Genomic DNA, 288,358 nt, shown 5'->3' with positions numbered 1-288,358 from the left:
TCTTACTGACAGGAATGAATGGGAATAATGTGCAGGCCTATATTGGTGGTTGAGCCAGTGACCAGGGAGCACTGCTATGAACCCTTTGGACCAAGGGTTCTGGTGACAATTGTGACCTTTGCCACCCCTGTTCTTCTGCCATTGCTTTTATGACAGAAAGCAAATTGCTTAAAAGGGAGGGTCAAAACAACACAGATAGGAAGCTATGAACCAGATAATCCTTGTAGTTTATCAGACAGGAAACAAGGCAAGTTCAAGGTACCTGTTGCATCTAGAGATTGTTGTGTGGAAGCCACAGCGTACAGGAGAACTGGACCAAGTCTTCTGATTTCTACATGATATCTACATGTGTGCAAAAAAGATAGGCAAGCCTGAGCTCCAGCTAAAAGTTCCAATCCTGCAGTTATGTTGCAAGTCGGCGATTGCTAGATGGTTAGGCCAGATCAGTAAAGCAGTAAAAATAAAAGGAGTTAGAAATGTAATAAAAATGTTGAAATTAAAGAATAAGTTTGTTTCATTATGTAAAAAGGAAAGCATCCCTTTTCCTATAGATTTACATTCTGACAATAGATCTGCATTAATTATTAGTGTTTGAAATATGTGTACATTGGCCTTCTGTGAACAAAGCGGAAAATTATATTGTGATAAAGAATTACCAGAGCTTTCAACAGACTGCACTGCCAAAGCATCTGATTTATCAGTCACTTCAGATGAGGCTTGTCCAGACCCCTATGTGGCTGTTGAAAGAGAGGACTCAATACAGGATGCAAAAGGCAAATTCACACAGCCTGCTATGGAGCCTGTAGCAGGGGCTGGGTTAAGAGTAAGGACCAGAGAAAACCTTACTCTACAGTCTCATGTAGCAGATGCCCCTCCATGATCTGCAGCTCCTGCCTTTGCAAGGCTTGTTCCTAAAGGAGAGTTTTGTCCCATGGGCCCAAGAGTTGATACCATCTTACCGGACTAGGAATTCATTACTGTCAAGTCCAAAAAAGACAATAAACACCGATTACCAAGGTTTTAAAGTTGTCAAATTTCCACTCATAATGAAATAGTAAAGCTTAGGTGCAGATGCCAGTCATAAGAATTTGAATTCATGAACTATTGTTATGTGTCCTTCTCTGGTCCAATTTATCTTGTGCTTGGCTTAATAGTTCTGAGCATAGAATCTCAGTAAATTCATTGTCCAATAAGATTTCCTCATGAGTTGGAAAGTTAAAGTAGAACTAAAAATCTCACTTTAAACTTCAGACCGGTGGTTATTGCAGAATGGGCCAGGCGATGTATCTTCTGCAAAAACTGCTCTTATCTGCCTGGTGCCTAGCTGACAAATGTTGCTAAACTGAGCTAGGGGTTCAATGAACTACACCAGTGATTTTCAACCACTGTGCTGCGGCACACTAGTGTGCTGTGGGAGATCTTCAGGTGTACCGTGGGAAATTATCCAAGTCAGGGGTGGATCGCCATGGCTACGTGAGTTGATCGCGGAGCCCTGGCTGAGTTCTGGCTCCGCCCACTAATGTCAGCAAGGGTTGATATAGTTCCTGGCTTGTGATAGCGCAGAACCCGTAGTGTGACAAAGGAATACAGAGGCTGCTCTCTCTCTCTCTCTCTCTCTCTCGTTGGATGACTCATATTGCACCTTAGTTAGAACTTCTTTTTTATATATTCTTATAAATTAAAGTCATATGCTTGGTTTCTTTCCCTGTATCCAGTATTTTGATTTCTAGTGGTTGTTAAAATTCCAACTGTCAGGGGATCTAAATATACACTATTTTGTAGAGAAACTGCTACATGTCACTTAACAAATATTTGAGAAAAATAATAAATGTTTTGTAGCATCCCTATTTAATGTACAGCGCTGCGTAATATGTTGGCGCTATATAAATCCTGTTTATTAAGCACCTGACCGATAAGCCCGACCTTGGTACGGGCTAAAAAAAAGTTACTATTTTCGATAAGCCCGAACTTTTTTCACTGTATGTAAATACAGTGAGAAAAGTTCTGGTTTATGGATCACTTACCTGGTCCCGCTGCGATCGTCCATCCGTCGTGTTCCAGCGTCGTCCTCCAGTGTCGGGTGTCCTCTCCGGGAAGAAAAAGCCGGCGGCTTCTTCTTCTAAACCGGCCTGCTTAGAAGAAAAAGCCAGCCGGCCTAGAAGAAAAAGCCGGCCGGCTTCTCCCTCCGTTCTGTCCAGCGTCGATCGCAAAAAAAAAATACTCACCCTCTCCCTCCGCTCCTCCGGACACGTCTTCTGTCTTCAGCCGGCGAGTGCAGTGACGATCACCGGTTTCCCGGTGACGTCGCTGCATGCGTCGGCGCGGGAGGGAGGTGGGGCGGGAAATTCAAAATTTTGTATTGAGTTTCTTTGCATTGAACTCAATACAAAAAAGCTGTATTGAGTCCAATACAAAGAAATCCTTATATAATATATATATAATTGTATTATATATATATATTATATAAGCTACTGTACATTACATTATACACTTTTTACATGATTGTGTGTTTCAAACATTTTTTATATTCATGATATCTACTAGAACCCTGTTTGGACATATTTCTGTAAGTTACAGGTCTACAATTAAAAAAAAAAAAAATTCATTAAAACCTGTAACGCTTTTGGAACAGAAATCTAGACCTCAGTGTAACGCCCAGGTGGTTAATAATAATAATAATAATAATAATAGCATTTTATTTAGATCAGTATTTGGGTATACCATGTTACTGGATACTGAAGAACCTGTGCACCATTCCACAATATAACTAAATGGAATAGAGATTTACATTACATTACCAGACAAGAATGAAGAGTGCAAAAACACACACACAGTTTGCACAAAATGTGTTGCACTTTATTATTTTAAAGCTTAGCAGCTTTTTAGCAAGTCCTGTGTTACAAATAATAGAAAAAGACCACATATGCATGAATTATCCTCCATATAATTCATGAGGATATTTCATGCATATGTGGTTTGCATGTTTTGTATGTGTTATCGTTTGTTTTTAATTTTTATATTAAAGAATTTTCAATGTTACTGGTATTGTTGACTTTTACATCTGTTAGTTACTCGGCAACATAGTCATATGTGTATATATATATATTTTATATATATATATATATATATATATATATATACTGCATTTAAAGTCCCTCACCTTTTCTTTTTCTATTATTTGTTAATTTTGGGATGAAGCAGGTGTAATTTTGTTGAATTAAATTTGGGAGTCTCCAGGTTTGATTCTTTAAAACCCTGTGTTACACTTATGGACAGCTAGTGGAGTGATTGGGCCAGGAGTTTGCACATGTTCATTTGTTTTTAATATTTAAAGTGAACTTTAATCTGAGTGAGTATAAATAAATTGAGAAACTATATTGTCATTATATATACTGTATTAAGCTACAGAGTGTCATTTTGTAGGATTTTTGGTTTGTGGTTTGTTGGTACCTGCTCTCTGAACTACTCTGCAACCTGTGCAAACTGAATTCCCTGCTATTTAGGTCTACTTTATAATGCAATTGTTATATGAACTTAGAAAACTACTAGTTTTTTTAGTACTACATTAGAGAGATTTCCATCCTGTTCTGGCATGATAACCTTTAACGGACAGGAAGTGAGGAAAAAATTGCAACAATGAAAATGACTACAATAAAAAGCTGACAGAGGCTCTAGCAATAACCTACTTATTCTACAGAAAATTTTTACTTGTGTATGTGTTGCTGTGATAGAATTTCCCTTACTTACTTTTCTGGCAAGACAAACTTTTTTATAGTCAATAAAGAAAAAGAATATCTACAATGGAGCCCCTGACCACACTAAAATTTGACAGGAGTTCTAATTCTTCCTTATTCTATTCATTATTTTAAAAAACAAGTGCATTACAAGGAAATGTCAGGTGACATAAATATTTTGTATTTAAAGTGGCAAGTAATTAAACATTAGGAGAATTTTGATTTATATTTTTATTTTCCATTGTTGTAATGAGCATATGAGTGCAGCACCAGGACAAAGAGAGATGAACCAAATAAATCAAGCAAACAAAATAAAACAGAGATATGATATGATTCTATGCTATGATTCTTTCTGAACAAAAATAATTACATTGTAGAGCAGTGATGAATAACATCAGGACGCATTTATCCTGCCAAAGTGAAGGAAACTGCTTTGTATTTTTGGGAAACACTGGGATATTGATAATTGGGTTGATTTACTTAAGGAGTTTGGGCTGTTGTGTCTGCAAAGGATAATTCACTTAGCTTAGTGAATGTAAGGAAATTCATTGCTATGTGAACAGGACAATGACCCTGTTTTTTTAAGGCATTCTAGGACTGGAGAAGATATACTTTTATCAGTGGACCTGTTTGACCCAGAAAATCTGGAATGGATTTCTTAAAAGTCATTTGCTATTTGTTTTGTGTGAATGTTTTCAATTCTGGAACAGATCCATTCCAGATATGCTGGATCCCCCAGGTTCACTGATGAAAGTGTATCTTGTCCAGTCTTGGTGAGCTTTAATAAATTAGGTCCAACCTTAGGTAAATCAACCCCAAAACAGTCCAAATGTGGTGAAAGCTTTGCTTTAGGGTTAAGAAGAACTATTATAAATTGATTATATAAAGGGGTGTAATTGTGATGAGTAATGATGATGATGTGATGAGGAATGATCCCTTTGAAAGTTGTTTAAAAATATGAAATTGTAGCCCAACCATCTGACCAATGACCTCAGCTTAGTTAGTGGGAAAATTAAGTTGGGAACCAGCCATCTTATGCTGGTCATATATTGATTGATAAACACTTCTTGGGTAGTGTTTGATCAATATATCATGAAGTTAGCCAGGTAAATGGCCAGTCCCTAGGAGGTATCAGTTATTTACCTGGTCATGCACCAATCAACCTGGTATAACCAGATTTTTTTAGTAGATGGATTGTGGGATAGAGGGTTAAATGCTTAGAATACCAACAATAAGCAATTACAGTCACTGTATATTTATAGATGTTTGCTCCTTGTTGTTGGCGTTTAGTAGCAGCCTGACAATTACTCTATGCAAGCAGCTCATTGCTTCCCAGATTAACCTCCCAAGCAAGCAGGTAAGAATTTTGTAGAACGTTGCTTGCAAGCCCCATCCCAGGACATGGCCTAGGGTGCACAGGCCCTGGCTGGTCAAAGTCCAGACTGCAAGGAACTGAATTTTTTTGAAGCAAACATCCTTTCAATTTAATAACAGTTTCAGAAGATCACTTTAAAATGGTAAATTATAAAATATCCTATGCTGTATTTATATAGGTGACATGTTTTTAGAGAAGTTAGATATTCCTAAATGATACGCTGAAAAACTGTCATTGACAAGGGGCTGATTTGAGAAGCTGGGTTAAAGACCAAATAATTTATATTAGGCAACTGTAGAACTCTGGAATTGTATAGTATAAGTATAGTTTATCTGCTTCATAACACTTGCCATATGACAAATTTGATGTTTGAATGTCCCATACTTATCTCCTTGTTTTTCTGCACTGTTAAAAACACTGATTGGCTGTTTTGCTGTAAGTTTTTCACAAACTCTGTAGTGCCATGCCTGGAACAGTATCTAGGAATTAAAGAATAAATATATTTTCAAGGAATGTTTTTATCTCTATGATTCATTCCAATACACTTTCTTCAGTCTTAAGCTGTGCATGTTTAGCTTGTCATTACACACTGGATAGGATAATAATGTCCAACATGATGATTAATGCACTAAGGGGGGTCAAGCATAGGAGCAACTAATCTAGAGTGAAATGTATGCCAATAGGTGTTTTTCGTAACCAAATCATGGTATTCCTCTAATGTAATAATCTTTCTACAATAAATTCCAAATACAATATGTTTAAATGTATCAGTTTTAAAGATAAATCTGTTCATGGCAAACCAATAACAACAGTAGGGGCTATTGTCTTATTCCTAAATGCTTTCATATAAGTTCAATGTAATAAAACAGGGAATCAAAGGAACATTTGTAAGCTCTGCGGGGCAGAGTCCTCCCCTCCTGTGTCACTGTCTGTACCTGTCTGTCATTGAAAAACCCCTATTTAATGTGCAGCAATGCGTAATATGTTGGCGCTATATAAATCCTGTTTATAAATAATAATAATAATAATATTAATAATAAATTGGACAATTTAGCCTTTCTGTAAAATTCACTGATGCAACTATATCTGGGGTACATTACAAAATGAGCTTTGGTGTATATGCTTGCATTACCATCGTGTAATTCTCAGGAGTTGAGTGAATCAATGAAACAAAATAAAAACAACATATATCCTTATTCTATCTACCTAACAACAACATGACTAATTAACAAATGTAATACCTGTAATAACCCAAGTAAATAAGTGGTAACAAAAAGGAAAGTCTTTCATCCTGTGTGAATAAAGTAACTCCCAGAAGAGAACGTCCACAAACAATCTGTGTGAATCATTCTCCTTTACCACGGTGAATTATTATCTTTTTGTGATTGTTACCCTTTCTTGCTCTAGTGCACACACAAACAATACACACAATCACTGAATCTGACAATCCACAATGACTTACATGCATCTTACAAACCTATGATACCATCATCTTATCACACAGCTGTAGATATAAAGATATAGATATTAGGTATGTATACCTGATGTCTTGATGTTTACATTTTATTTATTTAGGTAAAAAGCTAAGCTTTTAATGAATGTGCTAAAATATAGAGGGTCATATATATTTCTAAATAAAACCCGCAATAAGTATATAAAAATCTAAATGCACATTACATATATTGAAAAAATCTGCAAAAATATTACGTTTACAATTACTATTACTCTAAGAAAAGAGGTGACGTGCATAGGTACATTCAAGTTTGCCAAAACTTGGGTTTGTGGTAAACTTCGGGTCAAGGTCTCTAGTTGCTAAAAACAGTGATGCTATACTGTTTGAACCTTTGGCAAATGGGTTGTCCAATCTGCACTGTGAATAACTACATCATCCAAACAGGCTGCAGCATACTTTTAACAAGGCCAAAATGGTTTATCTATTGTCCTCTAAAAGTTAGCAGGGCATTTTTAAATAGTGGAATGAACCTTATGGTCTTACAAAAGCCATTTTCTCCTTGTCCTGCTCAGGTTTTTGAATCAGGTAGTTAAGTCTAGAGTAGTCTAAGATAGACATAGTTCTATCAATCCATCTATCTGAGGCATGGGATAGTTGTCAAACTTTGTGATGGCGAAGTCATTGCAAAAAAATCGACTTTCATCAGGAATGTGGTAAAACTTTACCTTAGCTTTCTTTCATGGTAAAGAAAAGATGTCATGTCCAGACACAGCTGTCCGCCTGGATAATTGTGAAAAAACATGCTTATTCTGTATTACAAATTTCTAACTTCCTACTGCTGAATTTATGGGAAAGTGTCTGCTATTTTTACCAAAAGAATCATGGCAACAGACTGGGGAAAAGCAGTAGGGTCTCCACCAAAAAATAACTCTCTCTAATGTTTCACCAGATGTGCTATATTTGCTCTGGTTTTCACCGACCTGGATCCTGTAATTATCCTCACTGAACTTTTCCAAGTGTTTGTACAGACCTTGCCACTAGGGATGAGCAAAAAGGCCTATAACAGTCTTGCGAAAATTTCCTCAAACTACCACTGGGTTCGGGAGATTTCAGGGAATCGATTTTTTTGCGAATTACCTTAAAGTCAATGGGCCGACTTTAAACATTAATAGCAAAGCCCCTCTACATGTTAGAACCACCAAATTTGCTAGGTAAGTGTAAGAGAACAGTAACAACAAGGAGGAAAAAAACAAAAGTTAAAAAATCCCTCACCTCATCATTATCATCATCATAATCATCTTCCTCCTCCTCCTTCTCTTGAACCTCCTGATGCTGGCCAGTGTCCCTTCTTGCTCCTCCTGATGCTGGCTTGCGCTATAGAGTGTAATGTCACCCTCATCCTCCTCCCACATTTCTTCCCCTCTTCTCCCATCGCCACTTTCAATCAGGCCACACAGGGTATTATCAAGCAGAAAGTTCCAGCCTGACCGCTCTCGACTCACAGCGTTTGTAGCCTGTTCAAAGAGGGCCAGTACCTTGCACAGCATCTCCATCTGCAGCCACTGGTCACTGGTAAAATAGCTCAGTTGTGTGGCTGTACCAAGGTCCCCGCTGCCTCCATGCACCACGCTGACCAAGTAATGGCGGATGGCTAGCTTTTGCTCACACAGACACTGGAGCATGTGCAGGTTGGAGTTCCATCTAGTCACAGTGTCACAAATCAGTCTATGCGGTGGAAGCCTCTGTTGGCGCTGGATCTTGCCAAGCACCGCGGCGGCAGCCAGGGATCGGCATACATGGCTGCAGATGGAGCGAGCCTGTCCCAGTAAGTCCTGCAGTCCTGGGTACGTGCGAAGGAACTTCTGCACCACCAGGTTCAGTACGTGCGCAAAGCAGGGCACATGTGTTATGCGGCCCATGTGCAGCCCAGCCACAAGTTTGGCCCCGTTGTGGCACACTACGTTACCAGTTGTGAGCCGGGAGGGCGTCAGCCATGCCTCAACCTCTCTGTGCAAAGTGGACAAGAGTTCTCTGGCGGTGTGACTTTTCTCCCCCAAGGACACCAGTTTCAGCACTGCCTGGCAACGCGTGTGCTTTACAGAGCCGTAGTGGCGTGCCTGCTTAACCACTCCACTGCTGGCCTTTCAGGAGGAGTGTCGAAAAGAGAGGGTTTGCCAGTAGAAGGAATGAAGGAGGAGTAGGGAGAGGACTGGGGTGGCCCATGCTTTCCCACCACACCCCTTGGCGGGGGTACCAGGTGCTGCAATGCCTCTTGCCCACTGAGCTATGCAAGGCCACCCAGTGAGTGGGGAAGGACAGGTAGCGTCCATGTGCATGAAAACTGGGAACAGCTGTGCAAGAGAAGTAATGCCTGCTTGGTATATTCCACTGATCCTCGGCACAGGCCATCAGGTCACAGAACGGAGCAGAGTCCACAATGCTGTACGGCAGTAGCTGCTAAGCCAATAGTTTTGCTAGACGTGAATTGAGTTTGATGACTCTTTAGTTGGTTGGGCCCACAGCCTGATGCCTTGGGCAGAACTCTGATAGAGTGGGCTGAAGGGACTGGGAGCTAGGGGAGCTAAAGGGGTCACTGGAGTACCCATCTTTCGTCCACAAACATTGTCTGACGCCACGAAACCTGCGGCCAGAAGCTGATACTTCCTCCTGAGATGTAGTAGTAAATGACAGTTGGAGGTGTAGAAGGAGTCAATGGAGGTGGAAAAATAGACGATGATGTGGTCACACCTCTTTCAAGAGAACGCAAGTACTGCTCCCACTTTGGTTTGTGGTTCTTGCACTTGTGGGCAAGCAGGGATGATGTACCCAACCGTGATTGGGCCTGTCCTCTGTGATTTTGCCTGTGGCACAGGATGCAGATTGCTACGAACCCGTCATCGTCTTTCGGCATGAAAAAGGACCACACTGGTCCTTACAGCCTTGCGTCTGCTCCAGCTCCATCTCCTTTATAGTCACATTGTCTCTGACTGTTCCCCTGCTTGTGCCCACTCGTCTGTGTGTTCTTTGGGACTCACATGAGGCAGATTTTCTCAGAAGTTCTGAAAGAGACTGTTGGGACATGGGACCCTCCCTTGTTACCCTAAGTACATTATTTATCTATATTCGTCTGAAAATAAACCTCTGGTTTGACTAATTTAGCCCTTACCAATGTAACCAGGCTACCTAAGTCTACCTAAGAAGCAACTTCTTTCCATTCCCTGATGCCCTGCTTCTCTCATCCATTCCATTAACACACACTTTACATCAGTTTTATTTATTTTATTTTTTTTCATTTCGTGCAGTTACGTGCTACTATTGCAAACAACAACTTTTATACTGTACTTAAATGACAATCAACTGTTTCTAGCCCAGTTAAGTGCCTAGACTCATCTACCAATGGATTATTTGCTGTAATATGTCACTCCTCCCAGCAGTGGTAGCAAAGGATACTTTTGACCATCTCCAATGGGTTGGACCTCTGTGACTGCCCCAGCTAAATATGAAAGTGAGTCCCCACAGAACCTTTGGTTTACCTTGCCCAGTCTTTCCATTCCCTCCCTTTATTTAATTATACCAACCCTTGGAAATAATCTGGTCTTGGGGGGATTTCTGTGAGATAGGTGTTTCTGTGAGGTAGGTGGTTAGATTTTCAGCAGCAAAATACTGCATACATATCCACCACATGGGAGATAGATAGGTTTGGAGACTACCAGTCCTAGAATATGTAGCTAAAGTATTTACGTGTTACCAACCCTAAGCAAGGTAAGTATGAAGAATGACATGGAAAGCAGTTTTTTTTGGCAATTTTGTAGAATATATTGTAGGTAGGTTATATTCAGGTCATATAACATACTCTCAAAACATAGAAAATAGGGTATAAACAATAACAGACAGTTTTGTCCCATCCTCCCCACAAAATCGTGTGTGTGTGGGGGGGAACAGGTTAGAGACTTATGATCTAGGCAATGCTGATCCTAAAGTCAGAGCGCTTGAATGGTCGTGAGATATATGGTGTGATGTCCCGACGTGTTTCGCGCTTATATGCTTCCTCAGGGGACTTTATAGGTCACAAACAGTCTGTAGATGAAAATAACATGTACATAAATGTCAGCATATACAATTAACTAATGGTAAAACAGCCAAGAATCGTAGTTGAAACAATAAAACGTATAAGCAGTCATATGACTTATAGTTCACATAAGTATAAGCACATACAGGTGATTTGGTAATGTAGTAAATATTTCTTGGTTATCATGCAGATGTGCAGATACAAAAACACCATAAAGCAGTAACTAATATGTATTATTGTTTAAATAGATATAGGTGCGTATGAGTAGTTCAACACACTGAGTAAAGTATATTAAAAATAAATGGAACACTTGAAAAAGTTCTATGTATAATAAACCAATATGGGAACACATCAAAAAGTTCTATGTCACAGTGTAACACAGGTTTATAAATTTAGATGGAGTTCATAATAACATGGTGTCCAAAGTGAGCAGTTAGTTCACAAAATGATGGCAGAAGGCATAGAACAAAAGAATCAGGGTGTATCACCTTGCTCATATAAGCATTGGTATACATAGGTAGTGTGGCATTACATATATATGATGAATTTATATAATGAATGGTCAAAAGGATTTTGACTTATGCACACATAGTCTTAAACATAGGTTAGTGAACATAGCTGCTTATTTTGCATCAGATAGAATTAAGAAAGAATCCACAATATAATGATAGTACATGGTTTCTAAATGGGTAGGATAGTAAATGAATATAAATGAATTACTTACAGTTTAATATGCACTCAGTACACGCTATTTTCTATGTTTTGAGAGTATGTTATATGATCTGAATATAACCTACATACAATATATTTTACAAAATTGCCAAAAAAACCCTGCTTTCCGTGTCTATCTTCATACTTACATATCCACCAGTTTACCAGCTGTCACTGGATCTGTGTGGGTCACCCTTTTGTGTATATCAAAAAGAAGGGCTGGCATTTCCCCTACACAATCTGATCGATGTTGGCGATGTCATTTACATAAGGGGACGATGCTTCATATATGGTGGGAATGTCCGCCTATATATCGATTTTGGGACACAATTATTCAGGTGTATAATGACAGCACTGGGTCCACCATAACTAATACTCCCAATATAGTTCTTTATCCATGGTTCCGGGTTCGCTCAAAACCATCAAAAGTGGGGTCCTACGTCATTTTCTTACGGCAGCAAGGGCCACTATTCCGAGATTGTGGAAGCAATCTGGTGCTCCTTCTATAGCCAATTGGGTCTCCGAACTTGAAAAAATCCACCATATGGAAATGTTGGTCGCAGAGGATGATGATAGAATGGACCAATTTAGAATTACCTGGTCCATTTGGGACTGGTTTAAGGACTCTTCCCGATTCCGCACTTATCTTACTTAGTGTCTAGGCTTACAGGCTGGATCCCAAACCCGGTATTGAGTTTCAATATATACCTCTTATTTCTTCACCTCTTATTTCTTATACCTCTTATTTCTTCTTATTTCTTTCTGAACCACTTGGCATCCCCCCTCCCATCCCCCCCCCCTTCCCCCCTGGGCTGATTTGTTATATGTATCTGTCTGTGTTGTTATTTTATCTGTTGTTTATGACTATTGGTTTACACCCTATGCCAAACACTTCCGATAGCAGATATATAGCTGTTTTTGTACAGGTTTAACATGTGCTATGTGATCCCTTTAGAACTGTTATGTTTCTCTGTTTTATTTATTTATTTATTTTTTGGGTATATGCAGCCTTATGGTATTGTATGTCTGTTAATTAGAAGCTTACGATGTTATGTTTGTTATGGTGTGTGTGTTATATAGCTGATGGTAAATGTGTTATGTTTACCTGTTACCCTTTTTTATCTGAAAACTTAATAAAACTGATTTAAACAAAAAGAAGGGCTGGCGACTAACTACATAGGAGCTTTCACTGCTGACAGACCTGAAACAGCCTTATGGACCTAGGTCTCTAAACCCATCAATACAATATTTGCCACAGGCTATGGTTCACCCAAGCGAATGCTATTGCACACACACACAAGCTCCCCAGACTGATCAGGCCTCCTCTCTGGTTCCAGTTCACAGGAGACTATTTACAAGATCTTGTCCAGGTGGTACCTATGCCTTACGGATCTACATTGTATCTCACCTGCAATCTCTGATAGATGCTGGCGCTGCCTATCCCAAAAGGGTTCTGTGATACATCTATGATGGGAATGCCCTATTACTTTCCGTTTCTGGGAGACAATTATTCTATTATTTAACAACTGCTATCCCCAACAGTCCCAAGGTGACTCTCCTGTCTATGGTTCCGGGTTCGATCAAGGCCACCAAAAGCAGTGTGCTTAGCCACTTCCTTACTGCTGCCAGGGTACTTGTCCCCAGGTTCTGAAAGCAGACGGTGGCTCCAGAGCTTGGGGAAATTCATCATTTGGAACAGTTTGTTGCGAACGATGATGATCGGATGGAGTAGTTCAAATAACTTGGTCTGCCTGGTACTGATTTAAAGATTCTCCTCAATTCCCCACATACCTTACATAAGGGTACATAGGAATAATCTAGCATTGAGGGTGCGCATACCTACATGCCCCCCTCCCTAAAATTCTGGTATGTTTTCTCATTTTCCCCTACATGTTGTGAGGTGTGTGGTGGTGTGGACATAGAATGATGACTTTCGTCCTCCAGCATATAAAGTCATGGACCACCAGAATAGAGATATCCTCCTTTTTATATACCAGTTATATGTTTAGGTTGCAAATTGTTAATAATATTTTATTCATTATGTAAACCCTTTGATCGTTTCTGTTTCCCCTTACGCGTTAACAAAATTGGTTTGCTTGTATTTGTATTATGTTTTTTTTTTTTTTTTCATAAAACTCAATAAAAATAATTTGCACAAAACAAAAGTCAAATTTCAAAATTTCTCTTTAATGAAATGTATTTTCAAATGTATTTTCTAACATGTCAAGGCACTTCTTTGATTTGGCACAACATTTGGCTGCATTAAAGTCCACTCAAAATCCCCGGCTTTTTATTGACACCATGGTTTTATTTTCAAAGCTGTGAATCTGACATTCACTGAAACATTCCCAGGTAGAGTCAGTTACTGCCATTTGAACACATGAATCATGATCATTTACCACCAAGGAATGTTATAGTGAATGTCAGATACACTGCTTTATAAGTAGACTGCATCCGTTTTTATCATCCATCTACTTTAATATTTGCATTTATTCCTTTAGATCCTGTAACTGGTAATTTACTACCTTCTGCTGTATGCTAAGATATATGGTCACCTCCCCTAACCCATACTGTTAGTATACCCTAATGCAGGAAAGCACTACGTCACAAGGCAGATTATGTGTAAATAGACTGTAAATCATGGTAATTCATCACAGGAACAAATTTTTTATGGATACATATTTTTTTAAAGAGTTTGCTGATGTTGAAATTCTTTATAAGGTGACACAAATACAAGGGGGTGCTGAGAAGTTCTTGGCTTTGCCCCCTTCCAGATGAAATAGAAAAATGAGTGTGGGGGCATATGACAGCCTAATTAATATCTTAGTATGTAACTGTGCAAATATTAGGTCTTTGCAATTCTTAAAACTGTGTTTTCTTTTAGTGAGAAGCTGTGATGGCAGAGGCACAAGCAAGTTTCACATCGTTGGAGTTACGGGCCATCATGAAATTTTTGTTTCTCCAAGGAAAGTCAGCAAAGGACATTCACACTGAGATGTCACAAACACTGGGGGAGACGTGACCTTCCTACAGCACTGTCAAAACCTGAATATCTTGTTTCAAGACATTTCACCGTTGAAGATGAGCCCTGAAGTGAGCGCCCCCCCAACATCAACTGACCCGGCAACCTACGATGCTGTCCATGAGCTGATTATTGAGGACTGGCAAATATCCGCAAAAAAGATAGCCCAGATACTTGACATCTCACGGGAGCATGTCGGGTTTGTTATCCTAGACATGCGCAAGAGTAGGTGCTGAAATGTTTGAACAGTGATCAGAAGAAGGAACGAGTTGAAGCATCCAAAGCTGTTTTTGCCCATTTTGAAGCTGCACAGGACTTTTTGGCTAGGTTAGTGATTGAGAAAGAAACCTGGCTCCACATCTATGATCCGGAAACCAAGGAACAGTCAAAGTAATGGCGCCATAGCAGGTCCCCGCGGTCGAAGAAGTTCTGAACCCAGAAATCGGCCAAAAAAGTCATGGCATCTGTTTTCCTGGGACAAAGATGGTATTCTGTTGGCGGGCTACCTACCTCAGGGCTCTATTATCAGCGGACAGTATTATGCTAGCCTTCTGGACCAGCTGAAGGACCCAATTAGGACGAAACACCCTGGAAAGTTGACTAAAGGGATCCTTTTTTTGCAGGACAATGCACCTGCACACACGTCCAACGTTTTGGCTTCCAAATTGAACACCCTGGGTTTCCAATTGGTCCACCCTCCCCCCCTACTCACCTGACCTGGTTGGCGGTCCAACCAATGGACTTTTATTTGAACGGTCTAGAAAAGCTACAACTACGCTGTACCAAGTGCATCAGTCACAGCGGGGAATATGTTTAATAAATGTGTTATTTCATAACTCTAGCTCTCTTCTTTCTTGGCAAAGCTAGAAACTTCTCAGCACCCCCTCATACATCTGTATTGAATGGGAAAAAAATCATTTGTGCAGATAACACAGCTGTTTAACTGTAAATCTTTAAGTCAATATTTTTGGTGAATGTTTTTCTGGATTTCTTACTCAAGTAGGGAGAAATAGTTATTTTGCGCAGAATAAATATGTTTGATAAATAATTGGTTTACCAAATACTGTGTCATTACATGTATGAAATACATACAACACCAGCTGTTATCTAAAGTGTTTAAGTCAAATTAGCTTATACTTTTCAGTTCAGAGTTCTGTCCTTGAACTTAATAAACTTAATAAACTTTGAACTTTGCACCAAGGTGTCCGGAATTGCCCTTTCTTTATAAGATATGTAATCAGTATACTGCAGCGCATTACAAGATTGTAATTGCATACAATATTTTGATTTATGTTTTACTGTCACAGGTAACATAAACATTATTGCAGCTATTCTGATGCATATTTTATTGAGAAAAGTAATCTTCCTGTGCAGAAGAAAAGAGATCAATAAGTTCAGACACATATACAATCAGCTGTGGCCAAATGCAATTGATTTGTGGTTGTTGGTTCCTCTCAAAGTTTCTTTTAAATTGAGGAGATAATCAAAGCAAAACTGACATGGATTACTTACATTTAATTATAATATTAGGAAGTCCCAACAGGCTACCTCTACAATATCATGGTTTGCAGGAAACCCAAAGGATTCTAAACTTGCTGCCCCAGCAAATTTGTGTGGATTACTAAGCTATTTTTTTTAACACCAGAATGAAAGCCATAAGTTTTAGAAGGATCAATAGGAGGCCTTTAAATAGGATTCGGCAATACCAAATTGAGCCTAATTTATGTTGCAGACTTTTTGCTTCATTAACACATTTCACAGTTCTTCATTTAGCCCAAAATCAAAATTAATACCATGCATGTTAGCAACAAGTTTTATTGTTAGCTATTGGACAGTCACATTCTATGTTCCTTTTTATTCCAGTGTCTTTAGGTTTTTTTTTGCTTTTTTTCTGCTTGAATGAGTGGGCTTTAATTGCTGTGAGTGGTATTTTGTTTAGGGTTTTTTTTATTTTTTTTTTTATTTTTGAGCATACATCAATATTTTAGGTTTATTTAAAATTTTCTAATTTCACTATTGGAAATTACAATTTCAATAGCTACATCCAAAGGAAATTTGTTATTTCTTATTTATAACGTTCTATGTTATTGCAAGGGATAAGTCAGCCCCCTTGTAAAAGCACTAAAGTTTACTAAAAAAAGCTTTAATGTGTTTAAAAATGATAAATACAATAAGAAACAATAAAAAGCAACTGTTTCGCCCTGCACATAGGAATTTGTGTATGTAAATGACAAACCTGGGACATTTACTGAGTATTGAAATGAGCAGAATAATTCTAGAGTTAACTTTAAACTGATGAGCTGGTATGTTTTTTTTAACATCACGGAACATGGAAAATTTTGAAAATTGTAGTTATGTTTGTTCAAAAACAGAAAAAAAGACAAAACAAAAGGTAAGCAGTTTATTGACTTGTTTTATTTATCATACATCTTAAAAAAAGATGTAAGTGGCCTTGTTTCTGGATAGAGAATAATAAAAAAGTAACATTAGGATGCCACCTTGTGAACAACTAGTATGTTTGCAGCCACTGAATAATGTGCAGGTCTTTTTTGGTAAATGTGTTTGTGAATCTATTTTGTCTAATAGCAAAAGCCATCTTTCTAATGTGCAGTGACTGGTAAATGTAAGGACAGACACAATACAATCCTGTATAAAATGTAGCTAATGTCAGACAAAACTAAATATTAGCAATACATTAAAAGCTCAATCATACGCCCCCAGCCCAACCATCCCCACCACGCAAACAAAACTAAAAAGTGTTGTGTAGAACAGGGGTCCGCAAACCTTTAGGCCAGATACGGCCTAGCCAGTAGTTCATTCCGGCCTAACGCCCCCTGGCCAATTTGGCCTAATGCCGGCCGGCAATCGGCCGGGGGGTGTTGGGAACTACTGGAGCCGAAGCCCCTGGAGCTCCGGTGCCAACCCCTTGCAGTTGTTTCCCTATTTACTGTGGCTGGTGTTAATACTTCCGCCGCCGCGGTAAATAAGAAAAACCTCCCTGAAGGTAAATCCCTCTCCTCCGCAATGGATACGGAGGAAAGGGATTTCACTTCAGGGGCCGTTCCCTGGTGGTGGGCAGAGCCATTAGGGCCGATCCGGCCTAGTGTGCTCCCGCCCACCCCATAAATGGCCTAGTGGCCATAAAACTTTGCTGACCCCTGGTATAGAAAGTCAAATGTGTGTCTAACTGTACTAATTGTACAAAAGTGGTCATTACAAAAGCAATAATTGGTATAAATATATCAACAAAAGAAACAACATAAATGGTGGTTTATACACTATTCCTATAAAAAATGTAGGTAAAATTTGAAAAGTCAAAAAATATATTTTATTATTAGACTTCATTTTGCTCCCTAAATACATGAATAAAAAAATAAATGGTGGTTGAAGGCAATTATAGGAGTTAGACTCAGTTTAAAAACAAATACTTTAGACAAGATGACAGAGCCCTGGTTACAGAATAGGAACCCTACAAAATATCTAATACAAAAAACAACAATATAGTACTTTACCTGAAGCTAGAATAAAGAAAAACCTGAACAAAAGCAAGGTAAACATTAGCAGCAAATTTTTTTTCATGTTAATATTCTCATTGAAATGGTAAATTCATAAATAAAAGTATGGAATTGTGTTGTACTGCTATGAATTGACATTTAAATTGAATGCATCAGTTTATACTTATTATTTTTTCTTCCAGATGAACTTTTTAGAAATCTTTGTGTGGGAGTAAAGGTTATACAGCTCATAAGATTTAATAAATATTCATCCTGTCTCAGTAATATTTTGCAAAATTACATGAAACTGGAGAAATGTGATTGCTTTCGTTGTAGAACTGGAGCCATTCAGAGTTATTTTGGAAGAATAGCTTGAATTGAGGGGAGAACTGCAAATTCATTTCTTAAACCACTTTTCAGAGTATTTAGAGAATGTAATACTATGCTTGATCTCACTCATATGCAATGCATGAACTGAGTAGACTAAAGCTACGTACACACGTCAGATTTTTATCGCCCGATAATCGGCATCGGCCAATTATCGGGCGAAAATCTGCCGTGTGTACAGTCGGTGTCGTCCATCGTCCGGACGACCGACCTGCCGGATCCACGGACGATGGACAACAGCCGATCCTAATGAAAGGGAAGGGGAGAGCGCGCAGCAGGGTGCCGCTCCGTCGCTCTCCCCCCCCCCTCTCCATAGAGCATGAACGGTGCTGTATGTACAGCACCGTTCATGCATCGTGCACTCCCTTGTCGTTGGAAAGGATCGTGAAAGATCCTTTCCAACGACAAAAATTGGAAGTGTGTACGCAGTGTTAATCTACCACTTTTAGGCTATGTTCAGACTGTCAATGAGGTTGCAGTTACAATATATTCATGTCAGTGAACTTCTGCTTTGGGGGAGATGCTACAAGTAGCGACTACCCCCGATAGCACCATAGAGAATGAATATTGGTGGAAGTGAGCACCTAAAGTACTTCCTACTATAACTTGTGGGTGACCAGGTGGCTGGCAAGGTCCCATCCGCCTGGAATTCATGGGATTACCTTAGCACCACTTTACCAGGCATTAGTTACATTCCCAATCCTTATTGGCATGACCTAATTCATAGCTTACTTTAATTTCTTTAGGTAAATCGTTTAAATTTTTTCATATAGTAGATTGTGACTTTTTACAATTAACTTCCAGTCACATTGCGTATAGCGAAAGTACTGTATATATATATACGCACACCAGTTGTAGATGTTTTCTACCGTTAATCCGAATGCAATGATGGTAAAAGAACCTATAGTCTTTTACCCTAATTTATTTCATTTTTTTAATTCCCTGAAAAATGTAGCAATTTTCTATGTAGGTGGAAAGTGGAGACTTATATTCCTTTTCAAATTTCACATGCGGCTTTTTTTGTATTTGATGAAAAAAGCAGACTGTTTACATAACTCAAGCTGAAAATTACTCAGAAAGTGAAGAACTCATGCCAGTGACTTATCCTATAACAGATAGCTTGGTTTTATTCTGACAAAAATGTTTTACTAAACTATTATTATGATTTATTATATTTTGTGGAGCAATGCACAGATCATGTGTTAAAAATATACATTTGTAATACATTTAGATTAGCCCTAAGTATTTCTATAAAAGATGCAAATAATATACTATTGCAGAAAAGCCCTCATGGTATTTTCCAATGTTCTGCCTGTATTCTCAAGGTGAATAAGTACAGCTAAAAAGTGAGGGACACTTACTATCTTGGATGGGTTATTTGAGGTACTGGGTGGGGAACCAGGTTTACCTTCAGCTCTAGGTCTTCTAGTCAACAATGTGAGCCATGTCTACTTCTGAGTTCAGAAAACCCTTGAAAAACAGGGCATGACTCTGAGACTTGTCCCCGTTGGCTCCTCACCAAATTGGGACTACAAACATCTTTTCTCATCACCATTACATTGAGGGGAGTCATTTTGTAGTGCACAAAAAAACCCAGGAAAGCCTGAACATTTCTTCGGATATCAGTTCAATGTTCGGTAAATTACAAGTGCACATAATTGCTAGCAGAATCAACTGGTACTTTTCTATACTTGCAATTATTGTAGAAATCTAATACAACTTCCAAATTTCAGGACTGGTCAACAGCAATATAGAATGACTTTGTTCTTAGAAATACACTTTGATTTTTGATATAATTTAACTATATATAGATCACAGATGAAGAGTATGCAAAGTACAACAAAGTGTATACCGTGGAGTGATCTGAAGTCTACACATTACCCAGTTCTGTAATTTGTTGTAAGTATTGTAAAGTGCAGAGGCTGGAATCATGTATTGTACAGAATTCAGGGGTCAAGAAAATGTAATATACAGTCCATTGTACAGAGTGCAGTGGTCAGGAATATTTATTATACAGTCCAGTATGTAGAGAGCATTGTTCAGGAGTATAACATTTACAGCTTAGTATATAGAGTGCAGTTATCAGGCATATGTAATGTACAGAGCAGGAAACAGGGTTCCGCCGGGTAAGACGTATGTGATGTACAGTGCAGCTTACAGGTTGCAGTGGTTAGGTGTATGTAATGTACAGCCCAATAAAGTATGGCATTGAAGGATATGCAATATACAGGGCACATACACGGCGCTATAGGTTCATTACTCTAGAATTCTATATTCTGTATGCTGTGCTGTACCACTAGGTAATTCTGAAAGATGCACTCTGTATGCTCAGTACACCTTGCTATTGACAAATGTCTAATTGTATAATGTATAATTAATGTATACAAAATTGTGATTTATCTGCCTGAAGTTCACCTTTAAAGCAGAACCTAAAAATAACACTTTAACTTCTAAACCCCACCCCAATCCTGCCACACCTGGCCTCTATTAGATCAAGATTGGCAATGCACAGAAGGAGCTGCCAGAAGCCTGGGCACCCATCGCGGTGGTAAAGGCAAAAGGGATTTTTGGCAAAGATAAAAGCACTTTGAAAAAAAACAAAACAAAAACAACACATCCACAATACTTTTGCCCTATAAAGAGTGAGGGGCTTATACCACAGTCTACCAAAAATAGTTCATATAGTAGCAGAATTTTTATATTTTCTGTATGGAGTAATAGTAATATGTAAGGCACTCAAATGTGAAATTATATAGAATACACAGTTGAATTTTCCAATCTGAAACAAAAAGCAGACAGAAAAAAGGGATTGTGCTACAAAATCAAATCAAAATATGACGGATCAGGTGAGTTCAGAGAACCTCTGGGTTCCCTGGGTATTTGTTTCTGTAATTAAAATCTGTCTATATTTTTTAGTAAATAATTTCCAAAGGTGATTGAATAATAATCCCACTCAATGTTTTTTGAAAACAGTTGCTACAAGAGCACTTAACCAGCAGGTGGCAGGCTTTCTCCTCACATTAAGTTATATTCCTAATGATGTAATACCTGCTGTGATTTCAGTTCAAAATAAAAATGTACAGGCTGTTTAACTCTTTATGAATCCTGCAGTTAGTGTAAGGAATTTCTCATGCCTAGATAGGTGAGATTGGGAAGCTTACTGTATAAAAAAAGTTTGTTTTTGTGTAATGACCCAAGAGTATGCAGCTCAGTGTACAGTTTTGGCACAATCCTCTTATGCACATATCATCCAAATCTGGTCAATAAAGATGATTTAAGACATTGGTGCCAAAGTATAATGCTTTAAAAAGTAATCCTGCCGTGATGTGCAAATATAAAAAGAATACATGCATGTACTTGTATAGGAAATCCCTGGGTATCAGCAACCGAGGAGGCTAGAGGCCAATTTAGACCCGTGGTTGACTGCAGTGTTCTGCTGCAGACTCAGCCATGTTTCTAACCTGTGATATCATGCGGTTTTCTACCACAAATATGAAATGGGTCTAATTCTACAGCAGAGTGTGTAAGGGCCCCTGTCAGCCCTTTATTGTTCTGTGTACTAAGAAATCTCCTGAGTAGTGCCATCACCAACACTATGAGATGTGACAACTGCTTTAACCTATTGATGCTGTATTAAAAAAAAAATTGGCCTGAATTTGGGCTTTTAGTAGATATTAGATTTATATTATATATTATAGGTTTATGATGGGCAAATATGGCATATGTCCAAAGTCACTCCACTACAGAAGTTTTCATAATATTACCTGGTCAGAAGACATAAACTGTAGCATGGCTTAAAGTTATAATTTAAAATGAATGACATCATTTAGGAAAGTGTCATTTAAAATAATGGGGAGAACCGAACCTCCTATGTGTTTATTATCTAAAGCTTTTTTTGCTTCATTTTTTCATGTTGTGCTTGCAAAGTTATTTCCTTTAAAGAAAAATCAAACACGAACGTGGTGAGTAATTTATCAACAGCTGCCCATAATTTGAGCTAATTCATTGCAAGAGGAACAGACATTTTCCTTTGAATGATCTGAATGCTTAGCCTCATAATCAAAGGGTCAATGTACCCAAATCACACACATGAACAATTTCTGTTTTTTAACCTACCTTTTTCACATGGCAAATAATTGCTTACCTAATATACTTTAAAGCCTATCTAATTTTAATAAAAGAGTGCAAGAAATAGCAATATTCTGCTTTTAAGAATAAAAACATTACCATATTTTCTTTTTAAGCCTTTATTCGCCTAAAACTGTGTTGGGTATTGCTGAGAGGGATTAATATCTCTATCAGTGTTTTATTGCTGTTTGGATCCACACTATAGAATTTCTCAGGTCACTGAGACAGGAAGTTGGAAAAATCTCTTTAAAAACACATTTTTCTGGCATGCATTGCAATATAGCATTGAAAGAGATGTAGCAATTCCAAAGAATCACTTTAGCAAGCAATCACTAAAAGCTTTCCCATTTTGCTGTGTTACATAGAAATTACATTTATGTGATATCATTGTAAGCATCCGTTTGTCATATCTTGGGGTGAATATCTGGGATTGCGTATATTGCATAAAAGACATTTTGGTAAGAATTATAGACAATATCATTTTTCATCCATTAAACATGAACCTAGAAACATAGGAAATATAAATAAATGTGTTTAAATCTACTACTAAAACGAAGTCCTATCTGTTTTTAGAATAAAATGTGTATATTTTGCACACTCAAGATATCTATGAAATATAAGAATGTGTTCTGAAACTCAAAGGCTTATATGGAGAAAAAAAGGCTCACCTGATAAGTGCCTAAATGCATACAAAGTATACATACAGACGTGCAATAACTGTCGTTGGAAAGGATCTTTCACGATCCTTTCCAATGACTAAAGACTGCACAATGCATGAATGAGTGCTGTACATCTATAGTACATACAGCACCGTTCTGCTCTATGAAGAGGGGAGGGAAAGAAAGATGGAGTGGCACCCTGCTGTGCGCTGTCCCCCTTCGTTTCCATTACGATAGTTCGTCGTCCATCGTCTGTGGATCTGCCAGGACAGTCGTTTGGACGATGGACAATGGGCACTGAACTCACGCCAGATTTATGTCCGATATCGGCCCTGAGCGGATTATCGGACGAGAACCATTGGACGTGTGTACCCAGCCTAACTCTAAGATGCCTACAAGGGATTGGAGCCCACCTGCTGTGTAGGTCAGTATTTGATTCAGACATTGTTGTAACTTCCCATTATCTGTAATATGATGATCCTGGTCCAATGCTGCAGTGCAGTGTTTATTCTGACACCTTTCCCTCATGGCCACCATTATGTTTTTCAACATTTGTACTACAGTTGCTCTTGTGTGGAAAAGAACAACTGTTCTGTTCTGTCAGACTGACAGACTGGCCTTCTTCCTTGGCCCCATCTCCCACACACATCAGTGAGCCTTGGATGTCCATGCCCCTGTCACCTGTATACTGGTTGTCCTTCATTGGACCACTTTTGGTAGATACCAACCACTGCACACCAGGAACATCCAATAAAACCTAACATTTTATGCTCTGACTATTATAGTTTGGCCTTTGTCAAAGTTGCTCAAATCCTTATGATTATTTTTTCTGCTCTGCTTTTTTTCTGCAAAAACATCACTTTTAAGAACTGTCTATTTATTTGCTGCCCAATATATCTCAGCCCTTGCCATGCCACACAGGTCCCATAGTATCCAAATAATCAATATTTTTCAATTCATCGATCAGTGGTATTAATAAATTGACTGACTGGTGTATACAACTAAAGATTCTTAAAATATGCTCTTACAAATCTCTTCCTGACATTATATTTAGCTGTGTGTGCCTATCAGGAAGGGAATTACACACAGCTTGTATTAAGGTAATTTTATTACTGCTATAGCATAGATTCTTTATTTATTGGACAGTGTTAGTAGCTCATTTGAAGTGATTTAAAGTATTGCACATACATTATTTGTAAACTAGCAATAACAACACTTTATAAAGCTATTATTCTACTTTGTATCTATTGCAATTGTGGAGTCATATATCTTCACAAATACCAACTAAGGAACTGAAGTCAAAGCTCTTTTACCTTTACTTACTGTGAAAGCTAATTCTTAGCGGCACAAACACCAAATGTTTTAAAGCTGTGAGAGCTGGACCAAATTTCATATTTTGTATTCTGATCTTTGGAAATATTTGATAAATAATTCAGAGCACCTGAAGCTAGAGAGGTCAGGGATGACTTGTTTTACAGCTCTTTGATTGAGGAGTGGCACTTAAACTCATTTATTGCCTGGAAGTCCTATTTAAAAAGTGCAATGGTAACATATCACATTTATTCACATTTTGCTACAAAATCTGCAAAAAAAACTTTCAATTAAACATTTATTCTGGACATGCAGAAGTAAATTGTAGTGGGACAGATAACAGCCTTGGATGCTTAGGAATGCTGCTGTAAAGCTTGCTGCTTCAAGAATGGTTGCCCGGATGTGTAGTCAGATGTATAAAAATAAATATGATCGTTGATTTTCCATCACTGCCTTATGTTTATAAAGTTAAACATATTTGTTTTTTCTTTTCAATGAATTGTTTGATCACTGGATAAGCAAGCTGCTCTTTTTAATTTTATGTGTGGGTAATGTGAAATTTTGTTATTAATGCTGTCAAGTGGCTTATTTATATAAAAAGCACTTAACGGATTGATACGGTATTTGTAAATATTGCTCTATGTTGAGTTTGATTTCGCTATTGTGCACTAATACAGCCGTGGCCTCTCATAGACAACAGTAACCAGCTTCTTATCTCTAAGTTATGAAATCCTTTGGACTGATAACTGACAAGTACATATACAAACATAGTGTAAGAGTGGAACTATAATAGACTGCTCCTTTGGATACATGTCAAATTAAAAGCTGAGATGACTGCTGCAGTGCTATAAAGATGTTGTTATTACCTAAATTATTATACGTAATGCAAGCGCTACAAATCAAGGTTCCTTTACTTTATTTCCGAAATTTTAGATCCAAATTTACTAAGTTCCTATGGTCACAAAAAGCCCAGACTTCGCTTTGATATATTACACCTGACCAAAAGACAGGGAAGAGTGGGAGTGCCAGACCTCTTACTTTATTTTGCAGAAGCACACCTTGGCGGTGGTAGAGGGGTTTAGACACGCTAAATTGAAACAGTGGATACGTATAGAACAATCCTATGCCAAAATACCGCTTACTGCTCTGCCTTGCAGTGACGACTCAACACCATCCTCCCTACTGGCACACCTGACTATAGGGGCCACTTTAGCGCTATTTGAGAAATTTCAGCTCCAACCCCAAATTTCGCCTAGACTCTTACCACTCTATTCCTTAATTGGCAGTCCTAAATTCCAACCCGGCATTACTGATCCCAAATTTAAAGCCATCATTGATCTGTGAGCTAACTTTGTCCATTTTTATCTCCAGGACCAATCCTGGCCATCCCTGGTGGGGATGAATACGTCAGATATGTATAGGACCCTGGGGTTCTTGAGAAACTGACAGCTCCACAATTTCTTACACTTGCTCCCAAGTCTGAACAATTTTCGCAGAACACTCACAGTGTTTGGAAAATTATGTATAGATCAGGGCCCCTGTGCGCCACTTGGTCTCTATACTCTACTCTGACCTTATCGGACCTCATGCGGACTATACACGGCCTTACTTGCTGAAGTGGTTGCAAGATTTAAACATTTCTCTCTCTCCAGCGCAGGTAGAACTTTTATCGAGAGCACAGTCCTCCTCAATTAGCTCCACATACTAGGCTCCACACTACACCACTCCATTTATCCAGAAGTGCCGGACAAAGGTTGGAGATGCAATACAGATAGAGGTACACTCTTGCACATTTTTTGGGAATGCCCAAGGGTTCAACCTTTCTGGGAGAAAGTGTATAACCTTCTACCACATTTCACAGACCTTCCTATGCCCCTTGAGGCAGGATTTTTTCTACTACATCTCAATAGCTTTAAACCGAAAATCTATCGTAATTCACTTTTGATCCGACTGATAGACGCAGCAAGGACATGTATCCCCATACTTTGGCGTCAGCAGGGGACCTCTCATATAATTAATTAGTTTGAATGCAACAACGAATTACAGTTGATGGAAGACCACAAGACCTCAATGAAAGGCATGGAGGATGCGACCAGGCAAAGATGGTTTTACTGGACTATGTTTATCGAATCTGAGGAATATCTGCAGACCCTCGCTTCTGATCTGTGAACACAATGTGAGTCACAACACACATAAAGCAGGGAAGAGGAAAAACTTACCAACTAGCCTTTCCCCTCCCCTAATTCCCTAATTATCCCCCCCCAACCACCAACCCCTTCATATCTTATCACTTGACTCAAATCCCTATTCACCATGCCCCCCCACCCTTTTTTCTTTTATATTATATTAAGAATTCACAGAGGTATATTATGGAAGATTATGGAACACAATTTAGTGTACGAGGGAACATAAACGACAGGAGCGGATATAGGAGATATAATCTCCAAGAATGCAACCCTGTGGATGTTACCCGTGTGTTAAATGTTATTAGCATTTTATTCCTGATTGTTAATCTATTATTATTGTGTGTTATTTTGACCTCATGTTGAATTCATCCAATAAAATTTCGAATTTGAAAAAAAAAAAAAAAAGCTGAGATGATAGGTGTGCTGTCCACGCTCTGATCATGCATGAGCAATGTGGTGGCATCCCACTGTAGCAAAATTTATAAACAGACACATATGGTGATTCCCTAGCAAACAAACACATCCCCATTAAATACATTGTTAACACAAATGGCTTAGTATGATATTGTAGTATAAATTTCATTTTATTGAGATGTCTACTTAGAGTATAACCCATCATCACTGATTATCCAAATTTTGCTCAGTAGATCCAGCTATACCACATACTTATTTATACTATAACCTAAGCAACTTCATAATAGCAGCTAAGTTTATAGTAGTTGAACAGACACTGTCTGGCAAGTGTGTTTTCATATTGAAGACTGACTTAAACATATTCATTATCCACCTTCAGGGTCTTATGATTTTGGATCTGCTCTAGGCATTAGCTGACTTGAAGCCGGGGGAAACCTGCAGAGTACCTTAGTGGTTGCCAATATTCTGGTCTTTATACCTCTATTTTATTCTTATATAGGTGTCCATTATTTATTTGTCTGCTAAATACAAAATATCTTAAATACACTAAACTTTTTTATTTTCAGCATGTGAGCTTTTATTTCTTTGTTGAAAAAATCCTTTTTAATTACATTACACAGCTAAAGGGGTCTGCAGAGTGAATTGAAGAAGCAAAATCAAAATCAATTTAGGAAGATTACCAGATATCAAGGGGGAAAAAGTTGAACCTGGAAGATACAACATAGTGCTGGATGGTACCAACTGTTCATTAAGACATCCATCAATGCTATCAATTTTAATCTGAGCTCATGGTTACATTTCCAATATACCAGGTGGAATATTTGAAGGGTTCCAGGATCTAAGTCCAGTTAGCTGCTGTAAAGGTGTGGTTTATAAAGGGGTACCATTTATCAAGAAATTGAGCATGTCTCTTGAGAATATAGTTTTCAGGGAAAGTAGAATCAATGCAAAAGGAGGGAGGGAGAAGATAGTAGGCTTCCTGACTGGTATCCCAGAATAACTTTATCCATAAGCCATTTATACATATTAGTGCAATCAAAGTTTTGGAAAAGTAGCTTTGTAACAATAGGTAAAAAGCAGACATGCCTGAGGAGGGGAGATGCAGTAAGTTATCAAAGAAGTTGGGGTGCAAGGGTTGAGAGGGGTCACTGACTAATCATGATGATCATCTGAATGTGCCTAATAGGATATGCCATTCTTGGGGTTAGAATGGCATATACATCAATTTAAAACATAAAGAAACCAAAAAAAGTTGCAATATATATATATATATATATATATATATATATATATATATATTGGGTTGAGATACATTTAAAAACTGTACCTGTTTAGTTTTGTGTAATGTGTTTGTGACCTTTAAAAATACATATAATATGCTTTGGAAAATTTGAATAGCTAGATTTCGAAAAGGTCAGAAACGTATCAGCCTCTTGTTTTTGTTTAATTTCAATCATTATATAATGTTAGTGGACATTAGAACCCTTTTTATTCATACCAGACATCTGTTTTTAAGTAGTGCTATCACAAAAAGATGATATTTGTAAATTATTTCAAGCTCTCAATCTAGAGTTATGAATCACCAATTTTTATATTACCGAGTTGCCGTGCAAAGCTTGGGCCAAAGGGTGGACCATTTTATGAGACACACAAGACATTCTCCAGCTTTTCATGACTTCACAAATGTTTCTGTGTAAAGTAAAGTAGACAGCAATGTACACTACACAATACATGATTGTGAACTGTATGTGCTTGCTTTATCTTGTTTGGTTACACACCAGTTATACCCACATAAACACCAAAGAATTTAAATCTATTATAAATGTGCGTTTACATATTGGCAAGAGTAAATGTGGATTAGAAAAACACAAAAATAAACATGTAGAATGCAGCACGCCAGAGCTTAAAAACTACAATCAACAAATACACAAAACCAGTTTGTAGCTTTTCACTAACTCTCCTTCAGCTGTACATAGACATTTTCATTAAACTCTAATAGGATAGCAATGATTAAACACAGACAACATAAACACACTCACAAACACAGACACACTTATTTTTGTATAAAATGACAGGCTTACATTACTTATAGTACTCCCATGGAGATGATAATGATCTAATGCAGTCTGACTTTTTAACACGGGGGGACCCTTAAAAAATAACTTTCGGGTCTTACAGAATTTCTGCTATAATTACTATATCCACACATCACAGTACATTAGTGTGGTAGATGGAAGAATGCCTCTTACACTGCTGGCCAGTGGGAAGAATGTCACCCTTACATAGCCTAAATAGCCAAAAAGATCATTGGTGTCATATTTTATGGGAAAGTGCTGAATTACTGATGTACTTAACAACTTTCTCAACAGGGTGGCCATCAACAAGATATTATTTGTATGGCGTAAGAAAAGGTTAGAGCTACAGGTTTTCATGGTGTGGGAAGATTTCACCACACCTGTCACATACTACAATTGAAAGTCATCTGTTGCTAAAACAAAATACAGAAAAAAGATTCAACTTGTAAAATAGATATTATATAGTTTATACACTGCAGGATATTGGGAAGAATGTCACCCTTACATATAGCCAAATGGATCATTGATATCTAAACTGAGCTTAGAGTCACAAATTGCTCATTGAGCGAGGATCTGCTAGCAACCTCTGGAGGAACCCTGCATGAGAACCAATGCACAAAATTCTTGTTTTGAGGATAATTCTACATTTCCCCTTCTTTTCTTTTTTCAGTAAAAATGACCAACAGTACAAATGGAAGTTACACAGAAGGCAATTAAACTTGAAAGATGGTTTAAATCTCTTCTCATTCTATCCAGAACTAAAAAAAAAAAACATTTTACCCAGAAATAAATTTAAGGTTTTAATATCTCTATTTGGCATCAGTCTAAGTGAGATAGCATTCTTGAACCTTATTAACTTATTGGTGTTCTTCAGCCTCACAATCCTCAAGGCAATGGCCTGTTAATAGCAAGTCTAGTCAGTATGATAAATCAAAATTTCTTCCTGTACCAACAAATTATAGAACATCATTTTAACACACCCTTCATACACACAAAAGAAAACCACTTTATGGAACCTAATACCAAAACAAAGGGCTTATCCCTTTGCTATATTTACTTTCTGTTATACAGCAAACACACCAATGAAAGTTTATCATTAAATGAGAACAAGATCTTCATTTGTCCTTCTTCACTGGACAATAGTGTTATGCAATCGGAGCTATGACTAAAGCTATGAAATGCACCAACCAAAAAAAAAACTTAAACAAATGTTGTTTTGCTGGTATCTAACACTGAAAAAAATACATGACTGTTACGGGAAGTTTGTAATCACCCTGTTTAATAGTTCATGTATGATGGGGCTACATCAAGGTATCCAGTTTCCCACCACAAAAAGAAATGCTATTCATTTCAGCATAGCAACCAACATAATGTGCATGTAATCCTTAACATTAACTTTTTGTTTTTTGGTCCCTTTTGCTCTCTTAAAGCAAACCTATTCCGAGAGATTATGTAAAGTGCTATTTCTGACTTGGTCCAAAAAATACCACTTGCCTGTTTGTTGTTCAGATCGTTTTCTAATAATACATTCTGATTACTGACCCAGAATGAGTATAAAGCTAAAGTATTCACATAAAATTATCTGAAAGCTTTCTTCAGGTGTGTATCTGACACTACTAACACCGAAAATCACTTTTTACATCCAGGAAAATTGCATTCAGCAATGTCAGCTTACATCATCAATACATACCACTGACAGTGTTTTGCTATATCTGTTTATTCAAAAATACCTGTTGATTCTTCAAAAAAAAAAATCCTGTATCCTAAAAACTTCACAAGGGTATGTGTGACTGAATACATATCAGATGGTTTAGTTGCAGTGACATAGCAAGATTACAAAGTGTATGATGAGCTTTCGATGTTAGATAATGAGATAAAAGGATCTGCAAGTATAAAACTAAGCAAACCTGACCCCATACATACTGAAAATGGTTAAAGGGCTGGAATCTTAGTAACATTTTCATTTCTGTTTTGGGGCAATTTTCCTGATGAGACTGGAAGTGAGATGAGAGCTTTCAGTAGAGAGAATGACATCAATATAAAGTCAAAACATTGTAAAACTTTAAAAAAGTGCTTTTTATTGATCTTTGCTTTTGTTCTTTTGTTGCAGAGATTTCACCTCACTTTCTGCCCCAGTAGTATTGCTGTCACTAGATTATGATTAGAGGTATATTTTCCCAGTGAGGACATAGACAGCAGTAGGAATATTATAGGGGTTCCATAACCCTTCCATACTCACTTCAAAATAAAAATGTCAGTTTTTTCTCCTTATTAGCTTTCTTCTTGCTTCTTTTAAACCTCTTTATAAGCCTTGTCTCCAAAAACAAGTTTAAAATTGTGCAATAAAAAGTTGTCTAACATCTTGGACAGTTTTGGAGAATATATCAAAATAAAATCCAAAAACTAGCATAATCCAAAAATCCAAATAAAATCCAAAAACTAGAAAAATGGCATCCATCTCCCATCATTATAGTCTGTAAGCATCAGACACAGAGGTTGGATTTTCACTGGCAGTGCTGGGTTGGGATTACATAATAGAGTTTATTGTGTCAGGTATAGGTAATTAATGTAGAATAGAAACAAATATGATATATGAGCTCCAGTACAAAAACTTCACTACTGGTTTTATGGTGAGCCTCAAACATGGTGGCTTGGAGGCAAACAGCCTTTTTGCTTCTTTGTTAAAATGGCCCTGTAGGGAAGCAAAATTCTTTGGTTGCATTTCACCAACATCTGGCATTTTGCACAGTTAACTATGTGTCACAGGCAGATGAAGAATTAACTAAGAAAAATAGGCAGCTTTGCTGAAGATTAAACCAATGATGTATACACAAATGGAACCTTCCAGTCTTTCATGGGTTTGAGTCGCAATGACACATAAGGTATAAGTGTTGAAGCACAAAGGGTCTGCAGTGAAGAATAATCTAAAGTAGGTGCTGATGAAATATAATACTTCAGTAAATGAACAGCTTGATAACAAGCAGATGACCACTGCCAAGACAAATAAAATGTTGTCATTTCTGCATAATCAAATAGACAGCACCAGAAACAGTTTGTAAATCTCAAAAAATAAATTAGTTCCATTTTATCGTTTGGATCTGGAAAATGACATACAGAATCAAGAAAACACTGGTAAAGGCTTATGCCTTCTTTTGAAGTCTTATGTCAAATAAGGGAGTCTAAATGACAGGCATAATGTTCATCTATTGGGTAAGAATTCTCAAACCTTTTCAATTTAAACTAGCAAAATGCTGCTGGATTTAAAAAAAAAAGTGTACAGTACTTTGCAATACCTGTTATCAATATATGTATACATTAGCAGCAAGCTGAAATTGTATGAAACAGAAAATTTACAAGAAAATATTGATTAGAAGAAGCAGAAAAAACTCACTAAAGCCCAAAAAAAGCTCACAAATAACATTTATCTAAGCTGCTGATTGATTGGTCAATATTGATTAATCACTGTCATTGAAATGATGAATTCACAGGTGTTATTTATTGTTATCATTATTAACCCTAGTTTATATAGCACCACCATAATATATATAGCTAAATATTAACTGATCCGAATATAATCAAAGGTACCTACTTTTACCTAAAAATAATTATAATTTTATAATACGTATAAAAAACTACATTAACTCAAGTATAAACCCAGGGAACTAAAAGTGTTCTACACTGCTCACATTTAAAACAGTAAACAACACAAATGACAAAATCATATAAATAAAAAATATATACATGGGGTGTAATTTTAAAACATTTGCTTACAATTAGGAAAAAATAAAATTGCATAGGCTCAGTATGTTTATCTTCTTTTCTACATTTTTACAGGGTATTTTGTACTTTTGAGTTGGTTATGGTTTGGTCATTGCTCTTCAATGATCTTTTGTGCATTATTGTTGGCCACCAGTAGATGGCCCTGTATCCTTTATGATGTTATAAACATTGTCTCAGATGGAAAGAGTTTGGTAAACACTTTACTTGAGGAGACAGCACTATCTAGTGGTGTGACCTAAGTGTAAACCAACATTCTTTTTGTAATGGCATGTTAAGGTAAAAAACATGTATACAGTATATACAGCACTACAGGGTGTTCTACAATAAATAAGGGCCACACGTGACAAACCTACAAACTTGAACAAACAATGATGAGTAGAGGACCCTGGCCAAGTAAGCTTAGAAAATGTAACATTAAGGTGATATGGAAAAGACTGTATGTGTTTAGACTAAAACATTTGGAATGGCTAATCAACCTTTAGTTAAAATATATGTAAAGCAAAAACTTTTTTAAACATTTTCATTGAGTATGTAAAGGTTAGAATATCTTTCAGGTTTTTAAAATATATCATTCATTTTAAAACATTAGCACTCGCATTTGTTTCTCACTGCTTTGTTGTTGTTGCCGACATCTTTATCTGGTCTTCCTTTGGGTGAATGGCCTTCATCTATTTAATTTGCTGGCTTCGGATTATTTTAATAGAGGACATCTTATGGAGGAGAGAAGAATAAAGAAAGGAAAGGGAAAAGAAAGACACGGTGCATGGATGACATCCACAAAATGACACCCTGGCATTAGACAAGGCCAAATGAGCAGCAATGGTATAAAAAGGTTCTAGTTTTGAAGTTCCCAAAAAATTAAGTTTCCCAAGAGCCCTGTAACGCAACATGGCAGTAAGAAGAACATTTTCGGTTAATAGTGAATATACCTTTAGATCTTGCCAGATATATGGTGTCCTTATCACTTCTTGTAAATTAAAGGACACACATTGGATTACAGTGAGCAATTTACCTAATACACACCTAATATTTAATAAATACGAACAACAACCTCTTGAAATTTACCTTTTTTAAGGTTTAATATTTATTTTTAGCATAAGTCTATCTATAGCCAACATTTATCATTTCATAAGTAACACCAAACACTATTTAGAGGAGAGACCTAAACCCCTTAATTTAGGGCCAGGACAAAGACAATGGGGTTGGGAGGGGAGGTTGGTCCTGTGGATCTTCTTCAACTGCACTAACTGTTTTTTTTGTTGTTTTATAGGTTCTGGTAAGGCATGCACAAAGACCACTCATTGGAAAATGTATAAACCAATTAAAAATAAAGTGGTGGGGGAGGAGAAAAGGCAAAAGCAAAAGTGAAAAGCAATTCAACAATCATTCTGCTGGCATAATCCCATGTTGGGATTCCATGTCGGAATTCTTTTTTGTCTTGACCATTTTTGCCTGCTGCTTTCCAAACTATCTTCTGTAAACTACTTCTCCACCTCCCCTATACAATGGAAGACAATGGAAGAGGAAAAACGTATTTGTAGTCTAAAACAGTAGAGCACCACAATAATAAAGACTAAATAAATATATTCTACACCTTCTAGTCTTCAAGACCTCTATTTTTGGGATCATCTTGAATTTCCAAGTAAGCCTATTCTATACCTACACTTACCTAATCCTACCATTTTTGCATTTGATTACATATATTTGGCAAATCTATTTATTGAATACAGTAGGGCTGATTTATTACAGCTCTCTAAGGCTGAAGAGGATACACTTTCATCAGTGAAGCTGGGTGATTCAGCAAACCTGGAATGGATCTGGCTGAGGAATGAAAACATTTGCTAACAAATAGCAAATTACTTTTAGGAAATTCATTTCAGGATTTCTGGACTACCCAGCTTCACTTTAGAAAATGTATTCCCCCCAGCCTTGGAGAGCTTTAATAAATCAGGTCCATTCTATTCATATTGTATTTTATTGAATTTATATTGTACTAGCATTTGCATTTATATTATATAATTATAAAAAGTACTTTTCAAAAGCTGTTGAACATATAATATGACTTCCATTTATAATATTGTTCATATAGATTGGCACACATGTATCTACTTTGTGTTTTCAAGTATATATGGTCATATGTATATTGTGTTATATGTCCAGTTAAGTCTCTACCCTCCCCTGAGGAAGCCATACGGCGAGATGTGTGGGGATAAAAAGACAACCTTCAGTTTCCAAAGTTTTCCGTGAACCTCTGGATAAATATTGAGTACTTAATTGAATTGTGATTTTATCTACACATGCTTGCTCATCACAAGCTTAGTTAAGCTATGTTTGGCTTAGTCTGCTAACCTATACTTTTTGAGTAAACTGTTGTCGCCATAAAAGCCTTTCTTCTTTCATTCTTCAATTATCTATCTCATCATATATTAAGGCTTGTCAACCATAGGCAAACAAAAACTGTTTTTAGGTTTTTTTTTATTTAAATGTATTGTATTGCCTATTGGATTTCCCTAAATCTTGATTTACCAGTAGAAAATAAAACTGTTAGCATTCTTCAATGAAAACATGCACTGATTTGCTTCCCATTACAAGCTGGCTTGTCCCTGTCAGGAAGATTTATAGCAACATAAATCTCATAGTTTTTCCCTAAAGTCTTAAAAGCTGAACCCCAGCCTTACTTAATTCTTGCACAGTTGTATAGGTTCCTTTTCTGTTCTGAAAATGCTAAGAATGTTTGCACTGCACACTGTGAGCTTTGTGCAGTGTGCATTATAAACAACAAGTAAAACAGAGAACATCAAATTTACTGGCTTGGGGACATTCAGCATCATCTATTTCTTTTCTCCCCAACCTTACCCAGTACCCACTATTCATTATTGGATTTAAGTTCTTTTAATAACCAAGGCTCAGTATCACATGTGGGCAATATTTTTGGTACGTTGGATGCAAATACAGGCTGCCTAGGAATCCCTACTGTCCCAGAATGACATCCACCCATTATTAAATTTTTATATTTGCTGTCCACTTCTTGCATCAGGGTAATGGGCTTATTACGATTTCTGCAGTTTGTAAGACATACAGTAGTGATGGTTCATTGGTTAGGTTCCTTAATCAATAATTGAACATAAATTCAATGGAACTGATTTAATAAATTAATTTTAGGCTGGTTGCTTACCAAGGTGAACTTTTACCTTGCAAGGGATAATTTATCGAATGGGATGAAAATGCGCCAGCAAACTTTCATCTTTTACTAAGAAAAATATCCCATGCATTGTAATATGTGTACAGCCTGTTTCCTTTAGTAAACCAACTAAAGGAAATAGGAAACAGCAGAGAGAGAAAGTTGGGAGAAAATATGAAAGGAGTACAGGGGTTAAGGAATTTAGGAAGGCGTGGGTGGGGTTTCCAAAAGGACATTGTATTTCCACCCAAGGAGGAGATTGGGAGCAGAAGTCTTTTTGGAGCCTGTGAGTACGAACGTCAGTTTTGACTTTGATAAGGGCTAAATTTAATGTTCCTCCGGGGTGGGATCTTGTCTGAGGGATCGGTGTGGAAAGTTAAGGTGTAGTCATTGGAATGTTCCAGTAAAACCACTTCCTATACTTTATCCTAATGCTTTTAGGCTTCGAATGTAGGTACAGTATAGATCATCAGTAAAGAGACCATGCAGTATTAATATAAACAACTTAAAAAAAATACCATAAATGATTACTTCCAGTGTTTTTTCTTTCTATAAATTATGTTATTATTCACTTACAAGTTGCATCTAAATTTGACTAATCAATTCCTTAGTGTAAACCCCTCCCATGCATGTCAAAGCCCTCTCCTCCTTTGGGAGTTTACTTTCTGTGCAGACCCATCTCATCTGTCAGAGGAGGAGGAAAGGAAATATTTAAAAACTTTTTTTGAATGACAGCTCGGGTTTGCTGGTGGATGTTAACATCTTATCCAAAATAATGGCACCCTGTACCAGTCTCCTACCTTTTAGATATGTACACCAAGGAGGCATTTACAGGTAAATAACGTGTAACATACGTTAAATTTAAATATAACCATATTTATAATCTTATATTGCAATAAATGGTCTGGCAACAGAGTCTCTTTAACTGCCATTTTATACAGGTACTTTGGAATTCTTCAAAATAAAACACATTAGAATAAAGAAACTGAGAGATTATATTGGATTAAACAAAACCTGTGAAATCAAGCATGATTAATACTCATGAACTCAGTTTTTTTGCTCTGCTTCCCTTTAAGCCAAAGGTTATATACTGACTATACAATGAATTTTATATTAACCATTTTTTACACTTCATTGCAGCTTGTTTTTCATGATTTTGTGTTGCAGTGAGATAAGTAAATGTTATACTTCAGAAGTATCAGCCTTTATGCACTGAATGACTAAAACAATTTAAATGATTATGGATGTTCATTCATTTTACTTCATATACAATTTCCCTGTCCATAGTAAGCAGCAGTGTTTTCATCTGGAGATTTTAAAGCATTGCAACCAGATGTGTTGGGAATGTCACACCAAAAAGTCAGGCTCGCTGAACTTCAAGTGCAAATTTTAAAACTGGAAAATCAGTTAGTCTAGTATTTATACCATGCCCCATTGTATTGATTGATAGATCAGTTGCTGGTAATACATTTATAAATATCCCACCTTATTATTACAAATAAAATTAAAGAAAACTCTAAGTAGTTATAAATTAAAATATGATAATACATTATTACATGTATTTTGTAAAAAAGAGGGGTATATCTATTAGTGTGATGCTCTTTCTTCATTCAAATGCTGACAATCTTTATGTGTAAAATCATTGCAACAGGTTACCTGGTATGGCTATAAATTTTGAGAGTGAATGGATAAAAAAACAAATCCTTCCTTGCAGAACCAGTACACAAAGAGCACCAAAGTCCAAACAGACAACCTGCAGGAACTAGAGTACCTGGTACCTTAGTGAAAGGAAGCCTTGACTGCTGTAGGCAAACATGTACATTTCATTACAGTACATGGGGTGGTTGAGGATGAATGGGGTATCTGTTCATTATTATAATTCTGGGCTATTCTTTAGAAGCTTTCTAGATCTTAATAAGTATAACCCCAAACAGGAGTTTAATAAGATTGTAGTAGTTTCTTTTAATTCTCAGTTTAACTTTAAAGTGGAAGTAAACCAAAAACAAAAAATTCACACTTACATTTAATTCCGCAGATCCCTGAATGGTGCTGGTCCTTTTTGCGATCCGATCCCGTGCCGTCCTGGGACTCCTCATTGTCTTGGTGCAGAGGAAGTGTGCACCATCTTCTGCCTTCTCTTCCAGTCTTCTTGCTCCTTCACCCAATCTCGCACTGCGCAGGTGCGAGATTGGGTGATGTAGCAGCTGTGATTGAGAAAAAAAAAGAGCCTATCTCACTGTGCATGTGTGAGATCGCCATCTCTTTCCCCTTGAAGGAAAAGATGCAGAAGAAAGTTCTGTAGCCCATGTAGTGAACATAGCTTATTATATTATATTATTCAATTCATTGGATTTGTTTGTGTATGGATGGCCTAATTTGTCTAAGGAAAAGTATTGCAACTGTCATGGTGCCACCAAGCGGAATGGTGGACCCTCCATGTCACCTGCCCAGTAGGTAAAGGCATACACAGGGTGCAGAGTCTACGCAGCTGCCTGGTCTTCTCCAGAGCCTCTAGAGGTGACGATGTTATGCTGAGGGCAGCTGCCTGGTTGCGGCCTCGGGTATACGCAGGTGACTGCTGACAGATAGGAATCAGACGAGGTGCTGAAACATAAGACAGGAGGTCAGGGCAAGTGGCAAACAGGAATAGTCAAGGGTCAAAGCCATAGTTGGTACACAAGAGAATCAGCAACTGGATTCGTTGACAGGAAGAGCAGGAACTTGGGAACAGAGCCTAAGGGAACTCCTTGTTTAGGCAACTTTCTGTTGCCAGTCACTTACTTTTATAGGGAAGGTCAGGTGATGGATGGAAGCCATGTGACCTGCAGGCAGCCTACCACCACAGCGGATGCTGAAGACGAGAGGTAGGTGATATTCACATCTCCATCAGCAGGAAGTCATATGACCTCGATCAGGAAGTGAGCAGGAAGGTGATGCCTGAGCAGAGTTGGTGCTGCCAGCAAGGTAGTGCAAGGTAGGTGAGACTGAAGAGGGCACAGATCCCCCGATCCCGTGGGGATCTGTGACAGCAGCATTGACCTATCTTGTGTGTTCATAACAGTCTTGATTATGGACTAGATATGTACTAGACCGCATCAAAATATGTCAGCTGTGATGCCAGTGATACACAGAAAAAAATATTTATCCTAAACTATCCTAAACTATAATGCAATGGTAGAAATGATAGGTAGAGTGTTAGTGTTAGTGACAAGGACTGTTCCTCCTTTAGATAAGAGATGTAACATACAGGTGTTACAGGGCAGCCCATGTTGCTGATGCCTTCTAGTACCCATATGGTTAACAGAGTTTATAAAGACCTTGAACCAAGAGCCATTGATCTTTGAGCAGATGTCATCAACTTTAGAAAGAATATAAAGTGGAGCATGCCTGAAAAAAAAATGAATTTCTACTATTCATGTGCTTTCATCCAGAACTCCATCCAGCTACGTGAAAGGTTAGTGATCCCTAATTTTGAAACGGTGCAAAGTCATATATGCGTTTGGTGAAAAGTGAAGCTGTCGGCTTAGGACCTTAGATCTACCTCCCAGCATTCTAGGCAGCCAGAAAGGGATATATAACACATGCTTGTTATTATTATTATAGACTACAGACGCACATATGGACATTGACATTGGACTTTCCAACCAAATGATTTTAAAACCAGCAAGTAAAAAAAATATAGGAATCCTTGGAGAACACAGTGCATTGGCATAAAACATACAATTATTATATTGAAGCATAAAACCAACTCATCCATTACTGGACTCCTCCCTTTTTGATACTTTCATTATGATTGTGCTGTAAAAGAGGCTACAACAACTAAAAGCATGCATAAGCAATAGCGGCCTTTTGATGCATAGAGCAACAATGATAAAAATACATAATTCACCCATTTCTTGTTTTCTTTTCCCATTTCCTGTTTTGATCACATTGGCCCGGGTCTCAAGTGGTCAAACACCCCAAAAACACACAGTTAAAATAAAAATGAATGACATACAATTAGGTCCATAAATATTTGGACAAAGACAACTTTTTTCTAATTTTGGTTCTGTACATTACCACAATAATTTTAAATGAAACAACTCAGATGCAGTTGAACTGCAGACTTTCAGCTTTAATTCAGTGGGTTGAACAAGAAGATTGCATAAAAATGTGAGGAACTAAAGCCTTTTTTTACACAATTACTTCATTTCAGGGGCTCAAAAGTAATTGGACAATTGACTCAAAGGCTATTTCATGGGCTGGTGTGGGCAATTCCCTCATTATGTCATTATCAATAAAGCAGATACAAGGCCTGGAGTTGATTTGAGGGGAGGGGGACAGTCACTCTGGCCGCGCTGAACAGGAGATAGGAGAAAAGGCGGAGGGGGGGCTATACAGGGGGGACGGGAGAGCAGCTGGGGAGGATACCCGTGCTCAAGCAGAGGAGGAAACTGTGGAGAAGACGGCCCGGGCACAGAGGAACAGATGAGAGGTAAGAAGGAAACGTGTTTAGGCTACATTTGGACCATAAGACGCAGGGACTTTTTCCCCCCACTTCTGGGGGGAAAAAGGTGCGTCTTATGGTCCGAAAAATACGGTAATCGATATCCAAGTCTACCATAAAGAGAAGACTGCATGAAAGTAAATACAGAGGGGGCACTGCAAGGTGCAAGCCACTCATAAGCCTCAAGAATAGAAAAACAAGATTGGACTTTGCTCAAAAACATCTAAAAAAGCCTGCACAGTTCTGGAAAAACATTCTTTAGACAGATGAAACCAAGATCAACCTTTACCAGAATGTTGACAAGAAAGGCGTGGAACAGCTTATGATCCAAAGCATACCACATCATCTGTAAAACATGGCGGAGGCAGTGTGATGGCTTGGGCGTGCATGGCTGCCATGGCACTGGGACACTAGTGTTTATCCATGATGTGACACAGGACAGAAGCAGCCCAATGAATTCTGAGGTGTTCAGAGACATACTGTCTGCTCAAATCCAGCTAAATGCAGTCAAATTGATTGGGAGGCTTTTCATAATACAGATGGACAATGACCCAAAACATACAGCCAAAGCAACCCAGGAATTTATTAAAGCAAAGAACTGGAATATTCTTGAATGGCCAAGTCGGTCACTTGATCTGAACCCAATTGAGCATACATTTCACTTGTTGAAGACTAAACTTCAGACAGAAAGGCCCACAAACAGCAACTGAAAGCCGCTGCAGTAAAGGCCTGGCAGAGAATTAAAAAGGAGGAAACCCACCATCTGGTGATGTCCATGAGTTCAAGACTACAGGCTGTCATTGCTAGCAAAGAGTTTTCAACCAAGTATTAGAAGTGAACATTTTATTTTGAGCTTTTTAATTTGTCCAATTACTTTTGAGCCCCTGAAATGAGGTGACTGTGTTAAAAAAAGGCTTTAATTCCCCAAGTTTTTATGCAATCTTTTTGTTCAACCCACTGAGTTAAAGCTGAAAGTCTGCAGTTCAATTGCATCTGAGTTGTTTCATTTAAAATTATTTGTGATAATGTACAGAACCAAAAGGAGAAAAAAGTTGTCTCTGTCCAAATATTTATGGACCTAACTGTATGTACCTGTTATGAAGCCTGACTATATAGCGAGTAAAATACCCCAGGCTTCAGTCATTGGACTTTACCTGAGTGTAATATTTACCCGAGTGTAATATAGTCATTATAATTCTTCAGTGTCTTTTGTGCCCCATTAGAAATGTATTTACGTGGTCTTGTACATTTACTGTTAGTACCACTTTAAAATAGTTTGCACTTGCAAACTAAAAAAGCAAAAAAAAAGACGGGGAATTGTAAATAGACCACATATTCTAAAAAGTTTTTACCACTGAACTTGAAAAATGTTATACTAAGGTCTAGTTAATGTAAATAAGTTTGGTTATAGCTTCAAAACTGTGTAAAAATACAATTGTCGTTAGCCAAATTCAACTGTGTTGCCTTTTATGTTAGCAATTGACAAGAATTTCTTCAGGCAGTCTGTCAAAAAGGCTATTGCAAAGAAAAAAGAAGGAGCACTTTTCAAAAGGTTATACTAGGATAAAAATCAAAACTCCCTAGATGTTTTATGAGGGTTAGAAAGAAAGGTGCTTTATTAACCAAGTTGTCATAATAAAGTTTTTCCTTTTTTTCTATTTCATATCCTTTATATTCTCCTGTTTTACACATCTAGCCGTGTATAAGGGGCAGATTTACCCCCTTGAACTCACTTTTTCTTTAGAGTCTTTTTTTCTATTTCATATCCTTTATATTCTCCTGTTTTACACATCTAGCCGTGTATAAGGGGCAGATTTACCCCCTTGAACTCACTTTTTCTTTAGAGTCTTTTTTTCTATTTCATATCATACATTTATATTTTATGTGATGGATGTGCACTGTACTTACCTGGAACTTACCGGCAACCTAACTCTTACTGTGTTTATATGGACTGAAAACTGTGTATCAGTATTACAAACCTATGTTATGGACACAACAGTAGCACATGCATTCCCAAAAAAAGCAGAATGCCCACCAGAAAAAGCAATATATGTAATTAGAAAGCTACTTTCTTGACTCTTCTTACATATTGAGGAAAGCAGAAAAAAACCTGAAATGCCCTCATATCTCATATCCTTGGGTAAGATCCAATCTCAGGTGTTTTCTCTTCTTTTCCATCTGCCCTACAGAAAAAGGGCCTGATTTATTAAAGCTCTCCAAGGCTGGAGAGGATACACTTTCATCTGTGAAGTTAGGTGATCCAGCAAATGTTTTAAATCCTAGACCAGATCCATTCCAGGTTTGCTGAATCACCCCGGTTCACTAATGAAAGTGTATTTTTTCTAGCTTCGGAAAGCTTTTATAAATCAGGCCCAATGTATGGCAAGCATACAGCTAGAATATGATCCGCTTGTGTGATAGAAGAGTTTCAGACTTGAAAAAGCTTGAAACAATTTACTATCTGCATTTATCCTTCTAAACCACTTTATATTTGAAGCCAGAGTTCTTTTGTTCTTCTTTTTCTGTATACTGAAGCTTTTGTCCAATCTCCACGCATGAACTGATTATTCTAAGCAATGTTCCCATATTCCTTATTGTTCTACCTATGGCCAGTATTCCATGTGGCAAAAAATAATACCTTTTCATCAATCTGAATTTTTAAAATAAAATTAGATTTATTTCTTTATTGAACTTTTATAAACATACAGCTTATATCATAACTGAACACCATAATAACATGTAGTTCCAGATGTTATAGAATAAAATTTTATATAACAGTTTTCTGCATGGAGATTTACATCTCCCAGCAACCTACCCACCATCGGAATATATTTGTATTATCACAATACTGCTTGTGAGATTTGCTGTAGAAATTTTGTAGCAAGCTAAAGTAGCTAAACAATATATATATATATATATATATATATATATATATATATATATTTATTTATATATATTTATATATATATATATATATATATATATATATAAAATAAAAAGTAAGACCAGGAATAAATGGCTATGGTTTTGTAAACAGAATAAGAATATATCTTTTTAAATGAAGAAAATCTCATCTTAGATAGTAACAGCAAAGTCCCTATTGTAATATTTTCTCTGTATTCATGTACTAGTGGCAGCCTAAATTTCTGGATTTACCTTCACTTATATTTCTATTGATTTTAGTGATTACAGGCAGAGAGGCTGACTCTTGCTAACTTTATCAAAAGCCTAAAAAAAGTTTTGGCTTTTATTATACCCTTAAATATAAAGCTTGTGAACACAATACATGAAAATCATTTTCTGCTACATAGACTTAATTACATCTCAATTTAAAACCATAGAATACAGAAAACAGACCTAAACATAAACAACATATTTCAGGAATTACTAGTTACATTTTTTACGTATTGTTCTGTACAAATGAGAGCTGAATACTAGCAGAAAAATGATTTATGTTACAGGATGTAGAGGGTTATGTACAGGAACAAGCAACAGCATGGCCTCCAGCATCAACATGGTGTACAGCCCATATTCATTCTGATGTATGAGCAATGATCAGAAAGTTCACAGAAATAAACAGAGACAATTTGGCAGGACAAATTGCATTAGGTTGTTTTTCTGATATCTGATATCTCAATGATACAAAGAATATATGTAAGTTTTTAAAAATTATCTTGCTTATCCAACAATGTGTTTAGAGCCTTATCTTTTAGTTAGAATGATGTTTTATTCACACTAACAAAAATCAGTTGTGTCATTACTGATCAAACATTTGGTGAAAATGTTCTTTAAGTTTCCTTATGCACAAACATTTTGGATACGTGTCACAACAATCACAAATTCATTTACACAAATGTCATAACCAAAAACAAACTTTGAGCCATGGAATTTGGAAAACAGTCTAATAAAATATTGAACCATACCATATATATTAAATCTCACAAGCTGGTAGTACTGATTTTATCTGCTTTATGATCAATACTTTTACAGCTTTAAGCTACATTATCAATGTCCAGCAAAGCTCTTAGTAAGTCATCATAGTACATTTTTAATACACCATGCAACACGTATTTCCTTCTTCAGCTTGTGCATAATAAGGTTAAAAAAAAAAACATTATCATGCTGTAAAATAGCTATTGCTACACATTTAAATATACTTTATTTGTCTGCAACTGTACTGTTTGAGTTTGATATTTTTTGTAGTAAGTAATTGACGTCACTTCTGTTTCAGATTTCAAGACTCATGTGATTAAAATATTATCAATACAGTATGGTCAGGGCCATTTGAAGCTGGAAGGATAGACAACCAGAACTGCACATATCTGTACACGGTATAGAAATCCTGTTGTAGGTGGCTGTGAACATTGCCCAGTGCAATGGAGGGCAAAGAAGAGCAAGTCCATGGTGCATGTAAGATCTTTGTGTTTTTTGGGGACAGGGAATATTCTCTGACAAGATTGTAATGAATACATCACATAATAAGACTAATTTACCTGAAATACAAATCTTTTAAATGTTTACTTAAAGAAAGATAATAAATGTTTAAAAGAACATATTTACAATAAATCTTTAAGTGCAGTGAATAAAGAATAATATCCAAAAATGTATGATGTCAGCGTGGTCTCACCAGCAACACATACCCAGTAGGTGATAAGCTTACTGTGTATGTTGAGGTTGCAGTGTTGGCAATAGGCATCACAGCTGGCATTTTTTCATAGCATGGAAAAGTGATGCAGAATGTCAGCCAACAAACGGTAGTCAAAGTGTATAGATCCATACCATTAAATTTATGATGGAAGACAGCAGTTTCCTCTGAAACATTCCTATATAGACACATTACAACTGTTAAGTGGAAGGACAGGAAATTCTGGATTGAAGACGCAATTGTTCCCAAAAGATTTAAACATAAAACACAGGTAAAATCCTCAGCAAACGTTCAGTTTTTTTGTGGAAATAGTGAAATGCAGATTCATTTGGCATAAAAAGCACATATGCATACATTTATTAGCTATGCTCGGAAAGACTTCATACAATGAAAAAATAATTAAAAATCAGTTTATCATTTTGTCCTTTACTTATTGCAAGCTGAATGACATATAAAGATGATGCACTGGGGCTGACTTACTAGGAAGGAATTTGTGCTGTTCACTTACCGAGGTGAATGATCACCTTGCAAGGGATAATTCACTAAATAACTTCATTTAGGGAATTCGATAAAAAATGTGCTATGCAAAAAAAAAGAAAAAAAATCAGTTTTTTTGCTTGCACATGTCTGGATACCTGCCAAGAACTAATTCATTCTGCTATGTGAACAGCCTACATTCCTTTAGTAAATCAACCCCAATATGTCTAACGACACAGAGATGTGTTAAATCTGTGTTTCCATCACTCATTGAGCCATATAAAATCAAATTTTTTCACTCTTAAGGCAGCAGTGCTGAATTTTGATGTAAGTAACGTGGCCCTGGTGTATTATGGTTGTAGTACCCGATCACACTTGGCAATCCAACACAGACACATACATTCCTGTGTAGACAAATACAGACAATTGGTTTGAAATACATGAATTAAAAATTAGCTATGTCATTCCAGACCCACTGGTTAAAATAGACACCCCAGTTTAGCTTTTCCCTGCCACACATTTTGGCATGCTATTTAGAGAGACATCATATTTATCACAGGACAAAGGAATCACTTAACTACAGCTCCTGCCTCCTAATTAATAAAATATCCCACTTGAAAAAGTTCTCTTTATGTACCTCATGGCTACAAAGGGAGTAATTTATCATTGACCACACAAGGAAAGAGTTCATCTTGCTCCCTTGTTCGCATTTGCTGCACGTCTTCTGAATAGGCATTGCTTTTAACAGTCGCTTTGTTATTCTCAGAAACACATTGGTACAAGGTTTTTTTGTCTCAGAGCAAACTGATGTAGAGATGTTTGAATGTAGCTAGTGAGTGGGCTCTGGCAGACTGGTAGCTTCTCTTCTCTTACACATCTTACACTGCTTTGTGTCTCTAGCTTCACTTTTCTCACTTCAGCTTCAGCCATGTAATTATAAATGGATAGCTGATCTGCTAAATTTAGTAAAAATGATAGGTGAAGTTCCCTTAATGGACAAGGAACAATTTAGCAGTCAAAAATGCCACCTTTATATCTATCTTTTTTTAATTTTGTAGCAAGGTTTTAGAGTTCCTCTCTAAAGTTACATACATACATCAGATTCATGTGGCTGGAAACAATTTTTCATAATGGTTTCCAGTGACACCAGAACAAACCAGAGCTGTACACACGGTGCTTTTCAGGTCTATAGAGAGGGGAGCACAAGGGGGAGTTACCCTGATGTGTCCTCCTCCAAAAGAATCAGCAAAAATTAGACATAAAGAATTACCATCAGACTCCTCTACAGGTGCTTGATTTTCACCACATTGTTCATCTCAGGCACAAATTATCTAGCGCATATACGTAGCTTTTCGACAGGTCTCAGCCGAACATGTATCCCTATTGGAATATTTTTGAATTTTAAGTGATAGTTCAGAGTTTTTGATTTTTCCCTAACCTCTGCCACTAGAGTGAATAGAGAGAATGAATATTACCAGCAGGGACAATCAAGACATAGAAGAGTTTCAAACCCTCCCCCACTATGCAAAATGAAAATAATAAAAACATATTCTTATTCTTGTTCCATTTGCTGTTGTTTGTTAATAGTATTACCAGAACAGCTGACAACATTCATTTTATTGCCCATTGATATTTCTTGGTAGAAATTAAATTTTGATATGAGCGATCTGGGTAGTGGAACATTCCAAACCCATACATGATCATTCACACATTGAGACAACACTTGTTAGGGAGAGATAATAATTTTATTACATATCATATACAGGAGATGGAGAATAGATACACAGTAGGTAGTACGATACCTACTGTTCTGACAACACCCCTAATGAAATTCTGATCACCAATGGTACAGCGATGTCACTAAGTGTCATGTTAGGTTCCCAGGTCTAGTGTTAGTGAATAGTTTAGGAATAAATACATTTATTATTAATTTGATACATTTTAGAAAAATATACAGATAAAACCCTGTTTCTGGAACTCTGTCCCCTCCTATCTATCTCCCTTTTCTCATCTTGAATGGCCTTTCTTTGCTTTTAGGTTTCAGAAATAAGTAGTTTTGTCTGTCATGGTAGACCATTCTTTAGGATATTCCTCTGTTCCTAGACCCTGGTATTGGACTGGGGTAGGGTATATCTAGATTTGAGTTTCTAGGGTTTGATATCTTCATACTTTCAACAAGTTCACCTGGACACAAAAATATAAATTTGTTTATTTGCAGAAGCTGAGACTGCAGGAGAGGACAACAAAACAGCAGCTTAGAGACAGGCTCTGAAACGGTTTCAAAAGCACTTTCATTGTTGACTTTGGTATGGTGGGGGGTGAAGTAATGTTAAAAACACATTTTTGCTCACCTCCAATTAGGTCGGTTAAAATGACCTTTAATTTTGGAGAGGGATATTTATATGCTTTTATTACATTTTTTTTCTTGCACCCACTAACACTAATGTGAGGTTTATTATCATGGTCACTGACCCAAAGAAGGGTGAAGGCGGGGGTCATGATTGTAGCCACTGCCACCAGTCTAGGACTTAGCATTGCAGTCACCAACACCAATGTGTGGTTCATTATTGCAGCTGCCAGCCACTGGCACTATTTCTAAGAGATTGTTGTGGCACATAACATCAACGCAGGGGGTTAAATTTTGCATCCACACACACGAACAAAGGTAATTATGAATGTGACATTTACCCATGTAAATTGCCCACTGACACTGTGGATCTGTGGATCACTATTACTGCCACTTTACTACCAACGATGGCACTTAATTCTTTGGCAAATGAAACTTACTTATTTCATCTGTATACTTAGTTGTTTGCCTGAAGTTCAACTTTAACTTTTGTTTATTTCTACAGCATACCTAAGAAAATTGTAATTAAATTACAAGCCTAAATGAAAAGGCCAACCTTATAATAAGTGGCATGGAAACTCTTAGCTCTGGGCAAGACTCTGCAACAAAAGCCAGATCAACATAAAGCTACATGCTGTTTTCTCTGTACTAGGGAAACTATTATTCAGCTGTATGGAATCCTATGGATACAAAAGTATTTGTAAATACAGGTCTGTGGTAAACTGCAATTTGCCATTAACTTTTATGTAATAATAGTTTGGCATGGACTATGAGCTGTTGCTAGTGTACTGTGAAAATATGCTTTCAAGATTTTATAGTATGAAGCATGTAAAATCTACTTACAGATTTTGTACATATGAGTTCTCTTTTTATTGTTATGTATGTGTGTCATAGAGGGAATTGTAGTGCCGAGTTGCAATTGTAAAGAAATCTCTTTGGAATACATGCAAAATAAATCATTATGCTTTGAAAATATCTTTAAAGTGAACCTGTTTTCAAGAAGTACTTGCTAGAACATACCAACAGCTACAGATTATATTGTAGAGACTACTCTAAAGTGGCTATACTTTTTAGGTAATAGTTTTTCTTTCTTCTGCATGACAGTGCAGGTCCTGTCACTTATTTTTCTCATTATTCCTCGTTCATATGTTTCACATTCAGTTAAAAAATCAGTGAATCATGAGGAAGAGTTGATTCACACATTTTCTAACTGATTTTAATATAAAAAGTGTCAGATCTGGATAAAGTTGGGTCAGTCATTTGTAAAACATTTATAGGTACGTACATCCTATAAGTTTTCTGACAGCAGACGACATAAATTATTCTATTTAAAAAAACAGGGAATCAGACATTCCTTCAAACATTCCCTTGTAGGAATCTTTCAGGTTCTTGTGTTTCAATGACAATAATTGATGCCAGATTCCCCATTTTATAAATAGTACCCAAAGAATTAAAACACCTCATTGCAATTTTTCTGTCCCATGATATTAGCACAACTGTTTACCAAACCAAAATGTATTTTAGTGTACACAAACACAATAGGATCTTGAAAAATTCTGTGCAACAAAAATATAAGAGACTGAGTTGAGTAAAAAAGATTTCAAGTATATTAAGTCTTAACACTGCATGTTTCCATGTTAAAGCATAAAACTACAATGATCAATATTTTCCATACTTTATAGTACATTTACATAGTTAGTCAGGTTGAAAAAAGGCAGTTTCATCAAGTTTAACCACAAAATACATAACTATATTAGAAAACCTTCATTTGAGGGATCTATAAGCAGAACCAGAGGAAGGCAAAACAATCTCCTACAAACTTTCTCTAGAACACAGGATTAAAATAAACCTATACTGATGCATTAGGTAACTGCTATTTGTGGCCTGGTTCTGATCCTCTGCTTACTTGGTTGATGTTCTGATCCTCTGCTTATTTTATCTCTTGCTGTATACCTCAAGACTTCCCATCTTCTGAGAGTACATGACAATATCACATAACAAAACCCTGTGTAAGATAATGTAAACAGCTAGAGGGTTCTGGGACTGGAAGATGTGTGTCACCAGCACCGGTTACCTGTCAGGGCAAAATACACATACTGTCCATTAATAATTTTTCTGTCTGTTCAGTTGAGGAGGCAGGGCCTGGGCAAATTTAAAGGGAGGGCTGAAAATCATTGCATTCTACTTCCCTGCAATGCTGTAAGAAGAGACCAAGCCCTTGGCTTTGGGGAGTATGTAGGTCCTCCATTTGTGCTGGAAGACAGGAAAGGTAGAGATTGATAGGTGGGTGGAGCAAGACCCTGCACAGCCACAGTAAAATGTGGTGGTAGCCAAAACTGGGTGTTGAATAGGCTCCTTGGCCCATCCCCAAGTTTAGAGAACACCGCCTCTCTGCATAGTATTTGGTTCACCTACTTTACAATGCCCACACATCCAGTGCCAACACTGGAGTAAGGGGGTTTGCACTGAAGGGTTCTGTCCTTATATCGGAACTAAACTAAAAACAAAAAAAAACACTATTACCTTTCTTCCTGCAGATCAGTCTATCCATCTTCGTCCCAGTCCGAAGGGAAAGCCTGGGGCCAACATTTTGTTTTCTGGGTTCTCTTTTTCTGGGTTCTACTTCTCTTTTTCTGGGTTCTACTTCTTGCATCACCCCGATCTTGCAGGCATGAGATCGGGTGACTTGGGTTGTAAAAAAATTTATATATATAAAAAAAAAATCTCACCGTGCATGCGTGAGATAAGAATTTTTTTATTTTAATGATCTCGGGAATGCGCACTGGGAAGGGTTTTGTCACTGTGGGGTCTATGCTGTGTTGCTAGTAGTTTACAGGGCCAGGTTCAAATTCGGTATCAGAGCTCATAGGTCTGTAGCTATTTGTATGTGTGTGAAATTGTATGTGTGTGAAATTGAAATTGTATGTGTTTTGAGCACAAAGTGTTTTCTATCCCTGATTCATGAACCACTTAGATTGGACAAGAAACTGTCCAGGCTTTCATTGGTTCAGCTAAATGGGTTGTGAAACAGAAAATAGAATTGGAAAAGTCAAAGTTTGATGTTTAATTTTAAACCACAACAATTCTGCAATATACTGCATTTAATTGAATTGCCCTAAAGGGGATATACATAAAACAGATTTGTATATACTAATCATTCACGTCCAAAAAATGTTTTTATTAAAATATAAATTTTTGCCTTTAGTTACATCATAAGTACTACTTCTAGTAGTGGAGCTCAATGGTCCTTTTACATGTTTTCCTGTCTAAAATGCAGAAAATGTGTGTTGTTAACAGACCTGACTAAAGTTAGGATTACACACATAGCTGAAAGCATAACCCTCCTCATTAGCCCACTGACAAAATTTCCAAAAATTTTCTGTTGGCCCATCTATTTAGAACACTTTAAAAAACAATAATATAGGCAAAAATGTATTAAATGTGTATTTGAATATATTTTGTATTTGAAATTTTAAAGTATATGATTTTTGTACTTACAGTACAATTTGCAGACTAGATAAATTCCATTGTCAAAGAAAAGAGAATCAACAAGGACAAATCCAACATACAACAATAACTCCCTTGCATGATCAGAAAAAAAACAAATATTCTGAAACCGAACTAAAAATAAACTCTCAGATCTGATCAAGACGGAATAATAATTAAAAGAGGAAAGAGATTACCACAATCACCTTCAGGAAGGTCACAACAGGACAGAATGGACACTTAAGAAGCACTGAGTGCCACCTGTCTCCAAAACTGGAAAGCAATGGAGGTACCTTGACCTATCCCATTATTATTATTATTATTATACAGTATTTATATAGCGCCATCATATTACACAGCGCTGTACAGAGTCCATAGTTGTGTCACTAACTGTCCCTCAAAGGAGCTCACAATCTAATGTCCCTACTATAGTCATATGTCATTAATGTAGTCTAGGTCAATTTAGGGGGAGCCAATTAACCTAACTGCATGTTTTTTTTGGGATGTGGGAGGAAACTGGAGTACCCGGAGGAAACCCACGCAGACACGGGGAGAACCTGCAAACTCCATGCAGATAGTGTCCTGGCTGGGATTTGAACCTAGGACCTAGCGCTGCAAAGGCCAGAGTGCTAACCCCTGAGCCACCGTGCTGCCCCATGTAGAATCCCATGGTAGAACAATTTTGGTAAAACTGCTAAAAAAGTTGTATAGAAATACAGATATCTAGGAGTGAATCTGTTAACTTCCAACATAGCATTGGCAATGATGGGCAACAATATGTAACAATGCAATAATACTATGCATAGGAGTTGGAGAATTTAGTTCCTAGCCTATTCAAACCCTATACCATGCATAGACAATAGGAGATTTTATAGTCCTTAGGACAAAACAAAATGATCCAGAGAATTCAGCAATGTAAGAAATACAGAAAGTCAATAGGGTATTCAGGAAGATACTTTAAACACTACCCATGTCTATCCTTCACAGGACAAAAATATCCTAAAGGAATATATGGTAAATAAGGTCAACAGCCACCCACAAAGATGAACTGTTGCAGTCCTGGAAAGAACAGGACCTAAATGATGATAATGACACACTCGAAAGCTGAGCAGAAAGTAAATCATGTCCTCCCCATTGCCTGTTACACACCTGGGTAATATGGCTTCACACAATCTGGGGGGACCAATCAAATAGCATATTAACAAAGGGAGCTAATACTGAAATATAGCTAAACTTTCCGAATATAGCCAAAATATTTTCATATAGGCTATAAAAATAACTAAAATGACCATAGCAACACAGACTTTAGTTGTTCTTTAATATTCTTTGAATAGTTTATAGAATGATATTGTGATGTTTAGATCATTTTAGACATGTTTTGCCCACATTAAGCTCAAAGATATAAGATTTATATTTTCTTTTAGGCAGGGCACAACTTTGGTGTTTTATTTGTGCACATTTATTAAAATGGGTGTTAAATGGCACCTTACAAAAGTTTTGCAATCCCTCAAGGTCACCCAAAAATAGAAGAACTCACAAAATTAGAATAGTGACAGAACAAGCTTTAAAATGTTGAATTCACAAAAATTAAGAATCCATTTTAACTTCCGAAGCCAAAACTAGCACATAAAAACATGGTTTCTCAAAGTACGTGCCGACCATTTTTCTTACATCATCCTATTATATGAAAACACATAAGCTGATTTATAAAATGCCTTGGTTCTAAGATTACTCTGAAAGTTAATTTTATAGTTAAATGTTAATTGAGTGTTAAAATGTGTTCATACAAGGAATTCTGTTAAAAGGAGTGTAAATATGTTTAGAAGGAGGGAAAAGGAATGCATGTGGAAATTTATGATCCCAAAGTTCCAATAATACCGATTTCCCTGGTTAAGCTAGATAGCAGTGTTATTGGCAGTGTGGCACAGGTTAATATACAGAACTTGTTTGGAAGGATATCAAGTGAAACTTAGCTTGAAGGAAGAATAAACTCTTTTGTAATACATACAATCCTTATAAATGAAAGCTGATTAACTAAGCCTACAGAGCAAACTAAGGACTTGTATACATGTATGCTTGGATGTACAGTGCTTATGATTTGACTGTTCTGTGCCATGCAAGCTGTCATTTATCCAAAAAGCATAGACATATGATTGGAGGTAACTGAAAGAAACAAAATGGTTAGCCGTTTGGTGCAGTGCATCCATTCAGTCCCAACTTTGGGTTTTGTCTTGTTTTTAGAAGTATATACTTTGCAGCAACTTACAATGAAACTAAAATCCAGCAAAAGAAAACATAGTTTTAGAGTTATTGTAACTACAGCAGTGAAATTATCTACCTTAAATAAAAAATTGCATTTTTACTTTTAATAAATGTTGTTCATTTTATCTCTCCCTGTGCTGTGTGCATTTTGAAGACTCTTGTATAGACATTCTTTGGACACGTTAAAGCTTCGGTGGCAGCAGAACAGTTGTACTGGTGTGACTGGTGGAATATATTGGTATGGCTGCATGTAGTCCAACTCTGGAGTGTGCAAAAAAGGTTAAAAGAATGCTCTGTTAATCTAACAAAGAAAGTGTTTTTGGATACACCTTGCCAGTACGATAACCAAGAATGATCATTATATTATAATACCAATTTATTCATTATTATATTTTGCATAAAGCATACAGCGATGAGCATAAATGCATTGAGAAAATCCACACAAACCTTCCAAAAATTCCAATTGTGTGAGCTACTTTAGACCAGGGTTTCTCAACTAAGGTTCAGTAGAATCCTAGGGTTCCTCCAGAGGTGGTTAGCGATTTGTACCTCTAAGTCAGTTTACCTGATACCAATCATGTTTTTTGTGCACGGATGACAATCTTCCTACTGGCCAGCAATGTAGGAGGCATTTTCTCTACTGACCACCACACTAATGTACTGTAATCTGTGGATATATTAATTAAAGCAAAGGGTTACCCCATGCTAAAAAGGTTAAGAAACAGTTTTTTAGAGTGTTGTATCTAATGTGACTAAATTTATGTAACTGCAAGGTGCTGCATACTGTGTGGATTAATGTATATTAAAAACAATAAATTACAAACTGCGTAGACAAAGGCTAGAGCAGTGTTTCTCAACAAAGATTCCATGGCACCCTAGAGTGCATCCAGAGGTGCTGGGGGTTCCAGCAATATAAGAGGCATTTATAATACTGACCATCACACTAATGCACTGTGGATATAGTACTTATAGCTGGGGTTCCCTAAAGACCAAAAAGCTTTTTCAAACGTTCCCCAAAGTTAAAAAGGTCAAGAAACACTGTGCTAGACTGTCCATCTGTTATTTTATTCTGTTTAATAAATAAGCATTCTGCAGAAGTACAAAGCAAAAAAAGTCTAGAGTAAAAAGTTAGAATGGGTATTGTCTACTATTATGCTTATAAGCACACAGTAATATATTCACTTAGCAACAGTTTTAGGTTTTGGGCACATGCTGGTAGCTTATTTTAGCCATTGAGCTCATTACTGGTTTTAGCAGTAGCTCTGGGTTCATTACTGGTTTTGGAGACACACTCCATAACTGTTGAACACGACTAAAGTACAGCAGTCCATTGACCTGGTTTAGTGGCAGGTTGGGGTGACTGCTGTATTTCTCATGGGATAGGATGAAGCAGGGTGCTTATCATTTTTACTCCCCCTCCAATCTCCATAGAAGTGAACAACGATGTGTGTATAGCAGTTGTTCATTTAAGAGTCACTGGATACAATCATAAAAGATTGTTTCCAGCAACAGAAATTTGAGGTGTGTACGGAGCCTTCAAATATTCTTCAGTTTCCATCCACCTAAGATTTGACTTAGTGCTTTCCCACAAAGGAAACTTACTCATTCTAGAAACAAAGTCTACATGAGTCACATTCACTCCACTCACTTTTTAAAGGGAAATAAGGTTACCTAAAACATGGGTTAGGGCTATACTAATAATGCATAGGTAATGCCCAATGCCAAGAAGGTTTTCACTGGCAGGATATTCAGGAAATATTGAAGGAATTCTGGCATTCACCAAATGAGTTAAAATTCAAGTTCCAGATTAATACATTTATCTGTACTGTACTTATTACATAAAATTAAAACCTAAACTTTAGGAGGAACTAAACTGAAAAATGCCTAAAAATCAGTCTGATCCATTCAGATATGTCTTGCATCAGGTCCCGCATCATCCCGGCATCCGTCCCTTAAACGGCGCTCCGGGCGGCACCATCTTCTCCTCTTTCTCCTGGTTCTTTTTCCTATGTCACCCGATCCAGGCGTGAGATCGAGTGACGTAGGTTGGAAAAAAGAGAATTGGGGGCGGTGCTGCACCCTCTTTTTTTTTTTTAAAAGAGTGTTGCACTTAAAAAAAAAACCTAACAACAGAATTTTTCCTTACCATAAAAGGGTTGTCTACCTTTTTATGTAAAGTGAAATTTCTGAGTTTAGGTACGCTTTAACATCTAAATAAATTCCAGGTACGTCATAACAAAAGGTATACAATGTCTTACAGCAGTCACAACCTAGTTTAGTTCATATAAATGTATATGATTAGTTAAAGTATATTCTGTGTTTTTAGAAATGCTTCCATTTTTATATTAAACAATCAACTGAGCTGGTTAGAACGCCTTCCTGCTGAAGTCTACTCCACACTTTCAGAATCCTTACTGTATGTGTAGGTAAATCTATTTTCCTCCACACACAGAGTGCTTCCTTGTCCTTTGCAATAATCTTGGGCACTCTTTTTTTCCCCTTTACAGCAGGCTACATCACCCGATCTCACACCTGGACAGTTCAAAATTAGGTGATGTAACCAAAAGAAGAAAGAAGAAGATGGTGGCGCCTAGCACGGACAAAGAAGTATTCAAGGACAGCGCAGGACCCGATCAAAGAAAGGTCCAGTGTGATGGAGATATCTGTTGTGTCAAAAATAAATGTGATTTTTTACATTTTTCAGTTTAGTTCTGCTTTAAAGTGGAAAACTCTGTACCATGCTCACTGTATGGACCATTTTAATACATAGTAATCAACTAATTCGTCTGGCACCAACAACCATGACATGCTCAAAATCACTTAAATCACCTTTCTTCCCCTTTCTGATACTTGGTTTGAACTTCAGCAAGTCCTCAGGATAATGTCTACATGCCAAAATACATTGGATTGCTGCACTGTGACTGGCTGATATTTCCATTAAAGTGGAAATAAAGTCCAACGTTACAAAGCATCATGCAGGTTGTTTCAGAAAGGAAAAGGTAATGTCCCTTCTGCAATAACCCCTCTTACCTGTCTGATAGCATCTTAAAATGTGAAAAAGCTGAGCTGTGCATTTGCAGGGTCAGTTTTAACTGTCAGGGAAACCCAGCAATCCCAACTTCCCTTGTGTGTGCCAGGAATGAATGAACCCCTACACCCTTGCATGGGAGATACATTCCAGGCAATGCCCAATCAAGTTGGTCAAAGATTATCTATGGAAAGAAGAAGAAAGGAAGATGGTGCCATACGGTAACCAGCAGTTGCACAAATGTACCCAATAAAGTGGCCAGAGGATATATATTTATTTTTTTGTCAGTTTCCCCAACTAATACCCATCCCTCTGTCCTTCTCTTCTTTTTAGTTATTCTCCCGTTTCATCTGACATATAGACTTTTATTAAAAAAATGAATTCTAATACTAGGTTTTAACTATGTTATACAGCATTAAAACTTTCAGCCAACCTGTAAACTTTTGCATGTGTTGTTTTCCTTTAAAGTCAGTATACAAGAACAGTATTGGTGAGAAGAGAACAGTTGGGGGTTTAAGCAATAATCGTTTTGTGTATTCATTCATCATGGGCCAGTTACCTGGGGGTGTTGATGTGGGGGGGATTCCCTTTGCCTAAAACCTTAATGCTTAAAGGCGTCTATCATTCCCATCTCAGAAAGTTGGGAGGTATAAAGGGTATATAGCAGATTCTGGGGCTTTGTAATGATCTTCCTGTGTGATGATCTCTACTAAAATATGGAGTTTCTCATGCTGCAAGCTTAGTCAGAAGAAGTCATGTCCAGTTATGCATCATAAGTGTACATACAGATGGCAGCAAATGAGTCAATGAAAAATGTGTCATTTTATTCCTAGAAAGTGACGTCTTATTTCCCATGACGCCATTGTTTCAATAGTTAACTAATTCTAGCCACTGGGAAAATGAAAAAAAAAAGAAATACTCCAGATTGTGTCTATAAATATCCTGCCTGTGTTCAGTGTAAACATTCAGACAGGGTAATAAAATCCCAGGTAATAGTTCTTTATTATTCGCCATGACATAGCAAAACAGAGGGGAGAAAGTGTTCCTGAGCAGTTTTAATGCCAATCATTGACTTGGTGACCTGTAGTGCCACCATACCCCCCTCCCATAGTCACATGAAGCAACATCCTCAGCATCCCTTTAGATGTGCTTTCTTCTTGCTTATCTCTGAATGGCCTCTAGGTGGTGCTGCAAATGTACACATTTCTGCAGTGTAAGTGAAAGTCAGACTTGTAGGAGCATTTTCTTGCCAATGATAGCGATTAACAGCAATTTTAAGCTGGCGCTGCATTTGGTATAGACATTGGACATTTGTTGCTTAGTTATAATTTTTACAGCTACTCGCTCTCCTTTGTATCCAAACAGTAAAGTTACATGCAAAACTAATGTTACTGATAAGCATGTCCTTGTACAAACAGCAATTCAGCTGAGAATAGATGTCCCCCCTGACATGGTCCTAATAGTAAACCCATATTTCTAATCTGTAAAGTTAAACATAAAAACAGCATTACCTCCAGCATTGTAGTTTTTGCTGTGCTTTAGGAGTCATAGTTCAACTTTCCTTTTCATTAATGGGTTTTGTAGGATGTGTGATGAGAACAACAATAGCAGATATCACTAAACCCACATGTATGGACTTTCCTTCACAATTAATTTATTATAAATGAGGTGTTGGGTGTACCATGCTGTAGGGTCTTTTTTAGGGTAAGGCAAACTGGTTGATTTATCAGGCCCCCATCTTCTCCAGAACCCCAACTCAATGGCAAGAGAGCTGGAATGCTGTGGATTTGTGGCTCTGGTTCATTATTTTCCCAAGGCCCGTTTTGTCCAAAGTTGCCCCTTCTAACTTGTGAAGGATCCCTGTGTGCATATTGGGAATGATTCCATGATATAAGGATGACATTGGCATTTTGTGGGTGTAATTTGAAACAGTTACCATATAAGGTTACTTATATTTATTTTTGTGAGAGATTAAATTAGTTTCTGACAGTCACTTAATGTGTTAATTGTCTGCTGGAGAATCTGAGTACTAACTTTTTGCAATTAGTTACTGATCATGTGAGATTATTCTATGCTACTGTAGCTCACTTCATAGGGGGTCAATTGTCATGTCTCCTGTGTGATCAGATGATACTTCTGTTTTTTCATTTTAAGGACCCACTTATTATACTACATTCATCATTGCAGGTCATACTCAATGATTTGTTTCCAATAGGCTCAGCTCACATCAATATACTGCACTGGTCCCTGTAAAGCTGCTGCAAATGACAATAGGCATGTATATTTCGGATGTATCACCTCCTTGTTAGCCCCCTTTCCTAAAGAGATTGCCAGTGATGGTGCGATTATATGCAAGGTCTTCTTTTCCCACATATTGAGCTATTGGTTACGTTTGGATCCTATGCCGGTTTGTATAGCTGTTTGTGTCTCCGCTGTGAAAATCTCCCACTTCATTTATGTTGATGACCATCGTCACTAAAACTGGATAAATCCAACATTTTTATTGTCATCAGAGCAAATGTTAGGGAAAGTCCTCACAGGGACCTCTCCATGATAAAAATGTTCACTATGAGAAAACTTACTTTCATCAGCTGCTGCATCCATAGGGCAGGAAATCTTCCTGGCAGGGTGCAGACTCCACAACTAATCATATAGACGCGTAAAAAAATAAAAAGTTGTGGCTTTGTATACACCTTAAATAAAATTGTATTTGGCTCATCATAATACCATCTGATCTTGGTAGTATAATAGAAACTGGTGAATTCCTAGGCCCCCACCTTTTCCAGAACCCCAACTAAATGGCAAGAGATCTGGAATGCTGTTTGTGGCTCTGGCTCCATATTTGCCTAGGGCACAAGTTGCCCCTTAGTTTGTAACTTGTGAAGGATCCATGATACCATCTGATCTTAGTAGTATATTAGAAAACCAGGGAGAATTCTTACCTGCAGCATTATTTTCTCTATATATATTTTCCTCTATAAATGTATATTGTCTAAATACATTGCAGTAAATAAATAACATTTTTAGGAAGGGTCTTCTCCTCTTTCTGTGTCATTGTTTGTTTTTCTCTGTCATTTGCCACCCGTTTTTAATGTATAGGCGTAAAGTTAAAGTATAAAGCTGCGTAACAAAGTTTTTTTATTACTAATAATAATATATTATGTCACCTCCATTTCTATATTCTTTGCTTACAGGCACAATATTAGTGATCTGTGTTCAGGCAGGGGGTTCATATTAGACATTCACTGCTCCAAGTTCTATATGTCTATGATGCATAGCGAATCTGGATATCGCCTAGTGCCATCTAGTGGCCGTGAGTGTAATGGCGTGCACATCTAAAAGGACGCAGAGGATGCCGTGTTTGATATAACGCCAGGCTCCTCTATCCCAAATGTCATTGGTCTGTCAGCCCGGGGCACAGCAGCAGCGCTGAGAGCGGAGGGAGCAGGGGACCTATCACTGAGCACACACCTGGCTTCTCAGTGTGAATAGACAATGCACTTTGGCAGTATGGTGCCCCTCTGTAAGTGAATGGGCAGGCTGACAGTGGCAGAGGGGGGGCGCCCTGGAGCTCTGGATATCAGTGTGTGGCTCTTCAGGGCAGTGACACGTGCAGGGGGTCAGGAACTGTGCTGAGCACTTGTCTTGTTTGTAAACTTTTCACTTGGAGTGGACATTGAAATCATTCAGTCACCATGTGCATGCTGTGTGATTGGGAAGATGCCTGCTGAATCCTCTGCCTGTTACCTGGTGAGTACATGCTGCTATAGTAACAAGTCTAACAAACTAATATCCATTGCAGCCCATGGACAGCACTGCACAGCTCCCTTCATATCAGTCCCCATCATACACAGGGATCCCCTGCACCACATGCTGAGGACAGGTAAACATGTCCATGCTATACATATAAAAGTGCAATGACCCATACAAACAAATCCAAATGTATTTATACATTGTTCCAAAGTGCCCTGTACTAGTAAGTACAATATAAAATGGAATAGTTTTGATTGTTTCCTATATTTATATATTATTAGAATTAAAACTACTTTAACTAGGGAGTATTGAAAGGTTCACAGCCACCTATACCAAAGAACAATGATACAAGAATAACTGTTTCTTCTATTGTTTCCCTTTTTTAAGTGAAATCTGTCAGCAGCTAAATAACACTGGCACATGTAGTACAGATCAAACATGGTACAATGTAAATATTAAATTGACCCACAAATGGATGCAGTTATATTAAAAAATTATTGGCGTGACCAATCACAACACAGGATCTGATTGTAAAGAATTGCTGCAATATTCTGTAAAATCATCAAAGGTTTACATTCATTATTACAGGACAATAACAGCAATTGTTTCAGCTGCTTTACAACACCGTGACTTACATATGTGACAGATTTCAGTCAGGTTCTTTGAATCGTATAATTAGGATTTCTAGTTTATCTGGAGATTTACTAAACATTCACAAAAACATTTGCTTGAATTAATGTTAAGATCGTAAAAAAAATTATATGTGTGCCGCTTATTAATATATGACGCCCCATGGGTTTGGATGTATACATCAGAATAATTATTGTTATTTATTATGGCATCTATATATTTTTTTTGTCACATTTTTTCTAATATGTTGGTGGATGTTTGATTTGTTATTGTTAAAAAAATAAAAATATGATAAAAAATAATTTTAGTATTATGTATGCATAATATGCATAACGTTTTTATAGTTTATGTGGCTCTAAATATATATGTATATATATATATATATATATATATACATATAAATATATATATATATATAAAAAATATATATTTTATATATTTATGTAATGCTCATGAGTATTACGGTTTCCTAACATATTTTAAACCCCTAATACACAGAAAGATGTGTGTCTCTTATTTTAAAAATAAAAATTATTATATTTATATGATATAAATACTATAAAATATATTATAATTTGCTGCAGATATTATATATATATATATATATATATATATATATATATATATATATATATATTCCACCTACACATGGAGCTGTGTAGCTGTCCATAATTTAACTTTAGTATCATTCAATAATAATATTATTCATTTTTATTATTATTATATGACATGCAAAAATGTATTTAGCACATAGAAATTATTTCTAAATTGTACTCTCTTTGTTAAAAAAATATTTTGGAATATTTTTAAATCCACCTCAAGAAAAATGTTTACATTAATATTTGTTTTAATATTTATTTAACTCCAAGTGTCAAATATGATGACTTTTCTGCTGTGTGTATAAAAGACTGATAGGATACCATCTATCAAGATAAACTCTGGAATACTGTACGTGCGCCACAGTTTAATTACTCCAGAAACCAATTCACAAGATGTATTTTTTTGTCAGCAAGCCATGAAAACTTTACCAAGTTGTTATTGGTGCCAGATGGCTCGTATTGCAGGAGACTCTGTGCTGTACTCGTTCTGCAGTCCCAGAAATTACATGGGCTTTTTGAACTGTTTCCAGAGTGGTTTGGAAAGCATGAATCCCTACTCTCAGAGGGATTGCAGGCTAAAGTAATTGTGGTCAGTTTATGTCTCAGTTACTCACTTAACTGACAGTCTCCTGGTTGTAGAAATAGCTACATTATTGTCTGGATACCCTGTACTGGCATGTTGACACCCATCTTTAGGGCCATTTGTCTTGTCATTTTTGGATCTGCTCTTATGAAATGATGAAGAACATTTTTCACAATAGAATTAAATTTGACATTTTGGGGGTGATTCACTGAAAGAGTACATAAAAGTACATTTCAAGCAGCCAATCACACTGTGTGAGTCGCATTGGTATTTGAACTACATAATGGTTGGCTTTTTACTAGTGAATAATGTCTTAGTAACTGACCTCATTGTCTTTTTCTGTGATGTGTATACTTTCAATCTTTTTTTAGTATTTTCTTATGTTTTACAATGTTTAAACTTTTAAATAGTCCCATGCATAAGAAGTAAAGAAAAGTAAAATAAAATGAACGTTTATGTGTGTATTAGGAACAGCCCTTGTTACTTTCAGCAGTGACCAATAGTATGACACATGGCATTTTTTTATTACAACGCTCAAAGCAAAGTGTAAATATAACTGAGAACCAACACAGTACTACCCAACCATAACAGGGGCTAGGGTGTAATGCTGTAAAATATTTGGACTTTAATTGGAATTTAAATATTCTGTCCTTTTCTTCTTGGAAGCTGCCTATTCTTTGTATTAATATTTTTACAACTACTTAATTCACTGTATTATTATTACCTACTTTTGCCTGTATTATTATTATTATTATTATTAATATTACACAGTATTTATGTAGCACCAACATATTACGAAGAACTGTACAAAGTCCATAGTCATGTCACTAGCTATCCCTCAAAGGAGCTCACAATCTTATGTCCCCCCATAGTCATATGTCGTTACCACAGTCTAAGGGCAATTTAGGGGAAGATAATTAACCGTACTGCATCTTTTTAGAATTATAATATCTTGTTGTGAATTTAAATGGGACATTAGCTGATGTTGTCAGACACGGAGTAGTACATGGGATAAGATCCCAGCTACTCAGCTGATATTGTCCAATGACTAGTGTTTTGTTTCTGACATGCATGTTAAAACGATCTGGAATGCAGTGCCTTGAATCATAGAAAGCTGCATTCATTTTTCTTTATTGCTTGATTGCCATGCTTTTTTTTCTTTTTGACAGTTAGTGTGAAATTGTAATAAACACTTCTCCCAGCCCCAAAACAAGCTCTAATGCAAGCTATTTGTCCCAGAAAGCACTGAAAGAATGCAGTATTTGCCATTTTCTCTGTGTCTGGTGCCTGTGCCTGTAAACACTTTCTTTCCACCATAAAGAAGTAATAAGTACAATCTAGTCATATGCTTTCAGGTGGCTTGCATGTAAGATGATTCTGAATTCCAAGTTTTGACTTCATTTACAATGTCTTACAGGAACAACATTTTTGATTAGATTCAGACGAATCAACAAAATAAAAAGACAATGACCTCTGATTTACCAAAAGAGTAGAGCTTGTTTTTTAAAAGTGAATTTTTACTTATTTGAATGAGGTGAAACAAGATAATAATTTACTATTCAAAGAATGCCCAATCATGTGCAAGAAAAGATTGATTTGCTTGCACAATTGGATGAATGAGGTTAGCATAACTTTACCTCACTCAGTAAAATTCCCTTAGCTTAGTGAATGAGCTGAAGTTCCCGTGCATGTAATTGGGCATTCTTTGAAAAACAAGAACGACTTGCAGTCCTCTGTGCACCACGTTTATTTCTATGTGACTTGCAACACAGCCTGCAATTAAAACATGCAGATTTCTCACTCACTCTTTGCAGTAACATAGGGATTTTGTCACTGGGATATGCTGTGGTCCTATTAGATTTGCAGAGTAATTTTAGGAGAAGCCAGAGATACAGATATGATAAACTGTGATGCGACACTAGCTTCAGTAAAACAATTCTCCACTCTACATATGAATTATTAGATGATATGATATTTTAATGTAACTGTGGGATTAATCCCGGTTAGGCCCCATGCACACAGGTGTAAAAAATGGTTTGCTGTTACATTGGTTGAACCCAGTATTCACCTGATGCAAGGGAGAGAAAGGTGGATTGAAACAGTGTGTCATAGTAAAAAAGAATTTTCTAATGATGGCTTCCAGGCTGCAGCAAATTATTTCAATGGCTTCCCTAAGATGAATACTCTGTTACAAGATCTTTGACAGCTGGGCAGATCTCAGAGGCCACATGTGCTAGATGCATGACCACATCCAACATATGTGTGTGTACTCCCCGCCCCAATACTGTTGGCAGAACACATTAAATGTATGCCGTTTAATGAACAGCGCAGTGTAATATGTTGGCGCTTTATAAGTTCAATTTCTGAATAATAATAATATTATTAAATGTAGCTGGGCAGATTGGGAATTGTAAATGTGTGGATATGTCCAAAGCAATTGCTGCCTATGATCTCCCGGTCCCTAGTTTATTTTTTCCGATTATTTTTACTCTTGCCATATCACCTGCGTTTGTTGTATACAGAGCCAGATTTCTAATGCTGGTCATACACAAAGCAAGCCTAAATTTATTGATGTTTAGTTTTATCATCATTTTAAACGATGACTGTAAAACAAAATTTTACCAACAACACCACAATTCATGATCATATAACAGTAAAAACATGTAATGGGGATAAGGATATGAGCACACTACTTTGTTCAGACAGAAATCAATAGGTCTGGATACTTTCCTGACCTGGTCAATTAAGTTTTTTTTCAATTCTACACAAGGTTTTAGCAATTACTTTTAGTTACATTCTCGGTTTCTTTAAATAAACCCTATGGTGTGTAGCTCTGGGACAAGGTACTAGTTTACAGTAATGGTCTTCAAATCTATTGCAGATTGGAAAGAAGATTGCTGTGATGGACACATTTATTTCTGGAAAAGATTGGGAAAATAGTATACAGTGCACTAAAACATTCCAGTGTGTACCCTTTCTGTTAGTGGAATCACTTTTTGCCATGGAATCTAACAGATTTCCTCTTCATAGAGAACTACTGTATGTCTTTCTCATACTCGGCTGCATTAACTTTGCACTAAAACAGTTAATGGGTTCATTTACATACAGTTTCCAAGTATGCTGCATGTTGTATGGACCAGACTGATTTCTACATGGTCATGTTTATTTATGACAGGTACAAGTGTTTTCTGTATACCCTAAAAAAAACAAAAATCACTTTAGAAGTAAATAGTGATTTTAATTTATTTAATGCAGATTATAATTTCAAAAGCTACCCAATTCAAACTGATAAGGTAACTAAAATGCATGCAATTTATCATTACAAAAAGCACATACCGCAAAGTGTTCTGATCATTTCAATACTGAACAAACAAGTGCTTTTATGATACATAGCATTTGTTGACAGATTGTTTACAAGATACTAAAAGACCTGCTATAGCTGCATGGATACTTTGGAGAATAAATGTAAAAAACACCGTACCAAAATAAAAAGCACCTTGTTAACTGCACATGTTTAGTAGATTTTATATAAATCCATGTATTTTGATTTATTAATCAATAGGCACTTTGTGTTTACTCAGCAAGAGGAACGTTTTCATTAAAGTTCATGCATTTGATGAATCAATTGTGAACAAAACAATGAACATTACCAAATATTATAAAATGTAAAATGTTAGTAGTACCCTTTTTTGCCATGAATAAAGAATGGCTGTTCCCTGTAACCTAAAGGTACCAATGTCTCTGACTACCACTCTCAGAGAGAGTATTTAAAATCATGAAAGACTGGAAAGCCTATTGTTTTGAAATTGACATACCCTGTCTGGCAGATGTGCTGGAGATATGAGGATTGTCAAGACACAATCATTGAGAGCAGAGCCTGCATATGTAATGGCAAATATGGCTACCCACTGAATGGCTATATAAAAAGTATTATAGATGTACTACTAAAATGCCAGTTATTTAGTTTTCATCCTGATCCATGACTTTGATAGTTTAAATCTGTACTTTATCTAACGTTACTGATCTGATTTCTTGCTTCTGAACAGTGACCATAGGATGAACATAATAGCCAGGCACCTAGTATTTTCAGAAAGATGTGAGCCATAGCAGCACCCTTCTCTTTGCTGCCAAGAATAATTTACACGTACATGTAACTTACCAAGGCACTAAAGCTACGTACACACGTCAGATTTTTATCGCCCGATAATCGGCATCGGCCAATTATCGGGCGAAAATCTGCCGTGTGTACAGTCGGTGTCGTCCATCGTCCGGACGACCGACCTGCCGGATCCACGGACGATGGACGACAGCCGATCCTAATGAAAGGGAAGGGGAGAGCGCGCAGCAGGGTGCCGCTCCGTCGCTCTCCCCCTCCCCTCTCCATAGAGCATGAACGGTGCTGTATGTACAGCACCGTTCATGCATCGTGCACTCCCTTGTCGTTGGAAAGGATCGTGAAAGATCCTTTCCAACGACAAAAATTGGAAGTGTGTACGCAGCTTAAGACACAGCACCTTCTTGGATAGTTTTTTTTTGTTAGTGATAGTTTTGGTTGAAATAAAAAGTTATTTGACCAAAATCCAGGAAAACTACATTTGAGGAACCAAAGGAATGTTTATGTCCTCCCTTTTATACTAATAGAGACCTTTAAAAATGTGTCTGCTCTAACAATTGGACACAAAAGAAAGAAAACTGACAGCTGTCATACTACAAAATAACATGCCAGTCAGTTAGCATTAAGTTAGGCCAGGGGTCGGCAAACTCTGGCCTGTAGGCCAGATACGGCCTAGCCAGTAGTTCGTTTCGGCCTAACCCCCCCTGGCCGATCTGGCCTAATGCCGGGCGGCAACCCGAAGCTCCAGAGCCGAGGGTTGCCGGCCAGATCTGCCAGGGGCATTAGGAACTACCGGAGCTGGAGCATACGGAGGAGAGAGATTTCACTTCAGGGGGCATTCCCTGGTGGTGGGCGGAGCCATTAGGGAGGGACTCAGAGTCCGGCCTAATGTACTCCCGCCAACACCATAAATGACCTAGTGGCCATAAAAATTTGTCAACCCCTGGGCTAGGCAATTAAAGCTACTTATCTAAAATGTATTTGTTTATGTATATTTTTTAATTTATTTTTACTACCACGTTTAAGAGTAGATTGCAAGTATTAGTTTTATGATTTAACCAAGAGAAACCCTTCCAAGAGCAAAAATATGGTAACACAGTTTATTTGTTTACATTGTAGAGAATTAAAAAAAAAATCTTCATGACCTGGTATGGGTGTATAAACAATTTAATGGAATGTGCAGGGGTTTTGTTGCATATTTATTTGTTGTAATAAGGAATAAAACACATTTAAATTAATCTACACAAGCTAAATTTGCATTAGTACATAATAATATTTTGTACTTCATATACAGCAAGCAGGTGGTGCTCTCAGGTCCCTTTTGTGTTTTCCATGTTCTGCTTAGTTCCCTTAATTTAAAAGGAAAGCCTGTCTACGGAACTCAGTAGCTAAAGGTAAAGGTAAAATGTACATTGAATACGTTGGGGTATGCCTCTGTCCAAGGTTTCAGTGGGAGGTAGTTTGTCTGAAAAATAATAACTACTGTTTTCTTAAAAATGTAACATTTATTTGTATATTCGACCCAAAAGCATTGTATTTTCCCTTCAGAAAAAACACTGATCTGAAAGAGAAGCCTAGTTTGTACTGTATGGTTGGAGAGTGATCAGTTACGCCATAGTAAATGAAAACAGCACAGTCCACTTATGGGCACCTATGAACATTACTTTGTTTATCTGTTGTCTGTAACATTGTTGTATAGCACAGCAAAAAATGTTTGTCATGTTATAAGTGAAAAATCTTTTTCCTGGTTCAGAGCCACACAAGTGTGAATGTCCATTGAAATATAGGGCCTGATTTATTAAAGCTCTCCATGGCTGGAAAACTTACCCTTTCATCAGTGAAGCTGGGTGATCCAGCAAACCAGGAATTGATTTCTCCAAAGTAATTTGCTATTTGCGAGTTCTGGACCAGATCCATTCCAGGTTTGCTGAACCACCCAGCTTCACTGATGATAGTCTATTTTCTCCAGCCTCGGAGAGCTTTAATAAATCAGGCCCATAATGTGAATGTTTTATATACTTATCCATACAGCGGTATAGAAATGCAGGCGTAAATTTATATTGCATCTGTTTTAAGTGAACAATTTCAAATCCAAAAACTGACTTACATAAGTAAGTATGCAAAACTCAGCTGTGGCTAGAAAACAGCACAAATTTCATGCTTCAGTACATCACATACAAACAGACTTATTTTTACTTGGTCTTATGTAAGTCAAAGTTCAAGAAAAAAGAAACAGAAATCAAGAGAAACACAGTTTGCAACACCACCAGCATTTACTGTAGGCTGTTCACCTAGCAAAGTGAATAAGCCCCTTAATAGGGACATTTCACTTAGCTTAGTGAATAAGGTGAAGTTCTGTTGATTTCAACCACCCAATAAAATGCAAGGAAAAATTCTTTAGTAAGCCAACATTATTTTCTTGGTATGATTATCTCAGTTATGATGGGGTTGATTTACTAATGCAGTTTAGGCTGTTGACTCTGCATATGATAATTTATTTAACTTGAGTGAATGTGATAATATTTGCTTTGCGATGTATAACCAATCATGTGCAAGGAGAAGTAAAATAGCATAATTTTTGTTTGCATACATCTTTATGGCTGAAGTCACTATATTCATTTTTATCCCTTGCAAAGTAATCGTCCATTTTACTTAGTGAACTTTCAGAACTGCTTTATACATGATGTGCCTTTATAACATTTATATTGACTATAACAACATACAAAAAGGGATTAATTTACTAATCACTGCATTCACTAAGCACTGTCAAATGGGGTCTGTAGCCTAAACTGGTCATTTCATTAGGACACTAAAGATTTCAGTAATCGGTGCCATATTTTATAGCCAATTATTATGGTAATATCTAATTATTGGATCAAATTGAGGGAAAATTCCTGATTAAAGTTTTTGTTTTATATTAGATGATATTCAGGGTATGGGCCAACAGTAGCTCCCAGTAAAACAAAGTTAGGCTGTTTTCCATTCTTGGAGGCAAATTTATTTATCCATTAACCTTTTGCTATTTTTTAAACTTTTGTGGTTCACTACCGCATTGTTGTACATCTTTGTACCTATTCATTTTGGGCTGTAAAAAAAATAAACAAGTGGATGTCAGTTTGTATAAGTACAAAAGTTCTTTTTTTGCAGTCAGCACGACTAAGAAAAACAATACTTTGTTAACATGAGCCACTAATCTTCATCTTTAGTCATTTATTGACACACTGATGAAAATAAAAATCAACGTTAGCTCTGAAGTCATGACAAAATGACTATAGAAAAGAAGGAGTAGCCAGGCAGATTTGCTTTAATTGCTTTGAATTTCCATAAGCAAATATTTCCCAATCTACACCTTCTTTTGCATTCACATTTGGCAGTCGTGATTCCAGGTGTTTAATGCACTCACCAAAAAAAATTATCACCCAGAAATAGGAATCTGTTTCTTCACACAATTATACAAATCTCTGATAGCCTTGTGTGTATATAACATTTAAATGACCTCTCTTATAGGATTAGTGGTAATGTTATACAAATAATGCATTAGGGGCTCTTTCCCAGAACTTAGCTAAGGTCAACAATGGTGTAAAAATGTAGATTTTAATTAAAATGTTTTGTTGATTTTTTACGAATCTTTGCCATCAGATAATTCTAACAGGCCACATTCTAAATGTCTGTCTGTAAAAAGAGTAACATATTCAAGTTTTCCTTCTCAATTCTCTGCAAAGTACTTATTTTCATAGTTTCCAGTGTATCATGGTAAAGTGGGACAACCCTTTTACATATTAATCTATATTTTAATTTGGAATCAGAATGTTAAGAACCTTTGCTATTGTCTTTTGCAGACGGCTTGAAAATTTCTACATTTCTACAGGTCTTCCCAAAATAGGCTCAATCAGCAACTAAAACAATTTTTTTTCAGAGCGAAAGTGCAGTGTCTTTCATGGATAGTTCTGCTTTCACACTCCACGTTCATTGTCAGGCAGAACAAAAACAGGAGTTAGGGGGACAAGAAATTAAACAGATAACTTTAAAGACTTACATTGGTTCTAAACGTTTGTGACTATCCAAATCTAAAATTAAAAAAGAGAGCATTTGGCTTGAGTTGGCCTTTAATGTGGCTCTATCGTGTTTTGTTTTTTAATCTATTTTACCGGTAAAGGAACCGTGCAAATACTTAAGGTGCGTACACACTTCCAATTTTTATCATTCCAATCGAACGACGAACGATCGATTGGGCAAAAAATCGTTCATAAAAAAGTAACCAACGACGCCGACGAACGAGGAAACTCGTTGGAAACGAACGACCGGACCGGCGGATCGGATTGGACGACGATCGTTGAACATCGTTCGTGTGTACGGTCGTTCGTTGATCGTCCATGTTCAGAGCATGCGTAATGAACGAACGTTCGTTCACTTTCCTGTCGTGCACATAGTTCCTCTATCGCTTAAACGATCGTATCTATTGTGTGTACAATATCTACGAACGATCGTGTCGTTATCTCTATGTGCAGGATCGGTGCTATATGATCGTTCGTATATATCGTGCAGGATCGTTCGTCGTTCGTTTTCCAACGATAATAATTGGAAGTGTGTACGTAGCTTACTTTTCTCCTGCCCTCAATCCTGAACAATACTTTTAGAACAAATTGTCATCTCCAAGATACAGGTTTTACTCTCTGACTTCAGGTCACAGCAGGACACAGCAGATATGTGAGGTTAGAGAGAGGAACTAAAGCGAGCCCCGAAGAGCCAGGAGATTGGGACTACCAATAGTGTTGTTTTGCAGTAGACATTGGGAAAAAAGAATTCATAACTGTAAGAGTGGTCAACAGAAATGGTCAATATTTACACTGTTCTTTAAACAAGATAAAGATTTTGAAGATAGATTTTTGTGGAAGGGACATAAATTGGCTAAATATACTCCTGAAAACAAAAGTCTATCCAGTGCTAGATGCAAACAAGTAGGATAGTTATTCCAGTGCCAGGATTGTGTAGAGAGTCCTATGCTTAGTCATAGCTAAAACTACAATTAGCAAGAAGCATGATTTTTTCTAATTATAGAAGTTGTCATCATTACTTGTGTACCAATTTAGCAAATCTTTAAACAATGGAAACATATTTTTTAGTTAGGTGTTCCTGTTATTTTTATGTATTTGTATATATCACCAACATACTGGACAGCACTTTACAAAATCCAGTGCCAGCTACAGTTACAAGAGTAGGGGCTAATCTTAGGAAGCCAAATCACTTACTAGTATGCTGTTTTGCATGTGGGAACAAACTGGAGTACCCAGAAGAAATATCCAGCAATACACAGGACATACAACGTCCATGCAGATCGTTCCTTACCATGTAATATTCTATTTTCATTCCCAAATGGATAATTGATATTATGGTAATGTACTACATAATTTCACTGACAACATAAAGTTTTGTAAGTATTTAAGTATAACAATTAATGAAAAATAAAAAAGCAAGGACACCCAAAACTCACCAAATATCTTTTCCCCCCAAAAAAACTTGGGTAACTGAGGCATGTAGCAGGTCTTTTGTATTTAGGTAATAGGACATGAAGCACAGTTTTTCATTTTTGAGGTCTAATGAGAAGTGTGAACGTGGATGAGTGCTAAAGTAAAACATTCATTCGGTTTTCCTATACATTTCCCACCATCTTGTATTTCTTTTCTCTCTAAATTATGGTTTTGATTCTACATTATATTAAGGTTACAGTACGTGTTATGTGTCAAAATAGGAAGGACTTTGTTGAAATATGGTCTTAAAATAGAGCTTGGTAGGATTGGAGGCAGATCTTACAGATGACTGAATGTGGGAAGCTTGAGATGCCTACTTAGCCATATTCATGTCTCAGATTCAAATGCTCAGAATTGAAATAGCTGCAATTACGAATTAACTTATAGATGGTTGAAGTTGAATGGTTTGTACATATTAATGCAAAAAATACCATCTCTTACTGGATGGTACTTGGGTTAGCCATTTAATATATGTTGGGGTTGAAGGAATGGGCCCCTAGTCAAGAACATTTTTGGAGCCCCTATTATATTGCTGCCAAAGTGTATTTTATTTCAGTGCAGATAGTTATATGTTACCCACTGTGATTACATAATTGAACATAATCCATTTTCTGCACAAAAATTGTGGAAATGTTTTCTGCATGTGCTGGTCAGGCAGGGAGTGAAGTAGCCAAACACTTAGATATAACAAACCGGGGGCACAGTGTCATATTTAGGACAACTACCCATTTTGCTCTTGCCTTTGGATCTCTGTAACAGCTGATGGCGGTCCCAGAACCTGTCAGACCTACATATAGTATTATTGGGCTTCTGTGTTCACCATGGAGTAACCATTGTAAAGCTGTACAAGTAGTATATACAGGGTTCTCCCCAGGCCCTTTTACCTGGGCATACCACCCGGCACTTTTCAGCACCCACCCGGCTGTTTTTGGGTGGTTACTAAAGAGTTTTGTCACAATAAAGGGGCTGCCACCCACCTACAATTTCTTTCCAACCGGCTTAAAAAAATTTCTGGGTTGAGCAATGATATATGCATCTAAATGAGGACCAAGATTTGGATGCCAAATGTTTTAATATTGGAGCTTTACTGCACACACAAAAGCTATTATTATTATTTATATTATTATTTAATATATCCCTCAATAGCCACTGTCACAATACCTGTCGGTTCCCACTGCAATCCCTGCCATCCCGTGCCTGTCTGCCCTGTCGAGCTGCAAAGTTCACTTGCTTTCTGTCTCTGCCTTACAGAGCATGCAGCACTTCCTGGTCTCTCATGTCCAATTGCAGTCATGCATATACTGACACATCCCAGGGAAGAAGCGCTCCATAAAGGACAGAGGCTATTTTAGCCTCAGCAGTAATGGTGACTGGTGCTGTGACTTTGCACCAGACACCTTGCTACCCTGTTTTGTGCTATATTAATATTTTTTATCTAAACCTGCATCTGGACCCTGACTATATTTGTCTGCCGATTGCCCTGACCTGTGTCTTGACCCCAACTACGTTTGCCTGCCACCTGCCCTGACCTGGACACCAACTAGATTTGCTTGCTGTCTGCCTTGATCCTTTGCTTGAATCTTGACTATGTTTGCCTACCACCTGCGCTGACCCTTGCTTGGACTGGGGCTGCATACCCTGCTACCTGTCTCCACACCAAGACTGCTCTGTCTTTCCTCCTCAGGTAGGGTAACCTCAAGGGCTGTGACCTGATGACAGTAAAAGCAACAAAGAGCCCCACGGCCTCCAGGCTACAGGACCACCCCCCCCTTGTAGGGTGCCCTGGTGAAGACCTGGTGTCACTTAGACTCTGCACCTCGGGTGATTTCGCACTACCTGCTTGAGGAGTGCTTGAAGTCTCTGGCAGCCACATTGTGTGGACACCTAGATTTAACTTTGCAAACCTAAAAATTGCTTTGTAAAAGCAGTGGTGACATCTTCACTGTACTCCACATAGCCTAAGTGGAATGCAGAGCTGTGCCAGGGAGCCAACAGGTCCATGAGGCATGGATACCAGACCTATGTTTAGAGAGTGGCAATGACAGGTATTTATTCAGGAAGACAGAATTAAAGTTTTACACTGAATTGCTGCACAGAACTGGAATAAATTCCCTTAGTACACTTGCCTGCATTTAGACACTATTTGCTTATCTTGGAGTTCCATAAGCAGTGCTTATTTTCCCTTGAAAATTTTGTTAGAATTACTCGTTATATGTTATCTACATTTGGCTCATGGTTGTATCTTTTTCTTCCATCACTGATGTTTTATTTGGCTCCTGCTTAATTGCAAAATGTTGGATTTAGTCATAAAGATAGATATATGATCAATTGTCACAGTGTTGGAACCAGAGCTAGTTTTAGACTATACTGGCAGAATAATTTTTGTGCTTGGAAACCCAACTTTTTATGTGAACAAATATCTGTAAAAGACATCTCCCTAAGAAAATAGTAGAACATTGGTTTAGAACAGTTTCCCAAAAATTAAATAGATTTAAAATAAACCAATTTATAGTAACTATCCCTTCATAAAAAATGTATTCATAAAATCACATGAAAAACTGGGTGATGTTCACCCCAGACTTTTCACATAATTTAAGTACATTGTATTCATCCTAAAACAAACAATTGTGTTTTAAATGAACTGAATTATCTGTAATTATCTGATCTCAACATGCGTTCTGTTAAAAATCAAACAAACAAGAAAGTCAGTGTTTTCACAAACATACAACATTCCTCAAATACCAGCTGGTTTTATTTTCTAATGGACATCTTTAACTGCTTATTTTTCCCTGTACAATTCCGTAATTTCTGTAAACACATTTCACTCATGTCTAAAGATGCAAAACATAAACACGTTTCCCCCTACACAACCTAGCTTGTGTTTTATGTAGATAAACACAAACAAAACACACATTTGGCAAAAAATATGCTTTCAATTAATCGTTGTTCTTAAACACTGTGCTTTATTGGTTTGACAGAGAAATATGCAATAAATCTAATCTAGATTCAATAACATATGGCGTCTTTAGGTGTTGCAAAACACCTTGATATGGATGGATATATGTGTTAAAACCAATATAAAAGATAATGTGTGCAGGATCCACTAACATTTTACCAAAACACATGGGTTTTGTGTATCTTAAAATGTATCCACCTCGACAAGAAAAGAGTTGAAAGTGTGTAATAGACCACAAAAGATGTATGCACCAAGTATGATAGGCAACTTGCCAGTTTTGGCAAATTAAATTCTCTTGCAGTAAAATGTATTCCTGCTTTGCAGTGATTAGAGGAGAGGTTTATACACTCATTTAGGTCTGGACTTTGGAAAGGTACATTACTTGAACTTTGGCAGGCTTTAAATTTACAGCAGGAACTATCATTCAGAAATCATCTTAGGCAAAAAATGTTATTATTTACTAACTAAAATCCTATTATATGTAGTACTTGCGTTTATGTTTTCTTTTAATTTTTATTTTATGGACCAAAACTGCCAAGATCTGTGGTTTTTAAAAGGCAGCACAGGTAAAATAGCCTAGAGGGTGACAAAAGTAAAACTTAACTGCATTTCTTTTCTCTTTATTTAGAAATTTACCAAATGATCTATGCACCTTTACAATAAAATGTTGGACCTCAAGAAAATTTGAATGTGAGGTTTACTGCACTTTTATCAGTGAAAGGATTTTTAGGTCCAGCAAGAGTTGTATCATTTTAGTATTGGAGAAAGGAACATAGAGGACAGCATCAAGAAACACAGATAACAGAAGCCAATTTTCAATGGAAAACTGGTGGTCAAGAAAAAGAAGATCGTTTAACCCCCCTGGCGGTATGAATACTAAGTATTTTTAAATGTAAAAGTGATACATTAAAAAATACTTGGTATTTTATATTTCCCGCCTGGTCCCGCCTCCCAGCTGCACAGTCCCGCCTTCCAGCCATACACTGGAGAGCAGATGCCTGGCTGGTATCTGCTTCCCCTGGCCTTGCGTCCCCAACATTCACACATTGGGGGCGCAGATGCCGGCCAGGCATCGCCAGGTTACACAGATGCCTGGCCGACATTGCAAGGGGAAGAAGATGGCGGACATTGCTGTAGGACGCTGCGGGCACTGCTGGAGGACACCGCTGGCACGTGGGAACCAGGTAGGACTCCCTGGCAACTTCACCCTCAGTGTGGCTCGGGGTTACCGCTTTTGGTACAGAAAATTCCCCCTGAGCCACACCTGGGATTACCGCCAAGGAGGTTAAAGACTAGACTGACAAAAAAAACACAAAGAAACACACAAACGAAGAGGAAGAGGGGTCAACAGACTTTGGTAACAGAAGGATGAGTCAACAGTGGTTGCAGAAGGCTTCTACTGTAGTTCAAGACCTAGAACTGTCTGGTCTCCATGGGGGGAGGGGGTGGACTTGAAAGCCCAGGCAGCTGACAGGCAGTATACATAAACTGGAAACAGTACATACAATCATATACATATCTAGAGGCAAAAACATGCAAAACAATGTCAGGGAACAAGTTAACAGAGAAGCAACAGGGGGAAAGATAACCAACGAAGTAAGACAGAAAGTCAACTAGCCTGGTCACATAATGGTATAACAAACACCACAGATGATTTTATAAAGGAGAAACTCCCAACTACAGCAAAGTATCCATGGGATACTTTGTGTTAGTACAGTGTATACAACATGTAAGCTCTATTTAACCATGCTCCCTTAAAGCGGAAGAAAAAAAAATCAAAAAAACCTCACCGATACCGGAGGTTTTCTGGAACGGGACCGTGACTTCCTCGACTCTTCCTTCGTCGCTATCTTCTTTGCCCTTCTTCTGCCTTCTGCCTATGTCCCCTAATCTCGCAATGCGCAGGGGCAAGATTGGGTGACATAGCCAGCGGTAGATAGGAAAAAAATTCTGAAGGTATAGTAAATGCATATTTTTTGACCTTTTTTATGTTATTAAAGAAATTCTAATAATGAGTAAATGTATCATATAATGCAAATGTTGCAGATGTTACTAGGTAAAATCATATTGACAGAAATTTTTCTGGCTTTTTTTTTTCTTTGCTTACACTTGCCTGATTGTCTAATTTGATTTAAATGCTTTATTTCAAAGTAGCTTGGGTTTTAGTTTAAGCAGGCTTTATAACAAGGTGAAGACACGCTGGTTTTATGTGTTTCTGGACTTTGCATGGCATCTTTGTTCTTTAAACTGCGTTACTGCTTACAGGTTTAAAAATGTACAGTTTAAATCTGTTCACTTTGGCAATATATGGTAACATTTGAACTTCAAATTTCTATTCATCTAAATCCAATTCTCTGATCTGAGAGATTTAATACAGAGCTGTCCAACAATAAATTTGCTGGCCACCATCTAAACTATTTTTTACTATATTATTTACCTAGTTCCTAAAAACACGTGTTTACATACATTATGCTATGCATAATATAAAATCATTTTATTGGTACATACGCTACATACATACATACATTGTTAGTAGACATCAATGAGCCAAGAGCCTAATTTATTAAAGCTCTCCAAAGCTGGAGAGGATACACTTTCATCAATGAAGCTGGGTGGTCCAGCAAACCTGGAATGTGTGTTTGTTAGGACCTGTGAGTTCCTCCTATTCCACTGAAGTTGTTATCAGGAGAGACACATATTACTCCTCCCATCTCTACAACTTGTCCTACAAGTGACAAAAAATTAAGGTATAGATGGAGCCAAGTTTATTCATGTATATTAGAAGTGTTGTCAACAGACTTCGATGGGCAAATGCGGAGCACTTTTGAGAATGGTTTAAATCAATCCTGATCATGTGGATTTGGTTCAGGTGTGATTGACCTGCGTTTAACCTGCTTAAACTGCTTTTGCATTCCTATAGACTTGTGTGGCAAAACATGTAGTTCTGAAGTGCAAAAAAAGTTCATCAGCACTGACTGGTCCCTAAATTATAAAATATATTATGAAGCAATAAGAAATATGAGAGTAAATTGTTCCTAGTGTTACCTGAGTCCCTGAACTCCATAGTTTTAAAAGGACCAATATAGTTGTATCACAAATTATTTACAAATTATTTACGAAAATTCTTAAACAAGAAGGTATTACTAAATATGCTGGAAAACACATTGTACTGCAATCTACTAAACACAAAATTAGTTCATGATGTGTTTATTAGAAAACTTATTTGTTAACAAATAGCATTTTGAAAGCCAGGAAATCTCCAAAATAAAATTCTGGAACACTACCAAAATGGGTTAGGTTAAAAAAATGCTTTTTAACAGGTTGTAACCTTTTTAATACAGTACTAAGATGACAGCATGGGCAGTATATACAGGGGGATAAGCCTTTCCCACTGATATATAGACAAAAAAGGATGAAACAAGGCCAAGTTTTAAAGCAGAATTGGTGTGCCTCAATTTATTACTATAACAATAAATGGACCTGTGCTAGTGAGATATTTCATGTTGTATAAAATAAAGTGATAGAACTTGAGTGAGAGCTTTAAAAAAATAACACCTTCTATGTGGGACATGTAGGAGAATAGTTGTGTTAGTCAGTCTAAAGTTTATTAGTGCTACATAATGCTTTAAACATGTTACTGAACATGTGTTACTTGCCTAGAGATTATATTATGTTTTCTATGCACACAAATCTCTTTAGTGACTACCCCATTAGGGTAAAAATGCACATTTATTTCATTTAGAATGTAATACCACAACATACATGGGCATGAAGTTATTTTCATTTATTCACCCACTGCATGAAACTGACTGAGGCTGTGGTTTTAAAGTAACTGACTGAATTGTGCTGATTCTTGCCTCGTAGTCTGAACTGACATATAAAAATAGCTAGTCCAAAACAAAACAAAAAAAAGTATAGTTGAACTGAGTCCAGGTTTGCACTGACTTTGTTATTCTATTTAATATTTTATATAATATTAGTTATTGTGGCAACATATTACGTAGAACTTCAGTTAATAGTATATCATTAATCGTCCCTCTTACATTGTAACGTCCCTTTTATAGTCTAATGCAGTGTTTCTCAACCAGGGTTCCTCCAAAGGTTGTTAGGGGTTTAGTAATGATCACTTTGTCAATCTTAGGTCAATCTTAGTTTAATAGATACTGATTATCTTGTTGGGCTGTCTTTAAGGGTGACAGCCTTCCCACTGGCCAGCAATGTATGAGACATTCTTCCTACTGACTCCCACACTTATGTGTTGTGAGCTGTGGATATTGTAGGAGTTCTCCGAAGACCCAAAAGTCATTTCAAGGGTTCCCCCATATAAAGCTACGTACACACTTCCAATTATTATCGTTGGTAAATGAACGACGAACGATCCTGCACGATATCTGCGAACGATAGTATAGCACCGATCCTGTACATACAGATAACGACACGATCGTTCGCAGATATTGTACACACGATAGATGCGATCGTTTGAACGATACAGGAAGTGACGTGCACCACAGGAAGTGAGCGAACGTTCGTTCACCGCGCATGCTCAGACCATGGACGATCAATGAACGACCGTACACACGATAGATGGTCGTCCAATCCGATCCGCCGGTCCGGTCGTTCATTTCCAACGACTATCCTCGTTCGTCGGCGTCGTTGGTTACTTTTTTTACGAACGATTTTTGCCCAATCGATCGTTCGTCGTTCGTTCGTCGTTCATTTCCAACGATAAAAATTGGAAGTGTGTACGCAGCTTAAGATAGATCAAGAAACACTTATCTAATGCCAATATTTTTGGTGGAATACCATGCAAGTTTATTTTTAGGTTGTAGGAAAAAATAAGGGTGCCCACAGAAAACCCATGTAAACATGGGGAGATTAGGATTAGGGCCTTATCCTCAAAGATCATATTTACATAATAGGAAAAAGGTTAAGAATAGAACATTAACAATTTTTATGTAGTGCACATAAGTACATTTATCTATATCTACTTTTCATGTACAATAATATATATTTGCCCATCTATAAATACATTTTAAGAAAAAACATTTTTATGGAGCTGAACTGGGTAGTTAGAACATAGAGAGGTAGAAGTGTGGTTGCATACAGATGCTAAAATTTAAACTGATATGCTATTCCCTGCCAGTTGGAAGCATGGACAAAAATAAACAGCAATAGTTTTTTTTCTCCACATGTCTGTTTCTACATTTTCATTAAGTTTGTGTAGCCATTTTAGATACAAGTGGTGGCTTTATACCACTGCATAGTCTTTATATGCATCGGTATATACAGGTATGGTTTGGTTTGATGGGCACAATTCGTTACCCTAAAGTTGCAGGAATTTCTGATCAAAGAAACACTGTACTGTTTGTAATGTTAAGATACACTAAGCCTCCATTAGTGTAATTGGTGCCACTTGGCTCTAACCCATTTAGCACTTCCAGCCAAATAAATGGGCATGCTGAAATTGGCATGATGTAGAAGAACTGTTTGCTAAGACTTTTGACGTTTATTTAGGATCTGAGCACACTTTAGCTCCAGATGTTCTGCTTCAACATACACAGTGTTAATTGACATAGTTTGTTGTCATAGATGAAGTCATGTTAAATAATTTAAGTATACATAAGGTGAAAGGTTCTGGGCTTCCTTTAGGTGGTATACGTTTAGTGCAGCTGCCTATCTTAACAATAGCAGAATAGTATGGATTGTAAACTAGCCTCATCATGTTTGAGGTGGTTCCTGTACAAGCATTAATCTACCGTAAACTTCTTAGATATGTAATGGAGGAATTGAAGTATCAGCATAGTTGAACTGAACAGGGGGTTAACAGTTCCATATTACCTTATAACTAGCACTGTATTGTTTGGAAGCATATATGAAAGTGAATGTTTGTCTTGTTTCTCTACAACAGGGGTCAGCAAACCTTTTTGGCTACTAGGGCATTTCAGGAGGTCAAGAAGGCACACTAGGCTGGACTCTCTCTCGAGTCCTGCACTGATGGCTCTGCTCCCCACCAGGGACGCCCCTGAAGGGAAATCCCTCCGCAATGCATACAGAGGAGAGGGAATGTCCCATTACCCCAGCGGCGGAAGTGTTAACGCTGGCTGTGGTAAATAGGGAGGGAAGGGAGGCATAACAAGGATGCTCAAGAGCCGCATGCGGCTCCGGAGTCGCGGGTTGTCGAACCCTGCCGGCCAGGATTAGGCCGATCGACCCGGAGGGCATTAGGCTGAAAAGGTCAGAGTTTGCCGACCTCTGCTCTACAAGATAGAACTCTAATAAGGAGTGTGGTGAGTTGACAAACTTTAAAAGTATGTCCATGCTATTTAAAAAAATGTTATTCCTTTATAGGTCTAGAAAGACTTTTTTTGTGCAGCAGAACATTGCAATTCAATCAGTTATGATCCTGTGGCTAGCAATGCAACTAAAAGTGGTTTTCCACAGTATTATTTTTCTGCTTTAAGCAGAACCTAAGCCAAAAATAAGATAAAAAATAAAAAGCCCATTAAAAGCTAACATACCAAAACCAGCTGGTATTGTAATATTCATCTTGCAGATATTTTGACTGTACTATTTTTTATCCTACTAGATATCCTCAATTTTGCCAATATCATCCAACCCACTTAATCTCTGTACTGACGTCAGATGTCAGATGACTGTCACTGGAAATGATTCAGTGACAGGACAAGAAACAAGCTCTTTACACACAGCATCATTCTGCTCTACGGAGCCTTAAAGTTTAGAGGAGCTTACTGGTATTCTTTCAGCTGCTGATTTCTAAATAGAGTGGTAGGGAAGTGAGGCATATGTTTCTTGGGATAAGGGAAATTTAAAAAAAAACTGTTCATTTGCCTTGAAATAGCAAAGCAAAGGCTTGTTTTACACCAGTACTGGTCAGTTTACTCTTGCAGATGTGACAATCCATGACATCTTGTCAGTTGACTATTATAATTCAATGAAAGTCATAATTGGTGGGGTTTTGAGGCTGGGTTTTAAGAAGGATGTAAAATAAAACCCTCACACTTATTATGTTTAAATTCTGGTTTATGCATTTACTCTCCTCTGTGACCTTGCAACTTTAAGGAAATGTTTTGCTTGTGTTTTAAAGTATACCATAGCAAAATGAAATATTTTAAGCAAACAGCAGATTATTCTGTGCCCCGGAGCTGAGCAAAGCAGAAAAGCTTTGACAGATGGAAATCAGATATTGTTTTCTTCTGCAGTTTTAATCGGTGCCTGTTTCTGTCAATCATCAATCATAGTAGAGCAGGCAGGTAAATCAGATTGAACTCAGATTGTAGCCTTATTTTAAAAGGGGTCAGTATTAGTGTTATTTTAGGATACACCATAAGGGTGACTTTACAGCTTCAAGCAAATCATTGTGAACAAATACATTAGCAGGAAATTGTCAAGGCTTGGGTTCCTTTTTTTTTAATTTATATATTTTAAAACTGATGTTTATGTTTTTTCTTTTTTGCTATTTACATGAACCTACATTTATTATTTTCTAACTAAACTTTAAGTTATATTGTATATCAGTCAAATTTTGATTTTTTACTCTGAATGTGAAAAATGATCTACTAGCAAATTTGTTCTGCTATTTTTTATACCTCTTGCAATACTTACAGCACTTTTACAATAAAAATATATAGATTAGCATATAACTTACAGAACCAATGTATCCAGCAGAAGTCTCATACTGCCTGTATATCTGGATCCACTAAATATTTTCCCATGCTATTCTTAATAAATTTTTGATTTACTTTACGTAAGTTAAACCGGTCCCAAACATAGACACTTCAAAATGAGAATATAATGAAAATCTCTTTTGTAGAAGCTACCTTGACTACATAAGTATTCAGGTATTTAAGATGAAGATATATGTAAATGTCAACTTTTCTTCTTCTCTCCCTTTACCTCTAAAGCTCCTTATTCATTAAACAAAGCCACACTTTATATGCTTCACAAAGCATGGAAAGGGTGAAGGGAGTGGGATTCAATTTGATTTTGACGTCAAGACCTCAGATTTGTGCATTATATAATTAATTTGCATATATAATCATATATATATATATATATATATATATATATATATATATATATTCTATAGATCTACTGCATTTTTTCATGTAGTTTTCACTGAAGATTACCTCTTCTTGGATTTAGTTGGATTTAGTTGCAAAGTTTTCTAGTTTTCTGATGGGTATGCTTTAAACATGAGTAAGACATAATACAGAAAGAGAAATTTAAAGGTAGTGTTGAAATAATGAATGCAGTTTGTTCTGATTGTACTGTTCTTCTTCTTAAAGCAAAACACTAAGCAAATCTCAGAAACACTGGATGTCAGTGATATGCCCTTGCCTATATATCCTACATTGTGTTTATAGTTGTAAATATCCTCTATGTACACAATTCCTTTATTGTAGCAAAATCTCACTCCAGAGATCCAGTAACTATGAAATAACTACTAAGCATGCAGATCAGAAAAGTCATCTAAAGGTGTATTAGCTTATATGTTTATGGTAAATAACTAAAAATATGAGAGCAAGAAGGACAGCATGACAGCCAGGCAACAAATTATGAACAACATTTATGAATAGATAAGAGAAGGAGACCTATTAAAATAAACATGCCCCCATTGACTCTCTGTATCATCATATAGTTAAGAATACTGGTGTTGAAACACAGAAGCTGCCACCTGGCAGATCAGCAATCAGGTTTTCATAGAAACAAAAGCACTGAAGCCTTACTTTTTAACTTAGTGGATCCTGCAGACCCACAGACATCCAAGCCATACCTTCTAAGTTAATTTATATGAGGGACTACAGTTAGTAATTAATGGGACAACTAACTACTGGTATGGGTCAGGACAGGGTTAATGCATATATCTACATTTTTACTAACTGTTTTCTGTACTATTTAGATATTCAAAAATATACATTGTACACTTATTGTCTTTCTTGTTAATGTAGTATCTTATGTTTTTATACTCCAAGATATCAGGCATAGTTTAGGGTATATAAGGTATTAAAAACACCCAAACATGTTCAAATTAATACAGACACATTGAGACAGTAAGACAATAAGAGATGAATATATTGATTAATGGAGAATGTGTTATGTAGAGGAAAGTGCACTGGGCATGCAAAGTAAAGCTATGCCTGGCATGTTTTTCCAGAATTCTTGCATTCCTCTTTTAATGAAAATGCTTCTGTTTTGAAAGAGTATTTATACATTTTATTATTCTTAATGTATTCATACTGCAGCTTGTCATTGTCCTTTTTTACAGACATGTTTAGAGATCCACTTTTAGACTATAAACATTATCATTTCATTTGATCTACATTGATTTCCTATTTTTTACCCTTCAACAGATGTGTTTCACTCAAGGCAACCAAATGGGAACACTTTAATGACTGGGAAATTATTATTGTATCTATATATTAGAAGAAGATTAGTGCGACCCAAGCAAAATGAATGGAAGAACTTGCAATATGAACCACAGGGCAGCTGGCACCCCTCAGGGACCTGGAATAATCAGTGGGCAGCAGATACCACCCATTAGAGTACACACAGGAACTCCTTGTCCGTCGTCTAACAGTGCAACTCCAAGTCCAGCTAATGGGAACCTATACATAAAAATGCCTCTTGGAGGTGGAGTAGCACCTCAAAGCAGTGAAAGCACTATTCACCTACCCGCTTTAAGTCCAAGGCGGCAAGTTATAACCAATGGGAAGCCTGTTTTCCAAGTGCCGCAGGCACCAAATCTACAGCCATCCTCATCATCTAAGCCAAAGCAGCTGGAGTATGGTCCACCATTTTCTGCTAGCTGCTTGAAAGGTTAGTACTGAATTAATTGTGAACTTTGATGTGTGTGTGTTAAAAAAATAAAATTATATATATATATTTTTTATTTTTTTTAACAAAGTACAATGTACTTGCCAAAGTACTAAAACGATACTACATTATTTTGGCACAGTTCCCTAAAATAAAATGTATTCCATGCATATTTGTCTGTATTTTTTAACATCTAAAAGATTCTTCAAAAATTTAAAAAAAGGAATGTAAAGGCCACTTACCCACTGCAAAGGGAAGAGCAAGCCAAAAGCAACACTAAAATGGCTTCTATATATTTTATGACATACTACTTTCTACTTACTTGCTATTAATTTTAACTCAGTGTAGTGAGTCAAATCATGGTATAGGCCAGTAAGGGCATGTGAGTTTGCATATATATTTGCTAAAAGGCAGGTAAGTTTGTTTTGTTGCCGAACAGATATTGCCTGTCCAGCCTGGAATAAAGAATCCACCTGCTTACACTTTATTTCCTATGAGGTTCTGTTCTGCTTTAACTTTACTACCTAATCACCTGAATTGATCATTTGTAGTTAGCATCTCTGGGCCTTTGATTGTATTATGAGAACAAGAGAGATGTAAGGATCCAGCGACTTCACTAACTTTCAATGGAAGCTGCACATCATCTGTCTGGGTACTTGGTTTTAGCCTAATAAAAATATTACATAACCATGGAATTCCCCTGTTAACATACCAGTAATTGCTTCCACACTTTATGTTCTGTCAAATGAGTTCAAGAAATTGTTTTAAGCAAAAAGCACACAGCTGGTTATTAAAGCCTTTTCTTCTTGCTGCATATAACAGATATACAGCATGACATCTAAGCAGAGGCATGGTTTCTACATGTACAGTATATATAATTTTCGAACTATGGAAGGTATTTTGGGTGTGCAAATTTTCATTAAAAAGGCATCTAGACATTTAAGCTTGTCTCACTGGTCCTGTTCACAAAAATTGCTAAGAACAGTGAAAACACACAAGGTGCAGGAATCTATAGCAGACAATCAGAGTTTACTAGAGTCAGATCAGTTAAGGCATGATCTCTGGTTTCTATGGGTGGCTGCTCTCTGCACATTCTGATTGCTCTATGACCTGCCCTAATGAATATACTTACAAGAGCCAGACATTCAGTTTGATGTAGTACAGATTTGTTTTCTCTTTATTAGAGCAGAAGGGCTAGAAAATAGAACGCCTAGGGAATCGAGACAAGCTCCCTATCTACAAAACATGGTAAAGGCAGTTTGTTGGAAACTTCAAGGTATTTATACATAAAGAGTAGTGGACTTCATAGAGGTTTTAGGTGATTCATATAAAGACAATAACAAGACATCAGAGAAAAGACTGCAATAACATTAAATTGTATAAAAGTGACAGTGGCTTAGTCATGTGAATGGTGTTTTATGCACCTTAAGGCTTAGTCTACACGGACGTTTTCCCCAGAGTTTAACCTGAGGCTTTTAAAGCCCTTGTTTGAAATCCCCATGCATTCCAATGGGCTAATTTACACCAGGACATTTCCTTGAGGCACGTTCATGAGCTTTATTTTAAACGTTGCTTGTTCCTTGTTTTTAAGCACTAAAAACGTAAACGCAATAAAAACACAGGAAAACGCAGCATAGACGCTTCGCAGCGTTTTAAAGGCAAGCATTAAAACGCTAATAAAAGTGTTTGTAAACTTAATAGGAACGTTTACATGTGTTTTTAAAAATGTCCGTGGACCCAGCCTTACTATTTCTTCCTAAAAAAACTACTTTTTTTATGGAGTTTGAAAGAATTAGAAACTCGATCAGGTTTATCTTGCAACTTGTATTCTCTCTAATTTCCCTGTTGACCATAGTCATCCAAAATGTTATAATTGTCACTGGGACAGAAAGTGAAAAGTAACCAGCTAGCCAAGGTTAGAGAAGATTTCCTATTCCTGTTATGTCACTAGATATAGAAAAGAAAGAAGTACAAATAAACTTGCCAGGGATTTTAACCATTACCTATTTTATCCATAATAATACCCTTTAGCTATAGATTCTGTTTAATAAATTAGATGAAACGTTATGACACCATACTTTATACTTTAGCAACAAGAATAGTGTCATAAACACTAGTAAAATACACATAAACATATGTTGTTTCATAATGTAATTATAAAAAAGGCGTAGATTCTATCGCGTTATAGTAGTCATTTTAGGCATAAGTGCTCTGATTATTCTCAGTGGATTGGTCTTCTTGGGGTGGTAATTCTCAATGTTTGATTACAGTGACGAAAAGCAGATAAATATAAAATCTGAACAATGTGAATATAAAATGAGCTCAAACAAAACAAATGTACTTTTTGATTGTTTAAAGCCTTGTTAATTGTTTTCTATATTAGTTCCCTACAAATGAAAAACATGTTTTAGACTTTGGAGACTCTCCAGCATTGACAACATTCTGCTTTTATGGGCTTTTATTATTATTTTGTTATTATTTATGTAGTTTTTTCAAATTTGTAGCTGTAGCTGACAGCTTATAATCAGGCAACTGACATCATTGCTGTGTTATCCAGATACAAAAAGCCTTCTCTGTAAACAAAGCTGGGTTGTCGTGGTGACCCCCATACCTCATTCGCTCAAGCATGAGGAAACTCTGCTTGTGTGACCATTAGGCATTTTTAAAAAGTACATATTAACTAGCTGACAATAAATTGTTTTAATACTCGCTTGCCACGGTATACATGATGCCATATATTTTAGAGTTGCCTGTTTATATATGCAACTTTTATATTAAGTTGGCTCTTCCTTTTTCTGCTGGCATCTAATGACCACAGTGGCTGCAGTATCCCAATGACAGTGAAGTGGTTAACAAACTGTTATTATGATGTTATTATAGAAATTAACTTATTTTTATTTTTTATTTCTAAATGATATACTATCTAGTTTTGTTTTTATTACTAAATAATGTAGAAATAATAGGTTTATGTATATTTAAAGATAAAAAAAGTAAAATACTTAAAGATATACAGTATAAAAAATGAATGTTATTGATTTTGTGAATAATGTATTTCTTTGCCCATTATTGAGATGATTGATAGTAAAAAAGTAATGATTCACTAGATGACATATACAATAGGGGCCAAGGAGAGCATATAAGGGAAAATGAAGAGATACAAGGGATAATAATATTATTAATATTATTAAACAGGATTTATATAGCGCCAACATATTACACAGCTGTATTTACTGTACATTAAATAGGGGTTGCAAATGACAGACAGATACTATAAGAAGCGTTTTTTGAATTTTATATACCTAAACATCATGGACTAGATCATGGAGGGCAGAGACAATCAAACAATACATTTATGGAAAGTATATAAAAAGTAGTAATAATAAGGTAGAAATGAGATTGTAATATATTTGTTAAAAGAGAAATCTGCAATATGAAATATTGCACACACATTTTATGTATTCTTCTATCCAACCAGCAGATATTGCACTAGAGATTCTTTCACTTTAAAAAAAGTTGCTAGAAAGCATAAAGTACAAACAACTAGAGGTGACTGCACATACCCACTTTGGGTTTTGCCTCCCTGTGCCCGTACACTGAACCAGGAAAAGGCAATGTCTCCATGTAGGTTGAAACATGTCCTCTCCCTTCTGTTCCACCATACATTTCTTTTGGCTGCTATGATGAACAACCTTAATGGTCAGAAAAATTGTGTGAAGGTGGAGGTATGGCCATTATCTGTCATTATCAGGAAATTACAAAGCTTTGCCGTAATGATCTGACATTCAGGCATGGACATGGCAGTAAAAACTGCTATAAGCATAATTCGAGATTGAAATTCTTTAAAGAAGCAACTTGTTTTAAAGAACTCAAATGATTTATCCAAACAGTGACTCATCCCTTTATCAGACAGTTGAGTCCGCTGAGGTTGAAAGCAAACTTGTTGTACTGTGCTTTTTTGATTAGCTCTAGTGACTCTTTCTTATGTGTTAAATGTGTTTTTTTTTAAAATAAATAAAGGCTGTATATACAGTTTTCAGGGCGAAATACTTTTCATAGTTAAAAACACATTACTAGTAAAGGTCAAGTCTAGCAATGCAGTCAAGATGGTCAAACCAGTTATCAGAAGGGAAGTGTTAGGGTCAAAAGTCGATGATAGAACTAACAGGTCAGTGCTAAACAAACTTGAGGGTAACAACAGGTTTTAAAACAATTAGTTTTCAGCTCCTTGAATTTGGATCAATAATAGATTGTTGCTGTGGTTTACTGTGCTGCATATTACATATTGTAAACCACCTCCTAATCAGCAGAATATTTTTCTTTTCACAGTTAAACATTGCATTCTGATCCTAGTAGACACTTGTTTTTACTATATGTTCTTAGGGTGTGATTATCCAGGAGTACCAAGTGAATGTGTGTTATCACTTATCACAGCTATGATGTTAAGAAAGAAAGAAAGCAGTTGATCGCTACGTTTTCATTGTGTGCTAAGCTCAAACTACGTACTAAGTCTGGGCTAACAGTGTGAAAATGAAGACAATCCTCTCTAATCTCACTGTAAATTGCAAACAGAGCTAGAAAATAAGGCAGCTAAAGCTGAAGTGCACTATTACTGTTTTATATTGGAAAATATGTATTACAATATATCTAAAATGAATGTGGAAAAGCTACATGCTTGTTCTTTGTCTATACTAAATATAATTCAGGTGATTTTTTCAATAATCTAAGTAAAGTGTGGTTTAAAGTTGTATGGTTTTCATGCTCCTTCAACCATTAAGAAAGCCTGATCACATATGTAAAGGTTTGCAAAGGTTGTGATAAGTATCAAAAAGTTGAATACTTTCAGCTTCACTAATTTAGAACTAGCATGCAGAGGACACATAGTGAAGGCAGCCATGTTTGTATATTGTGCATTTTCACTATATTACCTCTCTCTTCTGTGTGGGGACTTGTGGAGGACCATGCCCATTTGTTCAGGTACAGAGCACACTCAGCTCTGTGTAATACTGTATTTAGGTACAGTGTGCAAAGTTACTTTTATAGTCTGTTTAAAATGTTATTTAGCACTTAACCCATGTGGTACAAAGCTAAAGTTCTACTTTACATTCTTATTTCATAGTAGCACATACTTTGGTTGCCTTCATATTCTATCCACTCTATTCTGCTGCTTGGATTGAAAAAATACCAAGTAGTTATTTTAATGGAGCTGTGTGATAGCTCCTGGCCAAGTACCGACGCTATCACAAGTATAGAGACCAAAGCCCTGTGTAAGCAATAAATTGAATAAAAAAAATTATACAGTGTGGTTTCTCTTGCTATTGACTAACAGTAAACTATAAATAATGTGGCACCAAAGATTGGGGTTTTTAGTTTAAGTTATTATACCACAATTGGATACAGTTAAAATTCGAAATTTATTTGACATATTTTAGAATTACATATTTTATAATGATTACATTTTGAATTTTAACTGTATCCAATTGTGGTAATATAGCTTCAAAATAAAAACCCAATCTTTGGTGCCACATTATTTATAGTTATCCTAGAAAGGGTGGATACCACAAATACTAATTGAATATTCTGTCTTGGTCCTAGGCACCAGTATTGCTCTATTGCACTGACTAACAGTAGCAAGGGAAGCTACTGATTGATTAGAGGAACAAGCAAATGTATATACTGCAGGAGAAATATTGTTTACCCATTGTTTAACCTTGCATAGGCAAAGTAGAGACTTGTTTTAAAGCAGGTTCAGTTTTTTTGTTTATTCTTGAAAATGTCAATACATGGCTGTACCAAATATTTGATTAATGCTTACATTTTGCATGATAGTGCTATATAGGTTACTGTGAATAAGGAAAAAGATGAACAGGAAACCCATCCTCCTGTTACTCCAACACCATAAACAAATTAGGAAATAAACAACCTCCAAAGCCAAAAAGATTAGACACAAAAAGTTTCACTCTGAATAAACAAAATAAAAACTTGCATACAGTTGCTAAAACTGCAACACAGGAATGAGTGAGTCATAAAAGTAGAGGAAGAAAAATACTAAAGTAACATTAACATCTAAAATGGCATAAATGGCATAATTTCTATATTTCCATTTCTTAGAAAAATGTGAAAGTCAAACGTTTAGCTGTCTCCAGTGCATTGTTCGGGCCCTGAAGGGATTAATATTACACATCAGTCTCTGGTAGAGAAAAATGAATTTGTTAAGCACTACTGGCAGTGTTCCAACTCATGCAGCAAACGTTTTCATTCACAGCAGCCAAAAAGGTGGGAAACAATGTTTACTTTGGTTTTAGGCCTTGGCTGTATAAACTGTATATTAGGTACATTAATTAGCACCGGTATACATCAAAATAATGCATTGTACTTTTAGCAGCACTGGTAAATAATGTATTTCAAGATTTGTTCCAAGGAAAATAAACAATGTGCATTTGTCAAAGGCCATTATCCTTTTAACCCAATAAATGCTCACAACTGTAACATCAACACATATAGGATATTTTAATTCCATTGGTCATATTGATGAGTATAAGGGAGTACAGTTTTCCAGTACAGTTTTTTTTTTACATTACTCTTCCTAACACAGTTTAACTCTTATCATTTTTTTAACAGTTACACATTTGTAAATTTTCATCAGTATTTCACAGATGTATACAAAATGTTCACTGGGTGATGCACAAGCTCCAATCTGACATGAACTCTTGGCCATTTTATTTACATATTTTCAACAAGCAGTAAATTAATTTTAAATAAAGCCCTCACTGATCTCTTTAGCTTCAGTGATGCAAATCATTCTCACAGTCTACAGCAGGTCCACCAACTTCCAGTCTTCTAGTCTATATCTCCCATTCTATTGTGTGTAAATTCCCCCACCTACTTGATTGTAAGCTCTTCGGGGCAGGGTCCTTTCCTCCTGTACCGCTGTCTGTATTCGTCTGTCATTTGCAACCCCTATTTAATGTACAGCGCTGCGTAATATGTTGGCGCTATATAAATCCTGTTTAATAATAATAATAATAACAATAATAATTCAATGTAAACCCAAGGCAGTTGCTCTGGGAAGTGTTTTTGTCCATGTTCCAGTTGGTTGCTGTCCTCAGGTGAAACTGACAGCAATACGATCCTAACTGAGCTTTTAATTTTTTTGCTATCCATCCAAAACTTAACCAATAAAAAAGTTTTGTTAGAATTGGGCGTCAACATTTGTTATAGTTCTTTTTTTTTTAAGAAAGGTTTTTTTTTAGGAGTTAAGTGCAAGTTCATATACAGTAACATATGCAGAAATTCACATTTTACCAAACAAGCCTTACTGGGTTTTTTTTACGTGTTGTGGTCTGTCACTTTAAAGTGTGTCAACTTACTTTCTTTTTAGAACTCTATTCTCTATAGAATGTGGGTTTCGAGAAATCTGACTATGGCCTTGTTTTGCTTATATCTTGTTAGCCAAAGCTTGTTTTAGCATGAATGCCAAATGTTCAAGTTTGTGTGTAGACTGATTTACAAATGTGTTAATCAGCATGCACTGGAGCCTTGCACAAAATCTTTTCCAGTCCTATTGCGTTTTTGTAGAAGCGATTATACATCTACTTAACGAACATACCGGGAAATTAGGTTTCTTTAGTATTTAGTAGACAGTAACACTATAGACTCGACTTAATCTTATTTTCCAGTTGTCCTCTTATATCAGCTTTCACTAGCTCTTGTACCACTTACTGATTAAAGAACACAGTACATCATTCATAAGGAAAGGTCAGTCTTAAATGTAATATTTTCTCTTTCCTTCTAAGCCATTTTGTGGGCCAAAAAACTATCAAGATAGCACTTAGATATTAAATGCAGTATTTCATGTACAGTTTTATCAAGGTAGAACATATGGTTTGTGTTGTCACAAAGCAATTCTGTTCACCGTTTTGCACCTTAAATGATGACTTAATACTAGTTGTAAATTTGATTATGAAAATTCCCCCAGCTTGTAGGTCAGCATAACAAAAATATTTTACTTTTAATGTACCTCCAAACCTTTAAAGTGGTGCCCCATTTTCTGCCCCAGGACCCAAATACCTGCATGGGCTTCTAGAGTTATTGCTACAGTTATACCACTGCACCGACATTGTAAGATACTAGTTGGTTATTTCATCCAGCTATGCTCACCCATAAGTGCAAATAGTGTGCTAAGATTGCTATTTCTCTCTATATATAGAGATAGCAATTTTTTCCATGCATTTATAAAAAAGAAAAGTTTTGCAGTTACAAATAATAAAATAGTACAAGTAAATTTGTCACTAGTCAAAATGTGCTTATTTAATATTTATTTTAAACAAGCAATTAAAGTTAAAATATCAGTTGTTCAGTTAGAGATCATATACTTACTGCAATAGTTATTTTCTTTTCAGACCCTTCAGTACTGCATTTGTATGTTAGGCATTTAGAGTCAGTAGGTTTTGGGGAAACTGTTGTTTTGGCTATGGAGAATTTTGACACAATGGCCCTGATTTATTAAAGCTCTCCAAGGCTGGAGACAATATACTTTCACCAGTGAAGCTGGGTGATCCAACAAACCTGGGATGGATCTGGTCCAGGATTCAAAGCATTTGCTAGCAAATAGCAAATGGCATTAAATAAATCTATTCCAGGTTTGTTGGATCACCTAACTTCACTGGTGAAAGTGTATTCTGTCCAGCCTTGGAGAGCTTTAATAAATCAGGCCCCATGCATTTAGGTCATTAGGTATTTTAAAACGTTTTTATTTTTGTCTGTGATACTCAAGTTTTTTGGGGGGGATAAATCGTCGTTTGATTTACAGGTTACCTTTAGATTATGTTTTAGGATTACTTTAAGTATTAAGGTTAATGATGAAAATAAACAGATTCTAATATCTATATGAAATACCATTGTAATATGTTGCTTGGAAAATTAGTGCATTAAAGTTCAGGAAAGATTTCTTTGTTAGTTCCTTCACCTATTAATACATTTTCTAGATAACACCACAACAATAGCAGACCACAGGAATTCTACTGTACTAGCCAAGGGGATGAGGGACAACCATTGATAACCATTTTCTACTTACTGATCATATAAAATAAAATGATTCTTGAGTTCTGTTATGTTAACCGATCCTATAGTATAACAAATTAGTAAACTTGCATTTGAAACCTTTTATTAGTAGCTTTATCCCTACTGGTGCTTTCATTTTATTTGATATTTTGTTCTAATGACTGAATATTAGAGAAATGAAATCTTCAATTTCAGTTATATTGGTTGCTTCATTAAATGCAATTTTTGATTTTGCATCATTAGGCAGGCTTAAGAAATATTTCTTTCAGAGAACAAATCATGAGTTTAATCTGTTTCCTGTTATTATAAATATAGAGAGAGTTTAAACCTAATCTTTTTATTTTTTGCTTTCTCTGATTCCTCCTTTTACCCCTTAGAAAGAAGGAATCAGAGAAAGCAAAAATAAAAATAAAAAAAATCTAGAAAAAAGTCATCTAGAAAAAAAGTTCTTATTTTAATGACATACTTTATTTTAGATAAATAAATAAATATGCAAAGCAGGCAGATCATAAGGGCTGACAGTATACACAGTATACTGAACATAGTTGCCTAAAAACATAACAGCACTGTGTTCCAAAATCAGGGTGCATTTGCATGTAAACTGCCCTAGATAATGTCCTTTTGATGCTACCCCATTATGTTTGTAAGAACTAAAATCTAATAAATTTGGAAGGAAACCAGGGACTGCAAAGCTAAAGAGGAAAGGACTTGATCATGCTGCTTGTCCTTCAGCTAGGAAACGAGGCAGGCTATATCTGACCTGCAAATGCAATGCACATTGGGCCTGATTTATTAAAGCTCTCCAAGGCTGAAGAGCCACTTTCATCAATGAATCTGGGTGATCCAACAAACCTGAAATGGATTTCCTAAAAGTCATTCACTATTTGTTAGCAAATGTTTTAAATCCTGGACCAGATCCGTTCCAGATTTGCTGGATCACCCAGCTTTACTGATAAAAGAGTATTCTCTCCAGCCTTGGAGAGCTTTAGTAAATTTGGCCCACTGTGAAAGATTACTGTATGCAATTAGATTAGTTAGCAATTTCTCAATGGAAAAAGCCTGAAAAAGTATGCAAGATTAAAGACAATGTTGATGTTTAGGTTTCATGCTACTAGGCGTCATACCTTCATACATCTGTTTTTTACCACCAAGAATTGTTGGAATGGGGTATACAAAGCACATCATGAAATATTTTTGTAAGGTGCCATAAACAAAACTCTCAAAATTAGGTTCCCTGTGGGTGTCCTTTCCTGGGGCAAAATTTAGGATTTGAATAACTGTATAGACATTGGTTCTTGGCAATGCTTTGGCTTTAAGAAAATCCTTTCTAGTTGCATACCTTGGCATGGGAAGTTTATTTGCTTAACATTTATATAGGATGATATAAGAGAAAATAGGAACTAGACCATGCCAATAAGAACTACTTATCTTTATATACATTCTTGGTTTAGTTTAGTTATATAGAAAGTTTCAAAATTGATTGGCCTATTTAGGAGTCAGGCAATGGACATTTTTAGAGGATATCAGCAGTGGCAGCCATGGATTCATGACACGTATCTTTGTTTTTTGTCCTACACCCTGCTCACTTTTATTTCCTAATGCACATTCCATTTTTTAGCTTGATACTTTGGGAAGGAGATATGTCTAAAATTAAAAAAGACACTTTCAATTACTCAGAAGAATACTATCGAAGTTCATAGTTGTCTTTTTTTTTAATGTTTATTCTGTAGAGATGGTATGTGAGATTCAGAAAATTCCTTCCTTTGCAATTCACATCTCATTGACTATCTTTAGTATTGCGTATTTCATATATTATAATTATTCTTTTGAATTACACACAGCTTTTCTTTTTTTATAATCTACATATCAAAGTTTTTTTTCATGTTTTTTTTCTTTTTGTTAACAAAGTGTTTAGTTTGGCACACATATTCACATAGAGTATTTTTGTTTTCAATAAAAGGGCTTTTATTTGTGTTGACAGAAACTTTTTTGTAAGTGTCAAACAACTAAATTCTAAGTGCATCATCTTTTTCAGGCAACAAGTGACAACAGCTCAAACACACAATGAGTCACTAGTTTTACAGTAACACATTTTATTTCTACGAGTAAAAAGAAAAGGTTTGGCAAAGATGTAATTCATGCTGCAGAATAAGATGTGTTAGACAGACCAGTCTCTTTTTTAGTTGGTCCTGTAGTGAAGCAAATGTAACACATAATGAAGCCTGAGTCTCCACTAATCCAAAAAACCTTTCAATATTCTCCTATCAATAGCACAGCATAGGAAGTTAACACTTCCGATTGTTAGGTGGATACTTGTTCAGAGAGGTCAGAGATGTCAGAGACCTAAGCATCAACTGATAAAATATTTTTTACTTTTACGCTTTCATGTGCCATAGAGACTTGTGCGGCATATTGGTGTCTCAGCAAGTATTTCTACACACTAACAATTTTGGAGTGTGTAGTAATAGTAACAATAAAAAGGAAGATCCTGAATTACTGCATCTTTGTGTTTCTGATTCATAAACCAACCCAAGTTATGTTTAATTCTTTTTTTTTATTTTTACCTGTTTTAGTGACCAGTGACATGTCAGTTGGACTTACAGGGAATAGACAACATTGCAAACACAATGAAGTTAGCTATGCAAAAACTATCACAAATACAAACACAGCCAGAAGTGGCGCTTGTGTTAAGTCACTTGACTCTTGGCTTTAAAAGAGGTGCATCAGTTAGCATTTTAAAATATGAGGCACAAGGCACCTAACATAAGGCCAAATATTCAGCATCTAAATTGTTGACGGATCTGTAAAAAAAACTGCTAAAATGATTTATTATGTCAAAGGAAACAACTTCTTCCAAACAGAGCCAGACTGTATTGGCAAAGAGTTTAACTGAAAGTTCAACAGAAGGAAATAAAAAGATGCTTAAAGATGGTAAAGATAGTTGGTAAAGTCTGTAGAATTATCACAGAAACATTATCTAAGATGTACTGCAGTATGACCAGCAACATTTGTAAGTAGTTGTGTTAGCGTAAACCTAGGCTACTTCACATGTATACCACATTGTAGTTTTTCCAAAATGTTCTCATATTTCAAAATTTAATGTCCCTATTTCCACTGCTGAGAATTGTTTCACTGATACCAGGATAAAGATTTTTCTGGTTCACCAATTCTAATCAGCACTAAACCTCTATAATAAGTAGATTTCAGATTTTTCTTCCTGAAGAATGATGCAAAATCCTGCTATACGCAGTTTATTGACATGATTATTGTTGATTTTTTTACATGATTTTATTTTGAACACCCCGTAGCTGTATGATTTTTGTCTTGGTAACCTTACTTTTTCATCAGTGTGTCTACAAAGATTCTGCCAGTAGGCTTTTGTTACCAGAATCAGGAAACAGTCCTGTCTCTGAAATTGTCTTGTAGAAGAATTGTTGCATAGTTGTTTCTGCCCGTAAGCATGCAGACAAATGAATATTCTGGTTCACCAATACCACAAAGGGAGAATTTAATTAGTTTCTGTGTGAACTATAGACTTTGTCAATCCTTTTCTGCTACATTTTTGTAAATGAAGCTTATTGTAATATTGTAAAGTGTAATTTAGTAATAATTAAGCAGTGTTTTCATTTGTGACGTCATTTATTCATATTTATGGAATTATTGCCATATGTATTAATCATTTTCTTATTTTTCCTTATTAAATTGTATTTACTGTTGGTAATCTAATGCTATTCAAGCAACTGTTACACATGAGAGACATATTCCTGCAGTAATAAACTCTGTCGAGTTAATTCAGTATTTAGCCACCAAGTACAAGTGTTTTATGCCTTTGGGAGACAACATATTATAAGCAGACTGTGGCATTGTGTGATAAAAGTCATACATTGCTATGGAATTTTAATTATATGTTGCTACTAGGTTGCTTTCTACTTTTCATAACCACTGTGATGGTAACAGAAAACCACACTACCCTTCTCAAACAAAGTACGTGTGCTATTAGGTGGCCGTTTTATGACCCGCTTAGCTGGTTTTTCTTTAGCTTGGATTGATGCCAATTTAATGTTTATGTCTGATTAAGTTTATTCTTCATGTGGAAAATGTATGGAAAGGAGAACCAGTTTCTGGGTAGGCAACATCTTATAAGGATTGACAGTAGTAATTGTTTCTTTGGCTACTGTGACTGCCGCAAAACTGTCCATGCATGCTGCTAATGTTGTATGGTGAATGTTTGTAAATGTACATGTGGATTAAGTGTGTATACCAAGTTTAGCACTAGATAAAAGACTATATTATGTTGCTGACTGCATTCTTTTCCAACTGCCAATGATACCACAAGTTTTACCGTTAAGAAAAGAAAATTCTTGTCGTAGCTATGTTGCATTTTGAGGTAGCTGCAGTGCATTTGTTCACAAATATTACTAATTTTGTACTTTTTAGGCTTGTAATTTATATTAATAAAAAAATTGTATTTTGTTAGTGTTGACATTATGGTGAAATGACCCTTATTTGATTTGTCTTACAGCTCTGACTATGACTCACTACCTCAGTGGAATACTGCTCTTACAGATTAGTGATATATAATCAGTGTTACAATGGTGTGAGACAAAACGGATGTTCCTTCGTGATAGTTGTAACTAGAGATGTACAAACCTCTTAAAATCTCTTCCAGACCCAGCTCCCTAGTGTGTGAACCATGGCAGTTTTGTTTGAATCTTGATCCAACACAATCCAGTTGTTCATTCCTGTGTTGCAAAATACTGTTTTAATGACTTTTTGGGTTTAAAAAAAAAATGTATATATATATATATATATATATATATATATATAGTGAGGGCCTTATTTATTAAAGCTCCCCAAGGCTGGAGAGGATACACTTTCATCAGTGAAGCTGGGTTATCCAGCAAACCTGTAATGGATCTGATCAAGTATTGAAAACATTTGCTAACAAATAGCAAATTATGTTTTAAAAATCCATTCTAGGTTTTTTTTCCTTCCCTCCCTCCCTCCTTCCTGCCTTCCTTCCTTCTTTTCTTGGTTTCTTCCTTAGTCTCCCTTTGGGACTGATTTATTAAAACTCTCCAAGGGTGGGGAGTGTCATCAGGAACCTGGCTGATCCAGCAAACTCTGGACCAGATCTATTCCAGATTTGCTGGTGGTAACTGACGTCTGACTACATAGTCCTTATTAAGGTGCATATATGTACATAATAAAGAATGCTGTATTCAATATGACAAAGCTGTTGCAAAAAACAGTAACATAAAGTAGACTAAACAGCCAAATGTTTTTTAAGAAAAAGATATGGTATAAAGAACAAAACCAGAACAAAATTTGCATACATTTATAATTGCAAATAAATCCTGTACTAGTTACTAAAAAAAAAAAAACAGTACTTGGTACCAAAAAACAGTAACTGGTATACCAAAAAATGCCCAGAGACTTCATTGCCAGCTTTAGGTATACCTATACTCCCAAGGCAACTCCAGGTAAAAAGAATCTTGACAGTGGGAGAAAAAAAGAGAGAAGGGGAATGAAGAAGGGAAAGGAAAATGTCTCTCTCATTGGACTTGGCCCCTAATCCAGACTCTGGGAAAAGAGTACAATAGGTTTCCCAAGAGACATCTCTGGGCTAATCATTCCCACTACCATGCTTCTCTATACCTGGAACTGCCAGGTATTTTTTGGCTCCCGATGAAATAACAGAGAGATAAAGTAAAGGTAAGTATGCACTGGGGAGGGGTGAGAGATAAAGAAAACTTATTACTTTGCCCTAAGTGATGCAGCCAATTGGTAAGAGCATGTTACAGGCAAACAGAAAATGTGGATGACAGTTCATTCATATTGTTCAGACCATACTCCATTATACACTACTGTCATTCTGGCATATTTGAAACCTGTAACCCTTAGGGAGAATTGCTTAGGCACTTTACAGGAGGGACTTGGAAGAAACTGCGTAGTATTGTTTATTTGTAATCCACTTAAGAACATACGTCTCTGAAAAGTAGTGTCACCCACCTTTGATTATATAGTATTTAACTGTTTTCTTAGTATGGAAAGAGTTTACACAGCATTACAAATATGTTGGCAGATATCGTAGTTTATATGATTATGAATTAGCTGTATATTTAGCTGTTTGGCAGATGTTTTTCATTTTTAAGTAAAGTTGGATTAGACGTTCTACCAATAACAGAGATGTGTACATTGTTTTTGTAAGACATCATAATTAAACATACAAAGAGTTTATTTTTGTTTGTTTTTTTGTAAATATAGGCAGATTCATTATTTTGTAGTATATATCTTTTTTTTCCTTTGGTAATAAAGGCTCTGGTCTGGTCTCAGAACTTTGCAACTCACCTATCTTGATTTTGGTTGAAATTGGTTTATTATAATCAAATGGGGACATGTTTATTACGGGCATACTGACTATGGTTGTAATATGTTTAGATTTTAAATATTGGGGGCTAAATTTTATTTATGATTTATTGACTGTAATATTACTCCTTGTTAAAAATTGCTTACAAAGGATGAAAAAATGGCATTTATTTCTCTTCCTTTGTACTGTGATCTAAAACATCAAATGTATCAGTTTTATTGTATTGTATTTGTACATCATCCCATATGATGACATGTAATCTGTTACAATAGACAGCAAGGAAAAGAACCAACACCCAGTTAGGTTCTGTGGAATCACTTCAGGTGAACCTGAGGGAGTGCCAGCCTCATATATGAAATATCTCAATTATTGGGAAAGGGGGAGAAAGAAGGGAAGTAAGAGAGGCTTTTTGAGGCACTAGTTATCACTGATAAAATGTTTATCTTTATTTTGTAATTATTTAAAAAATATCCACATCTAGAACCTAATCAGTTAGTATAGGGTTACAGTACATTCAAAGTACCGTATTTTCCGGCGTATAGGACGACTGGGCATACAAGACGACCCCCAGCTGATTGGTTAGAGTGGTCTGCCAATTAATTGGCAGTCCACTCTAACCAATCAGTTGGGGGTTGTGTTATACGCCCAGTATTGTACTGTTCCTTCTGCCTGTCAGATCTCGGTATTGTGCGAGAACTGAGAGGCAGAAGGAACAGTACAGTACTAGTAATTGGAGAAGGGATACAGGAGGAGCCTACACTGCTCCACACTCCTCTATGGAATGAATGGGCGCGTTCCTTCTTAATGAATGGGCGTGTTCTAGTGGAGAGCCAATCCAGGCTCTATACTGGAGAGCCAATCCAGGCTCTATACTGGAGAGCCAATCCAGGCTCACGTCCTCCTGCGCAGGCTCGCGTTCTCCTGTGCAGCTTGCACAGGAGGACTCGCGGGGACTCGACTGCTCCGGACATGAAGCAAGCGCAGGTAAGTACCTGGCGTATAAGACGACCCCCGACTTTGGCACAGATTTTTCGGGGTTAAAAAGTCATCTTATACGCCGGAAAATACGGTAGTTAAAAAAACAACCGAGTATTGTCAACTTAAACATTATTTTCTAATACACACAGTTTTGTAAGACATTTTCAGGTCATATAGCAAGTCTCATACCCGACGCGTTTCGCCTATAATGGCTTCATCAGGGGATATCAGAAATACTTAGACCCAAAACTACATCTGTGTGTAAATTATTTTGTGTATTGGTGTTTCTAATTACTCTTCGGATATATAGTCCTAGTGCTAATCGGATTGCTGTTAGTTTTAATGCCGTAATGGTTCTGTATAGGGAGTTATCAATGTCCTGTTAAAGGAGATAGTTTTAAACCAATGTAAAGTTTGACATTGAAATCTGTGATAGCGAAGGGATTGCTTAATATTCGAAAGATCCCTTCTTCCTATAGTTATGGTGATTATGAATTTGTAGGATGTGCAGTTTGAGATGTGTGTAATATGATCATAGTATTGTCAAATTCTGTAATAGGGAGTATAGTGATGATAATGTGTGTCCCTTTGTTGAATTAGGGATGTAGTAAGGCAAAAAGGAGTTCACAAGTCTGCACTTTTAACGGTGATATGTGAAAAAAAGAATCAGCAGGTCTGCCGTCAGCCACCATAATTACAAAATAAAGATAATCATTTTATCAGTGATAACTAGTGCCTCAAAAAGCCTCTCTTTCCCTCCCTTCTTTCTCCCCCTTTCCCATTAATTGAGATGTAATCTGTTACTACTGAGATGTTAAACTTGTTAGCAGTCTCCCCATTGTCTGCACACTAGCAGATTATCCCTAGCCTATACAAGAACCTATTCTCAAAGAGGTGACATTTATATTTTCTGATACATTAATAGGTTTTTTAAACATTTCTCCACATTTTTTTTTTCAATTTCTTTGCACTTAACCTAACTAACTGCATTATATCTTTCTTCCTTACAGCTTGTAAGGTTACCTAACATTATAGCTTGCAACCTTTTGGTGAGTGGAAATAACAATGGAAATTCAAATGTCAGGATTTGCAGAACCTTTAAAAATTTGGATATAAAAAATGTCCCACATTTCAGAATGATAAATGCATGTTTCATAAATAGGTTTTAGAGCAAGTAAATTTTTTTTCTGTACCCACACTTATGTATTACACTGGGGAACGCTTTTTTTGTTGAGTTAGATCTTACACTTGTTTTTTTACTAATTTTTGGGTGGAGAATCCAGAAAATACCCCAGTTTTTTGCTATCACATGTAGTTTCTGGATGGTACCCTCCATTTTTGTCAAAAAAACATACAAATTTTACATACAATGAAAAAATAATGAAAAAATAACTTAATTGTACTGTTTAATAAATTTTGTTTTGTTCATACAAAGGGTTTATTGGTACACTATGAAATTTTTTTTGTACAGTAAAGCATTTGAAAAATATTTGGAAGAGGTTAAGGTAACAATTTAGGCTTAAAGTTTTTCCTGTTCAGTGTTAGGACAATCCTGCTTGATGCTCCAGCAAAAGTCAGCCATCATATGTACATCCCATCTATCCGGACACCGTCCTTCCTTGACCTTCAAATCTTGGTGGAATCATTCACCATGCTCATCGCTGACTGCACCAAGGTTTTCGGGAAGTTAGAAAGATGGCTATGCAGAAAATGCACCTTGATTCTCATATTGCAACCAAGCATTTTGTAGCTCTTCAAGAGTTCCTGGACAATTTCTGTGTATTATTTGCCTGGATTGTCCTGATGAAATGTTCATCTTTGATGAGCTGCCGAATCTGTGGACCAACAAACACACCGGCGTTTATTTTTTTCAAATGACAGGCTAGGAAATGCCAAAATGAGGTACTTGAAACAGTCTCTTTTAGTTGACAAAGCTTTAATGAACTGGTTCATCAGACCCAGTTTCATGTGCAGAGGCGGGAATATAATATTCTTTCTATCAACAAGTGGCTCATGTAGAATGTTTGGATCACCTGGTTTTAGGGCAGATCTTGGAGGCCAATTCCTTTGCACCCAATGCCTCTCACGAGCTCTGCTGTCCCACATGCACAGATAACAGGGATACTTGGTGTATTTGCGTTGCTGACCAAGAAGGAAGCATATCATTTTAAGGTCAACACAGATGACCCAATTGTGTTGGTGATATTGCAACAACTCAATGACTTTATTGACTTTAATGACTTTACCAACTCAATGACTTTATTTATGACCTTTATGTCTGCATATTCTTCACAAAGAGAAACTTAATGGCCAATTGGGACTGACCAAAATATATTGCCATTGCCGCTTTGAGCTATCGATGAATAGTCAACATTCAGTTGAGTTATAGATTGGAATTCCCAATTCCTCTATTAAATCTGGTATGTTATGGCAATTCACAAAGCCACTGTCATTTCTAAAGTATTGCAGAAATGTTATTTCTCTGGTTCGAAAATACGATACCTTCGTTCCTTTTTCAAGTAAGTTTTTCTTATGCAGTCTTGATGCTAGGAGTTCTGAAGCCTTCTTCGATAATCCCAAATCACTCAACTCATGCTGATCAAATCCCTTATGAACAGGGACCTCTTCAATTTCAAACTCTTCATCGTTGTTGTCACCTAGTTCATCACCATATTCTTGTTCTTCAAGATAGGGTAGTGTAACGAAAACCAGCACTGGGATTTCATCTGAATGAGCCACTGGGTGTAAAGCCGATAGTAGACTAGGATACTCTATGTTACATATATTTTTCTTGTTATATCCTGAAGTTTTCACTAAACAAAAGTAACAGTCACTGAAGTGATCTGGCTCTCCTGGCATCTTATCACGTGTTCCCTTTGTCCACATCCGTAAACCCTCGACACACTGTTTGCACACCTTATGAGGAGCCCAAGACTTATTTTGATCACCAAGTTTAACTTTGAAATATACCAAATAGGCTTGCTTTACAAATGTGCTGATCTTCGCCCTTTGACTGGAAATGGTTAAACTGCCACAGATATAGCAAAATGAATCAGAGTTGTTTAGGCACTTATGATGAGAAACAGCAGAACCAGACATGATCTGAAAGAAAGAAAATACGCGTGTAAGTAGAAAAATACATTTTGCTTATTCACTACGAAGAGCAGCGCACAACCTCTGACCACACTGTCTTGCGTGTAAGTGAATAGCCTATACAAATTCACGCTACAGTAATCACGTTAATATAAGCGGTAGAGAAAAAAACTGACGTGATAGAAGAAAACTAACTGCACTTTCAGAATCAGCATACATATTTTAGTGTAAATAAGCTTAAAAATTGAAGTCAACAAAAAATGTGTTCAAAATTATTCAGTGTTATCAAACTATTACACTTTCCAAAAAACGAATTATTACTTACTGTTTAAGCTGTAATAGTGCTAAACAATTTATTTGTGTGGTGCATCTACAGTAGAGACAGTGGATAGCCTCAAATTCAAAAAAGCAAAGAGCAAATTTTGTGCAAAATACAGAAGCACATAGAAAGTACCCCTCTGCTAATGGGGTTAGTTAAAGCTTTCTGAAATAACTGGGCATGTTGCACACCCTTATTGTTCTTTGCTCTGTTATACTAAAGAAGCTTGCATGCATATACAGGTTCTTTACCAGATAACATATACAGTAGATATGTGTCAGTTTTTCTAAGCTCAGTGATTTTGGTTGCGTATTTATTTCACGCTTTGTTAAAAAGTGTTACGCTTCGTTAAATATCAATATATCTTTGCCTTGAAGATATATTTGAAACATGGTGTCCTGTGTCTTGTTCTCGTAACATTCTGCATAACTGGTTTGCGAAGCACAAAATTAGTTGCTCAACCAGTTTTTTCATTACTTGTCTGATAAAATAGTTGTTTCAATTTTGTCCCCTAGTACAGATGTGATTAAGCAAAATGTGAAATCTCAGAATTTTTACTTTACATCAGGGGTGTCAAACTCAAGTACACAGAGTGCCCAAATTAAAAACTTAGACCAAGTTGCGGGTCAAGCTTGAAATTTACAGTGTAGAATGAGTGTGCCCCTACACTTAGGGGTTTATTTATAAAGCAGTGAATCTGACATTTAAGGAAACATTCCCTGGTGGAGAATCAATTACTGCTGTTGAAATGCATGAACCTGTGAGATTCTCCACAAGGAGTTGGTTTAGTGAATGCCAGATTCATAAATAGCTTTGTAAATAGATCCCTAGAGTACTGCATGATAGAAAAACAAAAAGACCACAATAAGCTATGCACAATAGAAGACTTTTGGATTTTGTTTATCCTGGAGTATGACAAAACTTTTACTTTTGTTTATTCTGCATTGTTCTCAGTAGTATAGTATGGTAAGTAGTCTTTTTTCTTCTTATTGTTTTTTCTAATTGTTTTACTTTGCCAGAGAATGCAATGTGAAACCAAATGAATTGCTGCATTCATTTGGTTTCACATTGCATTCTCTGGCAAAGTAAAACAATTAGAAAAAACAATAAGAAGAAACAAGACTACTTACCCTATTATACTATATACAATTCTCTGGCTTACCTGTCAGTATAAACTCCGCGGGATCCACGCATAGGCTGCTGTTCAATAGACACGAGTGATACCGCTACTACAATTCCCAGCATCACGCATAGGCCACGCATAGGCAGAGAGGCCGCTGGTCTATAGACGCGAGTGATGACAGGAATCGTAGTAGCGGCATCACTCGTGTCTATAGAACAGTAGCTTAATATGAATTGCAGCTGGCCTGCCGTTACTACAGATTGCAGTAGTGGCGGGCCAGCTGCAATTCATATTATTAATTAATTTGGGGGCCAAAAAAACGGACATTTCGGGACAGAGATTGTTTTTTTTTTAAAGTGCAACACCCTCTTTTTTTAAAAAAAAGTGTGCTGCACCGCCTCAAGTCATGATCGCCTTGGCCCTTCCATCAACAGAAAAAAAAATGCCGATCTCACGCATGCTCAGTGAAATTAGCAGGAAGACGAACCCGGAAGAAGAGAGAAGAAGATGTCGGCGCCCGTAGCTCCTTAAGATGGATGCAGGGACAGCGCGGGACCCCATGGCAAAAACCTCCTGACGTAAAAAAGACTGATCTGTGGGAATAAAGGTAAGTGTTTTTTGTTTGCTTTGGTTTAATTCCACTTTAAATGAACCATGTTCATGGCTTGCAAACATACTATACATCCAACAAATGCTACACATCTATGCAGGTAGCCATGAATGTCACCCAGGCTGGACTTCAAACATGTATGCCTTTGCTCATCTTCATTACTATTTGACTAAAAGATGGTGCTAATCCAACATCCATATATATATATATATATATATATATATATATTTTTTTTTTTTTAATATAAATTTATATATATAAATATATATATATATTGGGCCGCTCCCCTAAATAACGTATATAGGTTGAAAAAGAAGACAAAGGATAGCTAGGGTTTTAGTGCGGCAAAATGATAGCATATTGTAGAGAACAAAATTACAAATAACAGCTTTAGCGAAATTTATAACATAGCATTTTATTCAGTCTCTTCCATATCAATAAACATGGGAAGATCCACTGGTATACTAGACAGTGATATCCCCAATTGAGCATTGAGAGACACGTCACCATGTTTCGCCGACAACCTTCTTCAGAGGATGTGCTGAGACCGTCTATTAGATTGGTGTCTCAAAGGTTGGTCTTGGATAGAGAATGGAAGGTTGTCATAATTAGGTAAGGTCCAAAATATTCAGCTTATCATAGCCCAAAGGATTCTTTACGTTGGATCATTTTGCCACACTAAAACCCTGGCTATCCTTTGTCTTTTTTTTTCATCTTCATTACTAGCAAGATTGGTAGTTTATTGGAAGATTGGAAGATACCACTGTTTTATGCTCCAGGTCAACACAAATGAAGTAACAGGGTTTTAGTGTAGTTGCTGTAAAATCCTCAGCTTGAAAAATTTTGCTGGAAATTAATGCCACCACATGTATGGCTTTGTAAGCCGCTAAGATATTATAATTTTGTTCTTGGGTTTAGTTATCTGGTATTGATTCTACTGTTTGAAAATCAGGTAATATTTAAAGCATGACTACAGTATTCATATACTTTGTATGTGTTTATTTACAGCTGGTCATATATATAAGGAGGCTTGCTCAACAGAAGTTTACAAGAAACCATGCACTAGATACAAACCTTGGTACCCATCCTGCACTGGTCTTTGTTTTATTGATATAGTATTTATATCCAATTTGTTTCAATAAAATAGAAACAGAAACATTAACTTGCATACTCTGAGCTGCCCATAGCATATGCAATATAGTAAACAGAAATATGTAACTCTGCCAACAGCTATTTTCTCTACATACAAAAAATGTTAGAAATTGTTAATAATTGTTCCTAGGGAACTACTTCTTTTAAGATATTTTACTTTCCCCCACCATATCTATGTATAACATTTTATTTAATAGTTAGGACTTTGTTAATTTCTATGGTGTACCAAAAAAAATTTCAGGAATGACCATTTTTAAACTTTTTTTTACTAGAATTCAGATTTTACTAATATTCAAGAAATATTTTACACCTCTTTCTGCCTTTTTGGAAAAATCTTAAGCTTGGCCACATTTCTGTTCCAAATAAAGCCTTGCTCTTGTTCTACTCTCATCTAGTCAAGTCACAGGAAAACCAGTCATGGGAAAACTATACAAACAGCCCCAAATATTTGAAAACTGCATTGTTAACCATGTTTTACACTTTTAACAAAGAGTAAGGCATTTCTCTTTTCAGTCCACCCTTTTCAATAGTTCAAGGCATGCTAATTAATTGGAATTTTCTAGGACTTTCTTCGTTTCCAAGAAAAAAAAAGCCTATATGTATCTCTCTGAGAGTTACACACAGAAGAAAGGAATTAGAAGTAGGATTTATTTTATAAATGAATCAGATCTCAAAAGACATTTTCTAGCACCAATACTTGAACTTACATTCTAGTAAAAATTATTTTTGAACAATGAGACAACGCACCCTAACTTTTCAGGAAACAAAATTTGCTCTTTGCATTTTTGAATTTGAGGTTATCCACTACTGTCTACTGTAGATGCAACACACAAATAAATTGTTTAGCACTAATATAGCTTCAATAGTAAGTATTAATCATTTATTTGGAAAGTGCAATAGTTTAATAACACTGGGGAACAATATAGAACAAATTTTTTTGTTGACTTTTATTTACTTTACTACTTTATTTTTTGTTTACTTTTATTGACACTTATTTACACTAAAATAGGTATGCTGATTCTGAAAGTGCAGTTAGTTCTTCTATCACGTCAGGTTTTTTTCTCTACCGCTTATAATAATGCAATTACTGTAGCGTGGATTTGTATAGGCTATTCATTTACATGTAAGACAGTGTGGTCAGAGGTTTTTTGCTGCTCTACGTAGTGAATAAGCAAAATTTTTTTTTCTACTTACACATGTATTTCCTTTGTTTCAGATCATGTCTGGCTCTGCTGTTTCTCAGCATATTTAATTTGTCATGTTTTTTCATTTGGGGCAGTCTAACTACGTGCGTACCCTCTTAAATATACATTAGATTCAATAGGGAAAATGTTGCTAGTCTGCATGAGTACCATTTACCAGTAAATAACCTCAAATACATATATGTTAATAGAAGAGAGGGGCCCTGTATTTCAGATTTTTTTCAGTTGGTTTTGTTTAATTGTTGTTTAAGGTTTACTTTTTACTGTTTAATATAAGTCAGTTGGTTTGAGGTTATACCCTCCAGTAATGAGCTATAGACTCCAGAGGATCCTGGAGGCAATTACATTGCTCAAAAATTAAGATAACACTCAATCTACTCAGTATAACTCAATATCATTTAAACATCTGAGATATGAATCTGTCCGGTTAAGTGATTGTGACTTAACGTACCTACTTTGGTTTATTAGAAAGATTATTAGAAAGCCACATAGATCTCTGTGTGCTAGCTGATGATACCCTGACTGCTGTTAGTTAATTAGATCAAATTCTCAAACCTTATATTAGGACATTGCCTGGCTTCATACTGCCAGAGTGTGTAGGCAGTCCCTGGAAGAAGACATTGAGCTTGATTTATTAATGCTCTCAAGGCTGGAGAAGATACACTTTCATCAGTAAACATGGATGATACAGCAAATCTGGAATGAATCTGGTCCAGGATTGGAAGCATTTACACTCAAATAGCAAATAACTTTTAAGAAATCAATTCTAGACTTGCTGGATCACCCAGGTTCACTGATAAAAGTGTATCTTCTGCTTTAGCCTTGGAGAGCTTGAATAAATCAGCCCCAGTGTATCAAGATTAAAGAGTCAGTTTGCGTCAAAGTCATAACTCAGTAGTAGATATATAGTTTTTTGTCCTGAGTCATCCCTTTATTTCTTAAATGGCTTAGGCTACGTATACACAATACACGTGCAATAATTATTGTTGGAAACGAACGACTAACCACTGATCGTCCTATAATTGTTAACAAAAAAAGTGCACAATGACTGGCCAACGACCCCAATGAACGAGTAATGTTGCTGGAAACGAACGACCGTCCCGGCGGATCAGATTGGGCAACGATCGTTCGCTATCTAATGTGTGTACGGTCGTTCAGTGATCGTGGATGGTTCTGTGATACACTTTCTCCAGTACACGTCACTTCCTACATCGTTCAAACGATCGTATCTAGCGTGTGTACATTATTGGTGGATCTTGCTTTAAAATTTTTTATATCACCTCTCTGTCTACCTCCAAACATTTATAGAAGGACATAGCAGCAAGCACACAACCATTCTGTAGGGCCAGTCTCCTACTAGACCCACTAACTGTAAGCCGCTGGTGTTGTATCCTATGTGATGCAAAACTTCCACAGAGCTAATTTCATCTGAATGAATTACTACAGAGCTTATCCCCTTTGCACTCTGAATCCTAGGTACAGCAGCTGATTGCTGTAAGTTAATATGCTGGCCTCTCAATGTGAACATAGTGTTTCTCAATTAGTACAAAGACCTGTCTTAGCTCTTTATATATTATTAACAATAATAATAATAATACATTGTATGCTGAGTATTCCATGTATACAGAAGCTATAAGGATTATAGGTAGGTAGCACAGACAAGTGTCTTATACTGTGCAGTGTGATTTGGACTGAAAACATGTGTAACATACTACCTTCTACTGTTCACACTGTTGTGTGGGTGTTAAATATTAAATTGATTTATTAAAAATGTGCTCTGTTTGGGGTGCCTTGGATTTAAAGAAGGACCAATGGATCTTACAAAAGGGAAAGGTTTATTTACAGCTTAGGATATTATTTACATATGATTTTCAAGACAAAAGGGAACAAAGTAAAGGGTATATAGGAAAGGGGAAGGAAAGGGGTCTAGCTCTATCTCTAGCACATGGTCAATCTCTCACACAACCATACACACCAGGGTTTTCTCTCCTTGAACCGCACCCCGCTTCAGGTCCAGAGCGAATCACATTGTTGATTCATCCTTGGTGAAGTCTTGATCAAGAGGTCACACAGATTGTCCTTGTCCCAGGCTTGGGATTGTTGTCACATACCCCTGCCCCCTCCAGGAAGACTGACGTTATAGTGAACTGGTTTGGGCAGAAACCGCCACCAAATGGTCAAACTGGCCAAGGTGGTAATGATCCTCAGGCATCCACTCATGGAAGATCAATCATTGTCTCTGTTAAGCAATCCTTTGATGTTTAGGGACTGCATCTGACTCCACAGATAATGAGGTCTATAGCTTGTTTCCAAGAAGGCAGAATTGTCTTTACATACAAGTCATATTCATATCAATTTTGGTCACTTCCAACAAAAAGTAACACATTAAAATATTTAGAGACAAGTAGATAATAAATCTTTGTTTATCACCATATTGTTAGTATTATTTCACTTTAGTAGTGAAATGTACTACTGCAAATGAAACACTGTCAGCCAACTTGTCAGCACCTCTTCACGTCACTTTTTTAGTCAGGATTTTAGAAATTTGAAAACCAGAGCAAGGGATGCCTAGACGATGCAAACTAAATGATTAAATATACCCTGAAAACATGTTAGAAGTGACTAGAATCAAATTTGCCAGTCAAGCATGTACATTTATGGAAAGATCTAATGTTCTAGCTTTAGCTGAAGGCTTTAATACAGTTATTCACGCTGACATATATTTTAAATTGCACATATTTAAAATTTTCCTCTGGTACGTTTATTATACTGAGCAAATACTATGATGTTTAGCAAGGAATGTCCAGTATAACGGTGCATAACATAAATACCTTCAACTCCAGCATATAAAGGTTTTTAGTTCTTAGTGTACCTGTTACAAGTAATTTTTCAAGTAGGGAATATTTATTGAGTTGCTATAATAATTACTGATTGTTGGATACTTATTTGTATTTGGGGTCCTGATGAATCCCTTGCCTTAATGCATTGCAAACCTTACCTGATTGGTTGAACTAAATAACAGGAGGGAGGAGCCGGCTTACATGATTGGCGAAGGTAATGTCAGGCGAGAGGACACAGATCCTTCTTTTAGAGTGGATTATTTAATCTTCAATTTAAAGGTTAGTCCTTTATCTAGGCTTCTCAGTATTACAAACGTGAATCAATAAAGACACCATAATATAAGAATAAACAATGGTTAATAAAGGATGTGCATCCAACAGATCATTTTTGTGATATGTCTTTCCCATGCAACCATATCCTATTATATAGAGGTTCAGTGCAGGAGAAATTGTAGTTTGAAGTATGGGCCGTAGGTATTTAGAGCGTTCTCTTGTCCTATATAACATCTGATGTCCAAATATTATTGGTTTGGATTTCAAATTAATTTCCATTCCTACTTAAAAAAAAAACAACTAAATTTCATACTTATAAATTTCTTATTTTGTGCAAGCTAACAGTAAGGAGTCCAAACAGCAGTTCATTTTTTTAGAACTAAACTTTCTAATCTTAAAGCAGCTGAACCATGTAAGTCAAATGCCATTTTAAAAGTCTATTGCTTTTAACATTGTTCTGTGCTTCTTTCAGCAATCAGTTTATAGTCTAGTCTCATTTTGTGTTTTGTACTGGTTTTGGTGGGCTATAGCTGTGCTTCATATTCTGTTGTGCTTGTATATACTGCATCTTTGACATTCCAGCAGCAAATTGCATCTGTGTATTGTTGCATGTCAGATGGAAGTTTAGGTATTAACCAAAATTAAGGTTAGCAAAGAGAGGAAGGATTCTCTGGAATGAGGAAATCTACACTGCTAAAATTGTTCCATGTGTTTTTTTCTTAGATTCAGTTTGAAACTGTTAATGATTAGCATGAACAATCAATGACATTTTTGTTAAGTCATGTACATAGAATTCATTATGTCATTTAATGTTGTTTGTCTGTATGTATGTATATATATATATAAATATATATATATATATATATATATATATAAAACACCTGTGACATATAACCTGCAGGGAAGCTAACAATAACCTAACCTAAAATAAACTAACAATTTGTCCCCTGACACAAAATGTATCTGTGGGCTTTGTGATCTCTCTCTCTTTTCCTATGACTCCTAATTTGTGCAATGACCTGTGATGAGACACAGAATAACAAAACGACCCTGCAGAACAACAGGCATCATGAAGAAAGGCGACGTCCTATCTGCAAAAAGCATTCTTACCTTGCTGATCAACATCCTCTTCTGTCATAAAATCGCTAAGCTATGCATAGGGTAGCGGGAGTTAAGTCATTGCCCCTGATTCATCAATAAAATCCGCACTCGCTGGAAGCGCGAAAGTACGCGCGGCCAGCGATCGCGGTTTACCGCGGTCCGGACTCGAGTGTGCGCGTACACCCGCCTCACTTTCAGTTGCTGAATAGCGCGACGGCGTACGATTTCGGATCGCGAATACGAATGCGCGAGCGATCATCCAATTCTGCTTGATGAATCAGGGGCATTGGCTGTAGGAAGAGGAATGAGTGGAAAGAAAAACATATTGCCTGTGATGGAATAGAATGTATATAAAAATTGCGATCAGAAGTTCAAGTTTATAACAAGCCAAACCCCTTGGGTAAATTTACCAATCCTACTCTTCACTCCACCATCACCCTGTAATTATTTTTACCACGTTGACATCCCTGCACTACAGTGCAATTGCACTAGCCTTTTATTACTAATTTCTATATATTTAACTTCTTAAAAGGTGCTCAGGATAGTGGAGTATAATACCAAAGTCAGGCTGCTGGGAGCCCTGAGCTAATCTTGTTATACACAAAGCATTGAAGACAGGTGCTGGGGGAAAACCCCCTAATTTCTCTTTTGTGTTATGACCTCAGTGAAAAGATGTTTTGCTTACATGTGAATAACAATATGCATTTGTAAAGGAAAAGGTTACAAATTTATATATTAATGTTTAGTAAAATTGGGTTTAAAGATGAGTGCATATACCATTGATTTTTGTAACAAACTGACACCAAGAACATTCATCTTAGCTTAGTTAATGTAATTCAAACAACATTTCCCAACAGCACAAGCCCTCTGAATTTGCAGCCCCTATTACAGTATTCCTTTTCATAGGTGGGTGGTGATGACCCTGTTTTCAGAAGCCTTGTCACTCACAGAAAAGCAATGAGTGGCATCTTTATAATAATCTGGTCCAAGTCAACTTTCTAGGCCCAAGACTTGTAGTGCTTTGGTAGTCACACAAAGGAGCAATACTATTTGAACATAATAATCTCTGGATTCTGGTCAACTGTACCCTGCATGTCTGGGTTAAATATAGACATACAGCTAGCAGAGTTAAGTATTAGGAACTCCTGTACACTAATTCTCTAAAGTACCCTTCACCTTTTACTTATAGGAGGATGAACTAACATAAATTTGTCTCTCTCAGTGTACTTGGTTGTTACTGAAGTGTAAAGAATTAACTAAAGTGTAATGATCCCTGGATGCTAAGTATCCATTTCCAAGCACTGTTGCGTTTTGGAAAATCTTGTTTGTTTTGATATGCACAGTTGCCATAGAAGGGGAATGGGTGCCCAGTCACTATAATAGCAGAAATTACATTGCATGGAAACTTTTGTGTTTTAGCAGCACCCTAATGATTGTTTCATGTGAATTGTTTTACTAGCAATGGATTCCATATGCTCTATTATATCCCTTGTTAGAGAATAATTGGAGTATAAAACTGGTTTGGGGTTATTGATGGAAATATGATACATATAGGGTGCTTTGTCTGTAAATGTTGCTTAGTTAATAAAATGGCCTTAAAAATGCTATGTTACACTAATCATGAACGTTTAATGATCCCCCTTGGTATAATTAATATGTTTTAGGATATTATTATTAGGAATTTAACATAACTAACATAACAAAACTAATTGGCTAAACAGACTAGCTAGTTTTATAACATTTTATTTAATATTTAGGAAAACATTTACACAGTGTCAATTTCTCAATATCTCCTGATCACACATATGGTGTCCTTGTGATAACAAGTACACAATTTCCACAATAATGCTTGCATGGGCTTACCATAGATTTAAATTTGATGAGAATAGCTTTAGGATGTTTTTTGGAAGTCATGTAGGCAGGTTAATGTTTTGCCTGCTATTGGTAATTGTTGACAAATATAGGCTTATTTTGCCATTCCTTCTATACGTTGTTTATTTCAGATTACTCAGAAACAAGCAGTGTTATTACAACATTTTCCCCTTTTGATACCCATTTGACAGTTCATACTCATGTTAATGATGGTATATATTGGCAGTCGATCCTGTTTTGGTTGTAAAAGATAAGCAGTTTGATGATCCAGTTACCATCTTAGTGGTGCCAACAAACCCTCCTCGCTTCCCCTAACCTCCTTACTATGAAAGAAATTAGTATTCTTTATCACTTCAGCATTTACTTTCAAGTTGGAGATAGACAAAAAATAATATAATTAATACAGTAATGATATCAGTGGAATTGGTGTATTACAGTGCCATGGGACAGCCTTCTATATGCACTGTTTTTTCATACTTTATGGTGTGTTCAAGCTGTATGGGGACAATGTAGAGTGCTTAAAGTATATCTAAGCTAAGACAAATGTACTATAATGCAACTTACATAGTTACATAGTATGTCAGGTTGAAAAAAGATATAAGTTCATCAAGTTCACCTAACAGGGAAATAAACATATCCCAGATAGAAAAAGGTCATAGTTGGTCCAGAGGACCAGTCTGTAAGTGTAGTGGTTTAAAAAAAAAACACACTAAGTCATGCAGAAAGATATATATCAACATATTTCATAGAGGAAGTATCCTGTGTAAAGCAGGGGACGCCAACTGGTGTGATCCGCGGCTCTGTGGGTACACCAGCCAGAGCCACTGACCATGTCCCCCATATAGATCGCAGGCACAGGGCAGTGGGCCAGTTGTGTCTCTGAGCCTGCGATGGGAGAGTGGGTGGGTTCTGGTATCATGACATCACTCTGGGGGAAGTTTCTTCCTCTTTGAGTGACACACACATACGCGGTCTGAAGTCCATAAATTTAGTGGTCCTTGAGGTTCAAAAGGTTGGCGACCACTGGTGTAAAGTATAGCTGAATGTCTCCTTAATGACAAACCTTATTCTTTTTAATCAATTTGTTTTAAAATAAAAGATTAACATAATGACAATCTTATTAAGGTTTACTAATGTATCAAAAACCTTGTTTCTGTGTATAGGGATTAATTATCTATGTACATGGTTACATTTTTTATTCTCTTACCTCAGTGCTGAACAAAAACACCAGACTTAGTAATAATTGTAAGCCAGAGACTGTCTAAACTGGGAAGTGTGGAACATTTTTTTTGGCACATGGTACGTTTTTGGGACATTATTTTTAAGTACATGTCCATTATTATTTAATGTGAATAATATGACAAGTACACCTTAACTATAGGAGAATAAGGGTGCTTTCAATGTCTTTTACTGTCAGGATTGCATGTGAACTTGAACATGTGAAAAATGGTTAAAAAGTAATATGCTTTAACTTGTTTTATATATTGTTCTATTAAACTGCCACAAAAACAATGATTTCTCTTTCTGCTTACTCCCTAGTGACAAGTCTTGGTCATTTACTGTATTTAGCTCACAGGATACAACTACTGATCTGCCTTCTCTCTATTCTTACACAATCTCATGTTACTCTTTATCATTGCCAAAAACAAAGCTGGGAGCAAATAACGCCCAATGTCAGGCAGGAGGCAATATGGGATTTCACAAGTGACCCCTACAGATTCTAGGCAATCACTTTCAGAACAGATAATCCACATATATCTGCCAGTATATAGCCACTTTAAGTGTCTATTCAGACCCGGGTTTTAAGTGTTTTGCTAAGATGACAGGTCCTCTTAACCTGACATCAGCAACTTATTTACTTTACCACATAATTTTATTGGACCCTGAAATAATTGTTACAGCATTGACATAAACATCTTCCTGTGAGTTCCAGCATTGTTCTTTTTAAACAAACATAAACAAACAAAACACTTCTCTGTATTATTTTCCACAAATGTTCTGGCAGAATTCTGCTTTAATTTAATTGTGACCACTCAACCACATCTTGGCAGCCTCTGACAATATAACTCATTTTTGGAGATAATGTGTTTGCAGTGTGCATGTCTGTCCATTGTTTGGGAATGATTACATTCTTTTTATCTATATCTGTAATGTTAAAAAAATGCATAACTGATGTTAAACTTTGATGTCACCTTAAGTAAAATTTGCTAATAAGAACTGCAGTAACAAAGTATCTATTACTACTACAAAAACACATGGATATCTTTAAAACTTCAAATAAAACTGATTGATTGTGTGTTGGGAACTACGAGGAATTGTTTTAATTACAAATTTTTTGTTTCCAAAAAAATCACTCAACACAGAACACGTTATGTGTGTGAAATTGTATTGTATTTTTATGTTTTGTTTTAACAAAAACTATAGATTAAACTATAAATTAGCATTAAAAAGTGTGCATTACAGAAAACATCATACATTTTTCACTGTGACAGGGAAAGTCTCATGAATGCCTAATGGCTGGGGTTTGCCTAATGGACTTGCTTAACCTGTAAATGATACCATTTTGGGTGGGATGCGAGAATGGCATGATTCTGTGAGAGTTATGCAGTATTTAGCATATAGCCCCTTTTGTAAAGCAGGAAATGCTACACTTTACTGGCAAGCTTTTGAGGTCAGGCTTCATGTTTTAGGACACCTAGCATGTTGCAAATGCCTGCCGTCTTTATTTACTTTGCCAAGTCACTGGATCCTTTATCATATTTTTACTCCCTAAATGTTTATATTCAGGCTCAGACTAGCATTTTTTGAAGGTATACTATGGTGGTCAACTGTGTGTAGCCACCTCCTAAAAAAATAAAAGAATCCAAGAGTTTTTGTTGGTCAGGACAGGGGGTTAGGGTGCAGAATTACAGCATTACACAGCTTGCATGATCTAGACCAGTAGTCGCCAACCTTTTCAGTCTGGTGGACCACTAAATTTACTGGCTCTGGACCACACATGTACGGGGAGATGTGTGTTCCCTGAGCCTACGTTCTGTACAGGGGACATGGTCCATGGCTCTGGCCAGTGAGTCCACAGTGGGATCCTTCTGATCCCGCTCGGGGGCGCATCAGCCAGACCCGCAGAAAAACACAATTCTCTTGCGGACCATAGATCTAGACGGCTAAGCTCGTACACCAGGTTGTACTTAAACCTCTCAGGCAAAGACTTAGCTTCAGTTCTCCTCCACAGATACCCAAACTCCATCTTTCTTATTAGTGTGTAATTTCCTTCCTGCCTAAATAGGATAATTGTGCTCCTAACAGTCTTAAAGAATTGGAGCACCCAACAGGAACTACTTCAGTCGTTCCAGAGGCTCCTGTCAAAGTTGGGGCCTGAGACTGGCTTGTCCCTGAGCCTTGGCTGGGTTTGGCCCCAATACTGACTAGGCCCTGAACCCTTGACTGGCTGGGCCCCACAGGCCCCTCTTGTTACTGGCTTTGGCTCCCTTTTACTCTAAATCTTCAAATATTTATGCCATTACTTGACCCCACCTCATTAGGCACCAATCTCAGTAACTGGACAGTGGACAAATATCCCCCCTTTGAGATATTAGAAGAAGATGAGTATAGCTTAAACCCACATTTCCAACCAAACTTCACTGAAAGTAATGATGGCAGGGAAGTCTGACACCCAAGTAACTAACATTTTCCAAAGGTGGTTAGCAAAAGCAGTCCCATATTTATATTGAACAGCCTTGCTTTATTCAGTTTCTTTCTCTATTATGACTCTTACTATATCAAGTTTGTTGCAGTGATTGCTATATAAAAGATCTGGCTGTATGGTTTTTTTTTGTAAATGTGGGATTTTATGTCAATTATTCATTATAGTTGCATGCATGTATAATAAGTAAATTTGTTGGTAAATACGAGTTGTGTGAATATTATCTCAATCGTGTTTTTTATACTATGAGGAAATGTGATCCTATCCTAATGGATTTCAAAGTCTGAAAAGAGTACACTTCCTGTAATTTAGACCAATAAGTGCAAATTATTCCATTACACTCATAACCAAGTCTTTCCTTATGTTTACATAATAGTTTTTTTTTTACCAGTTTTTACTTTTCATGAATCAATGAGGTTTATTTACTAAAGGAAGAGAGGCAGTTTACATGAATGTTTACTTTCGTGAATGGTGGATGTTTAAAAAATATAATCTTTTCTTCTAAGCACTGCAATAAGATATACTAAGTTAGTACACTCACAATATTATGGCCTAAAATGTGTATAGCAATGTTTAAATAAATACTAAGTATGTGTTACATCTATAGTTTTAGACTGTTACATCATACTTGTATACATTAACTTAAATAAATACACTTACTTTCCCTTAGCAAATACTAACACTATGTTTTACTACCTGTCCTAAATTTGCACCCTAGAGCACAAACCAAGAGTTTAAATATACCTGTCATTGGGGCCTATATTTGTAATGAACAAAGTACCCCTCTGAGTAATCAAACTATACTGCTATCATAATTTTGATTTTGTGTTACAGGGAGCTCTACCTTTGGGCCACAGAACAAGACTCAAGGAAAAGGCAGCTGCAACAATCTCATGGTCACCAGCAGTCCAATGATGGTGCAAAGACTTGGCCCAATATCTCCTCCAGCAAACCAGGCTGCAACAGCAAGCAATCAGATCAGCCCCAGCTTACAGAGAAATCTGAACCTCCAGCACTTAGCAATACCTCCATCTGATACCAGGTCCTAATAGCTTTTAAACATTACCAGATTTTTTTGCAATGTAATGATAAACTAATGTTTGAACAGATACATTTCCTATATAAATAGCATGAAAAATAATGCAAATATATTTAATTATGGTACCACCTACTAAGCATGGTCTATGATAGTTGTGAGGCATACAGTAGGATTTCCCTAACCCATTCTGTGAGGCTCCCAGCAGGTCATGATTACCGTTGCTCTTCGGAATCACAAGTTAATCAATGAGTTTCATCTTTTACACTAAAATCAATCAAGACAGCTTGGTTACTGCCTTGAAGTCTGGAAACCATATCATTTTGGTGGTCCTTGAGGATTTGAGTTGAGAAACACGGTTATAAGGCATACTGGGCCTCCAGCCTAAATGTTTTTCTAAATGATCTGATCGAAAACAGCGCCTTGGTTGTCTGTAACACCTAATCACATTCAAAATGGCATTTTTCCTCTACTTGGCTGAGAACATAAAAACAAGAATCTGGTGGCTATACACCACTCAGCCAATTTACTTTTAAACACATTTCACATTCTTACGGGCTAACTAAATAAGGCAGGGAGAATCATCAATGAAGATGTTTTTAATATTCTCAGAGTAATATGTGTCATATCAGTGTGTGAAGACAGTAGAGGGTGCTGCAGAATAGTGATGAAATAGAGCTTTATGATGTGTAGTCTCCTACTACCATCAGATTCAGAATAAACACAGGTAAAACCCTATAACTGCAGCTGGTTTAAGCCTTAATTCATATTCATTGTCATTTTATAAAGTATTACAGTGATGTTTCCTTAATGCATTTATTCATTTTAGTTTGTATATTAGGAAGTGTACAAATGTATTTAACTTCACATGAATCTATGTTTTTCCATCATAAAAAGATATATAGGCTCTGCTAAAGATATAAATATTGCCCATCCTAAATGTGTTCTTCATGCATTTTATTGATTTGACGACTACGCATAATAGATAGATTAGATTTACTAATTTCTGTATCTTATTAAGTTAGGTTAAAGTATAGAAAATAAATCACAGTGAGCATTCTATAGATAGAACATGGACAATCGTACTGGGGGAAAAGAGTATAATATAGCATTTGGCATATCCATAGACTGCATATATTGAAAAAGCCAAAGTATAGCGTAAACAATACAAATCATTTTTTTTCGCTTTTGAATCACTAAAACATTTTAAAGTGGACCCAAACTCAAATTTTAAAGTGGACCTAAAATAATAAAATATTGATACGCTATCGTCTTGGGAACATTTACAAATGTTCATTATTTCTGTTTATTTTGCTGCAATACCAACATTTTGTGAGTGTTTCAAAGCTTTTATTGCAATAGAATGGTGTGGAGAATAACTGAGAAGAGCACTTATCTAGCATGCCCTGTTTTAATTACCATTTGCATATCTTTTCTTTCATACCCTAATATTGACAATGATATGAAGAAAGCCAGGTGCTCATAGTTTAAAGGCAGACATTTTCATACTGGCAGAGATACACAAGACAGACATTACCCACTTTTAATTATTACTGTACAGGCAGTGTAGATGCAGACAAAAATAGAGACATCATCAACATGTAGATATCAGCAGTTGCATAAACACTGATGACAGATTGTTGCTGACTGAATGTACCTTGCAAAGAAATACAAGTTGCAAGTAATTTACAAATGTATTATACAGTATTTACACAACAAACACGGACATACAATTTTATTGTTTTACAGTCCAGATGCTTTTGGATCTGAGCACTATATGACTTAATAATTCAAGCATATGATCGTTTGACTAAATCTACCTAAGTTTAGGAAGCTCCAACCTGAGTTTTCCCCCATGTTTACTTCATTTTTTCCCCATGCTTACTACACTTCAGTTTTTCCCCTATGCTTACTACATTTGTCCTTATATGATTTTTGCTCATTTAATGGGTTATTTTGCACAGGTGACCTTTGCCTAAGGTAATTAAATTCTCCAGTCAATTAACCCCCTAACCGCTAAGCCCGTAATTTCTCGCACTAAATATTTTTGCTCTTTTGGTTAAGCCCGTATTTTTTCGCCTGACGCTTTTGGAACAGAAATCTAGAAATCAGTGTAACGCTCAGGTGGTTAAGAACTATTTTAAGTAAACACTGTGCAGGCTTCTAATCATTCTAAAGGTGGCAATGTTTTGTCCTTCTCTCACTTGTAGCAATATATCCTTTTTAGCTATGCTGGCAGAAATCATTTTTTTTTATTTCAGGGTTCATTTACTATAGTAATAGAATTGTATATTTGACCAAGTTATTGTTCAGGTTTCCTAGTGAGTTAAGAGAGGCTTTATTACTGTTCAATTTAGAGACCCACTCATGTGTATAGCAAAACTTGCAAATTGTTGAAATAATGCTTTACAAAGTGAACATGCGTACTGTTTTAGTAAACCAACTCTTCTGGGCTCTAAAGACAACTGGCTTTTTATAGCTCTGCTAAGAGTTATGCGGTAGTTCTTGTGTGAAAAGCAGACTACAGCTCTACTTACTAGCTGACTAGAAAACTTATTTAAATGCAATATATTAGCACTAACATTTTTATTTATTTATTTTTTAGCATCTTTGCTTTAATAGATACAGAAAGCATATATAAAATGAATCAGTTACAAGTTTTCAAAATGGAAATGACAAGTTTCTTCCTCTGTGCTGCCTCTTTGGGTAAACCATGGATTAAATAAACCCCTTTTTAAAATTGATTCCATTTTCATTTTTAAAACCAACAAAGTAGTAGGAAAGTAGGAAAACAGATATAAAACTATAAATTCAAAAAAATATTTTAAAAAACAAGAACAAAGGAAATATACTTTCTATTTTAATTTCAATCTTGTGAGCAGTGTGCATTTTAAACATAGTCTAACCAATTTAAATAGTGGAAAATATAAAACTAAAACATTTCTTCTATGAAAGTTTTGGCAGAGTGCCTTGGGAGGGGTAAAATCAACACGTTTGAGATGTTAGTATAGTGCAGGGATTTATTCATCAAGGCTGATTAATTGTTAGTAATTCATGAACAAGCACACATTGTGTGGAAATGTTCTTTTTGACAGTTTCACTAATTTAGAAGGTATTGTGACCCATGAGAACTAACACTTTCCCATTTGATGTAACTCTAACAATGTACAATGTAAATGATAAAATTGTCTTCTTCCATGTTTGAAAGATTTGTTATGTCCAAAAAAAAATAAAATAACTAAATATATTTTGTTTTTTCTTATCCCCCTAGGTCTTTAATGTCACGAGAATCTCTTGCCTCTACAACATTAAGCCTTTCCGAAAGCCATTCTACAATGAGCGTCAAACAGGAGTGGTCCCATGCATACAGGATCATTCCCTCTAACCACGGCTCTCAGAATAGTAGTGACCCAGGTGACATGCTTAGCATTCCCCCAGGAACATCTATGTCCAATACCAGTGTCTCCAATTCATTACCATCATATTTGTTTGGCATTGAGAACAATTCTTCACCTTATCCTAGTCCTAGGCATTCTTCTCCAAGATCACACTCAGCTCGATCAAAGAAAAGAGCTCTTTCACTGTCCCCTTTGTCCGATGGTATAGGAATAGATTTTAATACTATTATCCGAACTTCACCAACCTCATTAGTTGCTTACATAAATGGATCAAGGGCTTCTCCAGCGACTATTTCACCTCAGCCTGAAGTTTATGGGCATTTTTTAGGAGTCAGGGGAAGCTGCATTCCTCCAACATGTCCTGGATCAAATTCTCAGAAAAGTCTTCTCGCCATCAGTGATAATGTATCTGTTCCGGAAAATGAATACCAACGTATGCAGCTGTTGGAACAAAGCAATTTACATGCTGATGTTATGAACAATATGGTGGTTCGGCATGGCATAGGGATAAATGAAGGACAGACACTGGGAGTTTTAAAGAGTGAAAGAGTGGATGACTTTCCAAGTGGTTCAATTGAAATGTCCTCACAGACTCCTCTTGCCATAGCTGCTTCCTCCCCTCATCAAGGCCCACCACCACCTTATCATGCTCATCAACACATGCACCAACATGACTTGTTAAATCAATCCCACCAACTGTCTCTTCCACCACCTGCGCAAGTTCCCTTACTTGAAGAGGAGGGTGAAATAGATGACTTTAATGGTAAGCACTGTTGCAGGTGGATTGACTGTAGTGCTCTATATGATCAACAGGAGGAACTTGTACGGCACATAGAAAAGGTTCATATAGATCAGAGGAAGGGGGAGGACTTTGCTTGTTTTTGGGCAGGCTGTCCCCGAAGATATAAGCCTTTTAATGCACGTTATAAGCTTCTAATTCACATGCGAGTCCACTCTGGGGAAAAACCAAACAAGTGCACGGTAAGTACTAACAACAAGTTTATGAGAAAAGTTTTGCTTGCAAAGTGTCACAGACTGCAACATGATATAAATTATTCTAGAAGACTATTGTCAATTTATTATTACTGGAAGATGATTTAACTCAGTTTTAAGATTTGTTGATGTTTAAGACATCCAGTGTCAATTCGTTTGGGGTTAATCATGCTTTTTGATATCAGTAAAATTAGTTTTAGCTGTAGAGACCCTTACAACAACAGAGTGAGACCACATAGATTGCCTTGTCTTTAAATATGAACAGACCTTGATAGAAATATGCATGCTACTAAAAATTGTCAGTATGAAGTATGTAAATATGCAGCCTTTCAACTTGGAACTTCTTATCTCTGTATTTGTTCAGGCCTGTGACCCAATGAAGCAAGGGGAAGAGAACAGTGTAGGTTGTTTATGTAATAGCAGATAGGGTCAATGCTGACGTGTTCAGTGTGAAACATGTCTTTAGTAATTCCTGATACTATTCAAAACACAAGAAAAGTTGCATTTTAAGGCTAGTCTTCATAATAAACAGCCTCTGTCGTTATAGAACAAAGTTTTCTTGCACTGTTTTGTCCCTTTATTCTAAAATGTATCTTACCATACCATTGTAATCAGATTCGTTAGACTATTTTAAAAACATGAACACTGACGTAAAATTTGCACCATATTGATCCCAAACCTATTTACTGCACATGAATACACACATAAAGTATTTCTGTATTCTAGTACATCTTGATTTTTACACTTTCTTTCACTCAGTTTTTCCTCCTTTTGGCCATTTTCTGTTTTAAGCTCCCATGTCTTTTTTTTTACCAAAATTGATGGGTATCACTTTTATAAAAAAAATGTGTCAACAAAGAAATCCAAATTTAAAATACTAGGTTTGGCAAAAGGGAATTTTTGGTTTTATGTTTGTTTTGACTGAATAAAGCAAAAACTCTAGGTTGCTAGATTATTCATTGTAAGAGTACTAAATTAATAAATTTTTGCATACATATTTTGGTGGTATGAATAGGATATATTACTTTCTTTTTATGTCTAAATATGCTACTGCATGTGGAAAGTAAGCACAGGGATTTTTTTTTTTGTTTGAACCCTATATTAGCACCTTTTATATATGCTTATTTTTTTATTCATGTAATAGCTTTTTCAAAACAGATATTGTTCAAAAATGATTCTTTGTACTTATTATCACTTATTGGAAATATGAAATACATGTATATTTAAAAGAGCTCACCATCAACAGAATGGATATGTTCTTATCCAAGGATGTTTGAATCACTTTGACAATTGTTCTCAGTTTGACCCAAGGAAATGTTGCAGCAATAGTGGTTCTTAGTTCCCAGTTCTGTGTTCAACTAATAGAGTTGTTAGCAGGATAAAGCCGTTTAGCACCGCTTTCTAATGGCCAGTGAATTTTTAAATCAAAGGGCATAGAAGGCCATTGCTAAGTAAAAGGCTATTCAAGATCATGGTTAAAGGAAAGCCATCTTTGGGGTCAGTCAGTGCATTTCAGGGCAAACCTGCACCCATTTGTCATGACCCTGATAAAGGAGGATAGATTTTCCCTGTAACAACAGTTTTAAAACTGTAAAGTGTTAATATACATCTAATTTCATACATATAGTTTGTTATACTGGTGCTTCCATATATCTCCATCCAATTTCTAATCTTGTTATTCCTTTTTATGAAATCCAGTATTTTAGGAAATAGGAAAGAAATACAGTAGAATAGGTTTACCTTACATTATTAAATTATACTTTGTGTTTATGCTACAGTGTGAGGCACCAATGGAAATACCAAATTTTAGTAGTATCCAGCAAGTGAAACCGATACTTAATAAGTTAAAGAGGCCAGAAACATCTTTGATGACATTATCTCAAAGAATCTTCTAGCTTCTGCGACTGACTCCAGATGAAGGAAAAATTGTCTGTCGGATCTATTTGTTTGACTACATACCCAGGTGTTTAGATAAGTGGCAAGCCCTGCCATAGATTTAAGGTCTTAAGCAAATGCCCAGTGAATTGTTCTCTGATTAAGCCAAGAAATGTCTGTCTGGTTTTAATATTACCTGTCCAATCTTTAAAAAATTTGTAGTTGCTGCTGACATTTCTTTTTTAAACTGTAGGTAGATCAAAAATACTTCATTTTGCCTTTCATCTGATCTACTCGGTATGATTAAATAAATAAAGCTCCCTCTAATATCATTCTTGTTCGTCAAGGGTGAAAATTATGCTGCCTTAACATCTGGTAAATATCAAATGCATCACAGCTCTTAACCTCGCAAGACAGCGGGGTCTTTGAATTGCACATGACAAAACTAGACACAGGACAAAACCCAATGAAAACTGTATGATTGACAGTCATACAAGAATTGTGAAAGCAGCCTGATAGAAAGCTCGGAAATTCAGTCCAGATGTAACTGTGATGGCCCCGGAGAAGCACAGATGCTAAAATTTAAAACTTAATTTAGCAACATTGGCAGCATTTTAACATGTTTGCCTATTTGAAAGTATCATGATCTGTGTTAAATGGCCTATTGGACCTATTTAGACAAGTGGCAGATCTTTGAATGTTGAACTGTTTTCATATTTTGTGTTAACATTAAAGTTTAGACAAGCAGCTAAATGTGTATTTGTCAAATACATATAGTTAACTAGCTTACCTGCCAAAAAACTGGGAATCCTGTTCAGCCAGTTTTGTACTTTATGCATCCCTGACAGGCACAATGCAGGGTACTGCTCAGTCAAAATTATGGAGCTTGATCAACATTGTGATTGGATAATAATAAGAAAAAAGCAGCTTACTGATGAGGTCACCTTTCTGCTTTCTCGTCCTATCTGCAAGCTCCATTTGTAAGACTTACTGCACTGGGCAATACTGTTTTAAAGAGGATCTTTACTTTAACCACTTCCCTTTTTTACTTACGAAATATCCATGTTGCCTAAGATTTACCTTAAATTCATGCCTCACTGTCCTTCTCTGTGGTCCTGTGTTCATCCTTTTCAAGGAAATGACTCCCACCTTTATTAAATGCCTTTCTTGTGAGCCCAGACTGTCTGTGACACTGTCCTTTGTGGTTCATTGTTATGCTAACCTATACTTACAGTAAGAAAAACTATGGATTTGGCACTGAAATTACAATGTGATTGTTGTTCTCTGTTCGTTTGAAGCTGCAAAGATGAATGACATCAGATCAGCACATGTGACAGCACCAAGATTTGTCTATACCTTGAGTTAGGCTCAAAAGTCGAAAAATATGCCAATCCAGCTGCAGTAAATTGCACAGTTCTACATATTGTGAAGCACTGGGACCTAAAGTGGGATGTGTTTAGACAATGTTTATAGTCTGGTTAGTAGGAAGTAACAGAAAGTATGGTCCAGAAAGTAGAAAGAACACAAGATGGCACAGGCTATTAGAGGTATTTTTTTACACATTGCTCACTAAAATGGTTTTGCTTTGAATTTGTTTGTTTGAATTAGCTAAACACAGTTAAATTGATTTTTAGGTAAAACAGTCTCCAAAAGTTTCAGTCAAAGGGAAAGAGCCTCAGGGTTAGCAGATTCTGATACTTTCCAAGTAGAGAAGCCAAATGTGAGATAATACCTATAACAAGCCTTAAGCTACGTACACACTTCCAATTATTATCGCCGAAAAACGAACGACGAACGTTCCTGCACGATATACACGAACGATCGTATAGCACCGATCCTGCACATAGAGGTAACGACACGATCGTTCGTAGATATTGTACACACAATAGATACGATCGTTTAAGCGATAGAGGAACTATGTGCACGACAGGAAAGTGAACGGACGTTCGTTCATCACGCATGCTCTGAACATGGACGATCAACGAACGACCGTACACACGAACGATGTTCAACGATCGTCGTCCAATCCGATCCGCCGGTCCAGTCGTTCGTTTCCAGCGACTTTCCTCGTTCGTCGGCGTCGTTGGTTACTTTTTTACGAACGATTTTTTGCCCAATCGATCGTTCGTCGTTCGATTGGAACGATAAAAATTGGAAGTGTGTACGCACCTTTAGATAGGGATTCTCTATCAATTAATATTGATGTAATGACTGATTGACTATGGTGCCTTTGGGTTCCCCCAGCCTCTTGTTTGCCATCTTGGTTTACTACCAAACAGGTTTGACTTGGAAATATAAACCCTTTTATTAAAATAATCATTATGTTTTCTATTTCTACTAGGAAAATTCAGTTAATCTTTGGAAGGTGTTTTTTTGCTACAAAAAGTAAGGGTATTTTATGTATGACATGAAGAAAGGGTTAGTCGCGCTGTCAATTTTTTGGTATGGTCTATTTTACCATTGTGGAGATTCACTCTTCTTTTTGTCCTGGCGATCTTTGTTGAAGGATCAAAAAAAAAAAAGAAAATCCTAAAACTGAAAAATGTTATAGGAACAGAAGATGAGGGGAAATCTTCCAACGAAGACAAAGGTTAAGGTGGCAGCTGTCTAAGATGGGAATCTACTCACGTCCTTTGCACCTAATAGACAATAGACAGGAAGCAAAGAGAAATCTCCAAAGCAAGACACAGACAGCAAAAAATTACCTAATTTACGTTTAAAGTACTCTATAGAAAATACTATATAATACATAATATGATATAAATAATAAAATATATACTATAAAATACTCTATAAAAAATGTTCTAGCTTTTTATACACTATAATTTGTCAAAATGCTAGTTAGGTCTCAACCAGAAAATTTTAGGAAGCAGCCAAGCACAATAAGAATCAGCAAACTAAGAAAGGCAATGTAATCTATAGCAAAAAAAAACTTATAGTGGTACCCTAGGTGACAATAAATACCAGTGGCAACAGTAGCGACAATAGTAAACATGGTTGGTTTGTCTTTTTAGTTGCATCAGCATAAAAATGTTAAATTGAAACTTACTGAATTTTATGCAGATCTGTATTTTAACTTTTAATCCACCATATGCTGTGGTGGCTGCATGATGTGCTACAATCGTTAAAGAAAAATTTCATAGCTATCCACCAATGATTTAAAAGTGTTTGGTTAAAAAAAAAATTACAGAAAACTAACTCATCATATTTCAAACATTATAAATTATGTGGTGAACAAGATGAAACTAAGCAGTAATCTTAGGATATTGAAAAAATTGTGTTTTATGGGTCTTTCAGAATTTATTATTAAATTGGGATTATTATGTTATTAAAAGTATTTTGCTTTTCATTTCAGTCACAATTGTATGCAATCACTATCAAACTTCATTAAAAGTTGAGTAAAAAAGAAATGTTCCAGTTATAGAAAACTTTAGAAAATATTTTTTTTAGAATGCTAAGAATTTCCTTTTATAGGTTTGTTTTGCGGGCCTCTAATATTTTAATGCTCCCCATCTGTTCATAAATATGTAAACTGAATAAAACAATTGTTTTCACAACTTTCTTCTCATTGGATGGCTTCGTTAGGCCATGAGTTGGCAGGAGCTCAAGGAAAAAATGACAACTTGGGCACTGAGCACATTTCCATAAATGTATTCAAGCCTAACGAAATTGCATGACTTTATTTTCATATATTTGTTAGTGTTGTAAGCTTTCAACATTACCCCCAAGGATGAAGAGGAGTAAACATGGTGCAAGAACTATAGTTCAAGGACCATGTTGAGGTGTAACTTATGTTGAGGTGTTCCTGGTAACGTCCAACCGTTTTATTGAGTGTGCAGCTATGCAAACAGGCTTATCAGAGCCACAGTTAAAATCATTGATTTTAATAAGGAATCATCTCCGTCTTACAGCACAAGGCTCTCTTTGTTTCCTAATAAGCCTTCTTCTCTGGCCGCTAACATGGAAAGATTTCTTTACAGTGGCTTTAGGTAATCAGTATGACAAAATTTCAGTCCTGTGACCTGATAGCTCTTTTCAAGTGATTGAGCTGCACTTGTTGGAACTTGTTTGACATGTTTGTTCGATAGCAATTAGGAACAAAAGTTGTTACATGGTGTAACAATGAGTTTTTCACCATCTGTTTGTTGAAGTCTTCAGAATGAACCAGGCTATTCAATGTCCTCGTGATTTGTACACCAAGGTGTTTATCCGCATTATCTATGGTGACTCTCTTGTCCATATTACACACACATTAAGCTTGACTTGGCAAGAACTGGTGGTTCTTATTGTCTAGGTCACCATGATCTACTTACAGCATGTGAACTTACAAAATTAGGTGGTAATTATGAGACTTAATTTTCTCTTTAGTTTACATAAGGTTGTCTGCCATCCTTTTACATTCAAGCATAATAGTATTGTGACACAACTATTAACCCCTTTGGTGCCATTCTTTGTTTTTCTGTTGAAATAACCTAGTTCTTTGGCTTTGTAAAAACGGATTGGCATTTAGCCTTTTATCTTACATTTTTTTAGATTCATTTTCTCATTCAGGCTTTTGTAACCTGACTTTACCGAAAACAATAGGATCATAGCATTTATCACAGTCATTTGGAAAGTAGTACTTTTATCTGAGAAACAATGAACTAGTTATTTCTATATGTTTTCTATAATATTTTCCAGTTTTTAAATAAAGAGTCAAGAAATTACATAAACTGAGTTTCTACAGAAAACAGACTTTTAAGACTATAATTAGGAAATTGTAACAGCCTGCACCCATTGATTGTCCCTGACTTTAAGACTGTGAAGTCTTATTATGTTCAAGTCAACATTCGCATTCACTTGGACACATCGGTCCATAGCAGTTACATGATCCAGGCCTTGCCAATAAAAATGGCTTAAGTTCCCAAACATGAAAAAAGACTAAGCAAAGATTTTAGCAGCAGTTACTGAATACCAAGGGATATAGTGCTGAAGTGGAGTGCTTAGGCTATGCATACTTGTACAAAATGGCACAACACTGGTTGTCAACAGCAGTGTTGAATTCAGCTATAAAAGAGCCTGTCCCTTTTCACGAATGAGCATAGTGACCTAGTCACTCTAATTTAGGAAACACCTACTTAGATTTTTGTCAAGTAAAGAATAATAACTAGACAGAAAAAGTGTAGTGTTATGCTTTCTTTTAGTAGCCAAGTTTAATCCTCTGGTCTGTTTTATAAAGTTGTGAAAACAGAAAAGTCAAAACCACTAGCAGGTGTTGGGATCTTAAATTATATAGAGAATTACTCACCGTGAAACTTTCAAGAAGTGTATAATGCATACTATCGAAAGAAGTGAATACAAGCCTCTGACAGAACATTTAATAAAAAAAAAACCTTTAATACAATAGTAAAATAGTGGGCAACACAGGCATTTTGCATGGCTAGCTAATATCCTGTTTGTGTGTGTGTATGTTCTCATTAGAAATACACCATACTTTGCCTTTGAATACATGTGCTACAGTTCTTGTTTAATTTCCTAAAGGAATTAGGTTCCCGCCACTTTACTTCCATTACCTTTGACTACTGAAACTTATGTCGCTCCAGGTCGTTATTCTGATGATCAGGAACACAGTGCCAAGTTTTCTAGGACTGCATGTATTAGTTTAGGTGTGCATGTGATGCATCCAGTGAGTGTTATTAGATGTAGTAAACTATTGCTCTGTACCTACATAGTAATGCCATTCCCTTATGATAGACTATGTCCTATCACAGTGTTTCTCAACCAGGGTTGTATGGAACCTTAGAGTTCCTCCAGAGGTTGCTAAGGGTTCCCTTATGCAATGAGCGGTTTGTGCCTGATCACACGCGCAATGATCTTTTTGGCAATCTGTAACGGTGGCAGCCTTCCCACTGGTCAGCAATGTAAGAAGCATTTTTTACACTGACCATCATGCTAATGTACTTTTAGCTGTGGATATAGTAATTATAGCAGAGGTTCCCTGAACACCTGAAAGTTATTTCAAGGGGTTCCCCATAGTAAACATGTTTGGCAATACTGCTCTATCACTTTTACCAAATCCACACGTTTTATTTGGAGTTTTTAAAAAAGGGATTTTTTATAAACTCTTTTTTATATTATACAACTTGCAGCCACTGCAGCAGTTCACAAACTTTTATTCTGCATTGCACAGAATAATTTGCAGTTTGTCCCGTCTAACTAATTGCTTGGTATTTATACATCTTTGATCATGTAATCAAAAGTTTTTTTAGAAAGGTGTAGGCTAGGGCTAAGGTAATCTTAAGCATTACCATCCTAACTATTGTACAGTGCTGTGCAGTTTGTTGATGCTTTATAAAAACAAAGGATGATAACAATAATAATAATAATAGTAAAAAAAGATTCTTTAATGTTCTTATTATGCATATTTAGTGAAACAGTGCCATTTATTTTATGTGAATGTAAATGTCTTTTTGTGGTTATTAGTGACTTCACATGCTAAAACTTTAATTTATTTTCAAGTTGTTCATACATCATAATGCCAAACTGTAGCATTGTAGCATTTACTGAAATCATTCAAGGTTAAAAGATAATTAAATGTTTTAAGATTCCAGTGATAAAATACATTTGTATACATTGTCTGAAAAAAAACATACTTTTAAAAGTTCCTTTTACTGGTTAGCTGTGGTACATAACAAGTGTTGGCATGCTGACAATTCATCTATGACATCATCAGGTCAGCTGATGATGTCTCAGTTTAGTTTAGTGCCCTGCATCAATGTTTAGGAAAAGAAGATCTGACTGGTATCCTTTTTTTCCTGATCAATAGTATTGGTTTACCTTATCCTATCTTGAGATGTGCTGTCTTGTTTTCCTATGGTCAGTGTGATTCTCACACTACATCTGTCTACGGTATGAGACCTAGCCTACTCCCCGGTTTATTGCTTGGTCTGACCTACCTTGGCCTTTTTCCTGAACTATGTGATTGTCTCTGATGTCCTAGATGATTAAATGATGTGGATGACGTTGTTATTAGTAGTTTTCTCTGACAACTACTGGAATATAATAGGACAGGTGTTTTATAAATGTTTATATATAATAATGTAATCATTATCAGTGAATTGGTTGGTATGGTTTAAAAGAAGCTTGAATTAAAAATAATTGGGGATAAAGATAATTCAGTACCTTAATAGTTTATGTTCCTTGCTTTGTTCTCAGAATATACAAATTTATTCCCTGTTTGACTTGGATTTCCACATGGTTTAAACCTAATGTTAACTCAAAACTTAATGTTAACTTAAACTTAATGTTAACTCAGTGCACCAGCACAAACCCCGTTTTTCTGGAAAAATTGTTCCCGGCATGATAAGGAAATATTATTCCATACAAGCAACATATCTGAGGAAACTAGGGTGTTGGGCACAGGAATTATTGTATAATTAGTACTCACATGCAACCAAAATGCTTTTCAATGTAACCTATTGTCCTAGTCATTGTTTTCTATTCTGCACATTTTCAGTAGTTGTTCTATACTGTACAGAGGCTTTGCATATTGATTAATTTGTGGTACAAAGTATGTGATGTGCAAAGTGACCCTGTTGCAGAGATGCAGTAGTTGAAATGACTGAATATGTGGACACCTGTACCCATACTAGATTTTTTTCCTGAGATGATCATGAACAAGTGTTTTGAATGAAAGAAATCATAAGTATGTACAGACTGTAAACATTAGCAATATGCGCTATGACATTTTTCTTAGGAATACAGGTAGTCCCTGGGTTACATACGAGATAGGGACTGTAGATTTGTTCTTAAGTTGAATTTGTTTGTAAGTCAGAACAGGTACATTATTTTAATGAATGCAATTAGGACAGATGTTTGTCTCAACATAATATTAGGAAGCGTGGTGTCAGTTACTGTATAAAATCCTCACTGTGAGTTAATCACAAACAAAGCAAAAAACAAAACAACTTTATGGAGCCTAGACATTCATTAACTTCTGCAGCAAACTGTGCTTTGATATAAAAAAAAAGAAACAACTGGAGAGTTTGTCTGGTCCTTAAAGAGTTACAAGATGTTGCTCAGCTGTGTTTAGCAAAATATTTCTCCTGCAAGTCATGCGAACCGCCCCCCCTCTCCCATATCAAGCCTCTGTCCTGCACAGGAGCGAGCAGGGAAGCCCCGTTCCTATCTAGGAGTTGTCCATATGCCAGATGTCCTTAACGCAGACTACCTGTACTGCCTTAGGCTACTGTTCAAATGTTTTTAACTCTCCCCTCAATATCCTCAGGTAATGCTGGTGCAGGGTTGTGTGATGCCATATTTGTCAGAGCATATAGCAGATATGTGTAACACTAATGCATGGGACAATTTTTAGGGTAAACTGATTAAAAGATATGGTAATAATTCAAGTTAATTTTGGAAGCATTATCTCTATGTGGGACTTTAAAATGTCAGTCAGACACTTCATAAATATGTATAGGCATCCCTCTGAGTATTTTGATCCAGTTTGTTTTTCTGATCTATGAAGGTCTATGGGTAGTTTAAAGTGTGTCTAAACGCAAAAACAAAAATGTTATATATTGCAGCTTATCAGTCCTTAGGATGGCTACTAACACACTTGTTTTAGGATTGTTCAGCTCAGTCCTGCACTGTATCTTAAGGAGCAGTGTAGCAACCCGTGGACAGGAAGCAGAAGTATCAGCCTGTTGAGAGAATTGTGTTAGATGGACTAAAAGATTGACTTTACAGTTTTAGGCAGACCAGCAACACATTCGGAAGATTTAATTGTACAGCGCTATAGAAAATCCTGTTTATTAATAATAATAATAATAATAATAATTTAAGATTAGAATAGGGGTATGTAGACGCTGCAGTAAAAAAATTTGTTTTTTGTGTGTGCTTTTCCTTTTTTCTGGGAAAATATTGTTGAAATCACTATTAAAATTGATAGGTAGGGTGGTGATGGGTTTTTTGGGCCTGATTTAATAAAGCTCTGGAGAGGCTGGAGAGGATACACTTTCATCAGTGAACCTGGGTAATCCAGCAAATCTGGAATGGATCTAGTCCAGGAAAGAACAAATAGCAAATTACTTTTATGACAATCCATTGCAGGGTTTTGCTGAATCACCCAGGTTCACCTTTCTCTGTAAGCACTTAAATATTAGGCGGTACATTTAGGTCTACTTATAAACAAGGTAGCATAGAAACAGGAACATGCATTCTTTATTTATACAAACTTTATTTATGGTTTCTTTAATAACACATTTGTTTTTTTTTCTCTTCTGCCTGTTTATTTTAGACCATGCCTGAAACATGGTTTCATTTTGTGCTAAATATTATGGTACAGAATTTACCATCTGAAGTTTTCATCTGAAGTTTTATAATCAAATCTGTACATGGGTTATTCTACTTAAAAAAGAGCAATATATTAATGCCATATTTTCTGACATATCCTATTGTTGTTGCTTTGAGTTAAACTATACTGAAAATACCAGAGGTTACAAAAGCTCAATATACATCAATAAATATTACAAGGATTTTCAAACAAACCTTAGCTATGCGCAGTAATTGTTTACATATTCATTTTTTTACAAATATATTACATTTGATTCAGTGCCATTGCAAATAGATAAAAGAAAAAATGAGCTCAAAGTCTGGGAATTTATTAAAAAAAAACATTTGGACACAAATAATAAAAGTGTAAACACAAAAAAATTTCTTAAAACTGAGAAGTAGCTGTATGTATGTATAAATCAGAAATTTAAGATGTAGTCATACACAGTTTTACACCCTGATGTGTTCTATGCTAAATAGATGTAATCATATTGGCCAATTGATTTGTTCTGGTATAAGGGGACATGCCTGAAGATATATAGATGCCAACCAAAATAGTTAATATAGTTAAAATGCTAACTAATCCTACACATAATTATTTTCTTCCCATATAACTAATATAATAATAAAACTTGACTTGGGAGGAAACCTGTAATGAAAGAAATAAAGAAACATCTATTTTTGACTTACTTTGGAATGGTAGTAATGATAATGATTTTCTAAGATATTTTGCATCATGGATTAGGATTATATTAGATTACAAAATAGAGTTCATTTTTGTCACCCATTTGTCTTGTATTGTGTCAGCCATCTGGTTTGGTTATATACCTTGTTTATGATCTAAAAAGAGTTATATGCTATGTTGCTGTGAATTAATTGATTGTTAATGTTAAATCATATGTTTTTGTCTCCCTTTTTTTGCCAGTAGTGTTTTTTTGCTATGTATTATTATGTTGTCCCGGTATCTGTCTTTGGGCCCAGGCACTAGGCGCCACCATCTTCTGTTCTTCCTGGTTCTTCTTCATACGTTACCCGACGCAGGCGCGAGATCAAGGGACAGAGATTGGAAAAAAAACCCTGCATGCATGCTCAGTGAGATCGGCAATTACTTTTTCTTTTGGCAAAAGGGCTCCTTCTGTGCATGCCCAAGAAGGATCAGCCAAGAGCCTTCTGGGATGCTTGACGTAGGTATCCTGGAAGGCTCTGCACTCTCATTCATTCTTGATCGCTTAGACAATCAAGAATTAAGGTGGCAGTACTGCACTTTTTTTTTTTTTTTTAAAGGGTGTTGCAGAGTCGTACTAATAAACTGTGAGCATCTTACAGTATACATTAGAAATAACAGCATGTCAGAGCCCAGGAATTCATTTCCATAGTGAAGGAAAAGGCATGTAGCCCTCTTCTACAAAATCTTTCAGTACATTGCCTGCCCCTTCCATCCATTTGATTTCATATTTTTGATTAAAAGAGACTCAGCCTTTCATATGGGTGTTACCTTAAGCTGTGTGCTGTACCCTTAGGAATACCCATTTCTCCAGATATTCGCCCATTACGGCATGATGAACTGGCATGCTTGCCAGTTTAAATCCCAAAACATTGTGGGTTAAACCTTAAGAGGGATTTGAGGGTATGTATGAAACAGATTGTGCTTAAGTTTTTAGCAGAGGTGTAATACAGTATTTACTAACTACTAGAGAGTAAATATTTACTAAGTAGAGTAGTGACTAACTACATGTTAGTAACTGAATGTACAGGCCCAGTAAGATTATCATTGTGTAGCATTTGGTATGATACTTATGCCTAGTAGAGAATGATGCAGAATGGAAATTGTGTAAAATATTAAAAATGTGCACTAATAATGCGATACCAGTAGAGTTTTCTTGTGGGTTGGTGGCACTGCAAAGGTCTGAACATGGAGCGAGGTACTGTCTATTTACCTTTTAACTGGGAAAGGAGTGGTGAAGTGTGCATATGGATGAAAGTTGTAGGGCCATTGATGTATCCTCTGGCCCTCTAACAGTTTCTTTTACAACTTATGCTTATGTAAAGGCCATGCAATTATTGTGCCAGAAATGAAATCTATTTCCACATGTAGTTATTCCCATAACATAAATTGTCAATGAGGCTTGAGAAAAAGTTCAAAAACCATCCTGCACAATTATTTTCTAAATACGCCTTTAAATCCCACATATTTAACCACATATTGGGCCTGATTTAATCAAATTCTCCACGACTGGAGAAGTTAGACTGTCATTGGAGAACTTGAATGCTTTTAAATTGAAGACAATGATTTAAAATCTAAATAATTAAAATAACTGCAGAGAATTTACTATAGGCATAAAAAGTTATAACTAAACATCTATCTATAGAATTCTTTTATCAAACCCATAATGGAGCATTTGTTTTCTTCTTTCTTTCTTTGTTTCCTTTCTTTCTTGCTTTACAATGGGATGTGAGTAGGAGATACCTCTGTATTTCATGTTAGAGTATCATCTGGCTTGGAGAACCTCTAACATGAATACAAAAAATATTTAATGTTCCCAAAGTATTAGTCTATCTACAAGAGGGTGTAAGAATGACGGTCTAGAAGTATCAATTTTTGTTACTCAGATAAACTAATAAAAATACATACAATTTTATTGTTCATTGTACACAAAATACACAATGCATGTGATGTGATAAAGCACATATTTATGGTATTGGCTTTTCACATCATTGGCCCTTACTATTATAGCAATTCAAATAGTTACTAGTAAACTGTTTATGAACTGTGTAGATCTGAATATCTTTTTAAAAATTCATTTGACAGCCTTCAGTGTTATTTTTTTTTTGTATTTTTTTCCGGCATTTATACACCATCTTATATTACACTCTGTTCTAACCTTTATTGTTCTTCATTCTACCTTGTCTGTTACTTTTACTGCATGCAGTCATTTTGTGGATAGTTGGCAGTCTGAATAGCCTCTGTACTGTAAACACCAGTATCCAAATACTGAAACTAATCGAAACTCTTTAAAACATGATGATGAAAGTGCAAATCCAGTGCTGAAGCTGTGTTATTATCTTGGTTCAGCCAGAGCCTCCTGTTGATACTTGGCCCAAGCTTAACGGAACATTAGAATAAATTCAGGTCACCGTCTATAGTATACTTTTTCTCCATATTTGTGCTTGCCAATGGATATTTATATAGTAAGCCAAAGTGTTTTATATACTGTGAAAGTAAGAAAATGAAAAGTTGACAATTGTTGCAAAACGTGAATATAGTACTTTTTTTTTTTTTATTCCTTACATGAGTTAAAGAGAAAGTAAACTTAAAATGTCAAAAAAAAATACACTTACCTTCAATCCTGCAGTGCAGTCTGATCACTTCAAGGGTGTCCTGCATCAGGTCCCGCGTTTTCCCAACATTCGTCCCCGTGCCGGCACTCTGGGCGCCACAATCCTCTGCTCTTCTTCCTAGTTCTTCATCCTACATCACCCAACCCAGGGTGACGTAGGATGAAAAAAAAATTGTTGATCTCACTGCGCATGCCTGAGATCAGCACATTTTTCTGTTTGGGCAAAAAGGCTCCTTCTGTGCATGCCCGAGATGCTTGGACATGCGCAGAAGAAGCACCCAAGAGCCCGGGAGGCTTTGCGCTCCCATTCATTCTTGATCGCCTAGTTGGTCGAGAATTAGGCAACGGTTTTATTTAAAAAAAGGGTGTTGCACTTAAAAAAAATAAACAACATTTTTACTTTACATAAAAGGGTTTTCTACCCTTTTATGTAAAGTGACATTTCTGAGTTTAGGTACGTTTTACCTTGATATGTATTAGTAAGTCAGATAGGGCAATGCCATAATTACATTACTTATTGTTATGAGAGTTTAAATTTAATATAGCTTTGTCCATAAAAATATTATGAACCACAGATTAGGCATTTAAATTAGCAAACTTGTTAATTATTTATTGTGACTTATTACTTACCATAACTCAAAAAATAAAATTGCATTTTGTTCAATAAAATAATCTAGTACAAACATTTTTGTATGATATAAAGTAATATCTAAACTGATGTCTATGGCTGAGCTAAATAGTCAGTTATAAATAGGATAAAAACATATAAATGTTAGTTTTGCTTCAAGTGTATATTATATTTTTTATTTTGATGATAGATTGCCATTACTTACAAAGAACATGTACAATAAAGTGAAAATGTGCAACTATTTTATTATATCTTTTTTCTTTGGTTTCATAATTTGATAAAAGTCTGTTGCTTATATATGCTTTTATTAGATATATTGAAATTTAACAAAAAAATTTAAACATTTGAATGCATGCATTTGGAAATGTCTGGAAATGTTGGTTAATTTTGATTTATATGTACGTACTTCTTTACATTACATAAATCCTTAATATGAACGAAAACTCTTTCCTCTTTCTTGTGGTTAAACGTTAAACTAAAGTTAAATTGTATCAGCTAAATGGTGTGTGTTTTACACAAAGATCAAAAGCCATTTGTCCACATGTAAGGTTTTATAAGGTTAAGGAAAATGAATAATTTAAATGCAAACAAAAATTCTGTTTCTTTCCTAATTGGACCTTTAAAGCAAACTCAGATTTGCTGAGCTTCTAGCAGTTTATACTGACCCAACATTACACAGGAATTAAAATAATTGTTTCCAAATTTTAAAACAAAATCTGTCACCAGTGTTGTAATCTGCCTTGTGTTAAGTTTAACACAGTCATGAATATAATAATAATAATAATAAAAAAAAGTTATATAAACATGGGAAGACATTCATTGATAGTAATATAATATAATATATACCCATACATATAAATGGCAGTGTACAGTTACAGCTTTATTAAATAAATGTTTACATTTATTGGTGAGTGTATGGTTTGTCTTAGAAATGCATTTATATTTGTGTAAATATACACTTTTTATTTTATTTGTTAGATACATGAATGTACTTCCTGATTCAAATTGAATTTGCCTCATTTGAGCCAAATACCAGTATTGTAGGGGAGAATAGGACAATGCGGGATTTTTTTTTATTCTTGAAATTTTGCCATTACCAAGCTGTGGAAAATCTGTGATAGTGACACATTTTAGGTAAATGTCAAATACTTTTTTTTTTTTAAATCAGCCAATTAGCTGCATAGGAACTGCAAAAATTTCATACACCCCATACTGCCCTATGCCTGAATAGTGCAGAGAATATTTTACTGTGGCAGGGCCCAGATGTATTTTTATTGTATTGTAATATTAGGCTGGATGCTGACAGACATAACAAATAACACATTTTATTTTTAGATTTGGTGCAATGCTACATACCCAAGCAAAGTTGGCATATCCTCCTTAATTACCTAATGCTGTCTGTTTTTAATTGTGTTTTTGTACATGATGCTGTCTGTGTTTTCCATTGTTATTATAATAAATTGTTTTGTGTGGATTATTATTGTGTCATATGCCAGCTTTTATAACAATAACGTGCTACCCTTACATATTTACATTCCTGGGAAAAATGAAGTATTCCAACTCTTCCAATATTAAGGTTCTAAGAATTTGCTGATAAGAACATATTAAAAATTTATCTGGTCCTTAGCGGGTCCTAAAATGGGGTAAACCCAACTTCAGATGAACAACAGCACACCACATATTTTATATTTTATGTCATTATTTATTTAGCAAATTAGCAATTTAGCAAAATACAGACACAAGAAATGGTCCTAAAAATGCAATTGTTGCTGCCAATCAATCTAAGAAGGGTTAAAAGGCCATTTGTTCTACAGTAAAAGAGACTGTTCGCAAGTGGAAAACATTCAAGACAGTTGCCAATCTTCACAGAAGTGGTCATCCCAGCACCCCTAGAGGAGCTGTGACATGTGTTCTGTATCTGTAACACATACTACAGCTCTTCTAGGGCTGCGGGAGTAACCAGGAGAGCAGAGCTGTCAGCTTAGCAGAGCTCCGCTGATTGCTCTGCTCCCTGATTGGCTGAGGAAAGGGAAATCCTGATGATGCTTGAGCTGTCATCAGGGTTTCCTATTTCTCAGCCAATCACAGGGCACTGGAGATGAATAGGGACAAGTCTCCCCATTCAAGTCTAATGCTGAGAAAAGGAAAACCTCAGCCAATCAGGGAGCACTAGAGATGAATGGGGAGCCTTGTCCTCATTTGACCCCTAGTGCCCAGGGATCCCACACTGTCAGGAGGAGTCCCATGGCTGTGCTCATGAATGAATGAATGCAGCCGTGGGAATCATCCTGTCATTGTCGGGTAACCTGTAAAAGTAAAAAAAACTTTAGTTACACAAACACACACACACATTTAATAAAATAAAATAACATTAAAGCCTTGTCCAATTTTTTCACATATTTTAACCCTTTTAGGGAATGAGCAAGGTAATTAATGTATCCCTGTACTCATTACCTGAAAGAGGTAAAAGTAAAACTTTTATAAACGCTTATGGCAAATCGCGGCAATTCAAGGTAAAACGCGCCATAGGCATTTATAAACATTTTTTAGCGTTTTAAAGTCAAGCTTTAAAATTCCTGTAAAAGTGCATATAAACGTGGTAGGAACGTTTATATGCGTTTTTTAAACTGTCCATCCTAGTTTTGCACACATGACTTTTTCATGTTGGCTTATTTTTTTTTTTTTTTTAAATAATAAATCTGTTTGTTGTTTTTATCTGGGATCAAATTTAAATAAATTTAGAACCTTCTAAGAACCAAATGATTTTTTAATAATGTCTTATTACATAAAACCCTAGAATTGAAAGAAGGTATACTTTATTCTTCCATAACTTATCATATAGTAATGAATGAAAAATGTATCTAAAATGTGATTTTATACTGCAAGGTCTGCTTAAATCAACCTTACCCTGTAAAAATATAAATACAAATATTCCTAAATATTAGTATATTATATAATTATATGTTATGATTATATATCTTTCTCTTGTCTTCCTTGCCATCACTGTTTTTATGAGGTCCATGGTATAAAAAGGATGCCAAATCTCACAAGGACATGCTTTTGCAAAAAGGCATATTAAATTTTGTCAAATTTGGCATACTCATCCTCCCCCACAAATCTTGCTTGAATGATAGTGAATTATATTCTCATTTCCTTGTGTTTACATTGCAAGAAGTGAAATATCCCAAGAGCTTCACCCTATTACCCCTTCTACCCCTTAACTTTATTCAGGCCCACTTAAATAGTTAGAAGTTTTCTCTAAACCCTATTATATTCTAAGGTTGTTTTTTAGAGATTAAGATGGTACTTTAAATATGTGTTTTTTTAATAGTGACTCAGATTTGCTGTAAATTTTACAAATGCTGGCTCTCTGACATTTAATGATACACCAATCCCCTCAGAGCGTTGACAGGCCCATCTGTTGGAGACATAGGCATTTACGTTAATGTGAGTTTACTTGGTCCTTGGAAATTCAATAAGCTACTTACAGCTACCAAATTTTCTGAAGGCTCCACTACGATTGACTGTCAGGAGCCAACAAAATATTGGCCACTGAGCAAGGGGCCTCTCCGAAATGTAATTAAGTACTCTTTATTAAGTGAAGTCTCTTTGGCTTTCATTTACTATAAAATAAAGCTGTATTATTCTTGTTTGGAAGGGTTTCTGCGCCGTATAGTAGAAATGAGCCTTGTATTTCCTAACAAAATGGAAGATTATTTCACAGAGATTTTGGACACATTTTTAAACAATCTTTTCTTGGCAACACACTTACTTGGTTCTCTTGAGGTGTTTAACCAATACTTTTGTGCTTTTTTAATTTAATCATAGGGTTTTTTTCAGGACAGTTATTAGTAATTTCTAACATTTAATGCCCCCTATATTAAACATTTTTTTGCAAGCAATAAACCATATGTGGTGAGATTTACAAATTACTTAGACAAAAAATGCATTGTTATAAACAACCGCATGCAGAAATGTGGCAAACTATAGCATTTATTATAACAATGCAGGGAACACACATGGGGTTATAAGTCCTGAGTTAATAGGCCACAATTCAACGTTTTAAAAATATAAAAAGCCAGTTAAAAAAGTCTACAAACTAACACTGAAAATAATAATAAAAATGGAAATGGTAAAAAATAAAGCTAAGGACTAATAGGGTTCTAGCTTCTTTATGAATAGTTTTTTAGACACATTTGGCTCCTTATCAAAAAGAATACATTTAATCTCTATGCAAGTTTCTATGTAAAGTGATTTTATTAGAAATTTCACTACCTGGCATACTGCTTCATTGCACACATGGTGGCTCAGTTCATCTATACACAACAATCGCTCTTTGAAATTTCATTGTAGCAGAGGCAGCTGATTACAAAAAGTTAGGAGCTCACTGGATTTCCATTTGAATCTGCAGATATTTTTTTGGAGTGAGTGGAGTATTTTAAAGGTGCAAAACATGGGAAAATATGCATGTATTGTAGAGAAGGACTGTTATTTTGTTTATTATATAGGCATTCTGTGCCTGTAATTGTATTCCTAACTTTGCAGTAAAAAAGAAGTAGCAAAGATTATTCAGCATTGTTCTAATAACAGCAAAGAAACAGAATGTGAATAATATTGCATGCTTTTAAAAGTTTTTAGTTGGCTGTATTATATGCAAAACAAATGAGTTTTATCCCATCTTGTTTCATGCATTTATCTCTCCCTTGCATTTTAAACAGGCCTGGTAAAGCTTGATAAAATTTTAAAAACATGCAGTTTGATTATCTATTTCATAGATATTTCACTTCATTTACCATGAACCTTACAGAAATTGTGTACAAGTTGGTAACCAACACTCTGTACATCAATCGTTTTGGAGACTATAATTGTGTGGATTGGCTTTGTTCAGATTATCCAATGGGACATATCTTGCTTTCAATTTGTCAAACACTACATAAAGCAAAGTTCCCACTGTTTTGTTTTTTTAACATATCTACTCTTCTTTATATTTGCTTGTTTGGAAGACATATTCATTAATTGTCTGGGTTCAGTACAAAATAATGTAAGCATAGCATTTAATGTAAAGACAGGGAGCATCGTTGTCATGTTTGTGCAGCCAAATATCCAGTTACATGGTAAAAATACATACCTGCAAACTGTGAAGCCAGATACACAACATTACTAAACAATATGCAGTGACCTTAGCCAAAGTACAAGTACTGCTGCTTGTTGGTCAAGGCTATGATTGGATAGTGAAGGAACAGCATCTCACCAATTAAGTCATCTATATGCTCATGCTATGAAGGGAATGTTTATACCTGTCTGCACCTATTCTTCCAGCAATGTCCCTGACAAATTGATGTTTACATGCATGCTTTTCACAATTGTTTCTAATCTCAAGGTTTTTGTAAAGCTTCACAAAAATAGGAATAGTTATTTAGGCCCATAACCCCTAACCACAAAAGATGTGTAGAATCATCAAGCCTTTTTGCGGCTGTTATCCTTTTTTTTTATAGTTCCACTGACAAAACATTTTTAAAAATCATTCATTGCAAAGTAAAAAAAAACATATGTCTACCATTTGTTTTTTGGCCTCAATTGAAATATCAAAAGTTGGGCCATTATAGTAACATTACACTGTATTGGATTTTATAAAGTGGTCCAAATAACATTTGTAGCAGCAGGAATTACAGTACATACAATGTTATGCAATTATGCTTTTTTTAGCAAAATACTGTTATTGTTATTAGACCATTGCTGAATTCTTTGTGTCTGGCCTTTGCATAGCTTCTGTACTATGTGGATTATTTTTCTGGAAGTCATTTGTGTCACTTTTGTGCAGATTTAAACACTGTTCTTCCTAAAATCTGTGCTTTGTAAACTCACCATTTGTGTTTGAGGAAAGAAAAGAACTTCTGTTAACAATTTATTTTTATGGTGCTGTGGTATTTGAATAAAATAAATATATGTTTCTGTGTTTATCTCTGTTCACGTGTTAGTCACAAAGATGTGTCTTTTGAATGCTGATCAATGAAAATATGTGCTTTTCCAGCTGTTGTAATTTGTTAGTCAACGTCTGGATTATTCACTGTCTCTGAGAAACAGCGTTTATGCTAATCTATGAGTAATGAGAAATCAATGTAAGGACTAAAGGAGGAAAAACATACTTCTGTGTATGAGTATCTTGTCTACCAGTCACCGGGGAGTGCTGTCATACAGCTGAGTGTACAGACTGTCAAGTCAGGATTTATTTAAGCAGGAAAGGCTTTGTGCAGTCTTTAAAATGACAGTGCTAGTTCCTATGTGATATATGTTATTTATGTAAACAATGTTTCTTTACTGAGTAAGTTTAAAGTCTTTATAAACATAGGAGATAAAGAGTTTTCACTGATGAGTTAGGTACTGCTATACATCAAAAACAAAGCTGTTTCTTTCTGACACCCACTCAACACTTCCCTGTGTTGGAAGTAAATAAGCTGCTTACAATAGGTTTCAATTCCTAGAAAATGAAACAAGAAATATGAAAAAGAAAAAAAAACACCTGCATGCCTTGACCCATACCTTTAGCATCTGTATTATCCTCTTTCAAACGCTATTAATCATCTGAATATATATATATATATATATATATATCAGCAGTTGCAATTCCTATAGAGCAGATCTAGGATGTGAAAGGAAGAGATAGATAAGAGTGGGCTCATAACTGGTATTTTTCTTTTATTTTTCCTCACTTTTATTTACATGCTGGTGGTGTCTAGGATGGGTTTGACTGAGGAAATCCAGTCAGCAGGAAAAATACTGCAAGGAACTATCTGGATTGAAGCTAAATATTGCACTTCAAATTGTATATTTTATGTATATAACTTTGATATTTTACAGTTTATTATGTTCTTTTTATCCTGCTGCTTTTGGCTGGAGTTCAAGTTGACCATATCATTTCTCAAGCATGAATCTACCTTTTCAAATGTACTCTTCACTTCGAAAAAACATGTAGTTTTAACAACTAAGCTGTCAAAAGCATCTAAAGCCATCATCTATATATCTCTCCATTGCCATATCTGCTGGTAAATTCAGTGGTCAATGACTTTTGACTATGACAGGAAGCAGAAAGGCCTGGCAACCCGACATTTGTTATTTTCTGCTCTGCAAGAGGCAAGATGTAATATCTCAGAATTACAAGGGTTTAGGGTTCAGTTTAGAGTAGTTTCTATGATAACTTTGATAACTATAACATTTAAAAACTGCATTGATGGAATCCTGGTGATGGTAAGGGCAAGGGTTAAAATAATCTAAAATTAAGCTGTAAACTGGAGAGTATGGAAGCTGTCATTGCAGCCCCTCCTTCACAAAATTTGAGCAATTTGACGTTCATGCTGATCCAATTGCTTTAATTATATTTGAGGCTCTGCCATGGAACCAGCACACAGATTTTAATTTCTGACTTCCTTTTTTTTATTTTCTACTCCTCATACTTGTTTTGAATTAATGGTTTAAAAGACAGTCAGTCAACTAATTTTCTAAGTACAAGTTGCCTTTTACACTTAACCTCATCCTAATTTTTAACCTCAACCCCATTCTAAATAACCTCAACCCCAATATAAATATCCCATATTCAGTTTATCTATATTAAAGCACAATAGAACTATTTGAAAAAGATATTTTGTTGTGAGTTCTATATTTATGTTTGATATGCATGAGTGTATGTCCCCATTTTTGCATGGGAGTTTGGCTTTTTCTATACTCTTTTTACTGCATTCCAGTTTCAATGATTGTCAACCTACAGACTGTCATGATTTATTCTCTTAGGGCAGCATCATTACAGCCTGGGCTACTGCTTTTTGGAAAACATGGAGTTTCCCTCTAACCACTGAATAACATAATACTCCAGACAAACACTAATTACAAATCAGTGCTGGCACTCACACGCTGACCCACAAAAGAGAAATGTTATGCTTTGTTTTTACACAGTGTACCATAAAAATGTGTTTTTTTTAATGTAATGTAAATTTTTTATGTGATGTAATTTTATTGAAAACTTTTGTGACCTTTTCAGTTTAATGTTATAGTAGGGAGACCTAAAAATAGTATTCAGATAAAAAAATTTTCATTAACTTTTCCTTTCCTTTCTCTATAGCACATGAAATATAAAGGAATCCCATGTAGTGAATAATGTTGCAGACTGTTATTTGTTATGTTAAAAACAAGCTAAAATAAGGAACTGAATAGGGGCATTTTGATCTATAACCCATTAATAAACCCATGGTGTTCTTTAGGCTTACCTTTAACTTTTTCTAATCTTCTCTAAGACTGTTTACTTATTATTAGTTAAACTATTGCTAATACAATTTTTGTCTTCCATGTTGACTTTTTCCGGTAAATTAGATTCAGCTCAGGTTGTACATATTTCCATTTTGCAGTGGAAGGCACTGGAAAAAAGTTCATTGATAAACATAAACCGAATTATGATTGTAGGATAGAAAGCACAACAAAGAAAGATGTTTTTTTTTTTGGCATGACAGGTTATTGTATTGTATAAATGGTAAACGTCTCATACACAATACAAACTTTACAGGTGACTTAATGGTCATATAAGGTCAAAGGACCATAAGTATTCATAAATAGGCCATGAGGCACTAGACATCAATCATCTCAGATAACCATTAAGTCACCTGTAAAGTTTGTATTGTGTATGAGAAGTTTATCATTTATAAAATACAGTAACCTGTTATGTCAAAGAAAAAAAACTCTTTTGTTGTTGTGTTTTCTTTTTTTGTATTTGTATCCGGGCTTGGCTTTGTGCCCTATTTAGGACCATTTAATTTGAATCTATGTATATTTCCACCACCCCACAAACAATCTTGTTTAAATATGATTGTAGGATGACTAAGTGGATAAGAGAATGAATATCTACTTCAGCATTTCTTATTTACACATGTGTATACTTTACTTTACCACGTACAGGAGGCTGTACTTTTTGTATGCTAAAAGATAAGGAAAAACATATTCTCTTTTATGCTTTCTTTGGGATTTCAATACTCATATCCTCTCTAAAACTACCATAGGGCATACATTCTTGTACTAAACAAATGGTTGTGGAATTGAACAGTTTAACTTTGTATAAAACAAAACAAACAGAAAACCCAAGGAGGCAAACATTGCTGTTACGATGGGCCTGATTTATTAAAGCTGGGGAAGACACTTCCATTAGTGAACCTGGGTGATCCAACAAACCTGGAATAGGTCTGGTCTAGGATTGAAAACATTTGCTAACAAATAGCAAATGATGTAAAAAAAATCTGTCCTAAACTCTGTTTCATACAGTATTGGAGAGTTTGACTGTCAATCACAGAACAGTGGGTGTAAATTCTGTGTGGATAGGCTTATCAAGGTGATCAAAAAACAAAATATACAAGCTTCTCCTGTATATGAACAATAGTGTATATAATGGAAATTGATTGTTTGCACTGTGGACACCTCTTGGCGATGTTTCTAGTTCCCTGGTTAGTTCCTAGTTTATGCAAAAGCTATGGCTGCAGTATATCAGAATGTGGCCTGGGTCACCACATGAGCACTAAGGCAGAATAATCTGTCTGTATTTTATGGCATCAGAAAAGTCTTAATTGAGTCAGTTACCCTGAAATTGAGTCTACTCTGGAATCTCAGGTGCTTGTTTACTTGGATCCATTCTCATATGTTACAACAAGCATATGGGAATAATTCACTATTAGTTAATCTAACAACAAAACAGAAATTCTTGTCAAGATGAAACACTATTGTCTTAGAGAAGTAAACATAAGTTTGACTTGATTAAGCATATCATATTTTTACAAATAACCTAACAAATAAATTATACATACTTACATGTAAATGTTATTTTATGGAGAGTTTTTTTATTTCAGAATGTAGAAAACATTTCACATTTTACTCTAGTAAAAAAAAATATAAATGCACCAATGAATGCAGCAATATATCTGTTATAAAAAAGATGTATATTATGACAAAATGCAAAAAATATAAATATTGTCATGTTTTATACCTTTAAAGAACCTGTATGTACAGAAATATATCAATTGATCCACCAAAATGCCCTCAGCTATCCTGTTGTAGGCTGACAAGTAACAGCATTTTTGTGAACAGCATGAAGTCAGCTCTGCCCAGCTTTATTTCCCAAACTACTTTTTCTCATGTCCATACCACAGGGATAATTTTTTTTTAAATTCCAAGATAGGAACTCCTAAATTTCTACTCTTAAGTGGCAAAGAAAGTGTGGTCAGAACCGTCTCTGAATTTGAAAATCAATGGATGCTTTGTTTGACTTTAAATTTATGTTTAGTTACTTTAAAACTAGTATTTGTATCTAACTATGGCCTGATATTATCTTCAGTTAATTTTCTGTATTGCATAACTTAGAGATAGAAGGACAGCACTAGAAGCCAGTAGAAAGGAAGATTTCAGGCGGAAAGAGCAAATTGAGCAGATGAATGAATTCAGCAATCTGTTGCTGACCCTTTATTGTTCAGTCACAATCTACAGGATTGCATAACTGACCTGGCTGTCCTGTTTGGCAGCTGTGCTGTTCAGGTTTTTAAAACAACTAAACTACTACATACTGTGTATATAGATTTCATCTGTCTATTTAGCTGTTTGCTTGGAGGTCAGCTTTTATTCACCTTTTCATTTTGTGAATTCAGGAATCTGTGATTCAACTTTTTATAGGTATACTTTCTTGAAGTGGTTACAATTTTACTACTATTCAGTGTCCGTTGCTTATGAAGAAATTACTGGGAAATGTTAAATCAACATCCTTACTATTTGTTTGATCTAGGTATGCATCCTCTGTTAAATTGTACTCTTTGGCTGTGGTTTTAAACATTTCAAGTATGGGAAGTTTGTGAACTTCAAACGTCTTTTCCAGAATAGACCAGCTGCAAACCAAAACAGTCTCCTGCCAGTTAAAGGTTGGATACGTGATATTGAGGTCAAAATGGCATTGATTGCTTCTTCTAAACTACCTCAATAAAACCAGGTGTATTAAAGAAGAAAACATATAATTTGGTATTTTTGGTTCATGTGTTTTGGGCACTGCTCTTCCCAATGCCACACTCTAATGGGCCTTATCTAGACAGATCTTTGTGCTAAAGATGTTGTGTCTGCAAGATTGTCGTGTCCTATTTATAGATTACATTGTCCATTAGACCCCTAGTCAAACTGATACAGGGAATTACATGCAGAGTCAAAGTTGTAATCTTGGTTAAATTATTGCTAGCATTATGGCTGGATTTAGAATGTATAATCTGTGTCAGTCATCCTTTTTCACGGTTTATGGCCAGCAAAATAATTGTCACTCCTAATTAGTAATGGTTTTAACACTCCCACAAATTCAAGAGCATTGGAGTAAAGTACACTTACATGTTCTAAAACTTCAGAAAGAAGATAGACTGGTATTAATGTACAAGAAAATTCAAAGAAAATCTTTGAAAAACCTTACTTATCTTCAGTTGAGTTTCTCATGGGAAATAGAAGAGCACTTCCTATGTCTACAGCCTCATAGCTCATTATTCGCAAAATCTAAGGAACTGCAAGTTTTAGGAGATTTAGAGTGATATTTGATATCACTACTGCACCATTCATTGTTCTCCTTGATGGAGCTGAAACTGTACCTAAATACCTGCAGTGCAAGGATTGGTCTGCATCTGTTTTATATGTTTTTATCCCGCTCTTCTATAACCCCCCCAATTTTTCTTAAATATTACCAGTTATCAAGGGGTTGGCTATAACATGAGGAAGCAGACTTTGGCACCTCTACTAAAAGGGCCCCCAAACAAAAACAGTGCAGAACATGGCACGATGACATTAAACGATCATAGAGACTTTAAATTGCAGCAAATTACACGAAATAGGTTTAAGATTGCCTTCCATATATTTTCAAAAATAGGAGTTGAAAATAGAAGTAAAATATAAAGACATTTAACAAAACCTTTAAATTTGGCAGGTACTATTTGCTTTTTTTTACTCTACTAGCTAAAGGCATACAAATGTTCTTTACATTTTAGATTGTAGTTGTAAACATATGAACATGATACTTTAAAGAGCTTTTTATTTATCTACATCCAACATTAGCTACTTTTGTGAAAGATTTTCCAACAATGATTCACGGAGATCAATCACTTTGCTCCAGACTAGGTAGTTTCTGTTTATTTATTGATTTTGGACTGGAATTTTGTCTGCTATCTGCTAATTTAATATTCTCAAGACATGCAAACATTGGTTCCATATCTCGTAAGGGGGATTGAGTCTGGTTTATTACTCACTTGACAAGTTTACTTCAAATTTTGATGGTAAAAGGTCATATTCCATGTGTTATTACACAGGTAATTTTTGTGCTACATTGCTCAATATAGCATCCAACACACCTGAACATAAGTTCGATGTGTAGATTCTTCGGGCAGCACTGCAGTATAGCATTGCAGTGAAGATTCCATGAACTGCCTGTAGGCCAGGTAAGTACTAAATCTCATGTTCTATCAGTGGTTTTGCTTTTAATCTTTACAAAAATGGTTTTTCTATGGTGTTTCCACTCCTCCTGCAGCTCCTCTGGCAGCTACAGCATCCCCAGCCTCCCTTTAGTCATATGTACTTTTTCCATACCCGCCTCCCAGCACACTGTGTCCAGCTGGAGGGTATGAGAGAGTTTGTTCTGCAGCCAATGGGCAGATCAGTTCCTGCTTGTGATCCTGTCCTATTATTGGCTGCTAGTCCTATTTAAGCCACTTCTGCCAGTTCTAGGCTCTAGTTGCTGAAATCCCTATCCGTTCTGCTCTTCTGGATTTTAACCTCCGCTTGACTTTGCCCTGATTTTTACTTGTGATTGCCACTTTCCCTGACCTCAGGCTGTTCTATTACTCTGCCGTGTCTCATTGTGTTCCTGTCTGATAAGCCAATCCTAGAATTAGGCTGTCTGATCATTGTAACCCCTGGTAGGGACAACCTGTTGACAGGGACTTGGTGACTTCCTTGCATCTAAATAGTCCAGTGGCCACTAGGGTCATTGTCCCATCACTCTTTGCAGGGTGCTCTATTGACGACCAGGAGCCACTTAGAACCTGCTTGACAGGTAAACCCCTGTCACCTGCTGTGGGTCCCATTACACCTAGTTATGGCCCTGTTTCTAACTCATTCATTGCTGGTTATGCACCTGAAATTGTTTTGTGCCTGATTTAGTTTTAATCTCCACATATGTTATAAATAAAATAAACTCTTTAGTGTAACTGTGTTGTAAATAAACAATTGGAAAGCTCTTTCTGCCTGGCAGGTGACTTGCTGAGTGGTAGTGAATTGTGTTTTTTGGCTTGTCATTATACTGTTTCTGCTATTTCTTATCTATTTTTCAGGTCTGAGTTTTAAACTTTCTTCTTTTCTAACTTTCTCTGTTGAATTGCTGAGCAATAAATCTCCACCACTTGGCTGAACAAGATGCCTGAAGGCTTTCACTTCATCTCTTTTAATTGCACCCAAAGACTTATGTCATGTTAAAAGGACAAGATCAAGTGATTACTTTTCATCTGCACTTGTCAGTTTGCTGGAAAAGTAATATCATATTACACCATTTATCCTTCAAGTATGCATAGCTTTTCCACGAGGCCTGTCAAATCTGAGACACAAACTAGTCTTGCTACCTTCCTCTTCTGTCACATATTTTCACTCTACTTAATGGTAAAGTCAGTTGTAAAACTGCTATATTGAGACGCACATAATTAGTGATTCTGAGTGTCAACCTATTCAAACAGGTTGTGCAACTTGTGGCAGTCCTAGGCGTAACACATTAGTCATGTACAACCAAGCTAGCATGCTTCGAATGACATTAGACATTATTGCACAGGTTACAAATAGACTGAATGTTGTAGATTCCCCTTTATTTGATATACATTTTTTTAGGATAGCTGTTGGGGGATCTACTTTAAGGAAAAGTTTCTGTTAAAATGTTATTTTTTCACACAAAAGATGTTTCATGCTAGTTTTGGATTTTCACTTAAAATAAAACTAAGGTATACAAATGACAGTAAAACATTACTAAAAGTAATCTCTGGGTTCTTTTTTTATAAATAGGAAGATTTACTGTTTTTAGGGTAATATTTCTTCTTAATCTTGCACCCTATTTCAAAGTGTGCTGAGTTTTAACATGAACTACAGTGTTCTCCCCAGCCTCTTTAAGCTGGATGCCGCACCCGGCACTTTTCAGTAACCACCCGACTGTTTATGGGTGGTTACTGAAGAGTTGGGTCCTATCACAGGGGCTGCCACCCACCTACAATTTCTTCCCACCCAACTAAAAAAAACATTCTGGGTTGAACACTGCACTACATCTTTCATCAACTTGCATGATTGTATTAAAAGCAGCAGAGCTGGGTGTAGCTAGCCACTGATTAACAATCTAGAGCAGTGTTTCTCAACCAGAGTTCTGTGGAATCCTAGGATTCCTCCAGAGGTTGCTAGGGGTTCCTTCAACAATCAGCAGTTTGTACCTCCCAGGTCAGTTTAACTATATCCGTTGATCTTTTTGGCTGTCTGAATGGGTGACATTCATCCAACTGGCCAGCAATGTAGGAGACATTCTTCATACTGACCACCATACCATACCAATGTTCTGTCTGTTGTAAATATGTTAATTATAGACAGAGTTCCATGAAGGCCTGAAAGATATTTCAAGTGGTTCTCTTGTGTTAAAAGATCAAGAAACACTGATCTAGAGGGCAGTTAAGATCATCGGATCATGATATTAGATCATTGATCTAATAGGGTCTGTTATGGTTTTGGTGGGGTAGAGCTGGGTTAAAGGGTCATCTTTTGCACTGGTTATAGAGACCACTGATCATATCGGCCAATTTCTAACGAGCAAACTTTTTTGGTCAAACTTGTCTTTAAATGAAGCAGTAGGACTCAAGGGTCTAATCAGTCATCATGTAAGGAATCCCTTGGTTTTGACTAGGTGGCTAACCTATATTAGAAAGTTAAATAAATTATTTAGTATTAGTTCTTTTTAACATTGTCCTTTGGGACTTGGAAAGTTGGAAAGATGGAATTTGTTTAATTTACTAAGTTCATGGCTGATGCAAGACTTGCGTACAACAACAAACATACGTGCAAGCGTCTTTTATGGACTCTGAACCTAGCAAACTACATGTTTATGGTAACGCATGTTTATTATGTATGTCTTAGCTAGCCATACACATTGGCCCTGATTAATTTAGGGTCTCCAAGGCTGGAGAAGATAGACTTTTATGGAATTAATTTAGTCTGGGATTTAAAGCATTTGCCTCCCAAGAATTGCTTTTTTTTAAAAAAAATCCAATCCATGCCCATTGTACTCCAGAAAAGTATTAAAAATGTAAATAACAATATGTTTTATTTACTTACATATTTTGATGTCCCTTTATATATATTTGTATTCCATTGTATATCCAAATACCCTGCATTTTACATTAAAAAAATGTATTACCCCTAGAAAATGACATTCCTTCAATTTACAGGTGCATAGCCAATGCTATGAGAACCTTATGACAATGCAATGGTGTACCAGCTTAGCTTTAGTGAAATCAGGTGTTATATCAGTTATTTCATGACATGCAAATAGGGAGGCAAACACCATATCATGGCAGGGAGAGAACAGGGAGAAGTGAATAGATAACAGGAACAATTAAACACACAGAACACACAACAGCAAAAGGCCAACTACAACACGGCACGTAACACTCAACATGACTGAATCTAATAATCAATTTCAGACTAAGTGTATCATGAGAATAATGCAATGTGAATTCCCCTATGAAATATGTAGACCATTCCTTTACTATCCAATGTAGTGAAATACATAGCAAACTGCATTCTAGTAGAGAACAATGCCTCTGTTTTATAAAGATAGTAATCTGGTATGAATAATGTGGCATTTGGACAATATATCTTTTGTGCAAGCTAGTGGGCTGTGACAGCTCAAGTTGTATTAGAGCCATAGGCGATAAGCTTGCATATTCTCCTATTACTTATCTTCATAAAAAAGCAGTTCATTTTAAAATGTACTTTGAATATATGTAAAATTATAAGTCTTGACAAGAATATAATTCAGTTGTCAAATAACATAAGCTGTCAAAAAAGTCCCATGTAATGGGAACGACACCTTTTATTTTGTTGTTCCATTTACTCTTTCTTAATTTGTTCATTATTACAAATAAATGTTTACTGTGGAAACTGACATTGGGTAATTGAGAACTAAATTATTGTGGACATGCATGCAGTAGCATTGCATGATTTTCTGCTGTTCCAGATAACTCTCTAAGGATCAAGTAACAGCAAATCAACCTGTTGAAGGAGGCTCACAATGCCGTATTAAATATTGTTTTCATTGTGTAATTGCTCGTGTACTCTGTGGTTGCCATCTGATCCTCTCTATTGTAATGGAACTGTTACTACTCAGCAAACTAATTGATCCATCAGTGTAATATTTAATGTGACAGATACACCTAGCGGCAAAACTGGGTTAGACTACTAGTTCAGCGGGAAAATATATGTCATGATGATTACTGTGCAGGCGCTCCATTCGTGCTAGGTGAATTCTACTGAAATGTTTAAACTGACCCATTTTTTCTATTTTGCTTGCACACAGGTATTATATGTTTATTTTATTTCAGCTCACCTGGGTTGTGATTGTTCTATATATGAAGTGTGTTAAACATAATTATAAAAAAGTTATTAAGGTATTAGGATTACCTATTAATAGATTGAAGAATAAAAAAGTGATAAAGCTACCACCAAGTAACTGATTTTCAAAATAAATGGTAAATTAAGTCATAAGGCAGAAGTTTCCCTGCAATGTCTTGGAGTAGAGTCCTATAGGAAAATCCCCAAATGTGTCCTAGCAATTAAGAGGTATCATATACATTTTTGTGGTACAAACAAATTAACTTACAAAAAAAAAATGTTTTAACTAATTTTTTTTACGATGAGAAGAACAAAGTAAAGGTTTTTTGGCAATACCAGAATTTATTGTGGTGGCTCATTAGTGAAAAACCATCATGAACTTAGAAATAATATTCCACTGACATTCATATATATTTTCTCTTGCAATTTAGGGAATAATAAGTCCATAATACTAATGTAGAAGATAATAGTCTCTATCCCTAAGGCATTTCTCAGGTTCTTAAGGGGGAGTAGAGACTCAGATAACAATAATAAAAGATTCATATTTATATCATGATATTGCATAAACGTATTGATTGGCAATCAAGAAAGATTTTTATACTATGTTGTATCAACATTTTCATAACATGTCTTTATAACACATACCTTTTCTTATATTCTACTTCTTTTTTTAAAAACTGTATAGGCATTTTTGAATGTTTGAAACTAAAGTCAGTTTACACTTAGCCTAAGTAATATTTTATTGCAAATATCTTATTTGCCAATTGGCAGCTGCAGTAAGAGCAGTTACACACAGAAATGTTGTCTTAAGTTGTCTTCTAAGCTGAACCGTTTTAATTGTAAAAATTTATGAGTAAAGCACAGACATTGTGTAGTGTCATTAGGCCCGATTTAATTAAGCTCTAAAAGGCTGGAGAGGGTACACTTTCATCTGTGAAGCTGGGTGATCCAGCAAACCTGGAATGGATCTAGACCAAGATTCAAAACATTTGCTAGAGAATAGCAAATGACTTTGAAGAAATCCATTCCAGGTTTGCTTGATCACCGAGCTTCACTGAAGTGTATCCTATCCAGCCTTGGAGAACTTTGATAAATTGGGCCTATTGTGTAGTGTTACTAAGCAGAAAACACATGTCATATGTAACAAACAGATATGTTTTTTTTGTATTTAAAGTGATAAATAGGAACATTTATAAATCTTATACATTGGAAAGACATACATTATACTGCCTAAATTCCTGGTAACATCCAAACACAGTGTAAAAAGACTACGGTTTTCATTTATGTCCCAGCAGTACTAATGCATATAAGCATCATCCTTGGTGGTAACATTCTCAGGAACCATTCTGCTGGAAGTGAAAAGCAAAGCAGTTGAGAGATCACTTATTCAGTGCTGGGGAACTGGAAAGCTTTAATGATCCTGTTGGATTCAGTGTCTTGGAGCTATTAGCCTTCCCTGCATTCCTTTTGTCTGTTTAGTTGAACTTGGCTTACTTGCACATCTTTTTTAATTTAAGCATTTGCGTGGGGCATGAATAGGAAAATTCATGTATAAGATAAGTTTTAATAATCACACATTTAACACTTCACAAAAGGTTAGACACAGGAGCTAGTACTAAGCAGTGTAGGAATATAATGTGTAAATGTAAATGCCAAATGTGATCAGGATATGCTTCTGTAAAAATACATTTGAAATTATGGTTTAATACAGTTTTGTGTACTATTGTATCAATTCAGTTTTTTATACTCAAATTATGTTTATCCTATATTTTATTCCATATTGTCTATTTTGACTAGTCTGCTTTTTGCCTTCACCAGAATGTAAAATAAATGACATTTTCAGGGAAGAGATTTCTGTCACTCTATCAGCTGAAATTCCTATGTAGTATGACAAGAAAGTAGGTAAATAAAGTCGAAATAAAACCAAAATTGAACAAGACAAATTCTAATAGCAATCAGGTTGATAAGTTAATATAAACAGTATATGCAAAGTGGTAGACATATTCCATCTTTCATAGGCCAAATGTACACTGCTTTACAGCTCATGTCCACATATCTCTAAATTCAACTGGTGGAAGGCTCAATCATATGTGACTATATAATAGGAACAGTAGATTCCAGAGTACATTTCTCAGCATAGCTGTATTACAATAGACACATTGGGCCTGATTTTATAAAGCTATCCAAGGCTGGAGAGGATATATTTTCATTAGTACACATGGGTGATCCAGCAAACCTGGAATGGATTTAACGTCAGTTGCTATTTGTTAGCAAATGTTTCCAATCCTGGGCAAGGTGTGCTGAATCACCCAGGTTCACTTATGAATGTGTATCCTTTCCAGCCTTGAAGAGCTTTAAAAAATCAGGCTCCTAGTGTTTATAGGCAGAAATTGTAGTTACAGGAAGTGTTTAATAAACAATTGTAAGACCTATAGTCAATCTATTATGAGGAAGCATGGGGCTTGTGAGGTCCTGGCTATGTGGATAGGTGCACAGCTACAGCCAAGCAAAGCTACACAATAGGCTTTTCAATTTAAAAAGTTTAGCTGTGTAGATTGACATAATAACTTAAAATATACAGTGCAATACACCAAGTCTACTACACTACAATAAGTCAGAGAATTTTAGACTTAATTAAAAAAGCGGTGTACAAATTTCACAAACCCAAAGCAAATAATAAAATCTTTCATTAGGCTGCTCACTAAATGTGTGCTTTTGCATTGCTTCTTACCTTCGGTCTACAAGTACGGCTTTTTAGGATTAATGTGTAATCAGTATGGGTGTTCTTCGTAGGAAAGTGTGACATCCTGGTCAGGAGATTATAGTTACAAGGATAATCCTGGCACCAAGCTCTGTATATATAAAATTTTGCAAAAATATTCAAAATTATTCATGGTTAAATTGTAGCAAATTTTATTAAATCCCCCATCTGTTCTTTTGAGGTTGCTTTAGCAGACATTAGGCCTGATTTATTAAAGCCACCCAAGGCTGGAGAGAATACACTTTGATTAGTGAAGCTGGGTGATCCATCAAACCTAGAATAGATCTGGTCCAGGATTCAAAACATTTGCTAGCAACTGACTTTGAGAAATGCATTCCAGGTTTGCTGGATCACCCAGCTTCACTGATGAATTCTCTCCAGCCTTAGAGAGCTTTAATAAATCAGGCCCAATGTCTCCCAATATATTTAGATTAAAACTGATCTATTCGATGCATAATAAAGAGGAGCAGATACCAAAGTAAAATGTTACTTTTTTTTCTCAAGTATAAACCAGTTCATATGGTAATTTTTTTCCAGTATAGTACCAGCTTGCACAGCTGCTGTATTCACGCAGCAACTTCGCTGTCATTTTGAGATGTAGGAATTGATGGCAAATACAGGAGGGGGTGCAATGGGTACCACACATGTGTTAAAGTGGACCTAAACTAAAATTTTTACTTTACATAAAAGGGTAGATAACAAAAAAAAAAAAAAAATGTGAATTCCACCTTTTCTGTTTTGATCGCCGATACCTACGTCATGTGCCGGGATAAAGGAGTATTTCAGGATGGCGCAGGACCCAATAGAGGACTTCTCCAGCGCAATCGAGGCATCTGCGCAATAAAAGGTAAGTTTGATTATTTTTTTTTGTTTTCAGTTTAGTTACGCTTTAAATGCTTCCTTTACCCTTTTATGAACACATGCTGGACACCCAAATTAGTAAAGGAAAAGAGTTGAGTAGGTACTCTGACAAACCAGTTACATACCTGCTGGGAAATATGTACACAAAAAGCATATGTGACATTTACTAATGTTGAGAAACAATTCTGTAGCATCCTGCAATTTGTCCATTATCATTGATTAGGCAGCACATTGGAGAAACAAGTTCACCAAATAATGAGTTTGATTTTGGTAATCTTTTTTTTTTTTTAAATAAAAAAAGAAATTGATACAAACAGGAAAAAGTTAGGGGGTAACAATTATTGTTAAAAACGTAATTATGGAGGAGGACAAATTAACAGTAAAACAATTCAGAGTCTCAGAGTCACACAAATCCAATCCAACAAGAAATAACAATCTCAAACCACAGTTTAGACGTGTTTCAGAGGCATGTGCCTTTTTTCACATCATTTCATTTTTATTTATGTTTTTATTGAAAATAATGTAGTGCAGACACAGTTTCAATTTACAAAAATATCCAAAACGATCAACACCCAGATACAAAAGAAACCAGTATCAAATAGATAAATGTCAAATAAAAAACAAGAAGAATGAACGGGGAAGGTTTAGTAATTATTTTTAAATTTGCTCTTCAGTTACTGCCAGTGATATTAAATTCATCCCAATGATAATCCTAGATATCAAATGACCAGCTTGAATTATGAGGTTATAAACTGATGTATATTTTACCAGATAATACCACATTGCACAGTAGGGTTCTGAATGAAGAAAAATTAAACTGGGCTATACTGTTGTATACAATTCATAATTAGTTTTTTTTTAAATAAATTTTATTGAAAATAAAAAATTAGCTAAATATACATTGTGGGAATAATGTTCTTTGAGTACAGCCTTTTGAATGGTAACAATTTTCATTGCTCAAAGTAGCCAATAGACTTCCATTTGCCATTTGTATACAGATAAGATTTAAAGGTAAATTAAAGAGTTTGGCTGTAATGTAATCCAATGTTTTATTGGTTTCCTCTATTTCCATACATGTATTTTGTTTAACATACACAATAAAGGCTTTCTATAGTTTCCTGAGGTTTAGTGTATCTACTTTTTTGAGGTGTGATTTCTCCTACAATAATTGGATTGGTCTGGTCTGTGACTTGAGATTTGGCGAAATAATAAAGAATGACTTGAATATATTTCATATACAAATGTAAACTGCCATTTGAAAAAATGCTGCCAAAAATGTTATGTTTCCTAGACAGAAACATTGGCATTAAAAGTTAGGAAAGACTTTCACACACGTAAGATGGATACATTAGTCTTAGTCCAGAATAAAAAAACGCTCCATGACTGAGAGCCAAGATGGCTCCATTCAGTAGGTACAACTTTTTAGTATTGCAGGACTATTTGTAAAGTAAGCGATGAAATCACATGCTGAACTGTTTCAATATCACAGCAATTGAAGCAACAATACACACATCTACCGATAGTTGTAGAAACCCATTTGTTTTCTTGAAGATTGTACCATTTTGTGGATGTACTTTGTTTAGATGATTTAAAATAGGTGAGAAAAAGTCTGAACCAGAAGAAACATCACAATTTATGGGTTTTTATTGGTGGTTTTCTTACCTATAGTATAAATAGTTAATGGGTATTATTATAAAAAGGCAAAAAATAAATGGAATAAATTGTGCTCCATATTTTAAAGTTGCTATTTAGACTTCATTTTACTCATATTACCTAAGAGCATAAAAACACAAAATGTACATATACAAAAACTTAGGAAATGTCCTATATTTTACACATTTTCTTATTATGTATGTTTTATGTTTTTTTTTGATCATTTCTTTTCATCACAGCATATATGATCATCAACACACATGATGGTGTTCAAAAAACATTTTTATGTTTATTGAGTTATTTGTGTGTTTGATTTTCAATTGCCATTTTTGCAAATGATTTTAAGAAATCCATTCATCCATTCCAGGTTTGTTGGATCAATCAGGTTCTCCCACAATCTTCTCTAGATTTAGAGATCTTTGACAAATAAGGGCCTATGACACAGTTTAGTTTCTTTGTATTTATTCAACAGACTGTATGTATACTACTGGGCATTTGTGAAGATTCTGACTTAATTTGAGGTTATACATGTTTTATTGACAACCATACATTTCTCATCATGTGACCTCTAGAATGGAAGCAGTTTGTATGCATCTTCCCTTCTTATGGCAGCTGCGTCTGACCTCAGCAACAGGAGAAGAAATCAACATTGAATTGGAATTATTGAGCAGTCTTTACTTTGCCCTCCATTTGGCCCTCCAGTGGTTACTAACAGCACCTTCTGGGGCAAAGAATCACTATAAGGGCAGGTTCAGACCTGCAATGGTTGTAAGCCATCCTGTGGCTCCTAGTAGCTGGCACCCTGCCAGGTGCTAAACCACTCACATTGCAGTGCACAATCCTAAAGAATTTGCAGATTTGGCAGTGAGAGGTACTGAACCACTCCCTATTGCTCCCATTTCTTCTCTACCGGGCTCCCACAGGCAGAGGCCCCATGTAGTGTCTCCCCTGAGGCATCGGTTTACTGGCATGAGGAAGCAGTAACCTTTACTGCAACCTCACCACCAGGCCAAGGGTACTGTTGGCAGCCCTATCTGATCTTGCAGTTGAAATGTTAAATTTAATATTTTTAAAATGATTTGTAAAAGGTCAAAAAACTCTTTGGGGATGTAGATCATACATCTTGAATCCATAGTAATATTGTGCAATTGTGGACTGTGCTCATAGCTTTCTGTTCTTTTTCTTATGTAAGAAAAAACTTATTGTAAACTTATTGAACATGGCCCAAAAAGTAAATTTCAACAGGAATCTCATCACAGAGGGTCATTTGGCAGAACTGCACTGATGGAAGGGTTTTCCTTGTTGAAAGTTAAAATTTATTTTATGTGAATCTAAAAGTTTAAAACAAAAAAAAGCATTAACCCATATGTTTACTTTTAAATGTTATAAAGTCCCTGCAGACTTGTTAGTGTGTTCAGGTTGTATTTGTACACACATTTTAAAGTATTACCTCAATAATTTTCCTACTGTGAGAAAAGATGTATGTTTCTAATGTGTTACCTTTTTTGAAGATGATTTATATCAGGTATATTATTGCGGACATGGGTAATGAAGAATGTACCTAATCAGAGACCCAACATAAGTGTGTAGGTGAACCAGAGCGTGTTGTCAATGTGGCTCTGATCAATTCACTCAGTAATGAGGTTAAATGCTCAGATGGGTTAAAAGTGAGCTCATTAGGCTTGTGCTGCATTTCAGGTAATATTGCATCTTACGGGTATTACGGGTATTCTCTAGGTTAATAATGTCAGTTGCTGCCTTTTTCCCTTTAAAAAAATACATGCCTGGATTTATTGTGAAGTATTACTGGTATAATAAAACTGACTCTTAGGTGTACTGCTGCCTTTCTCTGGAACAGCTGCCTGTGGTGTATTTATATTAAGAGTATAGTTTTACTTTTATATTTATCAAGCCATATCATGTCCTCTAGCTTTGTGTGATAGCTTAGGGACCTGTGCATGAACCAAAGTTTGGTCTTCACATTTTTCAGAGCATGTGTTTGGATATTTAATGCAAGGAAGTACTACTTTTCAAAATAAAGGTATGTACAGGCATTTGCTTTTACTTATTAAAATGAATTCACAATGTATGTTCCAATAAAAGTTTTTGGTACTATATTCCTTCCACCAAAAATGTTGTTTGTTAATAATATAAGAAAGCTCCAGTTCATACTGTGCAAGCTCTTAACAGTGGTATCCTGCCATCAACTTGAATTATAACAAAAGGTTTTTTGCAGCATCTATTCAAAGATCTGTGTTTTGGTTTACCTCTGGGATAATGGCATAAAACATTTTCCACTTGTATCAGTGTTAAAAATGTATCAGTTTAAAATGATAACCAATAGTGGTTATATGTCCTGATGTATGAGCCATTTATGGGAAGAGAAACTCCAACTTCCTACATTTAAACCCTATGATGAAGCATTTCTTACTTTATATTAGGCAACTGACTCCAAACCAAACAGTATTACAAACCAAAACTTTTTAAACAATTTCAAAATTCTAGTACTTTAAAAAATGTAATTTATACAAGAAGTTATGATTTTCAGGCAATGTGAGCCTGACTAAAATTATTTGTGCGGCTTTGCTAGACTATTTTATTAATATTGTGTTCTTTCAATCCATTACTTATCCTTAGGGTCAAAGTGCAAGGAATAGAGCACCTTTTGTTTTCTTATTTGCAGAGAATTTAGTTGAAATTGGAAGTTTGGAATTCCTCTAATAACTTGCTTATCCTTCTTCTGAATGCAATGTAATCTGTAAGTAGTAAGCTTTTAACACATTAGTGCAAATGAGATCATTTACACAAGCAATTATTGGTCTTTAAGATTTTTAGACAGGTTTGTGATAGATGTATGGCACATGGTAAACCATTCTCCAAGCACTTTTTTTTAAATTAAAACGTATGAATCATTTTGGGAATAATAAGCCTTTGAATATCTACAGTTCGATTAAAAGCATCCCCTGGCAATTTACTGTAAAAACTGAAATCAATCAACCCAGAACTGATATATTAAGTTCTTGTTAAGCAATCTGGGCCTAGACAGTTCCTGGCTTCATATATGTCTTGGACAGAATTCCCAACTCTGTTTCTGGGAGTTTTGAGTATTCCCCCAACCTTTGTGTTTGCCAATTTTTTTAAAAACATGAGAAATATTAGTACTGCACAATGGTTGTACTTCAAAACCTATTTATGTCAATGGTAGTCTAGAAGTCTGATTCATTTAGTCAGTTGAAACATCCAATGATGTGCCAAGGAATTAAAAAAATAGAGACCCATGCCGTTAGATGTTAACCTAGTTTCCTCTAGGTCAGATCTGCCATGATTTTACCCAATAGATTTTAACTATGGTAAGTATTTTTCTATAAATATATACTGTACTGTCTATAAACATTACAAATGGAATATTTCTGTTTATTGCTGTGGCTTGAACACAAAGCCAACCATGTTTTTTTTAACAAATTTAGTACACTATCTGCTGCATATCAATATTTCTAGAGGAAAATGTATACATAATGTGTACCATGTGATTTAATCGGTCTAAAGGTTTGTATTCCTTTACCTGATATTAATAGTTCATCAGTTTAACAGTCAAGTGTCCTAATAGAAAATGTCTTTTTTGCCTTAACAAAATAAACAGGCCTAATTGCATTTTACCCGTTAATAAAAATGTAACGGGTAAAATGCTGAACTACTGCAGATTCCTTTCAACCACTATTGCATAAACACATGTAAAAATAATGACAGTGTCAGGACCTAAATGATCAGATCATACATGAACATGGCCTACTCTAAAAAATCGAGGTACTGTCATTTTCCAGTTATATGGAAGGAGGGGACAAAAGTCTTGGTATGACTATATGCATTACCAGAAGTATATTTATCAGTGTAAACTACTTTTACCATGCCTGAATATATTTTGCTTAGCCACAATAACTGCTCTGCTCCCTTGGCCATTAACTATAATTAGATCCTAAATGACCTAAGGTGCCTTACCAGTTTAAATAATTATAGGTACCTTTATTCTTGGATTGTGTAAGGAAATAGGCTGGGTATGGGCAAATGTACCCGTGTATTATGTAAGGAAACAGGTTGGGTATGGGCAACTTTATCCTTGCATTTTGTAAAGAAGAAACGTTGTGTTGAAAACCAATAAAACACATTTCTTTGAAATGTTTTGTGGCCCCCTCAGGGCTGCATAGGTTGTATTGATAACATCCGTGGTTTAAATAGAATGTCTTTGAAATTTCACATACAACCCTCGTAGGAAATATATACTTGATAAATAATGATTAATACCCTACAGTACATGTTTGCCATCGTAACTTCATTAATCATTTGATGCAGTCCTTTAGACTGCTTTGATTTGTAGGCTGCATTAGAAAGGGCCCCTAAATGCTCTGTTTGAAACCAGGTAAAAGTACTAGAAAATGTGAAGCAGATGTGCCTGAGAAGTCCCAGGTTTACAACAGTGGCAAAGTGCTTATCAAAGCCAATATTTCTCAATTCCTGCTGCAAAAGGTTTCCTCATGTCTTCACCTTCAGGGAAACCCATTTGAAACTGTTAACCTTTTTCTGAAGATTTGGCACTTCCCATTGACATTTCCTAGCTTAACCAAAGGTTTGCAACACAGAGAACGACATTAATATTTTTCAATGAGGATGTTTCATGCATTTCAAGTCACTTTTTTCCACACAATATTGAATTATGCATTGCGCCATATGTTTGACATTATATGGCTTTGTAGAAGGAATAAAAGGAAACTGCCTTTTTATGTCCTGCGAACATGAGATTATACTTATAAAGTATTCAGTGGGGTGCAGTATCGGTATGCAGTTTATTAGGAGATTAGGGTTAGAGTGTTTTGTAGTGTCCACTGTTAAGCCTGGTGCTTGTGTCGTTAACAAAATCAGATTTGTGTATTCTGCCAAAAGATTTCTCGAGGCAAGATTTATTTCTGTTTAGCACTGGCGTGATAAAATAGACCATAACAACTATGGCCCACTGCTGGATGGAATTTATTACACATTCTTGTCAAAGCTGATATCAGTTAGCCTCAATGTTTCCTTTTTTATTTTTTTCAACTTTTTTTTAATCACAATACATGCATAGGGTATTACAGATAAAAAATATTTTTTTGAAAGCTGAGTTTCTGTCCTGTACTGAAATTACATACTGTACACTATGATCTTTTAACAGCTTTTAAAGCTACAGCAAGCCAGACATCCAAAGCTGGCATCATATCCAACCCTTTCCTCCCGAGTCTTACTTTCTCTCTCCCTCCCCCTTCCATTATTGAATTTCAGTTTCATCAATCATGTGAGCTCAATATCACATGTGTGTGTTACTGTGGACAGTCTGCATGCAACTAAAGTCCATCCACTCCTCCAGACTGACAATTACCCACCAAGGCTTTTTCGTATGGACTCCTACTTATAACGTCAGGACTGAGGCTGTGACAGAGTGCACTGATTTTAGAAGGCTATGTATAGCACCCTGCTGACCACTTCCATGGGACATGATATGCCTGTATTGCACAAGACAAACATTAAGTCTAAAATAGGGTATGAAAAAAAAGAAAAAGTTAAATTTATTGTTAATAATAATAATAATAATAATATTAACACAGCTCAACAAAAAATGAGTTTTGATAATTATCTGCATCCAGCAGTAGTCAGCCATCATACTTTCATTCCAGAAACTTTGGTAGCAGTGCTCCATTACCTGAACGTCCTGGTGAAAACGTTATCCTTGTTCGTCACTTACCATACCAAGATTGGGAAGAATTCTAGATGTGAGTGCAAGAAATGTATTTTTAATGACATGTGACAACCCAGTTTCTGGTATGAATCAAGCAGATTCTGAACTTCTTGCAGGAGACTTATGGTTGCCCAAGAAATTTTCACACAGCCACTTGAACGTATCCCAAGCTTCTAAGCTCAGCTGCTGGGAGAGATGGGTTGAAAACATCATCCTGCAAAACAGACTAAATCTGTGGCCCTATAAAAATCCCTTCCTTCATTTTTGCAGTGCTTATGTGTGGAAACTTCTCAACAAGGTACTAAAAACCCGTGGAGTTTGATTTACCCATGGCCTTTACAAGGTTCTTCATCAAGCCTTACTTGATATGGAGAAGGTGGCAGAAATATTTTATGCGGATCAACCAGAGGCAGAAACTTGACACTGCTTGTTCCGAGCTTATAGGTATCTCTTGGTAGCCAATCACACTTGACATAATGGTCTCCCACAGGCATAGGAAACAGCAATATTTTGTGAAACCTCCTTGCTTGTGTGTTTTATACTGTATTGCTTCAAGTAGTAACATCATATTGTAATAGGACTGCTTTAGGTTAATGGAATGGGCAATTGGTAAACTTGGTTTGGAATTACCATTATGCAGTAAGACTGCTTTCAAGCTTTTTTTTAGAGAAATCAATGAAGATACGCCATTCAGATGGAATATGCTCTTGTGACAAATAGAGCATTTATATCATGACAGTAGCACAGTGAGCCATCACTAGTGAAAAACGTTGTCAAGTTATTTCTTTTTCTGTAGTCAGTTACAGTTACACCCTTTGCAAGCAAGTGCTTCTGTTGATGCCTTGAAGCAAGAAGTTCTGCTTTGTCTTTGGAGAGATTTAGATCATGAACAAGATCATTCAGCTCTGCTTGTGTAAAGGTTTCTGGTTCTGAATTCTGCCTGACGCTGCAAAAATAGCAGTCGATTAGATGGTCTCACGGTTCTCCCCACACCATCGGGATTGCAAATGGTATTACTGCTTTATGCCGATTTAGCCAGTCACGCAGTCCGTTGGAACAACTGGTACAGATGAGGTAGAGCCCAAGATTTATCCTAGTCACCAAGTGAACAGCCAAAATATAATTTGTAGATTTTTTTGCGATCTGTGGTAATTTGGCAATGTTGTGCTTTCGTCGTGAATGAACCACACACGTAACAGAAACTGTCTGGATCATTAAGGCAATTTCTAGGCATGATAACAAATGAAATCAATCGCAGTTAGTGCGATGTTTAACCTTAAAAAGATAAAAAACCTTTAAAAAGATAAAAAAAAGAAAAAAAAAAGAAAACTGTTGTTAAATGTTGTAATATGTTAGGGCTATGTATAACGGATTTCACACAATTTATAATTAGCTGCATCACAAAAACTAGACATGCTAGAGAAAAACTGAAAACAGATTTGAAATTTGCATTAAAAATAGTTCAAAGCCCACATAAAATTATGTCTGATGAAAATTACATGTTGACCTGTGTAATAAGAATAATATTTATTAATATTAATATATAAATAACGCAAGAACTCAAAGAAAAGAACTGGGAGCTTTTCTAGCTAAACCAAGTCTAGTGTAAACAAAGCCGGTGATACTAAGTGAGAGCAGCAAGCCAAAACTACAACACTACTTAGCACATTTTATTTGGCATCACACAGCTACTTTCTTTTTGTGGTGCTATTGAAAAAAACATGGATCTGAAATAATCCCTATCAGAGAAAGTTTGGTGATTTTCAGACTCACTGATCTAAGAGGATTAGCAAAACATATGTGTGAACGTTACCCAGTTAGATTTTCTCATTTCTAATGCTGATGTATAAACGTGAACTTTGGACTGACCAGTCATAACTACATTTTGTTTAGGGGGTATCTTTGGTATATTTATTGCTTTCCTGCATAAAACCACCATTCTTGCAAGAGTATTTTCTATTGTCACAAGGGTTGCAGTTCCTGAGAAATATGCTTATTACTGAGATCATATTTTACATCATGTTTATTTAATGTTTTTTTTTTTAAATAAAATGAAATGGGGGGTTGTAATTAAACAACAGCAGCAAAATAGTTTTTCCTTGTAGGTTCCAAAGCATACTTCATCTGTAGTATTAGCTATCTAATATATAATCCTAATTTCCAGAATACAACAACCAAAACTGTGAAAAAAACTGTGGTCTCTACGTCCCTTATTTGGGACACATGGTAGAGAATTCCAACATTATTGGACCTGTGTGTAACCATATTCCTTTTCAGGAATGATAGGATCATTGCTCCTTTGATGAATTCCAAACACTTCCCATGTCTTAAGCTGTGGAAGCAGTTTGGTTCTAGCTTTAGGGACCTAGAGTAGGTGAACTAAAATTACAAAGCACACTCTTCCATCAGTGCAGGGACAGCAACAATTTGAATCAAAATTCAAAAAAACACAAAAAAAACAGATTTGGTCAGATTTTGATTTACAGATGTAATCCCAAAAGTCTCATTATTACTAAAAGGCCCTTATCAAGTGCTAGTATTATCAAGGTATTTACATAACAGCGCAAAGGATATACATTACTTCACACCAGTTATAGCACATGTTAAGAGCTTTCCATTTACAGATTTGGGATAGAATGGAATTTTTTGAAATGACAAATATTCAGCGTAATAGGCTTATGTACTAGAGCACAACAGTCTACAGAACTACAGAACACATACAACTTTCAAAGTACTTTTGCTAAAAAGCTTTATTGCAAATATAACAAATAAAGTGCTTGGACAAAGCCAATCAGATAAGCATATGCCTAGCATGCTACTGTGTACCTCAGATTTGAGCCTTTCATATGCAGATTTTGGCTGATGTTCTTGGCAGTCATTTCATTTACTGGTTTTTATTCATTTATTTTATTTTAATCTAGCAAATAATTTGTCAAGCATTCTGTTAATTTAGGACTACAGCCATAGTTTTTTGGTTACCACTATATTTATAGTATCTGCCTATTTAAAATATTGTTTAAAATGACATTTATTAAAGAAAAAAACAATCTTTTTAAGGATGTTATAATTATGATTAAGTTTAACCATTATGTGTAAATAAAATAACAACTTTAAAGGATGGTAAGAATTTATAATGCAAATGTAAAAATCATAAAGCAAAAAGTAAAAAAAAAAAAAAAAAAAGGAGGAAAAGAAAATATCTTTAAGTGAGTGAGTCTTTTTTAAACTGATGTATACTTAAAGAAAGCCAGTCACAATCTAGCATATGTGGTATTCAACTTTAACTATATATTATAGCCTTACCCATGTGAGATTTAACTTGACCCTTTATTTAGCTTAACTTATTTTTTATGACTATGACAAGAATCAAAATCTAAGTCAAATAAAACTGAAGAGGATTGTACCAAGCTACAAGACTAATATTTTATATATTTGTGAAGCTTGTACACACACATATATATATATATATATATATATATATATATATATATATACATATATATATATACTGTATATGTATATATATATATTTTTTTTTTTTGTTTTTTGTTTTTTTTTAAACAAATTTAAATAAACACATAAGTAAATATGTGTCCACATAAGCATCGAAGGGGCACTAGGTAAATGTTTACCTCTGAACATACTTCTGCATTCATCAAAAGTCTTCCATGAAATTTGTTTGTCCTTCCCAACAGAAGTGTGTGTGGAATACAGACTTAGCACAGTCCAAGCACAGACACTTCCATGTAGTCAACCTTCCATGTAACTCAACCTAAATGTTCATTTTATGGTTGTCTTACAACTTTTTTATTGTTATGGCATATAAATAGTAGATTTTTTTCATTTTTGCTATGTAGAGTAAACTGAAAATCTGCTGTTAGGATCCCATGCTGCTGTCCTGGAATCCCGTGCTGTGCTCCATCGCAGTATCAAACACTGTTTATTCTGTCCAGAAAAATCACTTGTAGCAGCAAGAAGAAGTAAGAAATAGCAGCAGCCCCTTCTTCCATTTAGGCGTACTGCCTGATGTATTTTATCAGCATCCCCTGCACACACTGGGAGGCTGCGCACAGCTCTGGTAGATTTTAGAGACTGATTAATTTGTGACTCTATCCTTCGCTGTCATTGGCTGCTGGGACTTTATAGCCTCTCTGCTCCCAGACTCCAGTGCTTGTTTAGCATTTAGCTGAGTTAATCTGTTCTAGAGAGTTTTTCGTCTTTTTTACTTTTGCTGATCCTGCCTGTTTAGGACCCTGTGAGTTTATGCTGCCTGAACCAACCTTTTGCCCGTGACCCCGACTCTGCTTGTGTTTTGCCCCTGTGTACTTTGTCTGGTGGACTGATTATCTGTGTATGAATTCTGCTCTGTATTCTGGACTGTCTCTGATGGAATTTTGGTTTCGCTTTATCTGTGGGCTCTTGGTCTTTGCCAGCCCTTCCCCATGCACCAACCGTTGTGCTCTAGGTCCTGAGGCAACCGTGTCCTGGGATGGTGCAACCCATCTTCTGGGGCTGAGCGGAGGCTTTCTTTAGGTGAAGAGTGCGGCGTTAAATTTGGGGGACTGGTGTCTGGCGAGTACTGTTGCTGGACCAGGGCCTTACAGCTGCATATACTTTTTTTTTACTTTTCAGATGCCACCTCAAAGTAACCATGGGTTTGGCACCTTTTAACAGTTTTTAGAGAATAGTTTTGTAGAATAAATTAATGTGGACCTTTGGGTACCAGTACTACTATCACACTGCTAACATTTTCCTATGGCGTTGCTCCCTGGCAATGTGTTGCCATCAACAAAATCACCCATTGAATTACCAATGAGACTTTATTCTGTTAAAGCCCTTTTCTTTGGGTGGCTGGTGTACATTATAAAAACTTTATGTTACCTCCATAAATTCTAACTCAATGGAATGTCTGTTCTCTTGTTCACTTTTATTCAATGATGTACAGTATATGCAGAATTATTTAGAGACTTTTGCAGCTTCTGTGAGCAAATCCCATAAACTTGATATATTAGTTCCTTTAAAGTATCACAATCAATGAAGTATCTTAGCTGTACGCTGTACATAATGAAAAAAATATGTTCTGTGTAGATTTTTGCATCTTTTCTTTTTACAGTACATAAATTAAAATGTATTTCATACAGTGGAAATAATTTCAGCATGTATAACAATTAGAGTATTTTGTGTATATAGAATTACAATGTATTTTAAAGTAATCTAAAATAATCCCTTACTAATTTATGCAATTATACTTATTTTTTCCTGGAATATACACAAAAATAAGAAAAATACATTAGTACATTTGTTAGCTCATTTTCCTTTTTTATTATTATAAGGACTGTGTTTGTAATCGTTGCCTAATAGACATGACATCAGGACTTCCATTTGGCATTGACAGTGAGGACCACTCAAAAGAATCATTTCAGTGTATGGGTGTGAGTTATGGCACAGCTATTTTCTTGTGTATTATGAAGCCGAGTTTCGGGTATCACGTTAAAGATTACTTCAATTATGTTGTCATGTTCTGGTAGAAAATGTCTAACTTATAGGACATCCTGGTTTTTGGTTCCATTCTCAGATTCAGTAAAGTTGTGAAATATTTACCAAAATATATTATCCATGCTTGTATCTGTTTCTTTGCTTTTATTTCATCTTTAATTTAAAGAGTAATGCTTAATGGGAAGATTCTTATTGTTTATTAATAGAACCATTTTACTTCAATGATCCTATTTGGAAAAGGTTCAGAATTTTCAGTCATGTTTTTGTAACTTTTTGATCCAATACTATAGATACACAAATGAATGCCCTTATCACATTGTTATTTTATATGCAAAAATAATTTATATGCAAAAAATAGATTATTAATATTAATATTACTATTAGACAATATTTATATAGCACCAACATATTACACTGTGCTGTACATTAAATATGGAATCCAAATGACTGGCAGATACAGACAGTGACACAGGAGGATGAGAGGACCCTTCCCAGAAGAGCTTACATTCTAAGAGAGTGGGGAGGTAGCCTATGATAGGAGGGGGGATTTGGAATGGTGGGTAGGTAGAGAGGGATTTAAGAGACAGAAGAAGATGAATAGGCAAGTTTGAAAAGATGGTTTTTGAGTGCTCTAATTATTCCCCTAATTAGAAAGTGTTACACTTCCTTATTAGGTACTGACAACATAATATCCAGTTGTATGGAGATCATAATGATCCTGCAACTCTGCAATGTGTAGGTGAATTAATAGGGTGCCTATTCACTTTTTAAATATATACTCAGTATAAGAATTGTTTATTTTCCATCCAGCTAAACCAGTATCAGTGCAGTAAAGTATCCTAGATAATTGCAGATACTATATTATTAAATAGCAGAAATACATGCATAATATATATTATTAACTTATAGTTACATAGATCTATAATAGCAAAGATAAAAAATTGTTGAGTTTTTCCTAAATCTTTGCAAGAAAATGTCTGTATTTAATTTCCAATAACAAAAAAGTAATCATTAACATTAAAAAATAATTTATTTTATTGGAAAGCCTATGCAATTATGGATGATTTTCCTTTTCGCAGTGAAAAGATAATAAATTGTACTTGTTTACTGTAATTTTTTGTAATTGTAGGTCAATCTCTAAATCATATAAAAGCTTATATACAGCATACACAGGTATGCCATATCTTATGGTGGTATGACATTTATAACTATATAACTATATACACCTAAATATATATCATCAGCTAACCCAATTGATGAGAAATTTGGCTAACTACAGCTGGCTTTACACTAGTGATTATGAAGAAGGTAAAACAGAAAAATGAAAATTCCTTACTGTGATCATTGATGGTGTAAATATTAATCCCAGACCAGGAGAAATCAGTAGACTAATAATATCTAATAAAATATAGCTGGATGTTCTATTTATGAAAATAAGGCATTCAATACTCTTTTAGGGGCTTATTTATTAATAAAACAAAGCTGGAGGTATTGGTAATGATGGCTGATTTTCCAGGTACCAGTAGCTTCAGTTATCTATTAAAGAGAGACATTTTTTAAAGCTATTTTCCTAATTATCTTCAGCAGATCCTGTAAGCAACACTAAGTTTTGTAAGTAAGTCATTTTCCTTGCTTCATTCTTCCTAATGTTGCTCAATATTTTGCAAACCAACAACATACAAGTACCAGAGCTGCAGTTTAGTCCAAGATAGCACTAAAACAAATTCCCATAATAGGAGTAACAGTTATTCTTTTTTTGTTGTTGTTGTCACAGCCTTTGTACAGGATGTATCCATATACTACTGTGTTCTTATAGGTGCCAAAGTAAGACTTGGTTCTCTCAGAAAACTGCAAATCTAAAAGTCTGACGCAACCTATATATTCCTGCAATATATATCTGTGTATGGAAACTTTTGATGTGGGCTGTGGCTGCTATTTGGGTACTCTAAGTAAAAAGCAATTCAAGCATTGGAATTAAAAGAGATATTAACTGATTATGTAAAGATGAGCACATCAGTGTACATTAGGTTTGAAAAGATGGCCAAAGCTGTGAACATTTCTTGGAAGAATCAAATATTCCCAATAAAAGTAAACAAACCCTGTCAATTAACTAATCACTAATAAGCAAACATCAGTTATACAATTTGTGATTGTTTTATGGAATGTGAATGATTTGAGGATAATTGGTTGTTTTTTAATGTTTATGCTTTGAACAGTAGCAGATGACTGTAATTAACTTGCATACTAAATAGTTGTTTGAACAGATAAAACTTCTCAAATGATTACTTGCAGAAAATGCAATATGTGGCAGAGAATTTTTAATGTATTTTCCTATCTATTTTCTTCTTAAAGTGTATTTAAAGCCAAAAGTTTTGGTGTTGATATAGATCTGTTACATAATTATATCTAATTAAAAATGGAAAAAGTGTCAGTGTTTGATGTTTGACTGTATGCAATTTTCTGTTTAGCAAATGTACTGTGATCAACCGGATATCAATCTTTGGTTTCAATTAAATAGAATGAGTAGCCAATCAACAAAAAAACTTTGCCAAAACAGAAATAAAGGAAAAGTCTCCAAAATATCACAAAATACAATCAAAAATACATAACAGGGATCTACCCATTCTCTAGTTTATAAAAAAAACATGTATAAAAAGTTTTGGTTTTGGATATTCCTGAAATTCTTTTGTTGTTAGGAGAGGATTGCATCTAGATCCTATTAAGGCACCCTATTGACATCTGAAGAAGATCTTCATTAATGTATTCAGCAATAAATTTGTTTTTTTGTATGGGAAGTGGTGGCCTGTTTGTGGCTACAGTGGTCTTTGTATCAAACAACCTAAAGAGGTTGCTCTTTTAGCTGTGGGTGGGCCATGAAAAATGCAGTCTGCACTTAATGCCAGTACACATTATGAATTTGTGAACAAGACTCCAGAAACTCTTTAAATAGAATATAAAAATATCCATGTTGCTGCAATAGTCCACTAGTTAGAGTTATACCTATGTCATGTATTCTTTCAGATGTTCTGTAAAAAGTGCATTTTAACACAGTCTAGTAAATAAAAGTCAGATATTTTTAGAATCTAGACATACATCGTTCTAAAATGTTGGAATAATTACAACCACCACCATCTTTTTTGTCTTCATTATTTTAGTATTATTTGTGTTGTTAGTATCAGATTGTTGTTTGCTTGATGCGTTTTATACTGTCTGTTTGTATGTAACTGTACAGACTCTACATCTCATAGAAAAGGAGAAAACTATTAAGATCCTTCTGGTTACTTTTAATACCACCACTGACATTATTTTAAAAATGCTTCTTTATTGAATGCATTATTCAAACTATTTCATGTGCATATATAACTGAATATTTTCAAATACAAAGTACTATGTAGGTGTTGTAAATGGTTAGTTAATGTTTAATAATTTGAATGCATTCAAATCCTTCATAATACAATTATGTGCATATAATTAGTGAAACTTATTTTTAATTCAGATCCACACCATACTTGTCTTTCTTGGGAGCAATGCCAGCTGTTTAGTAGCCATTCTTTCTTGAACAGGAATGGTGTACATGAAAGCACTTTATATCCTTGTGTTGTTATTAGCCTTTTTTTGGAGGTTTGAGTGACCTTAGTATGTGACTAACCTACTTTCTAGATGACCTCATTTTACATTAGGTACAGAAAATTCCAGCTAAAGCTTACTTCAGAATGTTCATATGCTATAAAATGTTATGTTATGTGGTATATATTATGTATTTGTAAAACTATTTTCTTAGTATGCATGTGAATAATTATAGCATACATTTATAAAAATGTTGTCATTTTTTTATAGAACAGATTTTAAAAGGACATTTGTCTGGTAGTTTTTACCATCTTTTTTGGATTTTTTTTTAATGTTTCTTTAGTTTTTATATTTTAGAAACAAGTTTTTTGAGGGGTAGCACAATGATTTTATAGTAGCACACACAGTTTGCAGCATCCAAATGTGGGCCTGATTTATTAAAGCTCTCCAAGGCTGGATAAGATACACTTTCATCAGTTACCTGGGTGTTCCTGAAATGGATCTGGGCTTGGATTGAAATATTTGCTAACAAAAACCAAATGATCTTTAGGAAATCCATTACAGGTTTGCCAGATTACCCAAGTTCACTGATGAAAGTGCAGCCTTGGAGAAGTTTAATAAATCAGGACCATGGTGTTAACAAGGTTTTGGTTAGAAATTCACTGGCTTTCAGGGGTATAATTTAAAATAAATAATTATATTTTAAAAAGGGTATTTTATCAAATAAAAATAAAGTAAATTATAGTAAGTTGTCCAAAAAACAGCACTGATTTTACAATATAGAAAAAAAATCCTAGATACTTGTACTGCATATGAACAATTGTTATAATACATCAGTAACAAATAAGCAAACATGACAATGCATGGGCAACAAATGGGCAATTATGGCAATAAGTTAGCACCTATTTACCTAATGATTGTCTAGCAAGTTACAAAAAGTCTTTTGCAATAAATAACAAAGTGTTTCTGAACTCCTAGGAATTTTCTACAAGGGATTATTATAGCTTGACTGTTTAACGTTATAGGTAAAATAGGTCATGGCGGGCATATATTGCTAAAATGACCAGGCCGTATTATGACAACTCTATTTTAAATATGTAAAAAGGCCAGATTCTGTCTGAATTTGGTAGGTTCTAAATGACGAGTAATGTCTTCGGGTACTCTTATCTAATAAAATATCTGTTACATAGATAATGCATTTTTATTTTACATTACCTGTATCCTTTTATTGTCTTTATTTGCCTGTGTTTATGAATAGCTAATGCAGAGCTTTTAGCAAAGAAAGTGCTTTACATAATTACAATTTTTCAGCAGTAAAGTGTATGACCATAACGACAGACTGAAAATACAGTTCTTCTGGATAAAATAGCTTAATACTTTATGCACATAAGCAATATACTATAGCTTTTTTCACACAAGACTCATTATTTGTCATTTAGAGTTTGCACTATTGTCTCAATTGTTTTCATTCTACTCAGCCAAGGGTTTTCATGCCTTTTAGCGTGCTAAGTAGTTAATCTGGAGAAGTTCCCACCTTGGTTGAGGTCAGGGTGCTCCTTGATGCCATCCAGCCATAAATACTGTAGGCTGTGATCACTCACTTCCTTCTTGTAAGACAGGGCCCTGTTTAGTGTGATACTTGTGCTGCTGTCAGAAGCAATGAGGGTCAGCAGGTGTGGAGACAAATTAGTTTAGACAAGCCTAATGACCCTAAGGAGAAAAAAAAATGTGCAACTTTAATAGCGAATGGAGTATAATTGGTTGGCTCAATCAAACAGGCTATGTGCTAAACCCACCAAATCCTCTCTAGCTGTCCAATTACCCCATTCAGAAAAGCGTGGACGATTGCCATGATTTTTTCTGGGATTACAAAAGCATCAACAAGCTGTGTTTTAATGGACATGACTCTGGGGTGACTATGAAACTTTGAAAGAAACAAAGAATCCTTTAGAGACAAAAATGATTATATTTTGGCAAACAGCTGAGTGATGTAGCAATACTCCAGTGTCTATCATAGACTGTATAAATATACATACAATATGCATCTAATTGTATAATTGTGTGTATTTATAGCATGTTTATATATATATATATTGTTATTTCTAAATTGGATAATTAATGATGAATCAATGATAATTAAATAAATCCAATGTTCCGACATTACTGTCTTCAGTAAATGAGAAATTGTGTTACTTTTTCTAAATTAGGTCAAGGGAATGCATTTTCTGTTAGGTGAATATAAATTCAAGAGTAAATGTAATATATTACAGCTTACAAATCCTTAGATGTGATGCCTATATTAGTTTCCATTATTTCAGGCCTCTTTAGCTTTAATTTCACTTGTTGATTCTGCAAGTAACACACTTCTTATTTAGGGCAGGGCCAGCCTTTATGCCTTTAGTTTAGGCCTTTAGTTTGTTCCGGCCTAATGCCAGCCGGCAACCCGCAGCGGAGCCGGAACAAACTACCAGAGCTGGAGCTGCATGCGGCTCTTGAGCCTCCGTGTGGTGGCTCCCTTCTTTATTTACCGCGGCCGATATTAACACTTCCGCCGCCGCGGTAAATAGGGAACATTCCCTTCGGGGTGCGTTCCTCGTGGGGGCGGAGCCGTTAGGGCAGGACTCGAATGGCCTAGGGGCCAAAAAAAGTTTGCTGACCTCTGATTTAGGGTGACAACATTACTTCCTTCTCACTCTTGAACTGTATCCTTGAATGAGACGCTACATGCAGCAGCCCATAGCAGATGAATGGGGTGGCATCAAACAGTTTAGTACCACCCATTGCCAAACACCTTAAAATGTATAAATGTGGCTTGTGGAAGCTTCATAGAAACTGCTGTTCCTGAGTCTAACATAGATATAGTGTGCTGTATCTATGAAGGAATGCTGTTGGCCTTGAACAGGTATTGTGATGAAACTACTCAGCCTCCCCTTTTTTTGGTACATTTTGCAGACAAAGGGAGAACATAAAATAAAAAATAGTTAATTGTTAGGGTTTTCATACACATTAATTAATTATGCTTTATCAATTCAAATTGTATCTAAATCAAACCATAGCATACTATGAAATAACTACAGTTGTTTGTGCTCAGGTTAGCAATGCCATAGTTATACCGTTTTAATTTTAAACAAGGCATAACTGATATATATAGCTCATTACAAAAGGTGACATGGGTTTTAGTATTGTGATGTTTTACATGGCATACCTGTTGACTTTTAGAGCACTGTTCAACAAGAACATAAATCCATTTTAAAATAGAGGTAATGGTTCTGGCCACCTCAGTAGGACTGAAGTTATTTCTGGAGCAGGAAATACCAATAGTGAAAGGATAAGGCAATACAGTTTATGATATCTATGCAAATAACTTTTTCAAGAAGGAGAAAGGACATCTAGAAAAAGCCATGTTTTCTATAGCAGACCTATAGGTGACTACCATGAAGGGAAATCTAAAGACATTAGGGCACATGTAAATTAAATTCTGTTTCTCAGGTGGTCACCTAGAGGTCTAGTGTTTTTGTATTACCCAAAAGCTTTTTCTTCTTGTGCCAAGTATCAAAATATTTGCAAAAGACTTTGTTTGGTTGAAAGACATTATATATAGTTTACTCAGTGGGACTGTGATAAATCTAGTACTGATATGCATGCAGTTACATCTGATGTATTTCTCATGTGCCAAATATATTTTAAGGGAATCCAATTATATCTCAGGGCAGATATTCAGCAAAACTCGTATCATTCTTTATGGGTTCAATTAGTAACCCTTTTACAACCCATAGTACATATTATTTAGTTCGGCAGAAGCAAGATTCCACAGACATCTTCCAGAGTCCCCTATAGAAAGAAATGGACTGTAAGGATACTCTCAGGATCAACAGGTTTAAATATTAATAAAGGGGAAGCACCCTAGAGATGTCAAAATACTATTTAAAGGTAAATAGCTTTACAGTTCCTGCATTTCGACTGGGTGTATGCAAAGCTTTCAATAACTCATGTATCAATTACATTTCTTTGTGCTGCAACTGATGTCATCACCCATCATGTCAGTCTGGCACCAGGACCTTGTAGACTGCTAACAGTGCATCTTCGCACAATGTTATAGCAAAGTGCTGCCATATAAAGTTATTCTTAAATTTCAGAGATAATTATTATTTTACAGTGCGGGAACATTGCCAAATTCCTGCAAATGATGTGCCAAATATAGAAAATCTAAATTTAATAGCAGAGCTCCAAGACCTAAAATGTTTTACAGAAATCTAATTAATGTATTTAAATTGTGTTTTACATCTGCACACTTCACAGTAAAATTGGCAAGTGGAAATGCATACTCTAGAGCACAGCAACACTCCAAATATATTTTATTTCTCAGTAAGATAGTGAACTAATCCTTTCTTCAGACACTTTTTTCAGGACACAAAATCTAATTGAAAAAAGCTGAGACAGCTTAGCAGTAAAAGAATAGAAAACAATTACTGAACTTGAAAGTGCATATTGAATTCCACACCAAATTTGCATACGGATTATTTTCAGAAAAAGGAACATTTTCCTCACATTTGTTTCAGGGGTGGACTCCTACGGACTGGATTCCAGTACACTTCTCATACTGGTTTCCCTGACTGTTCTTTTATGTTGTATTTAAAGGGATGATTTCAAATCCAAGAGCAACTGTTAAATAAATCTAACGTCTTTAACATCTGGTGAGATCTGGCTGGCGGTGACTCATTCATGAATGGTATGACATATTGGGAACACTAGATGGAACTGTGTGATACATCACATTCTGACATATTAGTTTAATACACAATGCTTGAAAGGTTCACAGTGTTCTCATTGCAAAGAATCGTCACCTGAATGGCACAGGCACAACATGGACTTTAGGTCTGCTGACACTAGCATTAATTCATCTTTAGTCAAATGAAGTTTCCCAAGGAAAAATCCTGTCAAGTCTTTTGAGCTTTATAACTGCATCTCCATTGTTAGCTGTATGGGATATCAAACAACCTTATTACTCTAGCTTACGCTAATAAACTCTTACAATGAATGCCTATTAACATTTAATAATGATTGCCTATTAACAAGCACTTTTACAAGAGTTTCCGTCCCAGACCTATATATGTAAAAAGTCACAAAATTGAACATCTCAAAACTTAATTCCATATAAATATAAAACCAAACTTGTTGCTTGAACATTATTGTGCATTCTTTAATATAAAATGATAAGTTCATGAATCTTGTCATCCGGTTCAAAACAAGTTAAACCATATAGAAAAATGGTGTCCAGTATAAGAACATATAGTTCCCAGATATAACTTGTTAACAAATATCAAACGATCTGTTGTCGATCGTTCATTTCCAACGACAATTATTGCACGTTTGTACGCATCCCTAGAGCTGAAAAGACAGAGCTACAGTATGTGTAAATGTCACTTAGCATTTGTCTCATGTCATATCATTTAATACTACTATTCAGTAACTAGATTTGTCTTTATTGCACAAAAGACATTTAAAAAGGTAATTACATTTCCAATCTGTATTGTATGTTCCAGATTGCAACCACTCCTCCTCAAAAAAAACTTGTGTTATTATCACTTTGCAAGTACTGTGCTACTATTTTGTCATGTTCGGTGATCTCTCAGATTAATGGTAACACAATTATTGGGTTTATGGTAAAATAGGCTCCTTTAAGGTATATTGTTTCCTCCTACATCCCCTTCCACTTTTTTATTCTTTAAACAATTCTTATTTACCTATATCTGAAGCCATAGGATAGAGTGATGAGGGGTCTAAATCCTCTGTAGTCTCCCTAGAGAGATTCACTCTCCTTAATGATACTGTTGCTGGCACTGAAAATAATGTAAAAATTAAAAATTCAGAGGACAGCTAAATGACATGACTATGGACATTGTACAGCACAGTGTAAAATGTAGGCACTATATAAATACTGTATAATAATATTAATAATAATAATAAAAAGGTCAAATTAAAATTGTATTTATGCTGCCACCTTTAAAAACATAAATGAATGTTTGCAATTAGAAATTGCAATAGAATATTGTTTACAGTCCTGCAAATAGTTTCTGGAAAAGTATCTGCTTTCTGAGAATCTTCACTTCCAATGCACTTCTGGGTGATTTGATGTCTGGTAGTTCCCCCTTTATGCCACTATAGGGTACAGTAGTGACAAATGGGCCAGTGGATTTTACCAGGCATTTGACATGTCTGTGGATGTGAAGATAATTAAGTCAAACAATTTTCCTTTGCAAGGAACTTTTTATTTTATTTTGTTTATTGCACAACCTACAGCAAAGTATCCTTAAATGAATACTTGTAATGCATAAAGATGAATTCTAACTCAAGTCTAACTATTGGTTCTATGAGTTGGGAAAGTTGGCAACCAAAACATCTCCCATTTTTATGACAATAGCACCAGCAGCAAAAAGGGTTGCACATTTATTCTATTAAGTTATAAAGCATAGTCAGCGTCTGACTTAATTTAAGTTGAATTTCAGTCTTCACTTACCCATTTTCTGAACTACAAAGAATAAATCATACTGCTTTAATTAGATTTATTAACCCGTGAAAAAGAAAGTATATTCTAAATCTCCGTGGCCTTTTGAAAGACATATATAAAAATCAATTTTATCAAAACAATGCGTTGTTAACAAGATCCTCTGCCAAACACTGTTATAACAGAAACAATAACTCCATAATACACACTTTCAATATTGCCACATGGACCTCATAACCCACTGCATTAATGCCTAAGTGAAAGTGTATGTCTTCAAGTTTTTGATCAGTTTTAGGGAAAACAAGTCATGGCTCCAGTACTGAATTTAATATCTGCAATTGGAAAAAAAATATTACGCTGATCTCTGGCCAAACTATCAGTAGCTCATTCTTTTAAGATATCAGTCAGTTGTCCATGTCAATCAAATTTCCTTTAAAGGTATAGTCAATTTTAATAATGAAAAACACATATACTACTCAGTCTTTCATTTTGCTGCACTCCCTAGCTTTTCCCTTGAGAATGCTTCCTGTTCCAAGTTAGAAAAGAATCTATATGCACTCTAATAGATAACTGATTCAGCTGCCAGCTATTATAAATATAATAATGGCAAATGGGGGAATATTATATAGGAATGATTTGTTTCTTACTATACCGGGAAATGACAGTAAGAACATTTATGGAAATTTATCTAATATGTGTTATGATATGCATGATCTTGATGTAACCAGTATACGAATGTAAACGGTATATGAAGTATGAATAGGATGAAAAATGACCCTGAGTGACAAATATCAAACTTGTTGCTTCTCAAGAGCTTATGTACCTATCATTGTCAGTTTTCTATATTTTTTTTTTTCCATAACAAGTTTCCTATGTGGACCAATGTATTCTTGGTAAATGTCTTTTTTTTGGGCCGAGGGGTGGTAATAAAATATTCAAATGTGCATTCCTAAAATTGGACAGTGAGTAATTTTGCCATTTAAAGCCAACTAGCAAAAACGGGTCTATAAAATTATAAACATAAAAATATGTGTAATCATGTGGCCCTAGTCAAGCTTGTATGAAACCCCTACCAAATGTAGCCTACCCACAAGGGGGGCATATCTATACCAGTGTTTCTAAACCAGGGTTCTGTGGAACCCTAGAGTTCCTTAAGAAATAGGCAGTTTGTGACTATTAGGTCAGTTTAACAGATACCAGTGATCTTTTTGGCTATCTGTAAGGGTGACAACCTTCTCACTGGCCAGCAATGTAAGCTGCATTCTCCCTACTGACTCCCACACTTATGTACAGTGAGTTGTGAGTATAGCAGTTATAGCAGGAGTTTTCTAAAGACCTGAAAGTAATTTCAAGGGGTTTCCCTGTGTTAAAAAGGTCAAGAAACACTGATCTATACAGTTCTAGCTGCTTTTGTAAATATTTGGTAATGACTAAAATGGTTGAGGTTGTTTATCACAAAAATTTCTCCAAAAAGGAAATTATGGTATCTATACTGTACAAACATAACACTACATTTTCTGCCTATGTGAATGTCCAGCGTGTAAGAGATATTTTATTTATTAAAGCTCTCCAGTGCTGGAGAAGGTACACTTTCATCAGTGAACCTGGGTGATCCAGCAAACCTGGAATGAATCTGGTCCAGGATTGAAAACATTTGCTCACAAAAAGCAAATGACTTTGAAGAAACCCATTCACTGTGGTTCACTGATGAAAGTGTATCTTCTCCAGCCTTGGAGAGGTTTAATAAATCAGGCCCATTGCCTCTAGAACAAAAAATTGTTGCAGACACAATCTTGATCGAAATTGTAATTTTCTTAAGCTGTGCTCTCTCAGAATTCCCTTGTATACTTTCCCAAATATATTTAAGATGCTTATTGAGAAGTACACTGACTTGCTCCTTTGATACTTTAAGGATTGGCATAAAGACCTAGGCACAAAGCAATCAAATTGACTCAGATATTCTCTGTTTCAGCTTTATTCAGGAGAAGATATTTAGGATCTTCTCCCTGTGGAATACCCATATACCCTCTTTCACTGCACCATATCTATCCAGGTGTATTCAATGTATGCTGGAGATGTGGGGAAAATGTATATATGTATGGGGTTGCCCACTGATTCAGCCATACTGGCCTAAAATCTTCTCCATTTGTACTGGCTTATACAATGACATTTTCCACCTTGCTAGATTGCTTATTCCCATTTAATAAAGAAATTCACTTCCCTCTATTGACTGTATGGGCCTGATTTATTAAACCTCTCCAAGGCTGGATAGAATACAGTTTCATCAGCTGGGTGAGCCAGAGAACCTGGAATGAATCTGCTACTACTGCTAACAAGTAGCAAATAACTTTATGAAATCCATTACAGGGTGGATAAGGTCTATGAGCTCATGCAAATTGATAAACTTGTAAAATGTTGTATGAGGCTACTATTGATACTTTACATCACGTTGAGAAAAGCAAGTTGTATAATTCTTTTATGTGTTGTAGAATTCTTAATGTGAATATTTCCTTATAAAGCGAGTATATTAATTCTAAGTTTAGTATTAGACCATAGTCAACTCATCCTATCTTCCCCTATCTTCACCTACTTCTCATGTACCACCTAGTCATTTTGAGCTTGTTGATATTACTTTCTTATGCTTTGTTCTATACAATAATTCTTTGTTCAAGTTCACATTAATTCAAGTTTACAATCTGTACAAGTACAATTCTTTAAAATGTCAATAAAATCAATGTAACCTTTGTTTTACTTATTTTCAAATAAAGCTTTAAGTGTGGGGAAAAATTTCACCTAAATGCCCCTGGGCCCAGGCCAATATATTACCAAATACCCATGACATATTTATATTTATAACATAATATACAAAAATTGTATCTTGTGATATGATTGTGAGCATAAAGGCTCTTCAAAATAATATATCTGATATAATTAACTCTCCTCTTGGCAAAGTAGGGGGAAATGAACAACCATTTTTGATCCATTATACTGCAGTTTGGTGAATTTAGGAGGAAGTTAATGACAGCTACTAATGTAATCTTTCTAAGTATTTTTTTTTAATTTTATTTTATTTTTTAGAAGCAACCAACAATAAGATACAGTACAGAAAAAATAAATGCTAACGTATGACACTAAACCAGTAAAGTGCATTTTACAGAGCATGGGAGAAGCATGGACTTATTGACTACCGGCTGACCCATATCACAACAGTATCAATTATTATAGTGCAAAAGGAAGTGTCCATTTGGTGTCAGGCATTGCTATGACAATAACAAACACAGATGTGCATTGGTCAAAAGTAGAAAACTTTGTTGGTTCCTGTTTTGTCTTTTAAGAAAGAAAAGAGAGCAGAAATGAGAAAAAGAAAACAGAAAAGGGAAGGAGAAGAGGTGTGTAATGAGGGTTGGTGGGGGGGGGGTGGTAAGGGCAGTGGGCGACCCAAAAAACATTATGGCACTAATCAGATGATCCGAACAGCCGTCTATAATCAGCTGAGCTCTTGAAATCATCCCAGTAAAACCAGGTGCGTGCCGGTCTCTGTGATGGCTGCTCTTGGTTTTGTTAGTTCTTCCATGTATTGGATATCGTTCACCCTGGCAATCCATTGTTTGATTGTAGGAGGGACAGTATGTTTCCATAGTGGCGGAATACATGCTTTAGCAGCATTCAGCAAATAGTGCAGAAAAGAACGCTTGTATCTTTTTTTGAGATTGCTGACACATGTAGTAATGCTAACTCCGGTCTATTTTCAATAGATGTCCCTGTCAATTCTTTAATTATTCTAGCAATTCCCTCCCAGAAAGGTGTCAGTGAAGGACAGGTCCAGAAAATATGCATTAGAGTGCCTGTGTGTTTCCCACATCTCCAACACAAAGGGCTCACCTGGGTAGATTCTATGCAAGAGCTCCGGTGTCCTATACCATCTTGTAAGCAACTTATATTTTGTCTCTTGATAACGGTTACTGATAGAGTCCTTGTGACCATAATATAAAATACGCTCTGCCTGTTCGTCAGTAAATTTAATACCAAGATCCTGCTCCCATCTGGAGAGAAACATAGGTGTTGATACATCGCCTGATGTCAAAAGCATTTTATAGACATAGGATAGGACTCCTCTTAAAGGGTCCCCAGGCATACACAATTTCTCCAGAGGGGTGAGGGGTCTATGGAAAACTTGGGCAGAGGGCAGGGAGGTGAGAACTTGTTAAGTATTTACACGTCAGCCAGAGTATGAAGGTGAAAAACTAAGAACTGGAGTTCAGTTTTATTTGTGTCTTAGGCAACATCCAAGTGGAAAAGTGGGGCACAGATAACTTTTTGGCAACTGAGTGTGAGAAAATTGTCCAATTGGCTAAAATCCAATGACTGGTTGTGAGTAACTGTCCGATTCATTCCCACCTCTTAATCTTACCAAACATATTACAACTGGTCTGTTGAATCTCTTAACCTATCTCCTTTAAATTTACAAACTACGTAATATTTGGACCAATCCTAACTGTTCATTCAGTAAGTATGGTTAAGTATTACAAAGTTTAGGTGCACTTTAAATGTAATTATGTGTGTTGTTTTTATAAATAAGATCATAAAAAATTTTAATATTTTCCTATGTCAGAGTCCTTCAATTTGTAGGGGCAGCATCAATGTCCTAAGAATGTTTATACAATTGGATACAGACACATTCATAAAGAGAAGCTGGTTTGTTTATTCTCATAGCATGAAATACGTTCAGCTTGACTTCTGAGTTCCCTGATGATGTCGATTTAGTAAGGGTAGATGTAAAACAATGCTACATTTGGGTTTGCATCATTTTTTTTTATAAATTGGTCATTCTAACATAACCCTTTTCCATTTCATATGGATTTCAACAATTGACCTTTTGATATAGTACAAAGAGATTGAAGTTTCATTGGCTACTCATTATGGCATAAATTGCATCCATAAACCTGAATTGAATCTAAATGTAATGTAAAGTAATGCCAGATGCAATTAAATTTTTAATTAGGTCATATTTATGGTTTCTATTGAAATCTGAATAGAAAGCACAGCTTTTTGGACATACTGTTGCCTGTAAATATGTACTGGTAAATTAAATTCTTCATGATTATAGGGCAGGATTACAAAGCCATATGTTGTATAACAACCTTTTTTTCTTTCTATATGCTATAAAAAGTATCTTATATGAGAACACAATTGAATTTAATTTTGAGTATATGTTTTATTAGTGAATGATGAAAATAATGAAGTAGGGTCTAGTACTCAAGGGATTATGCATAACTAAAATACACAAAGAAGCGTCAAGGTTTCATTGTAAGTTTGTTTAGGTTTTAATTTGTTCATCCTTGAGAACCAGATCTAATATGATTTTTCTTTTGTAGTGAGCTGATTATCTAGGATTTTTTCCCTTGAATGATGAATAATGAAAAGATTACGGTTAGGGTCATCATCTAGCTATCAAAACTCATGGGTTGACCTGTCTGAAGATTTGGAAATTCTAGCCTTTATGCTTCGGAATAAAAATACCCTAGTGTGCTTTTCTGAATGAAAGACATGTTTTTTGGAAAATAATACTATGCTGATTCTTCTCTAGCAGCTTTTAGTGTGTCCTCTTTGCGCTAGTTGCCGTCTATTTATGTCCAATAAATAGCTACAAAATCGTAAATCAATTATCATCGGATAATTTCCATAAAGTAATAAAATTCACATTTTCCCCATTCATTTTTATATCTGTTCATTTCGGGACACTAGCAAAGCTGCCGTTCTCAGACCTGAGCTACATTTTTTAAATGTTCAATGCAAACAGATGCAAAAAGAGAGTCCGCATTGTACTGAAACATGCATTTAGTTTCTGTCTTAGATTTCAAATTTCAGTTTACTACTCTATTATTTAATATAAATAAATATATCATTTTACCAAGAAAGACCTTGTGTAAATGTATTTTGGTAAATATCATTATAGAAAAGATATATACTAAATTCTTTTTGTTACCAAGCATTTTAATGCTATTAATAACCAAAGCCCCAGAAACACAAACCCGAACATTTTAGCAGATTAGCAGAACTTGAAATCTAAAAGGAGTAAAGTACTATTGCTGTATGAAATGTATTAGAGTAGACAATACAAGCCACATTACAGTAAGTACAGATGTTTGTAATGTTGATCAATGAGGAATATTTGTTAATGCCGCCTGGCTCTGAAATGGACATAAATATAAGGAGTGACAAATGCATACAGACAGTTTCTTCTTTTGCCTATCCTCGTTACTGTTACAGGAATGAGATTAGCCTGTGTGTCCATTCTGTTTCTTAGGATCAAGAACTGTTAGGAGCAGTGGAAATTATGTAGGAGGACAAATGATTTTTCTCTGTACTAAATCTTCTGAATAAAAAATTAGACATTCAATTCTAGCCAGATTCCTGAGACAACTGGGGTTATTTGTAAGCCATAACATTTGTACAAAGTTTATATTTGCACAAAGGTAAATATTTATCTGTCTCATGCTGAACAAGGTATATATAACCCCAGGTCCATTGTTGCAGCAGGCTTATGTACTTACCCAACAAGCAAAAACTGGGTCTCACAGTCCTCCAATTGTATTCACTTCAAGTTGTCTGAAGAATACCTGTTGCTCATAGCTAGCAAACAGACTCTTCTTTTTAATTTTAAATTAAGATGAGGAAGTGAAAGCCTATAGACTGTATGATATTTCCCTTTCTGCATGTCAGCAAACCTGTGAAGTTTCCAGCCAGAAGTACACGATCCAGAAATCCCAGGGATTCACCATTAATCCATGGCAGTGGTTCAATTGAGCCCTATCCCCAAAGATGACGAAGTTCAGATTTGACTACAAGCAAGGACAAATTGGCAAACTCATTACGCAATATACAAAGTTTTCAGTGATTAAAAGTTGAAGTTTGTTTTATGAAGACACATGAAATATCAAAAAATGTACAACTTTTACACCATTTATAAGAGTTAGACTATAATTCAATAATTTGTTATTTGTCTATGTTTAGATAAATAAGGAATTTCAGTGTGAAATGTTCCCCATTCCCCATTCCCACTACTAATATTATTACTACTTTTAAAAGCAATGATATGCATTTATTTAAAAGAAATGCTTTAAATATGTGTATTTATTAAGTTTCTAATACCACTCGTGTTCTAAACTTTTCTTTGTATTGTTTTTTTTAATATAAAATAGAAGTAATAAAAAAGTACATACAGTCCTGGGATAGTACTGGGAACTTAAGAAATTCAACAATATTATCCAACAATTCTTTTTTGAAAACGAATGAAGTTTATTATACTCCTAAGCTAAAACTGGCGGGGTAGCTTGTGATGTATGCCAACCTTTGAAATAAGCGAATGGAACTAAGTTTTGTAAAAATGATAAAACATGAACCACTAAACTGTGCCATCCAGTTTGCATTGCAACAATTATATATATTCTGATTTCTCTTTACAGTTTGAAGGCTGCAAAAAGGCATTTTCAAGGCTTGAAAACCTGAAGATTCACTTACGGAGTCACACAGGAGAAAAGCCTTATCTGTGCCAGCATCCTGGCTGTCAGAAGGCATTCAGCAACTCCAGCGATCGTGCCAAGCATCAAAGGACGCACCTGGATACCGTAAGGAAAGACACATCAAATAATACACTTGTTCTGCAAAAAAGGCCCACAAGCAGTTGCCAGCTCTCTGAACTTTTCAAGAGCAGTCTTTTCAAAACACTATTTCTTGCTTTTCTCTGTATAGTAAAGGCCATGACACCGACAAATACAAAGACAGTAATTGTAACCATACTTCAAGTTCCCTATGAAAAAAAATTAGTGTACAATTTCACACATCCAGTTACCAGTTTATTTTTACATACCCTTGAACTGAATTAACTGTACTGATGCAAATTGTTATATAGCTAAGTCATTATGCACAAATAAAAAAGGTCAACAAATTTCTATATGCTTAAAAGGCATCTTCAGGTTTCTGGGCAATGCGAAGTGAGATGATGTGCAGAAAACTAAGGGCCCTGCTTTATAAATATAGAGGTTGGGCTTGGGAATAGAGAGGACCTGGGTTGGGACATGCAAAGACATTTATTAATCTATCACCAATGTTTGCAACTTTTCATGTCCTGCCCCATAGACACAACAGAGCATGACAAAAAATATTTCTGTAGTGAACATAATGCATTTAAAGAGAGTAGAGAGTTGCCATAAGAACAAGTGTTCATAATGGGGGATTTTCCTTTTCCGTTTTCTCCAAAAACAACTCAGATATTTATCATTATTATTATTTATTTATTATAATATTTTTATTTATTTAATACTATATTAACAAATAAAGACTTATTATGATTTAGATTCTTTCTCACTTTGTCTTACTGACAATGGTCACCAGGTCTAATAGAGGGGTGAATCTCACCAGTAGGAACACACGAAGCTTGTTAGAAGGTCCAACCTTCTCCGCTATTTCAAATACCATAAAATCCGCTTTATATACACCTAAAATAAGTGTATTGCTCCTTGTTGTCTTTTAAAACTCATGAAAGACTATTGCTCCAGTTATATTGAGATGTGGTTAAACGAATACCAAAATATGAATTAATCTCTGTAAACTTAAAGAGTATCTAAAGACAAAATATTTTTTAGTTTAGGAAATAGTAGTGTTTGTTCAAGTAACCCTCAGGTTTTCCAGCTGTCCAGCACACTTAACCTGTTATGCCCAACTGGATATTTTTATGTCTCAGTGCTTTGCTGAGTGAAGAACTATTGTGTAAAAACCCAGGTGTTTCTGTTTGGTATACCAAGGAATTTGTGGATAACCATTATTAATACCTATAACCTTAGTTTTCTTAGTTAACCTTTTTAAGAACTGTAAGTTTACAAGTGCCATGAACACTATTGTTCTAGTAAGTAATCTGAAAGCAGTGGCTAGTGAGATCTAAATATCGCTCAGCCTTAATAATGATTCTGCTCTAGTGTTCTGATTTTCTGAACATTTATGCATTATACATTTTCTGCGTCTTGAAGTATATAAGATTTTTCCTAATTTAAATCACATTTATTTGAATCCTAAACATTTTTGGTTTTATCTTGACCTAATGTTGGACCAATTGGTAAATAGTTATTGCATTACCTGTTATTTTGATTGCATGGATTGGCGCAAAAGCTTACATTTAAGGATCAAGGAATATTATTATATGCAAACATGATGGTGGACACGTTTTTAGATAAGTAAAGTATACATTTTTACACGTTATTAGTTCTATTACATCCAAAAAAAAAAAAAAAGCATTTTTATAACCTCACTGGTTATTTTTCCTGGTGAACTCGCACCCCATCATCCTTAGGTTTCTCTATAAATTGTAAACAAAAACCATGTCAATCTGACTGTTTCACTTCAACGGGTTTCTTCAATATGTACGCTGCTTCATTTCTTTCTTGAGAAAAAATGTTCTGTGTGTGCAGAACAGTATAGTGGCAGGATATACAGTTAGGTCCATAAATATTTGGACAGAGACAACTTTTTTCTAAATTTGGTTCTGTACATTACCACAAATAATTTTAAATAAAACAACTCAGATGCAGTTGAACTGCAGACTTTCAGCTTTAATTCAGTGGGTGGAACAAAAAGATTGCATAAAAATGTGAGGAACTAAAGGCTTTTTTTTACACAATCACTTTATTTCAGGGGCTCAAAAGTAATTGGACAAATTAAAAAGCTGAAAATAAAATGTTCATTTCTAATATTTGAATGAAAACCCTTTGCTGGCAATGACAGCCTGTAGCCTTGAACTCATGGACATCACCAGATGCTGGGTTTCCTCCTTAATTCTCTGCCAGGCCTTTACTGCAGCGGCTTTCAGTTGCTGTTTGTTTGTGGGCCTTTCTGTCTGAAGTTTAGTCTTCAACAAGTGAAATGCATGCTCAATTGGGTTCAGATCAGGTGACTGACTTGGCCATTCAAGAATATTCCACTTCTTTGTTTTATTAAACTCCTGAGTTGCTTTGGCTGTATGTTTTCAGTCATTGTCTGTCTGTATTATGAAACGCCTCCCAATCAATGTGACTGCATTTAGCTGGATTTGAGCAAACAGTATGTCTCTGAACACCTCAGAATTAATTCGGCTGCTTCTGTCCTGTGTCACATCATGGATAAACACTAGTGTCCCGGTGCCACTGGCAGCCATGCATGTCCAAGCCATTACACTGCCTCCGCCATGTTTTACAGGTGATGTGGTATGCTTTGGATCATGACCTGTTCCACGCCTTCTCCATACTTTTTTCTTGCCATCATTCTGGTAAAGTTTGATCTTGGTTTCATCTGTCTAAAGAATGTTTTTCCAGAACTGTGCTGGCTTTTTTAGATGTGTTTGAGCAAAATCTAATCTAGCCTTTCTATTTTCGAGGCTTATGAGTGGCTTGCACCTTGCAGTGCACCCTCTGTATTTACTTTCATGCAGTCTTCTCTTTATGGTAGACTTGGATATCGATATGCCTACCTCTTGGAGAGTGTTGTTCTCTTGGTTGGCTGTTGTGAAGGGGTTTCTCTTCACCATGGAAATGATTCTGCGATCATTTACCACTGTTGTCTTCCGTGGACGTCCAGGTCTTTTGGCGTTGCTGAGTTCACCAGTGCTTTGTTTCTTTCTCATGATGTACCAAACTGTAGATTTTGCCACTCCTAATATTGTAGCAATTTCTTGGATGGGTTTTTTCTGTTTGTGCAGCTTAAGGATGGCTTGTTGTTGTTCACAGCAAAATCCTACTGCTGATCTATCCAAAATCTGATGGATGTTGTCTGTTCACAGCAAAATCTTCCATATACGAGCATCCCCCCCCCCCCCTTAAATCAACCCCAGGCCTTTTATCTGCTTTATTGATTATGACATAACGAATGAATTGCCTACACCAGCCTGCATCATTTGTCCAAAAACTTTTGAGCCCATGAAATGAAGTGACTGTGTAAAAAAAAGGCTTTAGTTCCTCACATTTTTATGCAATCTTTTTGTTCAACCCATTGAATTAAAGCTGAAAGTCTGCAGTTCAACTGCATCAGAGTTGTTTCCTTTACAATTATTTGTGGTAATGTACAGAACCAAAATTAGAAAAAAGGTCTTCCTGTCCAAATATTTATGAACCTAACTGTACTTTTAGTCTTGGGCTGAGGTTTACTTTAAGTATAATAAACAGAACTAGCTAAATAATTAAACCCGGGTTCGGCAATCATACAGCATTATTATGGAAACTACATGGTCTTTGAAAGTAGAGCACCAGGGATATGTAATAAATTAACTATATATTGACCAGATAGTCTTAATCTTGGTAGTCATATGTTTGCTTTTTGCTGGTTCCTAGCTAATAGTGCTTGCCTCCAGGGCTGTAGTTAAAAAATTCCTAGCTCATACTTAAACTTTAATTAGTATCACTTTTATGCATACTAATGTCATTCTAAAATCAGTGAATGTTCTTACTGCTGTCTTTATTGCTTTGACCCTATTGTTTCACACTTTTTTCTGTGTCTATAGCTGGATTCTGCTCTAACCTTAACCAATGTTTTCTGGATAGTCACTGCTGTTAGACTGCTTCACTAATCTGCTGTATCTGATTTTGCTAATCCTTCCTTGAGCAAATGATTCCTATGCTGTAAGTACCTCTGGGAATGTTTATTGATAACAAATGTGAAAAGGGAGTTACAAGTGAAGTAATATGATTACCTTCCCTTATGTTTTTTTCTTGTCTAGAAACCCTATGCCTGTCAGATTCCGGGATGCAATAAGCGATACACAGACCCAAGTTCATTAAGAAAGCACGTAAAAGCTCATTCTTCCAAAGACCAGCAGGCAAGGAAAAAGGTAACAATGATACAGCCTTAGATTATACAAATTCTGTGTTATCATTTGTGCAAAAATTGGGCTGTATACTATTGCAATCAGATTGGTACAAATTGTATCCTACAGTTTCTAAAATCCAGCTATAAAGTATGTTTATTGTGAAGTTTAGACACAGTGTAAACTTCACACTTTATTGCTGGACGCAATAAAAAGGCCATGTTTCTTAAAAAAAGAAAGCTATATCAGGCTTTTTTTTTATAACTGAGGATGTAAATAATATCCCATTGATATTAGTACATTGATACATTGATAGTATTAATATCCCATTGATAGTGAGTACATAAAAACACACAAGTAGAAGCCAAAAAAACATCCATACTTGACCAAAGCTGTGATAGAAGTAAATCAAATCCAGGCAATTTAATAATATAGTGTTTTGGAAAGAAGGTTCTGATTGCTACTTTGTCATTATGAAAAAAAACATTTTTTCATAAGTATTTTGCACTTTGGGGTTTGTTCATGTCAGGAATATATAAGAAAGTTTAAATATCTGTTCTTGTGTAAATTCAGCTCCCATGATTACAGGTTTTAGGTTTTTGCTATGTGTTAACTGTGTGGTCACTGTGGTCAGAAGAATATATGAGAGTAGAGGTAGGTATGGACATAAAATGTTCAAAGAAAAAATACTAGGTTTACACATTTCATATTTCTTTTTGCAAGAAAATGAGAATACACATAACCAGGGAAGCATCTCCCTAACTTTAGATCAGTTAGTGTATGTCTACATATTGTCTTATGGTGAAAATTTCACCTTTTGTGGCCAAAATCAGTACCTGCTTTAAGTAAATTGGCACACAATAGGGAAAAGTAAAAATGAAAAAATGCTAAAAGAATCAAAAACAAGCGATATCATGTGTTTGCATAGGTACTCTGACTTTATGTTCTATCTATATGTGTTAAGCTGCAGTAGACTCTGTGATCTGACACCTTTTTTATGGCCAGCATTAGCTAATTATCAATTTGTACTACATTAGATTTTCTGTTGAACTCCGTGCCCTGGGTTCTTTTTTGCTAAATCACAAGTTGACTTTGTTGCTAAATCACCAGTTTTGGTAGGCACTAACCATTCACCACTTTTGGTAGGTACTAACCATGACCTGCTATTTTCAAGACTCTGTGACCCACTTATCTATCCATCCCAATTTGGCACAACTGCTCAGATCCTTATGCTTGGTAACAGTAATCAATAACATTTGAAAGATAATTGTAATCAGGAAGCCCGTTTTAATAGGGGGGCCCCAGATATCTGCCCTCCCACCCCGGGGAATGAGTACAGGGTTACATATGTAGTACTATGTACTAATAGTTAATAGATAATATGTTACTACTAATAATTGTAATTGTTACTAATAATATAATTGTAATTGTAATAATGATAATTGTTACTAGATAATATTAATAATAACAATACTATTTACTAGACTGTGTTAAGTTATCCCTAGAAAAACCAAAAAAAAAACAGGCGTAAAAAAAATCTCAATTAGTCTTTTTTTAACCAGTGTTTACACTTGCAGGGTGCAGTAATGTCCAAATAGGATGTCGGATGATGACCAATGCAATGTCTGCTGCTCTCAAATGCTCAATAACAGACTCTGCTTCTTCCATTGTGTAGAACCAATCCCAGGGGGTTAGCGGAAGATTTCTGTCATCGGCTGCCCTCTTGCATGATTGGTTGAATGCATTTAAATTATAATGATGTGAGCTTCATCATCATTGTTTACGTTCTCTCAACTAATTTTGCAAAAGGGCAGCCAGGACAATTGTCTCCAGGTACTTTAGCTGAACGCAATGACGGGAATTCCACCCAGTTTACCAATTCAGACACCGGGTGATGATCACTATTATTGTCTAGCTCTAACAGTATTACTATTCCTGTCAATTACGCATACAGTAATGTTGGATTGTAACTGGGATTTGTAAAATTCCCAGTTCCAATCTGAGCTTCTTTATATACTATTCAAACTTTTTTTGGAGTGATCTCCTGCCTGACAGCTAAATCAAAGTTCCAGCAGAGCAGCACTCACTCTCCTACATTTGCTAACAAATAGCAGATTACTTTTGAGAAATCCTATCAAGGTTTGCTGGATCACCTAGGTTCACTGATGTAAGTATATCTCGAGCTTTAATAAATCAGGCCCATTGTTTTAATTGTCATGCAGGATATCACTTTGTTTTTTGACACTGATGGATCTTTTTGGACACCTAAGTATAAACTGAAGTTGTTTTCTGACAGTCATATATAAAATAATTTTCAAAACCATAAGTAGGAATGAGTGGCACATCCATCTGTAGTTTATCCAAACATATTTTTTGTTGTATTAGAGATGTTAGCTTTATGCCTAAAAGCACAATTGTTCCATTTAATCTCATTTAACTGACTTATACCTGGATGTTAACTAACATCAAACAGTGGAATTTGAACTATTTCCAAGTAGTAATAATAATAACAACTAAGATATGTAAACCTTTTAGGGTGGAATAAAGATTATTTATGGCTTTAATTAAATTTGAAATTGGCATAGGGTCACAAAGAATTTTTACACAACAACATGCAAAAAACATAAAAATTCCAAGGTGATAAAGGAGCAATGAAACGAATAGCTGCCCCCATGGGGGACTGTTGTGTTGAAAGGAGGGAACCCTTAGGCTGTCACAGCCTGTTAGTCATGGGTTTATTTATTATGTCCGGCATGTAATCCTTTCTAAACTTTCCCAAAACACTCAATGAATTGTATTTTACAGCAAATATATTAATAATATTTCAAGATTTAAAAGCTTTTCAAATATAAATGTCACTGAATTTTAGTATCAGATTACAGTGCAGTTTGAAACAGGATGACATAAACTAGAAACATGCTGTGGAGTGCTTTGTGAGCTGTTTAACACACAGTATTAAAAGAGTATAGTGATATAATAGGCACAATGTCAAAAGGATGAAGCTCTTTACACGAGATAGACAGACAGACAGACAATGTTAGGTGTTAAAGTAAGATTATCCTTTTTTTTTTGAGAAACAAAAGTCTAAAAAAAAATACCTTGTGTCACCCTCAAAAAGCCTAATTTGTCCATGTGGCCCCTCCCCTCTATTTCGAGTGCCATTGCCAAAGAGGTAGCCAGTACGCAGAGTGGTGCAACCTGGAAGACCCAGCTTTAGCTAAATACTCCACCTCTCCTACTGCTGATCTCTATTTTTTACTTGTCATGTGAGCCCCACCCACCTACCCAATATTGAGCAGTAGTAGTAGATAAAATAGCAACTTTTATACAAGGAATACTGGTAAGTGACTATTAGACAAACAAATTTAAAATAAAATAAAATTTTTAGGGGGACCTTTATATACATGTATTTTTAGCCCGACAATGGGCCCAATAAATGTAAAAGTTAGTGAAGAAGACCTGAGAGGAATGAAGTGGCCAAAAGTTTGTTAGGACAGAAAAGGGCTTTCCCTAAATGTTGCCAAAATATTTCAAACACTCAATGTGGAAGATGCCGTTCCAAGATATAGAAATATATTAGAATGAAATATCCTAAATTTACATTTTTGCTTCATCTCTGACAATAAAACCAGTAGTGTTTTTTTACTGTAAAATAAAGTCCAAAAACCTGCATTTTCTCTCTTCTAACCTTTATCTTTGAATCTGCTATTACCACAAGGGTTCAAATACAGCTCTGATGTTGTGGAACTCTAGTTACATAGTTAGTAAGGTTGAAAAAAGACATAAGTCAATCAAGTTCAACCACTAGGGAAACAAACATATCCTAGGTAAAAAAAAACCCTATGGACATAGTTAATCCAGAGGAAGCCAAAAGAAAAAACCCTGGTACAATTTTGGCAAAAAAAAATCCTTCCTGATTCCCTCTGTAAATCCGTTGTTCCCTTTGAAGCTTTAATACCCAGTTATATTCTATGCTTCTAGAAAAGCATCCAAATTTTTCTTAAAGCAATCTATAGTAGTTGCTGAAACTACTTCCTGAGGATGCCTATTCCATATTTTCACAGACCTTACAGTGAAGAATCCCTTCCTGATCTGGAAATTAAACTTCTTTTTTATCCAGATATGAAGAGTGTTTTCTTGTCCTTTATACCAATCTTAAAGTGAATAGTAGGGAAGAGAGTTCTCTATATAGACGGATTATCTATAATTATTTAATAAGCTGAACCTCCCTGGCGGTATGATTAATGATGATTTTTAAATGTAAAAGCGGTACATTTAAAAACCCTCATGATTTTAAATTTCATGCCCGGTCCCACCTACCTTCGTAACAGTTCCACCCTCGAGCCTAAGACTTGCGAGCAGATGCCCGGGTCGGCATTTGCTTCCACTAGCCTCGCGTCCCCAGCGTTCACACCCTGGGGATGCAGATGCCGGCCAGGCATTGCCAGGTTATGCATATGCCTCACCGGCATCGCCAGGGGAAGAAGATGCCGGGCATCACTGGAGGACGCCATGGACACTTCTGGAGGACGTCGCTGAAACATGGGAACAAGGTAGGAGTTCTATACTCCCTGGCGATTCCACTCTGAGTGTGGCTCGGGGTTACCGCTTTTGGTATGAAAAATCCACCACAAGTCATACTCGAGAATACCGCCAGGGAGGTTAAACCTCTCTTCTCTGAGGGAGAATAGATTTAGTTCAGCTAATCTCTCCTAATAGCTGAGCTCCTCGATTCCTTTTATTAGTTATGTTGCCCTTCTCTGCACTCTCTCCAACTCCACAATATTGTTTTTGTGAGCTGGTGCCCAAAACTGGACTGCATATTCCAGATGTGGTCTGACCAATGATTTGTACAAGGGTGAGATTATGTCTCTATCTCTGCAGTCTATTCCTCTTTTAATACAAGAAAGTACTTTGCTAGCTTTAGATATTGCAGATAGGCATTGCAAGCTAATATTAAGTCTATGATTTACCAGAACCCCCAGATCCTTTTCCATTTCTGATTCTCCAAAATGTATCCACCCTAGAGAGTATGAAGCAAGCATGTTGTTTGCCCCCAAGTGCAAAACTTTACTTAATAAAATGTCATTTGCCACTTGGCTGCCCCAATCAAAGAGTACATCCAGGGCTTGTAGATTACAGACATCCTGTATGGACATAATTCCGTTACATAGTTTGGTGTCATCTGCAAACACAGAAATTAATCCCAAACTCCATATCATTTGAAAAGATGTTATACAGTAAAGGTCCCAACACTGAACCTTGGGGTAGACCGCTAATAACCTTAGACCATTCAGAGTATGAATCAATAATTACTACTCTCTGGATGTGCTTCTAAAGCAAGTTCTATATCCATATATAGATTGAATTTTGTAAACCCATAGACCCTAACATAATTGGTGCTTTTCATACAATATCCTGCCATATTCAGCTTTCAGCTTTTACTCCATAACCCTCACAATATTTCCAGGTTTCAATTGAGATACATCACATTATCACAGGCAGAAGCAGAGCATGGCTACATAATACAGTGTTACTTCGAATACCCCATGTGCTTGAAAAATCACAAGATTACTGACAAAAGGGGTTTGGTTACCGACCCTTTCACTCCTAGTAGCAACAGAAGTTGCTGCAAATTGCTCAAGGTAATTCCTTACTACGAAATTCTGTTTCTTCCTATGTAAAAGTATCATCATCCCAGTGATAGGTGACCTCTCCATGGGAATAAATGGGTTACTTGCTGTATATGTTCAAGAAGTGGGGTATTGACTGGAAGAATATGCAGTGGTGGGTGTGTGGTTCCCTGTGCTCCCTATGGGAGTAACCTAATTTAAACACATATATTTATGTAAAAATAAGCTTGTTTAAAGTGTCAGTGTAATGTTATGTAATATATGTTGAAAGTGTAATATATTTTGAAATTATAGCTACCTTTATGTCTGCTGGTACTAGGCCAGTGATGATCGAATATGGAATAGTTTTGATTGATTTTAATTTTTATAGAATTGATCAACAATATTGCATATTGTATAAGATACATTGTTTATCATCAATCATTTACTATCTGTCAACAGCAACATTTTTATGTATTACAGAGCAGGTGAAACAATAACAAACCAATGTCTTCACTCAGTGTATAATTAGAGCTGGTTATCACTTTAGTCATATCAAGCTAGATTTAGACGGAGGACATTAGTATGCAGCCACAGGCAAAGTGTCTCTGTGCAGTGCCCATAGTAACCTGGAAACAATTCTTTAAAAATCATTTGGTGCAGAGAGTTCTAATCCTATCTTTAATCCTTTTACTTCCGTATCTGAAAATGTAATATAAATCAGGCACTGGGGTGTTCTGCAATTTTCTTCCTTTATTGAAAATAGTGCTGTCACCAAAGGATTAGCAACGGTCAGGAATTTAATCACACAATTTGTGTAAAAGTTTTTTGTTTTCCTGAGAGTGAGTTTATGTGATGCAGAGATCTGGAGGTTGGCAGCAAAATATAATATGTAGGAGATTATTCAAGGATTGAGGGCATCTAGATCTTCAGGTTCTCTTCATTAGAATTGTGTGCCCTGCCCTGACAACTGTAAATGAACTGATAGGTAAAGAATGGCACAGTTAGTTTTAAGACGTCTCCTGCCTTTGATGTTACAAGTGTAAATAATAAAATATCTCTTGGTTCTAATTATATCTATGTACCACATTGTTGTTTTTTCATGATGCACGTTACAGGAATCAGTTTCCTTCTGAGTTTTAGTGGTTTGGTCTGAACATTTACAAGAAAGCTACATTTTGTTGCTTTCTCTAAATATGCCATGAGCTGTTGTGTACATTACAGTCTATTTGGCTAAGGAATTTTAAGATGTGGTTTACCACATCTGAAAATCATGCAGCTTGATATGCCAACTAGCTACAATTGTGTTATTGGATAAGAAGTTTTATACCCTTGTAAAGAAAAGATTTCCTTTTCAAAACACTTTATAAATGGATTGCTAAACTTTTATTTCCATTTTTAAGCATGATGTCATCATAATCATAATTATCTGCAACACAAGTATAGTACATTATTTAATAAAAATGAGTTTGCGTTAGAAATTAGATCAATTAGGAGATGATTTCTGCCTGAAGGTTACTTTGCAGATTGAACTTTGCTTAAAGGGGTTCTTTCACACCATATTGCACTTGATTTCTGTGTGTGAAGCACATTGCATTAAGATATGTCATTATAGCTTTATTTCTTGCCATAACAGTGTACCAATACACAGAATATTTATGTCTGTGCATTTTGGTCTGCTAAGCTTACACTATATGTGTCCTAGCACGGTGTTATAACTGAATAGTCACCCACTTAATGAGCATATACAGTGCGTTGCCATGTGCCCCTGAGTGATGCATTAAAAACCCAAGTTTATTCCATGTGCAAAAATATGAACAAACATTTGCTGTGTGAGCTGAATACTTTTTGCTAAGGTAAAACCTGGCAGTTATGTAAAGTCATGTGAACTTGAAATAGAGTTTATTACAAAAAGACCAACATCTGGTTTGCCAACTGTTCAATGGACGGTATGTAAAAAAAAATAGAAGACAGATTCCAGTGCCAATCTTGGTACACCTCCTTTATCAGCTATGACTGCTGAAAGCGATTCTTATTATTGAAAGCAAGGAAAATTAGTTTCCATCTAATATACAACTTGTCAGAAAAATATGTGCATGCTTGTTTTTAGGTGTATGACAGAAACTGCTGACACCAAAAGATCATCTTTACATCCAGGCAAATGGCGCATTGAGTTTAGCAGTGGCAACTTCAATAACATCAGTATTGGATCTACTTTAATTAAACCTAGTACAATACCATGTAAGCACTATAAAGTCAAAGATCTTAACAATATATTGTAAAGGTATACATTTTGTAGTTTGTTATGTATGCATATAGATAATGTTTCAAAAAAAGCTGTTTGAATTTTACACCTTCTTAGTGTTAGGTTAATTCAACTTCTCATCTCCACTATAAACTTCACAGTGTTGTAGGGTTACATGTAATAGTAGATGCTGAACTGTTTTCATAATATACACCATTATAAATATACCGGTATCTATTGCAAAATTCAAATGAACTTATCATTTATTACAAGATTGCAGTGAAATAAAGCCATAGCCTGTTTGTCGTACTGACCTTTTTAAATTAAAGTTGCAGTTATCACCTTCCTCAATCTGATGCTTTTCTAAAGGACAGATAACAGCATGCAAGCAGCTAATACAGTAGACAATATTAAATAACTTATATATATAATTTAAGTGAATAACTTGAATTCCAACGTGAAAATCAGGAAGATGTGGCGTTCCTAATTTTTAATTATTCTAGACAGACCTTTAACACTTGCGTTTCAAAGAGAATGGGTTTTACCACTTATGCCAGCTGCTATGTAATATTACTTATAGAACCAGCAAGGTATAGTAAATGGGAAGTAGGCAGTAATGGAGAATAAATGAGCTGGAAGGAGACTACAAGCACTGCTAGTTACTAGTCCTTTGTCCTGTTTCTTTTTGGTTTGGGGACCTTTCCACAGCTATAACAGTAATTCATGTATATATCATGTTATATATCAGAATTCGGAAAGCAGAACGGACTGCAGTATAAGGTGTATGTATTATGTTGTGTAATATGTTTTACTTTGTTAATGAATTAGAGTACAGTGAAGACTTGGAAATGACTATGGAAATGTTAGAATTAATTTACTTAAATAGGTGCTTACCTTTTATCTTTGGAATTGTATTTTTTTTTTTGCAATTGGGTTAACTATGTTAGGAGTTCTGATTCGGTTTGCAGTTTTGTATTTTGAATGGTTGCTATGAGGTCTGAGATACTTTCATCCTCTGACATCCAGTCCAGCTGGGATGTAAGCACTAGTACTTTGTTGTTTACCCACTGTATCGCCCAGCAACTTTTTGTGTGCTTTTCATGTTTGATTGACAATGGTGCTAGCTAATGATTCATTCTCAAATTCACAGAGCATCACTGCCAAAATTCCACAGCAATGGATACAAGTAACAGCCTTAAAAACTGTATTGTGGTTAGTCTGTTGACTTAACTAATGTCTCATTCCCACTTGTAGGGAAAAAAATGCATAGGTTCAATCTTATTTACTAACAACTTTACATTTCTGTGCATCAGAACATACAGTTTTTTTTTTTTTTTTCAAATTGGAAAAGCAGTGCCACAGAAAATAAAACATAAGCCGCTTGTAGGATAAATCTAAATAGGCTTTTTTAGCAGTGACCCGTAGCTAATGTGATCAGGGAAAATACAGCTAATCGCATGTAGCCTAGTATCCCAGTTTTAACCAAAGAATGAGTTATTTACCTATTAATGATTCAGGGTTTTGGGGATTTGTAAAAAGCACTGGGATAATTCAAATGTGTTAAACACACCAGTCATACATTTTACATTTACCTGCAAGGAAAAGTCTCTTTTATAAAGCAAACCGCCTGTTACCAAACAGCCAAGGACTATGAATATATTTAATTAACGTAGGAATAATTGCCTCACTCTTGGTCCGCCACCAGATCTCTGCAGCATTACTCAGCCATTACCATATTCAGTGGGCTTTCTAGAAAGATGAAAGAATGATCTGCCACATAAGACAGCTATTGAATGGCTAAGAGACGGAGCTGGGCTTTATAGCGGCCTGTTTTCTTTTTTGTCTGGTTGCTGTAGGGAAAACACAAACATCCTGTGTAAGCTACTTACAAATTGGGAGAGCGGTAAAGCAAATTAATTGCAAAGCAGCAGCTGCCCAAGTGAAAAATAAAAGCTTATGTGTAAAATAGTTTGCTGTGGAAAAATGTGGCTGTAATGTTTTGCTTACTTGGAAAGCAGGTTGAAGAAGAAAAAAACCTCTGAATAAACATAGTGAATTATCGGTAATAAAACTTGGTTGCACAATCATATGCTTGCAACATACAGTTCATATGTGAAGCTATATAATCCTTGTTTACTAAAACTAATATCTAATGTGAATGGTGGGCAGCTCTTTGTTACTTGTATGGAATGTTTTTATTATATCTTTATGCTTCTGCTTTTTAAGAACTTTGCAGCAGAGAAAAATGACCTTTTCCATTTGCCAAAATTCCAGAAAATCTGGACATTCAAGTCAGTGTCAGATTAAGAAGGGTATTGCTAGTTTTTGAAGGATACAATGGTGGTAATTTAGTGTATCCTTTTATTTTGATGATTAGAAAGATTAATACATACATCTAACTATTACTTCTTTATTTGAACTATAGAATGATAAGCTTTTATGTTTTGGAGTAGGAATAGGATTAGTGGGGCTGACTACATTGTTCTCAGCTACCTCTGAAGGGCTGCGAAATCATGTAACTCTGTGTTATGGAGAACAGAGGAGGTTAGGGTTCCATAGTCCTATGTTACTGTTTCTGTTGTCTCCGTACAGAAGGGTTAGTGAATGCTTTTATTCTAAGAGAAGAAATGTGTTTTTAGTAAAATTACTTGGTAAAAATAAATAGGAAAAAGCTTAAAAAAATAATAAAAATAAAAGACAATTTAAACTAACAACTATTTTAGTTGCCAAAAGAATTGAAATTTGTTCAGTCAATCAGTGGATGCATTTGTTTGTCTGATGACCCCAATATTTGGCTTTAGTTCCAAGTCACCTGCTTGTCTATTTGATAATAGGTTAGCAGTATGATCATACTGATTCATCTTCCAGCAAGCTGGAAGGCAATACCAGAAGCTGCATGGGTGCAGCAGGAATCTGGGGTGCCATCTGATCTGGCTTTACACTGTGACAGTGATATGCGAACCACAATGAGGCTGATTTACTAAAGGAAACCAGGAATAGATCTAGTTCGGGATTGACAATATTTGCCAACTAATAACAAATGATTTTAAGACATACATTTCAGGTTTGCTGGATCACCAAGGTTCTCTCATGATAGTTTTCTTCACCCATCTTGGAGAACTTTAATAAATCAGGCCCATTTTGTGTTTTCACTGTTTTCCCAAAATTCTATGTTCATTATTATAATTGATTTAAGACAACTAAAACACACAAACATTCAACGAGATACAAGTATTGGCATATACCCTTTTATATTCAGCACAGTCATAATGAACCTTGGAGGATCTGAAGAGCAATAACATTTTGGCTGTGGTAGCACTGTGGAGACCTGGCATGCTCTGCTTCTTTCCCTTACAAAATATTTTCGTATTTATAGACAATAAAAACTGTGCTGACATTTTGGGCTACAAAATTACACTAGGATTATTTGGTGTAAAACATGGAAGAAATCAACTCATAACATTTGGTGTTGCTTAATAAATTATATAAACGTTATTACCAATTATTTTGTGAATGCAAGATTGAGACTCCACATTGTCATCCCCAATAAAATGTGAAGCAATACTGGTATTTTCCAGTGATTAATGCAGATTTATAGTACCAAGCTAATGTTGGTTTCAATGACCCTACAGAAATACTATTCAACTTAATAAATGGTCTTCAGATAATAATTGTATTTTATATAATTTCTTCATTAAATGGAAAACATTACTTTTCATTACTGGCCACTCAACATAACATCGCAAGCATGGCTTCAATAGATTTAGAATTTAAACTCTGATGTTTTGCAGAATAATTGTACATGGCAGCTGTTAGTTGATATTATAAATATCTTTCCTGATGTTTGTCATTGTGCATGAATGTTGTACCTTAAAGTGGCTATATATGACCCAGGCATTCTAAAGACATAATGGTATGGATGCTCTTAATTATCTCCTTTATAAACTTAAATTCTTAGATTTATGCTAAGCACCACATGGCAGATGTGCTATATAATCTCTTCAGTGCCACAGGGATTTGCTTATAAACTGTATGCACGGCTGGATTGTTAACCGTTTGCTCATACCTTTATTTATTGCTGGTTTGAAATGTGAGACGGCTCATACTATGAAAGCAGCACATTTGTTTTTACATAGGCATTAAAAAGTCAAAAATAATAAAAATAATATATATAATAAATAATTTTCTGCTTATAAAGATGTATGTTTGAAAATCCACTATCAAAGCTCACATAATACTTTGAACCCAATGTAAACTTATATGAAACTAATTCAACTTTTTCTTAAACAAACAATTTTTGTTGCATATTCTGATTCCAATGCTGTACATACTTTTGTTCACATCCTGACATTTTTATTTGGAAATCTGTTACATTTTAATGGTTTGACATTTATTTCCTTCACCTGGATAATTGTACATTAGTGGAAAATGCTTCAGTCTTTAGTTTATTAAGCAGCGAAGGAAAGCTAGGGTTTGGGTTTTGGGGTTCTGCAGTAATAGTCTTGTCATATTACATTACTTTAAGTCTAATAAAAACTAAGCAAACGGGCTGCAGTTTGATTGTTATGTTGATAAAGGCTCTTCTGATCCCAATCATTTGGTATTTCACCAGATTGTCCTGGACAACTGCTGATGATCATGTCACATCAGCATATCCTACTAAGGTTTTTCAGACGGTAGGTCATTTGAAATTCACATTATTGCTGCAAGTGTTAGTGCACCCAAATATAAACCAATCCTGAGCTGTCCGACCTGTTCTCTTTATTTATTACCATGTATTACTTTTTTGAAGTGGTATTTTCAGAGTAGAATTCTGCATGTAAATGTAAATGTAAATGTAATTATTGGTCAGAAGTAGCAGAGCCATCCAAGGAATCTGATATGGTCTTCAATTCTACTACTAATTCTTCTCTTCAGTACAGTAGAGACTTTAATTACTTCAATCCAGTAGATTAATCAGATCATGATTGAATTCACTGGTTCACTTTAAAATTTTACACATTGGGCCTGATTTATTGAAGCTTTCCAAGGTTTGTTACCCCATGATAGTTTATCTTCTCCAGTGTTTGTTGCATTTTATGTCTATAGAATGCCTTCTGAGTAAAGCTGCGTACACACCTGCAATTTTTCTCGTTGGAAAGGATCTTTCACGATCCTTTCCAACGAGAAAAGACTGCACGATGCATGAACGATGCTGTACATACAGCACCGTTCATGCTCTATGGAGAGGGGAGGGGGAGAGCGACGGAGCGGCACCCTGCTGCGCGCTCTCCCCTTCCCTTTCATTAGGATCGGTCGTCGTCCATCGTCCATGGATCCGCCAGGACGGTCGTCGGACGATGGACGACGACCGACTGTACACACGGCAGATTTTCGCCCGATAATTTGCCGATACCGATTATCGGGCGAGAAAAATTTGCCGTGTGTACGCAGCTTTATACTGGTTGATTGTACAATCTCTGCAAATCTTTTCTCCCACAATAAAAAAACAACCAAAAATGCACATATATTCTCAATTCAAGATTTGTTGATGCCATTTCAGTGACCCAAATATTTCTTACAATCACATGTTATTACAAGTTCAGATTTTTTCACAAATTCAAATAAATGTGTCATTTTATTGATTCCTTATTACTGTCACTGATTTTATATTCGATTACAGGAAACCTTGACCGCAGAACAAAATGCTATCTAGGCTTGCTATCTAGTGTTTGCATATTCTTTCCTAGGTTTGTAGGGTCTTCTCCTTCCATAAAGTACATCAAGGTTATTAGTACAATCTAGCACCTAAAATGTATTTAAACAATGTCAAATGACATTTTTTCACCACAAAGTAAAAACCCAACATTAAGTAATTTAGCTGACTGTGGTCTGAAGTGCTGAATTAAAATTCTGCAATGACCTTGGAAATGTAACTTGTATCTGTTATTAATTTTGCAACTTGGCAGAAAGGCATAGAGTGCCTGTGAAATGTAGTTTTACCACAGAAGAAACCATAATCTCAATTATTTTTTATGCACAATAGACCCTTCTTGATTAGTAGATAAAAAGATAAAATGCCAGCTACAGAAAATTAAATTTGTGTGTGACTTGGAGAAATATTCACTTAATAAGACACTGTTATTAACGATTACTTTGTTTTGTTATTTTAAAATGATTATGAATAGGAAATGCTTAAAAAACCTATTTGATCCGCTCTAAATATTATGTATTTTTATTGTAAAACATGATGGCCAAGTATTCACATGTGTTTAACAAGCAGGAAATGAACTCTTACTCATCTGTGTAGCTGCAGCACTGTAGAGCAACTCCTCTCTAAACACTGCAGACCAAGCCTTTTGTCTAGCAGCTAAGCTCACTCTGATCCCCTTTTAAAGGTACCCGCAATGTGTTTGCATTAGTGATTAAAAGGCTGGAGGATCCTAAGTCACTTATGGGAGGGAAGTAGGGTGAGGTGAACTAATAGAATGACTTGAACAACTTCAGTGTGTCTGCTGTGAACATTGAAGTTAATTTGCTCCATGTTGCCTTACAGAGGCCAGACAGGCTTATTTTGAAGTTGCTTGTTGCTGTCAGGGAATACCGGTCTCTGTCTTCTTTCTGCCTAAATGCTAGCAGTTCTGTGTAGTGATCACAGCATTGACTAATTCTGCACAATAGGCATACCACACAAGCCCTCAAAAACGTAAGTACTTGAAACATATGTAATACACTTTGTATATGTGGTACACCCTGTGCCAGGTTTCCTTTTCTTCAGCACCCTACCTGAATTTACCAGCAAATCCTGACTGTCATTTTGATAGTCGGGACTTGTTCTTTATTATATGAGAAACTCTTGCTTGTAAATAAACACTTGCAGAACAGTGTCTGCATTGTTCACAAGAATTATCATGTAGTATAAATATTATTGTTACATTTTAATTATTCTGACATATTCATAAAAGTTTAAGGGATCTTTGATCTCAATATAATGTAAGTTAAAGCTATCTTGCAACTTGCAGGAAAAAAAATTTACTCTAGTCCTGTACCAAAATGCTTTCACTGATTACATTGCACACTAGGAGCTTCTTATAGTGAAAACGCAAATAGAAAGATTTTTTTATTTACATGGCGTAAACATATTGCACAGCTCTTTCCCATGTTCATGGTCCTTTTTCTAACTGTCCCCCAAAAGTGCTTACAATTTATTGCCCCTACCATAGTCACATGTCAATAACACAGTCTTAAGGACTATTGCATGTTTTTGGGATGCGGGAGGAATTCCATGCAAACACAAAGAGGACATACAATGTATAAACCTGTGACCTAGTGTTGCAAAGTCAAAAGTACTAGCCACTGAACCAACCGTGTTTTTTGTTTAAAAATGTAAAAACTTTTTGATTGGGGGGAGGGAGAAACTAAATAAAGCAAAATGTAAGAAGATTGAACTTCAGGTTTAAATAAAGTGTGTTCCTGTTTTACCGCCTTATAAACGCTTAGTCAACCCTAATCAGCCCAGACTTATTCATTTCCCGCCATCTCCCTTTATTTATTATTCTACTGCTGATTTTTTAATGTTCAGATATTATTTTCCAAATAATAATTAAAGTAAGTTAAAGTAATACGTCTAACTTATTCTATCTTCTAACTAACTAATCAAAGGCAGTATAAGTTCTCAACTTTGTAATAAAACTTACAGAAATTGTCCCCATATTTTCAGATGGGCTAGCATGAATTAGTTAATTTAGTCTATGGTGTGGTAAACTGTTTTTAAGGATATGAGTGAACCAAGACATTTACACGATATTTATTAGCGAATACACAATGCTGGGAACCATTGAAATCTAAATACCACAATTGCTTAACATTGTTTTTATTATGTACTGGTAAGGCATAAAACCCACAAATATTTCTAGATAATCTCAACCTTTCAAAAGCTAAAATATTTTTGGCTGGAAATTGTTAGCACACACAGACCTTGTCTTCGAGTGGAAGAACTTTGCATCCTTTGACTCTTCTGACTTGCTGTGTAAGGCTATGTACACACGTCCAATGGTTCTCGTCCGACAATCGGCTCAGGGCCGATATCGGATGAGAATCTGGCATGTGTGCAGCGCCCGTCATTCATCGTCCCAACGACCTTCCAGGCGGATCCATGGACGATGGAGAAACGAACGATCTTAATGAAAGTGAAGAGGGAGAGCACGCAGCGGGGTGCTACTCCATTGTTCTCCCCCTCCCCTCCCCATAGAGCAGATTGGTGCTGTATGTACACCAGTCGTTAATGCATCGTACAGTCCTTAGTCGCTGGAAAGGATTGTGAAAGATCCTTTCCTACTACAGTTATTGCACGTGTGTACCCAGCCTAAGGCCTGTTAAATTTATCATGAAAGTGTTTTCTTTTATCTGTTTATTATGTTCAACAATATTATCTGTTGATTGTGGCAGAAATCTAGCAAAGTCTTAACAATCAGTAGCGAGGGGACAATTCTGTAGTGATACCTTGAACATTGTTATCAGCTCTGTTGAACTCCACAAAACCTAAGATTAGGAAGGAACACACTTTCTGTTCTCAAATGACAACACTGTTCCTTCATAGATACCGTACAGTAAATGAGCACTCTCCTACTCACCTTAAAGCTGCGTACACACGTGCAATTCTTGTCGTTGGAAAGGATCTTTCACGATCCTTTCCAACGACAAAGGACTACACGATGCATGAACGAGTGCTGTACATACAGCACCGTTCATGCTCTATGGGGAGGGGGAGAACGACGGAGCGGCACCCTGCTGCGCGCTCTCCCCCTTCCCTTGCATTAGGATCGCTCACCTGGGCTGTACACACGCCAGATTCTCGCCCGATATCTGGCCGATGCCGATTATCGGGCGAGAAAAATTTGACGTGTGTAGGCAGCTTAAGATTGGAAATGTGTTATAAACATAATAACCAGATAAAAATAAATGAGGCAAAATAACTCAGTCACAGTATTTATGCATTAAGTACTTTACAATATATTACATTTTTGACCTTGGGTTAACATACAGCTTAATTTCTCAAGCAGTTCACAAATGGCGGCCATGAAAAAGAAAAAACTCTGTCAAACTAAAATTTTGAACTGGAGAGCAGCAAGGAAAATTTCCAAACTGTGGTCTACATTTGTTACCATACACAGGGCAATGTCCTTCAATTATGCCTGTGGTCTTTAGTGTGCTGCCAAGAATGGATATTAAAAAATAATTTAATATAAAAAGTAGCAAGCTAGGGACCCAAGTTGCAAGGTCACTGTATGTGCATTATAGCATGCATAATTATTTCCATTCCTTATGAAGATATTTTGTGTCTTTTTCATTGGTTACTAGTAGCTATGGGGGTACCTTGTACCCTAAAAATTTCAAGTCATTACGACCACCGATTTAAGGTTTGATCACAGCGAGTTGTTAGGCTGCAGAATATGACAAGCAGCTTTAACACAAAGCTATCACACTGTGCTGCCGATGACTTCATTACACACTGGGAATAATCTTCACAGACAGTTTTTTTTATAGAATGATGAGAGGGGGACACTGGCTGTCCTGCCTTCATCTGCTATCACATGCATTATGCTATTAAAGCATCAACACATTTTTTAAATTATATAAGAGAATGACTTTACCTTTTATATGTTGAAAATTTTTTTATTTTTTTCGTTTTTCCCTTTTCCTGGGGGAGACCCTCTCCTCTTCCGTCTTTACTGCCATAGTGGTAAAAACTGAGGGGAAATCCGCAACCTCCTGGGATATTTGTGTCACATATACCAATTGGGCTGTGGGTTGCTCCTTCTGTGCATGCATCTTCAGAGGCTTTCTCATAATGTAAAAAAAAAAAGGGCTCGATCTCATGCATGATCAGTGCAGGGCGGTGCTGGACATTAAAGTTGGCATCAGAAAAAAGAGGGAAGCTGAGCCAGCGTGGGGCTTATCTGAAGTTAGGGTGAATTCACACTGGTAGTAAGGTTGCATTTGCTGCATTTTCCCCTTCCTCACGCCAGGAACCACTGCTGCTTAAAATAATGCTAGCTCAGAAAAAGCCTATGTGAACTAAGCCTCACTTGTTACACCACATTGATCACACTATTACACTACTTCAAGGCATTACACTCTTAAAACTTGGAACACTAGGCAGTTGGATGAAAATATACAGCACTGGACAGTTGGGGCATAATACATAGAATAGAAGAATTGGACATACTAACAGGGCAGGCATTAAAAAGTTGGAACAAAGTATAGGTGGTAGGTAGAACACTGACACTAATAGGGGTTACTGGATACCTGTAGCATAAACTACTGAGAGCACTAAATTTGCTGTTGCTTGCCCCGCTCCCTTTTTGACCACCCAGCTACAACTTTCCCCCACCCCGCTGAAAAACATTTCTGGGGAGAACACTGGGAGAGGATACACTTTCATCAGTGAACCTTGGTGATCCAGCAAACCTGGAATAGATTATTCAAAGTAATTTGCTTTTTGCTAGCAAATGCCTTGAATCCTGAACCAGATCTATTCCAGGTTTGCTGGATCACTCTCCAGCCTTTCTAGAGCTTTAATAGATCAGGGCCAGTATCTAGAAACATCTGTACATACACTAGATTTTCACCCTAGAGAATCACAATGATAGTCTGCTGTGTGTGTGGAGTTTTGGTAAATATTTTATGGCACTATCATGGTACTAAACTGCAAGGTCTTATAATATTATGACAGCAAACACACATGCCTTGATATGCCTCCTAAGGGCTCTATTTTTAAAACATGGAATCTGACATTCCTTGAAGGGAATCAGTTACTGCCATTGAAACACATGGAGCTGAAACATTCCCACAAAGAAATGTGTGAGGGAAATTTAATTTCTTATGCAAAATTTAGACATTAGACTACTCTGTAAAAAGTAGAAAATATATTTCTTTTAGCTACTTGCTATTACAGGGTCCAAAACAACAGATTATGTAGCAAAACTGAAGGATGAGAAAAGCATTTATTAAACTGTCAAGGCAGACAGTTTACTTTCACCAGAAAAAACTTGTCATATTGTGAATGTTTTGCACAGAAAAGAATTCTGCTAATTTTGTGCTTTTTCATTTAACATGTTTAAAATTGACCATACAAACTAACATGGCAAGGATCTGTTACAACCTAGCTAGCATACTATCTAACAATGTTTCAGTGATTTTATTTTAGGTATGTATTTTTTTACACCATTTTTTTTATTTACTGCTCTATACCATAAATTCAATGTTACATTTTGAGTTAAATCCAGATAAGATGGGCCTGGCAGGTAATGAGCTAGAGGACTATACTATGAAAGTATGCAAATCTTTCACAACATGTTGGCTCCTGGAGTACACATGCAACTAATTTCATGATGAATACCCATTACAGCTGATAGCACTAAAAACGTAAGACTTACTAGGTAATCGGAAGCAGACGTTTTTAGCTGTGTAAAGAAAAAACATATGGATTTCATAGAACTACTTAGAAGCCTCTTTACCGTGGAAAATAAATTATTGCTAATTACCAAGACTCATGCTAGCCTTTAGTGCTGCTTAGGTCGTATAGTAAACCTATATTAATGTCACTTATTGCACTGACCAAAAAATCATAACAGGTGATTTGTGTCATATGTTTTTCCTTTAGTTACGTCCAAGGGCAGAGCTTGACCAAGAAGTTCTCAATGAATGTCTCACAATTCAACCTCTACAACCAGCAATTTCACCACAAGATGCTACGGAGAATTCACTGGGAAAGTCACCAGGCCCTGTACATGATACATACCCAGGTATAATGCAGATAATACTGGTGTAGTACTATAGTTTTTGCTTGTTATTCCTTACCTGTATGTTCATAACAATATAAAAGGAATTTTGGCCACCTTGTATATGAGGTTAACATAAATGAAGATACAACAATTTCAAAGTCCACTGACATCTTACATCTCAAAAATATGACTACTGTAAAGCTACGTACACACGTCAGATTTTTATCGCCCGATAATCGGCATCGGCCAATTATCGGGCGAAAATCTGCCGTGTGTACAGTCGGTGTCGTCCATCGTCCGGACGACCGACCTGCCGGATCCACGGACGATGGACGACAGCCGATCGTAATGAAAGTGAAGGGGAGAGCGCGCAGCAGGGTGCCGCTCCGTCGCTCTCCCCCTCCCCTCTCCATAGAGCATGAACGGTGCTGTATGTACAGCACCGTTCATGCATCGTGCACTCCCTTGTTGTTGGAAAGGATCGTGAAAGATCCTTTCCAACGACAAAAATTGGCAGTGTGTACGCAGCTTTACTGTGGACAAATTGTTGATTTTCAGTTCAGTCAATAGCACATTGTTCTAGAAGACCTTATCTTATGTCCCATGGCAAAAGGTAGTCTTGCTTTAATGTTTATTTTTAGACAGCAAAATTGTTTACATGGCACACCTCATACAAACTTTTAATTGGTGAAGTCTCTTTCTAATTGTACATGCATGCACTGTGAAACTATCTGTTGCAAGTGTTACCTTCAATTCTTCGAGACCTCCTTTTAGCATCAAACAACCCATTCCTGTCCTTATATTGCTGGGCTAGCCAATCCTGGAAAAAATTAGCACACATTTGAAATCTATATTTCTTTATAGCAAATAGGTTCATTTCCTTATAGGAAATGTACAGAATTTAGATAATTTGGCAATCATTTTAGGGCCCTTGTTTGACTCACAGGCATCCACAACCATCTTTCTGAGGGCTAAGAGAACTTTATTACTGGCATGATATCACCACACATATTAACATCAAAGAGAACACCTTTGATATCTGAAGCCTAAATAAGACAAGTTCCACCAATAAAGGTTTTTAATGGTAACTAATCTGGAACACCTGCTTTGAATTTCATGGATCTGAATTGGTGGTAAATGTAAGGATGTACTTATTTTTCTCTATATGGATAATATATATTTTCCTTTTCTTAGACTTATGAGATTAAATACCGGTACATAATGTAAATTTATCAACTGTACCTGCTGACACTGTTTGAATGAAGGTAAATGTGCTTGTTCAAATGATGTCCTCAAAAATTTTTACAATATCTATTAGCTGTACCTACTTCGATGTTTACCTGAAGTTCAGCAATTTATTACGGCATTATCTTACAATTAAAATTTTTCTGTGGTTACCATTTCTATATTACAGAGTTATGGTATAAAAGGTTTGCTTAAATATTGAAGAAAAAGTTGAGTTCGGTAAAGACACCTTTAGGAGTAAATATTCTTTATATACTTATTTTTAATGCATTGATCAGCCATAGGCAGCACTATCTTGTATCTTGGTTGCCTTATTTGAAGGACTGAGAACTTTATTTTTTTTTTTTTCTAAGAATATTAGTTCAGCTGACAGCACTGGATACAGTTTTAAACAACAGCAGTTAGAAAAAGCATTACTGTACTTAACCAAGAAAACCATCTTTATTTAAACTATGTCTATCAGGTTTTCAAAAAGGTATAATTTCTCTCCCATCTCAAGCATCTTCTTTGTGCTTGTAAACTAAAAAAAAACTGTAGTGAGCAAATACATATAACTAATAAAATGGAAAAAGTGGGCATACATTGTACAATATACATTGTGTATACACATATCTATAGATACTTTCTTAACCTCCCTAGCGGTTGATTTCTTTCCGGTTTTATATGTCTAAAAGCGGTACATTGTTTTTCATGAAAATTTATTTTACAGTATAATATAATAGTTTGAGTATAATAAAGTTTGAAACACAAAATCATGTAAAAACAATACATTGAATAAATTAAAAAATATATATTTAAAAAAAATTTTAATTAAAAAAAAAAATACATGTTATACTAATACTATTATATATACTGTAAAATAAATGTTCTTGAAAACAATGTACTGCTTTTACACATATAAATCCAATGTATTGCATTCAATACAGTTATTTTGTATTGAATGCAATATAAATGGATTTTGAATTTCCCACCCTGGTCACTCATCGTGTGCAGAAGCCAGCCGGAGGAAGAAGAAAGAAGACGTTCGGAGATCGCGGCGTTGGACAGCGGGGGACTCCGGCGGATCAGGTAAGGCTCTACTTACTAACCTTCCCGTAGGTTTACCACTTTTAGCAACTTTTTTCTACCCCGAGTCACACTCGGGGTTACCGCTAGGGAGGTTAATGCAGTTGCCACTCCATAATATAAACTGTCATAGCAATTACCAGTGCTCTAGAAAGCCTTTGTTATATATGAAATTTAAAAAAGTAAAACAGGGACTGTATATTTATAGCAAAACACAATTATAAAACAACAGATTTTACAAGCTTACATTCATGGATCTTTGATGATCGTTTCCAACAACAAATGGCTAAAAGTTGAATTAACGAGCGTTGTACATACAACGCTATTCTGTTCTATAGAGAGGGGAGGCATCATTGTGGATATAATTAGAATTTATAATTTAGAACTGATATTGCATTTGATGTTCTATTCATAAAAAGGAATCCTTAATGTGTATCTTACAATGTCCCATATGATCTTCTTCTATGACCAGTCTAACTACAAATACAGTGTTAGGGCCAGTGTCAACAGGCTTTTTATTTACATCATATAGGTTTTGCATCACCATAAAAGCATACGCAAAAACCGCATAAAGTGGGTAAAATGCAGATCAGAAGCAGGCGAAATGTGGGACAAATACACCTGTCAGTAAATTCTGAATAATTTTAGGAACCCTTATTACTGTCCAGCTGATGTTATCAACACCAAAAGGCCAAAGCCCGTTAAAACAATTCCAAATCCAGTCAGTACAGGCCCCTAAGAACATCAGTGTATAAGGCTTAGTCTACACGGACTGTTTCCCAAGCGTTTAACCTGAGGCTTTTAAAGCCTTTGTTTGAAGTCCCCATGCATTCCAATGGGCTAATCTACACCAGGACGTTTCCTTCAGGCACGTTTTTGAGCTTTATAAAAAATTAAAACGCTGGTAAATCGCGGAAAAACGCGGGAAAACGCGTCCATTGATTTTAATGGGAGCGTTTTCCTGCGTTTATGCATGCTAGAAATTGTCAATAAAAAGCTTCCATTGACTTCAATGGAGGCTTTTACAAACGTTTTAACAATAGCCTGTCTTCTGTGTCACTATTCCATGTGTCATGCATGAATAATTACATGTACTATGCTGTTAAAAATTAACACCTATGCCTGGCACGTGTGAAGATTGTCTGCCATTGTGTTTGCTTTCAGTGCTTTTCACACCTGCAAATGATGTCATTCATTATCACTTGTGTGTAGTCATTGTCTTTAATTGTGCTTCACTTTGCACTCTTTTCAGTCTATTCTGTGTATACTGTTACATTTGTCACTGTACTGTTGCATGATCACATTATCACATGTATGCAGGGATGTATGTACTTCCTGTACTTGCAGAAATCACTTCTACCAAGTGCTAAAACGCTTGTAGAATCGTGGTAAAACGCGGTAAAACGCGGATAAACGTGGCATAGATGTTTTTCAGCTTTTTCCAGCATTTAAAAAAAGTTTTAAAACGTTAGAATAAGTGCATAAAAACGCTTATAAATGCAGTAGGAACGTTTACATGCATTTTTACAAAACGTCCATGTAGACCCAGCCTAAATGTGTGTAAATCAGCCCTAAGTGAACTTCTGCAAACAACAGATACACTAGGCATGTGTAAAGAGTGTTTGGGCCCAAAGAATTTTTTCTTCCCAGGCATCGGCTGCAATCTGTGAATGCTATTGTGGTGTTGCCAGTTGCTGCATACTGATCATGGGCTTATTACATATAAACCTGGATGTCTTAAATTAACATTATTCTGAATCTTGTAGAAACCATTTCCTAATTAAAACCACTAATTTTGTGACTTAAATACACAATCGTTTGCAAATGTTGCCTTATAACAAAACAGTAATTTCCGTATTTTAGAGCTTATGTTATTTACATCATTAAATGCATATTGTTATCTTTAAAAAAAGTCTGATGCCAGTTTGCAATTTAATGTTGGGAAACTACATTTGACAGACTTTGTTTCAGAAAACAGGTTTTACCAATTGTAACCATGTGTTTAAAAATTAGAATCATGTACAGTGTAGTGAAAATGAATGAAGGGTTACATTGGGGCCCACAATGAATGCAGAGAAGTCTTCATAGCAGCTTCTGGGCAGTTGTTGAGTTAGCCATGTTATATGGACAGCTTGCATTCAGCAGAGGCCATGTGCTGCATATTTGTTTTGTAATCAGAGACACAAACGTGGACAAAGGTTTCATTTATTAAGAAATTTTGCCCTGCAGGAGAACTATAAATCAGCAAGAGAAACGAAATCTGTGCTCACATGTGATCTGGAATTCATACTTGCATTGAAAGCCATATAATCATACGATGGAGCAAGTTAGCTTTGTACAAGCTGGTAATAACAGTTTATGAGTGGTTAAAGCTTTTCATCAATTAGGCATCAAATAGGAGGGACATTTATGATTATTACAGCAGTGGAAAATCTTAATTTATGTGGTTTATTTTTAAATGTTGATGAACAAAGCAGTCACCCTTTTAGACTGAAAAAATATGAATCAGACTGTCGCAACTGTGAAAAAATGCAACTTTGATCTATAAAAAATATATTTGAAGGATGTTTTATTGCTGACTGTTGCTTTAAAGTGGTAGTTTTACCTTAGGAAGCAGTTTTTAGGCTAGCCTGGGCAATAATATCACTATAAACTAGTTTAAAGGAAATTTAAACAAAGAGAAATTTTATCATAGTTTTGTAGATTATTATTTTCATAGTATTTTTTAGCTCAACTCAATTTTTGAACTGGCGAAACTCACAAATGATAGAGGAAAATAATTCCCACGGAAAGCAGGAAAAGCTAAACAGCTTGGGGCCCAGTACAGTGGGTTGACATGTTTTACCCAGCCAGCAATTAAATTTTGATATAATCCTAAATAGACAGAACAGGCAGCAATGCAAATTCCTGATGTCTGATGATCTGATGGGTGTGAGAGTAGAATGTGAAGGAAAAATCTGGCCACTTGCTTTCTTTTTTTTTTCTTTTCAAAATTGTATTCTTTTTAACAAGTGACAGGTAGATGAAAGGATGAGTGAAAATTCCCCAAGTAGGACCCCAAGCAACAAGTACAAGTACACAGTTCATAGTGTAGTAAGTACAAATCCCTCAGATGGCAGAAAAAAGGATTAAATATAAATCTCCCCAATTCTTTTCTATTTGATGGGTAACAGAAAACCCCTAAAAGTCACACAGGAATTAATAAATACACATTTTTAATAAGATAGTACGGTTCACAACCACAATAGCCGAATGTGGGTTATGGCTATCAGAGAGAACCAAGAAAAGAAATTACCAGACACAGGGACACAGAGAGCATTTACAATTTCACAAAATAATCCTAGTAAGGTCACAGGGCACCATTTAAAATGATTTTCCTCTCCACTCCCACAACAAATTAAAAAATGTTGGTTGGCATTGGACTTTTGTTTTCTTGGTGTCTATATGTTTGAACATGTTAATGCGCCTGCTTTCACATGTGCATTGCATTAATGCATAGAAAAGGGCAGTCAGTGTACCAACATGCCCCAAAACCCCCAAACATTCATTTTTTTGGTAATGCAGTGCACCATAATGCACAGTAGTACATTACTATGTGTTGTGTTTTGCTGTGCTGCATGTGCATCGGAGCTGCTTTGCCTTAGTGCATGTTATTAAATGCAAAGTGTGCTAATGCATATAGCATTCTGTGTTTTTTCTATTAGGTATGATCTGATTTTGAGTCATTTTTCATTTATTGAATTAGCAAAAAATTAAATTGTGTCTGGTATGTGGTGCTTTTAAAAATCCAGGTTGATCTACTTTTTTATTTTCCTATAAATGCTTATTTCTTAGATATTTACATTTATTACATTACAAACAAGGTATTTAGGTTGCACCACATGAATGAAAAAAAACATAGATGGGATTGAGCCATGGTACAAATATTAGAGGTAAAGTGGAAATTATGGGTCCAGAGATGGGTAAAATAAAGTATACTAAGTTTGCTAAGGGACCTGATCATACTATGCACTAACCGGGTTAGTAAATTCTGCTCTACTTTGTTCCTTAACAATGAAAACAGGAACAGGTACACACATACACATTTTTAGTACAGTATCTGTATTTATAGTTTATTTTGGCAGAGTGACAACTATTCCATTTGCTTTGAAAAATAATTTAATTTGAAACTGTTGCTAATGTATAAAATATCATTCACAGTTGTTATAGAATACACTGTCAAGTCAAACAGTGTGATTCTGAACTGGTGTTAAATATATTTTGATGACTGAATAGTCCAAGGGGGCTTTTAATTTCTTTTAGGAAAGCAGTTATATAAATAATCGTATGCTATCATTTGACTTTTTTATATTTTTTATCACCTTGTTAATTGGTTTTTACACCAGGGAATTTGAAAAAAAAATCAGTTTAACTAGAATTTAATTCTTGTCACTCTAAATACACAATTGGAATACATATACTGTATATTAGCTGTTTTTTTTTACTAAAGGATTATTCTCTTTAGTCAGTTTTGTAAATCCCAACTCCTCTGGACTGCTCAGCTCTGGAGCATCCTGCTCCATAAATATTCTGCATTGTATTACTTTTGACAAGGGTTTCCCTGTTAAGACAGAGACTGAAAACATGAGATCAGGTCTATTGGTGGTGGTATATAAAGTAATGACAGATCTTTCGGTGATGCTTGTGAACAATTAGCTGCAGTAAAATAAATAGTAGTGAAAATTGTTAGGTTAGGAAAGAGACGAAGTGGGCTGTTGTCCTCGAGGGCATAACACAATTTGGAATAATTATGAGCTCCTTATAAAGATACCCGCTATAAAAATGGCACAGTTGATTGATGCTCATTCATGCCAAAAGGTGGGGTGATCATTTAATGCTGTGGTGTGGGATTGGGTGCAGTGGTCCACTGGTAATGTTATAGTTATGGTAATGTTATAGTGATGGAGTGATGCCATTGTGAGAAAAGCCAATATTTATAGAGTCAAAAGGTCAGCATGGCATACAAGACTTCCAGAGATTGTGTAAACTCTTTCCTAAACCTGGTAAAAGTATTAGCATGTGATATCCACTGTGATGCCATGCTACTTGGTAGGTGTGTCCTAAAAGGTGATTTAAGTTGTAGGACATGCATAGCATATTGTGGCGAAAATTTTCTGTATGCTAACAATGGGATTGGGAGGTTCAACTAGTTGGTCACAGGTCCTCTCTTTATTACCTATATAACTACCAAATTTGGTTTGTTACCCAAATAGTAATTTGATACAGTAAAATTTAATTTTTTTTATTAAAATATATATATATGTGTGTGTGTTACTGAACTGCGGAGATGTAAACCTGGCCCTAAACCAACAACCACAAAGGAATTAATTAAACCATTTACTTCACCTCTGCCTTCTTCATAGTCTTTGCTAAGAGAACAGTTTAAACTCGTTCCATAAATCAGCCCCAGTGTTTGCTTAACATGCTAGGATAGTCTTTTTATTAACAAAGAGAATCCAATTACCATCCAGATTTTACACTGCTAAAGAAACATGCTCTATCAATAAAATATTTACAGCATTTGTATCTGTCACAAGAGGTTTATCTTGATGAACCTCTGTGGTACATGGTTAGTGAGTACGCAGGTATCATTCTCTGCAGGTAACATAATGTGTCTTAGCTGCAAATCAAGTACATTTTTTTCAATAAAAAAATTTGCAAACATTGTAATGTGGAAAAAAAAACACAAGTTTTTTGTTTATGATTCCATTGCAGCACAATCCCAAAGGCATCTGCTAAAATATCTATAACGAAAGATAATGGAGAAGCTTTAATATCCGTTACCTGATAAAAGCAAGCAAGGAATTACAGTAGTTGCAGTAAAAGTATGCAAAACAGATGGTATTTGCAGGTCTTACTGATTTCTTCTGCTGTATAAACTGGCAAGCTTGGTGTTATTGTATTTGCAGGATATTTAGTACATATAGAACACTTAGTGTGGGTTAATTTGTACTTAATTAGTTTGTACAGGAGGTTTATTTATTTCTTGAGTTTGTCACTATATCAGTTTTGGTCACAACCGTTTTGTATCACCATTGTGCAAAAAATCTACAGGACCAACAAAGCTGCACATTAAGGGATATGCTTCTTTCCGATGTGGCCTTTCAAACTGCATATAATAGTCTTTCCCCATCGTGGTACACATTTCCTTAGGCACTTGGTTGCCTTACTATGACATTTTTGGTGCACTGTCAACGTTAGTTACTCTCCAGATAGCAGAACGTACCTCCATAATTTTTCCCTAATGATTTCAATGGTGTTCTGATTCATGATATTAAAAATCAAATATCCCCTAGAACCAAACAGAGACAAATTTTATCAGTGTTAGTTATTGCAATATTCTTTATCAGGCTGGAACAAGTAAAACAATAAATCATTTTTTTTTTTACAAAAGAGGTAATCCTAAGTAACAGGTGTAACTTTGGGCACCGAAATTTGCCTGCAGGCTCCAGTAATGGAATTAATAATGGAATAAAATGATTATTAACCAGGATTTTTTTTAGGAGGGGAGATATGTAGTGATGTAGTGAAGTAGTGATGGTTTCAAAAGACAGAAGAAGATGGGTAGACAAGTTTGATAAAATAGGTTTTGAGAGCAGAAAGTAGGAGCAAGCCGAATAGGGTGAGGAAGACCATTCTAGAGAGTTGGGGCAACTCTAGAAAAGTCTCGAAGCTGTGCGTGTGACGAGGTTATGAGTGAGGAAGTCAGTTGTAGGTCATTGGATTAGCGAAGAGAGCGACTAGGGGAGTATATTTCTACCAGGTCAAAAAGGTAAGTGGGACAAGAACTGTAAAGGGATTTGAAGGCAAAGCACAGGAGCTTGAATTTGATTCTAAGGTGAAATGTAAGGCAATGGAAGAGAACTACAAGGAGAGGCAGCAGAAGAAGAGCGGTGGGAAGGATTGATGAGTCTGGCTGCACCATTCATAATAGAATTCTTCACCTGTTAGTTATACAAGGAGGTAAAAGATGATCAAGTAAAGAAACATTTTTTTTTTTTTTTTTTTTTTGCTGCTGGTATCGAAGCACATGAATTTGACTAATATTCCTAATTTTTAAGCCTTTGAGTGGGAGGGCAGCCAATCAGGTGTGTTGGAGTGGACTGTTGGAGGTGTGCTGACATGGAACTTGGTGACAGAAGGAAGTAGGAGACAGATAACCTCATTAGTGTCTGTTTTGCCCTCCCATTCATGGAGTGAAAACAGAAAAACTATCAGGGTATAAGCCCTGATCATATGATGTATGTGTTTTTTTTTTATTTATATTTAAGTTTTGTATTTGAATATATGTTTTTAGGTTTACTTTTCTCAGTGTCAATCTTCTTCTCTAAAGCACATTAAAAAAAAAACTATTGGATATTATGATCATGTAGTTAAGAAGATTGAAATAAATGAATCAACAGAATACTTGAGGAGAGGGTGAGGTGAAAACTAATGTTAGTGTATTTGTATATTCACCATATATATTTTTTTTGTTTCTTTAAAAACAATGATTAATATTATTATCATCAATGTCATTAATGGAGTGTTATAAAGTTCCTTCCCTCTAAAAAAACATCATGTACATAGGTATTTCACTATATTTATTTACCACCTATACTAACAGCACTGAGCTTGTATACATATTTTTGTAATTACACCTTTGCTAGATAAGCAATTATTCTATACCGACGCTAATAAACTTAATATACATTACAGTTGCAATTGTTAACAATATATAGCATTAGGCTCAAATCTCTATTCTCATCTATAGATATAAATCACGATGTCCTTGACAATACTTGGTAACACTTATACGTCACCTATACGCCATATTTATGTATGGAAACATATATACTTCACCATTTTCAAATCAACAGACAAACAGTTTGATATTTTAATATATATTTTTATTCCAGTAAAATACCATATTTATTGGTTCTTTCCAAATTTGAATATTATTTGTTCACTCATTCTTCTTTTTGAAACACACAATATTCAGTGTTTTATATATCCTTTTCCATTTGGTATATACCATTACCAATAATATCATTATTTTCATGAACACGATCCCTATATCTATATTCATACAATTATTGTTTCTATATCTAGATACCCCTGGTAGCTCAAAGGTCCCCTGAAGAAGCTTATACAGGCAAAACGCGTCGGGGTGCTACACAGTCATTCACCAGAACTTGCCTGCATAGAGATATATAAAATGTCTAGAGCGTTAGTCCCCTAATGTTCCCCTTCTAGCTTGGCTGAAGGGATGGGACTACCTAACCAGAGTACTGTACTTTTACTTCATATATATTTTTTTGAATTGTTGCACATTATATGATTTATAATATAACCTAATTATACCACATAAAATATTCAGTTTGCCTTTTAAACACCAACTTTTCCTTTTGTGTTTATGAATCAACAGAACAACCCATTGCTTATGAATCAAAATATATGAACAAAATAATCTATCAACAACAACTGTCTTAAATGCAGCATTTTAACTGAAAAAATCATAGCTGCTCTAATGATGGCTGCACGACATATAGACGTGATCTTATTCTGAAAGCTGCTTTATAACAGATCATTTAGAAACTGGAGAAACATTTCCGTGTGTAAAAAAGCAATGAATGCTGAGCTTGTTTACTGTTTATGGCTAAAAATAGCTTTGAAATTACATCATTTATTAAACCCAAAGGTAGCTGGAAATATGTGCATGGCATGGGTTTAACAAGATGATGTAAATTGGTCATTTTACCCTTTCCTGCCGAGTTTCTGAGTTTGTACACAAGGTTTCATGGTTGCTACTTTTTACAGTTTTTAAGCCCCAAAGGATGGTTGTAATTAGTGATCTTGTTTTTAAGGAGGGCTGAGAATTTACTAGGGGAGAGGAGATTTCATCCCTGTATGTCACCCTGTATGTCAAAATATATATGTTTGCCATCACCAATGTTATTAAAGTGAGGATAGTTTACCACTGTGTACCAAAGCATAAATAGTTTTTAGATCTTAATTTATTATGAATATGAAGTCACAAAATGACTGCAGTCAGTCTATCAAGAGGTTTGAGTTTTATATTCATGTCCATGGGCAGCAGTGGGGATGCTAAATTTCCTACAATATTTAATTGGAAAAAAATACAAACATGGGTGCTGGATCCTGTTGTAAATAGTGTTACATTAAGGCGTAGTGAGGGGACAGAAACAATTTAAGAGATTCTAAAGCTTGGTTGGAACAAGTCATATCACACCACAATGATGGCTAAATGTTAATGATTTTGATTATGTTTTTTCACACTCTACTGCAGGCTGTGGGAGAATTACTAGCATTCATTAGTGTGTCAATTGATTGACCATTAACCATCCTCTTGATAACCTGCTTGATATCTCTCATACTCAGAAAAGCTCATGCACAATCCAGTTTTAAAGTGAATCAGTAGTCTCAGTTCATAACAAAATCCTTTTTTTAAATTGATGAAAAAACTACAGATCACCAAACAAACTTTGATTTCCTTTTTTGATCTATCTGTGCCAAAAACATTGCATCAGTTTCTAATATATGTTTAGCCATAGATTGACCCCATATTTGTATGGTTGCTTCTATCTTAGGCTACGTACACACATGCAATAATTGTCGTTGGAAAGGATATTTCACGATCCTTTCCAACGCCTAACGAATGCACGATGCATGAATGGGTGCTGTACATACAGCACCATTCTGCTCTATGGAGAGGGGAGGAGGAGAACTTGCATTACGATCGTTTGTCGTCCATCGTCCATGGATCTGCCAAGACGGTCGTTCGGACGATGGACGACGAGCGCTGTAAACACGCAAGATTCTCATCCGATATCGGCCCTGAGCCAATTATCGGACAAGAACCATTGCACATGTGTACGTAGCCTTAGTTATCTTGCTCCTTGTCTTTCGGAAATTGGAGATCTGCCCTACACCTATAGGTTAGCACAGAATACAGCTATGCTGGTAAATATATACCTGAAAGACCAAGCCCCCATATTTCTATGGCACAACCAGAACTGGATAGACAGAAATACAAATCATTTTGCAGGTAAAAAAAACTCTATAAACATATTTCATCTGTATATATAGCAGTTTAATTGTGGTTTTAATTTAGGTTTTCTCAAATAATATCCTAAATGTTTATCCAACAAAAATGTGTAGTTGTTATAAAGTGTGCCTTTAAATAAAAAAATTGCAGTGACTGAACTTTCTAGCCACATAATTGCCGTAGGGTTTCTGTTTCTTTTCAGATGTCTTCCAACATTGGTTAAGCATTAACATATATTTACAGAAAGCACTGAAACTATAAAGATGATGTCACTTTTTGACCTTGGTTTGTTTATCAGCATCATATGATTGCAGTGGTTCCCTCCTCCCTGCACTTGCAACCAACGGAAATGTCCTGTGTTATAATATGCCATGTCTAATCCATTGTTACAGCTGACAGTCATTGGTAATATGTTTAGAAAGGCACCTCTGAGCTGTGTAAATGGCTATGACCTTTTAATAACACTGAAATGTCCAGACAATGAACTCTCATTCCTCCAAGCTGGTGACATATTGTAAAAAAAACTCACAGCATGTCTCCAGTCATTGTCCCAACTGCATTTTCATCTTACTCCTTACATACCAATAGCGTTTTGGTAACTGTGATGGAAAAAAATAAATTGCTCATTTGTAAGAAAAAAACTCTTTGCAACCTTTTACTTTATACCTCAACAATTCATTCATAGAAAAGGCTGTATAGATAGTCAGTGATTCAGTGATTAATTGGGTTATTTGTGTTCATGGTTAATTTGGTAATTTGGGTTATTTATATACTAATTGTTTAGTAATGGTTTGTGCAAAGAACATCCCTATTTTGTACTTTAGTAGATTTTATTAGTTGAGTTATTTTTTTCAGGATTTCTTTGTTCATTTTACAAGCTTTACAGCACGCTGTTGTCTGTAAATCATATACCCTGTTTCCCCTATAATAAGGCACTGTCTTATATTTTTTTAAATGCTAAAACATGCCCTAGGTCTTATTTTCAGGGGAGGTCTTATTTTTCCATGAAGAAGACTACAGTACACATTTATTGTTGAAAATCACTCATGTGCCATTCATTATCCCCTTCTGATCACTCTGTGTGTGCCATTGATTGTCCCCTTTCTGATCACTCATGTGCCGTTGATTGTCCCATTTCTGATCACTCATGTGCCATTGATTGTCCCCTTTCTGATCACTCATGTGCCGTTGATTGTCCCCTTTCTGATCACTCATTTGCCATTGATTGTCCCCTTCTGATCACTGACTCACTTTTTTTTGGCTTCTACGGCCTCTTTTGGCTTCTAACAGACTCTGTTAGGGCAGGGATCAGCAGCTTGCTTGTCCTTCCTGGCTTTGAAGTTACTTTTAGTTTCACTCTGCACTGCAGCCAGCATTGAGGAGTCACACAGAGGCACACAGTATCAGGTATCGGAGGATGTCTTATTTGCGGGGGGTGCTTTATTTTAATTGTTTGAGCAAAAATCGGGGGGTGGCTTATTTGATGGGGATGACTTATCATCGGGGAAACACGGTAAGCCATAATGAGAAAAGAACTTTCTTTACATATTGTGTAAGAAGGGTCATACCACATACATATATAAAATGAGATAATGATAATACTGTTCTGTAATAATAGCAGTGTGTTACTACCAGTACGCCCAGCTGTTTTCTGTGTGCACTTCTTTCTAGTTTTCTCCTTCTGGGGCCAATTCACTCAGAATCCATGCAGCCATAGTTATGATAGGAATACAGAACAGGCTGTCTAGATCAGTACATATCCCCATGTGTATCACTGAATGTTTAGATCCATTAACAACTTGAGTTCCAGAAGCTATTTAAACTCATCCCAGCTTTGTTTGAAAGCAACATTGAGCATCTGTATCCTTTATCACTGGTAGTCCGAATTGTCAATGATAGCCAGGGTTCAATACTAAGCATTTAGGCCCACTATTCAGCACTGCATAGGAGTCCTATGTAACAGGGAAAGTAAACACAATTATTATTGCCTAGTATTTATATAGTGCCAACATATTGTGCAATGCTTTTCAAGTTCCATAGTCATGTCCCTTGCTGTCCGTCAAAGGGCTCACACCCTAATGTTTCTACAAAAGCTATATGCTAATAACACAGTCTAAGGTCAATTTGGGAGAAAGCCAGTTAACCTAGCTAGCGGAAACCAGTAGACCCGGTGGAATCCCACACAAACTCCTTGCAGATAGTGTCTTGGCCGAAATGCAAATCTGGTACCTAGCACTGCAGAGACCAGAATACTACCATCTGAGCCACTGTACTGCCTACAATGTTACAGAGGTTGGGTTTGAGGCTGAGGCTCTTCTGTCTTCAGCAACACATCACTGTTATAAACATTAAATGTCATCTTTGTTATAGCATTGGAGGAACATGATAGGTTCTCTTTAATGAGACATCTGTTCTGTACTCAAAAAATACTCCTCTACATTACATACTGGGGAGTTTGTTTGCCAATGCTGGACTCCCAGGAATTACAGGTAGGAGTCCCAGGCCACCCAGATCACTCTTAATTAGGAAACTGCCAGTACAGTTTGAGACTGACAGGCTTCTAGCTGAAATTACCAGTGAGTTGGTAGTTTAGGGAGTAGGGAATAGTTAAACCCCCTGTTGAGTTTGTAATTACTGTCCTTTTGGGGAGATTTCCCCTCACTTGCCGTCCTGGAGACACAGTAAGAAGTGAGATCCATAAGTAAGTAAGATACATCTTTCCAAAATATCCCCAATGAAAAAATCCTCCCCACCTTTAGGACTGAAAACTGTTCTCCTCCCAAAAATCCTCCCCACCTTTAGGACTTTAAACTGTTAGATTTCTCATCACGTTCAGCATTGTTAACATCTGTCTCTGTTACCTGAGAGTCTGATACCTGTAATACCAAAAAAAGGTGATTTTTTGGGGGGGCTAAAAATACCTTTTAAGAAAACCTTTAATAGAGTAACATGGACATAGTGCTAGTTGCCTGGCTAATGTACTGACCCCTAAGGTTTTAAGATTTCTATTGATTCAGAATAAGCATGCAGATGCAAAATTCTGAGTTTACACAAACTTTCCTGATGGGTCTGGTTGCTCTGCTTTAAATAAAGCACTACATTATAATAGCCAGGCAACTAGTGTTTTCAGAAGTGCTGTAGGTCCCCCTTATGTGTTTTTGTGTTCTTGTTTTAGCTGATTTTTATTTTTACTGTAACTCTTTTAATATACATCAGAACATTTTTGTCAGAAGTTTTACATGAGAATCCTTGTATGGTTATGGGTCAATGGTACATGTCAGAAAAAAAAGAGGAGGTAAAACTTGCTGATCACTCAGATCAAGAGGTGCTCGGAAATAGCTGCTGAGATGAGTGCAATTGTCTCACGTTTCACTCTGCTTTGTACCGTTTAAGGACTTTACAATGTGGTAGCACTTACAGTGAGAATGGTAGATATGTTTGATCTGCAGATTAATACTTTACTATTGTATCTACAATTTTTTAGAAACTGGAAACATCTGTACAAAGTAATTTGTACATTTTCAGTTTAAAAGTAGAAGACAATAAAGAAGCAATTAGAGCAGCCAATTAACCTGTGGTATGGGAGCTTAACTAGTTCTGAGTACAGCACTTGTAATCTACTAAATGCTTATCCCCAATGCTTCATAATACTGCTACAGAATCCTTTTTAATGACTGCAGTGGGAATAACACAATTAGTGAAAGACCTAATCTGTAAAGTTTTATTGTGGAAGGTAGTTGGCATGTCAAAGAATACTTCCAGGGCATTCCTTTATACATAACAATGTTGCGTGATAAAATGGTATTTTAAAATACTGGTAATCCAAACTACAAGTAATATATATGCATATAAAAACAACTATTTATACTCTTTACTGAACCTTACTGTAATGATGATAGTTTAATGAATTAAAAGCAGGGGAAATCATAAATGAATGATTACATGGCATAGACCAGGGGTCCTCAAACTTTTTAAACAGGGGGCCGGTTCACGGTCCCTCAGACTGTCGGGGGGCCGTACTATAGTTTGAAAAAAAACAGGAGAAGATTCTTATGCACACTGCACAAAACGTATTTATTGTATAAAAAACATGAAAGAACAAAAAAAAAAGTGGCGTTTACTTTGGCTTTAAAATTGCTTGAGATTATTCCTCAATTCCTATGTGCATTGGAAAATGCACAGATAAATTTGAATTTTCACTGTGTGTATTGAAAATGCAAATTTATCTTGCATTTTCCATGCATTTCCCTCATATGCAGGGTTCACAGCAAGGTAGTTTTTATCAAGAACATTTATTAGTCGCTTTTAACAAAAGCTGTGCCTATTTTTATACCTATATGGTTGTGCATCTTAAAACGATTTTAGAATAAATAAAATAGGGAAAACTTTGTACATTTTGTATTTTTGGTATATCACAGCTTACATTTGGACTCTAGGTTCCATAGCATACCACCCCTTTGTTAATAAATTCGGCATATAGTAGTAGTACCTGTTTTAATGGACATTTCAAAATGCATTATACGTTCCATGAACATAGAATTTGCTAGTTCATATGGAATTGATGCACAGTCAAATGAGCATATACTTTAGTGGATCAGTCAGATTTTTTTCAGTATGTTTTTTCCTGATTTATGCAACTTTACAAGAAGCAACTTGTAGTTATTCTGCCACAGCATAGCTAAGTGGATTTCTGCTGTCTCTAACAAAATGTATTCTTGCCACTATAACGCCTTTATCTTTTACTCATTCAGCTGTGATAATCTGCTCCTAAATCTGAAACTATTTTATGCAGTGTGTAATTTATGTTTGATTGCCCTTTTGCATATCTTTGAATGGAAGCTATCTTTCTTACCTAACTTACCCAATTATTCTCTAAATGGCAAGAGAGAAGTATCTAGTCAACATTCAACATGTTTTTCAGATGAGATCATAAAACAAAAGGTGGACAGAAGTCACAACTAAAAAGCACTATCAAAGTTTTAAAATATTATTAGGTTATGTTCCCTGAGCAATTTTTAAATAGACACTCGGGAGAAATGTACTTACTGAAAAGCTCAAGGAATACTTATTCAGAAGGTTAACAATCTGTTCTGGTGACTTTTTAAGCAGCATGTGGGCGGGATGTGCCTCGTTATGCCCCTAACTAATACAGGAAAGATGTTGTCACTAGTTATAGGGGAATTGGTTTGAAAAACTAGGCAAATTGTGATTAAACGATGTTGGGTACAGCTGTACAAATGGCATATTTCCATATTTCCCAGTCTATCATGTAAATACAGCTTAATATTTCTGCCCAGGTTTCATATTATCTGACTACCTTTTACAGTTTGTGTTCAGTTAGATTTTAAATGAGTCCACTTAAAAGGGCTTTTTCTTTTCTTTCAAACCACCCTGAAGAGCTTCTGTTCTTCACAGGTACACATGCAGCAAAATCCTACAACTATTGCAACAACTTTTAGGACAAATGTAAACTCTGACTGTTCATTCTGCATTAAATCTGATAAAACAGTATATAGATAATGTATTCTGATAGTAAAGCCCCTTAATGTTACTTAGTTAAATTTAAACCTTCAGTCGCTAAGGCTTTTGTTTTCAAAATAGTGAAAAGGAAAGATTTGTGTAAATGTGCACTCTTTATTAAATAAATTAGCATTTTTATATGATACTTTCCTAACAAAACAGTTTGGTTGACCACAATATAAAAAATGATTACTCAGTGCTAAATGTATACCTGTACTTGCTTAAATGAATGTCAATGCTTTTTGTAAATATAAGTATTTGGCTAGGAGTTCTTGGAAACAGAGAAGCTACTACCTTATATACACAAATAGGCTAGGGCATTCTAAATGTTATTCCCAAAATCACTGATGTCTTCCTTCCACTGAAGCTTCATCACTTCTTGCCAAGAAGTTATACTGAGCCACATGTATAGGGATGAGTAAGTTGGAAAGCCAGATGTTAAAGTGTACCTCCCTAGGGAAAGAATAAAGAAAACCAGTATCAGATTGTTCTTGAAACTGAAATTTCTATTACTCCATGGAAAAATAAGTTGCTGTTAATATACTTAAATGTCTAAATGATTAACACTCTTAAAACTAAAATGTGAGTTGAAACATAATTTTTCTTTAGCACTAGTAAGCATACATTTCATTTTAACATTTTTCTATTTTTAAACTAAACAATGTGTTAGTACTGTTGATTAGGAATATTTATCTGCATAAATATGGATGTTATATCCCCCTATCAATGCAATGATAGCTAGTCATTCAAACAGTTTATTTAGGAAAACAAGGTGAAACAAAAAAAAAATTAATACTGGTTGATATCTAGATATAGGAACTTCAATCAATAAAACATGCAATAAATGAAATTAAGGCTGTTAGTAGGTAACCCCTGTAATATTCTAACAATGGTTAGTACACAACACAATAATTACAAAAAAGCAAAGTATTACAATAATAATATAGACCTATATAAGACTGCAATCGGGAATATCTTGTAGCTACCTGCTAAGATGTTATTAGGTACATCAGGAGCCTTCTTCCTTCAGAAGTGAGCTCCATGGAGGCTTACCTAAGAAACCCCCCAGGAGAAAAAAGGAGGAAAAAAGACCTCTATTCCCTCAGTTCCTATTTTTATATAGTTAATTCCCATTGGGAATCATTAGTGAGTTAGGATTGGCTACTGGATGTTATTTGTTCAACACCTATTGGCTGAATCATTCCTTTAGCTTGGGATAGGGTAATTCAAACTCCAGTAATTAATTGAAACATGAAATGTAGGAGTTCTGAAGTTGTTAGTTAAGTCAAGCAGGTTTCATCTGATCTAGGTGTCAGCAAAGATTAGCATGGGGGTTACCACCTCACGCCATCTGTTCTATCATCTATTTTTACAGCCCTTTCCTGACCAATCCCTGTATTGTTATTTATTACCCTATTGTTACTTCTGTGAAGTCCCTTGAATTAGAGCTCCCCCTGGGGGGTCTATGTGCCTGGACAGGGGTAAACAGATCACAACCTTTCCCACACATATACACCCTTATACGAAGGGGTGCTGAGAAGTTCCTGGCTTTGCCCAGAAAGAAGAGAGCCAGAGCTATGAAAAAACCCATGTGCTCAACACATTGCTCCCTGAGACTGATGCACTTGGTACAGCGTAAATGCAGCTTTTCTAGACCGTTCAAATAAAAGTCCTTTGGTTGGGCCCAAAACCAGCCCTCAGCAGCATCTTTGACGTCAGAAAAGTCCTCAAAATGTTGCCCTTTCAGGTGTTTCTTCAAATTTGGGAACAGATAATGGTCCCACAACATTGGACGTGTGCGCAGGTGCATTGTCCTGCAAAAAAATGATCCGTTTGGTCAACTTTCCACAGCGTTTTGTCTTAATTGCCTCCTTCAGCTGGTCCAGGAGGTTAGCATAATACTGTCCAGTGATACTAGAGCCCTGAGGTAGGTAGTCCACCAACAGAATACCGTCTTTGTCCCAGAAAACCGATGCCATGACTTTTTTGGCGGGGGTTTCTGGGTTCTGAACTTTTTTAGTCACGAGACCCGCTGTGGCGCCATTTCTTTAAATGTTCTTTGGTTTCAGGATCATAGATGTGGAGCCAGGTTTCATCCTCAGTCACTAACCTAGCCAAAAAGTCCTGTGCAGCTTTAAAATGGGCCAAAATGGCTTTGGATGCTTTAACTCGTTCCTTCTTCTGATCACTGTTCAAACACTTCGGCACCCACTTTGCTGAAAGCTTGCGCATGTCTAGGATAGTGGTGATAACAAACCCAACAGACTCCCGTGAGATGTCATGTATCTGGGCTATTTTTTTGCGGATATTCGCTGGTCCTCAATAATCAGCTCATGGACAGCATCGCAGGTTGCCGGGTGAGTTGAGGTTGGGGGGTGCCCACTGCAGGGCTCATCTTCAACGGTGAAATGCTGAGTCTTGAAACAAGATATCCAGGTTTTAACAGTGCTGTAGGAAGGACACTTCTCCCCCAGTGTTTGTGACATCTCAGTGTGAATGTCCTATGCTGACTTTCCCTGGAGAAACAAAAACTTCATGATGGCCCGTAACTCCAGTGACGTGAAACTTGCTTGTGCCTCTGCCATCACAGCTTCTCACTAAAAGAAAAAACAGTTTTAAGAATTGCAAAGACCTGATATTTGCACAGTTACATACTAAGATATTAGGCTGTCATATGCCCCCACACTAATTTTTCTATTTCATCTGGAAGGGGGCAAAGCCAGGAACTTCTCAGCACCCCCCAACCCCCGTACACATACATTATGTATACATATATATCTATCTACATATATCTATAAATTTATGTATAAACAATCTTGGGGTGCAACAGTACTCATAAATTGTGCATAAATAAAAAAGTCCTCTGGATTACGAAGACTAACATTAAGACTGCAGATTTGGAGTTTGTAATGACATTACTTCTTTGTTGGGCATGGTATAGTTAGGTAGTGTCAGCAAAATTCTTCTCTTCAAAATAACAAAACATGCAGGAGCTGATTTTGAAGACTACAACTAAGATCATATCTTGAGAGGGATATGTTGCAATCTACTCTGTTTCTTTCCTTTAAGCCAATACATGGAGTCATATATCTACATATATTGCTGTTTCACATTTGTGACCAGATTAAATAGACTCTGTTACTTTTGAAAGCTTCCAGGACACGTCTCCCCTTCCCCTGCCTCGGCCCCCCTATCGCTATTACTGGCTGTGAAAATGACAGCTGAGAATTGCTATGTATTACAAAATGCAGCTGCTTCTGTGAAAAATGGCACATGAAAATGTAAATGCAATGTAAAAATATATCCTTCAATTGTATTTACTATTCATTGATATGTAAATCCAAGGTGTTAAAAAAATATACATATTTAACCCCTAATAGTCCCTTATACTTATTCATACCTTTTTTACCCGATTTACCTGACCTTATCAGCCCGATGTCCTATTTCTGTTCTTCTCTTAGCTTTTTTTCTGCTGATTGTTTTTGTTATTTTATCAATATTATTTTTATAATAATATTATATAACTAATATATTATAATACTATATTAATATGTTGTTATGTTGGTTTTTTTTTTGCTTTTTTATTTCAGTTTCAATTTTTATGTCACCTGTAGATACAAAATAGTATTGATAATATTGATTAATAAGCTATTTATTAAATGCAGATACACATATGTATTCATAAACATAGTATATTGAGCTAGTTAAGTGTTTTTCACAAGACTGACCTGTGAAGCATTTATCACAGGAATAGGTTTTCAGGAAAGTTAATTATTCGGTCCTTTTATTACTTTGTGTTTACTGACTCTAGGAAGACTGGTAAAACCAAATTGTCGCTGTTGTTAATGCTAGTTTTTTGTTGACTACTGATTGGATACTGTTATTTACTGCAATTCAAGTTTGCCTTTCTATTTATTCAAGCAAACACCGTGGTATTCAAAGCAGAGATGGAAATTCAAATATATAATCATGTAGTGTTACCAAATGATCCGCTACCCAGATTGTAAGCAGTCAGTGAGCCATTAATCCTTGTGTGGCAGATATTACATGAAGCAAATAAGCTGGATCTTAGATTACTTATTCAGATTTGCTGTACAAATCCTGTTCCTTTCAGTATTATTTGGCTTCACTTTGACTGTCAAAATTTGTTTAACTGTCTAATACCAATACCATAAGCTATTTTGTATGTAATCTGTTTTCTCTTTTGTAGCTGCCCTCTTCCCCAGTTCTCATTCAAGTAGAAGTGGAACCGCTGGTGGGAATGTGCCTCAGTCTCAGCCTCTTACTTCCAGCCACCCATCTCCTGGGAGTAACTTGCAGTCCAGTCCTCATAATCCATCATCCCAACTACCTCCTCTTACACCTATGGAACCAGGCTCAGATAGGTATGGATGAGTTTAATCATGGCTTTAACTATAATTATAACTGTGACTGTTATAAGTAATCCACCAAGTTCCACCCAGAACAAATTTCTTGTGCTTCAGTTATCACCATCATCTGTTCACATTGGGCAGGTTACTGTTCACCGTAACAAAAATATTAAAAAACCTGATTTGTTTTACTCTGGGTTTCTCTAGGTACTCGTGAACATTTACTGTGTTCTTTACATGGTAGTATAGTTGTCGACTATGAATTGACATCAAGACTGATGAGATTAGGTTCTGTAATTAGTTTTTATAAACATATATATATGGTCAGGATTATACTAAATTATTAAATTAAGTCAATTTGATTTTTGGATTTGCATTATCAGTTAATTCAAACCACATTGATGTATTGTAATTGCACTCTTGCAACTGCAAGCAAACACCTGTACAAGCATTTGCACATGCCTATTATGTCTATTAATGCTCGCAAGTGTGAATGTGCCTCAGAATGGTAAAAATACATGGAAGATTCTCCAACAAGGAATGTTTGAGGAAATGTCTGATTCCCTGCCTAATAAATAGAGCCCTAGGTGAGTTTTGCATACCCATTGAATTGTATATGGATCAAGATCTGTATGGAGCTAATATAAACCCATCAACACTGGCCCTTACTGCCAAATGTTTTTGGAAGGCATGATCAGACTTTCTAAAACTATTTTGCTTGTAATGCTTATGACATTTGTCTTAATATATTCCTGCATGGGTATATATTTTAAATAGCAGTTTTATTGAAATATACAATATATAAATGCCATTTAGAGGAGATCATGTTTCAACAATAATATTTGTTTAATCTAAAGCTTGGCTAGAAAAGAAAACAAAATTGTCAAAGCAAAATGTATCATTATGAAATAAAAACTTTAATGAATCTTGTATAAGAGATGGGAGATTGTGTTTGCAAGTGGTCATTTTCTTAATGTGGTGAAGCAGCAAGGATAGCTGGCTGCTATATTATATAGTTCAAAGCCAAAATGTTTCCAGTGAATCACAAACACATTTTTCAGTGTTAAGCGGTGGTTTCAGCTAGCATTAGGTGTTGAAGTGACAAATAATTAAGATTTATAAGTAACTGTCTTGTGCGGTTTACCTATTGATTGTAAAACATGGTTTGTTTTTGGGTCTCATATTTGGCAAGGCATTGCATTTACAAGAAGCAGAAACGCAATCATTACCTAAATTTACTTACAAGACCCGAACAATTGTATTAATAATATGGCTGGCTATGGCAATCTAACTTGAGAATCTTGACTGTATGATTGGAAGTCTTTTGCTGGTCCGTTTAGCCAGTTACACGGATCATGGGTATACTTTTTTTCTATACTGCATTTGACAGGATGTTATCCTTCTTATCAACAAAAGTGCACACAACAAAGACTACTCACTATTTTTTATTCTTGTATATCTATTCTTGTATATTCACTGGAGTTACACATTTATATACATATCATGTGCTACCACACTTGTTCCTACTTTTTCATCAGTTCATTACTGGACTCTAATAAGTCCCAAAGGTCTGTTCTCTTTCTACTCCCAAAAACTCTCTCTCTCTCTCTCTCTCTGCCCAGTTCCTTTGGAGCATTGTGTAGCCACAGAAGATAAAGAAAGGCTTATACAACATTTTAGTTCTCCTTCCAGACACTTGGACAGCTATCTGCTTTTGATACAATCTGGGGACTGTATCTATTCTTCTTCTGTGTTCAATGTTTACCCTTTACTGTTCTGCAAATAAGTTTTACAAACTTCCATTCAGGTGTGTACTGGCAGTTTACACATTTAATTGTGCACATTAGTGTGTGTTGAAGCACATGGGTTAACCCAATGCACCAGAGCAGGTACATTGGTCCTTATATTTATTAATCACAAGAGGGTTCCTAATTTATTCTTATAAAATGTATAACAAAATACTAATATATTTGTTTACACATTTTTACTAAGGCTATGTATAATGCAGCCTTAGTTATGTTATAAGCATATGCTTATGCAGTAGTTGCTAACAATAAGCATCTGCAGTACTCATGTGTATCTTTTAATGTAATGCTTGACATTAATTCCTTGGATTTCCTGGAAGGAGGACTTGATTAGTGCCTGAATTTACTATACTACAATACCAGAGTGGTGACACTTTATAATGCATGGCATGCTCTTGTGCTGTTTTCTTTAGGAGACATCTGCAAATTTGCAGGAAGCATATGTCTCAGTTTGATCTTCTGTGAGTACACATATGGGATGTGGATAACCTGCATTATATAAATTATGAACAATGAAAAATGAACCTGTACATTTGGTATCTAAATTTTTGCACCCAACATAGAGATTATGATTGTATGGTATGGTGTACTTGAGATCCCAGAATTTTATGCATGAGCACTTATGAATACAATATACACAACACATTATTTCAAACTTTATTCTCTGATGACAGCACTTTTTTTGTGAGCCTTTCAAAGATATGAGGAAATTTGAGGAGGAGGTCATACTGAAACTGGAGTGTACATAGGTTGGCAACAATAATGTTTGAAATAAAGTATTTATAATCTCTAAAATGTCATACAAGCTTTTACCCTATTATTAAGGAACTGTTTTGTGGCTAAGGTTAGCCAAAATGGTTTTGCCAAAATGGACAAGTTTTTAGAGCATACTTGCATAAAATGGGGGACTTACCTCTTTGCTGTATTCCAGCACTCATAGTTCCAAGATCCCTTCACTGCTCAACCCCTTTCTATTACTATAATCTCTACTGCTTCTTCTGATTTAAAATACACACCATTTTCAGAAAAATAAACACAAAACTTACTTACTTGAATATTACCTTGTATAAAATATGTACGTGACACTTTACCAAGGAAATATTAACCCATGTAATTCTGTGAGTTAAATGGGTTTTTACTGTCAGATCGATCTGATGATGTCAACCTGGCAGACAAAAAATCCATATGCGCTGATGATGTCACTAGAATGAAAAACGCTGGTATTTGAGGATAGGAATGGAGGAGGGGAGTTCTGTCAAAAGGTAATTGACATGCTGTACTTTAATGTGTATGATAGTTGTAAACAGGAGTTTACTTCGACTTCAAAATGTATATCCCTTTTAAACCCATGCCTCACTCCTGCCCTTATCCCTCTACTCTGCCTTCAGCCCTACCATAAACATTATTTTTGTGGCTTCTACAATTTCTTATAAGTAATATTTAACTTACTGTAGATTTATGAAGGCAAATGATAACTAAAATGCCAAAAAATTTACATTAGTGAAAAGCTGACAAGAGTTTCAAGTTATATACTAAAACAACAGCCTTAAATAAGTCTCTTTTAGATCAAATATTATACAAATTTGTTACTTGCATACAGCGACGTTTGTAGGGCATTTTGGGGTTTAAATTCATTACTGGTAGTCGGCATGGATTTCAGGTGTAGATTTTAAGTAGTTGTTTCACTAAATGTTATACAAGCTTTATCCACAACTGTCAACTGTAGGAAACACCCTGGAAATAGTAGCAATGCAATCCAGAATTTGTTTAAGTGTATCAATATAGACAGCAAATGTCTGTAAAAAGGATAAAGTAGTATCAAGAATAGTAAAGGTGAAAAGAGTATATAGTTGTTTATTTATATTATCTTTTGGTTAGGATTAACTACTAATTAATTAACACCATTTTCTTGACTTTACATTTAGTTTTTAGCATGTATAGTATAAAGCTGTATAAAATTGTTAGCACTTCATCAGAAGATGGAAACTACAAATAAACTCTAAAGTTTTGCTGCTCCAGATTCATACTTTCCATTGCTTCAATGTCACGAACCAGGGTATAGATGCTGTCACAAATACCTATGTAAAATGTGAATAGTTGGTGAGTTTTTGTGTTTAAAACAGATGCTTGGCCAGTAAAGAAATTCTATGAAAGCATCAAACAGAGATAAGAGGACAGGAGGCTTACATTATCTATCATCACATTATGAATCAGTATGGAATACTATTTGAGATGGCAAGAACAATGCCTCTGTACCACTAATCCATACAATATGTTTCATGCCGAAATATAGAGGCTCCATACTGTGACCAAGGTATCTACAAAAGAGTGTGCACATACTAACATACAATATACATATATATTTTTATGCATAGCGTTTCTAGGTCTAAATTCTAGATTTTCTAGATTACTGAGCTTTGCATCTCAGAAAAGAATGTTAATCTACCATTCATTATTCAAACATTGATTCTCCCTTCTCAGACAATAAATGAAATAAATCTGATTCATTCAGGGACAGATTAAAACTGAAAGAAATCCTAAGTTAGAGAACTACGTTCCGTTAGTTCTGAGTGGATAACACAACCATAGTCACATATGTGAGTAAGCCTAGAATGCAAAGATGTGATTCATAAATCATGATAAAGTCTACAAAATTCTAGTAAGAGAGGATTGTCTGGCAGGAGAACACACCATATTATCATATTACTTTAATGTAGACTTACTCATAAGCTTCACGAGGGACGTAGAGGAACATGAAATTAAGAGGAACTCTGTGAAATGGGAATGGAATGCATTAGATGCCCCCCCTTCAAATAAAAGGCTTACATCGCTGTTAAGTGAGACATGGAAATGTAATCAAGGCAAAAAATATCTCATATTTAAAAATATGTTGTTTTACTTACTTGCCTGTAAAATCAGATGGTCTGACGTACTATAATCAGCTCATGGTCACTGCATGTAAATCACTTAACCTGGGTGTAAAACAGTGAAATATTCAGAAATGTGTGCACTTTACTGCCACTACTTAATTGTCACATACTTCATCTTTCATAAAGGTTTATTCATATCACATTTTACCTAACATTCAGCTCAATGAATGCTGTTGAAGAAGTACTGAGTTAACCCCTATGAAGTGTTCCACTTGGCTTGCTTATACTTTAGAGATAGGCTTGCCAGCCGCCTTCTGTTTTTGCTTAATACAATGTGCAGTCCAACTAAATCTGGAACAGCGGCCTACAAAATAAAAAACCACAAACAGCAACTAGCTGGGCATTCCCATAAACACACAAAGAGCCTTATATGGGTTTAAATACTTGCTTGTGTTGTAATAAAATTCACTGTAATTCTAATGTAACTGCATGTTTCATAGTACTGATGCATTTAAATGTTTTGTTGGGCGTGGTATGTTCCATATTCTATGCCAAGTGATTTTTCCTACCATTAACTGCTCTCTTATTTAACTTTTAATTAGAGGTTTAAGGCTCTAAGCTCTTTTGTACAAGGAATTCTTACTGAGTTATTATAATGTTATACAGCATATACTAAAGGTCAGTATGTATATTGTTATTTAATATTATACTCTTGTTTCTAGTAGTGTTTTTGGAGCACTTGGTGCATATTTAAGCTTTATAGACATGCTAGATTATTGTCGCTGTAGACAATCATATTCTTGCATGCATACAGCAGTCCCCCAACATCGTTTATAAGTTTGTCCAGGCAAATCATGGACTGACTAGAGCGACCCCTGTACTTTCCTATTAAGGTGAGCACAGTTGGGTGCCACTCACTCGTCCTCCCCTTTCCCTCTTTATAGAACTGAACAGCACTGTTTGTACAGTCTTCTGCTGTCACTGGAAACAGTCACAAAAGAATGTTTCCAGTGACAGAAATCCAACGTGTGTGCTTTTTGTTAATGATATACCCAACAAGAGCTGTTTTCTCCTGAATGTTTATTAAGCATTTTTTTATTTGACTTTCAATTTTAATTAATAACCAAATGATTTTAGTTTTTAATATATTTAGCAACATTAGGGTCCCAGGGTGTGACAACTAACAGGAACTTACATTACATTAAGTCTGCCATTATGCTGGTGTGTTTTCCACTTTAATGCAAATTAAAGTGTGTTTAACCTGTCAAGGCTGTTCCATCATCCTGTATTTCTGTTCTTCCGCAAACACTTTCAGTTAGTTGACTTATTTCCAAAAACTTGTGCATGTTCTATGGTAAAGACAGAACATGATGATTTCCATTCTTTCCAACGACTAACGACTGCACAGTGCATGAATGAGTGTTGTACATACAGCACCGGTTTGCTCCATGGAGAGGGGTGGGGGAGAGCGATGGAGCGGCACCCTGCTGCGCTCTCTTCCCTTCACTTTCATTACGATTGTTCGTCATCCATCATCTGTGGATCCGTCAGGACGGCCGTTCGGACGACGAGTTCTGTACACATGCAAGATTCCCGTCCGATATTGGCCCTGAGCCAATTATCATACAGGAACAATTGTACGTGTGTACCTAGCCTAAAGTGTGCCCCCCCTTAACACCCCCCTCCCCACACACACTCACGAACACAATGAGAGCACAACAAGGCCACACTCACTATATGCAGCGGCATGTGCATCATCATCATCAAGTTTGTTATTTTTGCAATATTAACACGGTCCCTAGGTGCCACTGTTAGAAAAGGATGAGAGATAATTTTGGAAGTCTTTTTTTTTTACAATGTCTGATATTTATAAACTGTCCTTCAAGAAGATGGAAGAGAAGACGGAAGATGCCGGTGCCTGGCACAGAGCAAAAAGGAATTCGAGGACGACGCGGGACCAGATCGTGGGAAGGACCAGCGCCATCGAGGGATCAGTGGGATTTAAGGTAAGTGTAATTATTTTTAGTTTTATTTTTTTTCCACTTTAAGAAGGAAGAACAAGAGTGTTGTTTACTGTTGTATTTATTAGATAGAGGGATCTAATTCATGCAGCTAGCATGTTTTTTTTTCATAACTAAGCAGGGTTTTGGTTCCCTTCCTTTCCACCCGGGCCTCAAACAAAGAAATAACAAAAGCTATATTAATAAATGGATCCCTATCACTCAATATAACAGTTCATTTTAAGTAACAGCAACTCTTTCTGTTTGTAGTTAATCTATTAATAAGTGACCGGGGTGGGCACTAATGCTTTAGAATATATTTATACCATGGTCTTTTTCAACATATTTATTCATTTATTTTGTTATATTTTACTTCACTATATAATACTGAAAAATCAAAAGGATGGCCTAAAACATAAATGTTTGAAAATAATACCAAACACATGATAAAAGTAAAGAGGATCTTAAGTAAAGTCTTGAAGCAACATTATTTTCTTCCTTAGGCTTTGGAAATGCAATACTTATCATAATAGTAAATGCTGATTTAATAAACATAGAATGTTACATACACTCTTTATCAGTCATTCTCAACCAGGATTTCGCAAAGAGTTGCTAGGAGTTCTTTGAACTTTTTCTGATTGATCTCCCATGTGATTGTAACCCCATAGTTTTGTGGCCAATGCCACTTGGTAGAGTCAATAGCATGACACCAAAGCTATTTTTAGCTATCCCTAAGAGGGGGAAAGGGGGGCATTTTTCCACTGATCACCAATGCAAGACATATTTTTTTCATTGACCTCCTGTGGTTTTAGCAGGGGATCCCCAGGACCTGAAATTTATTTCAAGAGTTTCTCTGGGGTGAAAAGGTTGAGAAAAGATTTTCTATACCAACAGACCTTATTACAGACTTTATTACAGCTCTGACAAACAAATCCTCACGGGATCAGTAAACTCCAAGTTTATTCAGAAAAATATTTAAATAGGAATAAAATATTTTTCTACAGAAAAATATTAGGATACTTGTGTTCCAAAAAAAAAAGGTTTAAGCAACATATTAACGATGTAAAGTTTGATTAGGTTGATTCCACCTAACTCCTAGTTGTTTTAGAAAGATATTGCCAACCTCAAAAATAGTAGTATAAAATAATGAAAAGAAAGAGAAAGCCGGGGTTTTTAGTGGCAAACAACAGGTATATTCATTAGTGAAAATTGTCACATACAAGCTACATGTGATAAATCACCAGCATATTTACATTAGACTATAGAGTTATAGCATATTTACACCAGCATTTTTACATTAGACTATAGAGTTCCATTAGTGACTTGAACTATAAAATAGCTTCAAGCGTTTATGTTAATTGTTTAATAAGTATTTAAGATATTATTGATGATCAGATCACCCTAAAAATCCAGATTTTTTAAAAAGTCGTAAAACTTCTCTGAATTGTACGTTATAGCATAATATTAGGTATGTCCACTATACAAGTGTTGAGTAAAACATATGTATAGTGTGATTCACTTAGGTTGCTTGCCTGATTTTGGAATTTTAGGTCTCTCAATAGGAGTTACAACGGTGAGTCATGATACAAGAATCTAAAAAGATGCGGATAGAAGCTTGGAATTCTGCTCTTATTTTGGTGCTGTTCTTGCGCACGACTGTTGATTGACTGTGCAATATGAATAGGGCATCTATAGAGCATACAGGTTACATAATGTATCCTGGCAGGGTATGAAATCTTTATGTCATCTCCATAGTCATTTCTAAGCATTTTCTTCAAAACTCTAATAGTTACCCAATACTGGGATAAAGTGCCCTAATGGTCATCTGTCAAGGATGCATGTGTGAGTTTGGAGTACAGTGTTTGTCCAGAACTCAGCAGTTTATCGCTTATCACTTTCTCTTCATGTTCACCATATATGTTTCTTAATAAAAGACACATGTGGAAATGCTTCATTCCTTTTTCTAAAGGCTGTTTGTTCTTGAACATTACACAATATGAAGAATTATTTACGTCAGCAGCTTAGCATAGAGCTTAAACATAGCTGTAATACAGTGATGCAGAAGTAATTACTAGCTAGAAATATTAGAGCTGTTTCTTAGTGTACATTCTGTTACTTAGCACATTTCTAGGGAACATTAATCACAATTTATAGATAGAAGAACAGACTGAAGTATTGCTACAAATGCCCATAAAACAAATACTTTATGTAGGAACCGCAAACAAACTATGGAGTAGTTACTGGAGTAACAGTTTGCCTATACCAACTACTTGTTCATTGATTCTCATCTGAATCTTCATCTGAATCTATATAGATTCTTTTCTTGTAAAAAAACGTATAATTATGCAAGACAAAGACATGTTAGCTATTAATGAACAGCTGGCATATGGGATATGCACTGAGCTACTAAGTGTTTGAAAATGGACAACTAAATAGCATTAGAGCTTTCTCCCAGTATAAATTGTACATGTTTGTAACTGTGTGTGTACCCACAAATACAAATTGCAATAAAAAATAGTTTTATACAAGAAAACATTTTTTTAGAAATATTCCTAATTACCTTTCAGTTACATAGGTTTATATGTCAGAGTCTACTTAAAAACAGCTGCGCCTACCCATGGCTACCGCATGCTACTTACTAGAATAGCAAAGTTTCCTATTTCTAAGTATTATATTATAATATTGTATGACAAAAGTATGATATTTTTGTCTTGTAGATTTTCACCTCATCATCTGAGCCCAAGGAGAATGAATGCTTCCCTAAATATGATGCAGAGACGAACTCCACAGCCCCCTCAAGTGCAGACAACAGGGGTAAATTACTCAAAGACTTACCCAATAGTTAATGCCTCAGTGCCCCAAAATGGTCTCTATGTGCAGGGTGAGTACTATCAATCTTATAATGTATAATGAATTGGATTATCTGTAATAAATGGATCCTGGGGGAGTGTCTGTAGAGATCTCTAAAAGTGTAACCAATTTTCAGTTATCAGGAATCCCAAAGATAAAGCCTCAACAGAGATATTAGAGAATTCTGGAAAATCATTGGAGCAAAGTTTTGATGATATTTTGCTTTTCAGAGAAAATACATTAATTTTATTGCTTTGCATCTATTCTGTACAATGCCAGTTATTTTCATCAGTATTTCAATTACTTATGTATCAGTATGATTGTTGCTGTGATAAAATATATATAGCCATTTTAAAGAACTCTTCTAAAAACTGTTTGCATCGCAACTAGAACATAGCATAAATCAATGTAGTTTATAATTAAACACCCTTTTGGTGGAAAAACACAATTTTTAGGTGGTTGTCATTTTCTTAAAAAAAGCAAAATTGAAACAGATTAGGACATGTGTACATCTCCTAAAAGCATGATAAAACTAGTGCTCAGAAAAAAAGGTTGCTTGAAATGCAAAATGTTTGAATGTTTGCCAAATTCCACACAATATATCTCCCATTTATTAAAGAAGGATCTGGCTGAAAATAGGTGATCTTGGTTTTCATGGTCAGTATACAACAGAGTGAGCATTCCCCTGGAGAGTAGTCAATAATATTAAAGAGTAGTGATGGCATAATCGTTACCCAGATATGTACCAAATAAATGTGTTTATAATATCTCCCTGTTCAGTATTTGTAGAGGTGAGGGTTTTTTTGTATGAGGAAGTCTTCAAGATACTATCTGCTGTAATACATGTATCTGACATTTTCACAGCAAGCAGAGTGTTTTTCTGACTACAGAGCTGTCTGTCAGAATCTGCTAAATGCAGAGCTGTGATGCCAAACCAATACCAGCTACACATATCACACATGTCTCTTGTGCTAGCCATAGGATATTGTGCTGTTTTGTTACAATGTACTTCCAGAAAGAAATATAGTCCTGTCACAGAAGATATTACAGCATACTGACTTTAGTAATGGATACAGGTTCTAAAACAAGTATTAAACTATTCTTTTACATGTTAAGTTACAAAATATATAAAGCATAGATACATTCAGCCAAATGTTTATTGCTGCATTAAATTGTGTAAATTATAGTAGTTACTGCCTACACACTGAATAATCTGATTATATTTGATTGCTCTGTGGTATTTTCTGGTTACAAAGCAAAATGACTTTGTGCTCAACTTAAAAGTAAGTTTGGGGAAAAAATCCCTCCTATGCAGGACACTTTCTAAATAAAGGGTTAGTTTACTGTACTTCAGACTGTTGAAGGGCTGAAATGTAGCCAGTGAAAGAAAAGAATACCAAGGGGCTGGTGGAAGAGTGGGAGTATAATACTAACCAGGAATAATGCTTGTTGTCAGTGGACAACGTTGGAATCAGAAGGAGGAATAGCTTTGTAACTTTGCTTTTAGTCATAAGGAGGAATGTTGGTGTCAGTTGGAGGATAAGTGCCACAAGAGCAAATTAAAGGTAAGTAAAGGACCACGTTCTATCCATGGTTGCAGTTTGGGAACTGCTGCTTTTCTTGGCCAGTTTTTAGTATTACCTTTCAGTTGTAAATGCGGTACATTTTGAATAGCAGTATTTCCATCACTTCCTGTGAGGTGAACTGATAGCAGAAACAATTTTATGTTTCTTCTGTAAACTAATTACCCTCCCCACACCTAATGGTGTAAAAAGTGCAGGATGTATAAATACAGTGAAGAAGTGAATGTAGCCACCCAGGGATAGGAAGTATGGTATTACCAGTAGAAAATATTTGGAAACAGTTCATATATCTGTGCTTTATAACCAATGAAAATTATTAATATTAATAACTAATAAAACAGATACAATTACTCCATGCTGTGAAAAGTTCTTTATCTGTGGTGTATGGCTGTTTGTGCAAAGCCTGAGTAACAGTAGTGTGAAAATAAATTACCCTGCAGAGTTTTCCCCATAGATGTTGCAGCAATGTGTGTTCTTGTTTGCACAAGACTTCTGCTCCAAAGCAACACTGTCTTTTCATGACAAATTTTTGTTAAGGTCATAGCCCCACTTAGTGATGACTGCAGAACAAAACTCCTCATATATAACATTTTGTATAGTTTACCCAGGTCTAGGAAAAGAATATTTTTAACATTTAAATTCAAGCATATAATACTGAAAATGGGAGTCTGAAGCCAGTAGGCTAAAAGCTATTTGCAGTATAGGGCTTTGGAATGTGCCCAACACACAAAGCCAGTATTCCTGTGTGAACGAGACACATTTAAAGGCAGTACCTTTTATTAATGGGCGCTAAAAATTTGCTTTTAGACTTACATCATTTGTTTTCAATGACTTCTTTTCACTGGAATATGAGTTTCATGTGCATATGCTCCAACCTTGTCCTAGATTATTAAGTGATGAATTAAGAATAGTATGTCATTGTCAGTCATTTTTCCCCATGTGAGTTTATTAATGACAGCAGCAGCAAATAAAATGTCCGGGTTGATTTCAATATCTATTTATTTTATGTGCCAGATTTTTAAAGGACAACAACTATATTACTACTCAAAAATCATACAATTTTATCTTAATTCCAAAATATTCTTGTACATTGTAGAGCACCCTAAATATTTTACATTAAGATATTTACACATATGGCCTTTGTTGGTATTGGATGTACCACCAATTTGCAATTTTACTGGGATGAAAAAAGCTAGTAAGTCAAAAAATTTAAATTCTTCCATGTGCATGTGTGTTCATGATATCCATCAAACGAAACAGATGATTATACTTTTCCCAGGTTCTGTCTCTGTTCTGTATATATACAGTTGACATTCAAAAATCCGGCAACCTCCAGACCTAGAGTGCCGAATTTTCGAAAATTCCTAGATTTTTGAAGGTTATACTCAACTCCACACACAGGCCAGCCTTCCTCTGGCAGCACCCGTGGACATCTGGCACAGTTCCTTAGAGCAGGCAGCTGGGGCGTCTCAACGTGTATTTAGTGTAGCAAGCAAGACCTAACAGCTGTTTCTGGAGAACAGCACCATCAAAACATCAGTGGCCAAACAGTGTACTACAGTCCCTGTAAAAAAATTGCGCTCTAAAATTCATGCCGGAAATTCATGAGGAACCGGATTATTGATGGCCAGATTTTCGATTGTCAACCTGTACCAGCTTCTGTGTACTTATAGTTTTTAAGAAAAGCTATATTTTAAAGAAATTAAATTATGTAAAAGGCAGGCATATATGCATTTCCTAATTTTTTTTATAATTTTTTTAAATTATGGTATTAAAGTGGAAACAAATAAATTCAGCCCTGTACTTGTATATCTATTGCGTTAGATCTAAAGGTTCTGATGCCTTTGTTAGTACCATAAGATTTGGAGCGAGATTCCTGGAGATATCTAAGATGTTATGCTCACTGTCCTCCTTGTGGGAGGCATTAACATGAGGAAGAAAAGCCCTGCCTTTACTAAGGTACTACCGCCACACAGAAACACAATGAATAGCAAGTCATGTTGAGTCAGTAAAGACCAGCTACAAGGAGACGACAGACAGTAGTGGCTAGCTGTTTGCCCCCTTTTCATTTTTGTTTTTTTGGAATAGCTCCCAGAGTTCAGTTGCTTAGAGGCTTACGTTTCCTCCACCTAACTCCAACAATCTGCTAGCACTGCCATGGTAGCCAGAAAGCAGTACAGACAAACACAGACATTAAGTCAGTCCAGTGAAACTTTTAAATACACTATAGCCTTCATCAGTGGAAAAAGCTAAATATTTGTCTAATTTCCATATCTCCCTTCTTCACATATCCCATATATTTCTTTTTATCTTTATGCTACAATACAGTATTCTTTAAACACATAAAAAGCTTATAGGTAAGTGCATAATAGGCCTGATGTAAAACTAACAAACTATCATTATAATACTGTCTTCAATGAGATATAAAAATTACAGCCTCATAACTAAAATAAAGACCTCCTTCCATACTGTTATCACCATTGTCTAATAAAAAAAATGATTTGCTGTGCACATAATGAATAAGACTGTTCCAGCATGTAAACAAAAAAAAAATCACAAAGAAGCGGATACAAGCTTTACCGCTTGTCCAAGAAGTGTTTGGTAATTATTTAGATACAATGTAGTAGATAACTTTTTACCTAAATTAGTGCAAACATGATTAATAATATATATTTTCTTTTTTTTTTTGCACACAGACAGACACGCATACTTCAGTATGTTAGCTACATGACCTAAACTTAAATTCTATGAATGGAGCTATCATTCACAAAAGTCTCTCATCCTTAGCATGATGAAAGCCTCCATTGCTAGCAGATGTATGTCGACTACAAGAGACAACACATGTTAAATAGACAAATTATACTTTGTCATGAGTGTGGTTGATACATCCTGGAAATTAGAAACATTGGTCCCACTATAAATGAGTGCACCTAAAATGAGTGCACCTAAAATAAAATTGCCCTACATTATGCAGCACTGTACATTAAATAGGCATTGCAAAAGACAGACAGATACAGACAGTGACACAGGAGGAGGGGAGGACCCTGCCCCTAGGAGCTTACAATCTAGAAGGTGGGGGAAGTAACACACAATTGGAGGGGAGATATGTAGTAGTGGGAAGTGTTGAGGGTTTCAAAAGACAGAAAAAGACGGGTAGGCAAGTTTGAAAAAAAGGGATGATTAGTCAGTTTAAACAACAATCTACTAATTCATCCGATACCCCTTGACCATATGTATAGACTTCCGGAGTACTGGGAACAATTTTTCTCTTTACCATTCTAGCATTGCTGTTTTTTTTAAAGGCCAGACCACTTTTACCCAAGCTGCATAATACCCAAAACTCACTATTGGTGAGATTCCTATTAAAAGGAAAGTGAGTATAGACCTGTAGATCTAACCAGTAACGTTATATTTGTTACATACTAGCTGGCTGTGTCCCTCAGAAAAGTTTAATGCAATGCATTCATTTTTTTCCTTTTATCCACATAAGCCTTTAAATAGGGTCAGAATAAACAAGACAAATTGGAGGTCAACATTTTTAGCAACCCCCCCCCCCCCCCCCTTTTGGTTACAGATAGTAAGGGGAAAATCCTATACACAGACAGCAATCATAGTCTTACAGATGTATGATTCAAATACATCTCCCTCCACTAAAATGTACCCCCATTGTAGTGAATTCGCCTTATTTTGTGTCCTAGTGACAATGAAGGAAATGAGGGGATATCTGCCCAAAAAGGAAACTTACAACAAAAGAAAAGTTACCACGACTCATCCTCACTGTATCAAAATTAAAACAAAATTTAAGCTGGAGTTTCAATAAAGTAAACAATCAATAAAGTGCAGATATTTTCTATATTTTCATATGTGTTCTATATATCATCAAAATGCCATAATTAAAAAAGCCCCACTAAATCAAACCATGGATCATTACTTTTTCCATTTTAACCAAACTAAAACATGCCAAGGCATAGTTAACATCTTAATTAATGTAATCCAGGGATTAAAAGACTGTGTGATATCACCAAAGAATGAGATAATGAGATCCAATAATACATTCCAGTTCTTTTTTCCCTCCAAATAATTGCCAACACATTTCAGTCAATGTAATAATCAAGAGTGAATCTGGTTCTGGAAGGTTCACTGCACCTATTTCTAAGAATCACAGACATCTCACTCTTCTCTGCGCAGGAATTCCCCTCTAGGGCATACACATGTTAGGCAGAGAAACCAGAAGAGCTCATTTACTGGCTTCAATCTTCAATGATACAGTATCCAGTGTTCAACCTTTCACAGGCCATTATAGTAATGTTTTTTTTTTTTTACATTTTACATCATTTCTGAGTTAGTGAATTAATTATTATCTTTTTTTATGTTTCCTGATTATTTATTGTTTATATTAGTAACCAGTGGGCTAATGCATAGCATAATGGTGCATCTTCTAAAATAATGCAGACCCTTCTGTAGGCCACATATGTCTACCATGTTTCCGCTCATGTTCTTGACTATTTCTTATATCCGGCACAATAAATCTGTTTATAGATGCTTCCAAAATAAAAGAAAAGAAAGCAACAAAACATTGAAACAGTGGACATTGTAAACACCACAATAGTTAGGGTAGACATGATATCATTGTAAGAAGATGTGAATAAAGATCTTTCCATAAACACAAATGATTGTTTTGACCAAACATGCAAGTTTATCCACAGAGCAGACACCTTGGGCGCTGGCCTTATCCTTGCGAGACAATAACAAAAATCATTCTCAGTAATTTGCTTCTTTTTTTTTTTACTAAGATTGGTTGACTGGTATGCGAGGTTGCAACATGTCCATAGGCAGTTCATAATTTCTAGTAATTATTTGCTAGATTGGGCAATGATCCTTTTATATTATTATTAATATTATTTTCCAGTATTTATATAGAGCCAACACAGCACTGTGCAAATTCCATAGTCCTGTCACTAAACCTCCATACACACGTGCAATTATAGTCGTTCACGATCCTTTCCCACAACTAAGCACTGCACGGTGCATGAACGAGTGCTGTACATACAGCACTGTTCTGCTCTATAGAGAGGAAAAGGGGAGAACGACGGAGCGGCACCCTGCTGTGCGCTCTCCCTTCTTCCCTTGCATTAGGAACGTTCGTCGTCCGTGGATCCGCCAGGACAGTTCTTTGGACGATGGACAACGGGCGCTGTACACACGCCATATTCTCGTCCGATAACGGCCCTGAGCCGATTATCGGGCGAGAACCATTGGACATGTGTACGTAGCTTTACTGTCCTTGAAAGGGTCTCACAATCTAATGTCCCTATTATAGTTATATGTCATTACCACAGCCTAAGGTCAGTTTTTGAGAGGAAGACAATTACCTAACTACATGTTTTTGGAATGTGGAAGGAAACTGGAGGAAACACACGCAAACACAGAGGAAACCTGCACTACAAAGGCCAGAGTGCTAGCCTTTGAGCCACCACACTGCAGATGCTAATAGGTAAACTTGGTAAACTTGAAAGTATAATTTCTCCAACCGTAACCAGTAATCCATTAGACCCACAAAGACCATTTGAAGTGACACACCATTTTCCTTATTATTGTCCTTTACCCTTTTATGTTATGATTTTAGGTCATTCTCACTTGAAAATGCTTTAATAATGTTTTAAAATGGGAATGCACTTACAGTATCCCACCCAAGTAGTCTATGCTGTTATATATATATATATATATATATATATATATATATATATATAAACTCAGCTAAACTTGAACAAGCAGAAAAGGTCTGTCTGACTTTTGGGAAGATTTCAATTCCGTCTTGAAGATGCAACACAAAGTTAGGGAAAATCCATTTAAAATTTCTGAAATTCACAGATTGACAGATGACAGTGAAACATTTGATGCTATTAGAATATTTCCCCTCGTTTTCTTGCTCTCATGACAACTCTAACATTCCCCATCAGTTTTGTGTCTCAGAAGTGACAGTGGTCACTAGCCCAAAAGGAAATGGTAAATGAACTCAGCAGAGGACAGCTTTACAAACTTTGTAGAAAGTTTTTGACGTTCCCATTCTATCAAAGACCAAAGAAAGAAAATGTGTTTCTGTATAAACTCAATACAGTCAGAAACACAATAACTCTTTATTATATATTTATAAAGCAGTGAATGTGACAGTCACCAAACATTTACTACAGATAAATACATAGCTGTAATTTAAAAAACATGAACCAGAAATATTTACCAGCAGTAAATGTTTGGTAAATGTCACATTATTTATTTAATAAATATATGCCTTACAGACTTATTTTGCAATGTTGTACATGAACCATTGGCAATGGTGAATAAAACTTTCAATCCCATTTCTTTTAAACATTTTACACACTCTTATGAAGGTTCATACATGTGTACATTCATGTACCACAGATACATGGTACACAAAGCATCATTGTTGCATCACATTTTATGTGATCCAGTGTTTTGGTAGAGCATATCCCACCTTGAGGCATGAGAAAGGTAGCCTGCACCCCACAAAAAAGTATGATCTTATCAAAAAATACTTGCTGCTTTCTTCTGTGTGAAGCTCTGTGTGTACCAGGTCTTGTGCTTGACTGTTAACATTGTCTCCATAAAGTGCGCAGATACCGGCCATCCACTTGTGTGTATTCTAAGTGATGTATTTTTCATTTTTAGACTGTTCTATTCATTACTATTTATTACTGTTTAGTTCAATATGCAAACTAATTTAAATATTACAAGAACCATGCAGTACATAAAAGAAGTTCTAATGGGATTAACATAATAGACATGAAATGTTTTCCCATTAAAAGTTAAACCCAAGATCCTGTTAACAAACTTTCCCATTGAAGCATGACCTTTATAATTATCGTTATTTATTCGTGCTATTTCATCATTTTTTTTTTTTGTAGCTGAGTTGCTTTCTCTAAGTTCACAGAATTGTGAAAACTGTGAAAACTTGGCAATGTCATCCTTGGCAGAACGTGAATTGCATTTTAAATGTCACGGTTTGACAGCATGTATAGCAGAAAATAATTAAAGGTTATTTTTTGGTTTAAAGCCTCGCAAAGTTTAAATAGTTACAGTAATTGAAAACGTAAGTTGTCAGGAACTCTAAATCTTGGAGGTGGTTCAACCCACAGAAGCAACCAGAATGCTATCAAGTAATTCTATGTAAAGCAACAAAATATGAACTAGTAAATGCTACACTGCTTCTCTAGCAAGTAACATCAATGGTTCTCACAATGATTATGTATATAATATTATTACAATATATTATTGTTACTAATATTATTATTTAAATTAAGTTTACACATAGATCTAAGTGCAGTTTAAAAAAATCAACATTTCATTAGAAAAAGCACTTTACTTTCTGTGTATGATGTCCCCCCTCCCCCAGGGTAAATTTCCATCACTGGATCCTTTTGACACACAACCTTTGGTGCCGCAGCAACACTCTTCTGAGAGTTTATCTATGCATGCATACATACAGCTTATATCTGCATTTTCCAGCTGTCAGAATGACAGCTGGGACATGTTGTCTAACGCAGCAGTGCTTCTATAATCAGGGTTTCTCCTATTTATATCTCAAATTTATAAACAGTCAATAGAGGTAACAATGTGCCATTATTGTTACTTTGTTTTTCATTTGTTTATTTATGTTCAAATCAAATGGGTGATATCAATTTAAGAACCCTTCCAATTTTTATTCCTTTGTAACCCAAGGCATCTTTACTTACCTCTCTTTCCCCCATGCCATACCTAAAACACTTTTTTCTGCACATTTAATTTTATTATTTCTTGTTTCAAACCATAAATCATCAAAAATACATTTACATCAAAACGAAACACCTTGGACTCCATTTATAAAACAGGGAATCTGATATTCCCTCAAACAATCAGGTACTCCCATTAATACACTTGGTCTTGGAAGATTCCCACAAAGTAATGCTTGAGGGAATGTCAGATTCCCTGTTTTATAAATAAAGCTCCTATAAAAATTTATAGATTGTAATGTATAGAAATGTTTATTTTTATCTATAGTAACACTATTATTTTAAACAAACACTGATCAAAACATAGTGTTCTTCTTCCCATTTTGGTGATGATTATCCCCCCCACTCCCAAACACACAGGTACACACCTGCACAAGCTAAAAATATGCTTACAAGTCAAGGCTTTCTCACCAATTGTTTATCATGGGTGTTAGAACCACATTTAACCACCCGGCCGTTAAACCCGACCTTGGTTCGGGTTTAAAAATTTAGCAAAAATTGATAAACCCAAACTTTGTCGGGTGGTTAAATCCCATCACTTACCTGGTCCCCGCTGTGATGTTCCATTCTGTTCCAGCGTCCATCTCAAAAAAAAAAAATACTCACCTTCTCCCCGCAGCTTCTCCGGACACGTCTTCAGTCTTCATCCGGTGAGTGCAATGACTATCACCGGGGTTCCCGGTGACGTCGCTGCATGTGTCGGTGCGGGAGGCGGGGCAGGAAATTTAAATCGCTTTGCATTGAACTCAATACAAAAAAGCTGTATTGAGTCCAATACAAAGAAATCCTTATATAATATAAATATAATTGTATTTTATATGTATATTATATAAGCTATATAAGCTACTGTACAGGTACATTACATTATACACTATTTTTTTTTTTTAAACCTTTTTTTAAAGATTTTTTTTTTAAAGATTTTTTTTATGTTTTATAAAAAAAATTTTATTATTAAATTTATAAAATTTTGGACATATTTCGGTGAGTTATGTGGTAATTCGGTGAATTATAAGTAATTATTGAGTAATTCGGAAAATTATAGCCGAAAATCTAAAATAAATTTTAATGCAAGAAAATTAACACTTTTAGCATGGAAGTACAGAAGTTTGGAAATAATTAGAATACCCGGCGTCCGCGCACACGTCCCTCGGCGATTCGTGATGATGTCCGTGCCTGCGCCCGTCGATGGGGGTCGTAGCGGGAAATTCAAATATTTTGTATTGGATTCAATACAAAGTCCTGTATCCAATCCAATACAAAATAATACAAAATATATTTATGTGGTTTTGTCTATAGGTATGTGACGTTATACAGTATACCGAATTATCGCATTTTCAGTATTTTTCATTTATTTATGTATTCTTGTTTAGGCTGATTTTTGTGTCTTTTATTTAATTTTATTAAAAGTAATTTTTTTTTTTTACATGATTGTGTGTTTCAAACATTTTTTATATTCATGATATCTACTAGAACCCTGTTCGGGCATATTTCTGTAGGTTACAGGTCTACAATTTAAAAAAAAATTTCATGAAAAACACTGTACCGCTTTTGGTACAGAAATCTAGACATCAGTGTAACGCCCAGGTGGTTAATACCCATGTTGGGCAGGGACTGATAGAATAATTCAATGTACTTAGTGATTTCTTGTGAAATATATGTGTATATGTAAATTATGCAAATCTAAGCCATATGTACCTAGATAAGGTATAAAAAATTATGCTGCCCATAATATATTTACTATACATACATTATATATGTAAAACAAAAATCAGTATTTTTATCGTCATAGTCACCATGTGTCATTTGTTTGTATTACAAACGTATTTTATTGATCATTTAAAGATGATTGATCACCACAGGTTTCTCTGCTCTATGTGTTTTTTTTTTTTTTTTGTATTAATTGGCGTCAGATGCTTATTTAATTAGTTTTGCCCTTGAGTGGGAATAGCTGATCTTTGCTTTGTACAGTATATATTAACCTAAGTTTATGCTTAAGTTAATCTTGACTGTGTTTCTGAACTTCTAATTCAATCATATTTTTACTCACTTTCTCCTGAATGTACTTTAAAAATAAACTAGAGTTTAACAGTGTATATAGTTTCTGTTGAACAGTATGAGCTCACACCTCTGCTGTCATTACACAGACATATTTTCTCTAACCACTATTACTTTATCCCTTCTTTACTATGTCTCCTCAGGGCCCCTCTGACTATATCAGTCCTGGGAAATTTTTGTGGCTGTCTTCAGTACCAGCAATGACCTTTCATTTATTTTCATACCTTCCATCTTCTACTGCATTAGTGGATTGAATGTACATTCTGTGCCTGGAAATATATATTGTTTTCACAAATTCATTTTGCAAATAAATGCAGCATTCGCTATATTTTCACTTGATCACCGGATGATCATATACAACTGCAAATATATCATTCCAGGCAGTAAAATTGATTAAGTGTACCAGCAGATATAGCAGACCATAGCTGGTTAAGAAAAACCAGAGATACTCTAATAAGTAACTAGTAACCTCAGTCCCTTTGGTCTTGCACTGGCCTGCTTCTTTATCTTGCCACACCTTTCTATCAAAGCTTTCATCATTGTATGAGAACCAACAGTGAGATAGAGGAGGACAGTTTTTTGTTAATGCAACAAACAAGGGTGAAATACCTCCCTTTTTTGTCTTGATCACCATGGCAAACAAGACCAAACGGAGCGCAGAGCCTCTCAGGATACCTACGTCACCCATTCCGGGAGGCTCCTGGCTACTCCTTCTGAGCATGCTTTTTCTTACTCATGCGCAGTGAGACGGGCACTGTTTTTTCCCCACCTACGTCACCAGTCATTACCGTTACCGTCATTTTGCTTATCTTATTTAGGGTACAAGATAAAACAGACTTTTCCTTATGTTTGTATGCAGTATGCATTCCATTGGCAAACAAACAGTCACATATAGTGTTTTAATAGGGACAACCTAGATGTGTGTTACAAAATTGTACTTGTTAGTCTGTACATTGCTGATGTTAAATTCAATACTATTTATGCTTTCAGTTAGCAGAATACTTATGCAATTCATCCAGACATATCTATATCAAATATTACACCAGCTTTCCTCAGTCATTTTTTATTTACTTGATCATTTGAATATACTAATCTCTAATCATTTTATAAACTGTACACAAAGTGGCAATGGAGGAATTTATACTACATACATTTCAGGTAGGTCGCTTTTAGAACCCAGATAATGTGATCTGGCTCAGTCGCACTCCCAATTTTATCATACATCACACACATTTTTTCTGCTATTTTTCAAATTTGCCAATACCAATGATATGATCATACCAATGATATGTTTGCATATAGTTAAAACAGAATACAATTGACACACAAACTCCAGATTCCAAGCCAAAAGTTCATTCAAATCCAGTGCTACAAGATGACTATACGATCCTCCAAGTGGCTTAATGTGATCAGCCTAAACATACATTATATGAACTGGCAGGAGCCAAGTGGCTTTATCAAGCATTCCATATGCAGATGTATATGCAGACCTTGAATAAATTTGCCCATTAGTGTATCTCTGGATAATTAGTTTTAATTAAACTGAAGTCTGTTTTACTATATCCATATACTGTGTGAATTTGTTGCTTAATCTCTTGCAATATTCTGGAGGTGTATTGTTACACCTAATCCACAAACCTATAAAGCCTTCCCCAAAGAAATCTTTAAATTGAGTTAAAATCCTTCTTTTAATTAACAATGAAATATGTAATCTGTAAGCAAAAATATCTGTTTCTGAATCTTAAAATAGGTCTCCCATATTTTTACTGTTTGCATAATCCTTTATTTAATTGTTTTTTTTTTCTATTACATTAAAATGCAATTCAACAAAAACAATCTTCACATTAACACCACTGTTCTCCATTGTTTCCTATGGCATTTGAAAGTGGCATGTGGCATAAGCCCAATAAAAAAAGTGGCAGTCAGACTGGTGACCACTTAATAAACATGGTGATCTCCTCTTTAGTACCAAATAAATGTAATTGTAGAAGTGGTGGTCAGGCCAATATGTTTACCAAAGCACATGTTTTCTTTTAATAGGCAGTTTTTTCTATATACTGATAGCATGTTTACCAGGCTCATAGCTTGATCATCCTCACCAAGTTTGTTAAAAATGACAGTTTATACAGCATTGATTGTGTGATAATTGCTATATCCAGTAGTTTTCCATGTACTAAACTCAAATGAGTAAAATTTAAATTCTGATTGGTTTGGTTACTGCTCTTTGTTCTATGTTACTAATGCTAATGCATATATACCATTGTATTACAAAATGTAAATTATTTACTCTTGCTTGGTAAGCAAAATATGATGAAAAAACAGTTTTCACTGTGGAAAAACTTAGAATATCTAATATCAATTTTAAAAGGTGTTTTTTTGTTTTTGTTTTCTAGAAATTTTCACATTGTGCAAATAATATCGATCCTGTAGATTTTTCCTAGCTCCTGTATTATGTGTTTTACTTCATAATAGAAAATGTTTCAGCCAAGCTCTCTGGACTGCAATGGTAGCCTGTAATAACGCTACGTCTTTAGAAAGCTGTCTCTACAGCTATTAAATTTTCAGCTTGAGCTGATGCCAAACAATAGCGGCATTTTATCTGCAACCTGTCAGCTCATTTTAAATTGGCTGTAGCCAGAAAATAAAAAAGAGCTCTTAGCAGCCAATGTGCTTGGTGAACAGACTGGAGTCATAAGTACTTCCCTGCTGAAAGGTTGCACCTTTTGCAATCAAGTAGAAATCCTTAAGTGTTAATACTTTAAGGGAAACTATGACACAAGTCCAAGATAGACTAACCACAATATCAACTTCAAGTTTTACACAGCTGCAGATTTTTTTCAGGGAGAAAAAGCCAACTGTACAACTCAGCTAGAAAGTAGCAAGACCATGTTCTCAGTTGCTAATTCAAGCTTTAAATTGTACAGCATAGTACACATATTGTATATATGTTCACAAACATGTTTTGTACAATATAAGGATCTTTTATTTGGAGAAAAAACTGTATACAAAAGTTTAATTTCGGACTATTCTAGGCTTTGTGCTAGTGATACATTACCATCATATGTATTATTTAAATTATGTTCACATTTTTTAGTCAAGGAGTTAATACTTTATTAAATATGTAAACATTTGCCAAAAAATGCATAATATGCCACAGTGTGCGCAACATGATGGATTTTAGGATAGTGGTTGGGTGGTTCTGTAGCTAGCATGCTGAACTTGCAGCACTAGGGTCCAAGGTTTTCTCCCACATCCCTACTATTTCCAACAAGTTCCCAGGATTGTATCTTCATTAAGTAGAATTAAATCTTTACAAAGAAACATAGGGAGGTCACTTAGAACTGGGAAAAATATTTGATAAAAATGTAAGCAACAAACTGTATTGTTGCCTAGAGTATTTATCAAGGGTCCTCTTGATCAGCCTAATTGATATTGGATCTGCTCATCTCCAGTAGTGGTCAGCAGGGACACTTTTTCATTTTAGATGGTTTGATAAGATACCAATACTTCAGATACTCGGCTTATGCTGTTTGGCACATAATTCTACAGTTTGACAACTGTTTTAAAATAATTTATACAATACAACACCCTCTCTATGAGTGAATATAAATGATTTAGCAGTTTAATTATTGTTTATATCTATTCCATAGATCAGAAGTTTCAGCTTAGATTTATGTGAAATCCAATGCTATCCAATGATATTTAGGATCTGCATTTAAACTAATGAATAATGATGGAAACTGAGAATGTGATAAATAATTCTTGGAATGCTGATCAACATCTTGATCCGACTAGAATAGGTCTTTTCATCTGTATAGTCGAATCATGAATATTTGCTCACTCTTCTATATCCTGCAGCTAATTCTAAAATGCTGACTTAATTTATTGCATACGTTGTGTGACACAGAGAAAATCATGTCTCATATTCACCTAATTCTTCAAATGACTAAATTGTGACTATGTTTTTAGTTCGAAAATCCATAACTAAAAATGTTGTCTACTTTCCTTGCAATGAGGGAGAAGGTAACATAGAGCCAGAAAATTTGAGTTGCTTGATGGGATCTACATTTTTATCCCCTTGATCAGACCTGCTATTTATACCCTATGGGGAGGGGAACTGACCAAACATTTGTAGTGATTAGGTACCACTCAGTAGGGTTTTTTTCAACTGCTAGAATTCTTTTTATCTGCACTCACTGGGCCTGATTTAATATCACTCTCCTGGGCTGGAGAAGATACACTTTCATCAGTAAAGCTGGGTGAGCCAGCAAACCTGGAATGGATTTCTTAAATGTAATTTGCTATTTGTTAGCAAATGTTTTTAATCCTGGACCAGATCAATTACAGGTTTGCTGGATCACCCAGCTTCACTTCTGAAATTGTATCCTCCTCAGCCTTGCAGAGCTCTAATAAATCAGGCCCACTGTGTATATAGAAATGAACATTTTGATTACAGATTTTCTATATCACAAATAAATAACAAAATAGATTAAATATAAAAAAGGTAAAGATAAAAATCTAATATATCCTTAAAACCAGTTTCGGTACATAAATTGGTCAAAGAATTATTGTCAAGTTAACCGAGACCTCTGGTCATGAACGGTTAAAATCAAAGTGTAATTTTTATGTAGATTTTGTAAAACAGTCAGACTCATTTACAATGAATAAACTATTTAACAATATATACATTTTACTATATTTTAGAAAAATGTGGTGAGATTTCAAAGCATTTTCTGTGCCATGGAAGTAATAGACTCATGGGAAACACTTTTAATAAAGCAGTGAATCTGATCTTCACCAAATAATATCTGGTGCAGAATGAATCACTCCTACACACATGCCAAGAACATGGACTTAAATGATTCTCAGCTTGAGAATGTTTGGTGAATGACTGATTGACTACTTTTTGTTAAACTATTAGAAAAGGAAAATATTTTAGAAAACATCATAGAATTTTTTCAAAGTCATAGAACAACTTAAAAGGTGTTTGTAGTTCCTTCATTGCCAGTTTTTTTTGTCTTTGTTGATTGTTTAATGTTTTTTGATAAATATGCTGTTACCAACTTGTTTGTTTTATTAATGTTTAGATTTTGATACCTACATTGGGGAGATTTCTTTTTTCTTCCAATCATTAAAAAACAACAATACTCTCTGTCTCGGAACTTAAGCCTAAATTTGAATTTCTGCAAACTTCCTTCTTTGCATATTTGCAAATCAGACATTATGTTCTCTCCCTAATCAGTCGCCCAGGTTCCCTGAGGTCACTTCATTTAGGAGAATTTGTGTGGATGGTCCAAATTTTAAGGGTCTCATTTCCTCCATCTACCGTCTCCTTCACATGTCAGCGGATGCGGCCAATTTGTATATTTGAGTACCTGGGAAACTATACTGGGCCGAACTCTGGAGAGAGATGGTTGGTGAGAGATCTGGGAAGCGGCATACAAAAGTTGTATTTGCACACTCTACAAGAAGAATGTATATAAAATCATATTTCGGTGGTACCATACACCGGATATACTGCATAGACTGTTCCCAACTGTATACCCCATTTGCTGGTGACGCGGGACCCAGAGGGGAACCTTGAAACATATTTTTTGGTTTTGCTCCATTATTCAGAGTTACTGGGAACGAGTCAATAGGCTACTAAGAGGGGTGACCCAACAACAAATTTTACTAGATCCGCTTAATCATCTTTTGGGATTGCCTTTTACAGGTCCCCCCAAATTTACCTGCAAACTTATTAGCCATATTTTGGTGGTGGCCCACACCTTGGTCGCGGCCAAGTGGAAAACCACTTTGCCAGTCCTCTATGAAGGACTTATATACTCGCATTTATGATGTCCGTTTGATGGAGTATCTCACTGCTCTTCTCAAAAACTGAGATGCTTACTACTCTCAGTTACAGGTCTAGGGAAGTAACTTAAATACCTGCTTTTCTTTTGGGTCACTAGTCTTTCATTGCCCCCTGCCTCTTCCCCCATCCCTCCTCTTCCTTTCCTCCCAAGGTCGTATAAGGTCGTTGATTTTATTATAGTTCCTTTCCTTTTATTATTTTTGTCTTGTGATCATTATAATTCTGTTTATCCTCAGTAATACTATATGGGATTGTGTTACTTATTCTGAAGTTGTTTGTTACTATTTCTATAGACACGACCACCATTGGTATGTGCAGAGGAATGTATGGTTTAAATGATTTTCCTCTTCACCGTGTCATCTTTAACAGAGATCTGGAACACCCAAATATAGTAGTATCTACTTATGGACATATATTTTGTTTCAATGCCACCATTGCTCATTTATGTAACCTACACGGTTTTGTTCTCTTTGATTCTTTCTTTCTTTTTTCTTCAGTCTATAGAGTTTTTTTAGTTATAATCATTGATTTGTACTCAGTAAAAAAAAAAAAAAAAATAACAACATCAAATGAGAATCTGTTTAAAATTAGAGAGACATTTGTCACCAAAATAGGTTTACCCATTGGAAGATTTACCTTATTTTTTGTTTTTGTGACAGTAGATGCATAAACAATGGGAAACTTTTTGGTATCCTAATCCTTCCTTGGATTTTTTTTTTTTTTTTAAGTAAAAAAATAATTTTATGTTTAATGGTTATACATGAGAAGCCCTCTACCATTTTGCTACTTTAGAGATAACTGCAAAGAGTACATGTGATTACAAACTTTCTTTGTCTCTGCAGGATTTTATGGTCAGCTGCAGACATTTTGCCCTCCACAATTCAATGATCCTCAACGAAATATGCAACATAGCAGCGCTTGCAGTATGGTGCCTCCCTTTGAAGAATGTTTGCCTCACAATGGTGGGAACAAAACAGATTTTGATGCATTTCACAGGGCATTTACTTCCCAGTCGGGTATTGCAGGTTAGCACTGCATTTTATTCCTATTGTTTTCTGTTGACACAGCATAGATAGGCCTGTTAAATTGCATGGCATGTTAAACATTGGATGTACATGTTTTAATAGAACCCCATGTGATTGTTTGCTTTGGACTACTGGACTTTGCTGATGGACTAAAATGTAGAAATACAATTCTATATTTCTAGTATTTTGCATTTATTTTAATATGTACATATCTATATTTTATTTGTACCATTTCATATCTATTAAAAGCTATTATTTATTTGACATATAAAACATAATTCTATTCTATTGTTATATTTCTTATTACTTGTATTTCAGTTTACGATTTCCCAAGTGGCTCAACTGGACTTTTTGGTGACTCCCAACGAAATAATGCAGAAGATACCAGCTTCCTACAGATTAACATAATTGACCGCTGTCCTAGCCAGCTGTCGTCTGTTTACACAGAGGGATGAGTTTAGATCTACTACATCTTTACCAAGGGTGACAATCCACTGGGCACATCACCACCAAAAAGTCATTTGTGTGACTTTATCTGTTCCACTTAAAGGGAAAGAATAACAGAGACAGAAAGTTTGGCTTTCAGTGCAAAATGCATTTTGTCTATTTATTAGATGCACTAGGTAGAAGCTAATTGTTCATTGGATAAACAACATACAAGTCTGTAAGTCTTAGACATTTGATTTAAAAGAAACTGTACTGGTAGATTATGGAAGCTGTCACTGCTGACCTCTTATTCTTATAATTCTAGCTTTCTAGAAATCATGCTGATCCAATAGTTGCAATATTTTCTGCGACCTTACTCTGACTTTCTACTGCTTGAACTGAAGTCACAGACAGACAGTTGATATTCTTAGAAGCAGCATTAAAGCCCATGTGTTTCTCTCAGTATAACATTGTCTATTAAATGTATTTCATTTTATAGGTAAAACTTTGTGTTCGTTTTGGATACAGAATTGAAGAGTTAAAATGTCTGTCAGGTTTTTTTTAATCAATGATCAATATATATATATATATATATATATATATATATATATATATATATGGACTGATATCATACCATATATTTATATTTAAATACCTTAGTGGAAGTACACACAAAATCTGTAAACTTCTTATTTTTCTATTGAGATTTGAAGTAAAAAAAAAACTCACAGAGGTTCTGATCTTTACTTGTTTTATCCAAAACAGAAAAAACATTTTTGAATGTTCCTAAACTCTAAGACACACTTTTTATAGCATACATCAAATTTGTCCCAGAGGTACCTAATATTGTATGTGCACTTGAAGTCCAGCCTTTACACAATCGGGTTTCAGACTATACCAGATTGTAATTGCATTATATAAACCATAAACCCATAATCCCTTTTACAGGGTCTCTAGTATATATTGGAGTTTGCTTATATCAATAAGCAGAACATATGGTACAAAAAACAGGTTCTTGAGGAAATGTAGCATAATACAGTTTATGTACATTTTGCTTGAATTTCTTTGAATAAATTAAAATCACTTAAGTAGGTGAGATAATTTAGCTGATTCAGTATTACAGTACTTTTAATAATAGTTATCTTAAAAAAAAAGTCTGATATTTTGGCACCTTAAGTAATCAATTCGTTTTCCATTAAATATTTTAGAGGAAGTATTGCTGAATAAATACAGCAGGCATCATGAACAGATATTCCTCCAAGCACTTCCAGTCATGGTACATGTATCTTTATGCTGTACTGTAGGTTGTATTTACAGTACTTTTAAACAAGTTGATGAACAATGTAGAGATCCTTAATCCAAATAACAATAGCTGCAACAATGCTATTACAATGGGTGCTTGGAAACACTCCATTCATTCCACTCCAGAGTTCTGTAGGATTCCTTTATAGAACTATAGTCAGAGCTAAGATAAGGTGGGGATTATGTATTACTTCATACTTTATATTTACTTTAAATTGCTCAAAGTCAAGCTGAATACAGGCTGAACTGTTCCTGCCACATAATTCCGGGGTCCTATTCTTGAATAGTTGGAACTATATTATAAGCACTTGTCTGAAATATACCCCGTGGTTTATTGGTATTCTCAGGCAACAGAGGATACGTAGCAAGTTATAGTGCTATCCAGTAAACACAGCATCTTTGTTGAAGTCATCAAGTTTTTGTGTGTTTTAGTTATTTATAATCCATGGTAACAAGATTTTAGACCACCTAACAGGGCCATTTAGTTGTTCTTACATAAGCATTTGCTAGGTATCCTACTCTCTTACCTTTTGCTGCATGATCAGTTGCTTTCCAGACTTCATAAGAGATTGACTATGATTGGTGACTATAAAAAACCTTCCTAGTATTTAGCATTTTTTTATACTTTTGGTTTGTAAGGGGTGGCATTTAGCCTTAAATTTGTAATCCAACATCACTCAGCAGATATAGCAAAAATTCAGTGAAAGACACTGGGCCTCATATGACAACATAATTGTGCCCTTATTGGCTGCAATACAGCTGCCATTGGTTTTTACAGTGAAGTAGAGAGATTTCACAGGATTCAAGTAAACTGTAGAATGACTATTATCTAATATATGCCCTAAAAAGTCCTTGTTATGAAGATGTTAAATACCAGGTGGCACATGGGTCAGTTTGGTATACTCTTTAATATAAACTCTTCTAGACAAGAGACAAGTGTTTTTACAGTCCTCAAAGAAAGCGTAAGTTTCTTTTCCTTCATTTTACTGAGTGTAGTCCTTTGTAATTGTGCTACTCTAAAAGACATTTAAAAATCTAATTTGTAGGAACTCAACACTTTTATGCATGCTTGCATGTGTGAGGTTTTGTGTACATAGTCAAATGACTGCCCCAAATGTATGCCTTTAATGACAGAGTATATCACCAGCAAATCATTTGGTTTTTGGCCTTGGTACACCATGTTATTACAAATACAAATAGTGCATTTTTCATAGTCTTGTGGTTCCAGGGATTTTATATTTACAAGTTTGTTTATAATATTTTTACGAAGCTAAATGTGTGACAAAAGGCCTTGGACAAATGGAAAACTAAAATTCCTTAATACGTTCCATGTAAATAAAAAGAAATTAGCTGCACAGATACATTTAACTCCAATAACACAGAGCAAAGATTACCAATTATATCATTCTATAACTGTTATCTAGACATTAACCTCCATTAGTATGAGTAACAGATTTCTTCAAACTGTTTTTCTATATAGTGTGTCATTGTGTCAGCAAAACTTTGGATGTTTAATATTTAGGTGTGGTGAATGTCCAAAACTTTCCAAGGTCAAAATCTTAACACAGTTATGTGATTCTTCCCAAAATCATACTCAGGCAATATTCATTGCACACATCCTGAAAGCATATTCCTGATTTTGACATTATTGTTCAGGAGATTCTTCGACATCTGTGCAGGGGATTGAATTTTGGACTAAGACTCCAGGCTATTGAATAGACTTAGCATTGGTCTGACAATTCATCTTTACATTCAGCATCCTCAGTCTTTTAATATTAAATCATAGCTGTGCAGCTTGCTTTGTTAGTATAGTTTCTACAGTTGTGAGCAACAGCGCCCTTCTCCAGCCCGCAGACAATAGGTCATTTGGCCCAATTAAAATTTCTACTTTACAGAATTAAGTGGTCAACTTTGGCATCTTGCTCATGAGACATGCCCCACAAATATTTAAAACACTTGATGGCCGCCCCTTTAAAATAACATCACTAGCTTAGTTTTGTGGTCCAAATATGTGTCATGGTTTGTTACTTTTGTTGCCAGGACGTAACACAAGAAAAGGGCTTGGTATCACATATTCTTTGTGTGTTCCCGTAAAATGTAATTGCAAGTGACGTTTACTTCCTGCCTTGACATTTGTTCAGTCACTGAAATAGGATGTAGTCTATGTGATATTGTTGTTTTAATTGGTCCTTAATAATATGTTTGAATATGAAAAGGCTGTCACTCTGTATCCATAGGGGTACAGAGATTGGTACGAATCAACTGTGATAAATTAATTCAGCTCTGTATACAGAGTTAATATCTTCAGTGATTGGTAAAGTGCTAGTGTTTAAATGTAAAGCAGCTACACTTCTCATTTATAGATCTTACATTTCCAATCATACGTATATATATATATATATGTATATATATATATATATATATATATATATAGCTGGTATGAAATCAGACTACTAAACATGCAACACCCATTTTGCAGTGTTATAGGGGCTGGCATAGCTCAAGTTAACAAAAAAAATATATAAACACAATTTGGCAGCTTGGGAATTTTTAGTTGCTAACATAAGCAAGCCTGTAGCAATAAAGCTTAATGAAAACATTTTTTTTTTCTTTTTTTGCTATCCTGCATTCTCCAGGAGGGATGTTTTCTATCTATGAAACAAACTAAAATGAGGGAACGGAAGGGGAAAGAATACTTTTTTTTACAGTAGTGCTTCTGCTTCCCCTTTTTTATGTTCTCTTGCTACTTGAGAAATCCTTTGCAGCTGATTCCCCTTTTCCCATGGACTGACACCAATAGGGGGTTATATTTCAGCAAACCATGGATACAAAAACCTTTATTCTATCCCCAGAATTCAATAAGAATTTGTTTCAGTCTCTTCATTAACAAATAAATGCTGCCTCTATAAATGTTTTAATATACAGTATATGTGCATACTTTATGACTATGGAAAGAGGCCCAAGTTATACCAATGCAGTATAATTTTTGATTCAAATTACTGTATGCCTAGAGATTTATACCACAGACTATGGAAAGTGGACCTGTTATACTGGGGCATTTTTCAGTCTGCTAATTCCACCAGTGCAATGACATTACAAACCTACACTAAAGTGGAGAAGCAACACAAGTCCATAGTTACCCCAATGCAGTGGAACTATGGACAAATATTACTGTAGGCTAGGGAAGTATACCACAGAGTATAAAAATTGGACCACATAGACTGAGGCATTCCTTAATCTGCTTGTTCCACCAAGGTGTGGTAACTTTGTATTACTGTAGGCCTAGGGATGTATATCACAGACTATGAAATATGGACCTGATAGACTGAGGCATTTTTTGTTATGCTTGAGCTAGTAGTAATATACATTCAGTGGTATCAGTCACACTTACTGAAAGGTTGTACTACTAGGATGGAAGGAAGTGGGAAGGCAATTTAGCACTTTTTTAGAGGTCATGTTGCTACAAATTTATGCAGTCAGCCTAGAAGTCTGGGCCTTGTTGAATGGAGGACTTATGAAATAAAAAGTAAACTCGGTGCTTTCAATTATCTTGTTTTTCTCTTTTTAAAACATGTCTGGTATTAAAATTTCATTATTACTGTAATTCAAGATACATATGCTATTATCATTATTGAGACTGGTAATCTTGAATGACTTGTTTGTGGGCTTTTATTTAATTTACAGAACAAAAGATGCTTGCAACAAACATAATTTCAGATTTAATGATTTATGTTTTACAAGCTGTAAAGGGACTGTACTGTACAGGGTGTGTACACAGTTTTAGCATAATATCTAAATAATACCAATAATGAGTTTATCTTACCTGTTAGGAAGCAGACACTGGACTCCTTAGTAATACGTGTTATAACAATAAGCACAAGGTGAAAATTAAACACATATTCTTTTTTTATATCATTTTTTAAATTATAATCTATATAACCTTTTATTCCATACCTGGCAACATCTACAGAATTAAAGTTCGAGGTTTAATACTAGGCTAAGCAGTAAAACAAAACCATGCAAAATCTGCCTCCCTAAACTGAAGACAATCTGAAGGTATGTGGTGTCTTTAGAAGATGAACGTTCAGGTCTATACAAAAATGCGTCCTTTCTATTTTTTTGTTGTCTGTGTCCTCCCTGGACAAATATATCTTCTCTAATTGTTGGAAGGGAACACTTGTAAGAGCGGACATCATTTACTATGGACTGATTTAATTTCTGTTCCTGATTTGTCTACATGACTGAATAGTAAAGATCTCCCAAACTGAATACAGATGGCAAAAAAAAAATGCTTCGACAATGAGCTTTTAACCCTTTGCTTTAACCCTTTATTTACAATTTCAAAAGTTTTGGCTTTGGAAATAATTTAACCTATTATGGTAATGTATTAATATATTTAGGGGCCTATTTATATTTGTCTTAGATTTGTCTAAGATTCACCCAATTTTACCCAAAATTCTGCATTGAGTTATAAAATGTATGAATCATGAACACTTTTTTTTTAACTAAATCTATTGTGAAAATAGTGGTAATGTTGGATGAATTTTGGGTTAAATTATTTATAAATAGACTCCTAAGCGCTTTTTTATTAAAAACTGATAAATCATCTAAAAGCATGACAAGTTAAATGGCTTGTGGCTTTGGTGCTAACTCATATGGATTCCAGAAGCCTCACTTATGTAGTATGAAATAAATATCTTACAGATTATCACCCCCTTGGTAAAGCTGCAGCAAATATAGCTGGGATCTCAAAAGATCTTCCCACCAAGGTTCTAACAAGATACAAGTAACAGATGAGTTACTCATGCCTTCTGTATACACTCAAAATTGAAACACCAGTTTTGATTTGACTGACATGGTAAATATAGAGCCTTACCCTTTACATACTTTCACTAAACCAATCTTTATACACAGGCATGTTTTCAAAAGAGCCTAATTTGTTAGCTTACAGTTTTGAACAGTACTTACCAGCATGATAGACCTAATAGAACACATGAACATCTACTGATTTTTCATGCAATATTAATGTATTGTTACATGATGTAATATTATACATTTAATTACAATATTTTGATTCTCCTTCTCTTGAATCAAAGAACTCCTAATATGATTAAGTGTGATTTCATAATCAAAAAAGTACCTAAAACAAATCTGTATTATTTGGGTTGCATCCCAAAGCCTCCGAGATTAAATGAGCCATACCGATGCACAAATTGCAAGGTGATTTATCTATAGCTAAAACACACAATGGCTGAATGGCTGAAGTAAAGATGTGACTTTTTTTCCTCCAACTTGTGTTTACTTTTAATTCCCAATCAGGTCAGGATAATTAAAAAACAAAATTTGTCTTCCCCTTGGGTTTTTAAAGTAGACACAAACTAGCATGAAAATGACTCCTATAATAACTCATATTTATAGAGTTTACTTTAGAAAGCTGAAAACTATACTGTATGTGTATATGCACATTTTAGAAAAAAAAAAAAGAAAAAAATATAAAAACAGTTATGGACTGTAAAGAAAGCATTTATATATATATTTTATTTCCTTATAGCAGATGTTTTTACTGAGCACTTTTTTTTCTATTTTGATTAAATATAGGAAAGGAAACACAAAATTAAATAATAAAAGCTTCTTCGATCCAGAGGGGCTGGAATAATTACACAGAGCACATCTGTTAGAAAGTGGGTTATGCGTGTGTATAAGAAAAAGAATCAAATAATTAAAAAGACTGTACTGTACATACAGCAGATTATTTTATGTAATGTAGTTTATAAGAAGCACTTTGGGACAGGAAAATGTGGATATGTCTTCCATGATATCATAGAAATTCTTGTACATAATTATATGTAATCACATATAGATTTAAGCATCATATATCATACTGTATATCAGAATGATTTTTTTATTGTTATTATACATATATTTTGTATTGTAAGTCATCCAATGTTTTTAACATTTTCTATTAATATGTATAATTTTTATGATTTGTCACAGTTATGTTTCTTATAATCGTAAGTTATTTTGTCTTGTTCCATGAAGTTCTTTTTACTGAAAAAGTACAAATGAAGGTTTTGTGCACATTCTACATAATAAAACTGGAAATATGTTAAGTCACTGTGTCTCGAGAGCTTCACTAAAATAAGATTCATTTCCCATTCACAAGACTCATTTCCCATTCACATTTCTGTGCTGCAGAAACGTATGTGATAACACAACCACAGCAGCATGGTGACATGCATACCAAGCATTGGGCCCAATTTATTAAAGCTTTCCATGGAAGGAGAGTATACACTTTCATTAGTGAAGCTGGGTGCGGTGCTGTTCATTTGCACTACAGTGCAGTAAACTGCAAATAGCATGGATTTAATTATATTGAGGATCTGTTGTGGATTGTTGTGGATAGTTGGTAACCCATTCAATCTAATGGGCTACCCCAACAAAACACACAGTAAAAACACACATGGAAGTGTTGACTACTGTAATCTCCTCTCTGGTATTCCACTAACCCGACTCTCTCCTCTGCAATCTATTACACTGATCAACAAACATTTTCTTGCCAAACAGAGTCATTTTAGGTTATGTTTCATGCACAGATTCCAAATATGGTATTGGTTTTGCTAGATTGGCTTTAGTTTTTGAAATAATGACCTCAATATTAACCTCATAGAAATTTAATGAAACATGAAAATTAAGCAAAATTAAACTAGATATGCCTACGTATACAAAATTACATTTTTGAAATACTGAATGTCAATATATTCTATATTCAGTATATTTACAGAAATTTTTACAGTTTAGGAACAAGTTTTATATCAGTTCTTCATAATTTTGTGCTTTATGGTTACCCAAGAAGTTCTTGACAACCATGACATAGCTGTGCCAGGCAGAAGCTTCAGTATCAGTCATGTAACTTGAAAGTAAATGAAACATGTGTACTTTGTGTATCCACTTTGCTGTCCAAGTGGGAAGTTCACCATTTTTTAATCAACACATATGGACCATTGGTGTTCATGATAGCAAAGCTTTTGTAAGACCATTTGGATATTTTCATATTCTTTTTTATGTTTTGTTAAGTGACCAATCGAATTGATGCATAGCAGTTGCCATTATGCAGTAAAACAGAGTTCAAACTTCAAATAGAACTGTCTATAAAAAGCCGCCAGTCTTCTGCTCGGTTCTCTGGTACTCCCATATGGGATAGTAGTCCAGGGATGTTACAACAGTACACAAAGTCTCCATCTTCACTGAAATATGGTAGGAGTGTGACCTCCCTAGTCCTATAATCCGTTATTTTAACTTCTGGGCTCAGACAGTTCTTTTCTATTAGCCTGGATTCTAAAAGTTCAGATGCTTGTTTTGACAGACTTAGGTCACGTATTAAATCATTGAGCTCTTCTTGGGAGAAACTGCTGGTTTGATGAAACACTTCCTTCATATTCACTTCCACTGCTAACTCCTAGATTACACTCCAAACCCTTTATATATATCCTCCATGTTGGATACAGAAATATCAGGGAGTGTACTGAACACTGGTATGGGAACATCAGCACCATGCGGCACAGGTCGTCTTACTGATTCCAAATCAGGGTACTCCCACTTAGTTTCCTTGTAATGTTTGAAACCTGTTTTTTTGTGTTGAGCTGTGTTATGATTGCTGCAGCCAGACTCCATCCTTCCCACCACTTCTCTTCTGCTGCATCTCTTTGCAGTTCCCCTCATTGGCTTTCATTTCACCTTAGAATCAAATTCAAGCTCCTGTGCTTTGCCTTCAAATACCTTCACAGCTCTTGTCCTATTTACCTTTCTGACCTGATTGAAAATACACTCCTAGCTGCTCTCTTTGCTCCTCCAATGTTTTACCAATGACTTCCCCACTGTTAACCTCGCCACATGCACTAGAGCTGCTCCGACTCTGGAATAGGGATGAGCGAGAATGCCTCTGACAGTCTCGCAAAATTTTACTCGAATTTCTGATGGGTCCTCAAAATTTCTGCAAACCAATTTCGCGAATCCACGTTCCAGGTTCTTACGTATCAATGATAATTACAACGCAGGGACGGTGGGAACCTGGACGGTCACAGCTGAACTCATATGACCTCTCAATAGAGATTTTCCATTGAGAGGTCATATGAGTTCAGTAGTACGCCTGCGGTCACAGCTGTGCAGCATGTGCCTCCAATCCGTTGTGACCTATCAATTGGGTAGGTGCCAAAGCCTTTAACATCCACAACTTGGACTAAACCTAATAAACGGAAAAGAAAAAGACAGAGCAGGCTTTTTATCGGCACAAAGAAGATAATGATATAATAATATATAAAATTAGTTAGAATTTTTATTAGTATACAACAAAACCTAAAAAATTGTTTATTCAGATAAAAAACAATGTTTGTAAAGTAGCATAAGGTGTCATTTATCAACACTGTACTACTGACTAAAAAGTCACAGACCTGCGTATGAATATTAAGTCAAGAGTCTCGTCTCGACGCGTTTCGCCCAAATGGGCTTCCTCAGGGGATGATGGAAACCTATAGTACAGTGTTAGAATTATGCCAATTCAATCTTAGAAGTCTATCAGTGATTGGTAAAAGTGGATATACAACGCACAAAATCAGTCATTATTAATTATAGTTCGTATTTTCTGTTTCGACTGCTGGCGCGGGTCCGCTCTTATCTACATACTGATTCCTCCATCTACACTTTGCGTTTCTTTCCCTGGAAGCATCATTTGAATACAAATTACATTGTATCCATTAACTCACGAGTTATGTACAAGCCCCTGTGTTAGGTTCAAGAAAATACAAACTATAACTAATGAACCTTAATTAATCATATCTACAAGTAAATTACCCGTTATATTAATTCATAGGAATTCCCATGGTCCAGGTTCCTACGCTCCCTGGGCTGTACTTATCAATGATAAAAACAGTCCACGTGCCTCCAATCAGCTATGACCGCAGGCGTACTTCTGCACTCATATGACCTCCCAAAGGAGAATCTCCATTGAGAGGTCATATGAGTTTAGTACGCCTGCGAACACGACCTCACAGTGAATCACAAGGCCATTCTCGCTTACTTGTTCGGTAAGCGAAAAGGGCCCGATTCCCTGCGAGATTGAATTTAAAAATCTTGCTCACTCATCCTTCCTTGTCCTATTCGGCTTGCTCCTACTTTCTGTTCATTTAAATGAGCACTGAAAAAACTCTTATGAAACTTGCCTACCCATCTTCTTCTGTCTCTTAAAACCCTCACTACTTCCTACCACTCCATATCTATCTTCCTATTGTGTGCTACTTCCCCACCTCTTAGATTGTAAGCTCTTTTGAGCAGGGTTCTCTCCTGCAACTTCTAATTAATGTACGGCTCTGCATAACATGTTGGTGCTAAATAACTACTGTTTATTATTATTATTATTATTATTATTATTATTAATAATAATAATATTAATAATAATATTATTGCACATGCGCTAGAACAATATGTAACATATGTAGGAGTAACTAATTTCAGCTGGATATAACAGTTGCTTCTTTTCCTTTGTATGAACATTCATATGCTTTGTGTTGTGTCTGTGCTACCTATTTAGTTATTTTCTAATCAGTATTGTGAAAACAAAGAAGGTAAAATCTGACAGCTGCTTTGGGTTTCCATAAATTTTTGTGTTTTGTCTTTTTAAAATGTCTACATACAGATTATACTTATTATTAAATTATAATTATATTCATGCTACCAATAAACATGGAATGAGAGTGAGAGAGTGAGTGGAGCTTTGAGTTGGAATGTTTGACTCACAATCAAGATAAAGATAATTTTCTGTCATGTGTTAACATTTTTCAAAATAAAACTTGTTTCAGTGTTAACTACTGAGCTCTGTAAACAGGTTGTTATCAGCAGTACAGTTACAATACGCCTGATAAAAAAGTGAAAAGGAGCCTGGAGCTTTACATTCTAAATGGAAATGGAATTCACATACACTATTTTATATTATTTGACTACAAAAAAGGAAACATATTTAAAAAAATCAATTTTCCATGACTAGTTTACTGTTTTTCAGTTCATGTTTTCATATATGGTATTTCATAATGCTTAAAAAAGGCAAAATGCAAAAGGCTCATTTGTACCTTCTGACCAAACAAGAATGTGAACTATTGCCATGTTTTATGTTACACAAGTCACCACAAATAATGATAGTAATACATAAATAATTATGCTTAATAAAACTAGCACTTTTTTCAACCCATCCACAAACTCCTAGTGTAAGATATACAAAGTTTTGCAGATGCTGATATGATCTATAGCTGTGCTACTTAATCTGGTGTTTTCCTAGTTAGATATGAAAATCATTGTACCACATCTTTCCCATGCCATTTATAGATTTACAGCCTGTGTAAATTTACCTGGCAGTATGTGCTATTAATGATTTAACGAAAGAGATGGCCAGATTGTTGGACTGTGACAAAGAATGCATTTGTGTGTTCTTGCTGGAGAGCCTGACATACCTTTCAAGCTACTAACCAACAGTGACCCCTTCTGTGACCGTGACTGCCAGCACAGTGTATGAGCCACTACCTCCAATGGATGACAAATTTGTCTGTTCTTTTCCATTCTTAATAGTTTAATAATTGCAAGAGCAACTCAGCATAGCAAATATTATGTCAATGACGTAATATATACTGTAATGGGTATTTGCTTCATTTACGAGTAGTTATTTAGGAGCAATTTATTGTAAAGGAATTGTTCAAGGGTGACATGCCCTATTGTATGGTACTTAAAAATTAACAAGATGCTGGTATTTATTGTAAATGCCAACTAAAATAATTATATCTAAGAAATATATTAATTTTATTTTAAAGTTTATTCAAACCCAATCACTAAAGTCTCATATAAGCTTTAATAACTCAATATCTTTTTTAATAGTTAACTATTTTTTAATAGTTTTATTATACAGGTATTTCCCACGTTAAGGACATCCAACATACAGACATCTCCTAGATACAAACAGGGCTTCCCTGCTCACTGTGTGCAGGACGGAGGCTTGACAGGGAGGAGGAGGGCGGTTTGCATGACTTGCAGAAGAAATCTTTTGCTAAACACAGCTGAGGTTGTGGGTGATCTTAAAGATTAAGGTTTTTCTGCAGCCTTTTGTAATTCTTTTATAACCAAGGCAAACTCTGCAGTTGTTTCTTCTTGCATATCAAAGCACAGCTTGCTCCAGAATTTAATAATTGTCTAGGCTCACAGTGAGGATTTTTTACAGTAACTGACACCATGCTGCCTAATAATATGTTGAGACAAATATCTGTCCTAATTGCATTTATTAAAATAATGTACCTGTTCCGACTTACATAAAAATTCAACTTAAGTACAAACCTACAATCCCTATCTCGTATGTAACCCGGGGACTACCTGTATATATTTATATTATATTAAATAATACCTGGTGATTGTGCATAAAGGTTCTTTTAGTTGTCTGTAAAAGGATGACAATACTCTGTCCTTGTCTCATAATTGTGTTTCCGCAAACATAGAAATCAAACATCTTCTCTGTTATATTGTCATGAGAACATTTCAAAAGGTAAAAAAATACAAAAGACAATACTGTTCTTATTCTGTGCTCTTTTATACTTGTGGCCTTTTGCAATTCTTGCCTTTGCACCTATAAACATGTTTATACATTGGCGGTCCTACACTCCTGAGACAAAAAAAGGAAAGTTGTATTTATATTATAGGTCAGTGCTCAGCAGAAAGAATGATACTTCTGTAGGAAGAACAATAAATGTATACCAGGAATGGCAGGTTCAGAACAGCAGCAGGAGCAAGCATTTATTAAAGAAATAGTAGAACTACCGTTCTAAACATAGCCTAAAACTCACAGATATATGTTCAATAAAGCAACAAGAATTATGCAAAATGTAGAGACTTATCAGAATTCACCCTCTACTGATCTTATCCAAGTAAACTACTATAGATCTCTGCACTTTGCAGAGTGTGTGGGGATGCAAACATACAGTATGCTACTGGTTTATTTCTGGGAAAAAATTGCATCTTAAGTGAGAAAACAGTGGAACATCCATTATTTTTGAAATGTGTCATAAAACTTCAAAGGTTAAAGGCCTGTCTGCTCTCTGGTTGAGGTATGCATAAAACGTTGGCCTCTGTCCTGTAAATTTACCTCATTCTACAAGAATGTAACAAAGGCAGCATTATCCACTAACAACCAATTCAAGTTTGTGAAAGAGAAATAAGGAAGTGAAACCAAACAAAGAGACTGGGAAACACATATAGAAGAAAATGAAAAGTTAAAGATTCATCTAGCTGGCTCAGATTTGCATGCAATGTTCTGCACACACTTTATAATAGTACATAGCTAAACATTTTCTGCTGGGTCATTTAACAAAAAGCACATAACATATAAATACTCCAATATGCATAACTATTTCAGCTATTTGACTCTGTAACCTCTTTCACACACTGAACATTAACCTATGTGAACATTTTCAAACTGCTCGGAATGCAATAATATTAGTGCAAGTTCATGATTTATGGTGCATTTATCTAAATTCTGCAACTATTCTGTTAAAGTTTGCGTAGATTAAAAGAAATCAAATGAGATATTTTCTGGTCTTCCAGCACTTCTTTGTCACCATTGATTTAACAAACCACAAAATGGTTCTTCCCATTTCAGATTGTTGCTTTCCTTACAGATATTTTTAAGGATTACTGTACTCACTGGTAAATTATTAAGTGACTCTGTAAACTAGACTAAGATGAATAGTTACCTTTCCAAAGTCTGGTTTATAAAAACCTCTTGTAGAGTTCTGTTTGGGTTTGCTTGGAAAACAAAACTTTCAGCTCAGCTGTCACTGTGCCTTTCACAGAGAGAGCCACAGTGACAGCTGATGCCATGAAGCATAATACAGTTAGTTAAAAGAATACAATAATTATAAAAAAAGGAGTGTAAACATTAAAAATAAATGAAAACAAGTAAATATAATAGGCATATTTGAATTATTTTTTACAGGTAGTCCCCGGGTTACATATGAGATAGGGACTGTAGGTTTGTTCTGAAGTTGAATTTATATGTATGTCGGAACAGGTACATTCTTTTAATTAATGCAATTAAGACAGATTTTTGTCTCAACATACTATTAGGCAGTGTGGTGTCAGTTACTGTATAAAATCCTCACTGTAAGTTAATCACAAACAAAGCAAAAAAAAAAAAACTTAAAGCCTAGACATATATTAACTTCTGGTGTAAGCTGTGCTTTGATATGCAAAATAAAAAACAACAGAGTTGGTCTTGGTCATTAGAGAGTTACAAGATGTTACAGATGTGTTTTGCAAAAGATTTCTTCTGCAAGTCATGGGAACTGCCCCTCCCCCCACCAAACCTCTGTCCTGCACACAAGCGAGCAGGGAAGCCCCGTTTGTATCCAGGAGACGTATGTATGTCGCATGTCCTTAACTCGGGACTACCTGTATTTTGTCACTCCATATTGAGAAGCATAGGCAGGAAAAAATGTCAGGAAACCAACTATAACATTGTATAACAATAATGCTGGACAGTAGAGATAATTATTGTATGACAGATATCAGGACTTGATGCAGGCAGGTTATATCAAGATTTTCCTCCCTCCCTAGAAATTCTAAGGAGAAAGGAGAAAAGCATTATGGGTGGCAGTTAACACGATGAAAAAGATATTTACAGTGAATTTCATAATTACAGTTATGTTAAGTATGTAAGTCAAGCCGCTTTTTTTACATGAGTTTTGTTGTATTACCCTCAGAATATGTCTGCCATGTAATGAAATATTGAGTAGTATTCACTTTCCTTGATTCACAGATTTAAAATCTCCAAAACCTGTGACAGAACAATTTTGAAGAACAAAATGTAAACTTTGGCACAATAAAGTGTATGTCAGAATTTGTCAGTCCACATACAACGATATTGTAATAATATTAAGATATAAATCTACATTTATTATTTAATAGAGGAAATGCAGTATAAATGTTAGTAATTCCACTAAAACTTGTAGAAATGTAAAGAGTTAAAGAATGACAATTAAATTAAACATGTAGTACTAAACTTTATGAAGGATCCCATAACAGGATTCATCGGAGAGCCTTGGTCCTTTTCACCTCTTCTACATCTCATCCATTGCAAAGGTGAATCATTAGTGTCTCTATTTTTAAAATAACTGGAATCCAGTGAATGAAAGAGTTAGATAAAAGTATTCATTCTATACCTGGGGAGAAGGGAGGGAAGGATTTAGTGGCTTTTTTTCATTTAAATGCTTTCATAGAAACATCTTACACGTATATAAAAGCATTAAAATGGAATCTTGTGGCTAAAGTCCCTAATTATTATAGAACTGCATAATATATTGGCACTATATAAATACTGTTTAATATTATTATTATTATTATTTTTATTAATAATAATGATAATAATATTAATTAAATTACTTTCCTACCCTTTCATTCATGATAGATATGGGACAAAACTTTTAATGTTCGCTGTGAGAAGCTGAAATCTCAATACCAGGGCAAGACTGAAGGTTCAGCCTAAAATGTACCTATACAAGTGAATAGGACAGGGAGTAACTCATTCCCTATGGAAAGGCTTCATCGCAAGTTTCAATCAGAGCTTCTGCAGTGCTGCCTCTTTAAATACATTTAGTATTATATATATTAATATATATAATATATGTGTGTATGTATAGGAGACAGCAAGAGAAAAAAAGATACACTCAAATTTTATTTCTCACGCTCTCTCTTAAGCAAGGTAAACAGAAATTGAGAACATGGTTTGAGTGATCAGATGGTGGACAAGACTTTAGGCAGTTAGGTGTGTGAACCATGAGGAGCAGGAAAAGGGTATTTTGGTGTTTTGATGTTCCCAAGTGACATCACCTCATCCATATTTCTGTACCTAACAGCCTTTTGTATTTAAGTCTAGGACTGCTGACCTTGAGCCTTCGTGCAAGAAGACAAAGTCACATAATTTCAGACAAGTCATGGATTTGAAGCCAAATAATTTGTTCTTATACTATCTTTATATCTGACAACATTATACAAACAAAAATAATCCTCCGTTTTTGTTAAATTGCGTTTAGTTGTATATTACTGCTGGTTTAGCTTTTAGAAAGTAAGGCTCATGGTGATTACTCAAAAACAAAATCAGCTTAACAAAAAAATAGAAAAGTATACAATGAAATTACAGCTTTCTATAATTACACGGCATTATTTCTGTCATTTTTATGGCAAGCATGTAGAGTGTAATGGTAAATGGGTTTTAATAAACATTAAGCCATAACAGCCAAAGTAACAGGAGAATTTGTTTTCTGTCATTGTCACATTCGTATTACTGTAATGTGTTTTTGGATAGCCTGTCACATTACATCTCACCTATTTGTAATTCTGTCACCTCTCCAATTGCATGCCATTCTGATTACAATTAAGCATTCAGTGCTGAGAGTATGAGTCATTATGTGGCACAAAATATTCAGATGTTGTACAAAAAGCAAATTCAGCTGTACAAAAGGTAAATTTTGTATTTTTCTATTCAGATTAGGTCTTTTTCTAACTTTTTTTTATTTTGTCTACCTAGTATATGGACAAACTTTATGTACTCCACATATGGTTGACTAAAGGTAGGCAGAAAAAAAAAAATAAATAAATAAATATATATATATATATGTATATATATATGTAAAAGCTGTATTAATGTGCCATCTACGTTTACTGTCACATGTCTTATTTCTTTAATTGTGTAAATCAACTGCAAAACCTTTACATCTTCTCCTGGTCATCAAAGAGCTATAGCAAACTGATTACTGTATATCTACTTAAGTATAAATTTAGATTTGCCTTCAAAATGATTTAAAAAAAATTTGGTTTATACTCAGGTCACACTAGTGGATGGTGTTGTGTCCTCATGTAAAGTGTATAACAAACTCTTGCCATCTGACGCATTATTTGAGTTTGTTACACACTGTACATGAGAACACAGCACCATCTACTGGTAGCCAGTATTAATGCACAAAAGATCATTTATCTTTGGTTTATATTCGTTTCAGTTTATATTTTAATATATAAGCTGTGGCTGTGGTGAAGATTGGAATACATATGCATATTCTCTCAAAACTTCCAGATGCAGTTCAAACTTTGGCTCAAATGTGATTGAACTGTCACAAGATCTTTTTGAGAAAGGATATTTCAATAATAATGCACATGCATGTTCCAATCTGTTAAGTCTAATTAATGTCTAGGAAAGAAGCAAGGGGCAGCAGAGGGAAACTCCTATTGTCTAGATGCCTTGGGTAAAAGCAATATTGGCCAGAAAGAAATAACATTTTCATGTAAAGTTTGCATGCATACCAGATCCAACCACATACCAGACTCAGCCATATCAGATGAGGATGATTTCATTTCTGTATGCACCTTTAACTGATATACTGTATGTCATGGTATTTGTACATTCAAGGAAGGTGTGGAGGGGGGGGGGGGGTATTCCTTAATAATCTTATTTTAGTCACTAAGTCTCTGTTAGCCTGGGAAAAAAGTATTGACAAACTGGCACCAACAGAACATTTCCAAGGCAATTGTATACCTGAGTTTCTGTAGAAGAAGTTGCAGGCTCATGTTTTTGAATACACCTCAGTCCACAAGTGGTTCTTAAATTCAATAAAGCAGGGATAATTTCTTTATACAGAATTCAATGCCCACTTTTAAGCCTACCTCCACACCCCCTATGCATATATATAGTTGGTGTATTTCCACACATGAAATGAGCAACGTAATACAGCTTTGATCCTATGCATATACATCTTTGTAGAAAGACCAGCCAATTTATTACATATGTTAAGTTGCCTGGTTTAATACATTTGTTATCTTTCAATATACTCTTATGGTTTTATTGCATCTAAGCACAATATGAAAAAAGGTTACATTTAGTTTGTGATAATTATATTTATTTTAAATCTTGTTACTAAATTAAGTAAGACCATTAGTCTGTTGCAGCCCAAATTTTCAATTTTTCTAGACTGGTTCAGAATTTGTTCTTTAACCATTTGGAAGAAAAGTTGCTCATTTCTAAATAATGTATGATAATGTAAGAGCTGATTTTGCTTTTTGCCCTAAGCAATTTGTTCAAGTAATACAACGCATTACTTGTAATGTACAGTATGTCATCATGTTTTCAAACATGGCTATAGTTCTTGTATCTGTTATACCTCTATCTTACATAATCTATCTGTATTCTCGAATTGTTATGTTATGAATGTCTTACGTCTGACCACTCAAAAAATGCTTCCTTAATAGCTTTCAGATGTCAGTGTATATTACGTTTTTAGGACAACAATCAACCATTTTTATTAGATTAAAAAATGTTTTCAGAAAACTGATATTAGGTATTATGTTTCATCTAAGATCTTAAGTGGTTACATTTCTGCTTGTCAGCTAAAATGGCAGAACTCTACAATATTTGCCACTAATGATTTCTGATAACCCAGTGATCTAAAGGAAACCTTTTTTTCTTGGAATGAAACATTCTTTAGACAAAGCCAAAATATCGTTTTGTGCTAAACTGTTTGACAGTTGGGTATATATTGAGGTCTCGCACTCTAACAGACTTTTTAATACACAATCGTTTTAAGGCTTGTGCTTTTTTGCACTTATTACACTTACTGTACTGTTTTAGAGGATGCAACTATGCAAAATATTCCACTCATTGACAGAAAATAATATAATAACAATAAAAGTATATTTCATATGACATACAAGTCAGAATTGCTCAAGGGAAGCTGTTTAAACTGCCCAATTAGTGTCAGCTTTCAAAAACAAATTTGATTGCTGGCTTTTTTTCCTTTTTTAAATTGCTCCCTTTATTGTTGATATTACCAGCAATTTGGGACATATTTAAGGGGAAGTTAACAGAAATTTGTGAATACTTAGAATGTCAAGTAAATCTTTTCCATAACTGCATGACCACCATTAAATCTGAAACATTACAGCATGAAAGAGCAGTTATATTTCAGATTTTTATAAGGTTTAGGGATGACGCCAAGTGTCCAAAATGAATATTTAGATGAGTATATCACTTGCAAGCAAAATTGCATTAATCTTTTTTGTGTACATTAATTAACATTCACATATAATTATATTTAATATATATCATTTGGAAAAAATGATTGGAATACAGTGTGATTTTAGACCCAGACATAGAGAGCTGAATGCTGGCTGAAAATAGATGTAGAGAACATACCAACCGGTCACAAAAGTCTGGATCTTGGGCAGGAAGATATTTTAGATATAGTTGAACTCCCAAACTGCTTAACACACAGATGAAATACATCTATAAGAGCTGTTTAAACTACCTTTGTGGTAAAGTAAATGGTTTCTGGTGTTGCTTCTCATTCTACCTGATCTCTGCAATACAGGATAACCAAAACTTTGATCATCTGCTTGCATTCAAGTATTCAATACCACTTAGCAAAGGGAGATTGGTGGGAAACCCTAGCGGGCAGAAACCCTTTGCTGCTAAACACCCCAAAGGCTGCAACCTCCAGGATTGCCCGTCAGAACTAAAGCAGGAACAGGCCACATGTAGAAGTGCAAATCTGGGAGGAAGCAGCTACAGTCAGAGTTGGAAAAAGCAAAAGATCTAGTCATTTATCCATTGGAGTTATTAGGGCATTCAGAGGTTGCTGGGGGTTCCTTGAGCAGTTTATGTCTTTCAGGTCAATTACCACTGGCACCAAGGATCATTTTGGTTATTGTTATAAAAATGATATCTAGAGTTCAGGTACACTTTAAAATTAAGAAAATATTATTGTCTGTCCAATCATGAGTAAGTAAAATTTATATTTAGATAAATACAACCAGTGAAAATTCAATGTATACAAAGTATATTCACGTATATGCAAGGAAAATATTAGGAAAACAGGATTGTTACTTGCATAAGAATGGAGAATAAAAGTCACTACAAATTCATCACATCCACTAAGCTATGTTAAAGTGTATGTATACCCTAAGCTTTTTCTTTTAGTTTTGGTTAGATTAAATTGGTTAAATTTCCATTAGAGAGATTGTCCCTTTCTACTTTTACTAGTGGGAAAGTGAAGGGCATGTGCAAAAGGGAAACAGATAACAATCAAAAGCTTCTAGTAATTCCTTACTTTATTTAAAAATCATTTTACTCCTGTTTGCACACTTGATAAAGAGTTTTCTTCACTTACTGTCCAGACAAGAATCAACCTTAATTTTATCTTTGAAAAATATATATCACTTAGCTTAGTGTAAAGGGGCAAAGTTGTGCTGCCTGCAATCATCCATGTTTTATGTGAACAAGTCTTCACTTGCTGTGTTTTTTTTTTCACTTTTATTTTTTTTTTCAAGATTCACTGTAAACATGCTTTTTCCCTAGGAGCGTTACCACAATTTTCCTATACCCTAAATTTCCTATAGCAATGCATCTGTATTAGAAAACACAGTAAAAAAAAACATTCAGGGTAAAACTTCTTACTAAGCTGATATCTTATATTAAGTAACCAACAAGATTAAAATTGTATTGTTCAAGATAGCATACATTCCTTAACCAGGCTACCAAAAATGCTTCAGCATGTTCAAAAACCTGGGCTTTTAAATCTACTTAGGTATCACTTAACATAAATTTTTGGATCCCTACAAAAAAAAACAAGAATTTGGAAAGTTAGGCAAAAACATGGCAGATGAAGTTTAACAGGGATAAATGTAAGGTAATACAAATGTGAGAATAGTAATATTCCCTATGGAAGATATGTGATACAATAAATAGGAGCAGAACTGCACATGACTGCTATATAATACCTATACACAGTAACTTGCCTGATTGTACATTTTTAAATGGGAAACTTTAGTTTTGCTATAAATTTCCTGTTTTCTATGATGCACTATAGGTTTAATTTTGTATGAGTCCAAACTCAGTATGAAGCACCCTATTATTGTGCTTTGTGAATGGATAGTGCTGTTGTATAATATGTAGAATATTAGTGCACAATCCATAGGCAATCTATGAAAAAGACATAACATTTACAGTTTGCAATAACATGCCACACATGCATGTTTTCCATGCTGGATAATACATGTGTTAGTAGTTTTATGTAATCGCTGACCATATATTGGTAAAGTGGTTTTAGAAATTAGATTTATAGTTTATATACATATATTTAGTCTAATGTATATATGCAGTATATATAAATACAGTAGATGAAAAGTGTTTTTAACTTCTGTTATATTTTCCTCATAGTTTACATGAGCACAGTAAGTCATATAGTAGGTTACTGCTAAGTCAATAAAATGTACTTTTAACCTCTTTCAGGCATGAGAAAAATTTTCAAAGTATGCTAATAATCACACAGCAATTTTTTTGAAATTCAATGAAAGTGTCAAGAAAATAGATACCCATTATCATCTTAAGGTATGATTAAAAGGATGAAAGTGTTTATTGACAATTACCCTAATTAGGAACCATTAATCCTACCTGGCCTTTTTGTTGACCCCAGTTGGCAAACTAAGAGATAAGAAAAACGAAGGTAAAACAATTATTTTTCAAGATGCTTGAAAAAAGAAATTGAAAGACAAGCACCTGATCATAAAATGAGGCTTAAGGCAGGTTCAGACGAAAGAGAAACCTGCAGGCAAGTAAAGAATGCTTTTTATAATAATATCAAACACTGAAAAAAGCATTTAGTTACACTGGGTTCCTTACTAAAGCAGTGAGCTTTGTCCTTTTGATAAAATGTTAATTAGTATAGTCTTTTTAGAATTTACATTGCCAAACACAACAATCAAAACTGACCATTGGGAATGATATATTTAATTTTATGTTCCACAACACCTATTTATTTTATTTTACTTGTGTCTCTAATCTTTAGTAAACTTTTATCCCTTTTCACCACTTTATCTAACCCCAGTGAAAACAGCTAACAACAGCTTAAATCCTTACAGTCTCCCCATAATGGTGGTGACCGAGGAAACTTTCATTTTATACAGAAATCTAAACATCCAACAGCCTAACAGACACAGTCGGAGTAGAAAAAAGGACATAAGCTTACACTGGCCATAACCACTCTGAAACTGTTCAGTTTGAACATAACTTGTGATAATCACGCTGTTACTAAGTTTCTGAGAGATTGCGGTAACCATATTTTAGGTCCAACTAAACACTAAACTGAACAAAGCAAATTCTCAAACAATCATACTGATTACTGCAAATACTAAGTACTACTTTTAGAACAGAACTTTTAAAATTCACATAGCCATTTTGTAGTTGTGGTGGACAGTACCTGTGCATCTAGTTGTACAGTCTCAATGCTCACCTAGCCCCCTTTTGTATATAAATGGAAATATAGTCTGGCATCTGCTGTGATTCCTGCGGTGGGCATCACATGATCACACCTGATTGACCAGCCTAATGGGTGAATCCGGAGATGAGAGGAAATAAGATATAAAGCAGTCTGCAAGCACATTCAGCCACTGAACAGTTCAGATCCATACAGGTTTTTTGTCAATAAAGAAATCAGAGAAACAAGACATTGATAAAGCATGCATTGGTATTTGTATTTATATTTATCTTTAAATCCATCTTCTATACAGTCTTCTACTAATGCAGGGGTGCCCACACTTTTTTAACTTGTGAGCTACTTTTAAAAAGACCAAGTCAAAATGACCTACCAACAATAAAAACTTGGACTTAATAACTCTTGTGCATGGTAGAGTTTATTTTTAAAGGCAGGGCTCCGCGATCTACTCGCGTTGCCTTTGCAATCCACGTGTTGGGCACCCCTGTACTAATGCATCAGTTGTGTTCATGCATCATTGCCAGTACAGTAATTAAAAATATAAATGCTATTTGTTGATTCTTTTTAGCATTTTCTAGAAATACATAAAAATACCCGTTACTAAAAAGATTCTCAGCAACATATACCAACCCATAAGATAACGTTAGAATTATACTTACCTTACCAAATTCTGCATCCATGCTTAAGTGTAAACTACACCACTGCCCTTCTGTGTTGAGCCCTGTTGCAGAAGACTGGAATGCCTTCTGAGATTTTGCCTGCTCTTCATTTTACAGGACTCTATTAGGAAGGAGGATGACATTGATTGATTTGGAAGACGGGTTAGACAAGTGTAAATCTAACATTACCCTTAAGGTAAGGTACGTTTTTTTCCATATATTTGGTGATTTGGGAGGGACTGGTAAGTGGACATTCCATATTTGTTGATGGTCCATTTTGATTCAAATTATGTGATTGCTTCAGAACGATAGTAGGACAGTAGTAACAATAGGCTATGGTGTTTCGCAGTATAAAGAGATGTCTTCAAACAGGCATACCGAGACCAGGTCAAGTGTCTCAAACATGCAGGTCAACTTCCACACTGCAAAGCTGCGGCAAGCCACATCACAGTTCCCAGAACAAAGTACTGTATGACCTGCTTATTTTCCACTGTCAAGTATATCTTTATAGTTTTGAATACATCTATCCTGCTTTCTTTTACTGTACTGTATTTTTTTTTTTGCACTGGAGAGTTCTGCATTTCATTATTTACACAAATGATAAGACATGTCAATGCTGGAAAAAAAGAGACAAGCTTGAACCCATGAAGATTGCAAACATGTGTCAAATGACAAACTACAAGATCAAAAAGAAGAATAACTCTACCTGTTGTAACAAGAAATAAAAGAGATCCAATGTATCATTGCAGTCACAAGCCAAATGAAGAACATCTTCCATGATAATTGCAATTATTTCCAATTATATTCAGA

General features: G+C 35.7%; 1 protein-coding gene across 1 annotated transcript; it reads left to right on the top strand.

Annotated features, from left to right (window-relative positions):
- The first annotated feature begins 60,268 nt into the window (after positions 1-60,268).
- On the top strand, positions 60,269-271,661 carry GLIS3 (GLIS family zinc finger 3). Its single transcript, XM_072404214.1, has 11 exons — positions 60,269-60,460; positions 84,245-84,710; positions 119,238-119,445; positions 122,711-123,818; positions 189,725-189,886; positions 193,999-194,109; positions 213,587-213,728; positions 235,835-236,009; positions 245,387-245,550; positions 263,641-263,823; positions 264,142-271,661. Exons 2-11 carry the CDS (start codon positions 84,344-84,346, stop codon positions 264,276-264,278), a joined length of 2,757 nt encoding a protein of 918 aa, XP_072260315.1. The 5' UTR covers positions 60,269-60,460; positions 84,245-84,343; the 3' UTR covers positions 264,279-271,661.
- Positions 271,662-288,358: the final 16,697 nt, after the last annotated feature.

This window comes from Pyxicephalus adspersus, chromosome 3, assembly GCF_032062135.1.
Source record: "Pyxicephalus adspersus chromosome 3, UCB_Pads_2.0, whole genome shotgun sequence".
Classification (NCBI taxonomy): Eukaryota; Metazoa; Chordata; class Amphibia; order Anura; family Pyxicephalidae; genus Pyxicephalus; species Pyxicephalus adspersus.
Note: the sequence above shows the minus strand (reverse complement) of the source record. Positions and strands in the feature narration are given on the sequence as shown.

Excerpts from the sequence above, each read along its gene's own strand:
- GLIS3 (XM_072404214.1), top strand. The coding sequence starts at position 84,344 with ATGAATGGAAGAACTTGCAATATGAACCACAGGGCAGCTGGCACCCCT. Across the intron at positions 189,887-193,998 it reads AAAGGACGCACCTGGATACC|AAACCCTATGCCTGTCAGAT; the intron begins GTAAGGAAAGAC and ends TTTCTTGTCTAG. Across the intron at positions 245,551-263,640 it reads AAATGGTCTCTATGTGCAGG|GATTTTATGGTCAGCTGCAG; the intron begins GTGAGTACTATC and ends TTGTCTCTGCAG.